The 245,976-nt window shown below is 37.7% G+C and overlaps 2 protein-coding genes across 7 annotated transcripts; one reads left to right on the top strand and one right to left on the bottom strand.

Moving 5' to 3' along the window:
* Positions 1-5,186: 5,186 nt before the first annotated feature.
* Positions 5,187-95,973, bottom strand: METTL15 (methyltransferase 15, mitochondrial 12S rRNA N4-cytidine). Of its 6 annotated transcripts, none has more exons than XM_064512883.1 (7): positions 93,699-93,834; positions 69,802-69,967; positions 67,742-67,907; positions 56,842-56,978; positions 16,433-16,624; positions 13,843-14,021; positions 5,187-5,748 (listed from the first exon to the last, which is right to left on the bottom strand). In XM_064512883.1, exons 3-7 carry the CDS (start codon positions 67,793-67,795, stop codon positions 5,306-5,308), a joined length of 1,005 nt encoding a protein of 334 aa, XP_064368953.1. In that variant the 5' UTR covers positions 67,796-67,907; positions 69,802-69,967; positions 93,699-93,834; the 3' UTR covers positions 5,187-5,305. The 6 variants fall into 6 exon arrangements, with proteins under 6 accessions (XP_064368953.1, XP_025977604.1, XP_025977582.1 ...); XM_026121819.2 differs by lacking the exon at positions 93,699-93,834 and adding an exon at positions 85,627-85,780; XM_026121797.2 differs by lacking the exons at positions 67,742-67,907; positions 69,802-69,967 and adding an exon at positions 95,852-95,973 and having other exon boundaries at positions 93,699-93,978.
* A 159-nt stretch (positions 95,974-96,132) lies between these two features.
* KIF18A (kinesin family member 18A) lies at positions 96,133-142,653 on the top strand. Its single transcript, XM_026121785.2, has 17 exons — positions 96,133-96,275; positions 97,254-97,647; positions 98,323-98,480; positions 99,612-99,716; positions 100,611-100,721; positions 105,970-106,167; positions 112,219-112,395; positions 113,206-113,280; positions 113,484-113,590; positions 117,338-117,500; positions 121,854-122,018; positions 123,173-123,294; positions 124,702-124,937; positions 136,796-137,276; positions 137,915-138,019; positions 140,685-140,794; positions 141,654-142,653. Exons 2-17 carry the CDS (start codon positions 97,320-97,322, stop codon positions 141,800-141,802), a joined length of 2,790 nt encoding a protein of 929 aa, XP_025977570.1. The 5' UTR covers positions 96,133-96,275; positions 97,254-97,319; the 3' UTR covers positions 141,803-142,653.
* Positions 142,654-245,976: the final 103,323 nt, after the last annotated feature.

Below are 245,976 nucleotides of genomic sequence, written 5' to 3'. Positions count from 1 at the left end.
CAGTTAGAGTAATTTAAAACAACTACTGACCTGTAAAAGGAGTTATCCACATTTTTGACTAGTATCTTCATGTTGACAATAAACATACTCTTACTATAATCATTTGCAGGTGCATTCTGAAAGGAACAAAGCATAGACATTCCCAAGACAGACAGAGGGAGCTGCATCTCCAGTTTTAATCTTTAAAGAGACATCTATAAACAAGATGTCAAGTTTAAATTTGCAAACACCATAGAAGTAAAAAAAAATACTCTCTACTTGTTTTTGGCTGAGTATTACAATCAATCCAAGTAGGTTTTAAGAACATCAGCAAAAAAAAAATTGCCTAAAGATCAAGGTACACTGAAAAAGTTTGATTTCTTTCTATAAACATGCTTATGTTGGTACAGTAAGAAATTCAGGCAACCAATAACTTACTACGTTTTTTCAGCTTAGACTTCTTGTGAACAAAGATTTTCCCCTTCTCCTGCTTTAGTTATGTAATAGCAATATTAGAAAACATGGTATGTCATCAGTGAAATATGTCAAAAGAAACAAAACTATTGAACACCATGGTGTTTAATAAAGTTGGGTGGACATATATTATAGTTTCCCAAAAAAGAAAAGCCTCTCTCTCTCATTCATACTGAGGTAATTTCACACTAGAATTCAGAAAGGTAAACAATTCTAACTGCACAGGAGACAGAGCGGAAAAAAAAATACAGGCGTGGATTTAGAAGCATCTACACCTTCCTATTACCACCTGTGATTATGCACTAGAAACCATGCTCGGCATCCATGTATGGGGAGTGAACTCCCATTCTACCAGTTATCCTAAAACAGGAAAAATTAGGCAATTAACAAAGAAAACCTAACAGAACACTGCATCTATGTATATGCAATTTTGTTAACATTGGATGTTAACTTATTCATCCTCACCATAAAATGGATTTTTTCTAAGAAGGTTTTCAACTTCACAGCTTATTTCTTACTTTTTGATTAAACATATTTTTCTCTTCTATCTTCCACAGGGGCTGAGAAGAGGGGAAGGGAAGGAACTGTTCTACGTTCATTTAAAGTATTTACAAGATTCACTATAGCACTACAGTTTATAATTAATCCACAGAAGTCTACTTTAATTCCAGCATACCTCAGGTGTAAAAAGACCTATACATTTGATTATACTTCTGAAAGAATTATAAATATAATGGCACATTATTTCAAGTTAGAGATTAAACAACTGTTATATACAGAAAAATAAATGCATGCCTATGCAGAGAGACTCCCATAGTGTACTAAAGAGTGTTTGTAATCTGAGTGTAAATGGTCCTACTTCTACTGAAGGACGGTGTCTGGAGCGATTTTGGAACATGGGAAAAAGTAGGTCTGAACCATTTATTAATCTTGCCAGAGGTAAGGATGTTAAGTAGGCTGACAGCAACTGATTGGTCTATGAGTTCATTATTTTCCTGTTCATCCAAATTCCTCTCATTCTTCACAAGCACTTTTGTACAGTGGTACTCAAAACAATGAGTCAAGTCTGACGTCTAAGTTATTTTAAAATTTAAACTAATCAAATAAAATCAACAACAATCTGTATTTAAGGCTGTTTGTTGAAATTATCCCACACGTGCACCATCACCCTTACCTCAGAGCATATTTTCTCATGCTTCCTCCCCCATAGCGGTGAGCTCTTTAGAGCATAAACTCTCCAATTAAAACCATGCCTTCTCCAACATAAAGAGGAATATTGTAGCCATTATTATTATAAGTTGTTAGTAATAAATAATAGAAATGCTAATATAGAAAGCAGTATACCAAGTCTTATACAATATTTGCTACTAGAAGGTAACCATTTGCTAAGTGTTTACTGAAATAACTTTTTCCACCATTTGTACTACATTAAAAACTCTCTCCTTCAAGCTACCATATATGAAATACTTAAGTAGATCTATACAAATGTTGACATTTTGAACAAGAATTTTTCTTAAATGGCATGCTCTGTATGTGACTATAAAAGACCCATGAGAGATTTTACTCATTTGTAATTGATTAAAAATATCAATGAAAAAGGTATCATTTACATTATTGAGAACGTAACATATCATTAGGCCTTTACATTCAGAAAAAAATGAAACTTTAGTTTTCTTTAGGCAGCAAGAGCGAAGCAATAGTAACAGCTGTTGGCAGGCCCTTGTATCATTAAATAGGCTCTAAATACAGCTAATTGCTTATACTTTAAAATGGTATTCTTAAAAAGTATTTTATTTTTACTATAAAAACCTTTCTCACAGTATAACTGTGTCTAATTTCCAAATAATTATTCTACTACTGTCTACCATTAGTGATTTTTTCTCCAGATAGGTACTTTAGCCTGTAAAAATATCAACACTTTACCTTCTCTTGGATTACCCAATTAAATCAAGTTTTTATAACACTTCAATATAAAGCATGTTTACAAGGCACATAGCTGGTTTCCGATCCTTTTTTTTTTTTTTTTTTTTCCCCCTCTTCAATTTTCAACATCCTTCTGAAGGACTGACATGAAAAAATATCATGTACTCTAGCAACATGCTTGGCACATCCATATTGTTTGGCAACAGCACCGTTGACACAACTATTAGTTGATATTCTTCTCTTACATATCTCAAGTTTATCTTCTTCCTGTCATGTTTAGCACCACAGTATTGCCATATTTCTTGTAAACATGGGCTACAGTCTTTTTCGTTCTATATATTATCTTGTGTTTGGCTGTATTAAAACGACCATTGCTCAGGTTGAACAGCAATATTCCAGAAATAACGTACATTTTATATCTTGACAGCATGATTTGGTTTTCAGTAAGACTGATTTTCATCAGATACTGTTTCCTTCACAAAAAACATTTTTGATTATGGTAAAAAATGTTTAGTTCTACTAATGTGTCATGCATAACATGTTAGCAAAGTTCAACATATGCTGTGTACATCTGCATCTTGAAAAGAACGTAAAGATCTTATATTCTTCACCTAATACAACTTCACCTACTAAATGAAAATGAAACACTTAATAGATACAAGAATACATCAACTAATGATAAACAGAAGTTTTTCTGGGAAAAACAGAAAATTCTGCTTCCAGGCAAACAGAAGTCAAAACCCGCACACTCTCCATATCACCAGTTCAAAGCTGAAAGTAGAGAGACCCTGAGAGGGATGAAACAGATCATCTACAGAGAAGAGCTCAATGACTGATGCCCCGCCATGGTCGCAGACTTCAAAGTGAAAAGGTAAGGAATCGACAATAGGAATACAGTATCAAATCTTGGTAACGAGCATATGAAACTGTGCCTTTGAAATGAGATGGGAAGAGTGTGGTTTTTAAACATAGTTTTAAGCATAAGGAATTTGGAATAATAATAAGGAATACTTCCATATAATTTCTGGGATATAGATACTTACCTGCTTCTCCTGATGTTCTTTCCCTGATGTGTATCCCTGAATAACCCATAATACTGCATTACAACTCTTCTAAGCCTATTGTAGAGGCACAATTTTTTCAACTTACAATTGGAGAACATTTCAATATGACATCTAAACCAAAAATAACTTTAGCTATTTATATTTAATGTTTGAATGAAATAATGTCTATTCAAGGTACAGTTTGCTGTCTCTATGATGTCAACAGTAAATAATATTATTTGAAGTGGAATGTCATATTGAATATTTAATAGCACATATAATGAAAGTAGGAAAAAATATTGAAATTTCAGAAAAATATGAAGTGCCCGTCATCATTCAGCTGTTATTTCACACTAGTGATGTATGTCATGATGTATATACCTAAGAATACCACCAACATTAGATGGCTTAGCTTTACCAAGGAATTAAACAATATTCAGATATTTCAGTATAGCGTATATTATAGCTGGGGAAACTAAATTTCAACTTGTTGATGTCTGATGACTCAAAAAACTCCAGTGAAGTAATCATATTTACATCAACATAAAGAGGATGTTTGATGAAAATCAAGTCTGAAATTACCCAGTCAGTTTTCTTTCACAAGTTAGTGTAGTAATCATTTAACTCAGAGTCAGAAATTGCATTTTCTTATTCTACCAGGCAAGCTCCAGGTTTATCAGAAATGAAATCCTGCTACAGATTTGATTATCCAAATAAAGCCTTTTTTTTTTCTTCTTCTGAAAAGATGAGTCAGAGCTCAAAGAAGTTGAAACTTACACTAGTTTCTGGTCATCTTTAAGATAACAAAGCAACGGCCTTGTAAGATAAAGTATAAACTCAGAACAAAATCCATTTCATATTTATTAGCTTTATCAAAAAAAAAAAAAAAAAAACCCACAAAAAACCCACTCTGTTACAAATTATACTAGTTAGTATAGCATCCAAATAGGAATCTGGTGTTACCACAGGCCACTTAAAAATTTACTACTTACCTAAGTAGCAACTCTTCATAAACCATCACCAGCAAATGAGAATACTGCAGAAGACCCACAAAACCCCTTTTCTGAGGATTAATTATAATTGAATCAAGACATAAAAGTTTTACTGGATCTATGCACAGAAGTTAGGGTCACAGGAAGAAATCTAAATTATCTACTACAAATCTTCCTCCAGTTGTTGCTGCTTTTAGTGTCTGCGTACAAGCAGTAAACTTTTAAGCATCTTTTTTCCCCTAAAATACATTCATTATTTAGCTGCCATAAACTATATAACCAGTCGATCACTCAGATAATGTAAATATTTACTAATTAACAAAGGTAAAAGCCCATTTACAAATTCTTGGATATAACATTAGATATTGGCGTTAATTTAAGAACTATCTCCTGGAATAGTCTTACAGGCATTCATGCAATGAATCAATAGGGAGATAGAATTTTATATATTGTGAATTCTTAGGTTACTTTAAATTTACTCCAGACTAAATTAGTCATCTGAATTAGGTGTGCTAAATCAATCCCTGTAAAAATGTGTCTGTCTCTATCAGCTACTGGATTTAGACTGTTAATGTCAAAGTTTGAATTAAATCTAAAGGAAATACTGTAAATACAACCAAATTGTAATTTTTATAAACTTCAGTTTTGATGTTTTTAATAAGTTGTCTTTTTGAATAATTACTGACACCCTCTCATCTACCTAATATTTACCTTTCAATGCCCTGTATTCAACACTGCGTCCCGAGTAAAAAGAAGCACAAAAGAAAGAAAGAAATGTTTTCCAACAGCCTTTTTTTTCCATTTTATTTTTCAATTTAATACTATCTGTCCAGTTATCCTTCTGGAAAAACAAACTTTAGGAAATCATACAATTTTATAATCAAACATTTTGTTTTAGAGCTTAATAGCAGCTCTTAACTTGGCAGACCTCCCTCTCGGGTTTGTTTGAATATCCTTGGCCTGGGGTGTGAGAACTTTTTTCTGTATAAAAATCCACTTTGAGTTGGATTTTCCACAGGGAAATTCTGTATCATCTTCTTTGGAGCAATTTTTTAGACCTTGTCTTATCTTCTGCCTTGAACCAAGATTGTACTTTTCTGTCATGTCTATTCCATAAAGAAAGCGTTTGATGATACGATCTTCCAGTGAATGGAAAGAAAGGGCTACAAGTCGACCTCCGGGTTTTAGAAACTTCTCAGCTGTCTTCAGCCCCATAAAGAGTTCATGGAGCTCATCGTTTACAAATATTCGCAGTCCTTGGAAAGTTTTGGTAGCAACATGTGTAGGTCTCTGAAGCAAGTCTTTTCGTGCATACAACGCTGATGCTGGAAAAGCACCTGCCAAATTTTAAAAAGTATAATATTAATATTTTCTTATTACTATACTGCTACCCTGACATTGATCCACTCATGCATGATGACTTTAAACAAAGGTATACTTACAACTGAACCCAGTGTAGTAAGCTTCCTTCTTTATAATACATCTTTATTGTCTGCTTTGAATTCTCATTTCTGAAAGTAAACCCTATTAAACTGAGCTGGCTTAAGTTGGGTTTTGTTTTTTCCTAGAACCATTCATAGAAATTGCTTCCTCAAATGCTTCACAAAGCTAAAATGCAAAATAATAGCTGAAACTGAAATGGGGAAAAAAGGAAGACAGGCTAGATAAATCCTATGCCTTAAAATTCAGAGTAGTCAATGATAGTTCAGTATTTCTTTGCTGTGGTTTGTTTTTTGCTCTCAAGGCAAAAAAATTACATATAATGTATGATGGAGATGCAAATTTTAAATGTTGCCTTCTAGGTTATTATGCATTAATTCACAGGCAGATAAGAGCAAGAAAATTCTTACCAGGTGATAAATACTTTTCAATTAGTTACTTAAAGCTTAAAAGAGGCATCCTTGTGCGAGTATAAAAATTGTTTACCTCTGTGTCTTCATTCCTTCAAAAATACCTCAAGAAATTTACGCGAGGCAGCTGACACAGTCGCGCTCTCACACGCCTATTCAGCAGAAAGTGTCAGGGTATGAGTTTGTTGACAAAAAAAAAATCACAAGATCAAATAATTTAGACTGGTTCCATAAAATTCCCTCCTTCTTCCCCCAAAATTCTAACGAACTATACATGTCTCTGTGGAAACGGAGAAAGGAGAGATTGAAATTTTGGGGAAAACTTTTTTATAGCATTATTTATTTATCTGAATCTTCATTATCTAAGTATAGAGCAAAGAGCTAGAGAAGCCAAAGTCAGTGGATCAAAGGGATTGAAGTGCAAAAGTCTTACAAAACCTGTGAATCCTGAATAAATTTATAATCTATTATGTACATGAATGCAGGAGTTTAGTTAAGGTAAACTGAAAGAATAATGCTAGTGTATAAAGGGAAAGAATGATTTTTCTAAACAAGATTTCCAATGAGAGGTAAGGCAATGCCTCTGATAAATATGTATTAAAATGCCTTAATTCTATGCCTATTCTAAACTACAACATAATAAAGCAATGGTTTTGAAGCAAATGCAGTTCATAATCAAGTTATTGATATTCTGCATAATGGAGTAAAAAGGAAAAAAGCAGTATGGTACCTCTGAAACAAGTAAGTTTACTAAATTCACAAAAGTGACTAAAGTAGGCGATAAGAAAATTTAATGCTAATATCATAATCCACTATGCTGTCACAAAATACTTATTACTGGAACTTTTCAGAGTTTGATAGGTAAGCCTTTACTTATGTGAGAAAACATATGCATTCAGCATCATGCATACACTGCTTACCAGTGTTCAACAAAGGAAGAGACCGATGATGAGATTAAAAAAATTCAATCATTAGTAACAAAGTCTTTTTCCTATAGGTAGTGTATCCAAGATGCGTTTCTACATATTCAATTTTCCAAACTACATTGCCCACCTCCTCTAAGTCTAAGCATAAGAATGCTTGAATTAAATGAAACCCCCACCCCACCACCCAACAGCAAAATTCAACCAACCAACCCAACCCAAACCCATAACTGAGACTTCTTCCTGTTACTCTTTTCTGAATCCTTTAAGACAGAAAGTAGCAACTCGATCAACTTCTCCCAACACAAACTACTGCCCAGAAGTTCACAGGAGTTCATCGTTGAAAACTGCTTCACAAAACAGCGTAAACAGATTTAATCTGTGGGAAATTGGGATCCTGTATTTCTCGCAAACTTTAGAAAAACTTACACTAGGTACCTACTATCATTTCTGTTTCTGAGAATACCACAGTCTATGTGCTTTGTGTAAATTGTAAGAAAAAACCCACATACTGTTATTGTCAGAGTCTCAGAATCTGACTTGATGAAGGGCTGAGCCAAAAGGAGAACTCAGGAACTCAGAAAGTAAGCTGTCCCAAAAAACCAACTGACACCAAGTTTGTGTTATTTGGCATGATATCCGTTTCCATATTTCTTATCTAAAAATACATTCCGATTTGAAAACTGAATCCTTGAAACTACCACCAACTGCCATTTGTGTGTGAGGAAAACCGCTTCTTAACACCTAAGAGAATGCTGTGCTGAGCAAAATTAACAATTTTCTTTAAATGGTCAACTACAAATACAAATAATTTGCCCAAGACTCTTGGACAATTATTAATTACACTGAAAGAGCAGGGTTTTTAAAATCCGGATGTAATGGATCCAAAATACCACAGGACATGAATGTTTCTGTAGCAGTGTCAGAAGAGGCACACAGATATTCTACTTAGAAATTCATACATTTGCTAAGTGACTAAACATACACAGCTTCATAGTCTCCAAAAGAGACAACAGGATTTTTCTCCAACAGAATTTAAAGTTCTCACATCTGCTACCTGAGCGTTTTTTTTGAACCAAGTTACAGAAGCTTTTGGTTTCTTGAGAGAAGAAACTACTGCTTTTGTAAAAAGTTTCACACCACAAATGTATTTCTTGCTTTTTGCAAGCCTACAGTTAAAAATATTGAAAATATATTTCACTCTTCCACTCCCCCATTGCAAAACCAAGTCGTTTTCACTTACTGAAAATAGCTAAATCTAGAATGAAAAAGCACTGTTCCCTTACAAAACATTAGCTACTAGCAAGCTAGTGGATTAGAAAACAGAAAGCGTTTTTTCAGTTCTACCTGTGCTATTCTATCAGCTTTCCACACTACCTCTTTTCTCCTGCCATTTGCTGAAAAATTTACAGCTGTGACTTCAGTTTTAACATCAGTTTTATACTTTCAATTTTGGGCTGTTACTATGCATAGCTCATGTTCACTTCTCAGAGCAGGACCCAGAAGTTTTAAGAATTATATTTTAGTAGTCTAAATACTAAAGTATTTTCTAAAAATGCTGCTGGTTTTCTGGGGATGATCCATTCCTGATGTTCTGCAAGTATTCAAGGTTCCAAAAGCACCACAGATAAAGGTGAAGCCAATCCACAAGAGGGCAGGGTGGAATCTGGGTACAAATCTGTGTCTACTTTTGGGGACCAAACCATAAAAGCAGAAGCCTAGAATGAGATCTTTTATTTTAATTTCCACAGCCCATCGTACTGGAATTTTAGTCAACTACTGAAAGCTTTATCTTCTATGTCATCAAAATATCTTTTACTTATCTGAACTAAGAAGCATAATATAAAGATCTGCTCTATTTCAAAACTGCTCTTGTAAAAATCTAAATAGACATGACACAGTGATATCTGATCAAATTTTTACAGTCTGACCATGAACACCATTCTGTGCTTTTGCAATTGCAATACAGAAGGGACAAATGAAAGAAATGAGATACTCAGGCCACCAGGATGACTAGAACACTAAAATGGCTTAGGGAGGTCCTTCTAAATGCATGGCCATTGTAGAATGCAGTGTCTTCCTACAATATCATTTAACTGTGCTTTGAAATATCTGTAAAGTAAGAGTTAGATTTGAAAACCGAATCCTTGGGATACAGACTTATGACATATATTGAAGAAAAATAAATAAATATTATCGTATACTACAGTCTTGTATGCCTCAGAAGAACATGCACAAATAGCACTGCAGGTCATACAGAGCAGTACAGAATACTAATATTCACAGTAATGCTTTGCAGCTTTATGTAGCTAAAACCCCACATCTAAACCCCAAACCAAACCATATTCAAGTCCAATGACTTACTGGTCTGCCTTCAGAGATCACCAATAACTAATAAATATAATTTGTCATTGTGATTTTTGTCATACCAGCCTTCCTCTTTTTAGTGCAGGCAGTAGATTTGATCTATTTTTCTGCCCCACTGTTAATCCTGATACAGTTAAATAATAACCTATTTGTGCTTTCTGCTAAGGAACAAAATCCCTCACCCAGCTCCCTCCAATTATCATGAGACTAAAAAAAAATCTTTCCTAGTAATAGGCTGTACAATGTACAATAATATAAAAAAAATCTGTATGGGAAGCTTGTAAAATGGATGTCATTCATAAAAACACCACGCTTCTGGCTAGATGACTGGTTTGAAATCCCAGTGAGAGAAATTATCATTTTCAGTTTTGGGATGCCCTCATGCTACTTCCACTTTTAAAAATCTAATAAATTTACGTGTTAAAATGTATTGAAATTTTTAAGCTTGTGAATGAAATTAGCAACGTGCTGTGCCTGTCAATATGAACTATTAAAGTCCCTAGAATGTATGAGAGTGGGAGAGTTTAAAAATTAATTCAGATCCTGCACCTGTTTGCAGGAATCTGTCTGTTGAATTAGCATTGCATTTAATAAGTTTCTGTGACGCAACTAATGTCCTTTTGTCTAGGCTCCCTTAGTACAGTGTTAATTCACACCCATCTGAAATTCAGGCAATATTACAAATTTCAAACTGATAATTAAAGTCTATAAATGTGGACAGAGCTGGATGAGACTGGCTTTACCCACCAGTTCTTTTTAAACTTCAGATTTCTTTAATAGCTCATCATGAATTTCTGTCAAGTCCAAATGATTACATGATCTCAAAATAACCTGCTAATAGATTACCTATCTAAATGACACCGAGAAAAATTAAGTTCTGAACACAAAGAAAGAGATAGCAGGGTATATGACCAACTGAAAAGATATCCAAGTAGATGGTCAGAAATACAGAAAAAGCATATTAAAATTACATTGAAAAAATTCAGTAATTAATTTTTCTAAACAGTTCTAATGCACATCCTGTTAAGCCTAGCATTTCCAAACAGAACTCAACTAGCTACAGCAAAATCCATTGCAAAGTGCTTCTTAATTGACTTCCACACATCTATTCACAGATCTTCAGTTAAGAACCACTGATGTCTAGTATTTACAGAGCATTCATCATTATAGATAGCTGTGTGAAAGAAATATAAACAGTGAGTGGGGTTTGGTTGTGCTGCAAGAAGAGACGATGTTCAGAGGAGTGAATAAAAAAAGACATCTGATAACATTTCGAGATTTGAGTGCATCAGGGTTACAAGATAGTTGACATGGTTAAACTCTTCAGTCTTATTAATTCTATGAGAAGAGCACTCCTCCTTTTTCCCCTAAGTAAACTACAAATTCCATAGCAACGAGGTCTGCTTATTTAAATGGACCAGAAGACTTTTGGACACATTCAGAAAAAAAACCATTAAGCCAAACACTTCACTTTTTTTTGTAGGAATTCATTCATCAGCATAGTATGTAGGGAGATGACCCTACAGGCTCTACGCTAAGGACTTGAACAAAGTATTTTCTTGTACTGGACCACAGGGCTGAAAGAAATCACTTGGACACTTGAGTTAGCCCCAAGCTGCTGTAGGCAACCCTGAAATACAAATCTATTTATAAGTTTATCACACTATATCTCAAAATTATATCTCTTGCCAATAAAACTTTACAAATTTTTGACTTTTCTGTAAGCTTAATTTTTTTTTTTAATTTTTACTTCTTGCACACTTATCTCCCCATCAATTTATTAAGAACAACAATACTTCCTCTTTTTTTTTTGATTAGACCAGAAGTCTAGCATTCTATGGGCTGGTCCAAACCTAACTTGGACTTGGTTGGATTCTGGTTATCAGCTGGACCTTAACAGAGAAGTTTGGAGATTTAGAAAATCTGAAGCTATAGTAAACTATGTCTTGTGTGAAACAAATATGGACTATACATGAATTCTCAGATACTCAAATCAGCAAAAAGAATCAGCAGGGAAAGAGAGAGACAGACACAGCTTCGTTGGCTAGGCTTTTTATTTCTTTTCTCATCTATATATTGGGCAAAAAATGATTCGGTTCTGGAGAAGAAATCATGTTCAAATAGAGTCTGTGAAATCTAAAATGTGGGATTTTATTTTTCTGTTTAATTTTTTTTTTTTTTTTTTTTAAGGACTTCACATTTAAACAATTGGTCACAGATTTTACTCTGGTTAAATCTTTAATTAGTCTGAGGTTTTTGTGTGGGGCTACCAAGGGGATTCTGCAGGTGTTGGTGTCTGGCACTTCAGCTTACCTCAATTACTTCATGAGTATCATTTTGCAGAAGAACATGTATCGATGAGAGATGATGAATTACACAAAATATAATATAGATACCAGTGCTTGGTGGTTCATTTCCGCTTTTATTTGAAAATTATTAATTATTCAGAATTTTTCTTAAGGTATAATCAGTTTAAAAACTAGTAAGGATCCAGCCTTGTGCTCCTTACTAGAGAAATCAAATCAAGTTCTAACCAAACAGGTACTGATCTAAACCTAAAACAATTAAAACAATCTAAAATTGTTTTAATTATTTGCATACTTTGAAAAGGCACATATAAAACACAAGTATTTACCAACTGTCTTGGCAGATGTGCGCTGGATTTTCTTTGGCATGCATACTATACATGCTTACTTGATTCAAATATCAAACTGCTCTTCAAATAGAGATAAGAGTTTAAAATGAGAACCAAAAAAGCTCCCACTGTCACCTAAAGTGGTAACTAGGTGATGACTCACATTTAACCCACCAAACAAGAAGGCCTATTTGACCACTGTCTTTTATACAGACTAACGTCTGTATTTACTTAGTTCAAGCTAGTGGACAAGATTAATTTGGAAGTTATCTTGTTGCTTTTTTTTTTTTTTTTTTTTTTTTTAACAGCACATAACATGTATCTTTAGCATAGCAATATAGCAATATGGCTGCTTTAAATTCATTAGTAATGGTATACCTTTAATTAACAGTCTTCCAAAGAGCATGAGATATATGTGACAAAACTCCCCAAAGTATTAGCTCATAAAGTTGATGACAATGATTATTTAAAAAAATATAACTTGTCAGGTATGATTAAAGGATCATATAACGATTTACGTCTTTGTTATTCAACATTATTTGTTCCCCACATACACTGTATTCACAACAGAGTCCTCCTATAGCAAGCAGTCCCTTTAGGTCCTTCTATCATATCAGCTAAACTTTGTGCCAGGGTTAACCCGACAACTTGCTCAAGTATCCTGACTTATACAAATTCAAAACTTCTGTTTGCTGTTTTTAAAAATAAGTCCCTATTAAACTTACTAAGGTTTGCTATTAACTACTAGCATATTTGTCAATTACCAATTACTATTCTATCAATTATCACTTATTAGAAATTATTATTAAATTTACCATTTAAGTAATACAAATTTTTGTGAAAACAATAATAATTTTAAAGTCTTCAGGACATGCATACAACTTTAACATTATTCTCTAGTAAATGTTAAATTTGGATAGCCAGTTTTAAGGTCTATAGTCAGAGAGGTCAACAATTTAGACCTATCTGCGACAAGAACCAGTAATTTTCATTTCTTCGGAAAAAAAAAGTTATATATTATAACTTTAAGGAACAGTATTTGTATCTAATTTTTCTCCTTTAAAATTTTCATTTTAGAACAAAAACCATGAAAGTTCTTGTAGTGCCTAACTACATTTTGTTCAAGTTGTTTACAGTGAAGAGCAAGTAAGATAAAGTATTTCAACAGGCGCTTCAGGCTGATCCGGTTGGCATTCACAAAGTGAAGCAAGCTATATACCCTTTTTGCTTTCTGGTTCTTTAAGGAAAGAAATAATCTAATTTCATCTGTAATTGGAAACTGATGGGGTACATCCCTATGCCCTCCAAAATATTGAAAAGTAGAAATCTAAAACTAAGCGAAGCATATGACATATCTGATATCTGAAGGCTTATTCATAGCTGGGATAAAGAATTCTCTAGGCTGCTGTCATTCTGTGTTTCAACTTGGTTGGCACAAATAATAAATCGCTTCATGTAAAATCTATTATTATACTAATGGGCAAACTACAGTAGAAAAAGTGGGAGCTTACAAAATGAAGAAAAGAAAGAGCTGACATCAGAGCAGAATAGGCAGGATTAGATCCTGCATGATTTCAAGTACAAATAGATCCCTCAGGGACTTTGGGGATTAATATTTTTTCTCCCTCAGCCACTGTGAAGAATTAATGAGGGTACCTGCAACAATGCTTGCAAGCTGCTGAGTTCTGGTGATGGGGTATATGCTGCGTGCCTGAACGATGGCTGAAGCGATTTTCTTGGCGTGCCTCTCCTCCCCGTATGTTCTCAGGATGGACGCAAGCGCCTGTTGATCTAAAGCATTCACAACATCAGCAGCAGTGGGCATGTCAGGGTACCTACGCACAAGAAGAGCCAATTAGTTCACTGACGTCAGTTTTCATTGACAAGAGGTGAAGCTTCACAGCATTGAGACATAAAGTCAAACACACACACTGCATACAAGTGTCTTTGAGGTTTTTAAATGAGAGAGACAGGAACCCTATGAAAACAGATAGAGCTTGTACCTTTTAAATCCTATTTCTTGCTACTCTAGATCAAGTATATTCCTTAACATTAATTAGACTAGCGTAAACTTCCAAGCATTACAATACAACTATGCCTAATGAATTGACAAGAATAAATATATTTCAGTTTCACGTTAAAATGGAAATGCTGTGTGACTGTTTTTACTTACACAGCTTCAGAATATAAACTTGTCCCTTACAGGTTCATTTTAGTCATTCAGAACTGATCTCAAGGATCATTTCTTTCACATCTACTGCTATGAAAATAATTGCTTATGAAATAATTTACTTTTTATTACAAGGCATTAGAATTTATATTCAAATACTGGTTTTCAGGGAATACAGATGACCTAACATTACAAATGAAAAGAACTATTAAAATATAAATAGTACATACCATACATACTTTTTTTGAATCTATGCCACTTAGCTGCTGAAATAGTTCAAGGTATTTTATCAACATTATATACAAGTTTACTAAAGTGGAGAGAACATACAATCTACAGCTTAATAAATTTTCTTCTACTAACATGCAGAATATTTTTCAGCCATTTATTACCCTCCTGCAGTATCTCACAAAAGATAACAAAACTTAGAAATCAGAGGCAAGTAGTATCATAGCAACAACTGTAGTGTAGGCTTTTGTTATGCCACAGGTATTCTTTGTTCTTATGGTATTACACATATGTATTCTTATGATACGAATACAAGTCTGAAGTTCAGATTCTCAAAATTGGAGGGCTGAATCCCAACAGAATCCGAGCTTTTTATACAAAACTGGAAAAAGTGAGTATCATGAAATTTGCTATGTGTTAAGACTTCTGAATAATTTCTCAGTAACTGAGGTTTCCCACAGGCTCTGTGTGAACAATGAAAGGTCAAATGATATTTCTTAAGACTATAGGTTCATCGAAATACTGGGCAAGAAATTTTAATTTTCCTAGTAATGCATCATGCAATTACTATCATCTACACAAAGATCTTTGTTTTTTTCTTGTAAAAAGTACAATCCTGTATTAGGTTGCTTGAAGATGAAAACTCCTACATAAATAGAAATTATCCTACTATTGCATTTAATCCTTTTGAATGTACTCAACACCAATTCTGATAATTTAGGTACACATGAGATTTACTAGTAGTTGTTAATTTGTGACTTAAGTAAACCTGATAATCCTTTGACACAATGTGAAAGGAAGCTTATAATATTGCTAAGGAAAGCTTACAGTAAAATCTAAGTTCACATAAGACAACAGGTATCAAAGACAAGACTTTTTTGTTGTTGTTGTTTTAATTTTACACTATATTCATGTTAAAGAGAAATAACTGGGTCAGATGGCCATTCCAGAAAAGAGGGAAGTTGTTCCTTTCCTGAGGGAGCAACTGAACATACTTAAGTGAAGTTTCCACAAATAGTAAGTGTGGCAGAAAAGGAAAGGGATCCCAGTAAGGAGTTGTGAGCCTGTAGATCAGAGACTGAAAAACTGCTGAAATAACAAGGAGAAAACAGGCCTCTGAAAGGGAAGAAAAAAAACAAACAAACAAAAAGCCTCCTAGGGGCCAAAGCAGGCTATGCAGAGCTTGCTGCAACGCAGCTAGCCATGGAGTTGCTGAAACCAAGACCAGAAACCTCACAGTGACCTAACAGGAAAGGGCAGAGTAGCTTCAACTTTTAAAGGTGGGGGGGGGGGGGGAGGGAGGAAGGACCTGTCTCACCTAGTCAGTTCTCAATTATGAGAGAGATAAATAAATTCTAGTTAGTAAATATATTTTTAAACTTTAAAAGCCTGTAATCTTTCTTGGGGAACTCACTATAGGCGAAGGTGTAGGAAATCTACCTCAAAGCTACCTTAAGTCCGTGACCAGTCAACATAATCATCATACTTGGCAGTTTCCTTACTCTCCTCAAGGTTATCAGAAATCTTTCTGTCTTACATTAAAAGCTGTCCTAATAACTGTACATACTATATGTCAAAAATAATTTTTATAGTTAAAACTGTTATTGTTTTAATTACTCTTCACTGGATCTTCCTTCTTATTTCAAAGAGGTTACAGAGAACATAACCAAGGTTCTAAGAATTAAAATCTAGAGAAGCTGCATGGCAAAAGAAAGAGAGCACGCTAGTGCAAAATTAGATGTGGTTTTACGATGGGAATTCTTCAACTTGAAATGAAATGAAATGCACAGAGTTTTGCTGAGCAATAGCTTTTCGAGTTCTGAGGAGAAATATTTTATTAATAGGTACCTGTCACTATCCATCCTCATGTCCAAAGGACCATCCTTCTGCAGGGAAAACCCCCTTTCAGGTGTATCAAATTGCATTGAAGAACAGCCAGCATCCAAGAGAACTCCATCTAGAGTCCCTGGCTCAACTCCAGATGAGATTAACAAAGCCTCTGCCTGGCTAAACTGTCCCAGAAGTGCTCGAATCTGTTTCCTGTAAGAAAATCACGAATGAATAGTCTCAATTTTAATTGTAGTAGTGCAGTGCCTCCCCCTTATATAGCAGGAATTAGATAATAGGGCTCACATGACTCAAAAGCAACGGGGCTATAGCCAAAATAAAAGGTTAGGCAGTTTTTATAAGCCAGCATGCAAAACTGATCCGACCCACCGCCAGTGGCTACCTTTTTACTTCCTTCTTGTTTGATCTCAAAGTTCTCCAAACGCTCACAAAGAACCGGGCTGCTTTCTATCCAGAATAACTGACAGAACAGTGCCTAACCCCTAGATCAGGCCGATCCAACAGGCAATTCAGAACACATCTAATGCACACCAGTAAAACCGAGTCTTAACAAAACGCAGTGAAAGCACATTCTGATAAAGTTTAAAGTATACACGTGACAGCCTGTGGCAGCCATATAGCTACTTTTTATATAACAGGCTATTTAGAGCACCCACTCAAGGGAAACAGGAATTCAGTTCCATTTTTCAGCACAAAGGGACTCAGAGGCACATCTTTCATGTCCAGCGGGAATGCCCTAACCACCAGGGTAATCCACTGCTCTGGGTAGGGCTCTTAGTTAAGTTGGGCCAAAATGCGGAAAAGAACAAAGACTGCTGGAGTCAAAGGAAAATGGCAAAGACAAGATGGACCATGACTGCACAGCCTTGTGGTTAATACTTAATCTGAGAGGAGAAAATCTCGGGTTCCTGCTATGGGACAAACACTTATTTTTACGGTATTTGTCATTTCAACAATAGCTGGGCAAGACTAGGTGCACTGGATCACGAGCAGATGAAATATTTCTGTGTAGCTCTGACACAGCCATGTAACCACTGGAGAGAGCAGAATTTCATATACCTTTTTGTGCTTAGCGTTTTTCCTACTTAGCTTTAAGGTGGTTCTTGCTTAATATGCCTGTGCTGGAAAGGGAAAGTGAAGTGGCAATGGAGAGGAAGAAACACACCTCTGAGGTCCCCCAACTCTTTCTTGGTGTCTTAAGCCTGTACTTTTGATTATGGTCTATGCATCAGGAGACCTATAATTGAATCATTATTGGATCTGGCTGTCAAAATCTCAATAATTTCACAAAGATTGATAATGTAAACCAATATGCTGCTGCATGTTTAAGTAGTACCTGCAAAAAACAATATATTACAGCCCGCTAAATAGAAGCAACAGCCCCCACATTTGAGTTTTGATAATGGTTTGGATAAGTGCTCCTCAGCCACCTGTATTACTGTTCACATACTACAAAGTCAGTTGGGTTAACTTAAATCACTGTGTCCAAGTGACAAGGGCAACAGAGTGAACGGAGAGAGCAATTCCTTAAACCGTTCCAGCTACAAAAGGAGAGCTGTTTACACGTTTTGACACTTCAGCATTTTAGTCACTCTGAAAATGAGACAATCGCCTTTTCAAAATACCAGCTTAAGTCTAATCCTTCTTTCTGATCAGTTTAACACTGACACAGCAGGCACTATGACATAATTTAGCTGACTGCAGTGGCTTCATTTTTAAATTAGTACGTGAACACAGAATCAGAGGTATTTTTGCACTCATCCAACTGGAGTAAATAAGAAAATGCAAGGAGGGGAAAAAAAGAGAGAAAATGTACTATTTAGCTGTATAATGGCATCCTCATTAGAGCAGAGGGAACCAACTTATTTAACACAGGTATACTCCTGGTATACTCATGTATTTCATGAAGGATATCATGATCACATATACACATTTCTGAATTTATTATTGTACTGTACAAAACCAAACAACTATTCAGCTTAATAAAAACTGACAGTTCCTGAAAAGTACAATGATCCTCTCAATATATTTGCTCCAATTGAAGCTTAATAGTTACACGCTTGAGATTACTCTTCCCCTCAGTATGAGAAGAATTTTCTCAAAAATGTTTTATTTTGTCCAATTGCAGTTTTTCTATTTTATAACTTGCATAAATGAACGAACTTTACACTTCTGTATGTGGCAGAAAAAAAATGAGAAATGGAAAAATAATCATAAATTGCTATTTTCTAGTTCCCCCACCAGACAGTATTCCATGTTGGGGGCTATGAACTAGTGCAGTATTCTGCTACCAATCGTTTTGAAAAATTAATTTGATCTATATCCTTCTGACCTGCTAGAAACTTGATTATGTTTCTTTAAGCAAATTATAAATAAATGGATGCCTGAGATGTTTAGGACAGTGGCCTTTGATTTATGCTCTGTCAACCCTTTGGGATTAGGAAAAGGTAATTAAAAAAACAAGCCTATTTGAAGTTGAAATTTACTATTTGGGTTAGGCATCCTTCAGCTGGAAAATGTTTTGGAGTTTGCAAATAAAAAGGTTGGGGAAAAAAAAAATCAGGTTGACATTTTGATATCAGTCTTTTACCTGTGTGAAAATGTAGCCTGTGTATAGAAACTGTATACAATGAATCTCAACTCTTTTTCATAGGATTGTAATAATAATAATGATGACATGGAGTAATCTATTTGATTATAAGAATGAAACATTTAATCAAAGGAAAATATTTTACCAAGCCTCAGATGATTTTATTAGAACACAATAAAACTCTTCCCTTTTCTGCCTATGTTCAAGTAATAACTGCCTGTTAAGCACATGGTTTTCTCCAAAAATGTTTAATTTAAACTCAATTTCTTCTGCCTTCAGACTATTTAAATCATCTGTCTCATTTTCCAAAATAGCCTCAAATAAATGATCAAATAAATAATACAAACTTATGAACCCTATGCTAAATATGTTTATTTCCTACAGTCTCATGCCTTCTATTGCCCCAGATACGCAGAAATGACCGTATTTATCTAGTGTGAAAGTTTGTCCACTATCAGCTTTCTGTATTAATATATCGCAAAAACAGTGCTTGGTGGAAAAATCAAGAAAGGCAAACCAGTGACTCGGGGAACATCCCAAAACATTAAATGAATAGCCTGGTTTGTAGTTCAAAAAGCCTGAGAGGAGAGAGGATATCAAAACATTATAGACCAGGACTGAATGGGTGGTCCTGGGGATACCAATGAAAGCTGTCAAGACTACAAAAGGGTCACTAAGAAAGCATTTTAAGCATTGTAAATGTTCTTTGAAGGTAACAGCCAAAACCAAACCAAATCCAGTTGTCTTGCTTAAGAGCAAATACTTAAGCTTAGTACTTGAACACCACTTCAAATATTCAAATACTTTAAAAGCATAAAACGATTATGAAGTGCTTTCAGTCCCAACTTATAAATGGAGAAAATAAGATTAATAAGGTTTAATAATGAATGACTTGAATATAGCTATGCAGAAAGCTAGGACAATTTAGGAGATTATGGCCTGAGAATGTCAAAAAGCAGACAATACCCTTCATATATTTAGCTTTCATATATTTGGCTTTTTTTTGGTAATAGGATAAATCTATTTGGTAAATTCCCAACTGACAAGCAACCTCCAATTTCTCCAAATACTCCGCATGCTCAGTCCATGTTTATTAATTTTGACATTCTCTGAAAAATAAAAAAAAAGTATTGAAGGCTTTAAAAGAACACTGGGAACATGGATAATCTAGCCAATTTTATAATAATAAAATGTTATTTCAGCTGCTACATATGTTCTTGAGCCTCTAATAGATTTTATTGCATAACAGCCTCAAGGGCTTTCAGAACTCTTGTAATACCTGCTATACCTGGAAAATAAGCATGATTTTGGGCTCAGAACCCTTTGTTCAGGTCATAACAGAGTACTATATGACACACAGCATAGTAATTCCGATAGACGGCATCAGATCCACACTTCTGAACTATATAAAAAAAAGAATGAGAAAGAAGAGTGTAAAGTCTTCCAAAATATTATGGACTTTTCTGCTTTCAGTTAACCTCTGGTAATTTTATATTGCTTTATAAAAATATTTATTTCACAATAAAAAATTGAGGTGAGAGGGATGCCCCAGAAAAAAATATAGCACCATCCTAACTTCTACAAAATAAACAGAGAAAACAATTTTTTCTCTTACCTACTTTCTCTCAGTAGTAGTTTTCTTTGAGGTTGCTGTGACATCAATCACTCAAGTAATTTCACAGAAAAGTATGATTATGCTTTTACGGTATTTCAGCATTTTTCACAAAGATATATAAATATAGAAATAAACAATAATCCTTGTTCTTGATCTTCTACCATTGCTACTGTTACAAATTCTATGTATGAATACACACGATGTCAGCAAGTGATGAGCCCTTGTCAACAGCAAAAAGTATCTTTTACTCAACCAGAGAAAATGGTTTCTTTGAGAGAACCAAAAAGAAAATGTTCTTCAACTAACTCTTGCCAATGCAAATCAAACCAATCTGGCACTTTGTTTGACTCAGTAACTCTACTGATTGCCAATATAAGTACCAATTACCACCAGCTGTAATGAGGATAGACCTGGTTTGGTATCACTGACTCATTTCACCTGGGTCACTGAACAGCTGTCAGATCATTGTGATTTTCATTTACAGCTGCTCTGGGGCAGATAAAAACCATTGACCAAGGAATAAAAGATAGGATATTCTATTTGTAATTCCCTGGAACTTGCAGCCCCATAGCTAGAAATTGTTATGAGCGTTACTCTGCCACAGTCCAAACCCCCTCTCAAAAACACATCTGCATATTCTCAAAAAAATTTAAATGACCTTTGGCAAATGTGAAATTGCCACAGTCTTTATTTTTGCAAAGAAAAAATAAATGAAGAATTTCAACATCTATTAAATTGCTAACTTATAAAGGAGCCTTGTCATTACACTCCAGCTTTACAATAATTATTATTCACAGCTCTGGAAAAAGCCCATGTGTCTATTTAAGAAGTAACAGTTCAGCTTAGTTTGGTTTTTGTACCAGAAAATTACAAAATCTAATCTCAGTCACTGATTAATGAAGCCCTGAAAAGATGGGAAGCAGCATATGTAAAAAACAACTTCCACAGAATCAAGTAAGTTCATATTTTCAAATTTGGGGGGGGGAGGGGGGTATAACCATAACTTTACTCAGCATGTTACAATTACAGAAATGCCACTTTAAGTATTTATGAATTAGTGAACTTTTACTCATCATGTTTTCCCACTTAAAATTTGAGAACAATTACAAGTTATTCATATATTCTAAAAGTTAAATACTACTTCTCCATAAAATTTGAAGGGGGAAAAAAACCAGCTCTAGAACACCGAACATCTTGCATTGTCAAAATGAGTAAAGCAAAGGTGAATACACTGCTTTTCTGTCTCCTTTTGTCAAGTGCCCTTTCTCCGCCTCCCACTCACACCATTACAAAATGAGTTATTTCCTCCTTTAATTGTTCTCCTGTAGCTTCCAAACTTCCTCTCTGGCTAAATTAAAGATTAAGACTGTAGTTCTTTTTCCTGGCAAACGGAAGGCCAATAGAATATGACTAGTGACTATAGACGCAATTTTAAAAATTACATACCTCACCAAACTTTAAAATGTCTTTATAAATTTCCTAAGTATTATTCCTGAATAATAGTGGCTAATTATGCTATTTTATACAATTTACTGCTAACTAGAGTTAAAACCTTTGCTACTGAAAATGTAACATTTTGTTATGCACATCACCTTTGTTACAAAATGCGTAATATATTGTCATCGTTCATATGTGCCAGGGAAACTAAACCATTAGAATGCCTTGTCTTTCATTCAAGGGACCTACCAGTTCAAAGGACAAAATACTATCTGTGAGAAGAACCATAAATATTTCTCTGATTTTACATTGCATCATCTGTTCATTTTATTTTGAGCTAAACATTAGGTTAGCATTCATGGCAATAAGACGGTCTAGTTTTACCATGTTCAGAGGACGTAACATAGAACCAGCTGAAGACCTGCAAAATCATCTCAGGTCTACCAAACATTCATTGTGACCCACAGTTTTATTAACACTGATTTTAACTTAAGCTAAACTGCTCCTTTTACACTTCTGGCCCTTTCTGTACTACTTTTTATTCCCTCTCCTGTTCTCCTCACACGACCGCCATGGAACGCAGTATAATGCAAAAAAAGAAAGAAGCAGAACACAGATCAAAATAGAAACAATTTTTGGGGCAAAATGGTGAATGATATGGCAAAAATACGTTTTCATAAATGCTCATTTTCCATGACTATACAAATCAAAGAGTTGAGATGGATAACTGAAGAAAATGGAGGCAAATCACACCAGGAAAGGTTTTGTTTCTACAACCACAATCATTGCGGTTCTACTTCCACTCAACCACAAGCAAAGTAGAGGGCTGTAGTGTAACTCTGAAAGAGGAAAAGACATATGCAATAATTTCTATAGCCAGTGAAACTACATGGCCCCAGTCAGATAGAATATGTTAACATTACATACACCAATGACTCTGCGTGTTATTTTAGATCTCCTAATAACTAAACGGACTACTGCAAGAAATTTTTGATATTCTTGTAGATTTTTGCTGACAGTTACGCAAAGAATTTTAAAGGGGGAATGTTCATCTCACCATTCAGTTCTATTTCTGGGAGTTTTTTTCATTGCAAAAAAGCAGTAGCAAAGCAACTTTCCTTTAAGTTGATAAATCTTATGTATTATTTCCTCATTCTTTCAATACTACCATCTTAATAAGCTATTTTTTATAAACCTCCTCTCCCTTTCCCACCAATTTATACTTTCATTACAGATACAATGCTGCTTCATTGACCTCAACAAATATTTTTCTATGGGTCTTAAAAGGGAGAAAAGTCCTCTTTAATTCATTTGCAAAAACCCTGTAGAATACAGAAAGAAATTTTGTCATATATGTACACATATTTCATATATGCATGTTATAGATCAGATTTACTGACCAATTACTAATGACCAAAATGGCATATATTGAAGTTTTTAAGAGACAAGAGCTTATTGCTCTTCTATGTTACAGGAATAAACAAAGTGTACTTTTTCTATTAACTTCATTCCTTCTCCTCAACATCTTGGTTTGAGCTTGTTTCTGCCCTACCTACAGCAGCAATTAACTATTCTCTGAACAATATGGAAATAATGAACAAGGAATTTTTACACATAATGGAAAATCACATTAAAAATATTTTTATATGAAGGAAAATTAAATCCTTATATTGTTCAGTGCTTTCTCTAACTAAGCTTGTCCCTTCAGAAATCCATAGTAATCTGCTCATAAACAAAGGATTATGGAGAAAGTAGTCAGTTTATAAGATCTGAATATAGCTATCCGACTTCCAGGAGTATTCATTCACTAGCTTAAAGTGTTAATTTTTTTGCACATATTTATCTGCATATAAAACATGAAGTTAAAAGAACATACATTGATGATTTAGAGTAACATGTAATGAAGTGTCAGAATAGGCTACTCCTAGCTATACCCAACACATTCAATTGTTTTAATATGACTCCTACAAAATGTAAACCAAATTGTAGTAAGACTGTTATAAAAACACAGACATGCAGCATGTAAAAAAAACATCTCTGCCTCCCTGCAGAACCCACTAATAAATGTAACTATTATTAAATTTTCTTTAGCTAACAAAGCAAATTGACACAATATTTTTCCACATCATAGGCTCTGGCATTCTAAAGCGCTCTATTCATGGAGAGAGCTTGCTCAAAATTGTGCATAATTGTTGCTTTGACAGATCTGCTGCTACTGATATTTGGAATATATTTGCATAGCCTTCGCCTAGTTAGCAAAATATGAGTCTAGACCTTGAGATTCAGTGGTAATACTACGGCAATAAAGGGAAAAACAATCTGAACCGCAGTAGGTTTTTTTTTCTTAATTATTCAGCAGCTGACAGTATTGGAGTGGCCTGGAAAAGTCCTATACCATTTTTATTTCCTTTGACAAACCATTTCTTTGTTTGACATGGTATTTAAACCTTAGAACACTAAGGATGACTACATCTGGCATCAAGAATATATTATGAAAGAAACAAGTAACTTTTTCTTCCCTTCTGTCATTCTAAATCTAAGTTCTCTCATATAAGAGCATGTCTGCATTCCTAACTGACTACCACTTTGAGCGTTAAACTGTCTACACATCATCCAAACACATCCAAACCTGAAAGTACGTACAGTTTTAAATTACAGCTCTGTTTCTCTCGACTGGGAAAACATTTCCATCTGAGATTTTTTTTTTTAATTAAAATGCACCACTGTTTGTTTATCTCTGGATGTCTTTTTGTTTCACAAAACAGTGTATCACCATCCGTAAGGTGTAGTAAGGTAACTAAAGAGCTGTATTTTTATACAATTTTGCCTGCAGTTTCAATGATATTATTGGATTAACATATAATGGTATCTGTCTGATTTTTATAGCAGCCAAAGCTAATAGCTGAAGTTAAAAAGATATGATACAGAAGAAATACCGTATAATTATAAAAATGTGACTGCCAGGGTATTAGAACAGAAGCTGTTACACAAGTCCCAGTTTCAACTATCAGGAAGCATGATCCTTAGAAGTGCATAAGCAAAAAAGTACAGCAAAGTCAATTTTCAGTACAGTTTATATTAACTTAGAAGAGACAGTAATACCATTCTAGTTAAATTCTTTGCAAGTACCAGAGTAAAGGATGACAAAGTCATAGAGAAATGACTAGAGCGAAATTTAATGAGTTCAAAAGTATAACATGTAAGACCACGTACCGAGGAACCAAAAGAAAGTCTTCTCCTATGAGTTGGAAGTCTATCATATAAAAATGATTGTGAGGAAAAGGAATATGAAGTTTTATTTGATCATTAAAGATAAACAGTAAACAATAGTGTGAATGCAGCCATAAACAGGCAAACAAAAACTTTGGGTGCACAAGCGACTATTTTCATTAGACAGAGAAAAGTATTAATGGTAAGACTTCATTTGGAGTTGTGTATGCCATTATGGGAGCCTTACTTAAAAAAGAGCAACTCAAAATGGAACTGATACAGAGAAGCTCTAATTCAATGACTAGAAGGAATGAGAGTCACTATTATGAAATGAAACTAAAGAAAATCCTGATTTGGGTTGCATACCAAAGGCAGCAGCCAGTAAGTCGATGCGAATATTCTCCATCGAGTATTTTAAATGCCAGGCAGAAAAAAGAATTAATAGATACTGATCGACTATTAGTTTTAGTTAACTGAAATTAGATTAGGTAACTACTTTAGGTGGAAATTAAAAATCATGAGAAATCAGGCTCTGGAACAGCTGGAGCACGTCTATCGGACTCCTAACTACTTTTAAGTATTATATATTATTATTATATATTATTATTATATTTGTAATACCAGACAATTGGATTCAGTGATCTAGAAGTCTTTTACAGCATGTTTATATTCAAACAGATATTAAAATTCACCATTGTAAAGTTCACCCAGATAATGTTTATTTAAGCTCATCAAAATATATATACATTACTTATTATACAAGTGTATATACATACTCCAACCTAATATTAAAAACAAAATAACCCTTAGGAATAAACTTTTCATTTTGTTCTTAGAAAACTCCAAATTACATGCATAACTTTACTGTTGGCACTGAAAAGGCTTCTCTCTCTCTCAAATTTTCGCAAAGTGGTTACAAGGGATTTTGGAACCAAAAATAAGAGTAGCATGACTAGAAACTTCTATTTTCCAATAACAAACTCAGAAAAGGTACTACTGCCAAATATAATGGTTTTCAGAAAGCAACTTCCAATCCCTTTTGCTACTAAAAAAGGGAGATCAGGATCTCAAGGTTACCGACTTTTGAGCATTACTGAAGGAAAAGTTCAGTATCTGTTTTTCCGCGGAGAACGATAAAATAATTTAAAGGCATTAATTTAACATGATATAAAAGGAAAGTTGCACAATTAAAAAAAAAAAAACTTACTCCAGGGGTATTTTAACCATATTTCTTTCCAAACGTAATAAAGAAAGATTGGCTGATCTTTTAAGAATATTTCAACATCCTGTTTCATGACTCGGCACTTTGTAGGCTGTATTTCTCTGTACTTATGAGCAGCTTCCATATGGACTAGTATGGACACAAACAGAAACAGAAGAAAATACGGGCTTGTTTCACGTTAACAGCTGATTCCACAATTTGATTAATGTTTTCATTTGGATTACTAGCTTTACTAAAGGCTAAGATCTTATAGGTAAAATAATTACATAAATTTTCCATATGAAGCCGACTGTCCTTTGAGATTGCTAGAAAATACACAGTAATATCGCCTCGGCAGGCTTCACACCGGAAGTACAGTCTACCTAGACATTTAAATGGAAGTCTTCCAAAACTGGAATTATACAAGAATGCACTTATTCATGAATGTTCAGAGTGTTACAAAGCATTTTGTTTCTGAGGTATCATATTTTTAACTTAGAATCATAGAGTAATTTTGGTTAAGAGAGACCTCTGGAGGTCATCTATTCAAAATCCCTGCTTAAAGCAGGTCTATCTAGATTGGGTTGCTCAGAGCCATAACCAGTCAAGGCTTGAACATCTCCAAACATATTCCACAAGTTCTCTAGACAACCTGTTCCAATACTTCACCACCTGTATGGCAAAGATTTTTTCCTTATATCTAATTGGAATTTCCAGTCTTCCAACTTGTGTTCCAGAAACACTAAAGGACTCCAGCTATATGGCAGCCCTTCAGGCAGGCAAATAACTCAAGTACACATTGCTTATAAAGTTGGTAAAGGGATTTAAATCATCTAAGCCTGCAAGATCACTACAAATTACTGATACTCTTCTGTGAATTTTTTTTCAGAATTATAAATTTGAAACTATGATAAAGCAACCGTATCTTTAGTCCAATTGTGAAACAAGTGTAGTTTGACACACTTCTGGAACATCAACCTTTGGTTGTTTTTTGTCACACTGAAAGCCAAAATATTAGCCCGAAATCATTTACATATTTATTTCACGTAGGTCCATTTTCCCTATTAGGGTACTAACATAAGCATCAAAGTTTTTGATGTTTGATTCTTGGCAGGATACGATATAATTGCTCATCATTATCTAAGGCTATGAGAAAAAAGGAATCAAACTGTAAAAGGTTTTATAACTCTGTATTTATGTGCATTTGCAAAATGACTGACTTTTCACTTATGATATGGATCGTCTTTGGAAGCATCACTAAATGGAATGCCATTGCTGTCTATTTGCTACAATAGTCTTTCAGCAAAAGCAATTTATTACTGATGAGAGTAATCCCCAGTAGAGAAAGTTTCATTTTTGTTATTATACAAATATACCTATGTTCCTGTTCAAAAGCTGCACTACTGACACCAATATAAATACAAATATCTGCACTTCAAAGGAAAAAAAATCCCATTTTATTTTGAATAAACTTCTCTGTCTGGGAAAAAACACGGGTAATCCATTACAGAAACCATTCTTCAGAAGACACTAGATGGCTCCACTGGTGTTCCAACAATGTGCTCCAGTAATGCCTCAAATCTCCCTTGGGAAATATTAGAGAAATACCTTACTATTTCATTTCAGCAATATAATGCATTATCTAGACTATGCTCTTCCCTGAGGTTGTATACCGTAACATTAAATATAACTCCACTTGAAAAGCTTCTATAAAAGATAAACTTAAAAGATACAGTAATTCCCATAATGAAACATTAAATAAAATCAAACAAGTCAACAGAATCATCATACAAAATTCTTTAAAGTTAGGACAAATATCTCTGATTATTCTCCACAACATACAGCCATGAACTTGGCACAGTAAATTCCATCTCTACCACATACCTTCTTCAATACCACTGACTTTTGTGCTATATTCACAGCATGGATATCGGATTCGTTACATTGCAAAGGGTTTGTTTTGCTTTAAAAAGGTAACCCCCAAGTGATCGCCAAGCTATTGCCCTGTTTTACAAAGGAATCTGGAAACGGTAGCCCGAAGAACTTCCCATATGAGACTGATTGCTCAACATACATGTATTTGGACTGACCTCTCTTTATAGAAAGCTGTTCTAATGTCATACTGCTTTTGTGCATAAAACCTGCGAGATCTCTGAAACACAGATGAATGAATAAAATGTTAAGGAAGACTCTGTCTGCTGAAAAGATGATATTTCTGGAAGATCTCCAGTAGATGGGGGATAAAACACATGCCCATTTAAATGGTTTGTCACAGACATTTTGCACCGTCCTTCTTCAAAGAAAGAGCAGGAAAAGCAGAATAAGTGAGATTTGTGTCAACAATGCTTTGGGGCCTTCTCAGAAATGTGAACCTTTTTGCAATTTATCTTCATCACTTGTTTACCTGACAAACGTCTTTGTGGACCACACTGACAAACACTTAAGGTCTCGTCCACAGTTCACTGAAGAAGAGGGAACAGCAGAACAACACATATACATATTTTCTTCATGCTGCAGTAACTGATAATTTTTTTTGACAGTCAGTGGTCTGAATGAAGCAGGAAGACTGCTGCTGCTGATCTTGGGGACCTGAACCAGATTTCTCGCAAAGCTAGGAACTTAGTACTCTAAGACTCCTTAGTCGGGCCACGTATACATGGCAGTTATACATCAGCATTTTAGACTGCATTAGGGTGAGCTTTTTAGAGAATCTTCTGATCCCTCTCACTTAACTGCACTTTGGTTTGCACCAGAGTGTGGTTTCAGAGCACAATTTGAATTCCTATCCAATGAAACTAAATATGAAGGTGGGCACCTAATGCGCTCTCACAGCCAAAGGCATTCAGTTTTAGAGATGGGAGTAGTCCAAGGTAAACATCACCAAATGAATAAAAGCATGGATGTCAGGTCCCAAGCACCACTGCTGCTGTTGCATGATACTACATGTAAATGTAGACATGGCTTATACTTCTTTTCAGATGTGGATTTGGTGATCTAGATAAAAGAAAATTTCCATCATCATATATACAGGCTTGTTTCTAGACAGCACCTGGCTCACTTTACAAAACCCCTTGAAAAAAGGTTTAGAAAGATTACATCCTTAATGCTTGCCTGAAATACTCTTGAGGCTAGTGAAGAACCAATACATAAGGACCTCAAAAATAACAAAGTTATGAGAAGCAGTAAATAAGAATTTTGCTAGAGAAAGTCTCACCAAGCCTGCAGCTTGGTTAAAAGAAACCATTTCTTTTTTGACAAAATTTGTGTCTTGTAGGTAGGGAATATAGAGCATACATAACACAACTTCTTGAGTGTTCCATATAAAATTATAGCACACTAAGGAAGTATGGTGAAAATTTTTGTAAGGTGCATAAATGGTTTCAAAAGCCATAGACCAGTAATTATAAACAGTCTGCAACCAAACTGGATTGCACTTTAACAGAATTTTTACAGGCACTAATCCTGGGCCTAGTACAAGTCAATATTTTCTACATTCACGAAACAGATAGTAATACTTTTAAAATCCCAGATGGCACTCAACTGAAAAATCATGGATGGCAGAATTAACATAATCGTGCAAAAAAGAAGTTGGAGAACTACACTGTTCAACAAAATACCCTAAATCAGAATGTGATGCTGTTAGAAAAAAGGCAAATATTTTTACAGTATAATTTGCAGAAGTCTGATGAACAAAATTAAGAGTTAACTATACCCATGCTACATGGAAACCACATCTCACCTAAGCTTTACAGACAAGTATTTCTTGGACCAAGTTTTACAGACAGTACTTCAAAAAGCAGTGGACAAACTAAAAAAAGATGCAGAGGAAAACAGAGACGTGGTTAGAAAACATGACTCATGCAGAAACATTGAAAGCTTTGCTTTATTCTTCTTTCTGGATAAAAGGCAGTTTCAATATACTATTTTTATACCATCTACTCTCTTATCTTCCTATCCCTTCAATCAATGGTTCTGCAAGTATGATATCTAAAAAGCAGAGATCGCCTACCCTTCTCAGTCTATTTACTCCTCATCACCTTAGTCTATCAGTAAGTTGATATTTGCGTTCAAAAAGTAGATTTTGATATAATAGAAATATTTCTGCTTCAGTCCGCACATTATTATCTTTGATGGAGAAGTCACAGTAATAGCAGGAAGCTCAGCCCCCAAGCAGCTGTTTCTTCCTTGGTCTCTGTTTTAGTATTCTGAATGCCAAAATACCCCAGACCACTCTAACAAACTGCAGTAACAGATACATAACATTCTGAGGAAAAATTCTATGACAACCATGTAGATAATAATTATTTCAGAGTTCCCCCCACCTTCTTTAAGAAAAGTGTAACATAGAGCATCCACATTTCTTTTTCTGTGTGTGTTATTTAAATACTTGCTGCGAGTTAGCTACCTGAGAACCAAATGTTACCTGCAGGAGTCTCTTCTTTTTCTTTCCTGTACACACAAGAAGTGGCATAAGAACTTTTTTTCAGAAGATCTTGACTGTCCAAATATGACAGGCAATGTTATACAAGTTATTGTAAATGAAAATACCAGTAAGGAAGTCTTTAATGTAACCAATGGACATAGGCAACTATTTCCCATTTCAAATAAGAAATTAAAACATTCAGCTCAAAGCTAAACATAGATATTACCAAAAAAGAATCCCCATTTTTTTTAAAAATCAGTTACTACATAGTGGAGTGAGGTGGCTCATTTCCAAGGGAGATGCTGATCTCTGCAGAAGAGCAGAGCATGAAGGGAAGAGCATATGTTCAGAAGTGTTTTCACTGACCAATTATATGCTGAAGTGGACAAACCAGTGTGAAGCCACATTACTTTCCACTGCAGCTGTAAGAGATGGTATATATACACTTGCAGTACAGCAAAAATGAAGTGAGACAGAAATGCACAATCAAGCAAACTTTTGTTTGTGTTAATTCTACAGGTTAAAAAAAAAAACAAAAAAACCCCACCCAGTATTTCCACCTAGAACTAGATATCCTGAAGACATATTCTGCAGACTCCTCTAAAGCTTCTTCTTGGTTATCTCGGACTTCCCCACAAATATTAACTATCAGTGTTAAGTGGTCAGTCAAAATTTAAATTCTGTTGTTCTTTGCCTTTTTTCCCGTCGTTAAAAATTTGTATCCTTTCCATTAATTTCACCTCTGACTGAAGTCAGTCCCCTTAAAAATGTCCTACCCCCTTCATTCATGAATTACCAAATTCACTCGGCCTTTCAGTACTTCTGTGACTCCGCATTTTCCTCAAACCTTACATAAAGTTCTAGTCTTCAAGACTTGGGGTTTTTTTGTCCTTTGATTGCTAAATTTTTAAATTGCTTGAACATTCCAAAGTTTCCTTCTGTCTTCCACAATCCCATTACTTCTCCAAGCAGCATCAATGACAGTCCATTGGTATTCTCTATATATCATGTTTTTCACGCTAACTGAACACCAAATGGGTGTTCACCACATAAAATATCACTTTAAAATATTACTTAAAACAGCTTTTCCTGTTTTCTAGGAGAAAAAAATATATTTCCTTAGAACACTTATTTCCTGCCTTTATCACTCATTAACCAAGGTACAACTCAAATAGTTATAGTTCATACTTCTTTTCCACTACATCAATAGAGATCAAATTAAATATATTCATGCTCATTACAAATAGAATCTATCTGAAGTGATTTGAAATCACTGAAATTTCACAACTATGCACAAATGAAGATCAACAGCTGAAGCTAATTATGCTTGTATCACATTTTTTCCAAAGTGCAGTTGAAGTTAGAGGGCTGAAGCACTGAATTACAGGTATGATTCAGTTCTTCACAAAAATGTTTCTGTTACTTTAAATAATCACAGGTGTAGTTTGCTTCTGTAGTCAATTGAGTTCATGAAGAAACTGTGCACATTAAGGAAATAAAAACCAAATATCTGAAATTAATTTGTGGACCAGGAATATTCTGTCATGCACTTTGTTCATTTCTGTGATGTGAAGAATATATACTGTGTCTGCATTTCAGATATTCCATTATAGAGGTCAGTGTAGCACACTGAGCGAAGATGAATATTCTCAAGCAGATTCATCTAAAAAGTTAGCATTTGTGTTGATAAATGTACCTTATTTTTTTGGGAGGGGAATGCTGAAAGAGGAGTTACACCTATAGAAAACTGTGCACCTCTTGCCTTTATTATAATAACATCTGAATAAGGAACTTCGTTTTAGACCTTAAACATTATTGGACCTAAGGGCAGATCCTGCACTGAAAATTTCTTCACTCAAGAACTTTATCGCATGGCTAACAGTAGCTTGCATCGCATTTTCAAACAGGAAAAGACGATGAATTTCTACATATCAGAGAGATCCTCCTAGGGTATCTAACTTCAGCAGGTTTTAACAGCCTAAATGTGAACTTATTTTCAAAGTTAGCAAAAGTTATTTCAGAACTTTTCAAAAGGTTACTCTAATCTCCTTTTTCACAGGAATTTTCAAACAGAGTCAATCTTGGTCCTGAATCTTGCACGTGGAGTAGGCAAGAAAAATTCTGCAAGTAAAATCACTATTCAACTTCAAAAAGTGACTGCTGCAAGTACTGCCTAAATTGAAACACATGTAAATTATTAGCACTCAAGAAATGGCAGGAACAATATTTTGTTGTAATTTTAAAGTTGGACTAACATTAGAACATAATGTTTAAGTTTAGGATTTAAAGCAGTTTTCTATCTTTTCCAAGAAGTCAACTGATGTTAAATATTGTTATAAAGCAAATTTGAGACTGCAGTATTTCTGTTTATCTTCATGATCTTTTTTTGAGACTAAAGTTGAAAATGTCTGTTCTAAAGCTAAGCACTCACATTTGGAGTTAGGCATCTATACATTATATTATGTATACATATTATGCAGATTAACAAAATTGAGCAAAAAATACAGATGCCTGATACTTTGTAAGATCAAGCTGTTTCTATGCACTTGGCAAATAAGAACTGACTGCCAGAAGTCAAAGTTTGCAAGCACTAACATTTATGCAATATATTAGAATTGGCATCAGAGACTTCAGATAAGTGTTATTACAGGAACTGCAACAACCTACAGGAAAGCTGACTATTTCTACTACTGATCTAGAGAATGCAAGATCATTACGGAAGTGCAGGAACTGAAAAATTTTCTTCTGTAAAAGAGCATTCTCTTCAACACAAGCTTAAAATACACTAGTAAAGCAACATGTACAAACTGGTGTTTCATCAGCCTTGTAGACAGGCAGCTTCAACTTCATGCACGAATACACAGCACGTATTACCAAGCCCCCAGGAGAAATACACCAAAAATGAGGCAGAAGAAAAATCTGGCTGTTGCAGATGTTATATTTGTACATGATGGCATTTCTCATCTCCAGAATACAAACAGTGATATCAAGCAATTAGGAATACTATCGTATCCTGTAACACACTCTTGTTCAGAAGCTGTTCCATTATACTCTGTATATGGCTTATGTAAATGCCCTGTAGTCTAATGCTGCTGAAGGTTAGATTTTTTTTTTGGGGGGGGGGGGGGGAGGGGGGGAGAGGAACAGCAACAAACAGAAACCTAAATTAACGTTTGTCTGAGAGAGAGGGTTTTTTGACTCCCCGCCCTCTGTATCTTCCTAACTCTGTCTACCTCAAGCCTTCAGCCCCTTTTTGCATCCTTCTGAAGCTAACAGGGTGACCTGCTAGCATGACTCAGCTATAACTACATTAACTTCTAATAAAGGCTCAGGCATCTGACGAGGCAGCCTAGCTTAACCCCTGACTCTGTACACATGTACAGCAAGCAGTCAGTGTGAAGTGTGGCTGAACAGTGTGTTTCGTGAACTTTGAAAAATTCATAGTTTTATGCTGTTGTTTTTGGGAAGCTATATTTAATAGGATACAAAAAAGATCTCTTCCCTTATTCCTATATTGGGAAAGGATCCTAATTGGCCAGAACCAGTCATAAAAATTTAACCATGTTTCTGAAAACACGAGTGCCAAAGGGTAATGCATTGCTAATGGTTGCCAGTGGAATAAATAGCAGTTCTGACGTCAAAACTTTGTTACACTCCAGTAACTGGCTCACTTGGGGTTTCAGGTACAGCAAGTTACATGTCAGTTTTAAATAAAGTTACAAAAATAGAATGCATGGTGAACCATATTGTCACTATGCAACCTGAAACTACATGATTTATGTCTAATAAAATGTTAACAAAGGTGATAGATGGTATAAAAATAGTATTTTCTGCCTCATAATATCCTCTTACTTCGATTTGACAAGGCAAAACAGGGCATATATTTCTCTTTTGTTCTTCAAATGCATGGCCAAAACTAGAATAAGCAATTTCCAGTGAAAGTGATATTTTTTAAACATTTATACTACCTTTACCCAAAAGACAGTCCAGTGAAATGCAAATTGTAAAAAAAAAAAAAAAAAAAAAAAAAAAAAAAAAAAAACCACACCACAATAGATCTTTGGTTCCTTCTTTAATAAACATATTAAATAGCAAGAGGCTTTATCTTGCCTTTCAACTCCTTCCATGGAGTGGCAAATGGAAAGAGCAACTATTTAACAAAATACTCCCTTCCGAATTTGAATTTGTAAAAGATATACTTCACAGGCCATGCCAGTACAACCGATGGCTTACAAGTTCAATGATGCAGCCAAGATGATGGACAACATCTATGGTGCCAGTGTGGAGCTTAATATTTGAATGCTTCCTGCTGTGCCTGTGCACAACTAGGCGCCTCAAGTTGCAAACTCAGTTGCATTCATGTGGTTGGGAAAGGCTGGAATGGAGCTGCCAGTGCAACACTCTCAAGGCAACACGCATGGCTAGCAATGGAAAGACCAGCTGAGAGGAGGTTCCCCAAACTTCTAAGACTAGACCATCCGGATCAAATGCTACCGTTAAATCCGACTAATCTTTTCCTTAATCTTTCCGATCTTACAGTCTTGCCAAAACATAACCGTAAATGCTAAAGCTTTCCATTTCGGGATAGCCAAAATGCTCTAAAGTGCTTCAATAAAAGAAACCCTTATGTCATGTCCAAAAATGAGGTTAGAATAAAAATGCTGTTTTGCCAAAAATGTTATGATCATTTAACTGAACATATCCAGCAGCTCACATTTCCGGAGCTGGAACCTGCAGCAAGAAGGTAGTGTGAGATGCAGCTACAAAGAGAATTTGGGAGGAAGTAAAAGCTGCCCAGCAAGAAAACCTCCGCTCTGTCACTTGGATGTAAGATGTACACTATATCCAGTACCTGCTAAGGAGGTGACTGCAGCTCCCCTAAGTCTAGCCCTGAAATTTTGAAATTTATCTCTGGAGATGTTTTTCTTTTTTTTTTTTTTTTTTTTTTATAAAGGTAGTCACATGGGGTCAGACTCATTTGGTCAAATTATAAACCTTGGAAAACTGCACTTTCCTAGTTCTGTATATGCTTCAATTGTGGCTTATAAAAGGCTGAAAGGGGGAAAAAGAAAAAAAAAAATCACTGAGGACTCTTTGAACTAGAAGCAAAAAATGTTTTTTTCAGAAGTCCATTCTCCCACCCAAACAAAATAAGGAGGTTGATCCTCCTGACAAGACTGCACTGCCTAGGTGCTTCTCTTATTCCTCATGTGAGCCACAGTAAGATTTGCACCACCTGCAAGTACCCTAGAGTTCAAATAGTAAAGGTTTATGTTGTGGACTTAGCAGTTCTAACAGTCCTCTTTAGTCACGTGAGAGTCAATAATGTTTCACAGAATTTCTCATTTTTGTTCACTGCGTAAGAAAAAGTATAAATTTACATTCATTAAAACTACATTAAAAGAACAATACAGAATAGGAAGTCATGTCCTCAAAATTAGAAGTTAGCATACAGCTTTAACCTACCCCTGTTGCATATAGCAGTGTGCAATTACAGGGTCATACAGCCCTTTTCTACAGGATCTCTTTCACATTAAAATAGGGAGGAAGCACAATACTTAAAGAATAAATGAGGACAATTTTTACTCTGTTATATTCCAACTTTGAAGTATCTGCCTTTTCAACTTTAAAATTCTTTTAATGCAGTTTTTTTGTTTGTGTTCATTTGTTTTCTAGACTTCATTTGCTTTTGTTATTTGTTTTTTTAAAGTAATCCAAAAGAAAGGCGTGAATCTGGAGGAGTCGGGAGAAACTTAAGTTTCTCAAAGTAATGCCCACTCATCCAGCATTAATTAAAATTGACGTGAATGGTCATTACTCTGAGCGGTTTAACTTTTTCATTTCCTGGCTTTTGAGAATTTAAATGGGAATTTTACATAACCTAATTCATTGCTTTATTAATGATCTTTTTATAATTATTCTTTATGGACAAAAAAGAATGAGTGAGAAAGAGCATGGAAGAGGAATCATTTAGAACATGCTGTTACCATTTAGGTAGTTTGGGCAGAAATAATCAACTGTTCATGTAGCCACTAAAAAAAACCCCAAAACTTCTTTACTTCAACAGTAAGACCTGTTCATCTCAAAGAAATAATTTCTGTTTCCAGTTCCTTCTAAGTTTTCCTAGGAGAACACAAATTATTTCCATTTCATAGATCAGAATGTGAGCTAAGTAATTTAAATGTCTGTACCACCCTTTGCGTGTGCGTGTATGTGTGTGCGTATAGACAGACAGATACATTAAAGAAAAAACCAAACTTTCATTCACAATTACAAAAACTTCAAGATGTTGCTCCAAGAAAACATGCAGCCAAAATAAATCCAGTTATGTCTCTAGCCCCTGTAAAGTTTACCCTTTTGTCCCAGTTCTGTGCCCAGTACACATCTGTGCCCAGATGATACATGATGACTATTTAAAGGAAAAGGTACTCTATGCTACTAGGTATCTCGCTAGGTACTCTATACTTCTATGCTACTTTGAAATTCAAAAGTATCAAAAATATTTCAGTATCCAGTCTTTTATTATAAAGTTTAGGAAACAGAGTTGTAAAATCAGTATATATTATCATTTAAATACTAATTCAGATGATACTAAAAAATAAGTGATAATGACATTAGCATTAACATCTGTTCCTTTTAAAAACAAAAAGTATTAGAACAGTTAGTGCCAAACTGAAAAAAACGCAACAAACAAAAAGAACCTGCAAAAAGGAATCCTTACATATTGATTATCATGAGCATCCAAGGTGTGGCAAAACATAGCTTACCACTTATATTTCAACATTTTCATTGCTGAATTGTCTAATCCATTTTCAGTACTTGATTCTGAGTGGAAGAAAGCGACTGAAAGCAAAAATTGTCTGCAAGTACCTTTTAAATAGTAAATTGTACCCTATTTATGTATTACAAACATGCTTTCCAGCTGCAAAGCAGCCTTAATTTTCCAGTAAGTTTTTGCCTCCAGTGAGTAGCAGAGAGTGCTAAAAAGAAAAAAGAAAAAGATCAAAAAATCAACAAGCAACAACTGCCATTTCAGAGTACAACAAATTAGAAACAGTAAATTCCTTTTACAAAGATAGGGCAGCTTTTAATCCTTTCAATAAAGATGACTTTACTTTCTGTATTCATTTCAATTACTGTGCACATAATAGCTTTTTAAAGTTCTTTCATTTTCTGACACTGCAGAATAACCATTACGTTTTCAATACACCATTGTTCAAAAACAGACCTAGTGTTTTGTTTCTTTTTTCTTTTTTATTTATTTTTTTAAATCAGCTGATGCACTTGTCTAGTCTAGCTAAAGGAAATTCATCTCAAGAGTGAACAAGCATGTTTCAACCATAGGTGTTCATGAGGAATGAATGGCCAGACATGTGACAGGATCATTTAAGATTTAGTTGCTGGGGGGCAATTGTGAAGCAATATGCATTTGGTACCCGGGCCATGTTCCCCCCCTTTTTTTTTAAATCTGTATCTAATTTTCATGCCACATTCTGATTTTTCTCCCTACTAGGGAAATACAAGTTTAGTCAGTTCGTAATATAGCAGGAGCAGCAAAATCATCTGCCACTACAAATGACATTCAAAATTCCTCATTTGGTTAAAAGGCATTAAACAGTTACCATCTACGTTAGAAGAAAGAGGCTCAAGAGTCACAGTGTGGCAACTTATACCAATTCTTCCAACTTTCCCAGAGTGCTTTCCAACAAAAGCCAAAGAAAATGTAGAACATGGGCAATCAAGGCAAACATTTATCATCCAAAATAAAAGATCATTTTAAAACGTTAGGAGAGTATATAAATCAGACTTTAACCAAAAATAAGCAGCACAAAAGTTGACAGAACATTAGTGCACCTGAGCTATGAGACAGTCCCCCTCCAAGCTGCTCCACTTCAGTCTAAGTTTAAACAAAGGGCTTACGCAACTAGCCTATGTTCTGTTCACTACGTGTCTTATTTTGAAGTTTATTTTAATATATTACATTAGAAAATCTTCCCAGTTGTGCATGCAGGAAGTTACAATATTCTGCAGACAATTTCCAGACCTATTTCACTGTTTTAGAGCACATTTTCAGAACTTCAGCAGTAGCACTGCCCACCTCCCAAACTGTTACGACACCGTACCAAGCTGTACATATTGGCCTACCTATGGCTATTCCCCTCAATTGACATCAGTTGTTTATTTTCCAGGTGATGTGTTATAGCCTTCAAGTACAAATGTAGGCGTTCTTTCGCTTAGGATAGTGGGTTGTCCTGGCTGTATACCTATTTTTTTTTTCTAAACTACAATTAGCAACTACATTACTATTTTTATAGATGGGACATATTGCTCCCACCATCTCCCTTCTTGTTCTTACTGGAATTCAAAATTCAAGTGAACATCGTAAGTGCCAGCCTTGTCATTTTCAAAAGGAAACAATTATCAGTTTTGAGCCCCTCACTTTGCTTTTGAAATTTTTTTTAATACACACAATACTTGAGAAAAATTTTTAATTGTTTCTAAATCTAAGAGAACTTTGTCTAAATAGGAAGAATAGTAACCATTAATTTTGCTAATAGGACATGAGCATTTCACTACCTTATCACTTTTAGCTTTAAGACAAAAGTTAATACATTTTAAAGTACATCCTGCATCAAGAATTTCCCTGATGTTTAGTCCCATTAAACAACATTTTCTGGTAAGAAAAAACATTCTTTAAAGAAAATACTAACCAAGTTCTCAATACATCAGGACATTCTCTTTTATCAATGTCAGCATTTAATTAAAAATGTATTCTTAAAACTCAAACAGAATGGAGAGAACTTACTCGTAGGAAAACTCTTCTATATATTTTAGAGGCCCTATTTTTAGAATAGAATCTGAACAACATCATTGCTATGCCATATTCAGAAATGTCAAAGCCCTGACAATAGATAAAAAATACTAAGTAAATCTCATGTTTCTAGAATATTTGAGGATAGCTGATGTTATATCATTAGTCTGTGGAAGCTCATTTGTTCAACTGTAGCACTTTCCTTAGTTTTTTCTATTTTTTAAAGCTCAAGGTTATTATTGAATTTTTTTTCAACCTCTTATGTAATTTCTGTATCTCTTTATGTAACAGCTTCTAATGGTACACTAAGAGGGAGAAAGATGCCTGACCAGTTTTAGATAGGACACAAACAAGATGTTACCAACCAGGCGAGTCACTGATCTCTTGCTTCCTTGCTGGGCAGGGGAGAAGGAGGAAACAGATTTGAGTCGGCCAGGGGCATAAAAAGGTAACATGACAGGTTTTACTGGATGGCCTCTAAAATTAACAATAAATTTAAATGCATTGTCCGGGCATCCCATTCCCTGTTTCAATGTAATTTTTGTTTTGATTGGTCTTAGTGGCATGCTCACAGCAACCTAAAAACAATACAATAATCTAAAAACAATAAATTGCAGGACTTCAAGATAATAAAGACAAGTTGAGAGAGATTACACACACCTTATGCTTTCCTTTCTGAAGGCGAGTGGGGTAAAATAGACTGTCTCTCAGGAGCCCCAACTTGGTTTAAACCACTGTTTGGAAAAACGCAATTGATAAACAGCCGCTGGCACAGATATTTCGTGACTGTAAGATAATTATTTCTCCAAGTATCAATTTTATAAAGTTTTAGCACTGTGTCTTCTGAATGCTTTAAAGAGAAACATCAATCTGAAACGAAGGACAGACTAACTAAATTAGGCAAAAGGTTTTTAAAAATCAAATATCTTTGGGAACATGGGGAAAGAATTACCATTCTGAATGCCAGTACCAAGATACAGAGAATAATGGGTAATTCCTTACAAGGCAAGCAAGAAGGGAGACTAGAACTTGGTGAAGAAAAGAAGTTATAGTCAGCACCTTCTCCTTGCAGTGTTTTCATGGCTCATACAAAAGCAATGGACAACTCAAATTGAAAGAAAAGTTTAAGGAAATTTGAGAAAAGTTAACTTCAGAGCCAGATGAAGATACTAAGTGCCCAGACTCCAAGCTAGAGGACGTAGGCAAGCAATGAAGGAAGACCTTTATTAATAAGTTTAACATAAAATTCAGTTTTCTGCATTGTGCTCTTCTTTTGTAGCTGCTTCTGTTTATTGTTGGAAACAGATATTACACTCATTATCTGAGTATACCAAAATGATGTGTTTAATACTAAATCCGATCAAGTAACACAACTCATTTTGAAAGAGGTGAAGTCTAGCTGTTCTATTTCCTATGGAGTGGCAAACTTAGAGTCTTGCACTTATATTCAAAGCTGGACACCCCCCATAAAAGCTTAGGCACTGAAGAACTGAAAGCCTTACTTGAGTCTGCTAACGTGGGTGCCAGGTTTGTGGAGAGAATGGTCTCTTTGCAAGCAAAAGGAAGTGGGGAGGTACTCTTCATTTGTTAAACCTAAAAGACTTCTAAAACTCTTGAACAAAAAACCATGATTGACAATTATATTATTCTTCTGCGAGACAGCCATACTAAGGGTATGATTTCATTTATGCTGAATATCCGTGCCAGATTCCGTGCCAGATTCTCATGTAAATTCATCCAGGACCACTGAAAACACAAATACACAGTAACAAGCATATGTTTAATGCTCCTTTCCCAATCTCCAATGAAGTGTAAAACGAAACAAGATACTCTACTATGCAATTCTTTCTGTGAGGGATAACGATGACATAAAAATGAAAGCTGCTACTGAAAGCATTTGTGTTATAGTGACAAACCATGGCCTAAGAAAGGAACATAAACCTCAGGACTAAAGTCCCGAACAGAAACAGGGTGAGCCCATCCAGTTAAGAAACTGACTGTTTTTACTCCGAACTTCAGCATTTTCACATAACATCAAATGAATGTAGCTACATTTTGCTAAACATTCACTTAATACAAAAAAAAATTAATCAACATACTGAAAATACGCAAGTTGAAACATATTTATCACTAGAAAAATCACATCATGTAAAATGATCACGATACATTCAGAAGTTGATGAGAGATCACTGTATTAACTGCTCATATTTCAAATGCTAATTTTAACATGCAAACTTTAACAGCCATTTCCAACTTATTTAGTACACAGCATAACATGCAGCACATTAACGATGTATGCACCTTCTGCTTAAGCCATAAGAGCCATTTTGGAAAAAAATTATTTCAGTCGGAGGAGATTTAACTGCTGTAGTTCCCACTTCTTTCCTTCTCCTAACTAAAAATAAAACCCAAATACTGATTTGTTCAGCATTTAAGTCATCCTGACTTGCTATAGCTGTATAGCTTTCAAAAGACCTATAAAATCATTCAGAACTAGGACACACATTTCCAGATTAAAGGGTGAAGAAATCAGAGCTTACTTTAGGAGTAACGAGTGTTGCCATTTTGACCATGAATGGGAGAAGCATTCAGTGTTTAGTTCAAGAATATTAAGACAGACATCCGCACCATTACAAGCATCTCCCAAAACAATGAAAATATTCAAATACTTTGCAGCCACCGTGGATCCAGGGTCAAATGTATGAACTCCTCCCCTTAAGAGGCTGGCAATAAGCTTACAAGTCACCTATACTGCATCTAAGCTTTCATCAGAAAACATCTGAGAAGTACAGGAGCCTATAGAAGCATGTGAGAAAACTGAGTGCCAACTGCAAAAAACAATGTTTATCACCAAATTATGTACGTATCACTCTGAAATCTGTGAGCACAATATTGGAGAAAGGGAAGATTTGCCCAAGATTTGTTCAGAAAAAACAGGAATTGCTTATGTACTAGGTAAGCAGTACTCTGGGGAGTGGGGGTTGAATAAAAAAATGGTAACATAACCCAAGATTTCATATTCAATAAAATGTTACGTATCTTCAGAAGGCTCTAGCCTTCATTAGTTAACAGTTCATAAAAAGTTAATATTATTTGCAAGGATCCTGTGGCTTAAAGGGAACACGCCAAGAACAACAGAAGAAATACTCTTCAGACAGACCTTCAACATGGTCACAGAAATGACTGTTTTTATTGCTCATCTAGTTTTGCAGTCTTTGAAGATATACTGCCTCCCTGCTAAAACAACATCCTCCAAAGAGGTTTATGAATAACATGGGGGGAAAAAAGCTGAAAAAAAAGTCATGTATTAAGACTGATATTCAATTGAGTGAATGTTCTTGAGCAAAAGCCATATAGCAACATTTAGTATTTTGAGTAATCACTGCATTGAATGTAAGCAGGGAAGTTTAGATTCTACTTACACTTGCAACAAAAATTATTTGAATTGGTTCTTTGTATCCTTACAAAATAACAATTTTTTATCGTATCAAGTTAAATCAAGTAAATAAAATAATACTTATTTTGACTTCTATAATTTTTTGTTTCTTTGCTCATCAGCATCAAATGCACTACAGGCTCCTGCTGCTTATTGTCCTGGTCGATTTTAAGCCCTTAGGTGACTTGTTAGCAAATGATTTGGAAATAAAAAGTGACGCAAAAAGCTGCGTAAATCCTTATTAATCGTTAACTCACTCTACCTTCAAGCCACCTGCAGTATCTTTTAAAGTTGATTATGGGATAGAAAGACGTCAGAAAGCCAAAACACTGAGAACATTCTGATTCTAGTTAAAGGGTGCATTTTCATAAAAAACTCTATTGAAATTGTGATTCAAGCTTAAAATATTCAAAGAGTTCGACTACAGAACTTTAGCAACGTGCTAAATCTATAACATGTTGTGATTGAGCATTGCACCAGGGAAGAACAAAACATCTAATAAAAATTTGTTTGTTTGTCTGTTTTTTTAAATCACCAGATGAAAAAACCCACCAGTTTTTAAGAACTACCATCCTCACCCTGCATATTGTTGACTTAGAGTGTACACTAAGCCAATCAAGGTCTACTTAAAAACAAGACAAAAATCCACATAATTCTAAAATAAAGTAAATATCCAATCCCTCTCACCTGCACAGATAACTTTCTAAGACCATCTGCTACTTTAGGGAGGGACTGCACTTCCTGTGACAATAACGCTTACTAAGAAACATTGAACCTTAAACTACAACTTTTTTTCTCCAAATCACTATCGTAGGTGGTAAAGAAACAAAGTACCAAGCTATCATTCATGTGTATGCATGCTTAAACAAGCAAACAAAAGCCCTAAAGGAAAAACTCTCATATTTGCTGTTTGAAAAAATAAAGTTCAATTTAACATAAAGTTGTTTAATTACTACAGCAGAGGTTTGGTTTTTCTTCCCCCCACCCCCCAATATGGACACATTCAAACCCATTTCCAATCAGACAATGTTTTGAGGATTTACCAGCACTAAAGATCATAATGAAGCACCTATATCAAGTATAATGTTTGCTGTTGAGCTTAAGCAAAGAAGTCAATGATACAGTTGACTTTAATTTTAACAGATCATTTTAGTAATTGATGACTCTCCTCTGTAATAGCTTTTTGCAGTTGAAGATGTAAAAATATAAATTAAAATTCACATTTGTCAAAGGCAGTTTAAACTTCAGTTCTAGGAGTTTTAAAAAACTACATTCATTTTATAAGTGCAAGAAAAATGAAATCAGGCTCTTCATAAAATTTATGGGAAATGGTCTTCCATATATTTATTAAACTATGATCTGCATCATCATGTTTAACTGTTTTCTGGGAATCTGTTCTCTTAGAGCAAATTTTCCTATAAGGAAAGAAAAAAAAGACTACAACAGATGCAGAGTTACATGAAAATCCAACAAAGGCCATTTGTCTATGCGCTTGGAAAGCTCTGGGCCAGCTTCATACAGTGTCAAGTACAATACCTATACTAAACCAAGGCACAGAAGTGCTAAAAAACTTTGAGGATCAGAACCAAGCATTTCAATTATATTTGACTTCATGACACTGAACTCCTGAAAGAATCAGGTACCTTGAATAGATTTTTGAAGAATGACAGCAAAAGGTACATTAACAGACCATTCTTTATAGAATGAATAAAACGGTCTGAAAAGACATTTTAACATTGGTATCCTAGATCCTAGGCTAGAGTCACTGTTCATTCTAAGACTTTGGACAAAACTTCCTCATGAAAGTGAGGAAGAGCAGTATCAGACTAAAGATCCCAGGATTCAGCAAAAAGGATTTAAGGGTATTTGGGGAAGTGGTAAGCAGGAGGCCTTGGGAAGCTGCCCTAAAAAACAAAGGAACTCAGGACAGTGGGTCTGTTTTCAAGACCAATCTCCTCAAAGCACAAGAGGAATACACCCCAACCTGTAAAAAGACAGGCAGGCACAGCAGAAAGACAGCTTGGCCAAACAGGGAAATCCTGACAGAACTCAAATGCCAAAGAAGGGCATAGAAGGGAGAAGCAGGGACGAACTACCAAAAAGGAATATACAAGCAGAAGTCCTGGGTTGGGTTGGTCTGGGCTGGAATTAGGAAGATCTAAATTTGGCTGAAGAAACTGGAAGAGATATGAAAGGATATGTCAGGAATCAAAGGAAAAATGGAAAGGGTGCAGGTGACCTAGTAAAGGTCACAGAAGGGCTGAGATAGTCAATGACTTTGTCTTGCTATTTACAAGCAAAATCTGCTCCAAGTGCCTAGTATCAAAGACCGGGAAGGAAAGGTGCTAATGTTACAGTATAGGAGGATCAAGCCAGGTGGTCATATATAGCAGCTGGACATACTATGAGATCAGATGAGATATCTGAAAGTTTTGAGGGAGCTGGCTGATGTCATTGTGAAGTCACTCTATCATTTTTAAGAGATCATGGTGATGTGGTAGGTGCCTGATGACTGGAAAAAGGCAAATGTCATTGACCAGCATCCCAAAAAAGTCAAAAAGGAACATCCAGAGAACTACAGGCTTGCAGACCTTATTCCCAGGGTAGGGGAATTATGGAGTAAGTACTCACCCAAGCAATTCCCTGGCACGTAAAAGGCAAGGATGGGAACAGAGTCAGCATGGATTTATTCAAGACAAAACTCCCTGACCAACCTGATTCCTTTCTAAGATGAATCAATTGGTTCTGTGGATAACAGATAAGCAGTGGATTTAATTTATTTTGATGCAAATACAGACTATACTATCCTATATAGCCCTACACTATCCTTATAGCCAACCTGAAAAGCACAAATTGGATGCATCAGCAAAAAGCTGGATTCAAAGGATACTGGGGTACAATGTATGATGTGTACCATAATTCTACTGCACGTTAATCTTTTTCTGAGAAACTTGTAATAGTGATTAATGACAAGCTCACAAATCAGCACACAAATACATACAAGATTCAGAAGTCTCTAACTTCTCTTGATCAATTTAAGACTGTACAGTAAGTAATATTAATATTACAGATTGTTTCTGTTGATGAGACACATCATGTAATATTTCTTATAAATCTGTGTGAGTCAAAAGTTAAGGTCATTTACTAAGTCAACAGTAGTCTCAAATACCTGCACCATTCAGTGGTGCTAAGGCCACAGGTAGCTTTCATTTCAAGTTATGCTGTATGCTTTCTCCAGTAAAGTTTTAAAAAGAAATTCTCTGAAATCGGTCTTTTCTGCTTGGTCAATCTAAGTTGCTGCATTTTTCAGGCATTCAAATACAAAGCCAACCACGAACTGTCTGATTTTACTTTCAGTCCTTTGAATATTCTGTACTACACTTGGCACAACTGAGTCACAGTGCCCAAAATCAAATTAAAATGCAAATGATGCTTATTATGATGACAAGAAAAATAGAATTACATAGTCAAACTCAAAATAATGCATTTTTGTCGTCTATGTCACTTATATGCACGATCCTAACATATCTAAGGGTAAGAATAACAGTATTTGTAGTATAACGACTCAATCAAAAATAGTCTGAACACCAAATAACTTCTCCATGTATGTATACATTTCATCAGTTAAGTGTACAGCTCAGTACTGGTGCAAAAATATCCGTTAACACATTTTCATTCAATTATCTGTTTTCCTGTTTCTTTATTCAATTTAAAGAAATAAAAGTATGAATCAGAGACTAACAGCTTTCTTTGTTTATAGTTACTTAATAAATGACATGTTTAGGTTAACTTCCCAGTCTTGATCTTCTCTTAGTAAGTGACAAGTACCTTTTTTTGTCCGTAAATTGATATTATCTCCTCGTTCACAGGAAAATTCTACTCCCCCAAATTACCATCTACATACTGATGCAACAGTTTTGCTTTCATTGTTTGATGCAAAAATAAGTATCTCAATACAATTATGTCTTTTAGTTTTACACAGTACGTCTCTGATGCTTCTTATTGTAGAAGTGAAGAAGAGTAGGCTAATTATGAAGCTTGTGACAAATACCAAGCTAAAGTACTAACTGTTGCTGAGAAATATGAACATACCATCTTCCCAATCTGACAAAAAGATCTGTAGCCAACTAGCTGGCAGATGCACAAAAGTTCAGATAAGAACCTATGTTCTTTCTTCCTTGCCTTATCTCTCATTAAGCAACACAGAACTGTCCTCAGAAACACTCTGCATGTATGAGCTAAAATATTGAACTTTGAAGATGTTCTGAGTATTTTTATACCATACTGATAACAGATTAATTCAAATGAGCAATGACTGACGTATCTGAAACTACCGCTGGTTTAAGTAACACTTGGCACCGCATTCCATATAAAGTTGAGATTGCAGGATAGCAGGTGTATATATATAATGCCCTTAGAGATAAGTTAAAGATCTGGATATTTGTACTGGAAAAAATTCAAACCTCGCATACTCAGCTCAGTGTCCCTGACCAACACCTAGAGGGCTTGGGTTTTTTTTTTTTTAGTTTTTTTTTTTTTTTAATTTCAAAAGCCTCTTATCCCTCTTAATCAACTTAAGTCAAGAAACAAAGGTCCTTGTTGCCTTCATTCTGTACGAACAGTTAACATTTTACAGTATCTTTAGAAACAGACGAAAAATTATGTGGCAGAAAAAAATTCCAACATTCAACAGAATGTTTCTTGGTTTCTTTTAAGTAGTTCTTTGACCTATCTGTGGTCAAAGGTGCAGTAGCTCCTCAAGCCAACAGGTAATTAAGCTGCTTGGCCTACAGTAGATGATCAAATAGTCTGCCCTGACCAAGCAAGATCTAGAACACAGAGTAAGTACGAAAAGGAATAATGGGAATGGGGAAATGAATCACAGAAACAGAATCTCTTCCTACACATTTTGGATGATGGTCCACTGCAAGAGCTTTGGGGAGATGACAATGTGTTGCATCTCTTTCAATTTTAATTTAAGCTCCATAAACAATATATACCAATATAAAGCAATATGATATCTGACGGTCTCCGTGGATCACACTTGAGATGCTCATTCCTGCCTGCTACAGAACACTAGTGCACAAATTAAAACTTGTCATTTAATGCTACAGCACTACAATACAATAAGATCAGAAAGCAAATGTATTTCAGAATCCTATTATGCCTTAGAAATATTCAAAAAGACGCACCCATATCAGATTACAATCTACATTCTATAACTGTTCATACTGACCCTGCTTTAAGCAGGAGATTGGGCTAGATGACTTCCTAAGATCCCTTCCAATCTGAATGAATTTGTGATTTTTTTTTTTATACTGTGGGAGAAATTGCCTCAATCACTGAATCGATAAATACTAATTATGTACAAAACTAATTTCCACTTAGTATTGAAATGTAAGTGACTCAATAACACTAACAGGAAAAAGAAAAGATGGAAATAAAGCAGTTTATTGTTTCAGGCCTAATGCATATCTGTGTTTCAAGCCAACATCTCTAAGATTTTCCTATTAAAATAATATAAAGATGCTTCTTCTCTCAAGACTACTCAGGTCAAAACAGCAGCAACTTGCTTTCTTAAACTTGATTCATTTGACTGGAAATAACATTGTCTGGCACTGGTACATGAGATGTTATGTATGAAAGCAGACACAAAAAATAAATTTAGGACATCACATCAAAAATCATTTTTAGTAAATAATACAACCATCACATAATTTTGCCAAGATAAAAGAGATAAATATATGCAGTGTAAAAGGGATTAACAGAATTCAGTAAACAGAATGAGTCTGGATAGACTGAATAGTATTTAACCATTTCCCAAGTGTTTATAATGTTAAGTAAAAGCTTCAGTGGGAGGGTCAACATAATTTTATGTGTTGGAACTAGTGCTATTGTATATACATATAGAAGCAGTATTTGGGCACAGCTATGTTCTTAAAAGACACCTTACTCCTCCTTCGAAGTGTAAACAGTGCAAATGAGGACTTCTCTTTTATATAACTAGTACATGAAATTTATACTCAGCTACTAATGTTGCAAATGGCCTGTAGCCATCCCACTTCAATGCACGAGCTAGACAGATCTCACAAGTTAAACAACAGTCAGGTCAGCACAGTATTTGGTTGCAACTGAGGCAGAAGAAATTAGGGCTCTGAAATGATTTTGATAAATTTATGCTGTAAACCCAGCAGACAAAACTTTTCCATGTCATTCAGTATTAAAATTCCGGTTTGACACAGTGCTAAAAAGAATTCTGTGATGGACAGATAGGAGATGTTGATACCACATCCAACAATTATCCTTAACATCCTACCATTGAACATAAAATGTTCTGCTCCAGCCTTCCAAACATACATGTTAACCTCTTTCGGTCCACTGAAAATGCACTTTCCTGCCCTCACTATGTAATGCAAGTAAAAGCTGTCTTCTGGCTTCCCATGTACAAAGAGCTAACAACTCCTGCCACTGCAACTGAATACCAGTGAAGGCACTAATGTTTCAGGACTTACTTCACAGGCCATATTGGCACACAGCAGGAAAAAAAATCCCAGTTTAGGACCCCATTCAGTTTTTCCCAGATGGATGCAGTCACAACTCACACTTTCACATCCATGCCCACTCTGTAAGGTACAGTGTCTGAGCTGCTCACATCTATCTCCTCCGAGGAAAAGCAGACACATGCTGGAAGCTGCATCTATTCCAAGACCCACAGTGGAACATCACTACCTTATGCACTGTTTCTCTTCCCCCTGCTTTTCCAAGATGTCTGTTTGCCTACCTGGTCTTACGAAGTGATACATTTTGTGGGTGCTCAGGAAGCATTTGTAATTCAATGGCCATTTCCACATGAAATGTTATGTTCTGCTTAAACCAAACCAATACATTCTGCTTATATGAATACATATACAGATTCAATATATGTATTCACTAGTTCATACCATGAGTTATTTTCCCTGTGTGACAAGCTCATTAATACATCTCCTTTTCCAAATATTCTGTATGTAAAAATCCATCAATAAAACACAAAAGATAAAAAGACTGATTATACCCTACAGAAAATAAAACACTGTTCTGTGACTAACTTTAATGTGTACGCTTACTTCTTAAATGAAAACTTACGGTGCAAACTCTCAAGGATGGTAACTTCCCCTGTTTGTAGAAAATAAATAAAACTTCTGATGCTCAAAGGATACTACTCCTAGGAACTACAAAGCATCCTGCTCTTCTAAGCCATTACTTATTACTGATCACTATGATTAATTGTAACCATAGTTAGATTAACTATAAAAAAGTTATTTCTATTTATAGGAGTTTTTCAAATGAATGAAGTTTTTTTTTTACAGCCAACTGTCAACAGTGCGTAGATGGATTATTTTGGTTGAGGATTAACCAATCCTGCCTCTTCTCTCAACTGTCAGTGGTGCACAGCATGACACAAAGCCCATGCCTACTCCACACTTCACTTGCTCTCTACAAAAACACACTTAGATTTTTCCAAAAGTAAATATGTTTTAGTATGTTTTTATATTGTAAAGTACCTGTTTTCTATTATATGCTTTTACACTATATTTTATTTTATTAACATCTTTTCACTCTTGTCTCCTAATTAATATGTACGAGTTGATGGTAACTCCATGGACAGTGGTGTGGGTATGCAGGCACCTGAAGTAGCACAGTGCATATTTACATACACCCAAATTATTTTTAGTACACAAATTCAGATATAAATTGTTATAAGTTTTAGAAACCATTTATATTCACAGCAAATTACAAATTATTCTTCTACGAGATTAATTAAGAATATGGTCTTGATGAAGAGGCATCAGCATTTGTTTCCATTATCTCTTGATTTAGCCAGAAAATAACCAACAAAATATTAACAAGCTGGTCTTATCTTAACTGCATGTTAGGCACTCCGTTTCAGCTCCCTGATCTAAATCCCTAATGAAAACAATAAATTTGTCTTCCACAATTCCTTAGCAGAGATACATTACTGTTAACTGACTGCATATGAGTATATGACTTCAATAGCAATTCAGAGTATTACTACAGGAATGTCAGGTAAATTAAAAAAAAAAAAATCCAGTAACATTTGGTGCTGCTAGTTAATATGGTTAGGTATATAAGAACTTGATACTGAGCATAAAAGCAGGAAACACACATGCACTTTTTTTTTTTTTTTTTTTTTTTTTTTTAAAGACTGAACATTGTACTATGTGCTTCTTATGGAAATGGTTGCAAAAAGCTTTTCCTGAGTTGAATTTTCTATGCCAAAATTGCCAGGAAAAGAAACCCCTCTACGCTCCCCCCCTTTTCTTTTCCAGTATCATCCAGTACAGGGTATTGTATATCCCAAAATGAAGAGATACTGTCTTTGAAAGGCTTTCAAGGAGCAGGGTGGAGGGTTTAGACACCTTAACTAATGAGTCACTTCAAGCATAGAAAAACAAAGAATTCCCTTTTCTGTCAAGAAATTTTCCTTTCAATTACACAATCTGTTTTCCTCCTTTCCTTGTTCTTAGAGAATATTTCCTTGTTCTTAGAGAATATTTACAGGAAGAGAAAAGATTGACAGTCTTGAAAAGGCTCAGCTGGTTTCTCCTGACTATCAGTTTAGTTTTGTTTTTGCAATGCTAAAACCCTATGTCACCAGCCAGTTTTGGTTTCTTAACACTGACTGTACTGAGAGTACTTCTTGGACGACTAAGGAGTTATCTATCACAACAATATATTTTTCTTATGCAAAAGAAACCCTTTCTGAACTTCAAGTTACTAGACTGCAGTCCATACCTGGTATTGATTTTGCAGACCATACAACAGATTAAGAGACATACTCAAAATGTCTGTAAAAAAAGGAAAATGAAGATGTGCACACACAAAAGATTTAACTGCAATTTCAAGATGTTGGTAATAAAACATCTGATTACACTGGTTTTAAGAAAGCACTAAAGGGCCAAGTTATAAAAGTAAGCAGAGTAGAGTAAAAGGGGAAGAAAAACAAGTGGTAAAAGAAGATTGTTAAAAGTTTTTCTGTGCTAGGCTATCTTTGAATTGAACCCAATATTGAACTGAGTTTGATGCACTGGAGGATCAGATTATATGTATGAAAGCAAGCAAAGGATTCCAGGCATTCTGAAACCCATACAACTGGAATTCTGGCAACAATAGAAAGAATCTTTATTCCTTGTATTTTGGAAGGAACTTTACTCAGGTTTGTTACCAAATCAATCTCTCGTGTAACAAATTAAATGCCAGAAAAACCCTATTCTAATATAATGGCATTTTAAGGTCACTTAATGGATCTTAGTAGCATTTTTCCACCTCATACATCTAAGACATTTTTCTATGGTGCCTGTATTTGAGAGACAGATGCTGACACACATGAAGAAGTCTTTAGAAAGATATAAAGCTACAGGGAACTTTAATGATCTTGCTTACATACAGTCAAAGCATCATTATGATGACATATATATGCCTTGATTACAGACTGCAAATGTACCTTCTTTCAAGTCCACAGTCAAAAGTTAAATAACCTATAATACATACAGCAACAGAAGCATCAATTTATTACACACTCAGCTACAATTCACAAATACTTAGGATGAGTTTATTGTAATCTTAAAAAAAAAAATTTCTTTTCCTCTAGGACATAATATATATTCTATTTTTCCCAGAACCTACAAGATACAGTTGATAGTTCTAGCTTTTTCTTTCTGTAAACTTAGTATCACCTTGAATGAAAAACCCACAAAAACCGTTATCTCAGAATTACTCCAGAATTGCAGTAAAACATATTGCAGTTCAATTAAGTGAGGAATTTCATACTACTTGTCCCTACTTCTGGGGCATGATTTCTTATTCTGTACAGAGAATTACAAAGAACATAGTCTTTTCTGTGTAGGCTTTGCATAGGTTTCTCATATTTAAAAGCTTGCAATGATACTGATTAATTGCTAGATTTCAGCTACCTTTCTAACCTCTCTCTTTCAGTGGGTGTGAAAGGGTTTACTTGTAATATATATTGCTACTGACAGAATTTTATCTTGTTCTCCTGGATTCTCAGCAGCAATTCCCAAGTTAGAGGCTTCCCCAGAAAGCACGTCAAAGGATTCCCACCCACACACTGAATATCTAACAGCCCTGACCCATTTTCTCCTTATTAAAGCAGCACTACATATTTAAAAATAATAATAAACAGAGAAGCTAAATGAATGCAAGAATTGCAGTGGGAACTCTACCCTTTTTTGTGTTTTATTTCTGACAAAACCACTACCAAGAAACTAAGAGATGCATTTAAACTACAAGCATCAAATGCTTTTTTCCTCAGTGTTCTCATTCAGTGACTTATTATCTCATTCAGTGTTCTTATTCAGTGTCTTTTGACTAAGTACAGGTCGGACTTCATTTACTATTCTGAATATAGAAAAAACAACCCTAATTTAGCCATACTTATCTCTTCCAACCGTATCTTTGGGCATACTTCTGCAACTTGAGCTTTAATAATTTCATTGACATAAAATATAGGATGTTAAAAAAAAAAAAAAAAGCACCCAAGTGAGTAACAGTTAAAATTATATGATTTTACTAAGATTATTAAAGTTGCTTAACCAGAGTAAGCAATAGCAATTAATACACTTATAATTAAAGATTTTATGGCAGAATAGGCTACTACAAATGACACTGCAAGATTTAAGATCTGACATAGCTGGTATGCTGAAATTTTTGAGCATCCTCATTTAAATGGTTAAACAGGTACAATAATCTGTTTTAAGTAGAAACAAAACTGCAACAAAAAATTCAATAAATGTATGACTTTCAATTTTCACATTGCATTCAAAATTTCACAGACATACTATGAATCTCTGATTTTATTGCTTACAGTTGCATAACAGCATTTTTTCCCCCCTTGTGCTATCATCTCCAAAGGAAGTGAAGCACTTTGGTAAGTCAAATAATCTGTCCCAAAACAACAACATTAAACTGAAAGAGGTGAAAAAACTCCAAGATCGGAAGAACGACGGAGAAATTTATATTTCTCTAGTGCTGCGGTTCTTCAGTTCCATCTGTGTCTGGTACTTACCAAAAGGACAGCCCTGCATTTCTCTCTGCCTGCAAATGCATGCTCCCATTACCACCTTTACGACAGCACAACCAGTTCTGTGGCTGCCTGGTGAACCACATGAGGGAACTAGTTTAACTGACAATTAACCTGACCAGATAAAGTTTTCAACTGGATCAATTGCCTAACTTTTTGGGGCCAAAATGGATCTGAATTGAACTGATAAAACTATGACAAAAGGTTTATTTCTAACACAGTGCTAGAAATAGACAATTAAAAAAATTGTATTAGCTCAACCATCTTTTAATGAATATTGAAAGGAAAAATTTCATTTATGAAAAACCTATCTCCTGTAGCACAAGTAAATCTTTTATACTTCCAGTTTATTTGTAAACAGACCTTAAGTTTAACTGTTATTTATAAAAGATATATATTCTTTCTTCTGCTCCCTTTTAATTTACAACTTATAATACAACTGACATCCCAAAGTAAGCAGAAGATGACTAGCTTAATTTTCCAACAGACACTACTATAAGACAGAAATATTTCTCACCTTTTGAAAAAGGACCCATCAGTTCTTTCCACTGGTTTGCAACAGAAGACAAGGGAAAACACCAAAAACAACAACAATACTGCTCTGTATCTTACAGTACATAGAAATAGCATGGAGTCTTCTTTCAGTGGTTAAGACTAACAACAGTTTACAGCTACATCATTTAAGAATCCACTTCCTTCCAATGACAACTTGGGTTTGTAATGGTGGTAACACTGTATCTGGAATACTATTGAACAGATTTATGAGTTTATGAACAAAACCAGGAACTAGAAGACCTCCTTTTTTATAATGCCACAGTAAGTTACATCAACTGTAATACTACATTGATTAAAGCATGTCTCCTAACAAACATAAATAAAAAAGAAAAAGTATCAATTCAGAGCTAATCTAATTGTTGGCAGAACAACATCTGATACTTGTAAAATCTCTTCATCTATCTGGAAAAGAAACTTGCTTCACATCAAAGTTTGCATAGGATACTTCATGGATAAATTTTTTGAGTCAGAGGATTGTTCATCATTGTATTATGCTTGGCAAATGTTTTTGAAAACTTTTAGATACATTTGCTTCAATCTGGACTACATATTTTTTTCTGTGACACAAAATGAAAAAGAAGAACAGTGGACTTTACTACTCCAATAACATCTGTTGGAATGTGTTTATAGGTTTAGTTTGAAAGAAAATGGACTTATCCTAACATATATTCGCCACGCTATTCTGTCCAAAAGAAAATTATCCTGTAATGGCAAAGTAGTATTTGAGAGATGAATTCTATAAATTTATACATATGCACTGCATCTCACTTCAGCCCACAAAGAACTGAAAATTTGAAGATGTATATTTAAGTGGTCTTGCAACGTAACAAGATTAGAGAATGAGCTATGCCTTCTTCTCCCATGCTTGAATTTTTTCCCACTGAGCCTCTGACAATGGCACAGGAATAAAGGAGTACATAATTAAACTTTTTCTTTCAGAAAACATGAGGAATACCTTCTGCACTGCTTTGAGTACTGCTCTCTTAGAACCCATTTCCTCTCCATTCATGGCAATGTTTAAACTAGGTGTTTCCAGTATGGAGAGAACTGGAAGAGGCAGGTAAAGAAAGATTTGCCTCTTTTCATGTAAAATCCCTCTTGAACTAAATACTCTATAGAGTTTTTAGCATGATAGTAAGTGTTCTCTTCTTTCTCCTTTCCCTAAACTCCTTAACTATTATTTTTTCCATATTATTTCATTTTGTATCCCCATATTTTTACTTCTTGGTCAAATTTAAAAACCAGCTTTCAGAAAGCACATACTCAACTCTACACACTGCGCACTTGTGTGTGAATGCATATACACCCCAACTGGACTGCTTCTAGAATAAAATAAAAGAACACGACTTTTGTATAACTAACAAAAAAATTAAAATTTGCATTTAGCAGCTTTTCATTTAACAAATTAAGCACTATATTCACAAAGGAAACTGAAGGATGAGTTAAATGGTCTTAATGCAAAAAGAGAGGCTTGTTTAATTGATTAGTAGTTTCTGAAGCCAGTGGCACAATTAACAGAATATTTAGAAAACATAATACTGAATTACAATAAATTGTGTTTGCTTTTTTAAAGAAACTTTTCATAATGAATCATATTTAAATTATCTCATTATTTAAAGTATATAATTCCATCCTTTTTTGTGAAATATTTCTTTGCTAGCAAAATTGTGACATACATGTTTCTGTGCAACTCTGTCATCAGAAAAATCTCAAAGTAAAGAGCACATGAATTCTTTCAAAACATAAATTTTAAATAGTAAATTGGCTACCTGAAACATACACAAAGTTAGCAGAGTACAAAACATATTAAACTCCAAAAACTCTGGAAAAACTTGCATGCAATTACACAAATAAATTGAATAGGATTTCTTCTTTTATCAGGTTTATACACTACATAATGCCATTCTACAATAATAAGCCATTAAAGACTATATAAATATATTAAAGCTATAAAAATACGTTGAATTGAGCATATAATATTATAGTATTAACCTCATCTTGAACATATTTAAGACAGCAGAAAACTACTTACGGGTAAGATTCTGAGAGCTGCTGAGCTATTTTATAAGCCGTGGGGTCCCTGTCTAGTGCATACACTGTAATGTCACCGGCTTTCTGTAGAAGAGCTGTAGTATGACCGCCAGCTCCAAACGTCATATCAAGGAAACACTGTTGAATACAAAAGACAACACCATTACCTTATAATAGAACAGAAATAAACTTACTGTTCATTTAAACCTTCTTTAGTTAATCTCTCTTGTGTGCTGGAAGAAGAAAGACCATCAAATATAATCGTGGTTTTGGAAATGTTTTCATATTTTGAGCAGAACTGCAATCACATCACAATAATACTGTTCTGGTGGCTGTGACCCCCTTACCCTACTTCACCTACCCTTCCAGTCCCCAAAGGGACAACCACTTCCACAGCATCATATTCTTCCTGCTTCTTTACATTCTGAATTTAGAAGAAAGCCGGCTGTTTCACAACTTCATCAGATTTACTCATATTGAAAGATGTACAGCTATAAGGAGTAATCAGCACCATCTGCCTTTTAAGACCGTGTCTAAAAGGAAGGCTGATGGATTTGTGTATCGAGAAAGAAAACACCACAGATCAAAGTGTGATGGCAGGACAGGCACAGATACCCTGACTGGGGACTAATCTAACCAGCACAGAAAATGTAAGTTTTGAAGACGCAGTACCAATGATTTCAGATTCATTACACAAGGTTAAGGCTATGTATTGAGGTTACTACGATATGCTGAAACTTGTGCTGTTGCATCTTCACTACCATCATTGCATGAGTTAACTAAATTCAGAATTGTACAGGAACGCCTCTCTAAACAACAATCACATTTCAAATATGCTGTATGTGACAACCTCAGGGCTTAAATTACACCTTTTGATGAACAATGTACATTTCTATACTTCTGAAGAATATTTACTGCCTATGTGCATATATCATGTTAACGTTTTGGGTACAGTGACATAAACTAAGACTGAAAGATTATCAGTAGTACCAGACAGACATAGCCATCCTCTCCAGACTTCCCCTTCTGGACTGAAACTGAAAACATAGTCAAGGAACTTTGAGTGCACTCAGATCAAAACACAGACAGGTATAGCATAAGCACAAGTTAAGTAGAATTGGGCACCGCAGTTCCAATAATGAGTCTCTTAGAAATCTGAGTTCCTGGAGATGAATGCAAATTTCATATTCCCTCTATCAAAAAATTCACAAAAACCACAACAAAATTTCAGTATCGTGACTGAGAAAGGTGATAGGGTCACAAAATTTTACACAGAGATAAGGTGGCTTCAAGAGGCTGGTTAACTCTATGCCACACTCATGAAGGAGAACCTCTAGGGCAAATCATTTGCCTGCAAAAAAGGAGGGAGGCAGACTGACTGGCATGCAGTAGGTCCCAACAGGAGAAAGGAAGAAAGCAGCAGAAGGGCAGCTGAGATAAGACTCGAGAAAGGGTACACTTCCCTCCCTGCCTGCTCTACTGTTTCCATATGCTGATTCTAGAGAGGCTTGGTAATCAGAGCTGATCTGATCAACAGGCTGACCAGGCGGCTCGACTCCTGAGACTTGTCTAGGAAAGAGCTGTTTGGGACAGAAAACCCACCTTGAACCAAGGCAGTTTGGACCTACAGGATCTTAGGATAAAAAGAAAAGTTTTCATGTGTGTCCTCCCTAAAGGGAGAAATACAAGAAAATTAGCTGAAACTTAATGCTGTTATAAGTCTTTTTTTAATCTGTAAAAATGGAGTACTTTTTCTAGTAGCTGGCTTATGTATTTCTACTGTTGGACAGAAATTCTAGTACTTAAGCTTACAGACCTGCTTTGCTGACAGAACTGGCCCTTCATTCAGCAATTCAGAGGCTGTATGATTGCACTTCTATTTAAGAAATATTTCCTTTTCAAATTACTATTATTCTACACCCCACAGAAAACAATTTGTATTGTTTTACAACAGCATATTTTAACTCAAGTAAAAATGATATTGAACAATATCTTCCCTAGCTTCTGCATCTCTAAATTCCCTTAACTCTTTCCTTTTAGTTGATTTGTCCAAAAAAATGATGATACTACTACTACTAATAATAAAAGAGGCAGACTCCATGCAAGCTAAACTAAACTAGAAGAATAGAGTCTTCATATGCTTTAATATGAATACCTAATTTTTTTCACTGCTCAAATTTTTGGATGATAAAACAGTTTTTGAAAACCACTTATCAAGCACAATCAAATTAAATTACCTTAAAACCTCATGTATACTCATGTTATTTACAAATTAAATTAAATACAAATTATACACATCAAAGCTAAGCACCACTTAATGACAATTTTATTACTTTTATAACTAGCAATTATTTTAGATTCCGCTAGTAAATTATATAAGTACATAGATACACTTTGAGCCCAGGCAAGGTATCATTACAACCCAAAAAAGCCAGAGGCTATAAAAGCTATTTAATCCTTTTAGAAAAAGTCTGCTGCACTTACATTGTTACAGCATAACTGCTTTCACACTATTTCTTTTTTTTTTTTTTTTTTTAAAGTTTCCTATTAAAACATACTGTAACTTAACTGTTGAAATAAAGTTTCAACCACAAAGTCCCTTCAGATAAAAGCAGAAATTCAAAAACAATAAAGACCAGAGTAAGACTGACCCAAACGTTTTCCCAGAAAGTTTTTAGAAACCATAAATAAAGACTTTTTTAAGGAAATCCCACAATAATAAAATGAAATATTTAAGATACTAATAATCCAACACTACTGTGGCTAAGTAAGTGAAAATTACAAGCCTTTATGCAGATCTTTAGAATGTTATGATATTCTATTTAGTTTCTTTATATACACTATCAGACTCCCTAAATCTATGGTCTAGTAGCAGAATTTTCCTATGATACTTTACAAAGTTCCTGCGGGGAAAAAGTAGTTGGCTCATCTTCCAAAAATCAAACTGCATCATTCATATAAGGAACTGACAGAGAATATCAGTTTTCTGTAAACACCATGTATAACACAAAGTTATGCTACTAAAGCAAATCATTAGATCCCTGAAAGTATTGCCATAAGAATTGCAGAATCTGTCTTTAAATGTTGCTCCATTAAGATTAGGAATAACAAGAAGAATCAGGTAAAGTATTAAAAAATACCCCACATGCAAAAGCATCAGAATTTCAAAGTAAAAGTCTGTAACATAAGCAGCACATGCAAGCTCCAGTAACTTCAGCTGAAGGGTATGGAAACCAACTAGTCTTTAAAAACTCTGGGAGAAGGAAGGGGAGTCGATAGTTTGTACTAGATGAAGGTATTATTTCCAAAGGTAACAAACATGGTGTGCAAAAATATTAACAAAGAATAAAGACATACAGAAGGCACTGGAAAGAGCTGTGATAAAAAGAAATGTAAGAAGGAAGACTTTAGTGCAATACTGTATCCATATAGGCAACTAAGCTTAGAAAAATCAGATGTAAAGTGGGCAAAAAAATCAGGTATTTACACTATACTTTAAAATTTTACTTCTCCATCGCTCCCGGACAGCCCTGGATATTTTCTTTGTGAGAGATAAGACACAGTAGGGAGTTCAAATTTAGATTTTGCTTTCTTAAATGTCCAAATCATTTAAGAAAAATAATGATATTTTATTCGGTTTTTCAAAATTAAGAATTAATGACTAGAACTGAATATCCCTTCAAACATTTGCTATTCACATTTTACAGGCTTGTGGTTAGGGAAGCTCTGGGTTCCTGTGGAAACTCTCAACTCAAAATAACAAGTACACTTCCTTTCAGTGGGCACCCAAAGAAGTCACAAGAAACTTCATGAAGTCATTATTCCTGGACACAGTTCAGTAGAACAGAGTCTGAAGTTGATTCTGCCTCTTCCTCTGGGACTCTAAGAAGCTCAGTTGCTCTGCCACTGTATTGAGCAAGGCCAAACTGCTGCTGCCGTTGTATTGCTGCCATCTCTTTACACACAAAAAAGTGCAGCACCAGTGTGGGACAAAGGTTTCTTTCTTGGCAAATACAGGCTATGCATACATTACCAAGCAGTGAAGCAAGTGCGATAGTAGCGTGTGTTCAGAGCAAAATAACTGGTGTTAAGGACTATACTCTTACTTGCAGTATGCTTGGAAAAATCCAATACTAGCTATTGAATAGTAATACAAATTTTGCTAATTAGTCCAGTATCCCTTTCAAGTGGAAATTATTAGTATAAGCATATAATCATTAACTCTGTGCAGTTAGCTTAGCAAATTGTAAAAATTAATACAAATTGCAGAAAATAATGAATCCTCTTAAATTCTTATAATTTTAAGAGATATGCAGTATTTTTTGAATTCCACTCAAGTTATTTCCATTTAATCCTTACCAGAAGTAATGTGTGTAAGCAATAAACAGCCCTTCAACTTTTATCTTCTGTTTCTGTAGAAAAATCCGTTTAGAAGAATGTGAAAGAACAATAGGAAAATAAAACTACTTTTCAATTCCTTGCATAGGATTAACCCACTCAGGAAACATGATCACAACCATCTCAAGCATCATGGAGGGTTGCACTATTTTGCAGTGACTTGAAGCGATCAAAACCAACCTAAATTGCATCAGAATACCTCACGGAAAACATCCGTTTAATCAATATAAATAACATTTACTGTTTTCTTATAAAAATAAAACCAGTATAAAGAAATGCTGTCATTTGATATCATAGTTAGAAACCTGCCACTGAAATCTTAATAAGCTCAACACTGCCTTTCCTGAAACTGATTTACAACATCGACAGAAAATGGTCAAGGAAAACATATGAAGTGGTAGAAGTAACCAGCTATTTGCCTCCTCTTTAAACCAAAGGATGTTTGGAACAGCAACTTTATTCCACTTAAACTCACTAGTAATGTAAAATTCCAGAAAATATTGTTTCTTCGCTGATGGATTTAGCTATTTGTATATTTCTTGAATATCTGCTCTTCTTCCAAGCAACTAATTCTTCTTTAGTGAGTTCTGGAGCGTATTACACAAATATGATCCTCTGCATCCTTTCTCTCATTATTTCCTTATTATGGAGGAGGTTCCTTGTTTTATCAAGTTTGAAGAGCAGGAAGTATGAAAAGTTTAATGAGGGACCTTTTTTGCCAAGTACATATCCAGATAATTTAACTATTTAGGCAGTATTTCATGTTGCATTTTTTATCCCCAAATGAAACTTTGATGATCTTGTGATTCAATCAAGAACACTTGTATTCATTAGTTTGATTAAATTCTCACCTTTCCTCACACCCATCCGCTTCTGCTTCCAATAATTTTAAATTTATTAAACTTTAAGCTTGATAAACCCCTTAGACTTGAGTATTGGTGAACCATATCGAAGGTCTTTTACATACACAGAAAATTAAAACTAGCAGTGCAGAGAGACGAAAAGAGGAAAGAAAGATCATTGTACCATTACATAGAGACAAGCTGTCAATACTGCAATAGCATCTAAAAGCTCTAGTTAAGAATTCATGCAAGCATTCACAGCAAACACACTTGCTCACAAAATTATATTGCCCTTTCTGAAAAAAACTTTAAGCAACAGTAGGCAACTATAACATGATCTTTGATTGGTAGCACTACATAATGGAATAGGCTAAAACATTTCTGGCATCCTAGCAAACCAAGTGAATGCTAACTAAATTAAGTACATTTTGGTATAACTTTTTAAGGTAAGTAAAGAGCTTCCATGGATAGTCTTTGAACTGCGCATACGTATATGCCTAAACTAGCAAGTAAGAACTCATACGCAAGTTTCATAATCTGGCTATTCCACTCAAAAGCAAAGTTTTACATCCAGAATCTAAAAAATCCACCACCTTAAATTATCAAATAAAATAGTTTTATTATTACCACAACTATTTTGGAGAACTAAAACGATTCAAAGTTAATTGCTATGCTATAGCAATTTGTTATATACTTTTTATATATTCCATGTCTGAAATAGAAGAAAGATACTTCATTTATTTTTTCACTCTCTCTCTTGCCTAGTAGTTTTTAATCAAATAAAACTAAATGACATTCTATCCTCATGGTCCTATAAATACCAGAAAAGATTACTACATGAGTTCTTCCTACAGTGACTCACAGTTCCATTGTTAAGTTATGATAGCCCCATCAGGCTTCCCCTTGGGAATTTTATAATCAGTTTATGACTGCATTTTAGAAACCATTTGGCTCTTTCATGACATACAGATAGCAACAAACAAAAACTTTACAGCCCTCATTTTACAGCTAGCTGCAAGACAGTTATACAGATACAAGAAGTACCTTTTTTCTATACATGACTTCACTGACAAGATACCTCCTAATGAATATCTTTTAAGCACTTCATCTTACTACAAGAGAAGTCAACTGTAATTCTCCTTAACACTACATTCCACATCTAATAAAATCTACTCCACTATACCTGATAGCTTTTGCAATTATTTTCTTTTAGTATATAGCAAAATGTGATTAGAGTATAAAAATCAAAATTGGTATAAAATTGAAACTCTCAGACTCAACATTCATACAGTAAAAACTACATGAAACTTTTTTTAAAAATATGTAAAGTTTTGTCACAGGTTTCAATAATTTCTAGTCTCTGCTTTCTTTGTTTTTTAAAGCAAACAACTTTCTCATGTTCTAAAATAACCATTTGTTCCTTCAGATTTACATCTTGTATTTCCTGTTATTAATAGTAATTCTTTCAAGCAGTTTATGGTGATGCTGATCTTCCACAAAGTGATTTTTCTAGTCTCAAAGAAGGCCTAACTTTGGCAAACTAGCTAGAAAATATCCAAGACAGATCCTGAATTACATGAAGTATTAAGCCAAATCAGTCTTCTATCCTGAGTATTAGCTCCTCATGGGTAATCTCTCTCTCTTCCATCATTGACTATATGACAGGTTTCTGATGGTCACCCTTTTGCCTAGACAAACTTGGTCTTTCTTTGTTCACACCTATATACCAAAGGATCATTAGTTTGCTATAATCAATTAGTAAACATAGAGCCTTCTCCACTGCTGTTTCCCAACAGCTAACAAGCACCTCTTCCAAAAACTGAAAGCCTGTTATTCTCCAAATGATCTTGTACTGCATGCAATTCATTTTTCTTTTCTTAACCCCCAACCCTGTTTATCCATTTTTTTCCTGAAAGAAATCTCTGTCCTCTACTGGTAAGGACCATCTTCTGTACCATTAACCAGTGTTATTACCTGAACCTTTTAAAGCCAAGTTCACTAAAATATCAATCTCAAACCAATCTTCCCAGCAAGATGGAGTTACTTCCTCCAGCCCATTTTGCACTTTCTCTGAAGACTGACACACCCTCAGAAGGGACAACCGTACAATTCTTCCTGACCTCTTGTATCATACTGTTGACATTTTTCCTTTGTTCTCTATTTGAAGGATTTTTTGTTAGGTGGCAGTCATTTAAATATAACAGGATAATTTACCGAGCAGAATGTTTCAGGTTGTTGGAGTACCCTCCTCCCAAATTAAATGCTCATAAGACCTATTAAACACAGTGCAGGCATATCACCTGTAAAATTAAAATAACCTGAATTAAAATATATGGTGTCTGAGAACAGGAAAAAAAGAATGTTGTAGCATTCCCCTTTGAGAACTGCACTCTATCTACTGTACTCTAGATAAATTTCAGAAGATTTTGAGTCTGGTATTTATTTTTTAACATAAAATCAATTAATAAATGGAAACTACAGGATTAATATCCCACTGTTGAGAAAAGACATATTTGGAGGGTTAAATAGAGGTTACTACATTTATTAAAAGTGCTAATCTGCAAAAATTAACAACAAACAGGAGAAACAAGAACAAGATGTAAAAATCTGTTTGGTTTTCTTAAAATAAAACAAAAATTTCAAATCCTGTAATTAAACAAAATATTCATTTCACACCAGCTAAAAACTAAGAGCAGAACTTTGTCCTCAGGGGAGCTAGTCCAGTGTAGGCAGTTGCAACAAATGGCAGAATATGCCCCTAAGAACTGTGCGTGTATTTCACGTGCTACTATCCATTGAGGGTAGAGACTAGCACTCAGTGAAACTATGTATTTTTTAAATACCAGCAAGTTCTAGTTATGGGGCTCATACAACAACAGCAAAGAAGAAAGCTGATAATGAAAAAAGCTATAACATCACTCAAATAGAATGGTAGACCAATCTTGGAAAGTCATCCTGATACTGCACACATTACAACATACAATCTCTATAAATATAGAGCTAACTCTACTTTGTCATTTGCAATATGTATATTCATCTATGCATGCAAATGTATTTTGATGGCTCAAAATGTAGTTTTAAGAGGAAAATATTGCTCACTATATAATCCAAAAGAAGGGAAATCCATCTTGCTTTTCCCTAAATTATTAAATCAAATTAATTAAGAAACATACAAAAGAACAAGAAGGGCGATATGACTAAAGCTCAAACCATGAAGCAACACAGCTTCTTCTCAATCGTTGCTGCGTGCTTTGAAAGTGATACTGCACATATCACTTGAACTTTGGAATGCAGCTCTCAGTCTCATCTGTGGAAATCAAAGAGAAAGCTTCTGTACATTTCTTGCTTTGAATGCGCTCATAGGGACTTTCTGCAAAAGTTGATTTATATACATAAAAAAATTGTCACTTTGTAGCTGTAGTGTTATAAACAGGGATGACCAGCTTGCATAAGCTTTCTTTTAATATAGTACCTTTATGTGTGTACTTTAAAGTAGTAAATAATAGCTGGTAATGCTAACAAAGGAAACAATACCAGGCCATTATGCTTGCATAACATATTCATTTTGACAGTAAATGTCACCTTTTCCACTTCTTACAGGCTTGAAGCAGATGCCACAAAAAATACCGAAATACTGATTTATTCAAAACCAACTTAGCAGAGAAAAAGAAAAGTACAATTATCCAGTGTCAAAGCTACCCTGCCCAACTACTCTGCTTGTCAGAATTAAAGAAAATGCTTGGTATCTACTGCCTGAATAAATAAAAATGAAATGAAGACAGACTCTTTCATGCAACTGAGGTATCAAACATCAAAGTAATTTAACTTGGCATATTGTTATACTGGATAGTCTAACAAAAATAAATTCACAAGGAGAAATGGTAATCTGATAAGAGCGATGACATATTTGTATGGTACTGAGGCCACTGTTTACTAATGTGTTCCAAACCAATCAAGACTAGGTCACAATGTTTCCCTTTGCTTTTACCAATCTTTCTTAGTGGGAAGACAAGCCAGCAATTGTCACAATAATACAGTTTCTACATTTGAAATGAATGCTAGCATTTTCTTGTAAAGAGAAAGTCCCACTACTACTACACTTGTATTTTGAACTGAGATGCTTATCAACGCTAACAATAAATATTTATTATTGCATTGCCAGGCACCACTGGTAGGTCTCAGTAAACACCACCACATACCTAGGAACAGAAAAGTTTCATCACAAAAAGCTGTATCACTAACAAAATAATCAACACACTACAAGACATTTTCTTCCTCTTCATTCTACTGCTATTACTATATGAGTCATTCTCTCTAAACTCTGCTAACACTTGTTGTTGCCTGAATTTCCTTATTATTCACAACAGAAATTGTTCATTGTCACAACACAACTTGTTTTCCACTCGACTATTTTTCAAATATCAACTCAAAGTGCATTAAAGCATAATTATATTTGACCTCTTGTTCAAACATCCTGAATTTGCCATAGCTTACAATTTAAATACATTGTTCATGTACAAGAACTATGTCATATACATGAAAGGAGAATAACAAGTTGAGTAGAAGTGTGGGGTGGGGGAGTGACAAAGGAATCTATCTTTCTCTAGCAATGATTTTTTTCAAGGAAGAGCTAATCTGCTGAGTATACTTCTATTACTACTGTATTTTTTACAGCTAATCATACATGTATTCAAAAAATAATTGCTTCTTGATGTAAAACAGACTATTGTTTGGGCACATATTTATTTCTAAGGATCACAGCAGGAGAAGGAGGAAGGTTTTCTCAGTTCTGTGGTCTTGTCCTTCCTTCCCCCAAAGCTCAAATCCATTATCTCAAAATTGAGAATCATTGCTTAGGCCCGGCCTTTGTTAATACCAACTTCCCTGAACCTACGGTTTCAACAAATACACAGAGAAAAATAATCAGAAATTCAAATCTAAAAATGATGCTAAAAGGAAGAAAAAATATATCCCCTCAAAGTAAGGATTCTGTTAATCCACAAAATGATATAGAACTTAAATACTCATACTACAGAAGAGGATGGTGCAAACCCAAAAAAACCCTTCAACTCCTATTCCAGCCAACAGGCAGGACTGAGAATGTGCGAGATCCCGAATCCTTCTGTCAGGACCTGGTGGCAAACATCACTTTGTTTTTCAGAAATCCTTCTTCTCAATGACAGCTCACACTGCATCCATATTCTATCTATATAGAATTGTAACAGAAATGTTAATATTGATATGCATGGAGAATGAATGGAAATCTCTGGGCATGAAAAAAATCTCTCAACCAGCTCAGATTGTATTAATAGGAATATTGCATAGCTAATGCAGGCTCATACACAAAAAACATACACAAACAAATTTGTAACAGCAGGAAGAACACCGTCTGAAAAAAATTATGAACTTAATGAAACAGTTTAAACATATTAACCTTAAAATTATTTTGATTAGTCATCTCTTTCTTGTTAGATTTAAGTAATAATAAATGAGAACAAATATTGTGGTTCATCCTATTCCAAATCATTCTCTGAATTTCAGTAAAATAAAATTAAGACATCAGTGTACGAGAAAAATATTTTTCATTTCAAAGTACTTCTAGTCAGTAATATAGAAGATAGAGAAAAAAAGCTCTGTTGCTTTCAAGTCTATCATACTTACTGGAATTAAGTTGCAGACACTTAATTCAGGCCTTTTTACCAGGTATACAGACATTCTTCATGATGTAATACAAAATATCAGGACTTGCGAATGACTGAGGATTTTTTCTTCTTCAATACTACTTGAAGTCTACTTCATCAACATTCTACATGGGATTACCATAAACCTTTGAAAAACAGCAATTTATGGACATATTCAAGTGCCTTAATTTTAAAGACAATTCTCCAAGTAGATAAGGAAAAAAGAGTCTTCACGAAAATACATAAAATCTATCCTAATTGAAATAAACTTTCCAAGTTGCAACGTGCAACAATGTACTGCATAGTAATTTCAGGGACAGAATAATATTATGAATAGCTTTATAAACAAACAACCCCTCCCTCATTTTTTAGTATATGATATATGCATGTGATATATGTGTATACATACACACACAACAAAAACTACACAGTTCGATCATTTTACATCAGATAAAGTAATGATAAAATAAGCCTTTTAAAGTCAGTTTAATTATACTATTTCATTTTATCCAAATTAATTTAAAACCATCTCCAAAAACTAAAGTTAACCTTACTCTCCTGAACAGTAAATTAAACCATGTGCGCATATATACATATATATACACAGAAATACCTGTATGTGTATTATATATGTATGTATATAAAAGAATGCTTATATATATGCTATATATACACATGTGTGTATTTTTTTTTTAATACACACACATATATATATGTGCATATATATGCATATATGACAGGTCATGTTTATGACCAAGTATAATGGAAAAGGTAAAAATGAAATTTAGGAGGTAACACCGTCTTTTCCTGATAAATGTTCTGAGCAACGACTCAGTCCGGGAAATGAAAATAAGACCCAGTAAGCTAAATTTTCAATAATTGAAAAAGGTGTTATAAAAGCATAACTTTGCAAGAGACAAAACAGAAGTAATCTTAAATCCCTTTAAATAGAATTTATTTTAGCTATTATTTTGCATTTTACATTACTTACAATTCTGAACAAATTTTGATGATCAAGATGTGCAACAAACAAGAAAATAATATTTTCCTTAGTTCAAAGATCTGACAATATTACCATTTTGAAAAGAGTTATATAAGAAAAAAATCAATTTTAAAACTTAAATTAACACGTGCAAACAAGAACAACAAGCTATTAATTACATCACCATTGCACAGTCATACACGGGTGAAGTCACTTACACCAGCTCAGTTACACAGAACGATCCAAAATGGTGGTGTTGACTTTGGAACATCTTATTACGGTAACAAACAATCTATTTAAAAGAGGCTAATGGAAGTAGGATCACTTTTCGTCTGAAAGACATATGGAGTCCTTTTCCTGTCAACCAAAGTTCACGTCTGGACTCAATTTACAACTCTGTTTAGAGCAATATGCTTAAAAATGCAGCATGTATAAATCTCACAGATATTTTCCCATGGTTAGATAGTAATGGCTGCCTTGTAATGCACAAAAATAATAATTAATAACAGTCTTTCTGTTAAATATGTTAACCCATACTCAATTTGGTTTTCTTATGCTACAGTAATTTCAAAAAAATGTATAATTATAACATGGTGTTCCCCAGAAAAAAAGTCTTCTTGAAAAACAGCATATTTTTTACTATTCCTATTTGGCTATAACAGAAGGATGAGATTATCAATTGCAGGCAGGCTACCAGTTCAACTACATTATGAATGAAAGAAGCCGTTCAACAGAGTAACTCTTATTTTCAATAGATAAAATTCTACCTTTCTCATTAAACAAACTTCTCCTAGTAGCATTATTTCATATAATATTTTCCACTGATCATGATTTTAAGCAAAGGATATTTTTAAAAGTATGTATTTTCAAATACATTTCAAATATGCACTATTTTTCTATAAGCAGCAGCATGATCTACTACCTTAATTTTAACATCCCTCATGTAATAAGCTCTAACATTTTGCTGAGAAACAGCTCAGCAAGTTCTCTACCCCCTCCCTCTCTCAGGCCAGTAATATGCTTAAATTTCACTCTTCATAACTAATATTTGAACTTACTAAAAACAAATGTCTGGAACTCAGTATCCAAGGGTGTATGTTTTAAGTTGTATAAGCAGATATCCAAAGTAATGTGGCATTTGTGATCCAGCTTATGCAAAGGTTAGCCCCAGCGTGAATGAAGCACTATGTTTTCCATGAAGTGTATCGCCAGAACTTCCATTTCCTAAGCGGAAAAATAATTGTAATATTCCATACGTCCCCACAACCAAATCCACAAAACAAAGATGTTAGATCTAAGTATCTAAGAGTGCAGAGACATGACGCAGACTTAAATATCCTGAAAAATGTTATCGTGAAATAGAAGTCTTTGCCGTAACGTGTATTCAGAAAAGATGACCTTGTTCTGCCACCTTGAGCCTTTCATTTTCTAATTCCTGTTTCAATTGTGTAAACCTGTACTTCTTTAGGGTTTTTTTGTTCTTTTGTTTTTTTTAAAAAACACACACACACACACCCTCCATGGGGGAACTGGCTGTAGGATTAACAGAATTAATTCTGTTCTCCAGGATGTTGAAACTCAGCTGACTTGCTAATGAATCACATATTCCATACTCTAGAGCTATTTTCTTTACTTTTATTAAAAAAAGAGATTTGTCAAGCAAATTCAGGCTATGCATTATGTTTCTTACTCAACAGGCACCTTTTAAACAACAACATTGACCTCCAGCTCTGCTAAGCACGTTATTTGCCCTCTGTCTCCAACATAGGAGTGCTGAGAAATTGTGGGGTTGGGGCATGCTCAGTTAAACATGACGTACCATCAGCCTTCTTTTTGTTGTCAGTGAACTAAAGTGACATTATTCCAGTTCCAGGATCAGTATTTCTTTGAAAAGGTCATGCCTGCAGACTACCTGCTTCCTGCTCAAGATATGAACAATTCAGCACTACACTGGAATGGGATACAGCACACAAACAGTTGTCAAAGGAAGCCTGTAATTTAGATGCTTTCCTGTGTTTTGCAGGTTGGGTAGATAAGCAGAATAGATCAGAAGTTTCTAGGGTGGTCATTAGCATTCTGCACACCCTGCTGGCAAAGAAAAAAGTTTTACTTGAACGAATTTAAAAATGATTTATGAATCAAACTAGACATTAAGAAGTAATATTTTGACTTCCTCACAAACAGTTTGTACTTCTTAAGGCTCCAGTCATGCAATTTAAATAACACAATAAAATTCTCTTTTGGCCTTTTCATCTGCTGCTTGGGCATTTGACTGTACATGAAGGATAGTGACCACAGAAAGCATGTTTTGTTCACAAAGGATTGCCTGCAGCTTCTGCTGGTAGGCAAAGTAAGATTAAAAAGTATGGAATTCTCTCTTGAAACAATTCAACAAAATTTCATGGGCACTAAGTACTGTGTCAAAAGGAAGCTGCAAGTGTAACAAGTATGTCTGATGGCAATGATTCTAACACAAGAGGAAATGGCATCTGAAGCAGCAGTCCAGGTTTTGGGGTGAGAAAGCCATTAAGATTAAAAATTATTTAAAAAAAGAGTGTCTCCATGCTACTACTGATCATTTTGGAAGATGGAATTTAAGAACAAATGTTACAGTTTAGATGAAATGGCCTAGCTTCCACACGCACAACCAATAAGGAAACAGACAAGCACCCATGGATGATCAGATTGCTAGTGAGTTTTAGACTTCACCATTTATCTTTAACATCCTTTTTAAGGCAATTCACATTCCCAGACTTGCGCAGCAGATACTCTGTCCCATATAAAGAGTAGAACTCTTGCTGGTAACTTCTGCACTGCTTGAGAGCTTAACAGTGTGTTGCACCAAAAACTTCTTCATTGAATTTTGGCAGGATGAAGAAGGCATGCACATAAATTCTTTGCATGTAAATTTACAATGGCTCTCTTGCTCCCAACACATTTAGTCAATAAGCAACATTCACTTGCTAATGACTTTTGGAGTTTGAGCAATTGTGCAGCAGAATTATTTATTACGTCAGTTCATGTTAACCTATCAAGCAGAATTTTCTGCTTTTTGAAGTGAGAGCATGCAGATCATGTAATGCTCCCCTAACAGAGACACACTGAATACTGAGCTGACAGTGCCTACTTTAGATACTGCAGAAGGTAGAATAAATGTCAGAGGAAGAGATGTTCTACTTGGAAGCACAGACCACTGCAGATAATGTGGTCAAGGAACTGTCTTTAGCAGTGAAATATTGTGCTGCAGACTGGAATACGTTGCATCTAGAGAATGGAGGGAGAAAAACCAGGGAATTCTAGTGTCTCCAGACCTTGGTTGATGGCCTGCATCTTTGTACTGGACGCTAATTACGTCTGCTAATATGGTGACTTATTAAAAGTTGTGCCATGCCACGTTAGTCAACTGTTTTTGAATACAATTTTGTCTTGTGTTGAAAAACCAGTCCTTGTACCTGCCCTCTCAAGACTAACTAGTATCCAAACAAATCGCATAAATAGATGTAAGAGTACGGAGTAAGAGTCAAAATGCCACCGGAAGTCAGATTCTGTCAGTTAGACCATCAGCCCTGTTTATAACACTTCTTAGAGAGGTAACTGTGCTAGCTCAAACTTAAATCATATATATTTGCAGTGTGGCACCAACAGGATCAGTAAAGTTTATCCTTACAAATCACAACTGTATTCATTGCAGCAAGTTTTTGTACCCCCAAGTTCTATGATTTACAACCTAAAGCCGATCCTATCTACTTAAAAAAAAAAAAAAATTTGCAAATAACTTGGTCCCTCCATATCTCAATGTCCTACCTACAAATTTTACAGTGCCTTTAGCAGAAATAGTCTCTGCCTGAAGAAGGAAAAAGGTTAAGTGTAAAGTGGTGGGGGAAGAAAAGACACTGCTATTGAGAATGCTAGCTACGTTACTGACCTTTTCATGAAATGAGTACACATTTTCATATCATAGCAGAACTGAGCCATGCATTTATGAAATACTAAAAATATTCTGAAATAATTGTGATGCAATTTTTGATTTTACATTTTTAAAATATCTCAAAATTATTTAAAATGACAGTTTAAAATTTTTTTTTTAATTTTATAAAATATTTACAGCAATTGTTTTCCATATTGCCAAAAATCTCCATGGAGTTATCTATAAAGTGAGTGATTGTGTTATTGTAGCTAAACATAGCGACTCTAAGCAAGCAACACAAACATAGTACATTTTTCAGTAATTAGAAATGCATTGTTACTCAACTTTGCAGAGCAGAGAAGATTTAATGACCTCCAATACCTTGTAACTTGAGATCCTCATACTCTCATCTAGTATGCAGGTACAATACACTAATACATAATTAAAGAACAGGCAGTTCCTGATTTATATTTATGTGAGATCAGCTTTACAAAAGGAACATATTCCAGACTCATGGGCAATTAAAACCAGATTAATTTTCTACCACAAATATGAGTTCAAATTCCTAGTGAGAATAATATAAATTACCATTTACTTTAATACTCCTTATCACATTAATATAGTAATCAAAATATAATACTGACCCTGAGAAAAAATCCTGTCATTTAAAATGGGCAAAAGTAATGAGGATAAAAACCTTGTATAATTGTATTTTTTCATATAATTCACTGATTAGAGAAGGGACCTACTCTGCTGTTTAGAGCATAAAATTTAATGCCAGGAACTTCCAACCTCTTGTTTCAACTCTACAGCTGGTTTGATAGTAGTATAAAAAGTCTTAATCAGCAACATGTAATTATAGTAATATAACATGTTTGAAGTGTTTGAAGAGTTGACATTAGTCACTGAAAACAAGCATGTGACTGTAGTCTGTATTTTGAACAGCTGTCCCTTTAGTTCCTCTCTAAGGCAAACAGCATACTTAATTATATTACTCAGGTATTTTAATACAACATGCAATGCTGGAAATATACTGAATACAGTAGCATGACTTTAGGCAAATTTGCTCTGGATTTTTACCTGTTAATTACAAAAAGAACAAACAGCACATTAAGAACACCATAAATTATATTCTACCCATAAGTTATTAAACTAATTGTGTTTTAACATGACATTACAGACACTATCATAAGTCCTTGTCAAAAGCTAGCAAGAAGAGAAAGCAGCATACCAAACTCTCCACACGCTGACAGCACTCTGTTTACAACAGAAGTACTACCTGTAGCATCATGTTACAAAAGGAAGAGTTGACTCAGCTCACCTCTGTTAGTTCTTACTGGCTAAAACAAAAAGTGTACAGTAACTATGTCCAAATTAATTACATAAATTAATGCAGGCAATAGTTGCCTCGAGCATATCTGACAGAGTATTAGTTTAAAACATAACAAACAGAAGCAATGCTACTTAATATACTCTAGTCCGTAAAAATCTGTTTTAAAAAATACATAACAATAACGCACAGGAAATGAGACAGCTTTAAACACTAAAAGCTTCAGAAAAGTTTTTTGCTTCTCTTTGTCTACTATTTATTGCCTGAAAACGAACTAGTTCTACTCAGTTTTGCTATAATGGTGTTTGTGTGCCATGATTATTTATTACAGCAGCCAAAGATGTTACCATTAGCAAAAAACTTTTTTGCTTTATGAACTGTACACAAACATACACAATACTGTTATTTTCAAAAGGACTTACCTAACTTAAGACATGATTAAACAAGTGAATGTGACAGAGTAGGAAAGACCATACAGATAACAGTACCAATTTCATGTAATTACACAGATTAGTAGTCATTCCCCTCAGAGCAAAGCAGTTAAATACATGTTTATCTTTAAACTTAGTTTCATTGACCTCCAAAAGACTACTCATGGGTTTAATGTTATGGGTTAATATTTTGAGTGCTTAGCTGTCTCAGAATCAGTTTGCACAATTATATGGTTCTGCTAGTTTGATAGTTGTTACTTTTGTCCTGTATTTCCAATCAAAAGTTGTACAGGTAAAAAAAAAAAAGTTAAAAAGCAATTATCAGTTTGAATGCTCTCTTCCACATGCACAATTTCAACCACCAAAATCTCTTTTGGTATCTAGCCCTCAGCACCGCATCCAGTACTGTTGAGCTCCTCTAGGCATGAACAAGATATCCATTATCCCCTTTTACTGCCTGGGTTCCATCCGCAGACTTACACCGTCCTGTTGGCAGCCAAGCTGATCTTCACGTCACTGGACACCTGACTCTCCAGGTAAATACTGGGATCTAAAATATCTTAAGAGGCATCATAAAGGAGCATCTCCCCAAATTATATCCACCTCTGGGTGTTTTACCACACCCTTCCTCTAGGAAACTTCCTTTCCCTCTTCTGAGAAAAACCGGTTTAACTCATTTTATATTGATTGCCACTGAAACTCATCATCAGAAAACTAGTTTACAATTAACAGCTCTAGCTCTGAACTAGCAGTGGATTTTCCTTATTCCACTTATTCTATCCTAAGCTACAGAGTCATAAAGCTAAATAAAAAAAACCAACACCAAACACACGCTATTTATTCCCAAAAGAGCTATATATGCAGATGAAAGGGAGGCTCACATCCCTCTATTGAGTAAAGAAAATCCCATTACTAACCTACAGCTCATGTATTACCATTTGCATTATATTTCCCTTAAATTTACCCCTAACAACAATTTCTCTTATTCCTTCTTTATAGCACACAACAAGGCAACACCAATTTAGGGAGCACTGAACAAATAAGGATAGCATTCCAAAGGAAAGGACTCATTCTTTCATAAACAATATCCTGTTTAGCCTTTTTTTTCTTCTTCACACAGAAATGTGCCAAGCTTGTGTATACTCCTGATCTGAACTTGAACACAATACCCTAGAAAGATGGGGTCAGTTCCAACATCATTTAACCCAGATCAGGATAATGCAGAAGCAGAAACCTCTAGCAACCTTAACCATAACTGAAAGAGTTTTCCAACGGCAATCAAATTCATAGCTCAGCATCCAGGCTGTGAATACAGCAGCAATAGGTGAAGATATAATACCAGTTACTGAAACAAATGGATGATTTCTTGTTATTTTTTCCAATATATATTGTTATTTCAATTTTATTTAGATGAAACTTCAGCCAGTTTGCTCAGTGTGGTCCAGTCTGTGCCAGACATTCAATCGCTCAAACAGAATACAGAAATAAAAAGTAAAATCTAAGTTACAGGTATAATAAAAACAGGCATTTTTTCCAGCAGTCCACCTAAGGAAATTTTACATAATCCCTAATACTATTAAGCTTATTTTAAACTGAAAGAATTCTTCTTTTTTGAACATGCACTACATTTAGCAGCATACCACCCTCATCCAGGCTGATCTGCCCAGTTACCATGCCTATACAAGAAAGAAGATACAAAAGAGTGTGCAAAAGACACAGTTGGCCAAGTCACATCTTGTATTTTTCCCAAAGAATGGAACGATTCAAGAATGGTGAGATCTACTCTCAACACCATAAGTATGTTAGCATCCTAAAAATCAGTAAATGATAGAATTAAATACCTTTAATGCAAAGCCTGGCCTGATTACCTCTTTTCTGTCCAAGAGAATAAATCATTCACCGTTTTTCAAGTCTTACATCAGCACAAAGTTAGAGGTTGACCAAGTACCAAAGTTACAGGGGAGAGGAAGGCACAACACGAAATCGCTAAGAGAGTAGTACCAGACAAAAACCAACAAAATCAAGTAAATGGCAAAGGCAAGTGCTATTGGCAATACTGACGGAGGCTACAGCAGGTCACAAAAATAGGTAAATGTAAGTGTATGAATGTAAAGGCAAGCTAAGACTTTATTTTTTTAAATCAGTGAAACTGTTAAAGTCTAACTGCTACTGCCTCAGTTGTGTGAGCTTCTTTAAAAGCAATGCAAAAAGGAAAGACTTGTTTTTGTCACTACAGCACAGTCACAACTGTCAATTTACATTTGAAACTGACTTTTCGACACAATAACTTACATATCCACTTTTCATAGCAGTATACTACTTTGCACTTTTTAGTGAGAGTAACTCATTTAAGGAAGCTGGAAAAGAACTTCAGAGCACTGAATATGATTGAAAAGGATTTACACCAAACCATGTTGACTCAATGTGTTGAATGTCACGAATAAAATTAGGCAGAAAAAGAGCCCACCACTGAAAGACATTTACCAAGCGTGTTTGAACAGCAACATCACTTATTCAGCATTAACACTTGTTCTAGATTAACCACAGCCACCAAAATCCAATAGATCTAAGTTTTAAAGTTTGCTTCCAAGAGCAAGACATGTTTCACGAGAGCCATGTAAGCCATTAGTCTGGTGATAATACAAAGTGTCTCGTACAACTTTTAAAATACGCTTAAAACAATTGCTAGGTCAATTTTTATAACTTGCCCCTTGCATTCCACTCCTTTGCTTTTAATATTTATCTAATTTAATATACCATTTGAATAGACAAAACCTAATGCAAATAAGCCGACTTGCTGAGAAAAAAAAATATATATATTCCTAAACCAGTTAGGAAAGCTTTTTACAAAACCATAAAGACCACTGGGCTAAGAACATATTTCCAAGTGTACCTCATGGACGGTTTGTTAAATTATTTTAATTATCATAGCCTCTGGAATTATTCTAAAAGTGGTACCTTAATGGTTTCTGTTTCATGCCTCAGTAGGTGTTAAATTTTATCTACTGGATTTTCTAAATGCCAGCTCTATCAGGCTCTGAGCATTTATTCTTGCCCACTCAATAGTCAGGTCAACAAGAGAGAACTTTTGCATAACATTTGCTGAAATTAAGTCTTAAATCTCTAATTATTCTCTCTACTGGTAGCCAAGAGACTAACAAATACTTGAAGACTGGTGTTTCTGCCCTCATTTAATGATTTTTTTCTTACCTGAGTGGAAGAATTAAGTAGTCCAGAAGAGCTGTTCTGCAAAATTTGTAAAAAGTAATCTACCTACCATAGCAAACCAAAACCACAGACTGTAACATGCAATATGTCAATGCCTACAGACGACAACCTGAAAATATTTCATTTATATGCTTTATTAAATTACAGAGAAAAAAAAAACAGGCATTACCAACATCAATTATTTGTTTGGGTTATGAAGAACGCATTGTGTCCCATGAAATCTAAAGAAACATGACTTCACTAGAATATGGAAATATTCTTGTACATTTCCTCTATATGTAGTAAATGGAAATCCCACTGCTGATGGAATTTTCCAAACTGGTGTGCCAAGATGCAGAAATCCCATTAACAAGTCAGAAATCTCATTTCCTCATCTTCAACTCAACAATTTAGAATAGATAGATTCTGTCTAGCAATAACCTAGTCCAAAGTGCTAAGAAAACAAAAAAATATGTACAAACAGTTGTGTGGGGGACAGGAAGAGGACAAATAGAAAGCCATCACAACTGTCAACTCTATATCCAAAATTATGTAAGCAGCAATGTGCATGTACTATTGAAGACAATGCAACTCCTCTTACTGTACAAAAGAGAATACGAGAGTTCCCAAATTACTAAATTTACAATCCAAGTTACAAGAGTCCACAATAAAAAAACCCTTTCTTCCCTCCTTGCAGAACATTTAGAAAAAGTTTAGCTCTAATGGAAGGGTTTTATCCAATTTTTAATTTTTCTAGAAATTGGGTACATCCAATAGAGTTTTATTTGGTTCAGTGACAGCAAGGTGGATGGAAGCTTTGCATTACGCTTTTAATGCTTCTCTCAAACTGAAAAAAAAAAAAGCTTTGAAATACGCTGTATTTTTCCCCTAAATTAAAGGATTTGTTTTATTGCGAGTTTCTAGCATAAACATTATTTTGGTGATCATACTCAAATTATCCAGGCATTTTCACACACTGATGAAACAGAACAAATGCCTACATGGAAAAGTTATGGCTATACCTACTTTAGAGACGTAAAACTGAAACATTAAGATTTGAAAAGGTTCTTCGGCAAACCTATTACACAGGGGTGAACATAAGTCCAGAACTCTTCACACACCTCACGATCAAAATCATTAAAGAGGTATGTCAAAATACTGCAACTTATTTAAAAGCATACCTGGTTTTAACATCACAAAAATTAACTAGATACTTTGAGTAAGAGTACAATTAGGGAAATAGGAAGAACTGCTAGAAAAGAAGAGAGACTGGATAAAAGCAGGGGAAAGGAAATAAAAAAAGAATGGAGGGGGAAACCCAATAGAAAAGAACAAAGCTGAGAATAAGCTGCATCAGTAAGGCCTGCACCGTAGGAGAAAGCTGACATGAAGGAAATGTACAACACAGGAAAAACAGGAAAATAACATTCAAAGAACAAATTTCAGACCTAGACGAATGACCATTTCAGGAGAAAGCCTGAAAGAACACCTTCAGTCTCTGCTGCTTCAAATGAAACTGGGCGTAGATGAGGACAAGATCCAAAATGAGGAAAAGGAGTCCCTTTGGCCGCATCTCTTTGGTTCAATACAACACCCAAAGGCTCAAGTTATTTTCTGAGGAGGACTACTAATGTTGCTTTTTCTTTTTTTTTCTTTTTTTTTTTTTTAAGGCAATTAATCAAACCTATGAAGAAAGGCCATACCAGTGGATATTTACATCCCCAACTCCACACATCCTTAAACTACTAACTGCCAGAAGCTCAAAGGTCATGCAAAGAACAAAAATAATCATTCTCTACTTCCCCTTTCTATAATCATTATATTATATATAATATATTATAACCATATAATCCTTATCAGCTACTATTGGGCACTGTCAGAGGCTGGATACCCAATCAGGGGTACTTTGATCTGAATCACTACTGCATTCCTGGTGGCCTTATGATTTAGAAGATCTTTAGATCTACATAGATTAAAGAGAGAGGAAAAAGTGGTTAAGATAGAAAGATAACCAAAACATCTTCCACCTCCTCCTCAGGTCTCTAGAAAGAGAAATTTATTCCTCACCATCCCAACTTCAGCACTTACCATATCCTGATGTAGCATAGAGAATTTCTGAAATTTCTACAAATATTTGTCTCAAAGCATTGAAAAGCTAGAAACTCAGTAGCAAAGCAGTCCACAGTCCATTCAAGTTTTCACTTAATTATCACAGTTGAAGCAAGCAGAAGCCCTGCAAAGAGCTGGCAGACCTTTTTTTTTTTTAAATACTGCAGAAAATAAAAACAAACTCTGCATTTCTCCCAAGACTGTGAGGATTTTCCCTTAATGAAAGACAGTTGAAAAAAATCCCCAAAATGTAGCACTTTCCATGATGCTCCTTTAGGAGTCAAAAAAGTAAGCATTCATAAAGAAACTGGAAAAGGAGGAGGAAAAACTCCAATGATATTGGAAACTACTGCCATTATCTGCAGATGCTGGCAGACACTCGGATAAAGCCATCCATTATTATAAAACAAGGTACAGCACACCAAGATGAACACACGAAAGCTATCAAAATTGATAATGCAATCTGCAAGTAAACACAAAAAATATATAAAACCATTAATTTCATCTGTAAGAAATTTTGCATGTTTACAAAATTCGGGGAAGAGAAAAAGAAATATTCAGTGTTTAAAGGACGGTTCTTAACGAAGCAAACTTAAATCCTCAAAGGATTCTAAACATCTGTAAATTCACAGGCACAGTAAAAACATAACTACTGAATATGTGACTTAACAAGGGAAAAAAACTCAGTGCAAATGGTATAAAAATCATAAAAAGGATAAAAAGAATAATGACAACAGGTCTATTCATCAGAAGCAAGATCTTAAAATACACAACTTCTAGTAGCAGAAAACAATTAATGTAAGTTGCCAAAAACAAAATACTTCAGTGGGATGTCAATCAGTAACAGAGCTGACAACTGTGCTTTAATTAAATTTGAGACTGTTACCAATTAGTTAGTCTACAGCACTACAGGCTTCATGCTGCCTATGACTCAGTGCACTGAGTCATCCAGTAAAACTTTTCTTACAGAACAACTATCCAGGCACCCACAAGGATGCAAGATCAAAAGGAAAGGAGCTTCACTGACCTTCTTAGCAAAAGTCTTGTGTTAAATTTAGATGACCAAAAGTATATACTGATACAACCGTTCAATAGGTATTCCAAGGAGAAGGAATTTCAAGAGTATTGTTTTAATTCCATTTTGGATAAGCATTATATCAGAAATCAAAATACAAGTAATGCTTTGTACAGTTTGAAGCTAAAGCATCAGATTTTAAGCTTGCTTTTTTACAAGCTGCTCAAACAGTGGTATTAATTGTTAATAAGATACCTACCATTTTTCATTGAAAGATCCTGTTTTCCGCCATTTAGAGTCCTGACTGATTTAACAATTGGGGAGTGAAATTTTTGTGTCAGAAGTAAGGTCTTCAGCAGTTGGGGGGGTGCAAAGCAGAATGATAAAAAGTCTTCAGCCCTTTCCCTGGTTACGGAAAAAAACCTGTTTGCTTAAATATTAAAACTCTTACATGAATTTCACTATTGCATTAAGTAGTACCAGTATTTTTAAATTTGAGAGTAACAAAGGGTAAAATAACAGGAGAACAATTCTGGTTGAAAGACCTTAGAGTATTCTTATGAACCTCCAAAAACATTCAGTGTAAGTTAGATTTAAAAGCAGGGCTTCCTTCCCAGTTGTTCTTTCTGAATGCTAAGTCTATAATGTCTAAGCTGCTAAGCACAGGATTTCAGAGAAGGATGGGCGTCTCTCCTGTTCTCTCCTTACTTTTATTTTTCCCTAACTTCTGAAACCTTCAGTTCTGAAACCTTAACTTTATTCTACACTATTTTTAGATATAACTTGCATAAATTTAGAGCTAGCAAATCTCAGCATCTATAGTCTTCAAATATTTCCCAAAGTAAGCGCACAAAAAATATAGAAACAACTGATGCAATTTGAAAAACCTGTCAATGCCACCACTCTGGCAAAAATTAAACAATTTAGTTATCTTCCATTGTATTATTTGAAAACTGCAGATGGGAAAACAGATTCAGACAGATAGACAGTTTCATTCCTAGATTCAACCTTTGTTTACATTTAAAATCAAATTAAGATTGAAAATGTCCTGTAATTCTGTGTAAAAAGCTAAAACCATGAAATACTGCAAAGGACTGTGTAACACTAATTCTTGGCAAAGGACAACACAGGAATATCATTGTTCTCAAAAGAACTCCCTGTTCTCTTGAGCTTGTCTGACAACTATTGCAGAGTCAAATGTCTGAATGATCGTCATGTGGCAGCTGCGTTTCAGAGTACCTATCCCACATGAACCAGGTTCTGAACTTTTTGAAATTCATTCACCAGCATTGAACACATACATATATACGTTTATATACATGCAGAATCTTTTCTATGGTTACTGTGTTATCTCCTCATGCCACTATATGCGACCAGCCTACAGACATTTCAATAATTTAGTGCTAAAAAGACGTATAAAAACTAAATTTAGATTCTACATTAAAATGTGCCCTTTAACTTATATTTGATCTATCTCAGATGACCTGCAGCTTTCTGTAGCATTATTTCTATCATCAGCTCATCACAAATTTCTTTCAACCTACCAATTTGTTGTGTTTATTGTTACTCTTTTGAGTTAGATTGATAAAAACAGAGGACTTAAATGTATAACTCTATCATGTCAAGATGCATTTTTCATCTAATCAGTTTAATATCCTTTTTACAAATATCTGTATATTTCAATCAACTTAATTTCTCCTGATAGAGTTAAGACTGCATACACAGTCCACTGTGTAGTGCAACTCTTTTTTTTGCCTAAGACTATACCTGTACAAACAACACCTGTTCAACTATAAACCAATGGTTAGACCCACAACTGTACAAAACCAGTGTTCAGTTTAAAAAGTCTGGTTTTACATATTTGCTGAAAAAAGACTCTTATTACTGCTTCCCATATGCCAGGTACAGAAATGCAGCACTACTGCAAAAACTCATCTACTTAACCTCTATTGTTCTATAACCCAAGAATACAGCAAAATATTTTTTTCTATAGAAATCTAGTGTAATAAGCAGTATTCATGTTTTTATTATATCAGAACAAACTTGCTCTATTCAATAAACATGTCTAGATAAAAACTGAAGTGAGCTATGCTCAAAACATCTTCTGAAGAAATTCATAGATCTAATTATTTGCAAAAACTGAACTTTGTAATATGCCTCACCAAAAAAAGTAACCAAAAGAATTAACAGTGGAACTTCACTTGATTATCTGACAGCATCTCCAATTCCTCAAAAATGGAAATCCAACAAGATTATGACAGCATGAGAAAATAATATCTAGATGAGTCTGCAATCTTATAGCTCCTCAAATCATTATAATGGTTCACATCTTCGACATTATCCCAAACGCTCTATGCAAAAGGAAGAAATCCTATTAGTTTTATAAGACACATTATAGTACAAAGCCTTCTAAAGAAGATAAAAGTACTATAATATTCAGAAAAAAATAATTAAGTGCGAGTTCTGGTCAAGTAAGAGTTTTCTACTTCAAAAATTAATGGCTTATTTTCTATTAATAAGGCCTCTTCGATATTCATTCTCCCCACTTACAACAGGTCACTGTGTCATATACCTGCCCTTCCTTGATAACTGTTTGCTTATAAGTTCAAGCTAGCAAAGAGAACTGCATGCAAACCTGCCGAACAATTACCCATCTACAAAATTCTTGATCGAAAGAAAAGATCATTCACTTTGCGAACAAAATATATACTATCTTAGCACATTCAGATTTCACAGCAGTAATCTTGCTGATTTGATAGAATAGCATCTGTCAGAACTTACAGTATGTTTAATCAATCAATCTAGAACTATCAGAGAGTAAAAATATTTATAAAAAAGTATAAATTTGTGGTCATATATTTTATTCATGGCATTAGCACTTCAGTCACCAAAAAAGCTAGCAGGTAACAGAATTATCCATAAGAAAACAGAAAATTGCTATGCATCTCCTCTCAGAGGGAGCACTTACTACTGCTAGAAAAAAAAAATGACATCTCTTGAAAGAACATAGCTCATGTAAGCTGCAAGATGTGCAGCTTCTCAAAGTCATTTAACAAGGACTTGAGAATAATCTCGACTTCAAAGTCTGGCTACCTACCCAATTAATTCCTAAGCAAATATCTATAAATTTTAGTTACGATGCTTCTCAGTTCTAAGCACCGCTTGTTTGATTCAAGATTTGGTTTATGGATGAGCCACCTCTATCCTCAGAATTTACCCCCAATCTGTTTATTTCACCTACCACTTATGTCCCATTTAATATATGCATAGGCAAACAGTGCAGAGCAAGAGTTATCTTTTTTTAAATTTACCTAATAATTTGTCTCTGCTTCCTGTTAAATATACAAAAATTAAAAAGGCATACTTGTTTTATATGGCTGCCAAAAGGCAGGGCTTTTACAATTATTTTTAAAAAAATGGATTGTTAAAAAAAATGTTGGCACAGTGAGACATGCTATAAAAGTTGGTTACTCATGGGATCATAACAGATTTGTTAGTAGAGAACTCTACTTTTAGAGAAATGCTGGAAGGGTTTTAATATTTCTCTAAATTAATAAACTATACATACTTTTAAATCACAGTTGAAAAAATTATGAAAACTTACATGCAGCTGTTATTCTCATGCAAATAAATAAAATTATCCTAGAACTAAGAAAATGAGAGGTCAAGGATAATCTCCTGAGATACTCTGGCATTTTTATAGCATCTTTTTATACTGTTGCAATTTAGTAGGAAGTATTAGTTAATCTTAAGCATACTAATAGCCTTTCCTCTTTCTTACAAAAACTTAAAACATTTTTAAAAGATATTCAGTTTCATAAGGTAAATCAGATATGTTTTTACACGAAAAAGTATCTACTATCTACAGTGATCTGAAATGCATAATGAGGTACATTCTACATACACAGACACATAGCAGCACAATTCTCACCTCACTAAGCAGAATTCTGCTCAAGTACAAAATAGCTGAACGTGACAGTAACAAGTACTTCAAAAGGATAAAAGGTCTTACGCCTTATGACATCAACTGCCAGAAAATAAAGGGAAAAAAACTTTATTGTTCTATATTCTTACTAATGGTAACATAATATTCCGTATAAAGCAATTTTGGAAGAGAAAGTAGTAAATAAAGCACACAGCCGAAAAGACTATTTTAGTTGCAAGGCAGAAACATTTCCTATCAGCTCTACATAGTAGAAAGCCATTCATCCATATAAAAGTTATCACAAAAAATTTTAAAAAATAAGAATTGACAGCAGGACTGTGAGTGGACTGCAATTCTTTCCAGAAGTATATTATGTGATGGCACCGTTGACTGATTATAAGATGATAAAAAAAAAAGTTGTTTATACTCCAGCTCTAGTAATTCACATTACAAAAAGAAATTTAAATAAATACTTGGCATTTTGTAGGAAAAAACCCTCTCTCAAAATGCATTATTTTAAGTAGAACAGAAAATGATTTTCAAGTAATGGTTTATTTGGCAATTCAACATAATACTGCTATTATTAACCATTTTTCTACATTCATCTCATCAGTACATTAATAGAGGCTATTACTAAATTATACTGCTGTACAGCTCACATATCAAAACCTGTCAGATAACAGACAAATATTCAAGCATTACACTAACGTGCATTTTGTATCAACTATTTCTACATCCTCCTACACAGGAGGGAAAAAAGTTGTTACAAATATGGTATTTTAAAGCACCCAATCACAACCACTCACCAATATCCTCAAAATTAGTTTCAAACATATTTTCCTCATGAAGGTTCAAATTTCCTCTGATTACAGCTAAATATGAAACAGCAATTTATAGGCAAGATACTTCTCTACTTAAAACATTTCTTGTATTAAAATGTCAAGACAAAGGCCATTTACCTGTTCTTTTGTCGTTTGGCTTTCTTCTCTTATTATCTAAGACTGAATACCTTTGTTTCTGATCTTGAATCTACAGAGCATGCTGGAATACTCCATCAGAAAACCACCTGTAATTTATCTTAAAAAACCTTACAGCCTTCTCCTGTAGCTTCTTCACAGAAGCCTGGCGGGAGTCCATTAACTGGTAAAGCCTCTGGACTTTGAAAGTCCAGAAGCAGAAGGCTGTGACCCAGACCCTCTCCTGTCTGCCAAGTGACATTCCTTGCATAGCGTGAAACCTGACAGCCAAATACCACCCGCCACTTAACTGAGTGAAACCTCTAGAAAGATTAATGGGAGCAAACTTTCTTAATACAAGAAAACATATATGCGCCCTTCCCCCTCTTCCCTCTCAAAACTGGGAGAAAGGGTAGCAAGGGAAAGAAAGAAAAAAAGAAAAAAAAAATCAACAGTGCCTTTGTCACCTGCTTTTAGATAGCTCTATTAGGCTGCGCTTCAGTATGCATTATTTACTTTACTCATTTTTCTAAGAGTTATGTTGTCTGTGATTAGATTTAGTGACATTATGACTCAAGCAGGCCATTATTAACATTTCCATATGAAATTAAAATTTCAATCTCTGAATGACTTCATCTAATCACTAGACTTAACAAGACAGTTGATTTCCTCAGCTTTCTCAGAAGAAACTTCTTTCCTACGTTATAACAGAGCAGATACTTAATATGCAATGAAAATTTTACACCAGCTTAACTGCAAATTTAATCCATTCTTTAATATTTATGGGTAGCCAACTTCAAAAAAGTCTACGTACATGTTTCTGATAGGTCCTAGCTGCCAGGCACATATAGCAATTTTACATTACAGAATACAACTTTTCATAAAGTTATAATCCAAAACAACATTAGTTGATTTCAGCACTTAAAGTGCAGTTATGAAAAGAGTATTCTTACAAGATGCTGAGCACCAGCAGACACCACTGGAGTTGAGGGATGTGCTCAAAAACTCTTAAAAAACAGACCACGCATTTGGATGACTTCAGGTACCTGCTAATTTGTAGTTTAACCTTTAAATTACCTCTTTATGCAGAGCAAGCCTGCAAAAACAGCTACTTAAAACAGGATTATCTTAAATGGAAATACAATAGAATAAGAAAAAATTGCAGCTATTTTCTGTACTCCAGTCATGATCTTAAACCCCTAGTAATATTTTGCACAGTAGAAGTTTGTATCACTGTTTGCAAACTAGAATTCAAATGTTTAGTAAGAAAGCTTAGCCAAAAGGCTGACTAAATAAGGCACACAGTACTAGATGGGGAGGAAATGAGTAGCTACATATATTAATTATCACCCTTTCTGGGATCATAGGCTCACTCAAGTTAAAATTTAAAGGGCTGAGATTACTTTCTGGTGAATTTTATTAGTTTTCCCCAAGAGGTGCAAAGACTAATGCTGTCACAACAGAAAAGCAGAGCATACAGAGCGTCATTACAAGCTGAGTCACCCAAAAGCATTGAATCTTGCTTTATTATAACACAGTCTTAAATAGTCTCCTGAAGCACTGTCATTTGTTATGTGATAGAGTGATAACAGCAAGCTAACTCAGTATTACAATAAAATGAAATCTGGTGCATCTGCAGAGTTGCTCTCAGTAGGCAGACCAAGTTCCCTTGCCGGCCTCTTTGGAGGCAGCAGCTGCAGGCTTCCCTTCCTCTACTGCAATAGAGAAAGATGCAGAACCAAGCTGCTGAGAGCTGTCGTGTGCTGTTGCTGAGGATAACATTTAGATTTGCCTGCGGAGAGCCATGCTGCAGATGGGAAGAGGAGGAGGTCTGGTGGATGTCTAAGAATTATAACCAAAAGATTCTTCTCCATGCAGCTGTAGCCATCAACCTACTCTTTTTTTCCTCCTCACAAGTTCTTGAGTTACTTTCTTTCTAGGGAGCAAAATCTTGAAGTCCTTAAAAAAGTAAACTCTGACGGGACCTCTTGACCATATCTTGTTAATGTCTTGCCATTTTCCAGATCCAATATATGATTATTTCTCATATACGTTCTGGTACCATCACAGTCTAATCTCAAATAAATCATGCACGTTTTAATTCTTCTGTCATCAGGGAATTTATGATTCCTGTATTTTTTCAAGACCCACTACAGAAGACAGGAAAGCAAGAAACTTGAGATAAAGAGCATGACTGGATTTTCTTTGCACCTTCAATTGACAAGCTGTTCATAAAGACCATCTCCTGTCTCGTTTTCTTCCCTGTCCCCTCCTTTTCTCTCTCATCTCATGATGTAATTTGTTCTGCCCCAGATACTGTAGAACTTGTATGACATTTGCTGCCATCACATTGGTAAATGACATTCCTCTCCCCCTGTTATTCTCTTCTTTAGACTGCTCTTCACAGTACGGACCAATTGGTTAAGAACCAATTATAAGTTAAAGACCAAATGAAAATGGTGGTCTGGTTTTCCAAATCCCCATGTAAATACTACTTCCACAAACACAGATATTGCTCTTAATTAAAAAAAAAAAACAGGTATTTGAGGGACTACCTCTTAATCAAAACTTCACTATTTTGCATTTTCATACCGTATCTTCAATGTTAACCTCATAAAAAAATCATTTTACATATAATTTTAGCCAAACATATTTTAAACAGTGCTCTCTCTTTGATAAGATTCCATTTAGCAAATCTCCTGTTACACAAGGCAAAAAACAAATATATCCTGCATACATACACAGTCTACAAACTTTTTATTACGCTTCTGCTTACACAGCTGTGATCTGAAACCTAGTTAGTCTCTTTGTAAATTCACAACACACACCACCAGGGAATCAGGTACAACAAGAATGACTGAATGGGTGGTTTGTACATAGAATTACATGATCTGCTGAAACAATTCTCACCACCACCACCCCTCTCAGTAAAAAAGTGTGTCCTGTAATTTCCAGAATGTCTTCAGAATTTCTCTATATTAATTTATTGCTTTCTGCAAACTCCAGTGTCTTTTTTCCTCTTTTACAACAACTTGCTTATCTTTCTTGATCACAGTATAAATCACTGTGCTGCTATGTCAGAAAATTAACTTCACAATTTGCATGCAGAAAAATAGTTCAGTAGGTTTCCCATTAAAAATAATGCAGCTATTTCTACAATAAAAAGATCATCTAAATCACTTGCTTTATGCCATTGGACCTACTTTCATTTTGTAACTTAAGTAGGTTAAAATGGTATAAGCAATTACTCTGTCCACAGGGTGTTCAGACTGACAAACTTGGTATTCTGGGATTTTACTTGTTATACCCTACAAAATACTTCATACAACTTGAGAACTTAAGAGTTCATTTTTCCAAGTCTCCTTTCAAATTTCTGTTCATTTTGGAAACTCTGCTGGCCACTTAGATTTTGAGAACCTTTAGTGTAAATTCCAGTCATAATTATTTGCAGAGGGCTTCAGAACTATTTTAAGTACGTGGCCACAAGCACAGTCACATAACTATCTATATACCGTGGTACTTGGAAACTCTTCTCACAAAGCAGAAGTCCACTCTGCAGGGTACTACACAGAGGAAGCTTATTTTTGTCCCTAAGAGCTTGCATTCAGTATAAGAGGGAGAAAAAGAGAGAGAGAGAGGAAAAAAAAAAAGACATATAGCCAAGGCTACAAAGAAACTAAGACAACAAGATCAGAACAACAGACCATGCTTTTCGCACACCAGCAGTCTATCTCAGCTCCATTTGATCAAGTGTCACCCAGTACTTGACTAGCACTAAACAATGGGAAATGACTATATTCCAGATCGACGACATCCAGGAGTGGCAACAGAAGCAGGTGAAAGGCCACTTTCTTCAAACTAAACGCAGACCTCACACAACACTTCAGTGGCGAAAGACCAACGTGAAACCTCCATGAGCAAAGTCTTATACTTCCTCTTGTTATTTTGGAGGGCCATGTTCATATCGCCTCAGCTGAAAACAGAATCCTTCATTTGACATTTGGATGCATGAAAATAGCAGCTATTGAGAAAACAATGAATTACGTACCTGGAAGACTGAAAGAAAAGCTCATGGCAAAATTGGATGTTTTTAAGCACCTGCCTCTTTCTAAAAGCTAGAGATTCTTTACATATTACTTCTAAGAGAAAGAGGACATCCTTTCAATGAAAGCTGGGGAGGAAAAAGCATCTGAATAACTCTATGAAGAATCAAAGAGGATGCTTCCTCAAAAAATCCCAACTAACTGAAGATGCTGTGCAATAAGATCTGTTGAGGGAAATTAACTGCATGTTTTTTTAATACAAGTTAACTTAATTGGCTAAAAAGAGCATTTGATATCAACTGTTTTTGAAGAACCACTTAAAAACTAGATAAAAGTCACAGTCTTGTCATTCTTTCTTTCTCACTCCAACTTTGATCACCTATTTCATGCAGAGACATTAAAGAAAGTTTGCAGAGCTATGATAAATCAAGTAATACACCCAGAACTCAGTCTAGAATAGACAAGAATGGAGATACAATATCATATTTAATGCAAATCCATAGGCGTTATCAGATTACAATTTTCTTCATTAAATCTGAACACAATATAGTATTTGTTCTTATTCTAGAAGAAGTGTATTTGTATGTGCCATCTGTGCTGGAGCACTAACAAAAATAGTTTCCTAAAGATACGGAACTTGTAAGAAACTTAGTTATAAGGCCCTAATAAGAACAATTAAAATTCCAAAGTTTCATGCTCTGGCATTCATATTAGAACTCACTGCTAATGAAATTCTTTTTCACATTACTCTATCCCTATGACATGGAAGACATTAATTAAAAGGCAAGTGAACGATGCAAAGGAAAAATTACGAAAAAGTAGGGTGAAAATTAGGAAAACGTGCTTGTGAAGGACAAAGACATTCATTCTAAAAAGGTACACTTGTTTCTTTACTACGTGTAAATCTCACAAGAACAGAGAAAACTCAAGCTGCCCAGACAACTGAAGAAACTGTTATCAAGCACACATAAAGAGCACTAGTGGACTGAGAAGACTAAAATGTAGTTTAGTCAATAGAGTAAACTTAAAAGAGGAAATTACTTGTGTGTGGATTTACTGCAACAGTCCTTTCATTGAGAAGTGAGCTAGATTGGTAAAAAAATTCTACAATGTGCTTCCAAGAAAGCTCTACCACAGGGACTTAGTAGAAACAAGTGCTAAAGCAATAAAAGGAGACTCAAAGGTAAGTGGAAATACTACTCCTTAAATCCCTGACAAACAGATTCTACAAAAGAGATAACCAACAAGAATATCCAATAGGGGGGTACTAACATCTTTACCTCAGCTGTGACTCACTCTTTAAGCATCATTTATTTTCTCAGGAACCCCTATAAGTAAAATGAAAACCCCTTTCACTGACCAAAACCACAGGGAGAATGCTGTCCTCCTAATTGGATTTTCTATATATTGGCAACTTCTTGTCTTAGGACACTACAGGAAATAAAGGACCATATCAGCTTTTTTATAACAAAGAACTGTGTTAAAGCTGAGCACAGGAAACCTCCACAATGTAGGAGGAAAGCAAGCAGAAAAACAAAATGGAAGATCTGAACATTATAGGTATAGAGCATATTTTTGTCATCTTCCTTGCCCAACCAAAAAGAGAAAAAAAATTTAGACTTTGTAGTCACGATCATTACCTTAAAAATGCAAATTGATGCAACAGTCCCAGTTCTACATGTTAACAGAAACTGTAGCAGTGTTCATGTCAATGAGAGTCAGTCTCTTCATCTCTATTCAAAAATTCACTGATGATGCTTATGCTAGCAAAACTTGATTAACACATTGCACTCTTTTGTGCATGGCTTATTTTCAAAATTGCGGACTTCAAAAAGCTTTAAGATTCAATATTGACTAGTACTGCAAATACATGGTTTACTCCATCTTAAAAACAGAAGTGCTGTTACCATTTAGCACTTACAGTTAAAATCTCAGGGAAAAAAGTGGGATTCTGTGCCTAATAACTAAACTTCATCCACCTGCAGTAGCAGTTCACTTTAATAACCCAATAAATTTCCTTGGAAGGATTTCCTCTACATTTTGCAACAATACTAAGTAACAGAAACCGCAAAGCTAAAGTGAAATGTACAGTTTAAACATAAAGGATTCCCACTGAATAAGACTAAGTATTACTCTACTCAAAACCAGAATTCAACATCCTTTTTCCAAAATAATAATAATAAAAAAAAAGTCCTTCACCAGGAAACATTCACTGAAACTATTTTAAGATATATAAATTTGTTTAAAAATACCTCAGCTAATTTACGTATTGCAAACAGGTTAGCCCCAGGTTAGCTATTATAAATGCTTCTGTCCAAGATAACACGCGCTCTCTCTCACGTGTGAGACTAGTGGTCCATTACTAGCTTAGAAATCTCTGCAAAGTAATGTACAGAGACCTGAAAATTGAGATGACTAATAGCAATAATTAAAACTTAAAAAATCTCAGCCTACTAATAAGCCATTTTACAGTCATAATTTTTTATTTAAAAATTCTCAAAAAGTCCCTTCAGTGACAATAAAATTACTGTCCACAGTTTATAACCAGGAATGGAGTTTCTCTTGCAAGATGCCCCTCCCCCCATCTTTCTTTTCTTTTTTTTTTTTTTAATCAACAACCACAGTTTAAGAAATAGTCATCGTCCCCACCAGCCTTCTTAATCCTTATTTAACTACAAACTTACAGAACTGAAAAAATACTTTACATGTAGTGTCCTAATTTATATATTCATTTAATGTGGGAAAGTTTCATTCACAATTCTGGAGGAAATCTGAACTCAAAGTTCATTACATATTTCACTAACCCGAGTATCTTCAACAGTAAGACACATGCAAGAGCATTGCTTATGTTACAAGACTTGTGCTACTGTGATTCTCTCTGGTTTTTGAAACACTTAAAATGATACATTGACTCCCAAACAAGAGAAGTTCTCACAAGACAATGCAATGAGATTTGACTGCAACTTTTTTGAAGCCTGATTCCATTTTGAACCTGATATATTCCTTTCCCATTCTTGGATGATACTGTTTCTCAGTTTTCAATTAAAAAAAAAAAGGCAGTATACTACATTTTGAACCTTCTTCTTGACATACCATTCTTTCCAATAAACTTTCACAACCTTCACACAGATAAACCTACAATCAGATTCTATGAAGCTAACAAAAAGCACCAAATTCAAAGATAAAACACTTGAAATGTGAAAAATATTTAACTTGTAGATGAAATCCCTTCATCTTATTATCAAATTTAAGAACCCACAGATGAAACACAAGTTCACTGTGTATGAGTTCTGCAAAGGGAGTGCATAACAATATACCTACATTGCATAGAAGTACATCTTCATTGCGTACAACAGTACAGGATAGATATATCAACACTACAGCGTTGAGCTAACCCAGACACCAAAGACTATCTATACACTGTACCAAGGCTGAATTAGAAAGCTTATGATACTTCCATGCTACTGATACTAAACTACTGTTTGTACCTTATGCAGTCCATTTATAATTTTAAATATCTCTACAGTGCACTACATCATGCAGTAAAGAACATATCCTCAGATAATGTAGTGCCCCAATCCCCTAAATCCATGAAAATAAGCATCTCAGAACAAGGTATGACAATGATGTTTAAAACCCACATACTTACTCGCCATTATACAAAAATGGAGAAAGCTGTTCACAAATCAATGGCATAACCACAAATGAGAACTCCCTGCTACTATTAGTAATTAATACAAACCTAGGAATGCACAAAAGCAATCTAGGAAAACTAGCACAAAAGCAAGAGATTATTAAAACTACAGTAAGTATTTGCATAAATAATGTTTACTTTGTGATTGTGTATTTTATTGATAGCAAATTTCTATTATTTTAAATTAAAAAATTAATCTGAATGGCAAATCAATTTAGAAGATAAAAAAGATGTTTAAAGAGCATTGCTATATTTCTCTAACTAAAAGTTATCCCTACACTGCACAGACTTTTCTGGACTGCTACTGAATCTTAACTGTTAATTATCATTTAACTCACCTGGCCAGACTGTGGGGATAAGAAATTAACAACTTCCTCCAGCATCACTGGTATATGCAATCTTTCAAAATTTTTGTTTTCTGCACTTTGAGGCAACTCTTCAGTTTCATGTTTTTGTAGGGTTTCTTCTTTTAACTCACATTCAGAAAGTTGTTTTACCGAAGAATGGATCCTTCTGGTGAAAGTAACTACATTTATTGAGCTCAGTTCTAAATTGCGTAGAAGCAAACATTTATAAACTTGGCACAGACACTGAAATAACATTTTGGAGTTGGTCAACCTAGAAAAACAATAGATGTTTGGAATTATTTTAGAACAAATATTTAAAAAATAGATATGTTAAAAAACTGGAAATGCTGCAAGAATACTGTTAGGTATCCCAAGACAGGAGGTTCCACTGAAACACCATGTCAGCAAAAATTTAATCAAAATCTCTTACTTTAGTCTGTTTTCAGAAATCTCAAGGCTATCTAGCCATCAATCAAGCTCAAGCCACAATGGTTTACTTTTCACAAACACCTTCCTTTCTTTTTCTTTGGACTTTAACAGTGTTATAAAGTTTTGGAGTTGATAACACTAAATGACAGTAATCTAAACACAAGTAGAATACTAACTTTACTTTCAGGTTGTTCCTCTCTCTTTTTCAAAAAGTAACAAGATACTTGAACGTTTAAACAGTAGCACTCTGGTGGCTAAGTTCTCTGTATTTCTAGTTAAAACAGGAACTCACAAATCAAGCACTGCAACCAGATTTAAAATAGTACTATAATTGCATAGTGTTACAATTAACATCTGTATAGTAAATACATTATCTTTATCACGCATTATGTCTTGTAATTAAAAACACCATCCAGCACATCTAGAGGCAGGAATCTCCAGAGAGAGAACTGCTAACTCTGACTGCTATTGCTAACTGAAACAGTAGTCTAGTCCCTGGAAATATCAGAGCTGTTAGCTACATGTGTTTTTAAAGCACATCTTTTAACTACCTGAGAATTGATGATTTTTTCCTATGCCAAATGATCAAAAAATAAGTCCGTGACCTACCAGTAGAATATTGTATTAAACAGATTTTACCTTCCATAAAAAAAAAAATTAGAACTTAGTTTAAAACAGGCAATAATAAGACTTTGTTTACAAGTTTTCTTTGTTTCTTTATGGAACAGAGATCTTTTGTAATACTACATTTCATACTTGCTCTTGCCATGCAGGAAAGTTGCAAACATCAACATAAGACCATTTGAAAATATGCCATCCTGTATTTAAGCCATTAACAGATGCATAATCTTATTTACCTATCACTTTTTTTTTTTTTTTTGCATATTTTGTTTAGATTCAGCTAGCCAGAGGTTTTGCCCATTTTGCCTGCACAGATAGGAATGTGCTGAGTCATCACTTCCGGAAAGTTACACTCTCATAGTACTTTAAGCCCCAATTGGGCACTAGGTCCCCTTATTTTAAATTTCAAAGCATGCATCATCTTACAGTCTTGATCAGTCATACCCTGCAATGAACCACAACCTCTCTGTAGAGATTATTGCATGAAGAGGGAAAACACACACAAGTATGACTGAACCACTTGCACACTTGGTCACATGGAAAGCCTCAAAAAGCGTTACTAATGTTAGCGACACAGGCCATTTCACTTGCACCTGTTACCATTCTGAACAACGCGTCTGTCTGTTTGTTTTTTAATACTGTGAGAAATAAACACAGTTTTTTCCCATTGCAAGCGTCAAGTGGCATCCGGGCGCAGCGCGGGCCAACAGCCCGTGGCGGGAGGCTCGTACCGAAGCGGCGGGCAGCGCGGCGAGGGAACAAACTCGAACCCGTGACGCCCTCGGCAGTGGCCCCCGAGCAAGGGCGCGCACCCAGCGTCCCGCTAGTGCCCGCTCTCCGCCCGCAGCGGCGGAGCCCTGCCCACAGGGGCGGCCGCGGGCAGGGCAAGGGAGGGGGCCGCCCCAGGTCCGGCCCTCGCGGGGCCCCAGGGCGGCCGGGCCTCGCCGAGGCTGTCCGCAGCGACCCCCGGCCCAGGTTCCGGCGCCTTCAGCTTCCGCCGCGGCTCGCCGCCCCCCACCACCCCGACGACGCGGCCGGCACAGGCACCACTCCCCACCTCGCGGCACAGCGAGGCGCTCCCAGCCCCCGCGTACCTCGGCGCTGCCGCGGAGCAGCGTCCACCTCAGCCCGGCGCCAACAACTCCGCTCGGGGCAGCCCCGCGCGCCGCCACTCTAGGGCGCAAGAAACGGGCTCGCCCCCCGCCACGGGCTGCGGGCGCCCCGGTAACGGGCGCCTACAGCCTACACGCACCCCTTGGGGGCGCCTCCGCCTCACCGGCCCCTGCAAGCGCCCCCGGCTCGTGGGACAAACGGCCGCGGGTAAAGGACAGCAGCGCCCCGCACCCGCTCCCCACCGCGCGCTTATCGTCGCGCTGTCGCGCTGCTGACGTCACGGCAGCGGCAGCCAATAGGAAGGCAGGGGGAGGCGGACCGCCCGTGTTTGAATTCAGCGGCTGGGGCTTGGCAGCGGTGGCCGTTTTTTTTTGCTGAGCTGCCTGCGGCGCGCGTGCAGCAGAGGTGAGGGGGGCCGGGGCCGGGGCCGGGGCCGGGGCCGGGGCCGGGGCCGGGGCCGGGGCGTGTTTCCTGGTGGGGTGGGGTGGGGTGGGGTGGGGGTCGGCGTGGCTTTGCCCCGCCCGGTGCTTGGTGCAGCCCTGTCCGGGCTGGGCGGTGGCGCGGCGGTGCCCCCGCGGGAGCCGTGCTGCCGCGGGCCTGGGGCGAGCGGGGAGGCCGAGGCCGAGGCCCAGGGGGCAGGTGGGGCCGGGCTGCGGCTCCGCGCGGGCGGTGCCGCTTCACTTGTCCGCCGCCGCAGCGGCTGGCTAAGGGGGGAGGTTTGCCCCGAAGCTGGGAGCGGTGCCCTGGGCGCGCTATATTGAGAGCCTCTGTCGCGAAGGTCCTTGCGTGCTTTAGTGGCTGAGCAACCCCTGTTGTCAGTAGGAAGGACCCATTAAGAGGAAAACTTTATCGGGCTTCCCTTGCTGAATTTGGTTCAGTATCCTGTGCAAATTGGGCTGACCTCAACTATCCTGCTTTAGCTATCCGTTTAAATCTACGTGCAGTAGGATTAAATGGATATGCTAGAGAAAGCAGAGAGGCTATTCTACAACATGTTTGTGTTTTGGTGAAGGACAAGAAAACCATTAGGCTAGGTCTGCGAAGACTGGCATCATATGCAAACTTGCTCTGAAGTAAAGGAAAACTGATAAGTATTTTTTATTGCTGTTGTTTTTTAAGCAGGAGAAATAAGCTTGTGGACTTCCTAGGGAACTGCTGTCCAGCTTTCTTGAAGCTGTGCTGAATTCTATGGTGAATTAAGGCACCTTTTCAGGCCAGCTGAACCACTTTCCAAAGTTGCGTGAGCACTGCAGCAGTCCATAGGGCTAAGTAACAAGGGCTGAACAGGTCCAGTGCAGGAACAAGAAGCTAGAGAGCCTGAGACAGCTAATCCAAAGGCTGTATTTGAAATATAAGGCCCTTTCACTTTTTTTGCATTTGCAGAAAAGTTTCAGCTGTGTGATCTGAGAAGTTCTTGGAAGCAAAAAGGGGGAGAACAGGACTATCGTTATGTCTGCTGCTAAAGAAGAGGATGTCTGTAGTCATGTGAAAGTGGTGGTCCGTGTCCGTCCAGAGTCTCAAAAGGAAAAAGATGGCAACTTTAGCAAAGTGGTTCATGTTGTAGACCAGCATATATTGGTCTTTGATCCAAAGGAGGAAGAAGTTAGCTTCTTTCATGGGAAGAGACTAGCCCATAGGGATATCAATAAAAGAAAAAAGAAAGATCTTAAGTTTGTGTTTGATGCAGTTTTTGCTGAAAGTTCATCTCAGTTGGAAGTTTTTGAACATACTACCAAAAGCGTACTTGATGGCTTCTTAAATGGATATAATTGCACAGGTAACTTTTTTCTATTTGTCTCCTTCAATTCATTAAAAACCTCACTAAATTCTTGGAAGTTTCTACTATTATATCCAGATGCCTTTAAAAAGATTGATGTTTAAATATAACATCTTGTTTTAATTTTATAGAAATGGGAGGCTGACTTTTTTGTTATATCCTATAGAAAATGGGATAGCTATACTCCATTTTGAAAATGAGTTCATGCTAAGGTTGTGATATGCTTTATAATTTTATCAGAAATACAATGTATAGTTGACCCAAGTACTCAAGAAAGTTATTCAACCAGAAGTGGCTTTTCACTGAGTGTGGTAACGTATTTTATGAACTTCTCTCTTTGAGAGCTTGTCTTTTTAATTAGCAAATAGAACGTTGTGCAGAAATGTGATATCTGCCTGCAACAGATCGATTGCTTAGGGTTATGAGAGTAAAGAAACAATATTTTTTCATGTAAATTGACCGTGAATGAGTTTTAAACTGGAAATCTGAGCATAAATGTGACTCTGAAATAGCTTTCTGATTATGATACTAAAGGGAAAAGTCTAAGAAACTTGATCAGCTTATGAAACAGCTATGCAATATGATAGAGGTATGTGAATGTCCATTTGAATTTTGTATTCCTGATTGTCTTACTGGTATAATAGCATATGTTCTTGTTTTTTAATGAAAACTCAGTGCTCGCCTATGGTGCAACAGGAGCTGGAAAGACTCATACAATGCTAGGCTCCCCTCAAGATCCTGGAGTGATGTATTTAACCATGATGGCACTTTATAATTGCATGGATCAAATAAAAGAAGATAAAATATGTAATGTTGCTGTTTCTTATTTAGAGGTAAGCTGGTTCCTGCATTTAGTGTGTTATTTTCAATAAAGCGTATTCTTATGAACAGAGACTAGTTTTGGGGGTTTTCTTTTTCTTTTCTTTTTTTTTTTTTTTTCTCCTAGTCAGCCATTCTGGGACTTGACAAAACGAGTTCTTGAAAGGAATGGAACAGAACTGTGCTGTGCAAATTTTATGTTATTTAGAGACACCTGTTAGTATCATAGAACAGGCTGCTCGAAAAGGACAATCTCTTCTAATATTTTTTTATTAAATGCTCATGTTTTGCTGATCAGTTACATCCCTTTGAATATCTGTTAATGTGTACATGGAAATATCCTTTCAGGCATGTGTTTCAGGACTTAGCAATAAAGTCTTGTAAATATTGTGAAATCCCACCACTCTATATCTGTTTCCTTTTTAATTATATTAATTTTCAAAGCTTTTAGATTAGTGCAACTGTATTTTAGATTTGACAAACAAAACGATTAGAACTGCTATGCCAATGGCTAGTGGTCTACAAATATTCCTTTCATTCTTTGCTGTCAGCCTCTCTCTTTTTCCTTTATCTTTTTGCATCAAAGTCCTGCTTTGGCGTGCCAGCTGTGTTGCTGTCATGCAGAAGCAGCAAAATTAAGTTATGGTTAACTTCTAGCTCCTATGAAGTCATAGTGGAAGTAGTTGTTATTTGACAGTGGAGGGGAAGAGAGAGGAGGAAAAGGTATGTTTTGCCACATGCTATTTCAAGTGCTTCCACAGGCCCAGAAATGAAATATGGTAATTAAGAATATTAGCCGAAGTGTATTTGGATTAAGAAATCTTGCTGTACTATGTATTATGAAGTCTAGTAGGGGAATATAAATGCTATATATTCACACTTGCTCCAAAAATTATTCAATTTTTATTTACTAGAAAGACTGACTGCCATTTCAATGGCTCAAAAACATGCACAGTGAATACATTGAATATTTGTCTCAAGTTCAGTGAAGGAAAGCTGTTTGGCAAAAATTATACAGAATTAATTTGTTACTTTATCTTAAATAAGTATGAAAAAAAAAAGCATAATGATTTCTATTTGGTTAGGCTTAATCCTGTCAAGTGAAGTAAGATATTTTTCTTAAAAGATTGATTTGCTTTCTCAAGGTCTACAATGAACAGATTCGTGATCTGCTGGTAAACTCAGGACCTCTGGCTGTTCGTGAAGATGCCCAGAAAGGGGTAGTAGTTCAAGGGCTAACATTGCACCAGGTATGTAAACAGATCTTGAAACTTAGTAAGCCTCCAACACATTTGAGAAAGTGATGAAATTCTCATACATCTGTGGAAGCTGGATACTAAATAATAATTTCCTAGTGGGCTTTTTTGTGGCAATAATCACCAGTATCTAAGTAACTTGCAAATCTAATGAATTCATTATTCAGAAGCAGGTTGTAGAAAAACTCCTGCTATTCAAATACGCGTGTTTATAAAAGCATCCAGTCCTTACTGTCGAAAGGGTACCATTGATGTGATGCTTGTCTTCAGGTTGTGGATGATTAGCTTTTGACTAATACATCTTAGCACTTCTTAAGAAATTTTCTGCCTTCAGTGCCACTATGAGTGTTCAGCACCTTTGCAGATCTCTTAACTGCATCTCAATTTTTTTATTTGTAACTTTTTTAAAATAAGCACATCTGAAAAGTTTCATTTTCAGTGAATTTTCCAGCTCAGCACAGCAGTTCTGTGGCACAACTGGTGAAAGAATTCAGTTTTCCAATCCAGAAATCAACTTTCACAGACCTGACTTTCTCTTTCTTGCAGCTTCTTTGTGCATGTTATATGCTATGTGGCTTCCAACTTTTGCGGGCATGGGATAATGATTTTACAACCAACAGTCTCATCAGTTTGGTTCACTCTTTGGACACAATGCTTCCCAAAACCCAGGTCTTGTGGGGAGTGGGGGGGGAATAGTATATTTAATGCATTAGTACAAGAAAGATTAATTAATGCATCCGTAATTAAGACTTTCTTGAACTGTGGGGAACCTTTGTAGAATGTAAACTTTTTTTAATTCTCCCTTATATATTTTTGGAATCAGTATGAAATCTGCTATGTTTAATGAAAACTTAAGATAAATTTCCCCCCCCTGCTCTACACATGAAGCCTAAATCTGCAGAGGAAATCCTTCAAATGTTGGATTATGGAAATAAAAATCGAACGCAACATCCTACAGATATAAATGCCTCCTCTTCTCGATCCCATGCTGTCTTTCAGGTAAAATGATATAGCAAATATGGTGGTCATTTTTTTGGATGTTAGTTGTTGTCTAATCTTGGATACAATGAAAGGGTGGGTGGGTGTTTTGTTTTTGTTTTTTAACTGTGTCTAATTTTATTTGGATGGGAGGAGATAAATGATTGTTCTTTTTTGACTTCTCATCCTTCGTAACTGTGTAAATGTTCATAGTGATCATACTTGACAAAGCGAAATCAACAAAAAGCTTTCCAGCTTTTCTAGCTTTTTTTTTTCCAGTGCAAGCTAATATTCCTTAGAAGAAAGATCTTGTTCTGCAAAATTGTAATTTTGAGCTTTGAATATGCTTCCATAAATTGAAATATTCCTTGTATGTTACTTTTTTTTTTTAACAGATCATTCACTTCTTTATTCCTTCTACTTTTTGATATCTTGTTCACCATTTTTCTAGGAAAAATGTTTTATGGGGTGCAATTACACATCCAGGTATAAGTTGAGTATCTCAAGTGGTACTTTCCCATCATGCTTATTCTGGTTAGTGCCGATTTTCATGCTTAAATGATTTCAAAATATCTGAGCATGACCAGAGTTTGCATGCATTATAAAAGTCTGCTGAGATTTGAGACTTCTCCAGAGATTATTGCTGTTTGCAAACCATCACTGTATCCTTCTGACTCCTCTTAAATACAGCCCGTGATATAAAAAAAATTAAAAATAGGTCCTGTTAGCTAAAATTTCATAAGCCATTTGCTAGTACACATTGCAAAGCACACTATTCTTTGTATGTTTTCATTTATATGTCGCTATTCTGAATCGCAAAATATTTTAAAAAAAAAATTAAAAAAAAGAATTGAACTCTGGTCCTTGCATTACAGCTCTATTATTATTTGTTCGACAGTTTTTAACTCTATCTACAGACATGGGCAATGCTTAGTAACTCTATCCAAAGCTGGTATTTCAGCATAGATGACAGTAATGTAAGTAGCTATAAAGTTAGCATTTTATAGCTTTACTGTCAATATTTAGAAAAAAGATCAATAATGGACAATAGATTTTCTATATATTCTAAAAAAAACATACAAGGGAGCAAAAATCATTCCCACCCTAAAAGCTTTTGTGTTGTCTTATTTACCTCAGACTTCTATTTGAAAATTCCTTTTTTCTTTTTTTTTTCCCCCCCTTCCTCTGCAATCTTGTCCTGATCTATATCAGCTGTTACATAGCATCATGGTTGGACGTTTGAGGCAAAGACTCGCACAAAGTTGTTCAGTTTGAGAGCTGCATTGTTGTTTGTGTGTGTGTGTGTGTGTGTGCGTGCCATCTTTTAATAAGATGCAAAGCAGTGGTGCAGTGGCACAGAATGAGATCAGCACAATAAAGGGAGAAACAGAAATCCACACAGTTCACTAGCTGGACTGTCTTACCTTATCTCCCTCACCTTTACTTGGCAGCGGAAAGCTCTGGATTGCTTTATCTGGCAAGCTTGGCAGTCTTTTGATTTTGTTTATGAAAGTGACAAATAATTAAATTAGGCAGATATTGTTGTCTAATAATATCTTTACCAAGGCAATCATGTGAATAGGGATGCTGGAGAGTTTATCATCTTCAACCTATATTACATTTATTCTTGCAAATTGATCTTAGTGTAGATATATTTACTTATTAGCAAAAACTGCTTAATCACCAGATGAAATAGACTGACAAAATTAGTGTCTTTGTATTTTACTGCAATTTTATTTGAATGTATCACCAAATATTCCATTAGTATATTTTTAAATTAAAAAGTCCTAAATATGATTTAATTCATCATTTTAAACTACCCCCAGCTTACAGGGAGCAAAAATGAACCACATATGAATGCTTACAGGTGAAAGAATTGCTTTCTTTTTAGTGATGTAAGTAAAAACAGAAAACTGAAGATTGTTGTATTGAAATATCATATGAATAGCAAATATCTTGTGTGTGTATATATAATGTATATTCAGGATGCAGCTTATTTGCAATGCATTGACCTAAACAAAGCTGGTATGTTTGTCTGGTTTGGTAAATGCCCTTTAGATTATGTACTCAAAGGAACAGATCTAGTTCTTATATATAAACACACATACTTCAAACTGGTTTGATTCTTCGAATGGCTAATATATTATAAAGTAGAAATAACAATCCTTTGAATGTTTGTAAAATACTATTAAACTAAGTGTCTGACTTTAAAAAAGCAGAAAGAAGGATATGCTTATGCAACTTGGTTATACATAAAGCCTTGAATTTTTTTTTTCGTTCCACAGATACAAGTTTGCCCAATTAAGTGACACCACTACTGTTAAATATACAATCCTAAAGCTGGTTATTTTTCTATTTGAGCTTGTAATAACTGACAACGCAAACAATTTCATCCTTTCTGGACTAACCTCTCTGGGGTTCTTTCTTTGTTTCTCTGTGCCAGTGTAGTAGTAGTGCCCAGCAGAGCAGCACTGGTTGCATAAGGTGCACTGTCCGTCTCTTAGCCAGTCTTAATATGCAGTTGCAGTCAGTTAAATGGCATGTTTGGCTGAATTTGATAATCATGGACAGATGCCTTGATACTATAACTTCCTCATGAAGACCTTTCAGCATAAAGATGAGATTTTGGCACGTCACAGCTCAAAGAAACATGTTCTGCTTTGTACTCAGTAGTCTGTCCTAATACATAGTTAATTCACTCTGTCAGATTGATTCTGTTTGAAGATGATGTCAGCAGACTACTGTAGTTAGCCAAAACTTTCTTTGGCATTCTCTGCAATATTCCTAATCCATTTAGTCCTTGTAATGAGAAATTCCTGACTGTTTTGGGATTTATTTTGTCTTTTGAGATAGTCTGTCAATCGAGATATTTACTTGCTTTCTCTTAAATGTGCTTTTCTGTTAAGTGCATAAATTATCACTAAAAGTCATGATTACTTCTGTCAGAAAAGAAAGTAGATTGTATATCTCGACTGTATGTCCTATATAAATATCTACTAATATGTGTTGTCAATGGAAAAAATAAGCCAGTGCAGCCTTTGAATAATAACTTCATTTAATGGAGAATGTTTTTTAAGCTGTTTTCACTGTTTTACTTATTTGGGAGGGAGAAGAGATTGTTATTTATAAGAAAGTATATGTAAATAAATGCATACTATAAATATTGAATTTACACATGGCATTTAAGTAGAATTCACTTGCAATTCATTAAACCCAGTCTAGTTAGCAACTGGAAGTTTAACAGATGGGTGGAGAGTTCGGAATTTAATGAGTATTAGTGTGTTAATTTTTTATTGTTACTATTATTTTGGAGGACACGAATTGACTTGTTATGAGGAATGACATGACTTAGTAGCAGCATGTCTAAGTAATGTGAAACTGTGATATGACCTAAATACATATGCCCTTGATGCACTTGTCTCCAGGGTCAGGTATGTTGGGCTCTAAGACTTCCACCGCTGCTCATGATATTCTTGTATTTATTTGCTATTATTAGATAATACTGCACCAATATGAATGATACTCTCTGAATACCAGTGGGTATAAGACTTCAGTGTCTGCTGACATTTTAACAGTTAAAATAGTTTAAACTAAGCAAATTTGCAACCATGCAGTTTGGAAAAGTGGGGTCATGGGTACAAGAAGCATGTCTTGGCTACTTATCCCTTACTGCCTCTTTGGTTCCACAGATATAAATGAATGGATATCCGTACTGCTGTGTTGGTTCTTTGCTTCCCTCTTTGTGGGTTGTTTTGTTTGTGTTGTTTGGGGGGGGGGGGGGGGGGGGTCTTTTTTTCCACCATTTTTCTCTCATTCTAAAGGTGGCTCTTATTTGTAGACATCAGTTATCTTTAGGTTGGTTTTGTTTTTTGTTGTTAGCCCTATCAGTGTAGGACATGTTCTGGAACTGACTCGGGCAGTAGCAAAGTCTTGGCCCAGGACGTTTTTAGCTGATTTTAGAGATGCAAGTTTTGCGTTATTGTACCGTCTGTCTTAGGTTTGAAGTCTCTATATAGGTCAGGTAATTACTTCATTTGAAAGTAAAATTCTGAATTGCCACGCTGTTCTGTTAAGTGTTCTGCTGATGGACAAAGAAATAGAAAAGATTCTCCTTTGGGACACTTCCTGTATCTTTTGAACTTTTTATAGATGCTTGGATCATACAGTATAGTCTGGCTGTCACACCAGCTTTCCTTACTATAGTAATGGTAGTTACTGGGTTCTGGTAGAGTACTCCTAACTTGAGATAGCTCCTTTACAAAGACAAACACAGGGAACAAATGTTTTTTTCCATATCTTGGTATACTGGCTGCACTAGAAATAGTGTAACAGGACTTTCTGGCTCATTTGATAGAGAAGCCTTTCTTGGTATGTCATAAGGCTCCTATTTTCATTAATTGGCTTCAGTCACAATACTTGTCAAATTAAGCATTTGCTGTGTGTATTAAGCATTGCTGTGAAGACTTTTCTCATAGCCATAAAGATACAGAACTGGTGAGATATACTAGTACGACAACTCTTTCTTAATTCTCTGTCAGAAACACTTAGCCTTGCAAGTGGCAAGGTACTCAACAGAAAAGCGGAAATGTATAGACAGTGTTGGAAAAGTAAATGTTAAGTAAAAGTAAGGATAACTAATTCTTATTATTGACTCTATGATTATGCGCTGCCCACTTTGTCAGAAACGTGGGTAAGGACACCTTCACTAGCAAAAGGAAACAAAAGCATTTTGTTCCTCCTGTATCTCCTGTACCTTGAAAACTACAGGAAAGAAGGGATGAGCAGGAAACAAACAGCTACAGGAGTCTCTGCTCTTTAGAGGACTCTGGCATAGCATGCAATTTCACAGGAGTAAATGAGTATTGTACTGCATTAATGGTGGATGAGTCACTTGCTGAAAGTCCAGCCTTTTCCTATGACTATCTTATATATATTTTTATGGCATACTGTTAATGATACCTTTAAAAAAAAAAAAAAAAAACCTTTTAAACTTGAAAACATAGTAGCATGATGTATGCTTCCTGCCCCCTCCCCCAAGTTAATGCCAGATGAATTGGAGGTAAGTGTCAAATGACTCTCACATATATCCTTCGGCCATCCTCCCTTTTGTTGTTAGCTATGCATTGAAAGGTTTAGCTTGGATCCCCAAAAGGGGATAATAAGCATCTCTGAAAACACTTGATACTGTAAGATTAATTTACTGCTTATAATAACAAGAGATTGGTTAGTGGTTACTCTTTAATTCTTTTTCCTTTTTTTGTGCTTGCAGATTTATTTAAGGCAGCAAGATAAAACAGCGAGTATTAGTCAAAACGTTCGCATCGCCAAGATGTCCCTTATTGACCTGGCAGGATCTGAACGCGCCAGCGCTACAAATGCCAAGGGGGCTCGTTTTAGAGAAGGAACAAATATTAACCGCTCTCTGCTAGCCCTCGGAAATGTCATTAATGCCTTGGCAGATCCAAAGGTATGTACTGTTTTCCCATAAGGTCTCCACTTTCTAATTGTTTAAAAAACAATTTTTTAAAGAGTAAATATCAAATGTGGCACCATTTCTTAAATCTTTTGACTCTTACTTTATCTTCAGAATGTATTCCTAAGATATTCTTATAGAATATATTAGAAAATGTTTACATATCAGGTTTTCTCTTTTTAAAAATACAAAGTCTCTGTAGACTTTGATTGTGAAAGTTGCAGGTTGAAGTTTTCAGTTGCTGAATCACCTGATGTACTTTAACTTTTGCTACATTAGCACAGGTGCTGAAAGTAATTTGCACTTGCAGTAGAAACATTTTATGAGGATCCTTATGTACTTTATCTCTGATGATATTGGTCTCCCAGCCAGCATCTCTCTGACTCCTTTAAGTCAAAGGTTACTTAGCTGAACTATAGGTAGTTCTTTTGTGTAAAAAAAATATTGGAGGAAAGTGTCCCAGTTTTGGTTATTTACACTCAGGAAAAAAATGCTGAGGCTTTAAACACTTTTAAATGCTTTGGCATCTGCCTGTTACGGAGTACTCATAGAGGTGAGTAAGTTTTGTTTTTGTCTTGCAATCCATAAGCCATACATATACCATACATAAACCATACATATGGTTATGATTAGAAAGGTTTTGCCCTCCAGTTATATGTACTCTGCCCCTCATCTTAGACTGTCTCCTCCAGATAGATAAAAGGACTGTCTCAGAATTAAAAGTATTTCTTAATGTTTCAGTTATCTATTAAAAGTATACATTTTTTTTTCCACTTGCTACAATAACTAAAATTAGGCTATGATATCTAATTGAAAATCATGTTCTTCATATAGTATTCCTTGTAGGCTCTCCTTGGTGCCTACAGAGTGAGAGAGGGCATTCTGTCTGCAGCTGGCAGGGGGAGTTGATGTCCTACTACAGTTTCTGCCTGTAGTGCTGTAGATAGTTAATTCAATATTTTATTATCTTGTCTGGAGAAATTCTCTGTTTACTACTTTGTTTAAATAATATTAAGCATCTTTTAGGTAAAGGTGGGGTAGATATTGCCTATCTATTCCCTTCTGAAATATAGCCATGTTAAAGCCTGAAGTCCAGGAGAGCTCCCCTTGAATAAGGGGGATTACTTTGTTTATATTTTTCACATTGTTGCTTTCCCTTATGGGTTGCCACCATTTTCTCTAGGATAGCTGAATGAAAGAATCTTCTTGAGAAATGGTTCTCAAAAATAGTGTACAGCTATCTCAGGATAATATCAAAGATGAACATAACTGCTTCCCCCACACCCCCCACCCCTTTTTCCAAAATCAAGTATATTTGGAGAGGGTTGCATAAATAAATTGCCTACTGAAGACAAAGATGTCAGAAGCCGTGTTGCCTCTAATCTTAAGGGAGGAGGATTTTGTAGGAGAAAACAATGCCTATCCAGAATTTACACTGTTAGATAATGTCTGATGTTTCCTGGTTTTGCAAAGAACAGATTTATTCTTTTGGCATTTTAAGAACACTTTAAAATGTCCTATTGGGTCAGATCAATGTCTGCCAAACCCAATTTTCTATTTCTGACAGTGTCAATAATAAAGTTAGAGCTCGCAAACCTGGTCACTTTCTGTGGCCTGTTCACCTTGTATTCTCCCTGACATCTGAAATTCTTGTGTTAGGGATGTTAGAAGGTACATTCCCACCTAGTTGTTTCAGTATCCATGTATGGGCTGGTCAGAGAAGATATTGTTTAATCTGTTTTTGAACTTGCTTCCACTGTCTGCCTCTTGCAACTTGCTGTGGCAACAAGCTCCAGAAGTTCTCTAGCTACTGTGTAAAGAACTACTTCCTTGTAATCTGATCTCCCCCTAGTTTCACTGAGTACCTTCTAGTATTTGAGGATTTGGTGAATTCATTTCTGTGGGGGTTTTATTGTTTCTTATGAATCGCAAATCTGACAGTTGTTCAGATTCATGGCACTCCTTTATTCAACAATCTTTCTTTTGATTCTAGAAAGAAATAGAAAGCTCATCTCTGGAAGCAGTCTTTCAGAAGAGGGGCTTGCATCTATGTGATCTGTGGATTACAGAAATATTTTTATTAGGATGATGGAACTGTGGAGCACAACTGAGGACCTGTTTACTTTCATAACCCATGATTAAGAGACATAACTTTACTTTTGTTAATCTGCTTTAAATTTGTGAAGCACAGCATGTAGCTTGTACCATAGCAGAATTCCACTGCTATTCAGTGCAACCCTTAGTGTGCTAACCTCTGAGCTTTGTATTCCATTATGACACTAAAGTATTTCTAAACTACACCTATGTTTTTTAAACTGAAATTTCTCAATCAGGCACATTATAATAGGAAGGACGTAGCATCATCCTTTTCATAGCTGGGTTTTATTTGCTGTTTTTGTTGTTCTTTTGGGTGTGTTTATGGTTTCCAAAATACTCTCTAATGAAACTCATGAGGTTGATGTATTTTGATATATTCTGATCACATAAATATATTTAAAGGAACAGAACTGGTGTGCAGAAGAAGGAAAGTGGATTTAGCAATCTCTTCTTGCCTGTCTGTCTTGGGTTGCTGCGGGTCCAGAGCTTTGTCAGTTTGATCTGGTCCCATCCTGTAGCTGAATTGTAAAAACCCAGGATGGGGGAGAAGAAGGTATCATTTTGTCCTACTTGTGACTTGTGCTTCGAATTCCTCCTTTTCTTATGACTCTCAGCCATATAATGCTTTTTGGTAGGTAGTGTGAAGGGTCAGGAATTTTGACTTTCCCTGCTGTGGAATCAAGCGACTGCTCTGAGCAGGACAGCTGCTATGCAGAACTTAAGGAGTGGGAGGAAAAACAGAAACTGAGGTTTAAGTCACTGTCTAGTATGTTGATTGCATTTATTGGCACACATGAGAAAGTAAAATCAGAACACAGGAATAAGCATGTGCAAGAGACTATTTTCAAATCTTCATGGGCTTATAAGCAAGTTTTTGGTTGTCCTTTGAAGTATGGAATAATAATGTAAATTACACAACGTACTGTACTTCAAAACTATGGTAAGTATTCTAGAACTGTTTGGGATGAAATAGTCCGTTCATCTAGACCAAAACTCTAATCTAGAATTGAACTTTTCTGCTGCATTCATAAAGTTTGCCATTGTGTTTCTTTCATACAATTTCTCGCCTGGTTATTGGCAATGAAATAAAAGAGCTCTTTGCCCTTAGAAGCCATCTTGTTCAACTTGTTTCTTACTCCTTAATACTTGATGTCTATGTTACATAAACCAGGTGTTTTACATGATCATATAAGTTAATGTATAATTTTCCAACCAGCTTTATTCATTTGTTCATTTTCTTATTTGTTGGAGGGGAGCTTTGTTTTGGGTAGAGGTGATTGCTCTCCGTTGAGATAACAGAAAGCATTTTTCTGATCAAAAGGAAAAAAGCCACATATGATTCTCGGAAGTATTTTGGAGAGGGTTTTTTTCCTTCTCCTTTCTTGTTCAGGATAAGGTCTATAAACTTAATCTGACTCATCTTGCATTGCACTCTCAATAGCGTGAGAGAACTGCAGATCTGAAATGTGTGTTTAAAAAAAAGTGACAAATACTTCCAACAAGAGGCTTACACAAATAAAAGAAATATGCCAGTTACATAGGCATAGTTGCTTTCCTGTTTCTCCTGCAGTTAATTCATTTTTGTCTTTTTAAATACTTAATTACTGCAAGCTACTTCTCCTTGTCCTTTTCAAGTCGAGATTGGTTCCCTAAAGTATATTTCAATATTACTGCTAATGTTCTCACCTGTCTGCTAAGGTATATTCTTCTTTCCAGTGTTGTCATCTTACCCTTGTATCATGTCCAAACTTGTCTCATCATTAAATCTCATTTATGATCTTTACTTTGTGCTTTTTCCTTTGTTAGTCAGGACAGCCATGATTTTTCTCCTTCAGTTTTCTAGATAATGCCTGTGTTCTTTTCGTGTTCTTGTCCCTTATAGCTTATTCTGCCTATAAACTAGCTTCCTAACAAGCTAGATTGAACCTTTCTTTTTCCTTTGTTCTTTCCAAAGAATTTTCTTTATTCAACAAATAATGATAATTCTTTAAACATTGGCCCTATTTTAGTATTTTGTTGGACAGGATCTGGGATGTAGGCGGGTCTTTATTTTGAAATCTGCTGAAGAAAAGCAATACAAAGAAAAGCAAAGTAGGTGAGCTGTTTCATGTGTTTTATGAATGTTTAGTACCAAAAATTAAGGAATCCAGTAAAATATATCAAGGCAGGCTTAAAGATATCTCAGCTGAATTAAAATGAATATACTTAAAGTGGATGCTAAAATATTTTTCTTATTGGTTCCAGTTGCTGCCCATTGTTGTCTTATAGGCCAGGAAAACAAGCATCAGAGTATGGATTTATGTAAAATAAAACTTTAGTAATACCTGGGTGTATTAGTGCCTGAGGAGGGGGAAGAAAACACCTGGGCTCTCTAGAGAATGTTACAGAAATCTTACTAAAAAACAAACAAACGAACAAAAACCAAGAAAACCCCTGCCTCTGTGCCCCCCCCCCCCCCCCCCCCCATATTTTCTGTTCCGTAAGTATTTTCTTAGGTGAATGAACAGGAAAGCTTTTTTTCCTCTAACCTGAAATAGCTCCCAGGGATATGACTTGGCTTTGTGTACAGAGACTTGCAAGTTTATGGAGAGGTTTCATGAGAACTTTCTTGATGCGTTGTCTGCCAGATCACATAAATGTGAGGACTGATGGTAAGGGACATGAAGAGCAGAGTAGGATGTCTCCGTCAGCAATAGTGAACTGTTAAATCAGCTCACTTGCAATACCGCCTCCCCTTTAGACTGGTTGTACAGTTGCTTGAATCGAGTCAAAGGGGTGATCCTACCCTCTTCTTGCCTTCAACTACTTATTTTCACCTCCATGCTAGCATTGGCTAGCTTTCATGTAGCCATGTGAAGAATCAAATCAGGGCAAATGGTCTCTGTGACAAATAATTTGGGGAGGGGGGGGAGCAGGGGGAGAATGTTTCTTGTGTGAGTGTTTTCCTCATTGTTTTCAGAGTGATTTTTGTGTGTTCTGTGTGTGTTTCGTGGTTGTGGTGGGGATGGTGTTGCAGCAGTAGTGAATTAGTCCACTGATTTGGCTCACTGCATGGCTATGCATGGCTATGCAAACCCTTGATGCTAGCTGAAGGGAAGGAGTGGGAACAATTGTGTAAGAAGATGACAAAACATTCTGAACTTTGCCAGAGTCAAGTTCCTATGTGACTGTTGCCTCCAGCTACACCCTTTTTGTCCTTTTGGTTGGTTATTGGGTTCCACCTTCAAATATGCAAGGGGAAAATGATCAGAGCTTTAAATTTTCCTTCCTCATGCCAAAAAAAGGTACACAGTCACCACTGTCTAGTTGGGAAGGGAGGGAGAATTTGGAATCTGTACGTAAGTTTTTTCCTGTTGACTTATTTGGTGTAGGATTTGTGTTTTAATGGCCTCTGTCTTGTGAGATGGAGATTCTATAGATGGAATTGAAAAAAACTTTACAAAGCAGGTGTTGGGCTGCCCAGAGATGTGGTGGAGTCTCCATCCTTGGAGATACTGAAAACCCAACGGGACACAGTTCTGGGTAGCCTATTCTAGCTGATCCTGCTTTGAGCCGGGGGGGGGGGGGGGGGTGAGGGGGGTCGACTAGCCTATCTCCAGAATCCCTTCCAACCTCAATTCTTTTATGATTCTATGAACTGAGAATAATTTCATGTAGTTTTTTTTTCTGTTGGTTGCACACATAACAAAAATAGTTGTTAAATACCCAGGCTTTGAACAATAACTTGGCCAACGTGTGTGTTATAAATGTATAAAACAGTTCTAAGAGATTTTATAGAGGACACAGTTTGAGATGTATGTAATTTTGAGGAATATTACTTACATAAATGAAGAGTTCTAAGGCTGTTATGTTTTGTGGTATTGTTCAAATGCTAAGCAGATATTTTAAGCAGGTCAGTATTTAAAATACATTTACGTAATCAAAAAAAATACATATAACTCTTTCTAGAGCAAGAAACAGCATATTCCTTATCGAAACAGCAAGCTTACTCGTTTACTGAAAGATTCTCTTGGAGGAAATTGCCGAACAATAATGATAGCTGCCGTTAGTCCATCTTCTAAGTTCTACGATGATACATACAATACTCTTAAGTATGCAAACCGAGCAAAGGATATTAAGTCTTCTGTGAGTATTCTGGTATTTGCTAATGTTTTATCAAAGTATGCTATTATAGTACTAAGAGAATGAGTTCTTTCTTTTTTTTAATTAAAATTTCTTTCATCTTAATATATAATATTACTAATATTTCATCAAAGAAGGAGTATTACTGGGACTATGCCTTAAAAGGCTAGCCGGCAGTTTGGAAGAGTTTGTTTCTGTGAGCCTCAAGTTTTGAACTAATAATCTCTTAGCTCATATAATTCAGTCAGCTTCAGTATCTTAATATTCCCAGATGGAGAATTGGGAAGTATGTCACAAACATCTGAGCAGTTGTACAAAAGCCGGACTAGGTTAGTTACAGGTAGAATTCGGCTGGAGCTAGTAAGCTTGTTTATATTGATGACTGAAAAGCTGCTGGGTGTCCTGTCTTCTGCTCTCCAGTATTCAGATTCTGTTTTTCATAATCTTGTCTATTTCAGCATCCTATTTCCTTTGCATAATGTGGAGTTGACTGTTTCTTTGATTAAAGATTATTTTTATAAAAAGATCCACAAGGCTTACTTTAAATGATAAAGTTAGTTCAAATAAATGTAAAACTTGCTTGTGTGTATAAATGTTATCACTTTTTATTGTGCTTTTGAGAGAAATTAGATGAACAGTAGATTACTACAGAAGCTAAGAGAACCATAGTTTTGTGCAAGTCAGCAATATATTCATCTCCTTTCTCATAATACAGTACACATAATTATGCATTACTTACATGTAGTGTAAATATTATGCAGGGAAAAGTGAAGGAATCTTTTTAAATTTTAACTTCTTTCTATTCTTTAACAGTTGAAGAGCAATGTTGTTAGTTTGGACAGCCACATAAGCCAGTATGTTAAAATTTGCAATGAACAAAAGAAAGAGGTATGTCAATATTTTTTTGTTGTAAGTTAGAAAACAAAAAAGTCTTCATGGGATTGAACTCCTAAGACAAGTGTTCTAATATTCCTGTATAGTCTTGAAAGAAAAAAGTGTATTTTGTATTTTTAAGCACAGAATGATGGTTTAAAAACAAGTTGACAAAAGCCAAATATATAATACAACTGAAAGGTACTTTTTTGTTTAAGATCATAATGTTGAAAGAGAAACTGAGAGAATATGAAGAGAAGAAAGCAGCCATTCCTGAAAATCATGGTACGGCAGTACTTTCGAACCAACAAGAGGAAATACAAAGGTAAATCGATCCTATTAAGGTCCTGCTTTAAACCTGGAGTTTGCATAATTTGTAGCAGAAATTTACTTTCTTTTCAATATTGGTTTCATCATTGTTAACGTTGCTTTATTTGGAATAGGTGTGACTTTGCATAATTGTTGTTTCTTTTCAGGACAACTTGATAATGGATTTAAACTGAATAGTGTACATGTGAGAAAGTATCCTAATCTCAACTTTCTAGGCAAATTATAGAGTAAAACACTGCAAGAGTAATTATGTACTCTGATCGTCAAGAAGCTGACGTGATTCACTCTGACATCACAGTTTAGATCAGTGGTGAAGGTCTGGCATCTCTAGCTACTTCCTTATTAAGAATATACTAGATTGAGAAAAACGCAACAATGTCAGAGTGCTTTAGATTATATCTATTCCCATCAAATTTTCATTACAGCTGTTGGTCTCAGGAGTATTTATTTGTGATAGGGCATTGAATCTTACTAAAAATTATGAGATTCACCAGTGAGCATGTGGTTATTAAAATGCCTATGTACTGTGTGGGGTTTTTGGTTTTTGTTTCTTCCTTTTCCTTAAGCTTATCTGTGCCTTAATTGTTGTAATGATGCTAAATTTCACAGGGAAATGATATTTTTGTCCCAAGGCTGCTATCAGTATTAGTGTGCAAGTGAAATCCTACAATAACAACACTTAGTGCAAGCCTTCTCCTAGCCAAAGCTCTGCAGGGTTAAGAAGTTCCTATTTCAAAAAACTAAAGATTTTTGGGAAAATCTAGAATAACACCCTTCTTTAATTTCACTTGCTTAAAGTACTATATCATAATGTCATAATATCATAATCTGAAGAACTAAAATGAAAAGCAAGTTTTATAAATTCTTTATCCTATTGGAGCCAATATTTAAGCAATGTTACTATAAAATGATTGAGTCACCTTGACTTGTCATATCTGATTTTTCACTGTTATCTTTCTATTATAGGAAGAACCCTCATCTGAAAGCACTGTCTTTTTTAAAAGAGAACTTTCAAAGCTAAAGCGTAAAGACATAGTGGTATCCTACTAGATAGAAATGAGATGGTGTATGTGAAAAGCTTAGCAGCAAAAATACTCAGTGTAACTCTTGCCCGTACCTGAGGGAGGTACAGAGCTGGGATAGGATCATTCACTAAGGTGTGATCAGGAAGACCACTGACAAATTGGTGAAAGTTCAGCTCTGAGCAATAACTGCGAGCCAGATAATCAAAGAACCAGTGAAAAATCCTAAATAGCCAAACAACTGCTCTGTATGTAGACTAAACAATATGCTACAGATAGAAATTGAGCAATAGATGTATGATATAGGCTAGTGTTATATTTGGGAGTTTTGTAATTAAAAAGAAAAAAGTAATACAATTAAAGGGGAAAAAATTTGAACATAATTTCAGAAAAAGCTTCCTGATACATCCGTCTATAGAACAACAGTGCTGATATAAGTAATGAAAAATAATACTTTTCTGGTAGGAAACTTATGTTCATACCACAAGAAATGTGAAAATATCTTACAAGTAAGAGAAACTTGTTACACTTTTTTAAAAATTATATTATTAAGAAACTTGTTAAGATCTAGACTTTTAAAACAGAGGTATGACATTTGGGGAGGGAGAGGGAAATATTTATAGGCTGTTTTAATGCTCCCAGAAATAGGTTACCAAATAGAAATTGACTCTTTATTGCATTATGTAAAAATCCCAAAGCTATACACTAGGTTCTAATGCTGTTGTTTCTGCTAACAGTTTGATTTACTTGTACTGCCTTCTTTTTGAGGAAAACAGTAAGAATGCTAGCTTTCAGCAGAATCACTTAAAAGGTCATTTTTGTGGGTAGATAGAACGTGGTTTTCATAACTGCCAGCAGCTGCTGCAACTGCTGGCAGGTATTCTTCAGTGGTATCCTTTTTGTGAGGTTTAAGAAGGGCGGGAACAAGAATTTCACAAAGGATTTCATTTACATCTGTAGGCTCTGTAGTTTCTATATTTATTTATACTTCTCTTTCTTTTGGGGGGGGGGGGCGGGCGGGGATGTTCCTGCCTGTCTTCTGATGTGATGGTACTTGAACAAACTGACATTTGATATATGAATTTGATGCTAAAGCCACGATTCCATAAGAAGGTTAAGTTTTGGTCTGAAAGTCGTCTTATTGGGTCTGTCCTTGAATATTTCATCACATACATATTTCTGGGAATTATTCAACTTGGTTTATTCATTTAACTTTTTTGTTGGCCCCATGAATGCATTTTTTTCATCTGGAGTACTTCCTGAAGAGAAAGTAATACTCCATTCCTCCAAAGTACAGGATTGCCTAACAAAACAAAAACATTAGTTGGAGTGTACACAATGTGATTCCATCCAAAATAAGTAAATATAATATCTGTCATATTTCAAACAGATTTGTTTTTTTAGCAACAGGTTAGAGTCTTGGAGAATTTTCAAGGGAAAGTAATATCTGTTAAACTTGTTTAGTTAAACTTAAGCCTGTTAAAGTTCCTGATATGTGTCACTTAATCTTTTTTTGGAGACGAAATTATACATTGTTTAGAAATGTACTATTCCCAACATATGTCTGGATGAAATCCAAAAAAGTGAATATAGCCATTATTTAAATAACTCCTTATTGTGCTTGTGAAACCTCTGTAGAAAGAATGGGGGGGGGGGAGGTGAGCGCAGATACTCTATCTATTGGATGCAGGTTGTCTTTGGCTTCATCTTAAAGTAAAAGACTGGGGTTTTACTGGGGAGAGGTGGCAGACCATCGTCTTCATCAGGAAAACGTAAACAGTTGGGGCGAACTTTTTTTTTTTTTTTTTTTTGAAGTACATGTTTTGTGTGGGGTTAAATGGGCTGTCTCCTCCTGTCCTCACGCTAACACTTTCTAGTGTAGCGTATGTACCAGGAGCTCTAAATGAGAGAAGGCTATGCACCTCTGTGCTCTCTTCTCTGCCTTCTGTTATGACTGTGTCTGACTCTGCTGAGACTGCATCATTTCACATACCCTTAAGTTTGGGATATCATATATACATATATACATATACATATATATATATATATATCATATCCTAAAATTATTTGGGATTTTTGTATTGTCATTATAAATACTCCTGTCTTACTAATCTTGGTGGGGAGGGGGTAATTGTTTTTCTTATAAGTGTCAGAGCACTCTCTTGCAGTGGTTACTTTCTATGGAAAATGCCTTCTAACTGAGGTTAGTCCTACTGGCATTCCAGAGGCTTCATAAACCTCTCATTCAGGTTATTTAAATTTCATTTTCAAAAAAGTGTTGGTTTCTAGGTCATGTTCATACTTCCGAGAGTCTTCCTGCATATTGGGGGGTCCGATGTCTTAAAGGTTAATTCAATTTGTATGATTTGCCCTTTATTTCATCCTGCATGTATGAGAAGAATCAGTCAAAGGGCAAGGTCACTTCAAAATGCTGGACATGCGCTATGCTAATTTGTTGGTCAGAGAATATTGTTAATCTTCTGGAATATTCATAGAGACACATATAAGCCTCTCCCCTTCTCTATAAAAGTCAGCAATAAAGAGGGTATTGCATTCTTTTCCTCCTCTTGAGGATCCCGTCAAGTTCATGTTACTCACAGTGCGCGTGATAAGTTAATTCCCCAATATTCACTTGCCAGTTTTGAAGACACTCTATTACGTCTTCCCTTCTGTTTGGCATAGGGTAGGGAGCCTTTATTCTAATGCTTTGCTTCTATTAGATACCAAGAAATCCTTAAAAATGTGTTCACAAACCGTGAAGAAATCAGAAAAGAATACCTCAAGTTGGAAATGCGTCTGAAAGAAAATACAATGAAGACATATTACCAGAAACAATATCATGAACAAATTCAACTGATGTGCTCTGAAGAAAGAGTAGAAAAGGTGAGTTTTCAGCAATGTGATACAACGTACCGTTCCTTTATTTTGCTATAGAAATGTATGTAATTTTACCTAAATATTTACATAATTAGTGTTGAATATTTAAACAGTTAAAATGGGACACAGGGATTATCACTCAGGTAACATTTTTTTCTATTTATATAGAAAATGTGGTGTTTGTCAGGTGTGCTATTTTCTTGCACAGCACAGGAAAGTGTTGATTTTAATATTGCTGCTAATCGTGAAAACTTTACAACTTGTCCTTACATAGGCTTGATTGTCATAGTTACTCTTAATATCTGACTAGATTTGAGAGACTTGTGGTGCTTTTTTCCAAAACACATTAATGTACGTATGGTGCAGATATTGGAGCCGTTATCAAACCTGAGAAATCAATCTGTGACATAATTCTCCTTATAGGAAAAGCATTGACAGTGTGCTAAATGAGACGGATTCTTATTGTTGGTGTTCTTGATTGTCACCTGCAAGCTTTTGGAGACTTGCTTAAGAATAGTCATGTGAAATAAAATAACTATGTTTAGTTGTCCTTTATTTTAAGAAAGAATTTTGGGGCTTAGTACAAATAATCACTGTTGCGCAGCATTGAATGCTCACATCTTTCTAGAATATCGAAGTATAGACAAGTAAGCATTTATCTTAGTCAGATTTTTTGATGCAGCTTGAATTAGGAAGATATGTTTTATGTAGGTATAAAGTTGGGGTTGGGACTGGTTTTGCTTAGTCATAGTAACAATCTGTATTTGGCCAAAAATGATATAGCTTCCCATATGACATTTTTTTCCCCAGTGATTCACATGAAATTTGGTCCTTAGATAAATGTCAAAGTGAAAATATGTCATTTTTTTCAGGCATGGTTTTTTCTTGTCACTAATGAAGATGTTTCAAGTGACTTATATATTCTAGAATTCTCTTTCATGCCATAGAAACTCTGAAGTAGTATTTCCTATCTTCTGCCACTTTTTCTTCTAAATGCTTCTTACAGTAGAGCATAGTTGTATTTTTATTTATAATGCAGAATTTTATATTCATACGCTATATTTCATACGAACACTTCTTATGGGTTGATTCACCACATATCAAATGTTGCCACTGCTGCATCAGATGTTGTTATTTTCAGTTAACTTATATGATTTAGTAAGGGTCAAGTGTCATTGTCCCATAAGTACAATGCCTTATTTATTAAAAAGGGTAAGTCACTATAATGATAAAATTAAATGTCCTTTTGAGACTCCTTTGGTTGGAACACATTGGATTTTAATTTGGAATCCAGTCATTTGATTATCAGAGTGACTGCTCACGTTTCCCTTGTGCACTGTAATGCTTGTGTTCTTCCATGCATTTTTCCACATTTGCTCTTTTCCTAAATGCCTCTGGGTTTTCTCTCTGTAAAATACACCGTGAGACCACAGGAGTATTTCCGAAATATTAATTTCTAAAGGAAGATATTTACTTACAGAGCATTTCTTATTTTACACTTAATTGTTCATGCTTGGTAACTAGCTGTGATAATCACATTAGCCAAGTTAACGTGCAGCAAAGATCTTACCTATGTTTGCCCAACCCCTGTTTGCAAATTTCAATTCAAAATGATAATTTTAGGAAGAAGAGGGGGGGAAAAAAAATAATGTATGAATTTAGACTAGCTTAATGTGTTTTAACAAATTCTTGTTGCGAAAATCTTGTTGTAAATTATCTTGTGAAACTTAAACCATTCTGGACCACTACTAGATCATTTCCTGTTTAAGAGCTTGGATACTGCCCCTGTATTTTAGTTATTTTTAAGAACCTTAGGTGGAGTAAATATTCATGTGATTTTGACATATGTTATCTTAAAGTTCTCTCCTTCTAATGCAATATTTGGTACTTGGCAATCCTTTTTGTTTTTTTTGTTTTTGATTTTTTAGACGTGTTCTGCACTGGCAGGTGCTAGTTCATTGTGATCCCAATGAGAAAGGCATTCACTCTCTGTAAAGAGTGCTTAAAATGCAATTTATTAGAGCTAATGCTACAAGGAGAAAAAGGTTTAGTATAGATAAGCTTACTCCTTCAGACACTGGGTACCCCGAGCTGTGCAGGATTGAACAGGCCTCCAATCATGGTGCAGCGCACCATGCAGATCTCATTTACCAAAAAGTTTGCCCGTTCGGTCTTTTGAGCTCTTACAGGATTTTCTTAAGACAATCCTGATCATCATCTAATGTCAGATGAAATGGATGTTCCCATGAGAAATTGCTGTTGCACTGTTTGAGAAAGACAGATAAAGGTGGTGTAATAGCCAATGCTAAGCGGGAGCTGCCAACAGGTTCCTTCATTAAACTTACCTGGTGAAGTTTATTCCATGGCCAAGAATTTGTGCAGCACAGTATAGGCCTGAAGGCCAAACGACACATGCAACAGAGCACAGCCCAGCACTAGCCTGTGCCTGCTCGGGTTAACTGTTATGCACATCATGACCTCTTCTATGTAGAATAGCCTTCTCGTTAGGATTACTGCATCATGGCAGAAACTAATTCTTCTCTGATAGGCTTTAAAAAGTATGTTAGGTGTGAAATCACTTCTCCAGTTCCAGTTGTCACTTTCAAACGTGTTTTACTGTCTGGGAAAGGAGCATGTTCCTGGAAAGCAGTCAGTCTATCTTGCTTTCAAATTTTCAATTTACTGTAATTGCTCGTGCTGGATCCAGATTTACATGTTAAGCATGTCCCAGTTCCTCAGCCTTGATGGGCCAATTTCTTCTAGATCGCCTGTGACTTCTGCAATTGCAAAAACAAAATAAGAACCAAGTGTCTTGTCTGGGAGTACATGTCTTCCAGATGTCATGTCCTGGTGCAGTTTTACAGCTAGCATGCTCGACTCCACCTGTCACTGCAGCACACTAACAGGATATGTCCCTGCTTCCTGGGAACCTGCCGGGAGGGTTTAACAAATAGCAGAATATGGTCATTACCACCTATAGTCGTACCGAGTACTTCTCTTTCATCATGTAAGTGTCAAAGACAAGCCTGCAAAACAATGCATTTGGATTTTTCCACTTCAGTGGTCCTGAAAACTTTCCCCTAGTGTCACTGAGTACAGAGGACCAGAGGTCTAGGGGAGCTTTGGTCTTGCACTGACCTTCTCCTGGTACTTTCCCTAAGGATCTGGCCCTTGCCTAGTAAGTGCTGGGAGCACTCACATGTTTAAAGTTTCTCTGCCATGCTGGTTCTGTGTTCTGCATTTTGCACACCACGTATTGAAGCAAGCATTTTGAAAAATCATCTTAGGAAATGCAGTCTGCATCTTCCTGCGTACTGTTCCTGTTTTCTGTTCTCCATTAGCTTTGGAAGAACAGCAGTTAGAGTAATCTGTGCTTCAGCTCAACATGAGGGAGCTACATACAGACTTTCTTCTGACTTTTCAAAGTGGAACCAGTTTGGCCTGCTCTTCTAAATACGTAGACTTATTACAGTTGATGCTCTTATTTAGAGAGTTATTCTTGAAACTGTATTAACCTAGAGATTCGTTATGTAATTTATACAAACTAATTGGGTTTTCCATGTTCATTTTTGTTGAGCGTAGCAAATAGACTTCAAACGTTTTTATTTTTGCTTTTTTTACCTACCTAAACTTCAGGCATAGCTGAACTCTGTGCACTCTGTCTAAGGTTAATGTTCTCTGTGACTAGTTGAAATCAAGTGACCTAATGTTGAAAGTACATTGCAAATTATAGTTGTTCTCTGAAATTAGAATAAAAGTCTCCTTTGCCTTGTTGAGACTGCCTCATACTCAGATGGCTTTTGCTGTTTTTGTGCTTTTTTTGTTGTCAAGCTTCAGAGAAGCTTTAGGAGAATTTTGATGCTTGGAAGTAGAGGATTTTACTTTTGCAAAATGTTTAATCCTTCTGTAGGCTTTTTTAGGTAATATTGCATTAAAAAACACAGCAGATAAAATTCCTTCTTCAAATTCCTACTTGAGTTACTAGAAATTCTTAAGTTATATGTTATATCTAGAAGCAAGGGTGTTTGTGTGTGTGCATATGTGCATGAGTATTTTTTCCAGTCTTCCCAGTTTCGAACAATCGTGACCTAGAACAGAAATTGATCAAAAACAGTGTATCATCCCTTAAGAGAATAATCAAATGACTATATTCTCTATTGGAAGGGCTTCCATGGAAAAAAGCATGAAAATATTTAAAAATAATTCAGTAATGCCCTCAAGAAAAACACACTATTATTAAATTGGTCAAAAATGTAAAATTTTTATGTCCCAGTAAATATAAAAGTCTGGAAAAATCCTTGTCACAGAGATGTTTGTGAACACTATTTGAAAGCCTCCCCTTCAATGTTGTCCTTTTAGGCCACATGCAAGCGGGATCATAGGCTTGCAATGCTTAGAACCCACCGCACACACATGCAGAAGAAGAAAGAAGAGGAGGTGAATCATTTTGAGGAAAATACAAATTGGCTGCATCGAGTTGAAAATGAAATGCGCCTCCTGGGTCAAGATGGGTGTATTCCGAAGGTAAAGTGCCTTTCACTTCAAGGGCAAATATCATGAATTGTAGGCAACATCTGATTATAGTTAAGAGTAGACCTCCCTTCTCTTTTCCCATCCTCTTGCTCATGTGGCTTCTGCTGTAACTAATTCTTTCAGGGTGTTTTTAAATTCTAGTGTTAGCTGTTTCAGTCCTTCTGTCCTGAAAGTACTTCATTGTTCATGCAAGTATTTCTGTTCATGGAAGTATACAATTGCATGCAAAAATACCTGCTAATGGTCAATGAACACAACATGGCTGAGCAGTTCAGGCAGCTGCTGGAGACTTCATCCTGCTCCTGGGCATACACTTCTGCTCCTGCCTTTACTATGGCTCCTGATGCTTGTCTAGCCATATAGCAACCTAATCTGCTAGCCTGTCAAAATCATTCTCCTTACTGGGGATTGGGTTGTTGGGAGGGTGCTAGGAGAGGGAAGGGAAGGGGAAAAGGAATGGTCAATAAAGTTCTTTCCCAAGTTTTAGTAAGTAGAATCTGCTCAGTTTGGCCTCAGACAAACAGCAGAGCTGGCTGACAGGAAGGGATGAAAGTGTGTGCAGGAAGAAAGCGAAGATGAAAAGAGTTGTTTCTCCCGCCTTTCAGTTTAAGCCAGCAACTCGTTTGGCTCAAACGATACGGTGTAATGAATATTTGCATGTCTTATGCATTGGCATGTATATTTTAATCGGACGACTACAATTTTTTGATACCTTAAAAGCAAGCTTAGTTTATTTCAAACAAGATATCAGCATGTCAGGAAGATGACTGAATGTAGTGAAGACTTGTCCCAGACAGTGTCACTGAAATCCAGACATGGAGCAAGTACATAGGAAAATAGGCAAGCGTATTTTTGGGCATACACACATAAACATAGAGTTGTGGCTATTGGGTTCTTAATGCTAATTGCAACACACCCATTTGTTTCTGAAAAGAAACCTACAAGGTACTATTTAGGTATGTAAATGAAAATCAAGCAATTATACTTTTCTCCTGTAAAACCTTATTGTAATAATATAAATGAATTCTATCCTAGCTTTTCAATATAGGACCTATTAATATGCTTATTTATAGTTTAAATTTCAGTTTCTCATTTTTCAGTTTGATGTTTATCGGTTTTTTTGTTGCTGTTACTAATTTCCCAAGGAACTCTCTAAAGATCTTCAGTGTTGTCATTTAAACCTAGAAGTTAAAGACTTGAAAGCCCAGATTGAGCACATGTTGTCATTGGTGTCCCTTCAAGAGCAGCACCATAAGCAGACAGAAAAGTAAGTACATTCTCATAGCAAGCCTAGGATGACTTCCATTCTGATATTTGTAACTTCAGAAGGTATATCTATAGAATTCAGATTTAGTTGATTCAGAAGCGAGATTTTTCTCAAACTTTTCTCTAGGTTAGAATTGCATTTTCTTAGCAAAAAGATCTGGGAAATAATTATCAGTTCATAACTCCTGATCTCTACCCACCATGGTTTAGTGAAACCTAAGAACATACTGTAGAGCTTCTCACTTCTATTTCACTTTTTTTTTTTTTTTTTGTAGTTTTTACAAGTTGTGCAAGGTGATTCATTTTCCACCTCTGTGCTGAACACTGGTACAGATTTTTAGATATGTTATCCTTTAATTCTGTGAACTGTAGTCATTGATTACATTTACCTGTATTAAAAATTGTTACTGTAGAACTGCTATATAGCTACTCAGACTCAAAAAGTTGAATTTGGTGGTACATATCAACTCTTTTTCAACTATCAGTCGCTTGAAGCTGTTCAAGATTAGCTTTCAAGCACGATAAAAAGAAAGGGAAGTAATCACAAATCTGTGTAGTAAATGAAAATTAAATTTATAACGAAATAATTCCAAAATGATGTAATCAGCTTTTATTCATGCTTGGGAGGATAGGAAAAGGTTGTTACTACGTGACAAAAAAGCAAATATGTGAACCTGCAAAATGGAAAGCAAAATTCTTAAAACTCATTTTTTTTTGTAATTACTAAGTTGTTTCATTGCTTTTTTTCCCTAATATATTTGTGCATGTGTGTGTATAAAAGATACATATGTGTGTACACCCCCTCCCTTCACTGTTCTTTCAACCTAGAGTTCAGTCTTGCAACTGATTCTGCAGGTAAAGCATTCCTGTCTTAACACAGAATTCCCAAACTTCTCTCATTATAATTTGGATTCCAGTTGTGCATGGATCTAAATGTGCTCTATTGTGTAATTTAGGTTCCTAGTGTTCTAAATTTATTTGGAATAGACTTCTGATTAGGATCTACGCACATCTAATTAAAATATTTGGCTTAAACCACATTATTTGGTTTAAACTGTTCATTTCTCTAATAATTAATTTTAGAAGGTAAGAACTTCAATCAAGACATATTGACTGTATTTGGGGGGGGGGCATTGAGAGACTGAAGCTGTAAGAAAAACAAGACATAATTAGTTAATAAAAATTAATAGTCCAATACAAGATTTGACAAAAGAGAAAAAATCACTGAACTAGTCATGAATATATCTACTCAGTGTTATAGTATTTTCAAAAAAATAATTCTACAGCAGAACTACTGAAATTAAACAACAACAACAAAAAATCCTGTTCCTAATATTGGCAGTTCTAGTAAGCCTCCGATTAGTTACAACATAGTCATGTGTTTGTCTTGCCTTTTGTTGTTTTATAGAGTACTAAATGCTTTGCTTCCAATTCTTCGCAAACAATACCTGACTTTGAAAGAAGCTGGGTTGACAAATACTTTAATTGAAGCTGAATTTGCAGAGGTTGAGCAGCTGATTCAAAGACAAAAATCGGTAGTTTGGGCTGACCAAACTGGAGATGAGGAACAGAATCAAAAACATCCAGAGACGTCAGTTATTTTTGTATTTCCACAACTCGTGAGCAATCCAAACACCCCGTGCCGTAAGTACATAACTGGTATCAGGTTAACCTTCTATAAATTATATACCATTTTTCACTGGATGTGGTAAATTGCTCGACTTTTTCAGTGGTTGTACATGCTCTGCACACAGATAATGCCCTTCTGTTGTTGTAACGTGCCCCATATATCAGTGTTTCTAGATTCGATGAGTGGTTTTAAAAAATAAAAATAAATAAATAAAGATTCAAATGGAATTACTTTTCATATGACACAGATGGAAAAAAGTATCATAGTGTCAGTAAGTACTCTAATACTGTTGCAGTGATTTTGAAATGAAGCAACTAAATGTTTTCAGACAGTTTGAAGTATCTTTGAGGGGGATGAGCTTTGGTGTTTATTATAGGTTGACATGGAATTAATTTAATACAGTATTTTATAAGTTTACTTTTCTAAGATATCAAAGGATTCTGTATTTCTACCATGGAATTAACTGTGCTGCTGCATCCTGATGGCCCTATTTTCCCCATTACTCTGTGTAGCTGCCTTCTCTTTAGATTTTTTTTTTCCCTCACAGACAACTATTAAAGGAGTTGCACTGTACTCTTAGCCTGGGTGCAAAGGGATGAAGAATCCTTCGAGTAAGCTTTGCTCTGAGGGATGAGAAGTAAAATCTCAAATGGACAGTTCTCAACAGGGCAGCTGCTCTGGGCCAATGTGTGTGCTGCCTGGCTAGAATGAAGATGTTCAACACACTGGAGCTTCCTGATAACAGCTAATAATCTATAACAATGGAAGCTATCCATAGCTATCCAGGGAAAGGCATATTAATAATGCTTCAGTTTCTCAAAAGCTGGTAGACCTGAAAGAGCAGTGACCCCTGGAGCACTGTGCAATTAGTTACCTTCTTCCTTTAGTCACAGCTAGCTCTGGGGTTGGGAGTTATTCTGTAAAAACCAGTTCTTTCTCTGTTCCCATTAAATGCACTATACTATTTTAGCAGATGTTTGTACTCCTATTGATCATATTGGAGATATGACTCCCGTTATTTGGCTGTCTGCAATGTAAAGGTTAGATTGTGTTGGGGGTGGGTTAGGTTGGAATTTTTAGCACTTCAGGGGAGAGAAAGGAAAGGAAGGTGTCTCTATTACCTGCTCTGCCTATCTCAGTCAGAGGAGGGAGAGATTCAGCAAAGCTGAAAGCAGTTGCTGGCTTGCCCTGTTTTCATTCCTGCCTAGAGTGAGGGCAGTTGTAAATTTTAATTCTCCCTGCTCTCTGACACTGATAAGCTTCCGGTTCTCTTCCATAATTAATCTACCTCTGTTCCACCTTTCTTCAAATTCTGTCTTCTAAGAGGTCAGGTCTGTTCCTCCTGAAATTAATACTAAAATTACTATTATTAAAATTGTACGGGATCTTTTAAGACATAAATATTCTATTCCCTTAAAACCGTTAGACTTAATTTGAGGGATTACATTGGAAGTTTTATGTAGAAGTTTTACAATTATTCCCTTGTTCTCAATGTTTTTGAACTGCATGCTCACCTAAGTAAACAGATGCCATCTTTTTCAGTTAAAAGGCAGTTGATTTTTCAGCAATAAATGGTGTCTTTGCCTGAAGATGTCCATGGAAATCTTTTGTGATGGTGTTGGGTTTTTTTTGTTTGTTTGTTTTGTTTGTTTGTTTTTTATTGGTCTTTGGAATGGGAAGCGGAAGACATTAGTTTCCTTCCTTTCCCTTCCTTTCCCTTCTTGATAGATACAGCAGAAAATGTGGTAGGAACAGCTGTTCTCCTAACAGTCTCTGCTCAGAAAAGAGAAATTCTTCTTAAACAGTGTTTTTACAGTATCATTTTAATCTTAATGTGTCCTTACATAAAATACTATTGGTGTTGAGGCAGTCATTTCCATACATATTGGGAGGTGAGAGTGGAAAAAAGTAATCCATTTACCAGCTTAAAAAAAAAGTGTTGTAAAAATTGTTTGATAGACAAGAAACATAAAGAAATAGCTCTTCCTCAATTGTTTGTTAGAATTCAGTTCTAAAAGAGTCAACTATTAAGCAGTTGTTATGCTATAGAAATACATTTCTCTTCCACAGGATGTAATACCAAAACTTTTTAGCGATAACATAAATTAGAAAAATACCATTAGCATGGGAAAATGTGAAGTAGTACAAGGCAAACATTCTAATCAGAAATAGGAAGGATGTAGTAATTTCTCCTTTCCTTTAAAGACGCAATAAATTATTCAAGAATCCAATTCCTTCTCCCTAAAGTCATCTCAAAAGTATGCTTTGCAAATGTTAGCAAAAGCTGACCTAAGAACTTGGTGAACAAATAAAAAGGAAGATTTATACAGATCCACTCACACCTTTGGTGCATTGATATCTTGTTTATAATTTGTTCAAGATGTTTGAAAGGAAATAGTGTTTTGCATCCACATTTTTAAAAAAAAAAAAAAAAAAAAAAAAAAAAAAGCTGACCACCTGTTACACAGTGGTCATTATTCCTTATTTAAAAATCTGTTTTTCACATATAACTGCACATTCTTCAACTTGTCAGCAGGAAAGAGCAATACAGTTAATTTCTTGGCTTTTGATTATTTTACATGTCGTAAGTTGAGAGCAGTTTTTGTTTTGTTTTTAATCTCACGTTTCATATAAATGTGTTTAATTGTGGCAATATCTTAGAAGTTTCATTTTGAAATATTTTTGGGGAGGAGATAGAAAAGCTAATTCATGGCAATAGTGTTTCATTCATATTACATAGAATTATGTATGATAACTCTTTAATGTACAATGAGCTTAGAGCATCTGACAGGAAAGGTGTGTACTAGATCAGCTGGTAATAAATGTGATGTATGGTTCTTGAACACACATACAGGCATACTTGAAAGAATACTTGGGGAGAGAGAGAATTCGTTGGCAAAAATGAAATATGCTGGTCATGTAGAAAATAATAGTGGCTGTACAGTAAGACTTACAAGGAAAATATGACTTCCTCTCCAGTGAAGGCATATGAAGTTAATAATTACATTTCTTTTGTTGGACTTAAAAGTATTTAACGATATATGTAATAGCCATGTGTTACCCATATTTGGAAATTTCAAATTCATTACTCTAATAATCTACAAGTTATTATTTAGTTACTATGTGTTTAAGATGGTAGCAGTACAGAAAAACATCTGTACTTAAAGGAAACTGCTGAATTCTCCACCTCATAAAGCATGAGGTGCTAATCATTGCAGAAAACTTTTTTATGATACGGTAAACTTTAGCTGGCAGTCCTGTTAGAGGGCAACTGTGAAATTTGACATAATTGAAACATAAATTATTTGTTATTGAGTGGTTTAACTTAAACTGGGATGCTCTAAGTCACATAAACAACTTTTCTTTGTTTGTAACTTTTCTGACTATAAGCCTCTCCCCCAAAATCTGAGGCAGCTGAACCATTTCTGTGGATCAGGAAAAGCTATAAAAGTAGGGCTTTACCTTTTCATGGGTTACTTTGGGAATTAATTACATTCCACTAGTTGATCGTAAAGAAGGAAGCCAAATTAGTAGTTGATCTAGAAAAAGAATCTAAAAAAAGGCAGTCACAATAAGGGTGAAAGTAGGGATTTTTAATCCAGGTTTTGCTGAAAGCAAATTTCTTACGGAATGGAGTTTTGAAAAATATATTCCAAGTGAATTTATCTTATTGTGTGAAGGTAAATAAGTTTAAATATGTTCTTGATATTAGCTTTTTATAAGATATTTATTTCTATCAGGAATTTCAAAATACTAAAGACTTCAGTTGATTTCCAGTCATGCATGAATCTTTGTTTCCAATGAAGACATTTTTTTCTGTGGATAAGCTCTCCTATATGTTAAGTGGTGTAAAGCCCAACTGGAATAGGAAAGGCCATTCATTCAACATATCTGTTTCTATGTTCAAATTATCGAGAGAGTCAATTCTTGTGCTAAAAACTCCGTTTTTTTAGAGAAAGTTAATTAAAGCTTATTGACTTTGCCAAAGCACATGTATCTTTTCGCTACAGGTTATAACATACTTCATTAAAGCTAAAGTGTGCAACTTCATGCACAACCCAACCATTTATGTTGCGTAAAATGGAAGCTACGAAAACAGTGTAAATTTATTTAAAAAATGATTCAGGCATCCATTCTGGGGTGTTTGGTTAATGGAGAGCCAAACAGTGTTCACAGAGCAAGGACTGTTGGGTGGGTGAAGAGCTGTGACTGGTATTTGCAAGTATTTCTGTGAATAGGAAAGTTCTTGGCATTGTTTCAGGCATCCCATTTCCGGAAGCGTTACTGTACATTAGTATTGAGAGAACAGAATTGATTTACAGGAAAAAAAATGGCATCCATTACCTCTCCTAGTGGCAAACATCTGAAACTAAAGTCAATTTATTACTTTCCACGGCAGAAAAAAATGGGATGTAGTTGTGTGTAGTAAAAGAATAGATTAAAAACAGGAAAAGCATAATTCTCACATATAGGAAAGACTTGTCATATGTGGAAGAGCTTTTTCACACTGCATGTCCTGTATGACTTAATTTTTTTTCATGCTGTGTGAAATAGTACTCATGACCACCGGGACCCATAAGAATGCAGCCTGGCTTTTAGCCTTTTTCCTCATCACAGTCGTTGTTTGCAATACTGTTGTTAAATTGGCCGCACTGATGCTTTTGGGTCACATGAATATTAAATAATTGAAATTCATTCACTAGAGTTCATTCGCAATTTGGAATTCCATGACTCAGTTGTTAGAAGAATCAAAATGTATGATTAGTATAGTAATTGGATCAATCATTGGTAGCCCAGAAATGTTTATTGAAATGAATATATTAATATTTGACTTCACTTTAGCAGAACAACCTGGCAGACTTAATTTAGCACAGTTTCCAGAAATAATCCCCTTATGCATGTATTAACATGAGTTACAGAAGAAGAAAAAGTCTTGGCCACTACTTTGTCCCAAACCTCAATTAGAGTTCACCCAATTCATCACGGTTGTCTTAGCAGAAGTGAGCAGGGCTCATGACGTGACTCATGCTTTCTAAATAGCGTGTCCTGCTTTTCTTATTAACTCAGGCTGCTGTAGATAGCTAATACTGGTATGTTTCTCTCTTGATAAATCAATTCTTCTGAGGAGTCTTTTGGGACAGTTAATATGACAAAGCAATGACCAAAACCATCTCATACTGTTTGGCAGGGGGTAGTTGGCAGGTGGGAGGATGACTTTTATTTTAAATTTCGGAGTGACACTTTTTTTGTTGTTGTTGTAGACATGAATTGGGTAAGAAAAATAGTATCTTAAAAGAATGCTGACAGTTATCTTTTTACAATGATCAACCTGAAATTAAAAATCAGTAAATATGCAAGTGGTCTAGTCCCTAAAGCACATTTAGAATAACGCTTATTTTTTTTAAAGGATAAGAACTGTAGTCAAGAAAACTAGCTAAGGGGATATTTTTGCATTTTTCTGTTTAGCTAATCCTTTTACATAGTGATTCACTTTTGTGTATGGAATAAACTTAATATTCTTGAAGCATGATGGTCATCTTATGGAGAATATTGAACTTGCCACAAAATATGAAGCAAATAAAACCTATAGACATTTCTTTTGTGCCTTATTATAGAAGAGGTTTGAGGGGACTTTTTTTTGGAGGTGGTGGTTTTTGTCTTTAAGTGTTTGCATTACTTTTCTACTTAATGGCTAGCACTGGAGATCCATTTAGGAACCAATTAGATTTGTTCTGAAAAAAATATAAATAGCCATACTTGGTCCGTCACTATGTCGTCTTCAATATCCTATATTTAGAAATTGCCAGTAACACACTTGTGAGAAAGACTGTGATAACAAGGCAAGTCTAGGGTCAGCTGACTTGCAATTTCCAGTTCAGGAAGTCTCACTGGAACAATCCCATGTAATAACTGCAAGTAAACTTCTATCTTATAAGTTTGTGTTTTAAAATATATATGTATATATAAAAATCCCACAGGATGCTGCAGTGAGTTCAACAGTAGAATTGTGATGTGTGAAGTTAGTATTTCTTTTTGAATTAAAATTGTTATGTTTTTTGAATAGAGTAGCTGTTTGTTATTGCAAAAAAAAAAAAAAAAAAAAAGCCCTTGTTAACCTTGTATATTCCCTCTGTTGGAATTTTTTAATTTATTTTTGTTCTCCTAGTCAAGGATATACTGTTATCCCAATTTCCTGTTTATTTACTGATACATTTGAGGGAAAAAGATAAAGCATGTGCTAAAACTTATTATGTAGACATACATCCCACCTGCAAGCACTCAACAATATCATGCTAATATTGAGTATACTGGGAGAAAGCATTGCCCGAAATTGTCATACAAATAATTTTATAAAGAAAAATTCAAGTTGGCTCCACCCCAGGTTTGACATTGTCTTGGCTCTCCCTAAAGAGATTTTAAGGGAAAAGTATAAATTAAAAGTATAAAAAGTATATAAATATAAAGTATATAAAAGTATATAAATTAAAGTATAAAAGTATAAAGTATATCCTTTCAGATGCTTGTTCTGAAACCACAGTTTCAGGGTCCTGCTGAGTGGATTTGGGGATCTTACAGCTATTATGAATGTGTGCTATGGGAAATGATCCAGTTCAGCATCATTTGGGGGGAAAATGTTAATGTAAATGTTCTCAAGGACAAAGTTAAGAAGTGAAGGAAAAATATCTCTCCAGAGATCCTATATGGTCACTTTAATCCATCTGTGGGTTTTTTGGCACTCTCAAACAGTAACTGGTCAAATTTCTGCATGTGGGCTTCCTCCAGGCCATTAAAGTGAGTCTGAGTCGACCACACTTAAGTGTTCCAACCTTCCATGTTTCTCAATAGACTAAAGCAACTCTTCTCTTGCTTCTTTAGTGACAGTGTTAACCATGAAGGCTTTCTGCAAACTTTGTTTCTGGCTTTCTAGTTTAATTTCTTGGAGATATCCTATGTTAATGAAATGAAGAAGCATTCTTGATTCTAGATTTCTAGATATGTAGATATAGATATGGACAATTGTACACGTTTTGTCCCCATTTTTCTAGTGGGTCTGTAGCAAACTTTGGCTTAGTTGTATGGTCTGCTGAGCTGTCCCACTTACTCTGTGCTTAGATATTTTTCCTCTGTCCATCAAGACTACACATCTGTTTTTGGTAGACATGTCCTGGTATGAAATCACATTTCTCAGGTCTCCTTTTCTGTACTGGTTTAACACTGAGAGTTCATATTTGCCACTGACAGCAATTAAGTCCTTTACTCTGGAGCGTTTTCTTCTTCCTATTCTCTCCTCAGATAGGATTTAAGGAACTAGTTCATCCAAGTTTTAGCTGTTGCAGTATAAGCCAAGTGGTGACAGATACCAACCGTTTTCCAAAATTATTTACTAAAATGTTTAATGCTTGTTTAGATGAAGTTATGCTAAGATTGAGAAATAGAAGGTGCAGTGATTGTGCAGATATTTCAGTTCTAGATGTTGTATTTGTGTCAGCCTGCAGTACTAGTTTTCTCTCTATATATGTTTGTGTGTGTGTGTGTATATGTATCAAAGTATGCATCTAAATATCACTGTTTTTTAAAAATATTGGATAACCTTTGAAGTATCTTAAAGTGAGCTCTTGAGCTCTCACAGAAAAGATATTGGTTATTCTCTGCTTGACGTATATGTACAACAGCAAACCTGGTTTTTGAGGTGGTTGTTGTGGAGTGGAAACATTTTCTTTTGACATAATGCCAAGAAACCTAGTGATGTCTCACAGATCAGGAACACAGTGGAAACTGGAAAAAGAAAAATGCAGACTGTGTTACTATGAGACAATTGGACACATCTTGTCAAGTCCACGTCCACATTAGGAAGTAGAGTGGATCAGTGGAGAGACAGTCAGTACCTGACATCAACAATTTATGCGTTTGGGGATTTTTTTTGTTGATTTATTACAAACTAGCTTTAATGTGGTCTCACAAGTGAAATATCCCTTTGATGCTAGACTGTGTTTGGAAGATGTTTAGTTTCATCCAAAAGAAATCCAGTTCACACATGAGAACCATGAGACCATGCCCCTCTCTGAATTGGAATGGGATATGCTGATATCATTGGCAGAAGGATATCAAGATCCTGGTATTTTAACAACATTTTGAATCTACAGGAAGTAGAAAAGTTTGCACTTGTCAAAACATAAAGGAAGGATGTTGCAGTAATCTAAAGAATGAAGTGTGTGGATTTGAAGTCTGTGTGAATGATTAAGAGAGGTATATCTCAGGTTTTGTGGGAAAAGGGGAAAAAAAAAACAAACAACCTGCAAGCTGGACACATCAAGTATGGATCTATGGAGAAGAATGATATGAAGATGATAACACACTAATGGGTTCAACTGAAACAGAGTTAAATATGATGTTGCTGGTGATATTTTTGTTTAGTATGTTGGGAGCAAATTAATGCTTTCACAAAAAGCTTTGGGAAGGGACACTCCTTGAATGTTTTATGCTTTCCACTATTTAACTGGCAAGAGGAGCTAGTTTTGTATTAACTTGTTCTTGCTATGAAGTTTATTCCAATGATAAATAGATTTTAAAAATAGGTCTGGGGTTTTACTAATGGCTTATATTTGCCCTATATAGAATTGTTGCAATTATCTTTTAATGTACTTGTATTACAGTATGAAATACTGTTTATTATGATGAAATTCAACAAATTATTAATGTTGGCAATACGTTTGTGTTCTCTACCTATCTAGTTCATGGTTTAAATGCTTGCATTTACGGTTAATTTAAAAATGCTTCCAGTACTGTCCTGGAGAAGCTTCTAAAACTTGGCACTCACACCAAAATGTTTCTTTATCACAGACTTCCTTCCTAGTAACTTTAGGACATTAGCAAAACCTCAGTGCCTTACAGTAAGCAAACTTCTGAAACTGGAACCTCCCTGTCATAATGTATCAACAGACAAATAGAATTCTAACTGTTATTTTTCCCGAAACACATGCTTTCAGTTGCATATAAGCAGGAGGACAACCTAATGAATTAATATTTAAAAATGAGTTCTAAAATGTTTAATGGAGATTTAATTCAAAGACTAGACTGGAATCATTTGGTAGAGCTGCTTCTTGTGTTTAAGAATATAAGCTGTCCAAAAACCTTTAAAAGAAAATGCTAGTCTTTATTCTGATCACTAGAAAATAATATCTTTGAGGGAAAGAAAAGTTAGTCTTTTACATAAAAGAATACTGTACTCATGTAAAACCAACAATTACAGACTGAGCACATTAATGAAGCATAGATTTTTTTGATAATGTCTTAGTACACACTGAAAATAATTCATATACAAGTTTCTTGCTTCCATCAAACCCTGTTGAGTCTCAGAGAAAAATAGGTCTTCATTAAATGTAGGCCTATAATATTTCTGGGGAAGGCTAAAATTATTTAGGGGATGCGCAGGCTGTGTCATGGACTCGATAACATTCTGTGGTCTTAGAATGACATACGGCTTTATTCTACTCTAACACTTCCTCATTGCCCTTTTCATTCTACTGCATGTGAAGAATACTGTGAGTTAGCTTAAAGTTCAGCTTACAGTCAAGCTACTGTGTCTCAATAATTTGCTGCACTTCAGCTGGTGAATGTTGACCATGAATTAGATTAAGATGAGGTAGGTAGACTATACATATGCATGTGTGTGTACACACATGCACTGGAGTTATATTGGTCAAGCAGACTTCTCACCTAAATTTTCTTTGTTTGTATTTCATCAAAGTAGAAAACAAAATAGTAGAATTGTAATTGTTCACAGAGGTCTGTTTTCCCATAAGCAATAGCTTAACTTAACCTACTTTGTGTGCGCCATTGCATTATCTTGCTTTTGTTGTTGAGTAAGACCATGTTACCTATTTCTTGAGCCATAATAGCTTATGCCTTGTTCTTTTGTGAGACTAAGCTCTTGAGTTTGGGGTAAATGTTTGTTTTATTTTTCAATGGCTTCATTATTTAATTACATTCTGGCAACATAGAGCAGATTTGTGCGCTGTATATTAGCACCTAATTTACTCATTACTTGTACCCTCTTTGCTACTACTTGTTCCATTCTCTCCAAGCAGGTCCAAGCCTCATAGTAGTCTTTAAATTCTTCCATGTTTCCTCACAGCACTTACAACTCCAATTGATCCCCTCTAATTGGGCATCATCTCCTCTTGCTGGGCATGAAGGGATCTCTCCTGTGCAAACTTTAGTTCCAAAACATGTGATGGTTTGCTAATAGCAGGGCCAAAAAAATCCTAAACAACAACAGGTGCTGAGATCATCCTTTGAAGGCTTTCCCTCAGTGAGATCCTTGTTTGGGCCTTTTCCCTAAGATATCTGATTTCTGATACTGGTTGGAGATTAGCTTTCTCAGAATTTCTTGCACATAACAATTTGGGTTGCAGCTGGGCAGCAAGGTCAAAATGAAAGCAGGGCAGTAATAGACAGTCAGAGAGTACAATCACATAAGCTTTGTCTTCCCAAGAAACTAAACGTAAAATGAGGGGGAAAAAGATACTGTAATACTCTTTTAATCAAATTTTCTCCTCTTTAAGGAATCTTTATGGAAGTGCTAAAGTGCTATGGGTGTTGAATGCATGATAGAAAATTAAAGTTAAGAAGCATTTCAGCTTGATGGGTTAAAGTTAACATTCTCACTGAGGCAAACATAAAACAGAATTTTACAAGAAGTAAATATTTGTGAAAACTTAGGAAAGCTGCAGTTATTTCCTGAGTACCTTTCCGCAATTTAAGTGTGAGACCTTCTTACAGTGTAGTTGATCATAGGAATAGAATAGGTAAAGTAGATGGAATATATGATGCAGCTTCAGCTGCAAGCTGAAGTGAGGCCGATCTATAGTAATTTTAAGGATGCTGGCCTTTTATTTCATCTCTGAAACTTGCAATAACAGTTAAATATAGAAGCATTTCCCTTTTTATAACTGCCATCTCCTAGTCGTCAATTCTAAAATAAGAATTGGTTAATTTTCCAATTAAAAACTAACAGTCATTGACCTGAGTCAACACTAGCCTAGCTATTTGAACAGTGGTCTGTGTATTGGAATGATTCTCTCATTGATTTCAAATAAAAATAAGACTTTTTATCTTCTGTTTTGGCACTTGCTTTTATTACTGCCTACTTGAAAATAAAAATACTGTGAAACTTTAAGAAAAATAGTATTAATGGAGGTGAATGGGAATGACCAACTGCTGGTGCATTCTTTGCTTTATTATTTTTAATTCTTTTATCGACGTAATGTAATCACAATTACAGTGAATGTAATTGACAAGACCCAGGTACCTTCTCCCTTCCCCTTTTTCCAAAACACTACTTTCTCATTTGCAATGTCAAAAAATGTTGTCCTCTCTTTGTGATGCTATCTTCTTCCTTTTTTAACAGTCTCGTTCATTCTGCTGCATGGTACTTGCTAGAAAAAAGGGCCATGGTCAGAAGACCCTTGTAGGATTATTGTTACAATACCATCTTTAATTAAGAGTTATTGAAAATGATACTGTTACCATGACACATTCTCACTCTTCCATTCCCTGTCATTGTGTCTTGGATCTTACCTGTGCTTCCTCGTAACGTTTTCTCTCTGGCATTAACTATATCAGCTTATGCGTATTTACAATCCTTCAAGTGCCACAGAACAAATGCTACCATCTGGACAATGCTACAATAGAAATAATTGAAGTCATGTGAACAAATTAATATGTAAATGAAATCAATAGTATTTGTAATAACTTCTGCTGATATCTTCTGCAAAAAAAACTTACTTCAGTAGGGAAGAAGAGAGGAAAAGCAATATTTAGGAAGTAAATGTAGGTAAATGTACTAACTACTGCTAACTGTGTTGCACAGGTATGCATTTTGGTACACCATCAGAAGAAATTAAGAAAAGTACAAAACAAATAGAATATGCAGTCCCACCACAGAAAAGAACTAGGCGAAAGCTAATGGACTCTCCAGTCACAGCTCAAAGTCCTGCTGCTTCCAAGCCCTCCAGCCTCCACCATCTGGAGGATTCCCTCAGCAAGGAGGTTCGCCCTATTGTCTATACACCAGAATTTTGCAGAAAGCCACTACAAAGCTGCTGTACACAGACTGTGGTAAAGCAAGATGTACAGACTGCAGGCCTTCAGGTGGCAAATGACTGTAAAATAGATATGCGACTGAGGAAGGACAGTCTGACGGATTCTACATGTAATGTTATCCCAGAGTGTGATGAAGCTGACATGGACTCAACAGTAATTCTCTATCAAGCTCCAAGTAAAACAAATGAAGTTTCTGCTGACTCATCTGGAAAGGAGTCACAGCCATGTAGCAGTAGCATTCTGCAAAGGTAATTCCCATTTATATGGGCAAGGAATACTACCTATCTTTTCCCTATTTCTATTTCACAAATGTTTTAATACTGTTTAATTTCAAAGAACTAGTTTTTGTCCCTGTTGTCAATTTTTACTTTTAAACCTAAGCTTTTTCAAAATCAAACCCTCAATTTCAATCAATATCATATTCAATTCTGCCGCTATTTGAAGTCAGTAGTACTTGAGTGGTAACAGATTAAGTTGAAAGCTTATTCTGTCTTACAAGATATGTACTAAAAAGAAATACACCACTTATAAACATGAGTTTATGGGGCCTCAGACAAGTTACTTTCTTTCTCTAAATGTCAGTTTTTCTGTCTGTAAAATGGATACCCTAACCTCCTTTGGAAAATAATTGTGAGATGATATTGTGAAAGCAGCCATGTAAGTTTGAATCCCTGATATTAACGATATGAGGTTCTTATCTTTCAAAAAAAAAAAAAAAAAAAAAAGGAGGGGAAAAAAAAACTCTGAAGCAAGTAATATTATTAAAAAATATATTTCCAGTATTGTTTTTCAACTTAGAGAAAATATATTTGTTTACAGTGAAAAGCAATTCCATTTGACTTCTATCCAGGATAGATTTTTAAGTAATGTAATACTTTAATTTCAGACTTGGTCTCTCTTCCTTGAAAAACAAAAATTCTACTGTGGTACATGAAAAGCCCTCGTACATGGCAATGACTTCTGCTGCTGAGAGAAAAAGAAAGATGTTAAGGTAAGGTGAAACTAACTGTTCCAATACCATGCAAATGAGTTTGTATTCATTTCTTATATTCTCACTTGGGTTCTCACTTTAATTCTAATATTATGTTATATAATTATAAATATTATATCCTAAATCTGAACAACTTCTGACACAAGTCATCTGGACCTATGAGCATATGAGATGTAAAATGTTTAACAATTAAATTTTTTTTTTTCTTGGCCAGTTGCATAGAAGCAGTTTTACTGTGTTTTGTTTACTTGTTCAGGAACTTCTGTTGTTTTAATAGAACAAATACAAACTAATTTCATATGTTCCATAAATGCTATGTACTTGGAATAGAAAAATGATGCCCAATTCTGAAAAGAGAAATTCTATCATCAATTAGAAAATCTGATTTGTTTGAAAATGTTATGCCTTTGCTGAAAAATACTAGAGACTACCAAAATGGAAAGCAGAGAAAATGTTTGACAACACTTCTTATGTGGGTAGTACCTTTGCTTTTCTGATAATTCATTTCCAGTCTTAGTTATTATGACTTCATTCTTGTGGTCTGCTCTGGGAAGAATTCCCATTTGGTCACTTCTGTTTTTAGGCCCTGAAAGAGGTTTGTTATTAGGAACAGCAGAGAAGCTGAAACTGAAGAGATACTAAGCAGTGGAATTGTACTTGGGGCAGGTTGATTTATTATTGTATTTCAGGGTAAGCTATTAGATCATTATTGCTAAAACAACCATTTTGTTTTAAATTGAAAGCAAAAATGGATACAATCTCTTAAAATCGTTATTGAGTCACTTGTTGCTAAACAGTAAGTGGAGCTGCCACCTTATGGATCTTGTTCTAAAGAATGTTTCAAGACTGTTGGAGCAGGTTGTATAGATATGTCACAGGACATGGAAAAAACTTCAAGTACTTTTGATTTATTAGCATCTTTGAGATAGAAAATCTTAGAAGCTCATAGATTTCCCTGATCCAGTTTCATGTTCATGTTCTAGTTGTTGTTCTAAACTTTTTGCTCTAGAATGAGAAAAGTGATGATTCATTAATGCATTTTCCAAATTTTTAAATAGTTGATTATGAATTTAGAAAAACAGATCACTCACTCTCTGAAACTGAGCTAGTTGTCTAGATTATCTTTAGCAAGAGGAGTGGGATCTTTTGGAGCCTGATTTGTCTTATCTTAAGGTAAATGTTTTAAGAAACTCTAGAAGTACTCACTAGGTGTAATGATTTGCAAATTTATGCATGCTTATCTTTTGCCAAAAGATTAGCTCTTTCCGCTCCTTTGTCTCCTTTCTTCAGTCTCATAAACATTCACTTCCCATTTTCCAAGTTAAAATAACTCTGCAGGAAAATCCCACAACCCTTTTTCCTTTTTTGGGATTATTCCTTCTGCTTAGACTGCCAGTCTTACTGTAAACCAAAAATTCTTTACAGCTCTTTCGAAGAAGTAGGAAGATGCTTTCATTCCTTTTCTTATCGCAAGAAGTAGAAAAAGAATATGCACTGAATTTTCAGGCTGCATCTCCTTTCCTTTGTCCCTTCCTTTTCCCCTTTTTTCTCTCCATGCTTTCCCTATTTGAAGTAGTTCATTCCAGTCATTCATCTCTTAATAACGTAAGAATAAAAATAACTTCAGTTATTCTCTCTGCACCATAAATACAGTTGGAAACAGTCCTATTGCTGGGACCAAGGATAAGGCACAATTCGGTCATAATCTGGAAGTCCTTTTACTAAAATACCTTTACGTTCTTATTGTCATAAGTTCTTTTCCAAGAAGCACACATGAATAGATCTTAGCACTGGCACAAGGCAGGTACTAGTATTTACTGCTTGCTATATATTTTCAATTAGATATAAGATTATTATTAAGAAAACTAGTTTAAGTTAGAGGACTGTAGAGTGAGAATAATGTAATAACGTTAGAGGAATTGGGAAAGCATAGAAACTCGGATGCAAATAGAATTAGCTTGTTTATGAGACTGTCTTGCAGAGTGGAACCATGGAAGTTAGTGAGGCAAGTATGAAAGTGTGAGATCACAGAAAAGTTCATAATTTTCAATGTAGATCTTAAGTCCATCGCATAAAAGGCTATAAAGTATAGAGGTTTTGTCTTAGTGAATCTGAAGCTATAACAGCTCACTTGCAGCTTAGCTGAAAAGTATTATCATGCTATGGAGCCACCCCCACCGACTGTGTTTGGAGGCTATAGAAGAATTATTGTAGCCATAAAAAATGTGATTGGATCAATAAACACAGCTTGGTGATTTTGAGGATTTCATACAGATGTTATATGTGTGATAATTTCTTAGTATAATTTGTGTGCAATGACCGTAAAGCTGGCTTCCACAGTTTGCCAAAAATTTGTGGCATATTGGTCTACATTTTAACATTAAATGGCAATATTACTTCTTATTTTCACTATTAATACGTTTTTGTAAAGGTTTAAAAGGATACAGAAAAGGGAAATAGTATCCTTATAAATGTGTGTGTATGTGTACTTGCACACAAGTGCACACACACACCAGAAAGAAATGAGTTTGTTCTCTACATTCTGCTATGAACTATAAATGCTGAATAATATTGTTTAATGTATTTGCACATTGCGAGGCCTGAGCTACTGTAATATAGCATAATCACTCTATTGAAAGTAAGTTCTTTTTGGCTGTTTTTCCAGTTCTACATCAAACACTGGATTAAGTAGCCTGCAAGATACTGTTTCTGCAAAACGTTTTCGACAAGAGATCTTGTTAAGCCATAGAGCTTTGCGGGTACCCAGAATGGCAGGTAAGTGTCAAAACTAGTGGATGATACTGCATTGGTAATCATGTTTGTATAGGAGGTCCAAGATCAAGGTTGATGATTACAATGTTGTTAGTTTAATCATACGTGTTGCTGTGATCAGTACATTGGGATGCATAGTATATCCACTCATTTAAAAAAAAAAAATTCTGAATATGTCGAACAAGTTATTGAGTTTTGATTAGATCCTATCTAGATGTTGCAAGCCTGTTAAAGAAAACCTTACCCTAAGAGTTAAGGATTTACCACTAAAAATTGTGTGTGTACTTGCTGGGGAGTTTGAAATTTATTCTAAATTTTATTTTTGCTTCATCTTTACCAAAATCAGTTGCTGTACTTGTGTTATTAAGAAACCACCTAATAAAGTACCAAATTCTGAAATAGAAGACAGGTTTTTGCTTTTCAAAGTTCAATTTTGAACACAGAATACATCCTGCTTTCAAAAAGGATACGTTATAGGAGAAGAATGAAATATGTGCAAGCTATTTTCAAACTGAATAGAAAAAAACTTTCTCAAATGATGTAATTTCCATTTTACAGTATTGTACTATATGTAAGAAAGAATAAAACTTTTTTTTTTTTCCATAGACCACTGCTTCTTTTCCTAGCATCTTGTACGTCAGTTGAGGGTCATATCAATAAACCTGCTAGGAAACTAGCACATGGGATTACTGAGCTGAGAGTGATTATATTTTTTTCGTATCAAAATCTAGCTTTCAATAGAGGCAAGAAACATCAGTAAAAATCCTCAGACTTTCTCTGAAAAGGAGTTCCGGTATACCAGATTCAGCTTATGTTTACTGGATAAATATCTCACTTATAACAACACTTCTTTCTTCATTAGGTACTAAAACAAGGAGCTGGAAGCAAGAACAGGATATGCCAAGAAACCTCGTTAGAAGCCTTTCAGAAGGAAATGTAGCATCACGTGTTAAATCAAGGACTTCAAAAAATCTTTTACTTCATGTTTGTAAGAAGAAAAATAGGATATAATTCTCAGTTCATCCATATTTTAAGCAGGACTGATAGATAGCAAGTGAGAACAGGGTGACTTTCATTTTCTCCTCGTAATGTACTTGTTGAAGATGCATATCAACTTATGTCTCTTTCAGTAATGCACTATTCTAGAAGAACTGCTTCTTGGAGATATGAGGATTTCATTAAATTCTAAAATAAATTAAATTTGTTTCACTCTAGAGCTTACAAATATCTTTGGTATATTAACAATTGAGTAAGAAATTTCATTTGGATTTGGTAATAGAGAAGTGCACAGTATACCTTTTGCCATATCCTTTGTGAGCTTTTTCCCCTCTGTATATAACTGACACATCAAAGCTTTTGCATTTCCTGAAGTGTTAAGGGGTTGAATGGTGCTATAATTTTTCTAGAAGTTGCTTTAAATTGCTTACCTATGTTCAGTCTTAAACTTTTTAAATTTTTGTACCACAAAATTATCATTAGAAAATTATTTTTACTGGCCAAATAGTTTTCACTGAAATTTCATAATGTTAAAATTGTTTTTCATTTGGAAGTGAAGCATGTTCAATGTATTAAAATACATTCACGTTAAGTAGTATGATGCCAGTTTATTCTTAGGTATCAGTGCCAATATAGACAGATAATACTAATGTAGTACGAGGAGACAGAAATATTCACAAAAAAGGTTTTTAATGAAGTACTATATCTAAAAATTTTTAGCCTTTCCATTTTTAGTTTGTTACTTAACTTAATTGTAAATGTTCCTTCTTTGTATTTCAGTGGGGATTTTTAAGTAATTCAGTTGTAAATAGAATAATTATGTTGATTATTTTGAATAAATTTTTAGCAGTTGTAAATAAGAGTAATATAGTGTGAATTCAGCTTTTAGAAACATATACTACTTTGCCTGTTTCTTCTATTGTGAAAAATGACAATTTTGACAGGTATTATCATAACACCTCATAGTTCATGCTATATCTCTTTGATAAATGACTAATATTCCAAGAAAAAGTCATTACTATGTAGTAATATTATAGCCCTGACAGCCTGCCCACTTTTAGGAACATGATTATAGGGGTTTTGGTCTATACAAATGTAAGTTCATGCATGAAATTCCCCAAACCAAGGAATGCTGGAGGAGATGACCGGGTCTAACTACTTCCAGTGGAGTCAAACTCCTGTCTGAAGCAAGCAGCTTGGCAACATGATGGGTGCTGCAGAAGGATATTCTGGTTTCCAGCGATAGTAATAGGCTCAGAGGAGTTTTACAAGTTCTTAAAAGAATTGTATCACATGCTTTCCTATGAGAGCAGATGACTGGACTGAATGATCTAATAGCTTTTATCAAATTTGTTCCAAAAATGTTTCTAATGATTACTAAATATTTGCAATTTTGTAAATATGTTTAAATTTGTTCTTTATAGTCTTTTCTTTGGTATTTAGACAAAGAAATGTAAACCTTCTACCCTGTTGTATCTCCCCCTAGCTGTCATGCATTGACACAGTTATTTTTGATGCACTGAAGGGGCATTTGCAGAAGACTTAGTTACTGCTTGTATAATTTTTGGACAGCGTTCCATGCAATTGTGGGAGGAGCAGACAGCTTTGCAGAGGCTGATATTAGGGAAGTTCAAAGAGGAGGGAATGATTCCTTGAGTAATAGGCATTGCTAGTTTAAAAATGATGAGATGAGAAAATTGAATTCTATGCACATTCTAAAGCGAGTATAGGTCATGTAGTTATTGTGGTGGGCAAGGGATCATGCAGAGAGCATAATGTAGACTGGGAAAATATTGGCTGTGGAAAAGTTATGAACAATGTCCAAAACATCAGAGAAGTCAAAGAAAATGGAATTCTGGACTTGACCACAGCCAAGCCAGATGATGTAAGAAATTTCAGTAGAATGAAGGAGGAAAATATCACTTTAAATTTGCTCTATCATAAAAAGCAATGAGATTTTGGAATGAGTTATAACTTCTTACAATTTTGGCACCAAGTATAGCTAAAGCTATAGGGACCAATATGTTCTTGATTTGTGGGGTTTCTTTTGAATTCTTAGCGTTCAATACAAAATGTGCATGGAAAGCTTATTTTATTCTTGCTGCCTCACATCTGCAGGAGACATGCTGGGCTTCGCTTATAAATATGGTTAGAATGCTCTTGTAGCATCTAAGACTCAAAAACACATAAATGTTCCTGGCAATTTTGAAAGGTTTTTTTATTTTTTGGCAAGCTTGTGCATGTACTGTTTTGATGCTGAATGAAAACATAGAACTAATAAGTTCTTATCTTAATGTGTTTTGCATACCCATGAGTGGAACTGATTTGATTGACTTGTGACATTTCTAAAGACTAAAAAAAGAAAAAGTATGTTGAGAAAATTAGCACACAGGGATGAGATATGATCCCCATCCCTACTGTCTGTTATCCAGATATGTTGATTACAAGTTGTTAATTACAAGGTAGGTATTTTGTTACAGTCTATAACTAGCATAAACAAAACTGTTTCCATCCATTATATCAGATTGAAGCAATTTCTTTTAGATTTCAGATGGCAATTGATTAGTATGCTGCTTTTTTTAAGTATATGTTTGTATTGTTGTGTACTATGAACACATCTTTCAGACTGTATAAGCAGAAGGTGCTTCAGAGCATATTCCACACACTACTGGTACAGAATTTTTCAGTACTTAACAAGTTTTTTTGTTATAACACCAATTTATTTTTAGGTAGAAAGGAAACACTATTTGGGGAGTGGAGGAGGTATGATACAACTGATTTCATTTTCTTGTGCATCTGTCTGCATTGCCTGTTACCTATTGGCTTACCTTTACAAACTAAATTAAGTAGTGGTTTTTTAGATGACATTTATCTGAATTATACTTTTAATTGCTTTCACTCTGTTGTACCATGCAGTGTTAAATCATGCCAGATGGGATGAAACATAATATTGCACAACATAACATGACTCAGGCTGAATCAGGAATTCAAATGATTTGGGTCAATTTAGTCTTGTTTGGTATTTAGAAAAAAAAAGTTTAAAAATAAATTCACTTGAAGAAAATACTGTGCTCCTTAAATACTCTAGAGTCTGACATCTTGGATACCTAATACTTTGCAGGTAACGAGTGATTCATCTTGCTTACTGTGAGATACATGATGATTTTCATGTGTTTGGCCATATACATGGCAATAGAAATACTGGTCTTGGCTTATCTTGCTTTCTCATTTAATATAGATACCTAGTTTATTTAAAACAAAAAGTTTAGCCTGAGTCAAAAATTTAGATTAATATTCATGTCTCTGCCTATTTAATAGAATGCTCACGAGTTCTGTGCTTCAGATCAACAGTGTGGGAGAGGTAGTCCTTTGTACACAAATGTCCTATTTTCATGTTTCTAAAAGTTCATGTTAGATTATTAAGTATAAAACTGCCTGAAAATCTGTTGATACAAAAGTTGCAATGATGTGATATGTATTATATCTTGGAGAAGAATGTGAAGAAAAATATTTCACAACGATAGTGCTTCATAAAAATTTCTTTAGAATATTTGAGTATACTTTGCAAAACATAAGTGTAATTTTAAAAGAGGAGGAAATATGCATGCCATTGCCGTCACACTCTTTCTGTGTGTATAGTTTGAATGTGAATGATACTGTCTCTAAAATGGTAGTCTTCATGTTAGTATTAAACACAAATACCCTTTCATAGCTCAAAGGGGAGTATCAAAATTTCTTGTAAAATGTTCTGTATTAAAATGATCATTGATCTTTCCATGATGCATATGTTACATTTTCAAAGCTGAGGTACTTCTGTAACTCCTTGAAGTTTTTACTTAAGTCTTCAGGGTGTAATATATTTCTGAGATATCATTTTTTCCATAGTAGTTGATTTGTTCGTACTTAGTTTCATGGTAATAACTTACAAGCTCTTCCTAACTGTCCATTACTGTTCCAATTTTTTTTAATGAAAGGAAGGGGAAACATGCAAGTTCTTGGACTATCTTTTATTAAGGAGCAGTTGCAGCTTGTGTACAGGTGACAAACTTGCGTCAAGCCTTAGGATGATGGAGTTTTCGTTATGGACCAAAAAGTGTTCTATGTATCCTCTTATATTAGGACACTACTGTGAAGGTGACGCCCACCTTGGAAAACCTCTCTAAATGGGTTGTTGAATGTGGACATATTTATCCAAGACCCAGTTGTGTAGCAGCTAGAAAATGCTTAAAATACATATATTATTGTGGGTCACTTCTACCTAAAATTGTCCAAACACTAATGCAGTTGTGAAGCCCCCTAAAATGCCTAAAAATATTTCTATACACTGAGATACATTGTCTAGGCTTTCTTGGCCAAAAGTTTGCATGTTTATCTATATCAAGCATATGTCATATTCCGGTATGTCCTTTTCTCTCTGAAAGTGATTGTAATCAACAGGAACCCTAATGTTTTACCTCTAGCCACTGTATTTGGTCTTAATACTGCTAGCATAGGCTGAGAGTCCTAATAATTTCTCTCTGAGCCCAGCCAGACTTTCAGGACAGCTTGCTATTACCAGCTTTTCAGAAAAGCTCATTTTGGACTCTTTTACTTAAGAGGTCAACATTTCCTGTGACCAAATGGGCTGAAATGTTCTGAAAAGCAATTTCTTGCAAATGTGAGGAGGATGTTAAAGATCTGTTCCCACTGGGAAATTCTGAGGGGAAAAAATACAAAGGCTGCAAGATATAGTTTGTACTATGACTCATTTACCTGCTTATTGTCATCACAGGAAAGTGAATTTATAGGAGGTATCGGAAGCATAGTGAGACACTTGTTAGCTAGGCTTGGAAGTCTATGAACATTTGTTATTGAGGGTTGAGTTGGATACAGGAGCAAGAAATACAGGGAAGAATGAAAATGGTATTGTCAATGAGGCTGTAGAGACTGCTGAGCCATTTCTAAAGGACTCATGACATCTTCATACCCGTTTTGTATAATTTAATTCTCATAACTAGTTCCACACAGGTAGAAAACAGTTCCTGTTGTTCCTGTAACAGTGCATGCGAGCCTGTGCTGCTATGCCTTAGTGTATTCGTGTCAAGTACCTAGGTGTGTTGAAAGCCAATCACATCCGTTGATCTTGCAGAATTTTAATCAGCTTTGTTTCCCCAATGGTAAACAAAGACATATGCAAAATTATATCCAGAGACACCTCTTGATATTTACAGGTTATATGAAATATTAAGATCACACAGAAGATTTTGTGTGCTCTCCTGTCTGACTAGCAAAGCACAAGAACTGTATTGGTTTATTGGGAAAAGTCACTTCAGCAGGGGTGGAAGAAGTTTCCATATCAGCTTGAAGATGAGGAAGTTTGTGCTCATTGGGACAGTATTTTGGGAGTGAGTTGTAAAGTTAAAGATTGACAGTCCTTTGCTGAGACTGCGGAGTCTCTCGCACTTGCAAGTTGCAGTACTCTGGTTCCAAAAGGTAGATAGTATTTGGAATCCTGACAACATGAAGCCTTAAGTCAGCAAAGTGGTCCATCTTGAAAGTCATTTGAATTCCCAAGTAGTGGTTGGTTTTTGAAAGTGCTTTTCTGTAAACAGACATGAGAATATTAGTTTTAAAAACCTAGAGAAAGTGTTCCTAGAAAATTCATTTGCCGGAAATGCAAAATATATGTGGTTTTCCCTGTAGGAAATTGTAAGACTCTTCTTCCTTAATAGAGTGTAGATGTGTAATGGTAAATAGCCTGTTTTATTTCTCTGCTATGTAATAATGCTCTTGAGAAAAGTATTCCTAATTTCTCCATTGCTTTCAATTTGGTTTTGCTATAGATATTAGGACTTAAGGTTTTATGTGGCATGACTATTGTACATCTAAGTTCTACTGGGGAGTGATTGAATCTGCCTAACATGTATTCGTAGTCACAGGGGAATAAATCAAGCTTTAAAACTGTTTGAGTAAAACAGGTCTCATTTTGCAATTTGAGTTTTAGCATACTACCATTACTGATATTGTTTTCATACTGAATATGTGTAATTATGTTTAACAAAGCGTTACAGGAAATAAGATGATGAAATCACTATTTTTGCCTCTTTTTACCAAATGCACTTAGACTGCAATACTGTGTGATATTTCCTTGAAACAGTTGGTTCCGTTTACTTAAAAATGTATTAAAAAATATAAATTATTTTTATACATTACAGTGGTTCCTTACGCTAAGGGAAATGGAAAACTTGTGAATGAGCTAACCATCTGACTAACATGGAATAAACTTCCAATTAAGGTCCATAGTTAAATTCCTATTGTTTGTCCAACCTGCACCATGTCAGTGATGTGCTAAGAGAAAACAGTCTGTAAGGAGCAGAAATCAGAGTAATAATTAGCAACTTCAGGTAACCATGTGTAGAGGAGGTAGTGTCAGGAAGGGCTATGATGCAGATTACATTTTTAGACCCTCCAAAACAACACTTGCCCTAGTCCTGAGCAGTGAATGGATGATGCCTCAAAGTTTAATCATTACTCTATAATATGCTCACATTCAATACCTTTATAGGAGCAAAAAGCTAAAAATACCCACTGTTGTATTTAACTGGGGAAGGGAAAACTAAAACTTAAGTAGAAGTTTATTTAAAAAGAAACTAAAAGGGGCAGATAATTGGTGATGCTGTTTACCTGAGGTATCTATCAAAAACAGCCTTTGAGGGACAAGAGGAAGAACAAACAGTCCGAAACTAAAGTAAAGGAGACTATTAGAAATCAAAATGTGTATCCTCCAATATTGGAAGTAAAAATATGGAAGCTGTGCTCAGATAAGAGAGAAATAGAATTTTAAATATAAAAATAATGGAATAACTTGCTAAAATGGAAAGCTAATAGTAAATCGTTTTCCACCTATATCAGAAACTGAAAGCCTGCTAGAGAGTCTGAAGGCCTGATTCATAATGGTTCAGTAAAAAGAGTAATCAGAAAAGATAAGGCTACTGTAGATATCTTAAATGAATTCCTAAGATATATTAGGTAAGGTTTGCATGTCAAAGTATTTCTGACAGGAAATGGATATATTGTCCTTTAAGTAGGAAGACCCTTATCAAGTCTGTGGAGGACACCAAGCTCTATGGGGTGCAGTTGATATGCTTGAGGGCAGGGCTGTCATTCAGAACTAAAGGAGTGGATCAAGCAGGATGCTTGTGAAATTCAACAAGACAAAAACAGTCCTGCCCCTGGGACGGATTAATACCCTGCATCAGGACAGTCTGGGGACTGATTGGATGAGTAGCAGTTCTGCTGAAAAGCACCTGGAGATCCGGCTGGGCAGTAGGCTAAACATGAATCAGCAGTGCATCCTGGCAGTGATAAGGAGACTAGCAGCATACTGGCCTGCATCAAAAAAGAATGGTCAGTAGGTCAAGGGAGGTGATTATTCCTCTCTACTCAGCAATTCTTAGACTACATGTGGAATAGTGTGTCCAGCTTGATGCTGCTCAAAGCAAGAAAGATGCTGATAAATCTAAGTCCAGCGGAGGATAACCAGTATGGTCAAGGGGCTGGAGCATAAGGCTATGGCTGAGGGAGTACGACTTGCTTAGCTTGGAGAAGAGAAGGCTTAAGGGAGGCCTAATAGCAGCATTGCAGCATGTCAGAAGAGGTTATTGAGAAGATGGGGCAAGGCTTTTTACTCAGGTAGATGGTGGAAGAACAAGAAACAATGGTCATAAATAGAATCAGGAGTTTCTGACAGTGAGGATAATTAAGCATTGGAACAAGTCATCCAGGTGGCAGTGGAATCTCTGACCTTGGAAGTTATAAGATCCAACTGGACAAAATGACCTTAGCCTTGTCTAAAATCAGTGTTGACTCTGCTGTGAGCAAGAAACTGGACTATATGACCCTCCAAGGTGCCTTCCAACATGAATGATCCTATGATCCAAGAGAGTGGGATGAATTGTCTTAAACTGAAGAGCTAATAGAAGGTATTTCATAACGAAGTAATTAAATGAGTAGTAGTAGATCACTTGCACTAACCAAAAGCTCTAATGGTCGAGTATGGAAGACCTGAATAATTGACATAAGTTCTGTCAGTTCAATTGTCTTTAGTATCAGTGTATTGGAAAGAGGCAAATATGGCTGTATTTTAGAGGTTCTAGGGATTACACAAAAATTTAATGAATGTAACGAGAAATCTGTTAGGAAATGCAGTTTGTATGTCTAGTTATTCCACATCTTGAGAGATACAATGGTAACACTTTTCTGTAGAGGGAAATCCTGTCTCTCATATCTATTGGATTCCTTACGGATTCTGAGCATATAATTAAACTAGAACTGCTTGGTATGATCCACTTAAACTTTCAACAGGTTGTCAGAAGTTACCTTGTGGAAGGTTATTAAAGAAACAAAGTTGCTTTTGGGTAAAAAGGAAGGTATTTATATGAGTTAATGAGTACTTAAAGGGCAGAAAACAAAGAGCAGGAATAAAGGGTCAATTTTCAGAATAGAGGGAAGATTACTGATGGAGTCCTGTAGGCAACTGTGCTAAGACCTATATGGTTCAACATATTCATGAGTTATTTCAAAAATTCTTGGTTCTATTCAAAAGGTTCTATTATAGAAGGACAAAATTACTGATATTGAATTATTCAGGTAGTTAAAACTATCTGTAAAAAGTTGCAGGAGCATCTCAGCTACCAAGTAACTGGGCAATAAAATAGCAGATGAAATTGAATGTCAATGAATGCAAAATAATGCACAGAAAGGAAAACAACCCAAACTGTATATACATGATGATGGGTTCTCAAATAGATATTATGACTCAGTAAAGAGACCTTGGAGTTACTATAAAGATACCATGAAAACATCAGCTCAGTGGTCAAAATAGCAAGAAAAGGAACAGAAAACAAGTCATTGTATAAATCCTTGGCATGTCTGCATCTCATGAACAGTGTTGTCCTACACATTTCAAATAAATATAGTAGAACTACAAAAGGTAGAAAGAAGGATGAGAGGAATGATTAAAGTACTGAACAGCCTGAATACACAGAGTGATTAAAAGGATTGGGACACTTCAGCCTGGAAGAGAGGTGATTGAGGAGTTGCAATAAAGGCATATAAAATAATGAGTCATGGAAAAAGGTACGAGGCAACAATTCTTCACTGTTTCTTACTGTACAAGAACTAAAGGGCAGGTTAAAAATGCATGAAAATTCTTGCCTGCACAGCTTATCCTGTGACAATAAGTTCTGTAACTTAATATATGGTGGGTGCCAAAAGCTTTGAGTTCAAAAGTGATTAGGCAAGCCTATGGAAGGAAAGATCAGCAGCAGCCATTGAAGGCAAAAAAGACAGGCTCGGCAGATTCCTAAAATGCATATAATGCATTTTAGATGGGAGAGCACATTCAGTATCATTAGTACGTTTGACTGGTTCTGAAATTTCTGTCAGTGTCTGCTAAGAAGTACTTTCAGAAAGAGGAGACTGGACTGACCAGACTTTAACTCTAGTATGACTATTGAATCTCGCTTAATGCCAAGGGACTAGTTTTCCCAACATCCTTTGTGGTCAACAGAGACCCAGAGAAAGAGAGGAAGAGACTCTCTTCCAGAAAGCAATTCAGAATGGGAACTTCGGCTGGATTCCTTTGGCAATACACTTGCCTGGCAGGCTAGTCTTGTTCCTTAAGGACCTTGAAGTTTGGCACTTTGAATATCTCCCTTCTTCCAAGTGATATTTATATTTACTCTTCAGAAACTGCAAAAATTTACAAATTGCACACTAACAAAGAAAAGAAATAACAAAGTTTTTGATGTTTTACTTCAGTTTGTGACAACCTTTCCTAGATTTGTGAAGTCCTAGGTGTGAGTCTACTGTAGTTGAAGCAGAGGTCAAAGCACAATACTGGGCACTAAGTGAGCTAGTTTCTAAACTCAGCTAAAGACTTTGTGTAAATTACAATGTCCCATTTTGAAAAGAGGAGCCAGATTATGCAATGAAGAATCCACAAGTATCCCCATATAGCTACAAAGCTTGGAAATAATGACTTCCATATATTCATTGCATAATCTCCCTTTAGTTTTTTTTCATCCGGTTCACTGAGTTGTTCTTTCCTCTCGTTGACCTTTAAGTCACGCATTTTTTAGCCTTCATAATATTCTGTGAGACTATTCTGCTCATGTATTAGGAGAAACTGAGAAGTGTGTATGTTGGACATTGTGAAAGATACAGGGAGATTAATTTTGTGATTTTTTTTTTTTTGAGTATTTAATCTGAGGCTCACTGACACATTTAAGGTTAAGAGTTTAAGAATGAATTGTAGACTGTTTTTAAGTACTGCAGATTCTACTGGGAAGTTTTAAGAATTGTAATGCTTGCGCACATTTTTTACATCCATAGATGGGAGGTAGTATGGAAGTTCATATATCGCATATACTGAAATCATAAAGTATTTTCCATAACAAACCAACTCTCATGTCCTGGGAGACTTTGGCTCCTGGGTGGAAAAAGATGACTGTCTTTGAAATCAACCCAAAAATGTTAGGGAATAATTTATTTGAATACTCTTCTACAACTTTATTTGCTTCAGTTTTTTTTTTTCTCACTTCCCAAAACAGATCATTTCTACTGAATCATTTCTACTGAATTGTATATTTGCTTGGAAAATCATTAAAACGCATAGCCAAGATGGATGAAGTGTTTGTTTGATCCACTATTTCTAGTGTGTTCTCAGCCTGCTAGTTCTTTCCTTAAGGCTTTTTTTTTTTCCTTGACCTCTCCCATCCTTCTGCCAGTAACAATTCCACACCACTGTGGATCATTAGGAATGGCAGAAACTTAATGAATCAAGACAGAAAGCAACATTTTATTTCAAATCAACACTGTGCTGCTACTAAATTTTACAATAAGAAAATTGTGTCAAAATCAATAGGAGTTTGACAAGCTAAGTTTGTCAGAATAGCATGATACTCTGATTTGTTAAAAGCATTCTATCTGCCTCCTGCTTCACTGAATGGAGACATTCGTTTAGCTTAAATACAGAATAGCCCTTTGTGTTCTTCTGACTCTTCTCCATCTTATGGTAACCTGACTGCATACATGACGCCTTTCCACTGTCACACTCTGGCACCATGCTTTTCAGTAATGCTCTCCAGAAGTGGATAAATTGGATTTTCTAACTTTTCAGAGTAAGATAATTGTGAAAAAACCAAAAGTTGGTTTTGTTTTTACAAAAACACAACATTCTAAATTGTTGTAACTTTGCTCTCTAGATATAGTGACTGTGAGACTCTTTACAAAGGCAAAACAACTGCCTGTTGAGTAGATAAACTGTTGGACAAAAGAAATAGTCCTTTTCAAAGTTACCCTCCAGTTCAGTAGCTGAATAGTGCTGGAACTCAGATTCCCTAGTTCCCACCTTGTGTTCTGGTAGCACAACCTGGTCTAGTTTAAAGTTCTCTTGAGTTTGTAAAGAAGAATCACAAAAAAAAAAAAAAGAAAAAGAAAAAAAAAAGAAAAAAAAAAAAGAAAAGAAAAAACCACCTAGCTGAGAATTAAACAAGTCAGGCTGCTGTTATTGTACACAGCAAAACTCTTCTGTGTTTATTACCTTAACACTTTGCATGCAGGCGTGTTGTGTTGCTGAGAGATGGGTCTTATGGGCTCCCTTGTGCTCAGTCATGATGCACCTATGAAGACTGCAGATTAGCACTCTGCTTTGTAGTCTTATAAGGTTTGCTTTCCTTCCCCAAGCAAGCCCTTTGCTTTTCATTTTCCCAGTGGATGGTGGGGGTATGGTTGTCAATATAAGAGTTCTTTTGATAATTCTGTTTGCTACTGTGATGAAGGTACAGCACTATCCTTTTTTTTGTGGCATTTAGTTTATTGAAAAATACACTTTGGGTTTGATTAAGACTAATCATGGGCTTGGATTTAATGCTGCTAGTCGTTACAGCTAGAGTACTGAGAGTAAAAATTACAAATCTAAACAAAACACACAACATAGCCTTTTGATGACAGGGGGTGTAAATGTGATGTATTTCTTTGTGGGTCTAACTAAATCTTTTATAAAGCCCAAATTGGCCATTTTTCACAGAACTTTTTGTCATTGGTTGAGAAAAGCAGTTGTTCTTTAACTTTTGTGTTTAGCCACTGAATAAATAATTATTTGCCAGTCTCTTCAATCCTGTATATTTTTAACTTCATATACTGAACTGATGTAAACCTTTCAATATTTAATAAGGATGAGTTCCAGTATGCTCCTGTTTACAGGTAGGAAAAAATTAAGGAGCAATTGTTATGACCTGTTTTGGATAAACTGTTTTTCCACTGCTGCCAGAAGGTAGAAGAAATCTGTGGTGTGGACCACAAGCTGGAATATCAGTGCAAGCATCAACTTCAATACTGCATAACATCTGAGAGAGTGCGAACAACTTGGGCAAGTAGATTCAGTGTTACTAGCTCCACGAGAAGAAAATCTGGGGGAAAAGGGGACTGAAAAGAATTAAAAACAAACATAAGCAAGCTGTTTATTTCTGACCAAGAACCAGGAGATAATGAAGGAGGATTAGAATTACTGAATGCCTATCTAACTAATCAGCTAGCAAGAATTCTTTTTCCAAAAGCTGAGAAGAAATAGCTGAGGTGCATTTCTTGCAGTATGAAATAAGTGAATACAACTGTATGTTTTTAAACCATCTTATCAGGCAAGTGGTTAACATACAGTTACTAGCAATGAGAGAGGGAGATATGATTAGTAAGGGAGAGATTAACAACAGGCCTATAGGCTGTTTGCCCCTAGCCAAAGTAGGGTACTTACCCATGTGGGGTAAGCATATGACTTTATTATTTCTGATGTTTAAAAAAATCAGATTTTGAGTTACTCTTATTCAAATTTAAAAGTATTAAAATCCAATCCATCAGCTCCATCCCAAGAAGTCATGGAAGGGAGATGATCTCTGCATAAGGATCTTTCGAGTAGGGTTCAAATTCTATCTATCATCTGGAGGGAGATGTAAACCTTCTCTGACAAGTTTTTGTGAAAGCTACAGAGGCTGGCAAAAGGGTAAATAGTGTAAGGGAACTTCATGCTCATTCAGAGTAAGCTGGATTACCTGGGAACCTGAACATGTTCACGAAAAATGTAACAAACTTCTAGGGCAAGTTTTACCTTCAAAGAGAGGAAAGACCAGTGTTCCTACAGGATAGGACAAGTAATAGCTCTGGAAAAGTAATCAAGCTCACAGAAAGCAAGCAAACTGATAGACATACCCAATGCAATGCTGTGGTTAATAAGGTTACTGTAATTTTACTTATGAATGATAGATGAAAAGTAGTAATTTTACCTCTCTTCCTGCCCTTGGTGAGCACACTGTCCATTTGTAATACCTAATGATTTAAATGTTAGAAAATATATTGAAAGAATAAAAAGCATAATCCTAGGACAGGAGAAAGTGCCTTGCAATAAGAGGTATAAAAAGACTTATTTGCATTAAATACTAAAGAAGAAATTTATAGTGAACTCCTGATTTCTGGGTGTAGGTACCTTCACGATGGATGTTGAGAGCTTATTTCAGTCTAGTTTAGGAATATATAGCAAGAACTGACTAAGCAAACCAAAGCCAGGTATATTTAAATCATAAATGGGGCCTAGGCTTGGCAGAAATGGTAAATAATAAACAATCAAAGGAAGTGGTGAATTTTCCCCCCCCAGCTGTTTTCAAATAAAATCTAGCTATTTTTCTTAAGATACAATTTATTCAAATACATGTTATTGGTGTCAACGAGGTAAAAATGAGATAAAAGTTAAATAACCCATGTTACGTGGGAAGTTACATGGGACAATCTGTAGATCTTTTCTGGTCTTAAACTATGTGATACTGAGACATCATCTGTTTGCAATACCAACATAAAAAAAGCTCCACTGCCATAATTTTACAGCAGAATAAGGTCATGTTTTAAAACAGCTTTTCTCTAGTTGTTACTGTCAGTGTAATATAGGTTTAAGTTGAAATCCAGGTCCCACCGAAGCCAATGGAAAAACTCTCATATGTTTCACAGCAGCCTAAGTTTTTCACACTGTGGTTTTAGACGACTGCTTGTTCCTTTGACAAGGTCGATTTATTTCCAGGACTTAATGTGTCTATTGCCTGTTGCTGATTACTATGATCACCTACGGGGAGCTATGTTAAAAAAAAAGTGTGGGGGGGTTAGGATTTTTGGGGGGATGGGGAGGGGAGGCAGCATTGCTAGTACCTGGCAGATGTGTTTGCTCTGTTTGTGTGTACGTGTGGCACGAGCTCCGAACTTGGGGTATGACTTTTCACCTCTTCTTCCATTTTCGCTTAATAGCGTGGGCTTCACTGAGCTCTCTAAAGGTGTTGGTCACAAGCACCAAAATGACAACTGAACCCAGACCTAAAATGTTAGCTTGCAGAAAGGTAAATAAGCTTTACTTTAGGTATTTTTAAATACAGGTTTTTTAGCAATGCATTGCAATACACTGTCTGAAAATATAGCCTCATTTTTAGAGGTCCTTCTTAATTTCCTCCCTTCACATCTGAGGATGTATCAGGTTTTGTTTTATGTTATATGTAAATACAACTTACTTATTATGTTATATGTAAAAAGACAATAGGAAAAAAGTTAGTGTATATAGTGATTTTAACAGACATAGGCAATGTATGCAGGTGTGTTCGTGTATCTGAAAACGTTCCTAAAAAGATATTTTAGGTCTTATAGATAACAGCACTTCCATGTCTGAGTGGTTAAAGTTCCTTTGTAAAATTTTGCATGGTTAAGACCCTGCCAGATGTATGTGATTGAGAATTCAATTGCTAAGCTTGAAATCCAAGTGTCAGGAAAGAGTCTCTTGCAGTGGAATAGCTTTCCAGATTTGGTTATATTGAAAGAATTAGAGAAAAAAATTTCAGTATGTGAGCTTGCAATTAAACCCTAATTGTCTCTCACAGCTTCTGTCTGATAATGACCTGTCTGTATCTTTTCTCTGGTCCCTGGTTGTGGATTCCAGAGTTATGATCAGAACTTCTGCATGTGGCAATTCTTGTGTCGCTATCATTCTTCCCCTTTGTGTACAGGCACCTTGTGTAGTCTTCAGTTAAAACAAATGATGCGTATATATCTTTTTTCAATGTTCAGTTCTTCTGGTGCACAAGATGGACTTGCTTTAGTCATGGCCTGGAGTCCTTCAGTGGAAAAGATGGAATTCTGCAGGAAATCTCATTTGTTGTGGAAGCAGAAAGGGATCTTGTGAATGACATGAAGAGAAAGAATACTTTTGTGATTTTGGCCAGAGAGAAAGTAAGTGCCTTGTCTAAGCCACATGATTCCTTTAGAGTAATGGGCAGGTGATTCCAAACAAGCTTTTCAAAGTCTTTTCACTTCTGAGTGCTCAATTTGAGACAACTGAGGTTTGATCTGAAGAAACGTTGAACATGCACAACATTTTACATTCACAGCAGCAACTGATAAAATCAGCATCTTTGCTCTGAACTTATAAAAAACTTTAAAAACCTTAGCTATTGGAAAACTCAGGTCCTAGTCTTTCAAAATGGGCAAACAAAATCAGATGATGCTTCTGAACATCTTGGCTTTTATCTCAATTATTCTATTCCCCTTGTGTGAAATAGTGATAAAAATATTCTCTTATTTCAAAAGGGTGTTCAGAGGATCGGTTCATTAATGTTTTCAAAGAACTCAGACACTGTAGTGAAAGTACCATACAAAATCCCATAAGGAAATTAATAATTCTGTGTTCATTGTAGGCTTTTGGTGATGGTAAGTCAATAAGACATAAGATTATATGCTGCATGAGAAGGATATCGAAAGACTCTTGGTAGTCTTCCACTCAATGAATGCTGTCCAAAAGGGCAGTGTGTGTCAAGAATTGTGGGGGAAAATAGCAGAGAAACTGTAGGGGGAAAAAAGTCTTTATCGTAGGGCATGGGCACTCGGGGACAAACTTGAGTTTCACTTGAAGTCGCACAAAATTTGCCATTAATAAACAATAACTATGCATGAAATCAGAAGACTTTCAAAATGAAAGACATGAAGATATGTTGTTATATTATAAATGCTAAAAATAGTTTTGAGGGTGAAGGCTTGAAAACTGAATTAAAAGTAGTGAACAGCAAATGGAGGTTAAGTAAACTGCTAGGTGCGAAGCCCTTTTCTATGGGTTTCAGGTTCTCCCCCAGATTATAGTTGTCAAGCAATTCCTTGATACAAGGATTTGTACTGGTACCAGGATATAAGGTCATGTATAAGGAGGTCAGAAAACAATATGAAAATGCATTATAATTGCTATCATGAACCTGAATTTCCTATTGAATTATCTCACACAAGGATTTAGCGATTTGAAAAACAAACAAAGGACATGCCTTTTTCATGAGTTTAAAAAAAAATATTTCCCAGAATTTATCAAACTCTTCTTAAGAACTTCTTTAAGAACTGTGAACATTTACCCAGGAACTCCAATTAATAACATAGCTGTACTGAAATCAGAAAGTTCTTACAGTGAAAGATGCAAGCAGAAGACTAGGAGAAATCTAGAGACAGATGAAGCAAAGCTACACGGTTTCCATTAGCTTATTCAATGTCTCCTCTAAAGAAATTTTAAGTAATGGGAAAACAGAAGAAGATATTAAAATGAGTGGAAAATGGCAAGTATTATTGATCCATGTGGCCAATACAGTCACTGGTTCAAGGAACAGAATTGCAGAAGCTGATGTTACGGGAGTCTGGTCTGGCCCCAGATGGAGGTAGGATGACCATGTGGTTGTAGGCAAACTGCTGTGGGGACCATGGCATGTTCAGGTCAACAGTGACAGCTATGCAGTAAGCTAAGAAATGTTAAGAAAGTATCTTCACTCATGGAAAAGCAGATGATGAAATCTGTGCCACAATAACTGGCACTTAAGGGGACATTCTGGAATACAGTTAAGTAAACAGAACGAGACAGGACAAGATGGAGAATCAGTCTCATTTAAAAAGAAAAAATGCATCTCATTTGTCAGTGAAATGAAGATATCAAAACACTCTAAAGAAATGCTTGAGCTACTATGGTTAGGCTGCCTAGCCAATTAGATGCTCTGAAGTGACCTGAGAATTTAGGAAATATGCAGGCACTGGGCATATGCTGAGAGGTTCAGGTACTGCTGTGTGTTTGTGAGCCCTGTAACTCATCAGAAGTCAACGCCAGAAGAACTAGAAGTAGAAAGAGATGATCTGGAGTGGACAATGCTCTGCTGTGGTGAGAACAAGTGGATTTTTCATCTATAAGGATGTGAAGAGTGGTATTCACATGTGTAAATTTCCAGTACTTGAGATGAAGAAAAAGAAGAAACTACAGGAATTTGTTGCAGTATTTTTTTTTTTATAGGATCAATCAAGCTTTTCCTTATGAAGACAAAGGATCTGTTCTCCTAATTTGTACATTGAACAAGAATAATAGATGCCTAATGCATCCCTGCACCAGAGTATAGGATAGAACTAGTAAAATTCGGAGTCAGAGTGGAGTTGTTAATTTAAATTCCTTGGTGGGGGCTTAAATTTTGATTTTAAGTTGACTATTTTTTTTATTAATCTGTTTTATGAAAAGCTTAGCCAAAAGAAGCTGTTGACTTTTGCAGGTACTAAGGGAAACCCAGAATAGAAAAGAGAACATTCTTTCTAATTGCTGTACACTTTTACAAGGAGAATCAAATCATGTAATACTCTGCCCCTACAGACTTGATCACAGGAGGAGAAGTCTCTACTGTCATCATAATCGCCACTTAACGTTTTAGTGTTTGCTTTTTCCACGCTATATGATTTCTTAGTTACCCAGGGACTTGATGTTCTTAAGATAGCCTTTGTACAAGATAATTCACATGAAGCCATGTTGAGGTAACAAATAGGCACTCAGAAATAACACCCAATAAATTCAATAAAAATTAATGGAGTTGATAGTAAAAGGTAATAATCAGAGAATGAAATTTTATTGTTTAAAACTATCTACAGTAAATTAGTGTCTACCCGTAACTAGGCACTCTTGAAAATGTTTAGGCATAACTTTAAGAGTAGACTTGTAACAATGACAATCTGCATCTGAAGCTCACAGGAAAAGGTAAATAAGTCGTTCCTTGATTAAATTACGCTCATGAGATAATGAAGCAGGAGACTAAAAAAGACTGCCAGACTGTCACCATACTTTTTCAATGTATAATGTTAAAAAAGCATGGGTGGTAAAACAAAGAAATGCAAACGGTTGGATGAGGTTTCTGGGAAGAGTTTAGGTGATTAAGTACGCAACTGTTCCTACAGCCACACAATGTACACTGACAGTAACAGTGTTGCTACTGTTGACAGATACACTCAAAAAAGGTGTTAATGCTTTCAGACATATGCTAAACTATTAACCCATGCTGCTTTTTAATTCTTTAAAATTTCACAGGAAACAATCAGCCTTAACAGCAGAATCTGCTTTCTTCTTTAATAAAACCCATTGTTTCTTTGAAAACAAAATAATCGTTACTGGGAGAAGGCATCTGAAATTCCTTTTTTTGCTAATAAGTCAAGGACATAGTGTCAAATCTTGGTTGCAACCTCTAGGAGGAAGTTTGTTCATGCAAGCATTAAGGAATCCTTAACTGCTTTGCTGATTAGTTGGTTTTCTCTATAAATATAAGTTAACAAAGGTTAGTTAAGGCCATTGTGTGTTTTTTTCGCTTGCTGCTGTCGTGGTGTGTGTTGGACCATGAGCAATGCTGTATCCTGATCTCTCTTATGTCTAGACGGATATTCATAATGAAATAGATGTCTGGATAATGAAGTAGACTTTCACAGTCCTAAGGGATTTGAGCCTATGATGGCTGGAAAAAGAGCAACTTGCCCTGAACCCTCTAGGGCCACAGAATTTCGCAGGTAAAATGAGCACAAGCAGTCAAACTGGTTTTGCCTTGTAACCTCATGTCCTCCCTGCACGTCAGCCCCGTTTGACCTGACGTGTACTCTCAAGACTCAGCTTTGCGGAGGGCTGCACGAGCACGTTCACTGAGACAATAGAGAACAGCTTATACAATGCTTAATCTGGTTCAAAATTCTCAAAGGCATAGGGATTTTTCAGAATTAAATTTCAGTCTTGAAATAATGTGCACAGCTGTGATCTTCCAATGAATGATGGGGCATGATTTTACTGGAATGTTTTTGTTCTTTCTGGCATGTGGAAAGCGTTCCCAACCAAAGTAAGAGTAACTGTAGCTCCAAAAGCTTATTTGTTTTGAGAGCTTCTTGAAACAGTAAATGAGTTTGGAAGATGCTGGTGCGAGTGCTAGTAGCAGGAAGGAGAGGGAGGGAGGCTATGGGCATGGACAGCTGCTTTTTGTTCTTGACCAAGCTGGTCATCTTGGAACTTCTCATAGCTAGATTGCAACAAAACTATGGCAGAACGGAATTCCAGGGAGGCAGTGGAATCACAGGCTTTCATTTTTATTACGATTGGTATGTTAAAAGCATATATTGTTTGTTGTATTTTAAGAGAAGCTAAAGGCTTTAGGAGGTGGAAAGCTCTATAAAGAATTATCTGAAACCGTAGGTATTTCAGCAGTGTTTTTTTTTCCAGGATCAACCGACCAGGTATCTGGGTTCTGTTTTTATCGGTTCCTTCTGAGCTGAGCCCAGACATATGCGGTGCGTAACATTGCCTGTGTTGGCTGTGAGCTCCAAGCCAATGGACCTCCCAGTAGCACACAAATTTAAATAATGTTTGTAGGTCTCTCATGTTCAAAGTTTCACTGCTCAGGGTTGTCCAAGTAGGTACTCTGTATGAGTGTACAAAATTTGCAAACGTATTCAGCAACCATGCATTATGCATTTTCACTTGTAACTGATGACCTTTCATAACTTACCAGTGTGTTGGGCATTCATCAGCTGTAATGTGATCTATAACTCATGTAAATGTATCTCTGCAAAACCCATTAAATAATATATGGACCTATTCAAAGAAGTATAACAAAAGGAGGGGTACTGATTAATGGCCTTTTCCTTTTTGGGGGGGGGCGAGGGGGGGAAGCAAATAAAGGTAATATTCTATTTTAAATATTCATTTCTAAAATTATTTTTCCAGTTGAAACAGTTTAATTTGCCAAGCACATTTTTGATATATCAAATTTCATGTATTTTATAATATTCACAAATATAAAGCCTTAAAAATGTAAACTCACAGTAACAATGGAATAAAACGCAGGTATTTCAGATGCTTTGAATTTAAATTTAATTTTTTCAGAAATCACTTTGTTTTTTGATCAGCTCGTAATACATATACCTATAACAGAATATATTTTGTGTATTGCCCACAGTGTATTGCCCACAGTATTTAACTTAAGTGTGTGCATGAAGGCAGAACTTTATGAAATCTTCAGCTATACTAATAGCATTTCAGTCAATAGAACTGTTTACATTGACTGAAATATGCGCTATGATTAATAGAGCATACAGTGACACGAATTTCGTTATAAGATATACCACTAAAAACATGCAAAATAATATTTATGTTTTGAGCTACTTCTAGAGGCAAGAAAATATTTCATCTTGGATAGGTAGGTATGAAGAGCATGCATTGAGCTTTAGGAAAGAATGTACAAGTGCAAATTAGTTATTTGTATTGGCAGTGGTTTAATCCTTCACTCTGTATTGCCTTGCTCCTTGGTATGCATATACAATAACTGTTATGGGCTTTTAATGTCTGTTTTTTCTGGAATTGTACATAGTTAAAGTATATATGAGTATATATGTATATTTAAAGTATGCTTATTAAAGAAATTAAATTGCACGTATTTAGATTCTAGCAACACGTAATTAATTGAAAGATATAGCACTCCTGTAAATTTATATAATGATTACATTCTTGGCAGAATGTTAATTCATTAATATTTATTAAAAGCAGGAATGCATTTAGTTCATTTTGTGGATTTATTTGACCCAACACCAAACCCATTTGCAGAATAAAAGGACCTTTAAGGCACCTATAACTTAAACTTCTATTTCTTTTTAAATTCAGAACTCACATTTTGTAATGTGCAATGGAAGGACAAAGATAAGCAGGAAGTATAACCTATGGAACGAGAATAAATGTCAAATAATGCTTCGTGGCTACTATGCATAGATGGCAAATTGATTTAGCAAACTGAAGTCCTGGCACAGCTTCAGCTTGAACTGGATCGATGTTACCAGCTGCCCTACAGGAAGCATGTTTGTCTCTTAGCAATGTTTGTACGCCTACGATGAGGTGCACAGTCTGAAATTACTGCCAATTAACTGTATTTTGTACTATTAATTTAATTGTTAATTTATCAAAGGTTCATGCTACTCCATAGAAACTTTAACTGGAGGAAAAAAAAATATCCAAACCCCATTTGGGCAGTTATTTTATTAGGGTGGAATAGCTTCAGTGGGTGGAGTTAAAGAGAACATGGAAAAGCTTTCAGAAGTACAACCTGTAAATGGTCCCCTGTTGGTTCCGTTTGCCTCCTGGAGTTCACTTCATGAACATATTTCTCATCATCATTAAGCAAAACCATTGTAAACTTTGTAAAACAAAGAATAAAAACGGGCATCTCTTTCAATATGCTCTTTTTAAATGTAAAAAAAAATATTTTTTCATTAGCACTGCAGTCTTTTGGCTACAGTTAAAAATATTTTAAATAGCAATTGACTTATACTGCAGTTAAATCCTAACTAAGGACTGTTTAACCTCTGCTTCAGCTTCTTATCTGGCTCTGGGAGGTATTTCAGAGGGTACCTCAGTTCTTCCTTCTTCAGTCCATACATGAACATAATTTATCAGGAATTTTAACACCAAAATGCACTGAACTTTTCCTCTTAGGAGAGAAAAAATGACTTATCTCTTGGCTTCCTGGCTGAGAGTCTGGGAATCTTGCTGCTTTTGATGCACAGTATCAGCCATTTATAGGTATGACTATGCTGCTTATGTCTGGTCTAGTAACAGTCCTGACCTATTATAATCAGAATAGTTGACAATCAGAATAAATACTTGATACTGTGTCAATAAAATAGATACATTCCTATATCTGTGCCCTAATAAATATTCTCACGGCTGAAAACTAACTTTTAGTAGTGTATTGGGTCAGTTCTAGCTTTTTCAACTTCTGGGGGTTTTCAGGGATCAATATAAGATTAAAGAGGGATTTTGCAGTGGCAGTTGTTTATGGCTGGGAGATGGGCAATTTACGCAATTGGTGCAAAATCTTACACGATAATACCCTCTGCTCCTATCTGAAGGATGCAGGTTGGTATGCTTCTTCCAGAGTAATTGAATGACTTTGTGGAAAGCGGTATATCAAAGAAACTGTAACGTGCAAATGACAGTGGTCTTGCAAATGCTGCTATGATCTTAAAAGGTGTTTCTGTTTTGGATCCTACTATGAAACAAGTTTTGAAGTTTCAAAATATTATTGAAAGATGCAACCTTTTTGATCAGTGAATGGCGCAGCAGCTGTGAATCGCCTGATGGGAATTTTCCTCCTGCTTCTTCCTTTGGACTACATGATTTTGGGGTAAACTGCATCACTTTTTTTTGCCTTAGCTTCCTCATTGACCTTTTATTTTTGTTGTCTTTCTAGACAGGGAGAGAACAAGAGCATCAGCTGCCCATTTCCAGGGCTGTTTGGCAGGGCCCAACGTAACTGAGCCCCAGTATGTGCTATGCTCTATAAGCTCCCTACTGAAATGAAGTGAGTACTCTGTTTTTTTCCTCATGTGGATTTCTTGTTAGTATAAGTAAAATTACATACGTATACTGTCATTTATGGAGATGAAATGTGGCCTGGCTAAGCTCTTGAAGGTCCATTAAAAAAATTGTACCTTTAATGTATCAACTCTTCCTTTTGTCCTTTAGCTAAGAAAGAAAAGTGTGGATGTGTGATGACGTGTTGATGTTTTTCTCTGTATTCAGAGATCTCTTATCCATTTGACATAGAACTGGGACAGCTGTAAGGTGCTGTTATTCCTCTGCTTATATTTGCCTGTGGTTAGTTACCCTATGGCCCAGATGAGAAACATCTGTGCACCTGCACAAGTGTCCCCCAGTCACCCGTCCCCCAGCAGCAGGAGAAGCGCCCTAGAGAGGGACCTGTTTACGAGTGGGCAAAGACGTGTAAGGTTTTCTACTGCCTGTTATAAGGACAAGATAGGAGTACGGGATGCAATAGGGGAAAGCAGATACTTGATAGATAGAAGCCGAAGCGTGCAGCAGGGATTCCTGCTATTACAAAAAGCGTCATGAATCCCAGTAGAAGAAGGCTTTCTAGAGAATGCATTTATTGTGGCTTTTACCACCTTCATCTTTTTACTTGTATTCGACTTCGGGATATAGTCCAGAACAGCAAAGATACAAGTTGTATTATCTCTAAGCAGAGGCAAATGTAGTGCAGATACACCTAAATTAGCTTTAAATAACATGTTCTGCACTATAGCAGTTTAGTGCTCATTGCAATTCAATTTACTCTGATTATTGGTTGTAAGCTTGTGTCTTCTTTTTTTTTTTAATTTTTTTTTTTAAGGAGAAAACAAAGAAACATTGCTAATATTGTTTTTATTTTGGCCAGTCTTCTACATAAATAGCAATTGTCTGTGTTGCTTTTCAGAACTACAGTAAAAATTAGTGTATTTTTCAATTTACAGTAGAAAAATATAAATCAGAAACATTTGAGCTGAAGAAAGCTTGCTTTTTTCTCCTTACAATACCTCTTGAATGCTGAGAAAAGTGGACTTTGCTTTAGTTTTGGACACAGGATATAAATTCAGTCTTTTTAACCAATATAAGACAAGTAAAACATGCCTACTTACCCTGAAATTTTTCACACATCTTACAAAGAAGTGTAAAACCCAGGTTTTTGTCCCAAGTGGTATGTGCAGAAGCATGATGCAGGTGAACCGCTCATTTCTGTTTACCACAGTTAGTAATTTAATAACTTGCTGAAGTGCTAATCCAGTGTAATACATGTTTACTGTTAAGTTAGATTCAATGGGCAAATAGACTTCTTATTTCTTCTTTTTAATATAGACCTCTCGGTAATCTCAGTTCCCTCAGTCAAAGGCCAAGTTTCCAAAATGCAGTAACAATGATTTTATCTGTTGCCTAAAAGAAGGGCATTTGCCACATTTGAAGTTCTTTATTGGCCACTCTGCTGACCAGCTGAAATAAAGAATCGAGGAAGAGGCATTTTAAAGGAACTTTCTTAGATTTCAGTTGCATTCCTTTTATTTTTTTTCTGAGAAAGGCTAATAAATATAATTTTAAATCAACCCAAAACATGATGATCTCAGTTTACTTTGCAACTCTCATATACCAAATGAAATCATGTACAAACAATTAAGATAATCTATCAAACACAGAAAAACAAAGGAATAATGATTAATAAAATAAATCCTCTCTGGTTTTCAATTACTGCATGTATGCCTACTGAAACTTAATGAGTGTAAACCATTCCGTTCCAGTTAGCATTGCTAACTGGATTATTGATATTGGTGGCGTCTTTTGATAAGCCATTTACTTTCTTGCTTTCTTCGCGTAAGATGTTATTCTGTAATCAGCCACAACTGAAGATAACTTATCTGATTTTTGTAGTTGAAATTCTTAGGCTGGCAATGTGCATTACAGAAATAACTACTATCTCTTTTTTCTAATTTGACTTTTTGTAAGGCTGGATTTTGGCCTGGGTATATGCATCTCCTGTTACTTCAGAAGGAGTTCAGTTGGTCATTGCTTCTCTGGGTCATGTCTGCTACATTTTGTTATTCAAACTTCATTACTAGTTCAGATTTTTAATGTTACATGAAAGACATGTCAGGTCACTATTTACACCTGAAAATCTGGCCATAATTATTTGAGTAGGCATTAATAATTTCAGTGGCTTTTCAGTATAATTATGCTTTACGGTTAGAATTATGTTAGATGACATAATGTTATGACTAAATGGTGGTAGTAAGGTGGCATATGTGAAAAGGCCTTCTGGTCTTTATCTAACATCCTTCAATGACTAAGCGGCCACCGAACTTGCCCTTCCTTCCGTGACAGTATACTTAATGCTAACTGATTTGTTATCCAGAGATGAAGGAAAAGAGAACTGGGATTCTGAACTAGTTTATCTGATCTTTTCTGACTCAAATTGATGAAGAGGGGAGGGGGGCAAATGATGTCTGCCTGGTACCTAGTATCTAGTCTTCTAGGGTCAGCTTTAGGACATAAGAGACTAAGTGTTGCTAGGTTTTCTTTTGCATAGAAAGCCTCCTGCTCACTTTTTTTTGGAGGAATATGCATTCCCTCAATAGATTTCAAGAGTTTCTTTTCTACTTTCCTTGAAAACATGTATTTTTTTCCTCTTTCTCTCAGTTGCAACCTGCTGTGGACCTTGAGGCTTTCCTCCAAAGAATGAGCAAGAACACTGTAAGGTAGATGAAGTGCTATTTCTCTTTCGATGGTATCAGATGTCTTGGCTAAATTCTAGAAGTGAATTACAAAGCCATATTTCTAACCCTGCTTCACCTTTCTTATAGTTTTCTAATGTTCTAGCAAGAATAATGGGCCCCTTGAAGACAAAGGCTGGTTGTAAGGACTTGCTAGAACTAATGAAGAGTAGATGTATTTATGGGAGAAAACTTTCTCTCAGATATTCTCCAAAGCTTTCATCTTATTCTGCAAATATATCTACATAAAAAAAAAAAAAAAATGCTGAAAGCAATAGTTGATCTCTAGCTGCTCCTAAGACCTTAACAGTTTGCTTTTTGTTAATCCATATTGAAAAATAGTTGATCAGATTCAGGCTAGTGGATTTAATTTCACTCTCATCAAGTGACAGGTGTTGGTTGCTAGTTACAACACCTTAGCATCTGATACTCTCAAGGTGGCTAAACAGGCACTATCTCATTTCTTTTAGGGTTAGCCTTCCACAGCAAGTCTATTTTCTTTTTCAATGCAGACAAGATGAAGGTGTGCTAACCTTCTAGCAACGTTTGATAAGATACTGGAGCCAGGGTTGAATCTTTAAAAGGTAATGTGCAAAATAGCGCTTGGATAGCATTAGGATGAAAGTTATATGCCTTGAAGCTCTCAGATAAACGGAGTGCTTGCCCTTCCCCAGTGTAGACACTGGCCCGCAAAGGCCAGTTTTGCGGTGACAGATGACTGGCTTTCTGCTGGTGTCGCATCAGCAATCTGGTGATGTGTCCTGCCTCTCGGCTGGCCTCAGGAGGAGGTCTCTATTCTCACTTTGCTAGTCTAGGAAATGCAACTGAGGGCTTCTGTTCAAGTTTTCCTCCTTCGTCATGAAAGGAAACAGTGAAGGCACACTGTGGTGGCCGTGAGTAAGCACGCTGTGCACGCGTGTGCCTGAGAAGCCGTGGGCCTCGAAGGAGCTCTGAGCAGGCAATGGGGTCCTGCCCCTGCTCGGAGGCAGCACGCTTGCAAAACGCCCTGGGCGAATGAGAGACACCTCAGGGTGCTATGGCTATGGGCACTAAATACCTCCTTTGCAGGGCCGTGCTTTAAAAATGTGTTTATCTTGTTTTCATGATGACTTACCTGACCTCAGTGGCAAAGATTTTGCCTTCAGCGTTGATCTGTAGTAGCAGAGCATCCCTGTGTAGGAGTCTGTGGTGCTAAAGCAATTCTTTAAAAATGCAGGGGGTGAAAATATTTCTCAATGTTCGACTGTTTACATGAGACATTCAATTCATAAAATACTTGCAGGTGACCTATAACCTGTCCCTTTGCTTCACACACTGAAAATCCTCTTCCCTCCCCCTCCTCCCCCTCCTCCCCCTTCTTTGAGCTCAGATGTGTTGGTAATCGGAGTAGTCACCAGTACACGAGTGTTTCTAGGCTATCGGCGTTGACCTCGGCAGTGGGTGCAACCTGCATGTTGGGTTGTGCAGCAGCTTTGCTTACCAGCTTTCAGATGTCAGCCTCATGCAGCCCTGGGAAAGTGAGACAAGATCCCCATTACTGGGAAGAGACTCTGACTATCTATACAGCGGCAGGCCTGCCTACTCCTTGGTGTACTGTTCCAAAATAGCAAACACTTTTTTGCCTGCTTTCAAGTGCAGTTTAATTCATTGGTATGAGTGGTCTAAATGCTCTCTGTGATCTTTCTTCTTTGCACTGTATTCTGAGATAATAAATCTGTTGGACAGGAGGAATGTGTTTATACTGCACCTGCTGTTTCACTTGCTGGACTGATACCATGACAGCACACCACTACGTTATTGCAGCTATACGTGCCCTTTCCTGTGCTACCAAGAGAAGTCCTCCCCACAGTGGCTGCAGTTCTTCCGCTGTTGCGCTGTTTGCTGTGGTTTACTTAACTGTAGAACATCAAAGAAACAACGAAACATTTTCCCTTTTCCGCTGGCACCTTTCTGATAGTCTCTTGTAGTAATTATATCATGAGTGAGTCCGAAGGAGACACTAAGTGAAATGGGTCTCAGATGCTACTCATTTCCCTGTTCAGTTCTGGCCTTGAATTCCTCAAATAAAATTTATGTTGTTTCTTTGCAGGTTGAACTTTTGTGAATAGTGAAAGTGAGATGGACCTGATCTGGTAAGCGAATAATTTATTAAGTTAATTAATTTAACATGAAAGAAGCAATAAGAGACAAAGATTTTCTTCTGCTTAGTTATTAGGTGGTCTTCTAGGGCAAACTGTAACAGAGGACTCTGGCTGGCTGTGCGTATAAAAATACGTTTCAAAGTAGGTTTGTGCTGTCAAAAGCACCCCAACAGGCTGTTTGGATGGTTTGGGCCATGGTTTGACATGCTCTCAGTACCCCGAGGCACTGAATAAATTGTTTGCAGAGGATTTCACTCTCTGAGTGATCCCTGAACCCATGATATGGGTGGAAGAAATGAGGGAATGCAACCGTGCTAATAGCTATTAAGTATAGATATAGATGACTTCTGCAAGTTTCTTGTGCAGAGGGAAAGGTCTCTGTGTAAGCACAACTAAGAGTACTGGCAGGAAAGAATATATGACAAAGGAAAAAGAAAAAGTTGTGGTTGAATCCCTCGACAGTGCCAACACATTCTTGCTGGGATTTCAGATAACGGATAAGACTTGTTTTGATAAAATCGCTTCCTCTTGCCAATTTAGAGGTGCAGTTCTATAGGCTAGATGAGAACTGGAATGTAATTACGTATCGATGTAGGGGCTGAGTATCTGTATATGTGCACATATGTATGCACATATGTCTGCACATAGGGAAAGAGGGGAATGTAAATAAAAGACATAAGGGCCTAAAATGATTGCTACAATTTTGATCTTTATTTCCATTTCTGATCAGTTGTTTAATGCAGTGTTTTTACACAGAGTTTTCATTTAAAAACCCACTTCCAATTAATGACAGTTATAGACAGAGGGGTTGTGGATTTCAGACAAGAAACTGAGGATCAGTTATGACATGCACAGTTATATGTCTGTTCTATAATTTCGGAGTTTGGTGCTCTGCTGGTGGGAAACTTCTGTACCTTTTCCCCAGGCATGGGATTCATTTTCGCTCCTCCGCTATAGGGGAGCGTGGCTACGCATGGGCTCCCTTTGTCTGAAACACGATTGACTCTTGCTTATCGGGAGCTGTGGTCTTACGCTGGCTTTCTGCCTAACGCATGCCTGATGGAGCTTGAAGCTGCCGGTTGGGACTGCTTCGTCTGCCGCACAACGGGCAGGCGCTGGAGCGCTCTTAACGAGTCTGCAGGGCTTCCCCCTCCAGCCGCTGAGCCCGTCTGTGGTGTCTGCATCCTCTCTTTACGGTCGGCTCAGCCTGCCGGGATTTCCACAAGCCTCCGTGCTTCAGGTTTCTGTAGCCTTGCACAGCGGACGCAGAGAGACAAAGCTCCGAGCACTTCTGCTCTACATCCATAAAGAGATTCCCAGAATATGCTCTGACATGGGCACTGTAAGAGGAACTGGTTTAATACAGAAGGATATGTGCAGTGACAATTTGGCTACATGAAATGAGAAAAGACTATATTGGTTTGTTCCCTTATGCCCCACCACTTAGCGTGCTGTTTCGCCGAAGCGTGTGGAGGAGTTAATGGTTCACCCATGAAGACCAATCAAAGAGGAACATGCACCACGCTTTGAACAGGTGCTTCGTTTAGCTGCTCAGTGCCTTGAGCAATTACTTGGCTCAGTATCCTACAGCTCTCTCCTTTCAAGCTTTTTTTACCCTACCTGGATTTAAGTAAAGCATCATCTCAATATCATCATCCTAGCATGACTTGAGTTCCAGTTTGGCAAGGCTCGGGAAGGCAGCTCAACATTAAGTCCCATCCTAGGAGAAATTACATTCTGATGTAAATGTGTTTCAAAGGGAAATCGTTCTTTGCCTAAGAGCCTGCAGAATCTTGACTCAAACTGTAACTGCTGAGTTCAAATATCTCAGAAATACGGTGAATATTTAAAAACCTAAATGTAAGCTGAGAAGCTAAAGATGAGCTTGAATGTTCAGAATCTTAAAGATTTTGTAGCTTTAGCTGCTGCTTTCTGTAGCATTGTGGCATGATTTTATTTTTAGCTTTTTCACATGAACTCTTGAAATACTACAGTGAACTTTATGAGCATCAGACTATGAATAAAGGGTAAAGCATTGTAAGACTGTTTCATCCCCTAATAGGACAGGTAAATTTAAGAACAAAGGATTTTGTTGTGATTAAAAGATTTAAAGCTTTAGTGCCCATTAGCTTTGTTCTAGTCAGGAAAGCTTTTTTCTTTTCTTTTCTTTTTCTTTTTTTTCTTTTTTTTTTTTTTTTTTGACAGAATGTTTATGAAAAATTCTGAGAGAAACAGATATCAGACAGGCATACTTTAAGCATCCAAAGGATAAGCACTAAATATACAATGTTTAGAAAAACATTATATGTTAAGTCTTCATCATGGATTCATAGCAACCATTATGATTTTTTAAATAGTATACTTATTCATTTTGACAAATTAATATATGGTTGACAGACACCACAGTTATGCAGAATTTGGCTACATTTCTGATGCATGCATGTCTCAGGGAGAAGACAGCCCAATATATTCTTATCTGGCATACTAAATGGGTGGATATTTCTAGACATAAAACAAAAGATATAAAACTACTAATTTCCAACTGGTATGTGTTCATAACAAGCACCAAACGTTTTGTGCTCCTACACAACTTTCTCTATAATGATTTTAAAAGATTTACAAGGATTAGTGCATAAAGCTACTTATACTCACTCTACATTAGACTGCTAGTATCAGAGTTGCATTCTGCACTAGTCTCCTCCAGTAAACTATAGAGCATTACCTATTATCACATTACTGCATCAGTTTGTATTCTGAAAGTCTCCAGTTACTTAACAGTAGACTCCACTAAATTATTTATTATTATTACATATATTTTCTATGACCATAGTGCCTAGGAGCTTTAAACATGGAATGGGACCCCAAACCAGTATAAATCTACAACAGAAAGAAAGCCCCTGATAAAGACACAAAGAAACAAGACACTGTTGGCCAGCATAGCAGGCAGTGGTTAAGCACATCTGCTCTTTTTGTAGGCATCATGAAAAAGAATATAGCTAGTGGTAGATGGGAGCAGATGTATCTTAAGTGGATGAAAGCTGATAGGGAAATAGAGGGTCCTTAGAACTGAAAGTGAGTAGTTTAGGTTTAATGCAATAGCTGGAGGTAAGAGGAGTAGCTGTCACAACCAACGTCAAGGTAAAGTGACATGGGCAGTCAGGTCAGGAAAATTATCTTGGTGGGGCATTCAGGGTAGAGCTCAGTGGGGCAAGGTTGCATTTGTCAGGATGTGAGAGTAAGATGTTGCAGTATTCAAGATGGTAAGAGTCTGCATGAGAGCTCTGGCTGTGTAAATAAATAGTAAAACATTCATTTCAGAGATCTTATAGAAAAAGAAATGAGTGATATTAGGACATGATTTGGATATGAGAAGTTAGGAGGCTGCCTTTCTTTTGCAGGGGGAATCATTAACCTTATTTTTTTCCATCTTAGATTCTTCATTTTCCAGCTCCAGGTTGGAAAAGCATGACTCTACAGTTTTAATAATCATCAGTTGGCTTGATAAGAGTCAGTTTTATGGCAGCTCTCAGAGTGCTTTTGATGAAAGCATGAGATGTCAGAAGCAAGAAATTTCATAAGACTAGCAGTTATAATAATAAAAAAAGTTCTAGCACTCAGAGTTTCAGTGAGAGTTGAAAAATGCTACTAAAATCTGTAGGAAGTCAAATAGAAGGAACCAAGCACTTACTACTTTATAAATGTTTTCTTAATTTTTAAGTGACTTTTGTCACTTTTAGGGTGGCCTAATTAGTGATTTCTGAATACTCGAGACTGGCATTGTTCATACTGCACATGCTTGTTTAAATAGCCCTGGTAGGCTGTTGCATTTCTGTCGGTAATATACCTTGTCACGATACCAATGTAGTTCGGAGTTTTGCACAACTCACCATCCCAGTATGAGCGCTCTGTAGCCAATCATTTTAGCTTTTGTAGCCAAATTATTTGCTCATTGTAGCTACAAATTCCCCAAAGTATGTTTTGCATCTTCATAGCAATGCCAAACTGATTTACAAATATTAGTAGGAACATCTACTTCTGTCCCTATACTTCTGAAGTGCAGGCTAATTCAAAACAGGTAGCAATTTTCCTACTTTTTATCTGAAGAACTGGCTTCACTAGAGGAAAGGATACCTTAATCTCTAATTAAAACTCAAACTATAAGTGACTTAATGATCTCACATTGAACCGACAACAGAACGGTAACAAGGCCTAGGTTTTGCCAGAACCAGCCTCCTGAAGGCATGTATGTGGTATGGGTACTTGCACCTGATTAAGACTGTCTGGCTCAATCTCCAAAAAGCTTAAAAATGATCACAGCTAGTACCCACATAGACTCGTGCAGGAGCTACTGCCTTATCTTCTGAGCGAAGCATTGCCTTCACTTTGGGAAAATGTGTTTTATAACTCCAGGTAGAATTGTGCTTACCATGAAGCGTGTTGTAATTTTACCAGGTCAACCCCAAACCTCACTACACAGGAAACTTTGCTTCCGCCTGATGATTCACAGGGAAACTACAGACTGCCTTGTCTTTGCTAGGGTATTGACTCAACTTAACTAATTCCAGTTAAGAGTTTACCTTTACTGTAGGTATGGACGTGGCTGGAGCTCTATGAACCAACCCCTTGACCTCTGGAGGCTGCTTGCTGTGATTGCTTCATGCCTTTGAATATTGCAAGTTTGCTTTATTAAACATTAACTGCTTTTATATACTTCACAGATCCTGCTCTAACCTCCTCCTAAGCAAATTTAATACAATCTGACTCCAGTATCATTTCCCTTTCTGTATTTGATACTGTATTTCCTTCCGACACTGGCTTCAGCATTTGCTCCCTAACCTCTCGTGGTGTGTTAGCAGGTGTGAGCCAAAATTGCAGGCTACTGGTATAACTTTTAAATGCAGCTGTGCGTTGTTGAATACTGACAGCTTTGCCATTATGCTCATGGTGTTTGGCACTTCAGGATGACGGTAACCACACAGATCCTCCTGCTTCGTTTGCTGTGTTAGCTGTGCTAGCTGTCAAAAGCCATGTAAATGCAACTTCCACTCTACAACAAATCTCTTTTGAGTTCAGAAAGACCCTGTAGAGACCATTTTGTTTGGAAAAGTTAGTGAATGTAGGGACAGGGGGTGGCACAGCAATTCTCTCACTTTCTAAGAGGAGTAAATAGGAATGATGTAGGTTTCCTGCTCTTTTTTCATTGGACTGGCTTTGGTTTTCGTTGTCCAAGCTTGTATTTAATTATTTGTGCTTCTATAACTCAGCAATAAGTAGGAAAATTGGACTATGTGTAGGCTAGACGCTGTGGCAGAGATGTGAGCTTAGCTGTCCAAATAGAATTTCTCATGTGTGAATAGTGCTGATTTATCTCTTGAACTAATGTAAATTAACATTTAACCTTAATGCCAACAGAAAATGCCTGTGTGATGAGCTTTGTTCAGCACATAAGCAGTAAAGCTATTTTATTTGTTTAGCACTACTCAGAAGTAGAGATTCCGAGTTTTATAACTCTCACTAAAATGAGAGGTTAATCAGCTTGTTTATTCATAGAGCAAAAATAAGTGTGATCCCCTCACCCTGCTTTAGGTGGCCTACAGAGAGAGCTATTTAAGAGGTGACACGCTGATACATAATGGTCTATACTCTGCTTGAGGACTAAAGGTGAACTTCTGTACCCCGATAACGCTGGGAGTGGGGGGAATCCTGCTTGGGCAAAAAATAATGTGTCTGGCACCGAGGAGTGACTGGACCAGTAATTCTCAGTACACTACTTCTAGAAGGTGCTTCCGCATGCTCTTTCCGAGCAGTCTGACTAGTCTGCCAGTGCTTGTCAATGAATGAGACACTGATATTTCTTCATACTACCAAGCCATCTATATAGGATCTTGAGGGAGGATGGGATCCAGCAGCCTGTGCAGCTCTGTTCGGGAAGGGTTTCCTATGAAGACTCGACCACTTGTTGAAGCTGTGGGCAGGGAGGGGTTTATATCCCAACTCTGCTGGTTAGATCCAGGAGCTCTTGAACAAACATAGCCTTACGGGGTGCTCACGCGAGTAAGAAGCTGGGCTACTGGTAGATGAGCAAGAGAGGAACAACTGCATAAACAATTTCCCTTTTGATTATGGAATGATTAGACAATTAGTCTCTGGATGGTAATCTGTTGCAGTATATTAATATTATGCTGAAGTCCACAACTACTAGATTTCTTTTTTTAACAGTCTCTCCATACGTAAACCTTTTTCTGGCAAGGCTTTGTCGGGGTAACAGGCACTCTTGATAATATTCCATACCTGGCTGGGGAGGGAAGTTCTCTCTTCTGCAAATGCTGCTGCATCCGAAACAATGACTACATTAGGAATAACAAACAGAGAAAGAAGAGGCAGAATATATCCAGTATAACCTCTTTAGGTTCAGAAAGAAATTGTCTATACTTATTGCCCTACCTCATGTAATACACAGCTTTCAGGAAATATCTTCTGTGCAGATTTTTTTTGTTTTTTTAATTTTAATTAAAAAAAAATTATTTTTTTTATTTTTTTTAAACTTAAACAAAAAAAACCCAAAGCCACAGGCTAAAATTCAAAGGACTGGTAGTTGTTACCCTAGTTAGAACACAGTTATTGGTGAAAGGACTCATTTCTCCTCCTAGCCAAAGGAGAAAAAAAAATTCAGCCAGGCTGCAGAGGACTTCTTTTCTATGCTATTGAACAAGTCTGATCTGTGGATAGCTAAAGGGAATGGAGTGTTTCATTCTATACATACATCTAAAACTATTGTGAATAAAAGCCTTTGCCTGGATTTAGAGAATTTAAATTTTAAAACAACTGCTGCCTATCTGAACTAGATTTGCTGATGTGACCTACGGTTAAGTTTTAGACACTTTTCAAGGCAGGAATTGCCAAATGTCTATTTATTTACTATGAATGTATATGCTCTTATCACTATATTATAGGCTAGATTTTTGGAGGGTATCAGAGTTTCTTTCCATTAACTAAATTCTATTTTTATTTATTACCTTATTTCTACAGTAATTGTCAAACCAAAACAAAGAGCTGTTGTCAGTGGAAACTTGCCTTCACCTAACAGTGAGCGTAGGGCTAGTCTCGGATGGGGGAGGAAGAAAGTAAATGAAACTGAGTCATAAAGTTGATGGTCTTGGCCACAAACACATCTATTTTGGTGAAAATTTTCATGTTCTAGGCTGGAATTTCTGGTCAACATGAAAAAGGAACAAGAGATCTGCTCATATATTATAATTTATTTTTTCTCAGGGCAGAGAATCTAGACTGCTGTCTCTGGATCACTTTTGGAAACCACTCATCTTTAAGGAAGGTATCGGTCCCCTCATTTTGAAGGACTGTGTAGAAACCCTGGGGAATTTCTACACTGCTCAAGTTGCTGTGAGTGCACAGCAACTTGTCTACCAAGGAAGGGCTTATCCCTCAAACTCCGTTCACTGTGTGGCAAAACCAGAAAGACTCCTTTAGATCATGAGAAGCAGCTGTGGATGTACCAGCTGGCTCAGAGAGGTTCTTGATGGCAGACAGATATTGTGGTAAGGCTGACACATGGTATTGCCATGTGCAGACAGGCATTGTTAACAGCCTGGCCAAGAAGAGCAGAGGGCTATAGAAAACTATATCTCTAGAAAACAGCAAACTACTTGTGTTTGTGGAGCAGGAGCTCCTACAGAAGGGAAGGGAGATCACCTTTATTCCTCCTTCTATTAGTCAGACAAGCTGGGAGGTGTGAAGGGGCAGCACTCTACCATCTTGTCTTGTCTGGCTGCCTCCTTCGTCCTGAAGCACATCATTTGAGGGTGAGCACAGACTCTGCCATAAATCTTACTCTGTACAGATGCTTCAGCTTTTTAAATTAATAACTTATTTGGAACATGGAGTTGCAGATGCATTATATTACTTCACCAAATACAGTGTACGTGCAGAAATATGTTTAACCTTTGGGTTAGTTTTGCATTAAGACATATGTCGTCTTTTGGTGTAAACCATCCATTCTCCTTTATGACAAGGGAGATCCTGCTTTCTATTTAGTTGAGGGCTACTCTTAAGAGTATTTAAAAGATGCTTTGTTATTATGAAAAATTTCAGTCTTTCTCTGTGATTCAGTCATGCAGTGAGAGGCAATAAAAGGCAGACAATGTAAAAAGTGGACACAAAGGTCTGAAAGGCAAGGGAAGCCAGTCATCTAATCTATTATCTTCATAGTTCAAATTGTTGCTTTTGCATTTCCTGAATCTTCATCCAAGGAGTCTCTTCATGTTTTTTTTGGCTGTAAATTATTTATATATGTTTCCCCTTCTCTTACGATACTCAGTCTCTTGGCTTCCTGTGAGACCTCATCGGTTTCTAGCAACATGCTGGGGCACTGCTAGAATCCATCAAAAAGGAGAGGAGATGGGGCTTACAAAGCGACAGTCTGGGGTTCGTACTAGCGTGAACTGTCAGAGGTGAATAACTAATGGTGTTTTCTTTCATGTCTGAAAAACTGTGTAAAATCTCTGGTAATTTCTTTAGAATAATTCATTAACCAACATTTTTACCCTTCATCTTTAAAGGTGAATCTTGTATTTCTCCTTTGCTTTCATCAGACTCAGTGAGGAACAACCGTGCTGTGTGCACGTTCTCCTGCCGGAAGAAGGCTGTTTCCCAGAGCGTCCCAGAGTGTCATTGCTGGTGATTTCTTCCACTTAAAATTTCCCACCCAAGTAAGAGAAACACTTCTGTCTCCCTTCAGAGATGAGTCTGCAGCCCAGGACATCCCACTGTCAGGTAGTTTCTCCCAGTGAAACTAGCCAAGATAGTAGTCTTTTTCATTGCATCATGTTACTGCTAGTGCTACATCCCTGCATGTGTCTTAAGTAGTTCTTCTCCCTGCACTACATGTCACCTTTCAAACGCTTATAGATTGTTATATGGCACCTATAATTTTGCCAAACTGTTGGCAAGATCAGGTTGTGCAGTGTTCTCGTCAGTGAGCACAGGCTGAGCTAATCTTCGCATGGACTTCAAATGCCACAAGGACACCTGTGATCCCCTGTGATGCGCCTTAACAGTGACGAGTGCAAACTAGATTTCACCATTCCCCTAGCCATGTACTGTCGTAAACTCCCATTTCATTAACTCTTCATGTTACTCTTAGGTCTATTTCAGTGTTACTGTTTTTCAATTTCCCCCCAACACATCGAAAACACATTTTATTGTTTTGAATCCATTTGTCATCATAAAATGTCTATTTATGTTGTTCTTCAGATTCCAGAGTAGTAATATGTTCATTTTATAATTGAGAAAACTGAAGCACAAGAGTACTTTGTCTTTTATGACAAAGGAGATATTAAATGTCTCTGATAGAGCTGGAAAGTCTGGAACAGTTGGGATTTGTTTCCTCCTTTGAGACTTGCGTCTAGAGCCAGACGGATAGAAGCAGCCACATGGAAGTGTTTGGGAGCGGCTATTTATTACATGGAAATTGTTCTTTTACTTCTCAGGGACTTCTTCAATCCCACAACAGCATTCTTCACTGTTGTGGGAGGTCCTAAGCTTATTCCTAAATTCCCATCTTCTGTAAGGCTGCCTTACAATCAGATTTATCCATTAGGGTATGCTGACATTCACCGAGCGTAAAAGACAAAACAGCAGCTGTGGGAGTAAAAAGAACTTTTTTTTTTCATTGTTGGCAACTTCCTTGCTTTGACTTCTTTGACCTCACTCCAAGGTCAGTTAAATGCCTCACAGGAGCTGGAGTGACTGGAGTGTAAGCACAAATCAACTTTGTCGTCATCCGTTAGGTGGACAGAGAACATTTCTTAAAAATGAAGAAAGGGTTTCCAGGGAGACCTTCTCAGTAAGTGACTTGTCCATGAATTGAAGATCAGACCTTTTCATGCTGCAATTTACTGGTTCGCTCAAGTGTTCTCACACAGACTCTGTGCCCCCGGAGGATGTACTTCTGACACGGTAGTGTCAAGTCAACCATCAACACACTCAGCTGGAGTCCTCCTCCTGCCTTGGTTTCCCATCCTTCAGTCCAGTACATCATCTGTTAAGTACCTTGCTCACTCCAGACTGGAGAGAGAAGTCATTATCAGGGAATAATACTTTGTGACTGTGGTTGATAGGGAAAGGAAAAAAACAACAAAAAATGAACACTAAATGAAGATGATCCTGTTGACTGCAAGAACCATCTTTGAAGATTTCTAAACAATCAGAAACTTCAGTTTGTTTTCAGCATATTCTCCCAGGGGAAGGTCATCTGATTCATATCCGTCAAATGTTGAAGGGATGAGTCACTGTAAAATCACACTTTTCTAACTTGTCTTTACACATACAGGAAGAAATAATCTCTCTTCATTTAAAAAGACTTTTCTTTTCTTTTCTTTTGGTAGACAACGCTCAATAACTTAGCCCCATGTTATCTGTTTTCCTTGAATTATGAATATTTATTCCTGTCCATATCCATAAATAATACATAGTCTACGGTTGCCTCATTTTTCTCTAATGACCTTTATATCCTGTACTTCAAATCAAACTCTCTCATAGTTACAGAAGGCCCTAATTTCCAGCTGGAACTTAATTCAATACCGACAAAGAAAAAAAATCTTGTCTTCAAATAATAGCTAATATCAGATGTTTATGTTCTTTACTGCTAGTCAGATGACATTGGGCATGAATAGACAACCGCTACTCCAGAAGTCATCAGTTTATGCTATAGAGTTGAAGATGTGATAGGGCTGCTGTATGTTCCTGTGCTCTGTGCTACTAACTCTATGGCTGCAGCATTACTGTGAGAAGTGCTCGCTGTGTAAAATAGTCCTATAGAGCTGACAGGGTGCCGTGCTGATGCAGCACCTGCTTTTTGCTCCAGTAACATCTCTCAAAGAGTTGTGTTCTCCCTTTTACTCCTCCAGGGGTTATTTCTCCTTGCATGCAGCCTGTTCCAAGCTGCATCTGCCTTCATGGGTAAGGCTCTTACCAGCATTTACATTTACTTTGCTTGGAAAATTCCAGTGGCTGAAAATGTTTCAAGAATGGCCTTTGCACGGTGGCATGGTTTGTGGTGGTGGTGTGTATTTCAGGGCACAAAAGTTTTCATTCCTTCTCCACGCTACCTCCAAAAATGGCACAGGTGTTGGAATGGCTTCCCGTTTGACTAGACCGGGAGCTGTCTGAAAGGTAACCCAGCTAAACTACAGGCTACTTTTGGCTTCTATTCAGCCAAATTGGTTTTTAGCCTGGTTTAGCTTGTGGTCGCTTACCTGCTCGCACCCACCCGGGGGACGGGGAATAAGCAGGTCACCCTGGGGTAAGCGTGTGAGGGTGGAGGTAAAGGGGTGGCTGTTAGGCAGTGACTGGATGGGAAACTGCACAGAAAAGCTTTCAGAAAGGTATTTTTGAATGGTAACCTGAAGGTAAATTATACACATTTGTAAGACGCCTCAGGAAATAAAATTAGCGTTTGAGTTTGCAGGGAACTGAAAACTTCATTCCTTTTTGCTCTCCTAGAGTATACTAAACAGCCCAGAGAGTAAATCTGAATGAGACAACTATTTTAACAGCAGTCATCTCACACTTTATTAAAAAAATACATTAATTAAGATTTATTGCTATGCACCCGAAACAATGCTCTGTGAATGTATATAAGTTTTGTGTCAGCTATGACACAATAAGAATCTGGACTGCTGTCCAAAACCTTAAACTCTTCTGAGTTAGATAAATATCCTCATGTTAGAGGGGAAAAAAAATCTGACACATGCAGAACTTATCCAGGACAATTAATCATAGGATATATCTGGGGCCAGAGCCAGATCTGCTGACTCACAGTGCTTCCTTTTAGCTGAGAAAAAACATATTTATTTTTCATAATTGTTACAGAATTAGTGAAAATTTCAGAAGAACAGTTAAAAAGTTGATATGAACTTTCTCAAGTTAATCATATTTATTAATTTCATTATGATAAGTATGTTATCTTAAAATATGAATTTCACTATCATATTTATTAAACACATATCTCCTTTAAATCTTTTTGCTTTGATGTCTATATCAAATATTTCTAAATAATCTTAAATCTTTGGAACTTATCCTATGGGAAACATTGGCATTTCATATTTTCTTCTAAATTCTAAACTTTCATTTCTAGAAGATTGGATCAGCCTGTGAAATATCAGTTTCTTACCAGCTCCTCTGATTTCAAATGTCAATTTGTCAAGACAAAACGCAGTTGAAAAGAGAAGCCTTCAACATTGACATGTAACTTATAGTAATAATTAAAAAAAAGCCCTCCAATTTGGATTTGACCATGGGGCTAATCTATCAGAAGTGCAACTGGCTAGCAACAAGTGTTTTCCTTTTGATGCAAGCAGGCAAGCTGCGCATCATTCCAAGCTGATTACCAGGCAGTTTTCCTGACTCTGATCTCAGTTAGATCTTTTGGTTGCTTAATACGGAATAGAAATAACATTATTTAAACCCATCACTGAGTTGTGAAGTATCATCTTTTTGTACATAAAAATTGATCTTTGCATACCTTATCTCATTTTCCCTTGTCTCCTGTTTCTTCACTTTTCTCTCCAACTACCTGCAGTTTTGCATCCTCTTCATCATAAAAATCCCTGTGCTTGTAGGTCTCAAACTTAATTTTGTTTCACACCTCATTTTTAATGTCTTCAGACCTAGTTTTAAAATGTGTATCTTTCCATATGTATAATTTCCTACTTATAATTAGCAAACTACTGCTTTCTTCAAATCAGCTGTTGTCTCATATCTCTCTCTACACAGTACCCAAGTCCAAAAGTGTTTTTTTCCTAGGTTTTATGCTCTTCAGGATTTGATAGTCCTAATATTTACTAAAACCCAGTACTAAGGGCCAGTATTTTAAAACCTGTTTGAAAAAACTGTTTAAGGGGAAAAAGAAAAAAGTTATCTACATACCCAAAGAGGGGGGAACTGAGGTCTCCGAGAGTTCATCCTCAATTGTAGATGTGGTGCTCTTGACAATATAACTTATTTGCTTATATAATATAAAATATCATAACATTATAAAGCCTCATTCTTTGGTTGTGATGTACCGGGTAAATTTAAATTTCCTTAAAATTGTTGTGTTTACATTTTAGAAACACTTTGACAAATACTACTTCACCCCAAAAGCTAATAAAAACCATCTCAGAATTCTCTGTGAAAGGGTACCAGCATGTAATATGAGAAAATATAGGGAACCTTGAAGTGATCTTGATGCGGGGAATCAATATCTCATCATGTCAGAAACGTCTCTAAGATAAACTCTAAAGCACATAGAAAATAGTATTAAAAATAACATTTCTTCCCTTTTTTTTGCATTAGGTTTCATTAAGAGGCATAAGTTGAAACAAAACAAGGTGATGTAATGAGCAGTCAGAATAGGATGTCACATTGCCTCAAAACAGTAGATGACTTTCCTTTGATGCCTTAATGTTGCTATATCTGTAATGGACACTTCTGGCGCCCCACTTGAGTGCTACCTTAATATCAAGTTAACTCATGTTGATGGCTACTGCCTATTAGTCACCACTTCCAAAAGGAATGACAGCGACTGGATACTTGAAGAGAAATACTGCAGTTGATGATTTGCATTATGAAAAATGCAGACATGAAATCTCTTCTGGTGTCCTTGAGAATCTGGGCTTTGAAAAAATTGTGTGTGGAGTTCAGTGTTGCGGACGCTTGCCCATATGTGGGGAGCCCTGCTTTCCATTTGGTGCCCCCAGCAGCCCTCCTGTGTTTGCTGTCGTTTAGGCATGGACCAACAAAAGCCATGTTGAAAAGAAAACCAGGAACTCCTCCCTCCGACGCGACTGGAATTACGAGGCCACATAGGCTTTTGCTCCACGCTGTTCCTGTACTCTCTGTTTTCCAGGTAATCTTCATTTTTATTTAAGAGAAGGACATGTCTTCAGTGAAAGGACTGGCAAATGCCTCTGTCCTGGCCTTGGTGGGAGCCTGTAGATTCTTGCTTGGTGCCTAGAGGGTTGGACTCTAAATCTCTGTAGGGTAGGAGGTCTTCGCACCCCCATCCCTCACCTTCTGGTGATGGCTTTGGTCATCAGGATTTGTAGGGAAGGAGGACAGGGCCCCTAACTCCTCTCTTCTGCTGCTAGTGCTGCTCAGCTCCAGACAGAACAGCAATATCTCTGGGGAAATGCAGAAGCAGAACTGTAGGTGAAAAAGAGCTTAATGTGCAAACATTGACATGTACAGAATAAAATGAGACTATTGAGAATCTCCTTTTGGATTTAGGAATTGAAACTGTCCTTAAATTGGACTGAATACCTAAGTCTAGGTTTATTTTTTTTCAATTTTTATTTTTAAATTATCAGCCACAGGCGTTATTACAGAGTTTATTCTTTGTGTATGGGTTGGGAACAGGGCACTGCATTATGCTAGGCAATGATTTTATTGAAACTTTTTCATGTTCCTTTTTAGAAGCAGGGTATTGAATTAACCCATTCTCTGTTAAAGAATTCTTTACTTATATAGTGGTTATCAAATAAATTTTGTAGTGGAAGGAGGTGTGGAGGTTATTTCCCGCTCCTGCATGAGTGCTATTTCTTGAGGAGGTGATGCTCTGCTAGAGAAGTGAAATAAAGAGACATAATGGAATATGTAAGAGTTAATTTAGGAAGGAACTGGTAGAACAGGAACTGATGGAAAAAAGTTTTAGGTATGGAATTTAAGTGCCTAAAAATTTAGAAAGCTGTCTTTATAGACCAAACAATTTGCTAAATCTGAAATAGAGTTTAAACTCTCATATTCTGGCTATGATTTCATTAAAACCTGGGAAGATCAATAAGGGAGGAAAGTATCTTTCAGGAGATCAGTGTTCTTTCATGGAATTTTGGACATTAGAAGGTTCTGCAGGTTTCAAAGCTATCCATTAAAATATGTTATAAAAGGAAATGAGTCATCCTCCTGTCTCAGGGGAATGGTGGGTTAGACTGGCAACGTGGGAGGGTTAAGGGAAAGAAGAGCTTTTGCAGAGGTTTGTAATAACCCTGGAAAATAGTAAACAGATATCTATTCCTGTTCCCCATCTTCCTTTCCTCCTCCCCTCCCACCCACCCCCCTTTTGGAACAGGTGACAGCTGTAAAAATGTCATTTAAAAATGCAAAATTGATTCTGATTAGACAAACAAAAGGTTTTTTTGGGTTTTTTTTGTTTTTTTTTTTCCCCAGAACCTAATTCTGGGTTAAGTGCTCAGATATGTAGTCAGAGATACTGAAGCCAGCAAAGAGCATCAAATTATTTTAGGGTGGTACTTGCAGAAAAATGCCTTCGGTTGAACTTGCAAGATGTTGAGTGCTGCTGAGGAGGTCCTGAGCAAACTCTCCTCCTCCTCCTCCTCCTCCTCCTCCTCCTCCTTTCCTCCCCACAGATGCACAGAATTTTGTGTCCGTACAGCACCATGCACGATGTGGGTGTCCATCGATAAGGGAGTTTACAAGCTGCTGTAACATAAATGACAATGGAAGCATGCTCTAATTAATTCTCTTTAGGTTTTCGTGCTGATAGTGAGATGTAGTCACTTGTTTGCTGCTATTGTACGTTTTGTAACGCTTTCTTGAAAGTCCCCTGGAGAATTTCCTCCAGGAAAAGAAATAATGTTTTGCTTCTACCCTATGTGCATCAGTTGTCAAATTCAAGGATGCCTGCCAACGCAGCTCAGCCTTTTGTAGTCAGAAATTCATTTTCAAACAATGCTTTCCTATCCCTAGCTAATCTGTTATATGTTATTCAAACCTCCAACGTATGTAATTCCACGAGGATCAACGTAGTCAAGCACATGGGCGCCTTGAGCTGGCGCGTCAAACAAAATGTTCTCTGTTGAACATTAACGTGATTTCATAGTGATTGAATAATTAGTGTTTTGAGTGTTAGAGTCTGAAGCCTAATTTTAAAACCACATACTAACACTTCCTGATTATGACTGTAGAACAGCCATGTTGTGTAAATTAATTGTAAGCGTAAAAACCTAGCCCTATTTAAGTCAGCTGCATAAATCTCTTGAGTTTCTATGGTTTGGGGATTTCACACCTTTTTCTTCAGGATACAGCACAACTTTCATTTCCATCGATTTCAAAAACAAGTTAGGTCTTAAACTTGCTTGCAAGGAAGTCTGTGGCTATAGTGCCTCTTGACGCTTGCTTCTTGGCCAAACCTGGGCCAAGTCACATAATCATTACGTGATCTGCCACTTTCTTTCAACATTAGTAAAATCCAAACGTTTAAGAAAATCTTCTGTAACAGTCTCTAAAGCTCATGACAGAGTTGGCTGAGGAACTGGCAGTCTTCCTCTTTTACAGTAGCTGGTGAGCCAAAACAAGAGCAAAGAAATTGCGGCTTTATTCATTACCTGGTCTTGGACCCTAAATTTGCAGCAGTTAAAACTCTGACCTCAGTGAGAACAGGCTGCTGCCCCAAGCTCTGCTTGCTTTGCTCTGTGAAGTGTTAATATGCTTCATGGTATGAGACTCATTTTCTGTGTAAATCTTTCTCAGGCCAATCCTGCCTTATGGGAGAGCAAACCGAGGCTAGATCGCTACCATTCTGCACAGAGGAAGGGAGGGATGTGGGGAGGGAAGGGAAGAGGGACAGGACCCTTTTAATTAGCTGCGACGTCAATATTTTATCCTCTCTGCATTTCAGCCACTAACCTGCAAGAGCATCATCCACCCGTAAAGCGAAGCTGGTACGTGCAGTGTCTAAGTTAGTCTCATTTCAGAGAGCAGGGCTTTTCGGGTGATGCAGGGAAGCAGGATTTGGCATTGAATCTATGCTCATTATAAATGGATTACGCACCTTGGGCTAGTCTGATGAAAATTCATAAAAAGGATTTAGAAGCTCCTATTATACCAGGCACTTCTTTTCCTTTCCCTTTTTAAACAAATGAATATTTTGTTACTATGCATACTGATAAATGGGCTAGTGTCAAAACTAAGGTTTTTTCCACCAGTGACGAGACAAATTTCTAGGGAATACAAGTGGGAACGGCCTGTGCAGTGAAAGGTCTGGTCTCAGATTGTCTAAAACAAACTCCCCAGGCCTATCTTTGGATGTATGACATTTTAATAAATACGTGTTGTATTATGACTCATCCAATCAAGTTTCAAGGCCTTTGAAACTTTTACAATACATTGGAGTTGATAATGTCTAGCATTTCCTTTCCTTAGGGAAAAAAAAACCCCTTTACATCGAACTCCGTAGGTTTTAGGTCAGAGCACGGACCGTCCTTGTGGGAGTTGCCTGCGGCTGGATGCCCGTGCTACGGGCTCGGACACCTGCCGCCAGCCTCGCCGGGATGGCCGCGCAGCGTGGCCCCTGCGCCGTGCCCAGAGCGTAGCCCCGCAAGGGCTGCGGTGGCGCAAGGATCTCGGCTCCTGTCCAGGCACGTCTTCACAGGGTTAGGATATGTGGTATAACCAGGCATTTCTTCTCTCTGTCATGGTGACCCTGTATTTTGATTGTTTGTGTTACAGTAGCACCTAGAGGAATCTGGCATATAGGGGCCTCATTACCCTACCTTGCGCTTCCTATGGCTGAACTACAATGCAACACTATCTCTTGGGCATGAAAAGCATTTTTTAATTAAGCAGTTAGAATACTGTATTATTTGAGGATCATTCAGCTTCTTCTAATCCTTATTTGATTTAGTTTTATTTCACTAATGTACATCTCGCTGCTTGTTGTTATCTTTCTCTTTGAATCTGCTTAGAAATCCATTTACTCTGGGTAATTGCTCCTTCACAAGGCACTTTTCAGTGATGTTCAGCACAATGATCTCATGTCAAAAGATGATGTTAAAATAAAGTGACTGTCATGATAAAGTCTTTTTTAAAAAGAAGAATTAAAATCTACTATTTGTTCCTGCTTCCGATTATGCTCCATTACAGGTAATGAAATAATGTGAATAAAAGTTATAAGTATCATCCTAAAGGGAACTCAGACACTCATCAATAATATCAGAAATGACAAACATAATCGTATTTAGTTACATGTACTGCTGTAGTCGGAACTCAGTTGTCTGATTACAAGAAATAAAGGGAGCATCAATATTGTTACTGAAGTCTGAAAGTCATTTTATTCCCAAATTAACAACATTGCTGATGTACCTGCATATGCTGAGTCTACACTTCCTTTATGAAAATAATTCCTGTGCTGTAAACAGACGGAATTTGCAGCTGATGCCTCAATGTGTCACTTTTTGTTTTTGAATGCTTTTCATATAGTAAAAAGAAAACACCAAGACTGATGGTTCCACCAGTTTTTGCTTGGGTCCAGCAAAGGGAGCTTTGCTCTGCAAACTCCCCCATCGATAACTAATAAAAGCAATGAAATGTGGTGCACAAAGATTTCCGTTCACAATAAGCAAATGGCCAGCTCCCGACTCAGCCAAATTGTGAAATTCGGAGTGCAGAATACCAGCCTGAGTTATATTTTCATGAACAAGTTAACGTCTAATTTTAGAGCGGAGCTGGTTGCCTTGAACAAAGGTGTGTGGAAGAGGGGAGGTGCACAAGCTCTTCCCTGTAGTTTGTTTTGACCGATACTCACTTCTTCCTTTGTTTCTGCACTGATATGAGGAATATATGTCCAAAGAACTCTTTTTTTTTAATTGTCAAGCATTATGGTAGCCTTTGCAAAAATTTGTCAACTAGTAGCTTTAACAAACTATGGTTTACCATAGCATCTTAGACCCGATTTACAAGATAAGGGTTTCCTCAAGCTCATCCATGGATCCGGATTTCTGTGGTTGAGGTAGGCAGATCTTACTTTCAATCAAAATATAAGCCACTTTAAAAGTAATCTAGGTATTTGTGTATCGAGACTAGCACACTGTTTTATTACATCCTTTGCTGCAGGCCCCTGGTTTGAAGATGTCTGTGATCTCTTTGCAGTATGTGTGCCAATGGACAGGAAACCTCCAGCAGTGACAACTGGGAAGCACAACAGAGATTGACGTGTGTCCCTGAAGGGCGGCAGCTTGCTCAGGTCAGCTCGCATCAGTCGCACGTGTGATGCTGTACGTATTTGTCACCTTTAAGAATCTGTTAGCTGCCACTGTGGGTCAAAAAAGAAACATGGTATTTCAGGTTTGCCAAGAAAAACATAGGAGGCCTAATAGGGAAAATGCAGGAGGGGACTAATGGGACGTCCCACGAGGGGTGCGCTCTGAACGTGTCCGGGAAGCTCATTTTTTTTGTTGCTGTTTGGTAACGTAATTCTGCCTCTGTGCTGGTACAAGAAGGGTAAATGAAACCAGCATTAATGGTCTCCAGAAATATAACGTTAAACAGTAGTAGCACAAAACTTCAGCTGACAAAATTTTTTGGCTGTTGTGAGGACGTGATACGGAGATTTTCAGGATTTTGGTTTTTCTTTAGTGGCTGTTTCGTTTGTGTTTTGCTACGGTACCACTAATGCCTCGTTCTGGGAGAAGCTGCAGACGACGACTTCTAAAGCACTTTTGATGCTAATGTTCCTGACATGAACCGCTTTTTTTCAGCTTTCCCAGCATAGGAAAAATGACGGCGAAGGTGTCATAATTCAGACCTTGGTGGATGTTCTCAAGTCATGATCAGCTTAGTTATGGGACATTTTACAATACAGAGCCAGGTAAATATTAATATCTTTGGCCAATGATCTGCTTGTAATAGAAAAAGTGCTACATGATAGTTTCATGGGAAGATTGATGCTGTCGTCTCCGAGACGTTGCTGACTCATCCATGGCATCTAATGGATGCACTTCCCTGAATTAATTCCTGCTTCCAGTTCCATAAATACAGCTAAACTAAAGATAGCTCTCAGGAAACATCCTGCCTTCATCTTAATGTCACTTACTCCAATGGTTAATTGCTCTTACTGTTAAACATTTGCATCTTATTTCTAGCCTGAATGTGTCTAGCTTCGGATTCCGGTTATTTCTTATCATACATTTTAATTTTTTAAAAAAGCTGTTCTTACTTTAGAGGTTTTGAAATTAACCCATTTTTCATCTTTTAATATGCTTTTCGTCACAGTGTCACCAATGTTTTCAAGGGAACGCTTTTTCCCATTTACTAAAAGCTCCTGTTTCCAATAAGGAACACTTCGTTAATGTATTTTTAACTTGTTTTGAATTTTAAAGTAGTGGTAATGATTTAGCTTTGATGCTCCAAAAATATCAGGGACACAAGGTTTGCAGTGTGTGGTCATATGTCTTATCAGACCAACTGATATAGTCAGAAAAAGATTTTGGACACACAGGCGTTCCCTGAGATGAAGAAAGACTTTTGTGACCAACAGCTTATCTATACATTGGTCGGTTTAATAAGAGAAGCTACATCTCCTTTTAAATCTTTCCTTTTTGCAATACCTCACAAAAAAGACAGAAAATTTTATATAAAGAAGAACACTTAAGCATCTTCTAGCACAGAAGTGTTTTGGAGAAAAATAATCTGCACAAAAGTTATGAACAGTATTGTTCAGCTCAAAAATATATCAGTAGGGTGATATATTTTCCATCAGGCTAAAACTGTTGAGCTAGAGAAACTTCTGTTATAGTTGTCTCTCTTGTCTTTCATCTCTGCAAGGTTTAATAAAGGAAATAAATGCCACTAAATGTACTCAGCAATAAAGTATATATAAGGCCACGTAAAAATAAAAAGAGAGGGAGAAATTATAATAGCCAATCATTATAATGCTTTCTAACCATTTTTGAAAAGTACTTTGCCTCTCTCCTCTATCCCCACCTCTTTCAATGTTGGAGGAGGCAGGAAATTGCACTGGGTGATCAAATAACCTAATTATTCTAAAAAAAAACAACAAAAAAACAAAAACAAAAAAAAAACCTAAGTGTTTTTGTTTAAAATAAAGCAAAGAGGTGTTGATTCTTTTTCATTCACAACATTTACTACATATTTGACATTGGAGCTGCTGTAACTGGGAAGAGATGAATTCATCCCGAGGGGAAGGATGTTATTTCTATAGCTAATTGGCTGGCTGATTCCTTAATTCAAAAAGCCATGTGCCTGTTCTCATTTACCATGGCTGAAGATCCCAGCCATTTATAGCGGGCTGTGAGGACAAGAATACTTATTTTCTCTGCTCTCTTTGAAGTCCATTCTTAAAAATCACTGAGATGTAAAATTCCTATTCAATAGATTTTTTTTTAAACTCAAGCACCATTAAAAATATATATAATATCAAACCTTCCTTAAGAAATCTGTCACACAGTAACTGAGAACAACTTCAATTACATCTTCTTAAGTGAAGAAGTAATTCACACTCAGATTTCACCAGATGAGGGTAATGTAATTATACTTGTGCTGTTCCAACAATTGACAGCTCCCCGATAGCCTTATAATCACCTGCAAATTAGCAGAGGAAGAGCTTGGCGTTCCCATCGCCTTCCATGCATGATGGATGCAGAAGGTAAACGGGAACGTTCCCAAGGTGGGCCACATCGTCTTTCTCCTCTTCATTTCTAGATTTTTTCTTTTTTCCTGGAAATTCCTTTGACGGTAAAGCTGTCTTTTTTTAAGAAATGCACTCTTGCCTCCACCCGGGCGCCTTTGCCAGAGGTGCCGAGCGTTGTGCGGAGATGGGCCACGCAAACCCTCTCCCATGGTCTGAGAGGCGGAGAGCGGAGGAGCAGGGAGCCCTGAGCCTGGGGCTCCCCCGGTGCCATGGGGCTGCCCCCCTGCCCCAGGCCGCCTTAAACGAAGCTGCTTGACAGCCCTTCTGTGGCCTGTGCTTGGGCCTCCTGGTCCTGGTTTAGCCCAAATTTAGTGTTTGACTTTATTTTAGTCAGTTTGACACTATTTATTGCCACTGTTTAATGTTAAGACTTAAAAGGGGATTTATTTGAAAAATTCCAAGCGTGAGACACTGAAATATCCAATTTAAAACAGTAGATGATTGTTACCTACCCTCAGTAGTATTTAACTGGGCGTGTATATTTCGTCTAATTAAAAGATCCTTTAACTTCTTTTAGTTAGAAGATCCTTTCAGGATTGTCCCCTCCATATATGATACAGCAACTCAAACTTACGTAAAGATTTTTTTTTTAATGAGGTTTGCTTACAAGAAGTCAAAAAAAAAAAACTTTTAAAAATGATTGGCTTGTTATGATTGCCTAAAAAGCCTCTAAATGGCAAAAATTTGATAAAAGCAATTCAGAATTCAAACATCTAAAATGTGTAAAACGTGTGCTTTTAGAGCAAAGGATTTGAATATCAAGACTGTCTCAAAGAATAAACCATGATAAGGTTAAGTGTGGTCCATTCAAATATGTATTAAGTATGGTCTGTTTAAAGTTACCTTTAAAATTCTGCACACCACCATGTAAAATGCTCTAGGACATATATTCACTGGAAATGCTCATACAGATCCCGCGACAGTGTGTTAAAATAGGCAGGTAAGTGTACAGCTGGTCATATGCTCACTTTACAGTCGTTCTGCTGACAATGGCATGTGCACATGTGAAATATTACAAATTACAATTTACTCATCTGAGAAATGGTTATCACCTTAACTTTGTTAAGGTCGAGAGGGAAAGAAAATGTAAGAAAGGGTTGTGAGATCTTTGAGTATGAATGTCACGCGAACTAAATATTATTTTTACATTTACATTTTATACTAAAAATCATTTACTTAGATATATAGTTGTCTACGGATTAGATTTGCTGCAGAAGGAAAGATGTAGGCTGAAAACGGTCTTTGAGATACTGATTTTCCACACACAGCAGGACTATTTCTAGTGATATTTTATTCATTTTTCTCCTCCTCTAATTATCTTTGATTTTTCTTTTCCTGTCTTTCATTCCACGTTATCACACTAGAAAGTGCCTTTGTGGTGAGCAGGGGGGAATTCCTTCAACATATTTCAGGGAGCATGAAATTCAACCTGGGATTTTGCTGTGAAGGCTGGAGATGAAAGGTGCTAACTAACAAAATCTGCTCGAGGGGAAAGCATTTTCTCACTTTCATAATGAAATATTCATAGTGTAACGCTTTTCCCCCTATGACAGTCACAGGTGAATCCCAGACTGAACTTTTGTGTTCTCTAGAAATGGGACCTTGGCGATATCCCTTCTGTCAAGCTTATTCATCTCAGCTCTGGATGCAAACCGTACTGAACCAGCCGCACCGTTACAGACTCCTACATGCACACTCTCTGTATTTCGTGACACAGGGTGACATACTAAGATCCTTCTGCCACAGGCCTAATTGCCTTGGAACATCCCCTGGAACATACCTGAACCTCAGCTCTTTGGCCTGCGCGTGCCTTGGTGCCGCTAAATATACGGCCCAAACTTCCCGCGAGCCCGACCGAGCAGCGTGCAGACCCACGCGCTGAGGGCTGCTGTTGCCGTATTCGCGGAGCCACCCAGGGAGGGCTGATTTACAACATGATCTTCCTGTTGATCAGAAGATTGAAATGGTTTTTCATTTGTTCATTTGTTCTGGTTTTGCTTTGTAAAGGCAACTGGAAAAAATTACATTTCTGAACTAGTGCTAACACAAAACTAAGAGAAGAACCAAACTGCACCTTACTTTTTCATACTATTATGCCATGCCAAAAAGCTTAAAGAAAATCTTTGCTTTTTTTTTTTAAAAAAGCCCATTTTTTTTTGTCTCATCTATTAATCATTTTTAGCTTAATTTAATCAATATATGTGGTGCATAAACCTCCCACATGACACACATTCTAGGTGCTGCAACACAGCGGAAAAGAGTGGAGACCTGTATTGCTGTAAGGCCTGCCTTCATCTAATTTTCTTAAATTGAGAGATACTGGAACGAAGCCACAGGGTTGGAAGGCAGACACCTTAGCGAAAAGAGATGAATGATGTTCTGAATATTATCAGATGATTTATTAGACAGGTGTAGTGTTAGACTACGTGGCTTATTGGACTGTTGTGCAGCGTATTGTGTGGGACACACTTAACTTTCCTGCAATTAACAAAGTGGTGAGAATTTCAAAGCCCTCCCAAAGGGGCAACATGAATATATTCATTAGCAACCATCAAACCCATAGTAAATATGTTCACCACCAGAAATAGTTTGTTCCATTTATAAAATGCATTTATGCATATTTGTTTTGTATATATGTGATAAAGGTGAACACACAAGTGTTTTGAATTTCTTGGATGATATAAGATAGTCCTCTATTTGTGAGTGGAAAATATGCCTCTCCTAGAAGCGGTATCTTAGGGTTGAACATGAAGTGTGAATATATAAATGCTTAGTTTGGTCCATGGCTCATTGAATTCCACTTAAGCAAATAAAAATGAAATGCTCCACACCAGATTTTGACAGACTCTTCCTATCTGACCTCAGGGAAAGAAGTCAACTAATTTTTTGTGGCTTAATTTACCTGAGCGAAATCCCGCCTCTATTGAAATCAATGACAAAGCCGCCGCAGTGCTTTCAGTGGAGCTATAATTTCACAAGCATGTGCGCACTGTGACTGATGGCCTCTGCCATATGTAGCTCCAGGAAGTGTCATTTATATAAATATGTGCAGTGCCCGGCACAGTAAAGGCCTGGCTTAGCTGAAGTGAGTAGCTGGTAACCTAATATCAATAATAAATGATATCTGCTATGCAACTTTGTATAAAGACTGTGATTCTGTGGAAAGGAGATTTATATAGTATGAAAAAATATTTAATGATTTTCCTGTTGTATTTTTTATAGTGTGCTGGCAGATCAAGTTGTCAGTTCAAAAACACCATGACTAATTTTCTTCATTCCTCAAGGAACTTCTGAACTCTAAACATGAACAATTTTGTTTTAAATATTATCAATTTAACTGACAAAAAAGCCCCAACAACCTAAAACATTCCAAATCTGTTATGGTCATGGTTAGGCTTTGGGTTTGTTTCTTGCTGCAGTGTACTTTTCTATTAATTTTTCCCAGAAGTGGCAGATAAAATAAACAGTCTTTGGAAAACCTGGCGACCTGGACAAAGAGAGGGCGAGATGTCGTATCTCTCAACCCTCCGGCCTGTCAGTGGAAGAGCAAACCAGCCAAAATGTGTGCCTGAAATATGAAACGCTTTTGTCTGAATGCATATCATGTCAGAACTACCGAAGGTTTGACCATAAAGTCGGCTTTAAAACCGCCTTTTCAGGCTGAGGACAAAGATAGGCTCTGCAAATAGCTGCTGGCAAAAGAAGAGGAGCCCCGAAAATAAGCCTATTGCAATTTTTTGTCCAGTCCAGACAAGCCCATATTCAAGGACAGAAGTGTAATGCATTCAGCTCTAGATCGTTTTACAGTTTCTTCATCTAAGCCTTAAATTTATTTACTCAGCGGTAAATCAGATGGAAATAAAGGATGACAAGAAAAGAGCCCCATGTTATAACGCAGCAAAATTATCTTTCAGAGCTCAAGGAGTCTGAGGGCAGTGAGGATGCCCCATGCCAGCTTCCAGGGGAAGACGTAAAGCTGAGAGCTCCCTACACCCGGTAAAGAGATAAAATACATATTACCATTCACTGCTTTTGACTAACGTAGGGAAAAGTATTCTTTGAGCAGACTGGGATGCTTGGAGCACTCTGTGATTTGATAGAGAGGATACGCTTTACTGTTACTTTTCTACAGTAACTAGCTGCATGCCACATACAAGTGTCTTATTGTACGTACCAGGTACATCTGAGATAGAAACTTCTGTTGGTATAGTAATTGTGGTCAAGGGATAAGATTTTTGGAAGTACTTTCGTACAGACAAAAGGTGGTATACGCCAAACCCACATAATCATGATGATTTATAACGAATACTCTGAAAATCCTATTTTGAAATTTAAGTGCTCCTGCCTACATACCTTGATTTGCCTTGGGGACTTGTATAAAACACACTGAAAAAGCTGCAATAGCTTTTTTGATACTATAAGCTGCATGTATACTTTGATATTTGCTGCCATAGATACCATAAATTAATTTTTTCTTCTGTAGGTAACGTCCACACATCAGTGGTACCAACCAAATGCATTGCATTGCCTTCAAATTCCTGAATAAGAATATAAAACTATATGTGTGTAGGTAAAAAGAGTTTCAGTGGATTTCTTTTCTGCAGACAGAAGATGTGACATTGGCATTTACAAAGGATGTTAAGGCCTGAGGAGTATGACTGGGAAATTAGATGAGAACATCAGGAGCTGTGGGAGAGAACGTTAGAAACCCGAAGAAGGTTACTCACAATATATTAATGTCCTTCCTCAAGGTACATCGTTGTTTTATCAAGCACCCCTATTAGCTGTTTCCAGCCTCCCATTGCTGTTTATGGCGACTTTAACTTTATTCTTTAAAATGATAACGCACTAAAATCAAACAGCCTATTAATGCTGCTAAAAACCTACATTGTGTTGTTTCTATCCAATTTAGTTTCATTTAAAGATCTGTCAGTTATAACAGTATCTCAAAAAGATAGTATGTAGTCCTTGCAATTTAATATTCCCAGCATGTGGAGAGCCATTAGTGGCCGACTCGTGGCACCCTTCATCCTTCATTCCCTTCTGAACTTTGTTGTGTCTCTGCACTTTGCCTTGCTATCAGCCCGCAAATATCGCCAGGCAGATTGCAGCTGCTGTTTCCCCCCCTCGAAAGCACGCTCTAGACTCTTCTAACCAGACAATAATGAAGAATAAATGTCTAATGCCCCAGTCTGGTAAATTAGATTAAACAATTGAGCTTATCCAAAGAAATAAAACTTAGCCAAATAACACTGAATGGCTTGGAAACCTGTAGCAGTGAGAAAATGATAGGTCCTTGGGTCATACTTTGATATACTTTTTTTACAAATGAATACTACCTTAACCCACTGACCTTAAGGGAAATTTTAAGAAACAAGAATGTCAGAATACAATGAATATAGCAGAATCAGGTTCATATAGCATTACACACACCTGCATTTTGGTGAGTGTCGGCTATATGGAAGTCAGGCACCTCCAGCTGCTGCTGAGATGTTTAGCCCCCCACCCCGTGCTGTGTGTAACAGGATGCTCGGTATTTGATGCAGACAGAGCCAGCTCAGAGGAAAATGGGGACCAGGTTACGGGTGCCCCGTGGAGAGCCACCACCAGATTGTGGCCCAGCGCAACTGCTGAGTGCCGGCCCCGGCGGTGGTCTGGGCCAGCCTGTGCCGCCCATGGTGTCCTCGTTGCACGCCGGCCGGGCGCGCAGCAGCGGGGGGGCTCCGGCTGGCTAGTACTGCAGGCGGGGTGCGATGCGCTAATCCTGCGGAAACCCCGCTGCGATTCCCGTCCCTTTACTGGGGAAGGGAAAGAAAGGGGGTAACGCGCTCCGTGTGCGTGCGTGTGCTGGGCAGCGCTGGAGGTGACGCTGCTCTACTTGAAAATCACTAAATCTCTCTGTCCTTGGGCTTGCAAGCAGATATTTGAAGCTGAGAAGTGCTATCCTTCTTAACTTCCTCCTTTCCATGCTTGCTGGAGGCTTTTGGATGGTGTTTGCATATCTTTCATCCCCTCTGCTCCTCAGGGGTTATTTAGTCCTAACTGCCTGACATTTACTTGGCTTTAGGTCTTTGAATGAGCGCGAAGCCAGGCAGGGAAAAATATTCTGGCATAATTTCATTGTAGACATGGCAATCTTATAGATCAACCTATTTATTTTCTTTTTCATATGAGTAATAGAGCAGCAAGAGTTTTAGAAAGAGTTTTCTTGCCAGGACTATTTTTCTATGTTAAATAATGACCCCCTGCCTCCCCCCCCCCCCCCCCCAAAAAAAAAAAAAAAAAAAAAAATAGGAGCAGGATTGAAAACACTATTGGTTTAACAGCTGTCGTGTCTCCTAGGTCAGCTGCGAAGCAATTAGGTAGGAAGCAGAAAGGGCCTCTCCTCAGAAACGGAAGCAGCTAGTAAAACCGCAGGAGCCTTTCACCATTTTGAGAATAACAAAATGATGTTTGAAATTCTGTAATGTTCCAATTTTTCTTTCACTTCATCTTGGCCAGCTGCTGTGTCACATTTCTTTATTCATAGCTAATCCACAACAAATATAAGAATTTACTACAACAATGTGACATAAAGCTATTCCTCAACCTCCTATGTTGTAGACGACCCACAGTGAAGGTGGCAGTTTCTGAGCTGGGTTGGTGGTAAGTTTTCCACAGCCGTAACTGGAGACACGCATCACAGATTTCTGAAATATTTTTGTTCAGGCTTTCTCAGGGATGTCTTTTGGCCCAATATAGCTCCATGTAAAAGTCCCTCAAATGAGCTCTAAGTGAGCATAAAGTCTTGTTCCTATCCTGGGACTAGCATAGCGTATTGAATACTTTGGCCAGGCTGATTCTTGTTCCAGCATTAGTTTATGGATCTGTACTCTGATCTCCTTTGGTTGATGCAGTTACATAATTGAGCTGTGGCCAAAAATAGAAGGTACTGGAAATTTCACAATAGTCTTTTTTTTCTTTGGGAAAAAAAAGTGTAGCCTACTTCTGTGGGTGTAAATATTTTCATTTGGTTTTCCAGGTGATGCTGATCTAGCTGACGATTTGAATGTTTACTAGCCCAATCTCTTTATCTTTTGAAGTTTCTCCATTTGACTGGGCTGGCAAGGAATAGGAGGTAGGCAAAGAATTTCTATAAATTCATTTTACTGCTAGAAATATTGCATTGGCAATTTAATCTAAAACCAGATATCCTAGACCTGTCTCACTACCACATCTGGCTCTATTTCTTTCATGCAAATGCAATAGCTAGATATGATCTTTAGTAGGGTTCTGAAACACCACTAATGAGGTGAATAATGTGGTAACTGTAATTACTTTTTGGAAACAAATGCATCATAAATGTTAATGCATCCAGTTTGATTAACCACAGATTCTTCTTCTTAAAAAATCTTCTTGATCTCTTAGCTGACCTACGGAGGTAAAGGTCTGTAGAGCCATTGTACTGATATGCTGTCTAAAACAGGTATTCCCCTGCTGTGTTGTACCACTTGGTGTTATCAGCATCATTTTAAAATTCCGAGTAGGCTACCGTGAACGTGGCTTCTTGTTTATGAATGTTTTTAATGTATCGTTTCAGGTATAAAGCTAAAAACTTGCTCATTTTAAAATTCTGTAAGTTGTCTTCTTTCAGAAACATTAGAAATCTATTTTTTCAAGAAATCCGCTGGTCATCTGATCATCCTATTTTAGAATAATTCTCTTTAGTTAACTGCTTACAGATTACAGGCTTTTTCACCTTTGCAAGTATGAAAGGGTGGTGTTTGTGAGCACACGGTAAAAGAACAAGGTCCTCAGGGCCCAGAGTGAACTAAATCCTGCAATAGGTCAGAGGCATTTATGGCTTATTGTATAAACAATGGGAAGGATCAAATAATTTGCACTGTGGACTTTCACACGCTCTAGGGAAATTGCTGAAATTATTAAAAAATATGGGAAATCCTAGCAAGTAATCCGTCACCTTCACAAATATTTTCCTCTTTGCATCTAATTCCATGCAGATGTGGGAGAGACCTGGCAGGGATGCTTGGGTTTGAATCTGCGCTAAAAGGTGTGTTCCTTTTCTTTTCTTTTTTTCTTTTTTTCTTTTTTTTAATGTTCTGCCATCTATTGGTAACTGTAGGTGCTAAAACTACATAGTACAATGATATATGCAATTGCCAACACAATTCATGTCCCTGTCTCTTTTCATTAACATGAACATTTATTCTTCCCGTGCAATTTACTCAGTGAAAGTTCCTACGGATCAAATTATGTCAGTGGAAACCACCAAAGCATTAAAACAATTCCACTGTTTTTCGGCTGGCCTGGTGACAAAACAAACTTGCAGATTTTTGGATAGTCTTTCACTGCAGTAATACATCTTAACTCTTGGGGCCTCTCTTGCTGATTTTACATCAGCATGTTTTATGAAGCTGTGTGGTAAAACAACAACATTTCTGTCTATTTGTAATTTGAGTCAAAAATTATTTTGGTTTACAATGTACATTGAATAGACTTTTATATTCATTATGCCTGGAATATATTTTGAGATCTTCTCCTCAGTTCTTCAGAAATAATATCAATCTTGAATGCTTCTTTCTGTTCAGGAGCAGAGAAAGTTTTCCTTCACCCTGAAGGAACGCTGGGTGAGCTTCGTTTTTGCTTGTGTTTTTTGAAGATGAGTGGGAGAACCTCCGTGATTCTGGTTCCATGGAATATACCTCGTATGTCCACTCTCTGCTCAGAAATACATTCACACAAGCTACATATCACATAATCTTTTTTCTCATTTTTAATTCTCGATGTAAGCTTGGCATCACTTGAAAGATTTCATTGCTGTGGAGGGGGAAGGGCTCAAAAACCAGGACTGGTCAGTTCCTCAGAGTTTGTTATTTGGGGTTAATCTCCTTTTGAAGATTTTTATCTCTGGGTGTGAAACTTGAACCTCTGAAAAAGCAGACGTGGGAATGTTTTGGACTATCGGGTTGTTGTTGGATGTAGAGCGTCTTTGGAAAACAGGAAGGGAAGAATCAGCATGAGAAGAAACAGTGTTGAGGCAGGTAAAAACAGGGCAAACTTTTAATTTTTGGACATAAACCAGGAATTTCTCTCTCAGAATAAGTTGAAGGTGTCAGAAATAAAGACACAAAGAATCGTAAAGATGAAAAATAGTCAGAAAAGGTGGGAGGGTAAAGCTGAGTGAACGACACAAAGGTGTACCCATTAACTGACCCTCAAAGGTGTCTGTGCACATAAAAGAGAAAGGACGAAAAGCTTCCCTACGGTAAATCACAAAGGTACTTCAGCCAAACTGTGGAGAGAAGGAAAAAAAAAAAAAAAAAAAAAAAAAAAAGAGTCCAAACGGTGACTGTTAACGGCAAACATGGAAATTAAGAGACCAAAGCCTGAAAACAAACAAGAAACTCTGAGCATCTTGGGGAAGAAAAATAAAGGCTATAGTGTGGCGAGTGGGCTACCAAGAAATAAAGGTGGGAGGATAGTTAAGGAAGATGGCTGAGGAGCTCACAGATATACTTCTGCCAGTCTCCGCTGGGGAGGCTGCTGGGGAAATACCAGTTTCCCTCTAGCAATAAAGATGACTTATGGTCTAGGGCTGAGGTGTTGCATTAATACATTTTGCAGCAAATAGAGCAACTGAAGAATAACAAGACAATAAAGTAGACAATGAAAAAAACCTGAGGGACTGGGTTTTGATTCTAGGGGAGTTTAGGTACAAAGCTTTAAAATATTCTCATGAAATTAGCTATTATGTGTTAGATATAGTAGCTATAGTAGATGTATTTATAATAGAAACACATTAGTGTGGTGTTTTCCTCTAACAAGAAGTAGAATCCCTATGAATTACATGTTAGTGTTCTGTAGTGCTAGGAAAACTTGTAAAAATGGTCATTAAAAGTAGTTTTCTAAAATGCTTGGCAATGGACGTAAACTGAAAAAGGAAAATCTGTCTCTCTCCGATGGGAAACTGTACCCCTTTAATGTCTTTTTTTGTTATCATATCAAGTAATAATTAAGGAGAATCTTTTGACCCTGGATTTTAAGAAAAGTTTGACTCATTCACAAATGACATAGGGAAACTGAGAAAGCATGGAATGAGAGGCAAAGCGCTATTATGTTTAAACAGGCTATTGGGAAGAAAACAGAAGCAGATCTAAATGTAACTGTGGCAAGATGTTAGCAGTGGGAAGACCATTAAAGAGACTGATGGGGAGGTTTGGGGGGTCCTGGCCTTCCCAAGCCGGTGAGCCAGTCCTGACACAGCATCCCAAGAGGGGCAGCTCCATAGTGTCTTCAACTCCTGGACTAAAGTTAAAGCATTCCTGGTTGTCCCATGGCCTTTCTAGCTAACTGCACTCACAAGGGAGGCTTTATTTCCATGCAAGGGTTTTATTTCTACGCATTATTTACCATGCCGTGCAAGGGCCTTTGGCTCACAAGGCCAGGCCGGACTTTGCACAGAAACCACAAATTGCAGAGTAAGTGCCCAGTGAGCTGTGTTTCCCTGCTGTTAGCGAGACTCCCGGACCTTTCCCCTTGCTCAGTTGTAATCAAATTCATGGCACATCTCCATTTTAGGCCAGTAGTTACCTGTAAGTGCTTGGAGCTGGTATGTTGTGCTTAGGCTTCCTTTGTGTTCACTCAAGTGCCTTTTCCCGTGTGGCTACCAACATCTTGTTCTTCATGGAGCTCTTTGTTGCAGGGCTGCGGAAAACCTGAGGCAAGCGGCTTGCCTGCTAGCACGTAGAGCAGCTCCGCATTGCTGTCAGAGCCAGGGCTGCTGAAGGATGAGAGGAAAGGCAAGAGAACCTTAACACGACAGAAAAACAGGTAGAAAATGGCATCGGGCATGTACGGTTGATAAATGAAAGTCACTGTGCACAGGAACTGAGATGCTTAATTAATGAGCTGTAACTACTTAGGAAGAAAAATCATGTATTGGCGCAGTATCAGTTCACATATCAATGTGGTGTTAGTTCAGTGAAATTCTGCTCAGTATTGAATAGCATGAGAAAAATAGAGTATATAAAGCACAGGGGAAAAAGTATAAAAAAAAGATTCTGTTTTAGGGATTAGTCACTCCCTTCTTTAAAAGTGCCGTTTTCATTCCTTAGCACCATATGTGAAAGGAGCCTGCTGAGGTTCAAGTGGTTTAGGGATGAGGGAGGAAAATGATGGACTTCTTCACAGAAACAAATTCATCCAGAACTGACATTGCCACGGCTTTGGCTACATTATAATGCATTTGGAAAGGCACTTGGCGCAGCGTTGGGCTAGCTTGGTGGTATGCAAGTCTTAATTTAAAAGAGAAGAGATGGCTAATGAAAAACAGTATAGCAAAATTCTTATCAAATTCCCATGACTTAGAAACTGAAAAACTAGAGGAAAAAATGCAGTGAGAGAAGTGTGCCCCTTCAGGGCATATAAATTAATAGACAAACAGAACACAGACAAACAAAATAGGCTCCGTCCACGCAGCAAGGTCGTTTAGTAACTGTGAAAAAGAAGGTAATGCTTTTTTTATTTTAATCCTTATGCAGCAGATTGTATATTTGTAATAAAGCAGAGAAAGATGTCAGCAGCTGGCTTTTTTTTTTTTTTTTTTTTTTTTTTTTTTTAGTCAAGTGCTGTTTTGCCATTCAATTGCTCAGTTACTTTAAGCAGCTACTAGACATACTCCAGGTCGTACAGGCCAGCCTGAGCAAGCTACCAGTGATACTTCTGCAAATCACCGAAGACTTGCTTTTGGTTTCATAAATAGGTGACACTTGAGAAACTACCAGGATATACAAAACTCTCCGTCTGATAGCTATTGACAACTGAAAATATTACAGCAATGGTGGCTTTGACACTGGTATTCAGTCTGCTGTGACAGAAGATTACTTCCTGCCACTAGTTTTAATACTGTACATGCAATAGTTTGTGAATCCACTTAAAACGTAGATTCACATCCACATCCGCTAAATGTAAGCTCGTCCCCTATTTTATGCAGAATGTCCATAGCAGAAAACACCTCTGCTGTGACCCATCTGCATAGCAGACCACACAGTAATTGATTTATTTTATTGGGAAAAGAGAGATCATAGAAACTAAAGACCACAGCACATGTTTTTCTTCTCTATGCTTTGCTTTTATCCATTTTTCCTGTAATTCAAGAGAGTTTGTTGTCAGAGTAATTGATACAGCCTCTGACACGCATTAACATAGCCAGTACGGCTTTCGTTTACCGATGGAGGAGGGGCTGATGTTAAACCTATTTATTACCATTTTGGTGGAGAGACTGTAAGAAACAATGAGAAAAATGTATTTTCCTTATAGAAGAGGTTTCACGGGACTTAATGCATTTAATGGGGAGTGCGCTATGGGGGTGGACTCCTGAGGCACTCGGGCAGCACAGCCAGCCCGCAGCTGTAACTCACTCCCTTCCCCGGCAGGAGCTGCAGGAAAGCCCGCATCGGCTCTTGCGCCGGTCCCTCCTAGCCACCCGCGTATAGGTGGAGAGCTGGAAGCGTGAAAGCGTGCGTGGGAGCAAACACCCGCAGGGACCGCGCTCCAGAGATGTAAAGCAGGCTCTGAACACCTCTGGTGCCAGGAGGGGCCAAGGAAGCTGAGGAAAAGGAATGGGTAAATCTCTCCTTAAAGACTCCCTAATCCTTCTGCTGAAGGGAGGCACAAAGAGAGAAGAAAATCAAATAGTCTTTCTATAGAATATTAAAGCAAACCTATGGAATCTGATTGCACAGAGTGACTAATTTCCAGCTCTAGAATTAAATAGAGGAGCTTACGAAAACCTGTGGTCAGGTCCTCCCCAATGCTGGCTGTTTCTTTCTGCACGGTTGCGCCGAGCACGGCCTTCTTGCAGATCGCTGTGGGCTGCGGGGGTACGTCTGCACCGCTAAACGAAACGGCCCCGGCACAGGACTGAGCTCTAACGTTCACAAACCTGGTGCCCTCTCTCCTGGTGCCGTCCCCAGCGCTGCCAGGGGCACGGTCTGAGGGCTAACACGAGCCAGGGACCGTTTCCGACGGGCAGTACGGTTAATACCCCTCCGTTTTGGGGTGTGAGTGAGCGCGTTAGTGCCTCAGTGCACGGTGCACTGTACTGTTTTTTCTCAGCATCGGTAAACGGGCTCTGGCCTGTTTTGTGGCTGACTTGGAGGTGCTGCTGCAGGGATGGAGCGGGAAGCACGTCCCCGGTGCCCTCGAAAGCGGGCTCGGGGTACAGGCCTGGGCGGCGGGGGAAGCTGTGCCTTTGGGGTTCAGCTGTGGGGAAACTCCACAGATTTCTGTTTTTCCAAAGAAATCCGTTTTTCTCAATACGTTCCTCGCCATTGTGCTTGGCTGTGCTGGGTATGCTGACAGCGTTTTCTGGCTCCTGACCTGAGTGTTTGTAGCACATCGATAGGACTTCTGAAATTTTAGTTCGCCTATGTAATAATAACTGAACCATGACTTCGGGACCACATCTTTGTAAAGTTTAGCTCAAATTACTGTATATGGCACTTCAGACTATCTTGGCTTACTGCATAAATAGTTTATGTACAAAGCAATCACCTAATTTCAACTTACTTTAGCTAGATGAGGGGGGCGGCAGGGTAGAGTAGCCAGTTACAGATATCTGCGTCACGGGAGGCTTTCAGAGTCGTGCTTTAAGCCGCGTTCATTCCAGAGAGGTTAACTCATAAGAAGAAGCATATGTGGACAAAGAAAAGAAAAGAAAGGTATGATTACACCAAGCATCATTCACGCCACACCTTACTTTTCAGAGCCAAAGCTCTTTGCAACCCTTTCTTGTTCAAATCTCCCCTTAAAATTTTTCCCTGATAAAATTCTCCTGCCGATTGTCTCTCCGCAGTTTAAACATAAAAATATTATTGGCTCGGCTTGAAGCAACGCAAGCTGCCTGGTTTGTACCAGTAAAGACCACCTTTATCTGGCTTATAACTTTGTCAGAGTTTAATTATTGAAAATGATGTTTCCCATACTGAAGACCGTGTCAAGCTGATTTGTGTATGTGTGTGAGAGAAACCTAGTGTAACCAACGGAGCAAAGCGAGTGGGAATTATAGTATTCTACTCTCTTACTTTTGTTCTAGAAGTGTTTCATTTATAGTGCCTTCATGCTTTACAATAGGAATTCAAATTTTGGCTAAGCATTATTTGGGTGAAGTAAGCAGGTCTGTCAACCCGGTGTTAGAGATGTGCTTTTTGCCATCCTTACAAAAATCTGCCAAAAAAGTCCATTTGCCTGAGCTCAGGGATGCGGCTGAGCCGTCCGCAGAGTCCGTCAGCGCTGAGCAGAGGGGCTGGGGGGACTTGCCTTGACTTTCCCGTTCTGGCACCGAGGGAATACGGAGCCAGCAAGTTCTCCTCCTCCTGCTGCTTTTCCTATTGGGAGTTCAGAATAACAGAACTGTGGTTACCTCTCATGTTTCCTGGGCTGCACTTCGCACAGTGTTGTCCAAACCCAGCCAAAGCCTGTGGGTTGCTATGTAATAATAACAGAAAAAGCTTTGAACAAGGCTTAGGCACTGTGGCAATTAAAACACTGTCTTGAGACAATAACGCTAACGTAACCCAGAGGTGAAGGTGTGCTGCAAGCCCTCTTCCGAGCCAGAGCTCGGGCCGTTACAGGCTATATGTACAATGACGTGCGTTTGGACTTTGAGTTCTCATCCTCTAATTGTCCATAAGAAAATGTCCTAAATTTGTGTTTCTTTCTGACTGCTTATCATTGTATCATTTCTGTAATGTAGTTGACAAAGCCAGTAGATTTTTTTTCACAGAAAACAGCAGTTTTAGATTTATTCCCGTTGGTATAATTTTTGACTGGGATTAATTTTTTAATAGATATGAGAAATGAAACTCAGAAGTCCTACCGATAACTAAATATTACTTATTTATATTAGCCTTTAACATGAAAAGTCAATATTGTGATTAATTCAAATGTGTGAAAAGTCAAACTCACTATAAAAAAGTATGAAAATCACTAGGAAGGGCTTGTTCTTTTGTTCTCTTTCACCAGCAGTAGTACAATTTGCAGGAGTTTGCAGTTGCATACAGGCAGTTTGCAAGACACCACAATATTACAAGGCTTCTAAGTGGTTTGAAAGGTGTCACTACAAATGTTCTTTATATTTTTCGTACAAATAGTGTATATCAGTGCACCATTTCAGGAGAGGAAAATTTGCAAGTGAGTGCAAGAAACAGACTAGAAGCAGTAATACCCAAAGTATTTCGTATAAATAAATATATACATGTTATTCACATATATACATATGCTATATATACACACAAATGACTCTGTGTGTGTGTGTATTTTTATATATAAACTGTCTGGCTAGTGTTTTCACCTGCACAGTAAAAGATGGTGAGCCAAGGCCCAACTCTGCACCTTAGGTCCTGTCTCCCAAGTTAGCCTAAGTTAAACACTGACATCCCAGTTATCAGTAAACAGCACTTTTATTAGGTGGACATAATAAAGTGCATTTAAGAGGCTAAGAGAGTGTAATCCTGAGTTAAACTAGAGAGGATTTTTTTTGAGGGGAAGCCATGCATTTTTACAGGTCTAGCTATAATACCCCTCACACATGGAGGTAATTTTCTGTCATATTACTTGCACTAGTATTTCCATGGGTTGCAATTGCAATTGGTGTTCATTTCCCAGCACGGACAGACTTTTTGAGGGTCTTGAGCCACTGAACGTAATCTCCCCGTGCTTCAATCATCCCTTATAAAATAGGGATGAGAATAATACTTTCCTGCTGTCACCTCAGTGTTTGCATCTGTACCGGCCATCGCTGTAGGATCCCGAGCTTGACTGAGCTTCTAAGCAATTTGGTAATACAAATGAAAAGAGATGCAGCCGTTATTTACAAAACATGGCAGGGGCACAGCCACCTCACAGACATTTTAAATCCTCTTAATATCTGCATTTGTTTGTTTTTAATCCTCAGTTCCATAGAGTTCATGAAATGGATGTGGAACGCGTAAGAACTGGAGTTTCATTCCCTTGAGCTGACTGAGAGAAATCCAGAAAATTGGGTTTATTGTTTATATCACTAGGCACTTCCATATTGCTTTACAATTTCAAAAACGCAGGTTCTCTCCTAAATCAAGGCTGCCATTTGTCGGTTTGCTTAGCAGAGTCCAATAACCTCTCAGTATGGAAAAATCTAAGGAGGTCTTATACTGGCCATTTATCTTCTTGCCATCATTTGAATTTGAGAAATGTCTTAAGGGGAGCGGGAGGTTGATTTGGTGCAGTAAAATAGAATTTGTGGTCTGGCCCTTTACTTACTGAATCACAGGCGCTGTCAGCATTGTGAGTTTTCTATATGTTTCAGCCGATCATGGACACTTTGGGGTCCTTTCCAAGTGATATATTCTCGGGCACCTCTGCGGAAAAGCAATGTTATTTCTTAGCTTCTCAGTTCTTTACGGAGAGCGCTGTTGAAAGGAGGCATTCTCTTTTTTGATGTAGAATACAGAATATGAAGCAAAACTGACCTTATCACTTGAATGAGTGGATAACCGCACAGTACCTGGAAGTGTGAAGATTCCAGTGCCCCCAGGAATTGTTGCTATTATGCTATTTCTTATACAGGGCTACATCCTGCCTTCCTCATTAATTGAACACAACTGCTAAAACATCCTTTACAATAAGCACTTCTTCATACCAGACGTATTTCCTGGATCTATAAAACAGCTTTTAGAAAGGGAGAACTGTATTTAAGGAAGGCATTAATATAGTTCCACAAGACGATGCTTGCTGACATACGGAGCACTTTTTGAATAATTCACTTCGAAATTAACACTATAATACCATTTACCTTTTAAGTCCTATTTACTGGAGCTGCAAGGAATTGTCCTCTAGAGATGAGGATAACAGCAAACACAGACTTTCAGACCTTCTTTGATTTAATAAAGATGGTCAGATGATTTCATGAAATGAAAACCAGTAAGTTGCGAAAACAGTAAAAACGACAGCCAGCGAATGCTGGCCCTGCTTCGCCACGAGGCCGCCGGCGTCCGGCTGGCTGCTGTCGGCGGCAGAGCCGGCTGCCGGAGGTCCTGCGCTCGGGCGGGCGCTCCCGTGCCGGAGCTTGCTCCCCCCTCGGTCGCGTCGGCGCAGCCCTCTGGGGGACCGAGCTGTAAACCGGCTCACTGAAACCATCTGGGCTAAGCTTAATCCTCAGGACAAAAGGGATTACTTGAAACGGTGACGAGTTTCCCGCTGGGGCTTAGGGGACAGCCCCATGGAGAGGGGCGGGGGTGCATGCTGCCTGGGCACCCCTCATGCAGCCTCAGCAAACACACCCACTTCTGAAATTTGGGGGTTCTTTCTTTCCTCTTTCCCCTCCTCCTTTCTTCCACAGCTGGAGATTGGGAAGTGGCTCATGCAATGAAAAGCAAGGGGCTCAAACATTTGCCCATTAAAATCAGTTGCAAATTTCTCAGCCAAATGTACACAGCAGTGTGTGCTCATAATATCGTAATTGCAGCCTGATTTTCATGCAGTTACTTTCATTTTTTGTTCTTTGGTCAGTTTTTGGTGTAAATAATGAGGCTCAATTATTAGGAAAAAATGGGGCCTCAGTGAAGTGCTTTTCTACTGGTTTCAAAATGACCTTTCAAGTGAGTTTCTCTAATTGGCAACAATAACTATGGCTGTTGACTTTTGGAGGTACAGTGCTAGTTTTTTAATTCATTCAACAGCTATTTAGCACTGCAAGCAAAAATGTTATTGATGTTGTTCTTTGACTGCCATGGCTCCGTTAGTGAGGACAGCAGATGCTATAGGTGACTTTGCTGAGATAACAGTATATGGCGGAATTGTATACCCATTTCCCATTTTGGTTCATGCTGCCATTTTTGCATCTCCTGTTCTGGTGAGCTTCAGTAATGCCAGCCTCAAACAGCCAAAAAAATCACGAGTCAGCTTACAAAAACGTTGAGGTTGGTTTCACCTTATGCATCTGTGGGGTTTATTGTCTTTAGTAAAGCGTAAGATCTAAAAGCATAAGATTTAAAAGTTACTTGGAAATGTGTAGGCTGTTTGCCTAATCGCCAGATTGCAAGAGCTGGGACCTTACCAGTCCTTATTACCACCGCTGTCTTTTTAATCTGGAAAAGTTGGCAACACTGCCACAGTCAGCCTGGAGTAATCTGTGTACAGTATCTTGTATTTTCATTTAGCTGAAACGTAAATCCACTTATTTATGTTCCCTTTCAGGTATACTAGTCAAGGAGTACCTTGGCAAGAACAAGAAATTACCTGGTTCAGACCATTTCAGGCCTCTCTCAGAAATTTTGTCTTCAGTGGGAATCACAAATTCTAATTCCCTCTATGAGTTGAGAAACGGATAATAACATCGAGGTTTGTCTAACTTCTCTATATCCCAGAGGGATCAGGTTTGATTCCCTCACTTATTTACACTGATACAAGGAAAGCATTTCAATTCTCCAAATGCTCCCTCATGTGGCTTCTCAGTACTAATACTGAAACATTTATGTGTTCTCGGAGATTACAACTCTATGCCAGGAAATAGGCTGAGACAACATAAGAGGTATTTCATGTGACCTTTGACATTAGAAAATTATGGTTCCGGATCCTACATGTAAAATATTTCACTTTTATGTTGTTAAATTAGCTGGAATGCAGTTATATGTGCTTGCGCCCCTGTGTTGGGGGAAGGGAAAAACTCTGTGCTTTGCTCAGGTACTCACCAGATTGTCTCATCGGATGTCCTGGTGAGAGGTAAGGGATAAAAATCTGGAAGGACTGGAACTGCTTTTGCCTAAAGTCCAAGGAAGTTGAAGCCTAGGGTACTCAGCACCCAAGAAAGCCGCGTGTTCGCGTAGTGCACATCCTCATTTCCACAACATTTATCAGGAAAAAAATACAGAAAGTAAAGAGAGAAAAGGAGATGGCAAAAGGCAAAGAGGCTGCTGTTTCCAAACTGCAGTGGAGTGAAGGATGTCCTCTACCTTTGCCGCAGTTTGGGAGGTCCTCCACTGAGCTCTGACGTTTCCCGTGTGGTTACGAGGTGGTGGGCAGGTGGCAACGCACAGTTTGGGTAAGAAACAGGATTATTTACATGCATCTTAATGGCCTAGACATCTAATAACTTAAGACAGCACGAAGGTGCAAGCAAGGCAGGGAGGCTGGCCGCATCCAAGAGAAGTCGTGCTCAGGGGAGGAGGTTTTGGTCCATCTTCGGGGCCCACGCCTGACTTTTGCGTGGCCTGCAAACAGAGCCACATTCACAGGAGTTATGCTGTGTATGTTCTGCCTGAGGTAAAGAAAAATAATATTGCTTTTAGATCACTTAGAGAATCTGGGAATGTTTTCCTCACTTTCATTTTCTCTGCCTTCTAGGCTCTCTTGAAAAGGACAGGTTTCACCTACAGAGAAGGTCAGTTCTGGAGTTGCTAGCCTTTCTGAAAAGAAAAAAGGATTAAAACCTGAAGGACTGCAAAGTTAATATGTTTCAGACTGGATCAAATATTTCTTTCCACATGAAACTTTTTATTTCTATTTTGAGCTTTTTTAAACCTGTGCAAATAAAATATCTCTGACCCTTTTCTGAGCATGGTTTCTTTTTAACTTGCATGAAAAATCTGGCAAAAGTGAGAGTCATCTGTGAGCATTTTGAGACCACAGCTCTGCGAAGTTTTGCTGATAGAAGTTCTAACTTGAAATGTCACTCGGCATTTCTCTGGAGAGTATGATGGGTGACCACACGTCCATATCCAGACGCTGTTGTTGAAAATGCTGCAGAAACACGGTGTTGAAACCTCCTCAGCAAGACTCTTTTGAAGATGATGCTATGCCCATATACACCATGAAAAATGTGTCACACATTGTTCAGTATCACTTTTAGCTTTATGGCAATGTGGGATAATGTCAAATGAAGTGGAACTGCTTGGGAGGGAAAAAAAGTTCTGCTCGTTGGAAACAAAAAAGGTCATTAAATAAAATTTCCACGTTATTATAAAATAACGGCCAACTTTTTGTTTATTGATGAGAACAAGAAAATATCACAGGATTGCTTCTTTCACAAATCTAGAAGTCTTTGTTTTCATCCAGTCTTCTGAACAGTTCTTCAGGTAATTGAAATTTGGTACTTAGTGTTGGAGCAGATGTCCAGCACGTATTTGGAATATATAAACTAGAGAAGAATCTTTTCTTTTTATAGGAGTATGATGGATTTCAAGAGTCGTTGCTGGGCATAGAGGACATGGAGCGCTTTTGGAAGCACAAGGTATGAAGTCCTTGCATTTTTGTTTGCAGGTATGCAAACCCACCTGTTGAGACAAAATGTTTGCAATAGGTAGAAGCTGTGAAAAAGTATCAAGCCTGCCTTGTATTACAGCAAACTGCAGACAAAGATCTAGCAGAGCATGTACTCCTACTGCCATGGAGCAGAAGGCTCCAGGGCCTACCTTGCCCTGTATGACACTTCCCAGTTTTGGACTGAAGAACATGAACAGCTCAACAATTGACAACTGGGACTTTCCCCAGAGAAAGGGCCAGGCTGATATATCATGGCAAGTATCGGCCTTTTTTGGCAAAAACATAGTAGCATATGAGGGGTCCAGGACAAAAGAGGCAAATTAGTGTCAGACTGATAGAAATTTCAGAAAACTGCCAAGCAAAATGTGAGGGGCAAGGAAGTTAAACACTAAAAATCAGTAAAAGAAATCTTCCACTTATGTTAATTGATCACCACATCTCATTGGAATAAGTGTTAAGCATAGATGGAAATGTAATAGTGTATGCAAAGTTTCTTTATTTATCCTCCTTTCTTACCTATTCAAATATCCTACTTTTGGTAACACTATGAGGTTTTGTTATTATATTGATTTAAAATCAAGAAATGATATCAAAGATAGCGTTCAACGTAGTTACCTCTGAGCCGTGAATGGCAGAGCTCTTACCTTGGGCATCATTCAGTCCCAGGAGAATTAGGAGTGATGCCAAACCACAGCCTTGCTTTCCGACAGTTTGGTACATAGACATTTAGCGAGGTGTCTCAAGGTAAGAAGACATAAAGCACAACCAGACACACTGGTATTTACATCATCCATCCCTTCAAATAGCCAATTCACCTTATCCAGCTTTCAGCAGCTGCAAGTTGCTGCTGCAGGTGCCTCCTCATGGTGGAGCAGATGACGGGGTCGGCCCGCTGTTGTCCCCTCCCTCTTTGCCAATACAGAATTTTGCACTTTAAAATGATCGGCCTCCTCCTCCTGCTTTTCACAGCCACAGCAATATGGCAGCACTGAAATGCAAATGGAGAGACTAGCTCACGAGGACATGCATCTCACTGAAACTGGCTGGGAGCTGCTGGTAAACAAAATGCAAATGAAATATTCAAAGTTCTTTTGCAAAGCAGCTAAAGGAATCTATTTTATTTTTGTTTAATTGGTCTTACAGGCCAGTATAGCATCCTCATAAATCCACTGCACTCAATGACCTGAATTCATACAACTTGCATGTGAAGTATCCAGAAATTATGATTCACTGCTTTGCTTTTATTTGTGTATTATTCACACAAAGTCCTTAAAGCAATGTGAAAAATGTATTTACATTGCAAGAATATTAAAAATAGGCAATAGGGATTCTAACAATGGGAATTAAGAGGGCTCAGGGACTGCTAATAAAGGCACCAAATACAATAAAAATTTTAATTACTAGAAAGGCATGTGTAATTCTCCATTTATGTAATCTCACATCCAGTGGTGCCAGCATGTGTATACATGATTTAGACTACTTAGGCACCAATCCAAAGAATCAAATACCACCAAATCTACCATTATTCACTGACCTACTCGTGTTTTGCATGCCACTTACCCACTAACTGCAGACAGTAATGTGATTTTTAAAAAATCCTAGTTTTAAGTGACATCTATTGTCAGAAATTCCCAAGACAGTGCTTTTTGGAAAGCTTGCCCCAGAACGTTTATGTACAGTAAACCTCATTTCACCTCTTTAGCAAAGTAAACGGGCCTTACAATAGCCATGATTTATATTTATAGCTATCTGAAGACCTCTTTATACTGCTGTGGCTGTGAAAAGAGATGTTAATTTAAATGACAGCTAAGACACAAAGAGCTGTGACTGATAAGCAGGGATGACTTAATCTGTGATAAAGTGATTTCTCCTGCAGATGTCCATGCTGCCCTTCCCGCAGAGGCTCCAGCCTGTGCGAGGACTAGGACGGGACCGGTCCGGGTCTCATCCATCCACGTGGCAATGCTGCCAGACTTCAGATTACAGTCGTAAATTAAGGTAAACCAGTACCAAGGTTAGGTTTCCTTAATACAGTGAATTGCAAACTGTGGCAATTCAGCAGCTACTTTATGAATAGCTGAGACATCTCTGCAGAGAACTGCTTGAAGGACAACTGGAGGCAGGAGCCACAAAAGCCGTCACAAGATGGTCTTGTCATTCAGACGCCTAAGCCTATTGTCAGGAATATTTGTTGCATGGACAAACAGTGCCACGAATACATTACAGCGCTCCATGTACTAGCCCAGACATGTGAAAAGAGTTTTTGTTACGTAAGGCCATTAAAATCAGTAGAAGATATGCGGCTGAAATCTTACGTACAGAAAATCTTAAAAAAGCAGCAACTGCAGCCTGTTACCTTGTGATTTTGCTTTCTTTTACCAGCCTGCTGAGTGATCAACACCAAAAAAAGCCAGTATAAAGCTGCAAAATTTGCTGTAATATCTTCAGAACATAGCAAAAATATTTCAAATTAAATATCTATGAAAAGAGCCACACTAATGAAATTACAAGAGCATTCCAATATAATAATGGCTTTTACACTGTTGGGATTGAACTGAAGCCATTATGAGTAAGATGAAGAGTATAAGTGTATATCTATATTCTAGCTTTTGCAAGGAGTTGGGCGTGAAGCTAGCAGCAGTGAAAGAGCTGATGTTTCCATTTCAGTTCAGTTCATTATTACCATTGAGTTTTGAGTACCTGTGTAGAGGTGTCACTGTTCCTGTTATGATGCCCCAGCTCTATGATAAAAGATATCCCTGCTGGATATAACATCCAGTTCTTCATATCGATAAAGACTGCTTATGTGAGCTGGACAGGGAAACGGGACCTCACTCTCACCAAAGAGTCCCAGTTGCTCAGGCGAGAGGCCAGCTAGTAGGCTTGCTTCAGTTGGTAAGTTTAAGCTAAGGAGCACAAACAGAGCTGCTTCTTATGAAGAAAGGAAATAGAATAGGACTTCTGAAGCAGCGGAAGGGGGGTCTTGGCCAGAATGGGAACTGGTATTAATCAGATCACACTGCTGGAGTCAGGGGGTTGGTTACCCTGCTGGAAGTCTCTCCAAACTTTTCTTTTCCCCCTTTCTTCCCTTTTTTGGTGGAGGAATTTCAAGCAGCTATAGCTGTATGTGTGATGAGCTCTATGCCTCCTGTGGCGCAGGAGGAGTATAAGTGACCCTCTGAAGGCCTTAGAGTAAGGCAGTATCGGGATGAGGACAGTAACCCACAGAGTCGTGCCACTGCTCCTTGCTGTAGTCACTGGACAATTTCTTTTCAAAGAGCAGAGGGATCGGTTCAGCCGCCCTGCACATATGCCATGTAATGAAGAAGTCTTTTACCTGAGGTCTATTGAGTGGAATATTTTCTACTGTATTAATTTTCTGGATATTTTGTGTTTACTTTCAAAATAAACAAAAATTGTGAATATGTTTTGAGCCCCTCTTGCCCGTGGTGCTCCCTACTGTCCGAGACCCTTGCTGAGCGGCCAGGCAGTTGAGGTCCCACCTCTTGCTTGGAGACTGATTTCCTGCAAAAGTGAAGCAATCAGAAACTGCTGGGTCTAAAGCTGCTACAGTTCAGTTCACTTTTATGTCAGCCACAGCCATTATTTTCTCCTTATGTGCATTTTATGGGTCTGTGGAACAAAAAGCTTACTATGAGGTTAGGGGCCGTTTTGTAAATCAGAGACATGTGCTTTTTATCAGGGATGCTATCGTACATGCAAATAACAAGAAAATCAGTGGCACAGAGATCACAGTCTCATAAAATCAGTCACTGGGGCTTTGATTCCAGATTTTTCTCTGTTGCTATGATGTAAATCTGGAATAATTGGCAACTACTTGGCACCCTTGAATATTTGATCTCATACTGAATTTCAGGAAAGAAGAATGTTAAATATGAGAGAAATCAGGACCCCAAAGCAGGTAAAAAATAAAACCATGGTAAAATAGTAGTTTAAAGGTAAAATTTTTTAAAGGGGATAGAAAATCTAGGCTCTCTGTCTAACCTGGACAGATATACTGAGTGAGTTTGAAAAAAAATGCTTATCTTTAATATTGAGTTACTCTGCTGATTGGATGGAGGGGAGGAAGGGGAGGAGAATGGATAAAAGGAGAGAAAGGGGTATCTGTAATGTAAACTGTTATTGCAGACTAAGTTGGGATCTTCAAAAGAAACATGCTATGGGAGGAAAAAGTTGTTACAGGGAGGTTGCGAAGAGAGAAAAGATGTTGGAATTCTACTGCTGCTACGAAAACAGAGGATGATTTGATTTAGTTCAAGAGAAGATCTGAATAAGGAAGGAAACTCATATACACCTACAAAAAGAAACAGGGAAGAAATGAGTGGATGGAAGAAAAGTAGCTTATTTGCTAAGAAAGTCTCCTTTTAGCAAGGATAAACTTGAGCTGCAAAAATCATTCCTGAGTATGGATCCTCAAGTGGTGTTGACTGAAGTTCACTACTATATTGACGGCTTCTGATTATTACTGCCTGGAACTACAGTTGAAAGGGTAACATGGACATGAAAGAGCGTGTATTTTATCACCAGTCTTCTGAACTGCCTGCAATAAGTATTTGTAGGAGTTAATCAAAAAATAGCCAATCTGGAAGAGATTTTTTTCTTTCAGACTCCTCTGAAGTTCATTCCTGAAACCCTTTAGTCACTAAGAGAAAAAGACAGTGGGAGCAAGAAACTGGCTAAGACAAGTCTGACGAAGGTGAAATTATGGCTAAGAAGGAAAAAAGGAGGAGAATATTTTCAAGATGGAAAAGTTAACAGCCTTCAGTAAGAGATTTATTTTCTTCCAAAAATTCTATTTGATTTCCAATTACAAAAAAAAAAGGTTGGTGTAAGTCAGTGTGTGCATATGTAGGTGTGTATATAGTGCTGATAATAACATGCTCTTAAAAATTCTGTATTGTTTGTGGCTCCCACTGGCTCCAGTCATGGATCTGGATCCCTACAGTTCCTGGCCCCCGTTTTAATCAGGGACTCACTTTCCAAATAGAAGACAGATATGTTCAATTTTACAAGATTTATAGTACATACACTTCATATTAACTTGTTAATTAAGTGTGTTTTGCTTGGTTTTGCCCTGGAAGTGCCATACCGAACACAGCTTCTACTCGCATGAACAACCAGCTTACACACAGCTCAGCTACCGGTTGTTCCCAGTACCCACTACGGAGATTAATGTTATCATTCATTTCATTATTTTTCATTTTCCTTACCTTATAAAATCATTTATAGGGAGTGTTCTCATGTGGAGCAGTATTCTGGAAAGCACCTTTTCGACACTTCCCACAATATGGGTTAAGCACGCGCTGTTGTCCCGGGCTGTGCCACACTTCATACATCTGCGCTGACTGGGGAACAAGATCAGGGTGGTCTTTCCGGTGCCCGTCGGTCTCTTCTTTCTGGGGATGTTTGTTTTCAAGGAGGATGAATAGAAACATATTAAACCTTGAACATGGATGTGCATATGAATGGCTGGCTGGTTCACTGGAAAACTTCACCCAGAAGAATTCCCTGAGATAAAATTCCCGATGTTTGTTAAAAAACACAATTCGAATTAAAAGCATATTAAATAAGAAATAAATCTCGCCAGTTATACAAAATGCAAACCACATAAGATAACTTTGAAAAAAGTATCAAAATATGAGAAGATTTTTTCTGATTTTTAATGATCAATATATTGTAGTAATATACTTTATCTTTTTCATAATGATACAAGGTTAGAGAGAGAAACAAGCCAGTGACCCAAACAAGAAAACAGTCTGCATTTACTGTAGCTAGATGTGTGTTAATTTTTTTTTTAATTTGGAATCTGTATTTTTATTTGTTAACTAGTTAATCTAGACCAAAATAGACCAGCCACTACTCTTCACATCAGAGAAAATGTGACAGGGCCAGATTCTGACTTCTACATAGGTGACTTAAGGCACAATAAACTGTTAAGCTCTCAGTTAGATCATCAAAAAACTAGACTAATTCACAGGTATCGTGATTTGACTTCAAACTTTTTAATATATATAGGCAACATACACCTTTTAAAAGTTATGCTAAGAATCCTATTAGACATCATCCTTTAAAAAATGTGATAATCATTTCAATATGGCAAAAATATTTATTTTGCTAAATCGATTATTAATTATTGTTAGCTAATACAGTAGATCATTTAACACCATTCAGATTTGTTCTATATTGCAAAGTTCAAGCCTGGATGTAGGGAAGATCTGGTATGGATTCATTTTTTCTATTACAGCCACAGTAGAAGAAAAGTAATTTGATTAGTGGCTGAAGAACTACTTTAGAGGTATCTTGTTTGAAATATATGGTTAGTGTCTCTTAAATAGAGTTTTATACACTTTTATTTAAAAAGAAGTTGAACTTTTAAGCAGTTCTTTCCATCAAAGTTAGTAGACTTGTACTGCATATTTCACTATAATCACAACATAATCACTATACTATACCTTCAAAGAAATGAAGCTTCCAATCAGGATTAGGATTTCACTTCTTTAGTACATATCATGATACTTAATTTCTCCAGGAGAAATTTTCTGCAAGTTAACTCACCTAAAACTTCAGTCCATCTCCTACATACTAAAAGCACTGGGCAGAGTAATGCACCTCTCCTCAAACAGAGTGCCAGTGACTGGATAACCAGAACAGCAGCAAACCAAAGATCTGCCCCTATTTCTTTATAGAAAATTGTCTAAGGATCCTGAAGGCTGATGGGCCTGGGAATTTTGCTTGACCGTAAGTGCCAGATCAGGCCATAAAAACACTAGTGAGCAAGAGCTTTTAAATAAAAGCAAATTATACCTGCTTTACCTCTGGCAAGGCTTGTGTGTGTTAATAGCACCCATTGCATGGCTGCTATCATCCATCAGCACCATGATTAATTAGAAAATCCTTGGAAAAAACATGAGATGAAGAGCAAAAATGCTATACCAAGAATGTTTTCCTAGCAAAGATTTCTGCTGCTGAACACCACAATCTGTTTCAGTTTTGACAGAAAGATGTTTCTTGAGAGTTTGCATCTGTAGACTGAAAAAAGTGTTTTACGGCTATTTTTATAACAGTCTTTTTTATGCATTTTCTTTGCAGTTTAATAAAACATTTGTAGGTTTCCATATATTCAAACTGCTGTGCAAACGTTTCTGATGACATGCAAGGGGGGAAAATTCCTGGTTTGATTTTGGATTCCCTTGATTCTTAAAAGAGAAGGAAGGCCTGAAAACTTTTGAGAAAGGATGTTTTTAAGTGTGTATTCAACACTTGGCATTCAGGTTGTCTAGCCCTTTTTTTTTTTCCTGGAAGACTCTATGGATCACTGGAGAGCTATTAAGCTTATGACATCAAAGGTACCATGGAAACAAAACCTGATTAAGAGTGATTTTGGTTAGACTGTTTTAAGCTCTTTTTGTTTTTCATGCTAACACCGTTTAATTCAAATGTTGGAATGAACGTCTGGAAGAAAAAACCCTACAATGATTCTCTCCTCTTGCTATAGTTTCAAATCTATTTGTCACTCCAGTTACAGGCTGTAAGCTCCATCCCTCTATGTCTTCTCAGGAACATCTCCAGAAATCAAGTGACATCAAGTTTCCCCAATATTTCTCGAAGAGAAAGGAACAAACAAACAAAGCAATACTATCGCTGCAGCCCAAAACTAGCAATTTTTTTTTTTCTAGTTCAACAGGCAGGAAAGCCAGTTTTGCTCTCTCTGACTCCCTAGAAAGGACGGGCTAGGTTAATTCTAGAAAGAGACCACCCGTTCATCACTCAGGCACACAAAACATAGGTCCTGGCCCGTAGGTGGAGTTTCACACTAGACACACAAGGTGCTGAATGCGTTCTCCATGGAAATGAGTGGGTGCTCTGCAAGTACTTTGGGAGAAATATAGATTTAACTTTTAATGAAATCTTCTTTTGCCTTCCCACCCCTTTTTTTTCCTATACATTTTTCTAATATCCTAATGTTTCATGCTTACTTGACAGCAAGATTTGTTGCTGTTTTCTGTCTGAAAAACAGCCTCATGCTTAAGTGATAGCTGACTGTGCCTTTGTGTTTAACAGCCCTTGTTCCTTCCTCATGCCTTCGTTTCAGTCATTCTCTCACTTTGCCCAAAACCTTCTTTAGGAGTCATTATAATCACATTTTTTCTCAGGCCAGAGATCTGTTTCCCACATGTCTAAAGTGGATTTCTCTCTGAGTTCAGGTGTTTCATAGACCCCTCTTCCCATTGCGAATGGCCATGTTTGCTTGTTTTCTCTCTCGTTTCATCTGGAAATGTCTGTATTACCCTGATGCCAGCTTCAACTATTCTGCAATTCTTTCTTTCTGAATAAAATACTGAGCTAGTTAAATTCTTGTTTGTTGTTCAAATACTTGCTTTAAGCTGATGCTCACCACACACAGCGCACCCATCCTGTGCTCTGCTACTATCCTATACCCTCCCCATCGTGCTTTTTCAGGTTGTTTAAATGAGCGGTTGAGTATTTGTACTTTCAAACCGAATCGCATGACACGATACACGCGCATCAGAAGGACCCTGCTGCATGGCCTGTTCTGTTAGGAAGAGACAGTGTTACTTACAGCCCTTCCCAAAGCATGGAGCAAGGCCAGGAAAAAGCACTGAAGATCCGGTCTGAGTTCAGGTCTTACCATAACTAAGGATATAAGTCAGGAATAATTGGACTGAGATGAGAGGAGTTACATAAACACACAATCATATATAACCAAAACATAGCATCTTGGAACAAGCCATGTTAATCCCCTGTCACACTGGGTCTACTTTTTTTTTATATTGGAAGCTATTATATTAAAACGTATTCATTTAAGTAAGATAAACAAAAATTTCCTGAAATCTCATCACTAGATAGTCTCCTTGTTGGCAAAATCTTTTTAGCAATATTTTTACAAAAAACCCTTTCAGACCATTTCACAACAGCACACTGGATCCTATCTGTTACTGAGCAGTTACTCTCAGTTTTCCTGGAGCTGAGGAAAGGTCTGTCTCATTCAGTAGGCCATAACCAGCTCTGGAAAAGCACCACTGCAAATCTGGCCCAAGAAACGTGTTCAACAGGAAGAATTAAACCTTGGACGAATTTTTCTCCTGTGAAAGCATTGATCCTCCCATTACAGTAGCTACATTTTAGCCACTTTGGTCTCAAACATATGAGAAACATCTGCTTCATTAGTTTTGTAGATTTGCCTGTGCTTATCCGTGAGCTTTGTGCTCGTCTACCACTGCATCTGTTGTAGTATCCAGCAACGAGCAGCCAGGTTTATTTGGACTCACAGTTATAAACACAATTTTCTTCTCTCCGTTCTCAGCCAAAAACATTGTACTGCTTTATATTTTCTAAGATGAGTGGAAGGGATGGTAGGACTCCAACCCTGCGCGCAACCGGTGGGACGTACCCTGGAGAGGGACAGTCCGCCCTGGAGAGGTGGAAACAGGAACGAGGTGACGGTTTGAGCCCGCTCCCGCAGTGCCGTCAGGGCAAGGCTGGGGAGGAGCCGCGCTCGGAGCATCGCAGGTGAGGTACCAAGGCGGTAAGGGCTATTGCTGGATACAGCTGCGATAAGGCCAGCTGATCCCTAACCTACTCGGCAATACAAGAAGTGTGTGAGTGCTGTCGCTGGCTTTACAGGAAACAGGTGTAAGTGTTTACAGGAAAAATGCTCAAGTGTACTCTGTTGACAAGAGTAAATGAGTGCTGGTGGTAGGGAACATTAACTCACAGATATAAACAAATGGAGCAATAGTCTATGAAGAATGTTCCTTTCTGTTAGAGATGAACCTGCATACTTTTAATGTAGCTGCTAGTAGGTATGTTGAGTATTTCCCCTACCTCCTTGTTCCTGTCACTACTAGACTTTGCTTTTTAAACATTGGTTAAAGCAATGAGCTTAGACTGCAGCCTTCCTTTCACCTCTGGGAGCCTTTTATCTTGGGCCTGATCCGTTTTATTTCCTCAGTGCTCTTTTTTTTAATTAAAAAAAAAAAAAACTCAGTTTCCTCTATGTTTCTGTGTTCAGCTGTTGTTCACGTGTGCTTCCCTTGGCTTAGCGTTGCAAACCAGTCCTGGCTCTTCTGGAAGCTGTCACTCCTGAAATGGCAGCAGCAGCACAAGCTGAGTGGTTGCACCAGGCTGTATGGAGCAAGGGTGAGAGGATATTTTTCTCTCTGAACTTCATTCACACTGATCTTTCATTATTCATATTGACTATTCTAACAAATACTGATGGTTCTATCTCTTCTAATGCTTTGTTTTGTGAGGTTTTAACTGTTAAGTAGTGCTTTGACTGGAAGTGAACAAGCAGAAAAAAAGCTCTATGTTTTGAAAAACTAAGATGTTACCTGTCTTCCATGTTCTCTTCCATTCACAGATATAAAGTACATATTGGTTATGAACCCTGCCTGTGTTACATGATTGTAAAAGAAAGGAGGCAGGAAAAGGAAATCTGGGGAGTGTGTTGCTTTGCTTTAGTTGCTGTTTCCTGAAGAGAATTCTTGTGGGAGAAGGTGCCCAGTGGCTGAGGTGGTGCATGCTTAGTCTGTGGCTCAGTGCTGTCCCCTGAGGAGCTTTGAGACAGATGTCTATAATGCCATTCGTTGTTGTGTGACCTTCACTTGTGAAATCTCTTCATCTTCTGCCTTTGCTCCCTTTGTAATGGTCTCTACAATTCAGAAGAAACAATGAAGTCATGCTGCTATGTGAATTAAAAAAATGTCTCTCTGGGACTGGGATTATCAAAGGATTAACCAACCTGAGCATAAAAAGGAAGGGGAAAGAGCAGTACAAAACTAAGCTCAGCTCCCAACCACCCATAGCTGGAAGTCAATCGCGCTGCTCGATGTTCAGGGATGTAGAGGCTGTTTCTCTTGACTCCTTTAGCTCAGCTTTCATTAAGAAGGCTCCATTTGATGTTACAGATCTGTGCCCAGTGTCTTTCTTATGTAAACTGCTTACACAATCCACAAGCAAAGCTTGTGTAAGACTTTCTTAGGTAAAGCAAGAGTTATTTGAAATGGCACTTAAACCCATCTGCTTCACTGGACGGGTCTTTCTCATAGAGTACCAGATACATAAATACATCTATTGTTTCCACTACCTTTAGCTAATTCGTTTCCCTCTCTGCTCTAGAAGAAATAGAAAAGACCTCTGGTCTCTGTGCCTTTATGCTCTAGGTCTTCCTCCCGCTCCCTGCACAGGACTGTCCAAGCACCACCTTCTCCAGAGGGTTTGGTTGGTGACGTGCAGCACCGACGCTCAGCGTGCTCCGGGCTGCTCTCGTGCAGCCAGACAGCTTGTGAGTGGCAGAAGGTGGTTGTCCATGTGTGCGTTTCACGCACGTATGCACACACACGGGCTCTTCTTAATTTTGACCGCACACACGCAAGCACTTTGGTGAGCTGCGTGCCAGCAGAGCCCTTCCCACCCTCCCCAGCACTGGAGGAGGAGCTCCTGCAGACATGTAGTGCAGCTGAGATATTTGGCTTCGTGATTTGTGGTGGGAGAAAGAGCCTCAGCACAGTCGCCTACTCATTCTGAGGCTCTAAAAACTGCCAGTTCTGATGCCCAAAAAGCGTCTGCCCCCACACCCTCTGCTGCTGGTGTGACTCTTTCTGTTCTGCTGGGGGACAAACAGCCCACTCCGGGGAGTCACATATTGGGGGGGGGGGGGAACCTCTTCTTGGTGACCATAAAAAGCAAAAGTAATGTAGCAAAAACAGGGGGGACTGGGTGGCTGTTCAGGTTGAGGCCCGGGCTTCCAAGGACACGGGCACAGTTCCTCTTCCAGCTGCGGACTTGCTGCTCAAACCAAAGCCTAGATGCAGCCCAAAGCCGGTAACTGAAGCCTGTGTTAATCCCACTTAACTAGCATCCCTAAATGAGCACCCCTTATAATCTGAGGAGTTACATCGGCATGTCTCCAGGGCATTTAGTCCACCTTGGCTTGTGTCACCCCAGAGGCATCTCTCTCTCCCTATTGACTGAAGGGAGCCTGAGGCAAATAAATAAAATGAACCCGGATCTAAATTTCCCCATGTAATGAGGCCACTAATATTTTCTCTGTCCGGCTTGTCTCCCTAGATTAGGAGTTTTGGGGGGCTGCTGCTGTGCCTTGTTGTGTACCTGTAGGGCGCCTAACCCAGTGCGGCTCACAGTGAGCCTGGGCACCTCAGTGCTAGCGGAGGAGGAATGCGGCCCCCACCACTGCCCTGCGCCTTCAGAGAAACTCCTCCAGCATTGGAGTAATAAACATAGCAAAATTCCCGGCCTGGGGACATGTAAAAGGAATAAGAAAAACAGGTCAGGTTTCCTAGAGACTGGTGAAAAAAGCAAGTGAACAGTCCAGTCCCCAGTCTCGCCTCTTCTGCCCACTGAACTCGGCTCTTTGGGAGCGAAGAGAAGTGCTGCTGGCCCTAATGGCGCAGGACTTGCAGCCACCCACACGTCTATTCAGTCCGGTTCATCTGGCTGCAGTCTTGCAAGGCCTCTTTGGCTCCATCTGCTTTTCATTGCATGCGTTCCCCCCCCGGATAGGATGGGAAAAATTGCTTTTTTTTTAACTGGAGTATAATAATTTTATGTAAAGCATCAGACGGGAAGGGAGCAGCTCTTCTGCCTGCACTGATTTTTCTTTCCTCTTACGTGCCGTGTAAAGCCAACCAGGAGTGACCTGCCGCTGTGTCCCCGGAAGGGGCTGTCCTCCTAGCGCGGGCGGTACAGAGGGCTGCCCCGACTGCAGCGCCGCAAGGTACCAGCCGCCTCCGAGAGCTGTCTGGCAGGGCCGTGCTCTCTTCCCGACCTTCATTACCATGTGGCAGTTCTTTAACTTTTCCTGCCCTCCAAAAGCTGGTGGTGACTTTTTTTTTTAATGGCTCTTCAAAGGTTATCCTGAACTCTTTCTCAGAGCACTGGAGAAAGGGGAGCGGGTGAAGGGAATTAAATGGAATATATATTTCTCTATTTTTTTCTTGACATCAATCATATATTTTCTGAATAAAAACTGCTGTATAGTGACATTTATGGCATCAGCATTATGTGTCTGACATACTGTGGAGTAGCAATTCCTTTAGAAAAGGCTGGTGGGTCTGGAAAGCATTTCCTCCCCTTAAACTTTTTAATAGACAGTGTTTGTTGGACACTTTGGCATACACATTGAATCCTTTATATTGTCATTCACTGGGAAACTTTTAGAGACATCAAATAACTTTGCACAGTGACTCCTAAGCTTCTGGCAGGTCAGGTCTCATGTGCTTTCCTGTTAAATGTAGAGATTAGCAAAGCCCAAGTAGGACTGTTTTTTACTCCCCAAAAGAGGGGTGTTTAGTACTGGGAAACCAAATTTTTCTGGATCTTTGAATTTCAGAGGTTTGAAGAGGAAGCTGCGACTGTGAGCTGTCTCTGTTCCCAGCAGAAACTTGTTCTTGCACAGCACTCCTCCTTTTATTGCGCGATGCCGATAGACTCGTCTAGACGTGACTCCTCTGTGGCAGAACTTGTCTTGGCTCCTAGTGTACGGGGTGAAGGGATAACCGGAGATTCATCTCTAATTAGAGAAGCTTTAGTTTCACTCCCTCTAAATAGACTTCAGGAGAAATCTGGCATTTTCAGGAAAAAAAAAAAGTCAATTTCTAGAGGACTCTCAAGCATAATTAGAACTTGGCATATATTTGCAGACGTCAAATGGATGCTCAGACAGCTTGCGAACCGTGGCCTGGTCCTGACTGTGGTGAGGGCTAAGATTAGGAGAGGAAGAGCAGCACGGCGCTGCGCAACAGAGGTTTTCGTATGCTGACTTTTGAGGAAACTATTTATGTTTAAGTGCTCTGTCTCCGAGTATATGAACACCGACGACCACAGTCAGGTGAAAATTTTAATGCTGTAGGTTTCTTAGTGAAAAATGCCAGTCTGGCAAAAATCAAAATATTTAACATGTTATGCTGCCTTTGCTGGCTAGGTCAGTTTTATGGGGTTGTGGAACTGGAGTTAAAAAAAAAAATCTCAAAAAATCAAAACGCTTCATTTTGACAACTCAAAATGTGTCATTTCTTTTAAAAATAAATGTATTAATGTTCTTTCATTCTATTTTTTAAATATAGACACATCTTATCCAGCTGAAGCTTTTATTACTGAGCTTAAGTATGTTCTCTAGGTTCATTCAACACTGATTATGTGGGGTTAACCTGCCCTACAACCCATACCTTGGGCAACTCCTTGATAAAGAGAATTTGAGTCTTATGTGCCACTTAAGACAGTTGTGTGTTTCTGTTGGTTTTGGATTAAGTGAATGTGTGAAATTCAAAACAGGAGTGCTGACAGCTATTGCCCTGATCAGCGGCATAGTGAAGCACAGAGGGACTGAAAATAACACTAGTGCCTTTCTGCAGGTGTGTGGGTGGGGGCTGGCCAGCTGGTGACCTGTGGCCCAGGTGCAGCCCGGTCCTGAATGTTTTTCTGCTCTTCTACCATATGATAAGGCTTCTTATCCACTAAAGTAGTTGAGGAGTTCGGCATTTTGGCCTGGTTGATTAGAAGCAAGTCCAGACTTCTGTGTGTTCTCTGCTGTGTAATGCAGCTCGTGTAAGTACTGGAATGTGTCAACGTTTTCTGGCAAATGTTGTTTTCAAATGGAAGTTATTTTTGACAAAATAGTTGCATTAAAAATCTCGCAACACAGAAAAAACCCACAAAACTATAAAAGATTTTTTAAAATCATGTATTAAGCTTTTTTAAATGGGAAATCCAAGAAACTTGAAGAAACACGAATTCAGAACTTAAAGTGTGAGGAACAGGGCAACCCAGGGCAGCCCAGGCTGAGAGCCCAGGCAGCACCCCTCGGCCTGCAAAGAGGCTCCCAGCGCAGCTTTGCCAGCGGGAGCGGAGCTACCCCCCTAAGGACAGTAGAAGCACAGTGGCTTTCAAACCCTTGAGACTCCCTTAAATACTGGGAAGCTAATCAGACTACAAATCATATTTTTTAAAAAAAATGGAAGTATAAAATGTGAATACTGAAACTCAGAAAATATTAGATATCTAGAATTGCATTTTTAAAATGTAATTAGAGCCATGGTGAAACTAAAGGAATCCTTTGTCTCACGGGGTTTGGAAGAGACCCAGTCTACTAGAAAAAGAGGTGAAGTTGTTGATGGTATTGCCATTTCTTGAGGTTAAAAAGAGATACTTTCCAATAGTTTTTCTTTGTGGACACAAATTGTGCACCTTCCTATCTTAAAATTATTAATTCTTGCTTTTACTACTGACACTTAAGCCGCCACCTTTGTAAATCGCACCTCGTTGTATTGTAGCATAGTTTCCCTTCATCATTGCTCAGATAACCGCTATACCTTTATTTACATTTCAGCTGCAGCTGTTCTCGCGCTAGGGCCCCGGCGTGCAGCTCCTGCCTGCAACGCCCTTTCACCCCGCACAAAACCAGGGAGGCCTTAGGGCTACAGTGCATTCAGCAAAGAGGAACCGTTGGGGAGTCTGAATTAATTGAATTGAATTAAAACAAGCTTTTTAAAAGTAAAAAATGCTCTAATGGGGGGGACACATCTTCTGTGTAAATTTACTCAGACTTTTCTGATTGGCTGAAACAATGAAGTTTTTCCTTCTTCCGAGGAGCTTTTCTGTATTAAAATTTGCATGGAATTTAAGGCACATATTGACTTGGCTTCCCAGCTGCTGTTTAATGGCTTGGCTGGGTGGAGGTGGCTGAAGCTGCCGCTGTGCTCCCGCGGAGGGGCTGCCCGCGTCGGGGGAGCAGCGCAGGAGCGCGGTGGCCTGCTCACCTGCAGCCCCTCGCAGAAACGCAGCGCCTGAGCGGAGCTCCGCTGATCTAGCTGCAGCAGCAAGCACCCCCCGTAGCCTGCCAGGCTGCCTACTACCCTTAATTACAAGCAATTGGAACTCATACTATAAAGTTGTTAGCTTCTAACTTTGTAAATGTGCATTGTCATGGAGACAGTATAGATCAGCTGAAGGAGCATATGGTTCTTTACTCCTTCGAGCTATCACTGGAAGGAGTAGACTGAGGAATATATTTAGTGTTTTCTTTTCAACAGATGACTAAAGATAAGGAAATATATTTAGTTTGAGAAAATCCTCCTCCTTTTCTATGGGAAGTTGGCTGCTTTTCACTCTGCATTAGAAAAATATTATTGAGATCTCCTGTTTTATAGCTGATCACTGACAGGCATTTTGGAAAGGTTGCATCTGAGACCCTCTCTTCACAGCTGCACAAAGGAAAACACATGAGTATTTTCTGATTTTAAAACTAGATGAATCTGCTGCCCTTAAAGCAGCGTCAGTGTGTGATCTTCAAAAACAGAAGACAACATTCTTCCTTAAAAGAAGATTTCTCTGATCAAAACTACACTCACATCCTCTTTAAGACCACTTCATAGCCAATGAGAGCCTGATTCGAAAGTCCTTTAATGACCACAGGCGAGATATAATGCTGGCACCAGTGGAACAAGTAGTTCCCTGCAGCCTTGTTGACTTGCCTCTTCCTTGGCTTAGAAAACCCTTGGCTGCCCCTCTGCCCTTCTATTGAGAGCGCCTGCCGCTTTCCTAGTGGGGTTCATAATGCGATTTAGTAGAGCCATGGCGAAAATAAGGGAATCCTTTGTCTCACAGGGTTTGAAAGAGGCGCACTTTACTAAAAAAAGACAGTGAAATTGTTGATGATATCACCAGTTCTCAAGAAAAGCTTTGTTTTAGGAAAAGAAGAGACATTTTTGTTTAAGAAACAAACAAAAGCATCATGAAAAAATATTTGAGCAGCTTTATGCACCCATTCACTAGCAGCTGGACCACTGTAGTTGGTGCAAGCTGGACAACAGATACTAATAGTTAATTACACTTTTTTTAGCAGCCAATCTTTAGACAGAAACAGCATTAATATTATCCACTTGCTACTTAATGTTTTAAGCTGCCAGTGGGTCATTCCATGCCTGTGTTATTTGTGCTCAGAAAGGACTGAATGACTGCAGTGTCCCAGCTGAGATTACTTGAGGCAAAATGCTCTTACCGCCTGGGTGAAGAGCACGTCTCCTCCAAGAGCTCAGGTGAGCGAGGAAGGTAGGAAATGCTTTCCACCTGCTTGTGGTCTGTTGAGGAGTAGTTGTAATCTCCCCCATAATGTATTGGTTAGAATATTATTTCGGCAATTTTGGGGTTGGTGCTGTTGCCTCTCTCTAGGCAGGAGAAAGCTAGGCAAAAGCACAGGCAGAGACGAAGGGGACGTGGGCCAGATAAGCAGCCTGGTGGCAACGCGGGAGGTGCCACCGGCTCGGGACCTCCTCGTCCCCTGCTGCCAAGGCCAAGGCAGGGCTGGCTGAAAGTGCTTCGGGGCTCAGTTCTTGGTCGACAGCGCTGCATTTTAACTTTTTCTGTAGTATTTATGTTCAGAAAAATAGCAAGATGCCTTCTAACAGGCAGCAGCATCAGACATGTGGCTGTAGCAGGCTGCAGGAATTTCTGAGAGTTTCAGCAGAAGCCGTGCCAGGCAGTGTGATGGGGGAAAGGGGCTTTGTGCAAATAGGAAAGGGGTTCCTCTGTCACTGCCCAGCCAGCAGCAGGCTTTGCGTTTTCCCGCTGCTTCTAGAGCTCCGCTGGCAGCTACGTGACGTGGGGCCCAGGGGAACGGGAACAGGAGCGGGAGGGCTGGCGCAGGCCTGCTCCCCTCCTCTGGGCCCGGGGCTGTCGGCGAGCCACTTCTCCGGGTGGGATGTTGCTCTGCGTCTGAACACAGGTCTGTCTGATGCAAACAAACAGCAAAGATTTTGGCCATGATTCAGAACATGCAAATTTGACTTGACTGGGACTGAATGTTTTGGTGAATTGTGACTTTCTCATGCCTTCTGCCTCACAACTGTATCCGCTTTGCAGCTGAAAGGTGTGGGTTTTTTGGTTTTTTGGTTTTTGTTTTTTTTTTAATGACAAAACTACCTATTTCAGTTTACGGTATGCTACAGATTGTTAAACCAGAGACTAAATAGGACATTCATAACCCTGCAAAGCTGAGCAGTCAAAAGAGGGGAGATACTTGAATTAACATGGCCAGTTTGTTTGGCAAAATTTCCGGCGTGTGATAACAGTGTTTTTAATGGAGCATTTTGGACTGCTTCATAATAGGTGATGCCATGCACCAAATAGGATGCACATATTACACGCTGTATAATAGAATTTGACAGTTTTAACCGTGTGTATAATTAGTTATATTGACTTCAATGGCAACACTGAGAACTACTTTTGCTGGCGCTTCATTACATTAAATTGAATCTTTCCCAACGAGGAGAATCTAGGAGGCACTAGTCAGTCACTGACTCACCATCAGCTGCCTCTTTGCTAAACCCTGAATGTATTCCATAGTAAGTTATTTGTCGCAGTGACTCAGCATTGTAGGCTCCTTTTTAATTTCTCTCTCTCACCACAGAGCCAAGAAAATCTCCCACCTCCCCATGCCGTATGCTACTGAGATTGCAGTTTGTATCATCGGCCAAAGGATAACAAATTTAAATTTGTGCTGGGAGCCTTATAAGGGCATTAACACTTGCATTCGGGTTGGACGTCATGATGGCAAGCCCAGATGAAGTGCCAATAATAGATGCCTTGTGTTTGTACATTCCCCAGTGACTATTTGTGCCATTCGTGGGAAACGGAGTGATATGCCAGACAGCAAAGTGTTTCATTTATCCAGAGTCACGGGGGTTGATCCTGAGTGAGTCTTCGCTCAGATATGCAGCCCGGTTCCCGCAAAGGTCAGCAAACAGCTCCTGCGAGTACAGGCGGCGGCTGCAAAAGGGGAAGGGGACCGCGCGGTGGGGCGGGCATCCCACGCGGCGCAGAACGGCCTCGTGCCTGTCCCCGTCGTCAGGTGGCCTCCCTTCAGCCCAGAAAATTCGCATTACGTGAAATACTTCATTGCCTATGCTGGAATCATCCTCCAGACGCTAGCTCTGAGCTGCCGCCACGTGCGCTTCAGTGCGCGCACCCAGAGCTCCGTTTCTGGGGTGGAAATCGGGGACAACGAGGCTTCCCGCCCACGTGCTCTGCACCAAAGTGCTCTGGCAAGAGCGGGGTGGTAGTTACAGGTGTCCACAGCCGGTGTCCTGGCCGCTGCTGGGGAAAGGCCCCCGAGCCCAAATTTCTGCCCTCACAGCCTCATTCCCTGAACCACCCCTTTGTAGGTAGGAGATGAGGGAGGATGGTCAAGAGATGGAAAAAATGGCTGGTGCTGTCCCCGCCATGAGGACCCAGAGGAAAGCAGGCTAACCCTGCTGTTTCTCTCCACCACCTGAGGAGCCAAGCACTTTCTAATGGACTCATTTATGTTTACTCAAATAAAGGCCTGCTTTCATGCTGGTTTATCCCTCAGGCCTTGTTGGCCACAGGTATAAAAAGTACACGCGGAGAATTTGTAATTCAGGCAAAGAAGGCACAGACTTTTGTACCGAATAGCATACAATATTTATTTCGCTATGAATTGTTCTGTGTCTAGCCAGTGTGAGCAGTATGAGAACCAGACGAGGTTGCAAAGCCTGTAATGAAGACATGTGGAAAAGGTCTTGTCTGCAAGGCTGCACAAACACTCTGAATAGAGAACACATTTACATGTATATCTATATGTGTAAATATATTAAACATTTTTTTAGACCAAATCAATACAAAATTTGAAAGCGTTCAAAGCTCAGTCAAAGGAAGTTTCTGAGTAAAGTTTGAATCAAATCTATCTGACCTATGGGTGTAAGACAGAGGTTTTTAATTAAAAATTGGCACTGCTAAGATTCAAACAAAGACGGACCAAGACTATTTCCAGCTTGCGCTCCACAAGAAAGGTGGCGATCAAAAGCCAGAAAGGTACATTGGATTACAGAAATGCTTTAATGCCTATACATGGAAGCCTAAATGGCGCTGAGCTCATTTGCAAAATGTTTTATGAAAACACCCATGCAGGTAAGTATCTGCTGTCCTCCCATGACCAGATGGTCAAGGGGTAAGAAGCTGTCTCCACACCCGAGGTGCTTGCGCGGGTTGTGGTGCACCGGAAAAGCGGCATGTCGCGGCTCCGCTGGGCTCGGGGCACGCTGGGTGCCCGGGAGCCGCTGCGTGCGGCTGGCCGTGCCAAAGCAAACAGCAACACATCTGGTAAGCCGGGCTCTGGCTGTCACCTCGGGCCACGGTTTTGCACAGACAAAAGGATTTTGACTTTGGCTCACTGGCCAGGCAGCAGCGGGGGGATGGCCATGATCCTCATGCCGGCTGATGGCAGGGCTGTGGCTGTACCAATTTTAAGGACTTTTTCTTGTACCCGCAAGGACAGCCGGAGCTCTTGCGAATGGTGTGCAATCTGTCACGAAACCTCCCGAATTGCCTTCGTGTCGGGAGGGAGTGACCAGGCAGCTCAGCTGAGCTCTGCATGTGCTTTTTTCCTACCGCATCCTCACTGCTCCTCCTTCCTAATTGTTTGAACGTTTATTTATGAAGACATATACATTAGGTGCAAAGGTCAAATGTAATACCCTATGGATTAAAGGTTAATGTTTATTTAAAGTCAGCTGGGAAGATAGGTGAGTGGAAGGTTTTTAGAAGTAGCTAATGACCGGTGAATTCTCCAATTTGAGGTTGCCCAACTTGAGTGCTGTTAAAGGAGCTGGGTTTTGAGAGGGCAGGTTCTCAGGCTCTTCTGAAATGTACCGTTGTGAAAGTGCCAAGGGAGATACTCAAAGACTAGAAGAACAGTAAATAACTTGCCACCTTTGAAATTCCAGGCTGCATATGTTTACCCAAATTTCAGTATCTGTGTGTGTTTGTGGGGGGGTGTATATATATTTATTTATTTATCTATCAGTATTGCATTTTTTCTGTCTCATATGCAACACTTTTTGGTTTCCGTTCATGATACCACATACAGTGCCTGGCTATGCTGTATTGGGTTTGAGGTGAAGCAGCAAAGCAAAACTTCTGAAGCATGTTACTGAAACACTGACCAAAACCACCCTCCATCAGCCCGCTCCCCCCAAAAAGCTGACTCCCAGGTCATTAAAATGTTAGAAGTACTTCTATGTCAAATCTTGGAATCTGTCGTTTTCCAGAACTACTTATTCATGTCCTCCTTTGATAGTGGAAAAATAGGCAAAAATTAAGAGCTTCTGTAAACTGAAGTGCTAAGTTGATACAAGGTTTGGAGTATTGCAGTCCACAGAACTGTCAGATCTGCTGTTTTTTTTTTTTTTTTTTTTTTTTGCAAAACTCTTCTCAAGCCCACCAAGTCACCTGGCAAGGCCTTGATGATATTAATCTTTTTCTTTCTTTCAAATGCTAATTCATCTTATCCCAGGAACCATCACCATTACTAAGGTTCTTCTGTGATCAAAAATCTCAATAGTAATGATATTTTCTAATCTGTTTGTTATACCTGATCTTTCAGCTGGAAATTTATAGACTTTATGAACTACCTGCATAAGCAGGCATCTTGCGTGTGTAGAGCTAACACTGCAGGAATACTTTCTCTAAAGAAAGCGACAGAATAATGTTTCACATTACCATAGGAACTTCAAAGATACTGTTGGCTTATTTTTACTATTTCATGATTTCTATGCATTTGTTTGATACTGTTCTACGTTATGTAAGTGCCACAGTATTTTTATTTTTTTTTCTCAAATTACTGCTATAGCCACAGTAATGTTTTGGAAAGAAATTCTCGTCTCTTCTATCAATGATGGAAAAAAATAGAGGCCCTACAGTGACTTCCTCAAAACCAACGCTCTGTTTTGCTTACATGGTGGATAGAAGAGTCCTGTCGCAGAAGTGAAAGTAGAAGTAGAAGCTCGAACAATACTAGTGATTGGAACTTTTATTTTATCTGTGATAATGTTTCTGTACGAAAATTTCAGTGCCTCTTCTGGCTATTGATGCTGTTTCTCCAAAAGACAACAGAGCTCAAGAAAAAATGGTAAAATTTCCTTTAAAAAATATTGTCAGGATTCAACAAAATCTCAGCCTGTTGATCAGACCCTCAATAATTCTTTACTTTTTCCTTTTTTTTTTCCTCAAAATGATACTTTTCTGATCACCCCTGAAAGCAAGTTGAGAACAGTAGGAGATGTTATTAAAAGTGGCCCTAAAGCTGTGAACTCTTTGCCCTTTGGGGAAAGGAGGGAGGCCTGTTGTCTGGCCCTGCCACGGCGCTGGCCTTGTTGCTCACCAGGAGGTGAAAAGCGGGAGCCTCAGACAGCTCCAGGAAGGGTGGCCCTCCGCTTGCCAAACGTTCGTGGGAATGAAAGGACAACATCAATGCAGATGTAATGGCAGTGTAAGAGGGTGCCGTAGCATTTCATGTCCTCCGCACTTCAGAAAAATGTCTTGGCTTTGCCATTGCAGCACTAGGCACCCAAGATCCCCTGTCGGCACTCAGCCCTACAGATATCTCTAAATTACATGCATTGTCAGTATGTTCTGTGAAGACAATACGGCATCAGCTTATGAACATAACCTGGCTTTTAGCTTTGCTTTCCACAAAGAGCTGTGGGACATGCGGTCAGAAAACATGGATTCGGGCTCTTTCTTTCCCCTTCAGGTATTTATGCTGTTTTTGCAGCTACTGAAAACGGAAATCAAACAGACAAATCAACCAGCCTTAAACTGCGCTGATGGGACGTGGCAGCGAACGCCTCCACAGCGTGGTGGCCGCTCCCGGGAGCAGGCGCGGGTGGCCGCGTCTCGGCTGATGGATGGACAGGCTGTTGGCTGGAAGGGCGCAAAGCTTTACGTGACCCTCAGGGCTGTCAGACAGGAGGCCCGATTCCCAGGGAAGTTTCTCAGCGGCTACAGGGCAGTTACGGTCTCTGCTGGTACAACTGAACGTGTGTGGCCCTGGAGGCAGGCTCCGCACCACTCCTTAGGGGTCAGTTTTACCTCTTCACCTCCTTTACCTTACCTCCCGCTGCGTAGCAGCAGAGTTGAGCCAGTTTTTGCCACGAGAAGAAAGTCCTTTTCCCAATTTTTACAGAGGATTCAATGGCAGGAAAAAAAAAAAAAAAAAGCATTTGGTGTGTCCCCATTTTAGTTCTCTCTCTTCTGCATTTTTAGGTATAACTAGGCCACAGCTGCTGCAAATACTACTAGTACTTTCCACTTTTATGTCTCCACCCAGCTGAAGGCCTCAGATCATTTTTTGTGAATAAACACTCCAGAGAGGCTGTATTTCCATTTCAGAGATGGGGAAACTGAGTCACCCAGAGGAGGAAATTATTCAGCTGCACATGTGAATTTTATAAGGGTCTACAGAAAGACGTGGGGGTCTTTTAATTCCTAGTTATATATTCTGGCTGCAAGTTCTTGTTTCCACTTCTCAGGATGTCACCTTGCTGGAAGCAAACCTTTCATTTTTCCATGACTTGTAGGCATTGCTGCTTTCAGCCAGGATCCAGCTGTTTGTGGTAGAAGAGAAGTCCTGTCACAGAAGGGGCATCTGCCAATTGCATAAAACGGACTGTGGACACCAAAGTATCCATCTACAACAGCAAGGGAGGAAAAAGAAGGTATCAAAAGGTGTTTGTGAAGGTGGAGCAGTGAAACACAGCTGCGGGCAGGGGTGGGAAGATGCACCATGAGTAGATGCTGCTTACAATGTGCTGGCACTAAACTCCACATTTCTTCATGTCTGGGATAAAATGGGCACCTGAGTCTTCAGAAATGTCAGATGACCTTGGCTAGAGAGGAGCTCGCAGGCGGATCCCTCCGTCGTCAGCAGGCTTTCATTTCAGACTGATTTTCCTGCGAGGGAAATAGGTTTGTTTCCTCACGGGGCAGTTTTCTTCTGAGGGTGGTTTGCTGCTCAGCCCTGCACCATTAATACTGTCACTTTGTAATAAAGGACGTTGATTTGTAGCTTTTGGTTGGAATACCTGGGACAGCTGTCACTCTGCCCCAAAGTGATAAATCCTCACAGTCTTCCTCATCTGCCAGTCCTCTGTGATTAAAGCAAGAGTGCCTTTGAGCGATGAATCACCCAGACTCATAGGTATTCGCTCTCCGCGTAGGCCACTGCAGCCCACTCTGCGTGTTGCCCAGGCACTGTTTGCCTGACATAAACAATAGAGAAGATGTCAAACATGCCGAATTGCTCTGGAAGGCAACAGCAATGATCTCCTGAGCTCCAGGTTTCTTATTTCTTCTTTTAAGTTGGAAATTAAATGCAGTTTTCCAAAACAAACAAAGACTTGGGTGGCTGTCAGTTGCCTTTACTTGTGCACATAAAACATTTCTGTGTAGCAAGAGAGAGATGTTGTTAATGCTTAATCCTAAGTACGCAAATTACTACTGGATGTTGTGTAAGCAATTTAGAACCCTGTTTTTTTCCACAGTGCCTGTTCTATTTATCAGTTTCTTCCCTGTATCTCTCTGTTTGCCTGCGTCTCCATTCATCATTCATTTACACAGCCATTCAGAGTATCAGAAACCAATTTCCTCCCTGAACCTGATTCTGTACCAAAACAAGGCTACTCCGCATGCAAGTGATGTTCTGAAAGTATGTGCTGTTTTGAACAGAGGAATGTGTAGCAGGAGGTGGATTAGGTCCAAAAGGAAGCCCAAACTCACTGTGTCATGGCCTAAGTCTTTTTTTCAGCTCAGCATCACTCCAACAACAGAAAAATAGATGCCTTCCATTTTGCTCTCCTGCATGGATCTGTAGACTGTCATGAACTTGCACGTGGAGATAATGGGCACTGAAGTTTGGCTGGCACGTTTGCTCTCACTCCTGAACCCTTGATGCCTTGCTCCAATCAGACAACTTAATTAGTCCGAGCCCACCCAACAAGCGTCTGGCTAGCAGCTACTAAGCCGGCGCTACGCTGCCGCGTGCTGCGCTGCCTCTGAATCACTGCCTTGACGGAGATCCAAGGGCTCTGCTTCGCTCTCCCTCCAGGCTGTGTGTGCATGTGCGTGCAAGCACACGGCAGGCAACCCCGCTTTCGTCCTTATCGACGGATAGCGCATGTAAATTGCCAAAGGTGTTACACAACTCGTACATATCTGTACAAATTTGTTAGTCCGTTCGCCCGTGAGAGCGTTTGCTGCTGTGCCTCTGCCTGGTGGGTCCCCAGCGCCGCCGGACCTGGGCACCTTGCGAGCATTAATGATTTCATCCTCCCAACGTCTCCGTGAGGTAAGAAGCTGATGTGATCCTTTGTGCCTTTCCAGGGGTAGGGACCAGAGGGTGGTGGGTGCAGAAAGACTGACTTGCCCCAGGTGGCATGGAGACCGGTGACAGAGGTAGGAACCAGGCTAGCATTTGCCCAGGCCTCCTGGGCTCCCAGGCAGGGCTCAGCTCTCAGCTGCTCTCGTTACCACCAGGCTCCTCGCAACAAAACCCGGCTGAATCACCTAAATTGTGGCTAGGCCACGAGGAAGTCTTCTGGGTGAAGCCGTGCCCTGGAATAGACCATGCGTGTGTAGGAGGCAAAGGCGGGGGAATCTGAGATTTGCACAGCTCCGAAGGCTCTTACAGCCTGCCGTGCTCCAGGTTTATTAAAAGAAGCCTTGTAACTTCTTACTACTTAGCCATTCAGCTGCATGTTCTCAATGGGGGCAGTTAAGCAAGAGCGCTTTCACAAATCTAGCCGTTAGTTGTGTATGGAAAATAATCATTATGTATTAAAATTATTTCTAACCATCAATGTCAGTATTTTGACATTGCTTCGCTTCTGGTAGGACTGAGGAGAAATACCCCCCACCTGTTTCAGGCCTGGCTCTCACACTCTTACTTAGTCCTATAAACCCAGGAGAGCATACATGGGAAGGGTCACATCCTAAGGAGATGATGACAAAGACACGAAGTTCTCCTGACTTTTTTCACCCTACCTCATACAGATAGTGTCCCCACCATGTTCTCATGGTAGCCCCCCCGACGGCACCCCTCCTCCAGACTACAGCTTTCAGATAGCCAGTTCTAACCTAAAAGGCATCAGGATCTGAAAAAGAGCACTTCTTACGCTGTTGACATCAGTCCTTCTGTAATCTCTATTTTTTGTTCTCTAGATCACCATATTTTCTATTCTGCTTCGCAGTTGGTCTTTGTGTGCATGTGAGGGCTTATAGATGTGTGTGAATGTGCTATACATACATGTACACTTGGCTGGCGGCGGCAGGGAGCTCGCCGCGTACGCGGCTGCCGTGCGACCGAGAGGTAAGGGAAACCTGGGACATCTCACCCGCGCCGGGACCCTGACTGCAGAGTGGGGAGAAGCTCATTTCAAGGGCCTCGATCCCAGCTCGAGGTTCAGATTTTAATCTCTTCCCAAGAATTTCGGTTCGCGCTGGAAGCAAAGCCCTCAGACGCCTGTTCTTGCCTGCCGCTCAGATGGAGCCGAGATATCACGATATCTGATGCTCTCAGAGCACTGCTGTCTCCCCAGGCACCGACATGCCGGCCTGCCTCGGCGCCGTCTCCCGGGCCTTCCCGCTGTCCCCTCTCGCCAGCCCCGGCCGTCTCATGCCCTCCCTGCTGCAGGGCACGGGGCTGTCTCGCTGGAGCCCGGCAAACACCTTCTCTCCTGTCAACAGTTTCCATTTTCTCGGTAGAAATCCCAAGCCGCGTGCCTCCTGCATCTAACCTCTGCCCGGCTCCACGTGCTCAAACCCTGTGTTTTTTCCCTCCGGAGAGCTGCTCGATAGAGCCGGCGCTCCCTCTGCACTAGCGTCTCCAGCTGGCCCGCGGGAGGTGGTGCTCCGTTTCCCCCCAAAAGGCACAGCAGAGTAAAGAGAGACATTTCCATGGCTGGTCCGGGCCTCCCGGACAGGTCCTGCCTCCCAGGGCTCAGCGCGTGTCCTGACGCCAGGACATCCTTGCCTTTCCCCTTTCCCCTCGGGGGCTCCTTGCTTTCGGTGGTGCCCAGGTAACTGCAAAGGAAAGAATAACCTGGGCCATCAAATGTAGCGAATGGTGCATACAGCAACATGGAGGTTAGCCACAGAAATACAGTTTAACTCGTCGTATTTGTTTACTGCATGGGACTGCAAGCATGGGCCTCCCTGTACACCTAGATTTCAGAGCCGGTGGATTATTCATCGGCACTTTTTGGCTCTTCAAATTGGTAAAGCGTGTGATGGGAAATAAGTGGTACTAGTGCCTTTGCACAACAGAAGCCCTTTACCAAAGTAAAAATTAGGCGAAGAAAAATTAGTTTCTTACTAGCTTCATTTAGCTATCAATGTAGATGGGCAACTCTTAGTGTTTTGAACAGTTTTCACTTGGTTTTGTTCTTTATTGTTTTTGTTAGAGGACCAAAACACAGAAGACAGGTCCTGGTCTGGTGCAAGCCAGCTCAGCTCCACCAAGCCACGGAGCTATGTTGATTTAAAGCAGCTGAGAAGCTAGCCCGCACCTTTCAAAGCACATCCAGGCTTTTTTAGGTAGCTTTATGTAGTTAGTTAACTAAATATTTTTTGTTTGAACCATTTCGTCTTATCATTATTTTCGTTTGTGCTGCTCTACTCTGAGAAAATTCCTTAGGTAAATACCCCAAAATACTTGTGAAAGAGGCATAATGCTAAAGGAAAGTTTCAGGTTAGGATAAAATGATTTATATGCTGCTGATTAAGTTTAAATAATTGAAAAGTACTGGTATTCTATGATTTTCTTCTTACCTACTTGCTTGCAATTAATCATCTGTTTTTCAGTGTATGATTTTCCTTCTAGATTTTCCTCCTAGATTTTTCCATCGGAGTTCTGCCATGTACTTTAAATTTACTGGGAATGATTCCTAAGCCAGGGATGTAGAAAGACCTGCTGAATATTTGTGAGAAACCTGAGAATAAGATAATGTGAGATTATTTGAGACAGCATCTTCACTGCAACTGTATCTTTACGGCAGCAATCGAGCGAGCTGAAAGGTTGGGAAACCTTAGGCCAGGCTTCATTTCAGTCTCACGTAACTGAAGAGACCTCAAAGGCTGAAAATAATAACCATAGTCATGTCAAGTTTTCCTCACAAATAGTTTGGAATGAGCTTTGTTTTAGCTGCCTGAGCCTCCCCACCTCCCTTCCCCGCTAGTATTTGGGTTACCTTCTCCGCACACTGGAAAACAAGCAGCACCAAGAATATGAGTCACCAATACAAGATCAGTGAGTATCAGTGTATCATCTGCTCCTCAGGGCCGCGCTTTGTCCCGAGCGCTGATTGATTAAAAGCCTAATTAAAGCAGCGAAGCCAAGCTGCTGCACGGCCTGGTTGGGGCTCGCCGAGGGGCTGGCAGCGCCTCCGCGCCTTGGCAGACGGCGGCGTGATCCCGGGCAGCCGGCGGTCGCGTTAGCCAGCCCCGGTAGCCTGGTGTTCGCGGTGGCCGGCGCGCCGGAGCCGCCGCGTCCGCTGCCTCCCCCGGGCCGCGCTGGCCGGCGGGAGCCGCGCTCGCTGCCGAGGAGGCTCCCGAGCTGGAAACTCTTACTAGTGTTTTCTCACTATCAGCCAAAGTCCTCTGTTTTTTTCTTCTGATTTATGTACAACTTGAACGACTAAGATTGATTCCCTCCCCCCACAAATTAATAATTGCTCCTTGCCAGGGTTTTGCATTGTGAACAAGTGCAGGTTCTTGATATAATGATACAAATATTTTTACATGGATCTTTTCCCAATGTCAAAGTAATATACCCAGAGGGCGCAGGAGAAGAGTCATTACAGACTTCTTAGAAAAAAGTGTTGGGACTGCCAAATCTTGACCGGCGTTATTACTGTAGGCAAAATGCTCAGGGACTGAACTGCAATATCAGAGTCATTTACTGGCATTTCCATTGCTCTCTGCCTAAGTCTTTCTTTTCGTGAGATGGACACAATAATGTTCCTCAAAGCTGGAAAGATTAATTCATGTTTTTGAAAGATGCGAGATCTTTGCATGAAATATAATAATTGAATCTGATATTTCTTTTGGCGAGGGGTAGGTGCGATGCAGACCAAGGGATAAATTATATGTGTAGGTTGGTGGAATTAGGTTTACCTGCGTTATTGCCTACCAGTCATCAGACTGGTAAGCCAATATAGGACATGACCTAACCCATACCAAGAGAGAGAGGCTCATTAAACTGAGCAGGTTTGCTTTGGCTGTTTCTGCTGTATTTCTGCAGTTACAGAATTTTCATTGAGAAATTTCGATTTGCTGCCATGCTTTGAAGTATTTATTCTTAACTATGGAAGCTCTATTGTTCTGGTTTTTATCTTTGTTTCTCCAAAAAGCTAGTATATGGCAGTTTGTGACATTTAGAGTAAATGTTCCATTATGAAAAAACCTTAACATTAAACAGTTGTTTAGAACCAAAAGCCCTTGCCCTAAGATACATATGGTTGCACTTAAGCTGAAATCACCACTTTATGTTAGAAAATATTGTTTTCATCATAAAAGGTAAGTGTTCCCAGAAGTGTATTAAAATGCTCAGAGATACAAAAGAAAAATATTGGAATTCAATCTTGGGTACCAATGTAAAAATATTTAAATACTCTATAAATTGCACAGATCCAGCACTGTTCACTGAAGAATCTTTCAGGTTATTAAAATACTTTCAGTTCAATAAGAGACATTAAAAGTAATCATGCAGTGTGTGTGCTGTTCAGTGTTAGAAACACTTCTAGATATACTTACTCAATAAAGTTCTCTGAGTCACAAACAAAAGTTACTCCGGTTCCTATAAGGAGCAATTAAGATAGGAGAGTACATCATAAAAGAAAATGGAAGGGAAAACGTGTAGATTGTATTTAATTCAACTCCGGTAGAGGTGATGAAAGGCAGAAGGGACTTAAGTGACTTAAGTGGATTAATCCACAAAGACATCTTCACACCCAAAGGCTTCATATGTGCCTTACATGTATGGGAGGTGTTGACTCAGAGCCCAGGCAGAAGACCCTCTTTAAAGCAAGCAAGCATAGTTAGAGGGGATGCTAAATGAAAATAGTGGTGCCTCTTTGCCCTTTTAGCTCGTAGTCTAGGAAAAACAAAAGCCAGTTTTGTCATTGCTGCTGGAGCAGAAGACTTGCTAATTGCCACTCGGTGATGGTTTTGCTACTGGCCCACATTGCTGACGAGTCATCAGGTAGCCCAAAACGAAGGATGCTGCAGCAGTACCTGGGCTGCAAAGGGAACAAAACCAGCTTAAAATATATGATGCAAATAGAAAGCAGGAGTAGCAATAATATTTTTACCAACAACCTCTAACACTGCTGGGTTTGATCACATTCACAATCAAATCCTAAATAAGCCTGCACAAAATCTTCCGTTAGACTTGTCTCTGTCTTTGGACAGCTTGATTTTGGAATGAGACCTCAGTTCTACTGCTTCAGGTTGATTAGGAAAAGCAGATATAATTTATCTCAATAAACAATGCATCTAAAGATTGTATTACATTAAGTGTGTAACTGCTCCCATTAATGTCAATGAATAACCCTAGCAAAGAGTGAAGCAAGAGTAACAGCACCGCATGAGGCCGAAAGCATCATGCAAATCACCATAAGACAATGCACATATTAAAGCCTTATGTGTGCCAACACCCCCGAGCTGCATACAACGTGCAAAGCTCTGCAAAATAGATAGTATTTTCTCTATGAAAATTCATCTGTGCTCTTGCTGAAAGGTCAACCAGTAGGATCCTGGACCTTCTGATTTAGCATCAGATGTCTTATCCAGAGTACCACTGTTTTCTTCAGCAGCTTATTTGTACAGGTCTCAGCCTCACTTTCCAAATCTATATAGCAAGACCATGGTGTCTAACTGGTTATTTGCCCACCGGGGTTTCATATGCATTTTGCAGTAAATGTTTTCGAAGTGCCTTGTATGAAAGGACCCTTGCAGGAATTCTCATGCAGGAGAAGCTTTATTTATTTAGGTCAACATTAACACCATTTTCTGACTGTTGTGAATACATCCCATCTCATGGGAGAATTCGTTTGTCATTTTAGTTAGAAAATAACAGGATAAAAATATACTGGACAGTTGAAAAAATGGTTGGTAGATTTTTTTTCAATTACGTCAGTGCAAGAGCAGGGGTGGAGGTTATTATTTTATTAATTGCTTTTAATTCAGTGGTAGCTTCATAACTGTTTCTCTGTATTTCTACTTTCCTTTGTAGCGCTTTTCTCTTACGTTACTGTTTCCCCATTTCCCTCTTCTTCTGTTGCATCTCACTTCTTCCTTTCTCACACAGGGGAGTTAAGGAGAACACAGATGTATTTGAAAGAGCTCATCATATAAATACAGAGACAAAGTGAAGGGTCATGCTTTTACTCAGAGCTTTCCAGCATTCCTTAGTAATTCTTACATGATATGCACCTAATTCCTGGAGCTCTCTGCTTACTCTCTGTATAATTTCCTCAGCAGATATTTTGTTCCTAACAATAACACGTTTCCATCCTGCTCAAGGAGGTTCAAACATACAGCTGTTACTGAGCACTCCCGTCGCAGCTGATAGGGTATTTGACTGTAGACAAGCAGATTAATACAGTTTTGCAGATAGTTTCCTTCTTAACATTAACTTAGAAAAGAACGAAAGCATGTGTTTACTTTCTACTCATGAGTAAAATTAAGGCTAATCCCCTTAGTTTTGTAAGGGTATTTCTGTCCTAGGAGTGCTGAAGTTCTTTACTGACTGTACTGAACAGCACTTAAAAATGTGATGGGGTGGCGGTGTAGCCTTTTTTCTACGTTCATGGTATATGTTTGCTCTTTTTAAATCGAATTGAAGAAAGGATCAGTTTTAAAGGTTGACATGACTGTAAATACTTTCCCTGTGGTTACACAGAGCAAGACATATTCTTTAATGCCAGAAGAAAGGGTCCGCTACCATGTCAAAGAATCCAGTAATCAGGTTGCAATAGTAACAGATTACGGCTGTCATGTTTCTTTTTTCTCCAGGTTCTGATTTCTCTCCCTATCTCTGGTTTTATTCTAGTAAGAGATACCGGGTGGCTCATTTTGCTCAGGTCACCCAGGAGAACTTACGTGGGCCAATAGTTTCCATTACATTTATCTCATCTCCTGTCTTTTGCAGCTAGCCTAAATGAGTGCCATACAGGCAGATAAGATATAGTCTGAAGTACATTTGTATCGTGATAGTTTGGGAAAAACAAAGCAAGCAAATTTAATTCTGCAAGTGTTCCTGAATCATGCCTTCCACATAAATAACCAAAATAGTTCAATCAAAACTTTTTACCATAGCTGACAGCAAATAAATGCTTAGTATAAGAGGAGCAGACGGTTTCCCAAACCCTCGCTGCGGTCGAGCAGTGCAGGCGAACCTGGCGCCAGCCAAAAGCGGAGAGCAAAGGATTTCCCCGGCATGAGCACACGGCAGCTGGCACGAAGCTGGCAGACCCGCTCCTGCCGCAGCCACGTGGCCACCCACGCCAGCCTCCGCTGCTGTCTGGAAGCTGCGGGCATGCCGGCCACGATGCCAGCCTCAAGGCGTTCGCTCCAACCACCTTGGATCATGGAAAGCCCGAGGTTATCCTGCCTGATGGCAGGTCTGGTTCCCCCTGTTAGAGGCCCTCAGACTGGGGGTGCCAAGCTGGAGCCACCCTTGGTTTCCTGGTTTTACCGAGCGCGAGCACAAGCTTGGCACAATCTGTTGTTTTGAAATAAGGCGGCAAGCAAACCGCCTGCCTCCCGTGCCGGTGCTGCCCCCTGCTCCCAGGCCAGGCTGAGGTCCTGCCCCGAGCACCACGCACGGCACCGCCGCGGGGGCATCTCGGCCACGCCACGAGCGCAGGCTCGCGTGCTGAGGTAGCCTCGCTGCAGCCTCTGAAGACCTACTTTTAAATCATAGCAGGAGCGATCTTCTCTTCAAACTAGCCCTTAGAGGTGAGTCCACATGGAGTTGTATGCTCCGGGGTAAAAATAGAGCCAGCGCGCTTCCTGCAGCCTGCTTACTCCATAATATTTCCTGGTATTTTGAGAAGACTGAAAGAAAACTGAAATGTTCTAGTGCTTTAAAGGAGGACTAAGCATTGGTGGGAGGCTTGTTTAGTATCTGAGTGGGATCATGACTATGATGTTCATCTGCATGTTACCAGCCTGGCATATACGTAATTGGGAGCGGTTTGAAGACGAGTAGGCTTGTAAAGAAAGGAAAACTATTCCAAGGAGGAAGGAGGTAGAGTGAAAGACTGCTAACGCTTGCAGCACAGAGATCATGGAAAAGATGGAGATAGCAGAGCAGGATAACCTGCAGGAAGAGGAGATGGAAGACAGAAAATCAACACTTTATGGGAGGCTACCCTAAAAAGGTACTAGGAGTGTGCTATTTACCCTCCAGGCAGTGGCAGGGCGGGTTCCCAATCTGCCTGTTAAAGAAACACTAGGTTAGTAGCCAAACTAGCACACAACGGCCCCCGGGGGACTTTTCTTTCAAATACACCATTAGTTTGCTGGCATGTAGAAAAGTTGGCAGCTGCATTTCACTCCGGTGATGATGTAATACAGCTCTTATTTCACAAGCATCTCTATAAAGTTGACAGATATTGTTATCATCTGATTCCGCTTGGCTTGCTAGCCCTGGCGTTCGAGGCAGTTCTTGCAGTGATCTACGAAGAAGCAGTAAGTAGCTAGTGCGTAATGGATGTAAGGTGTCTTTTAGCAAGTGCTTAGCAGAATAGTCATCTGCACATTTTGGTAGCCTTACGACTAGGTGGAAAAGCCATTGTTTTAGCCAATGTTTTAAGCAAGGGGAGGAACATTTGCAGCTCACTTCAGATTCTGGGGTGTTTGACAGGGTGGTTCAAGGCACCATGACTTTTCAGTAATGCTTCTACAGTTTTTTTCACATTCTTTTGTCTGAGAGAGAGGAAAAACGTATGAGTGATTCCTGCTTAATTAGGCCTCATCTGCTAAACAGTTATGTCAGTATTTACGTATGAGGAGTCCCACCGAAGTCAAGCTCTACAGCTGTATGCTTCATTTGGTAACAATGTAAATCCAAGATAAACATGCTTGGAACAAGAGATGTACATTGCCTTATATGTATGAACTACCTGAATATAGCAAATACTGTGTCGTGCGGTTCTGGCAAAGGCTAAAAGCTATCCTGTTACGACACTGCGAAAACAGATCACCTGATTAACACTTTTAAACGATGGACCAAATTCTCCTTACTAGTGCCAACTTCTGCGGAAGTGCGTGACTTGGGAAATGAGTAACTATGAACCAATTGTGGTAAAATGAGAAAAAAAAAAGAAAAACAACTCTGCACCTACTCAGAACAAGTGGTTTTTCATGGCTGGGTGCCCCACGGCTAAGGATCAATTCTTCTAGAGATAAAATCATAATCAGGAACAAGACATAAGAAAACGAAAAGGCTTGGAATTCAATGGGCATCTGGGTTTAACCCTACATGCTCTTCCTTCCCTTTTTAGTACATTTCTTGCAGGAATCTCTCCAAGCTGTTTGTTAGTGATTCTCCTCCATCATTTTTAGGTGGTCACTGGTGCCCCATCCTCAGCTCTGCCACATCAGAACAGTTTGGGCTGTTACTTCACCGGGGAATGTCAATGCGAGGACAGGACTGTCACTTCTTATATTGCCTCCTCCTCTTCTGCTAGGTAATTCCTGGGGGTTTTTTAGGGTCCCGTATTGCTCCATCAATGAACTTATGCTCTTTCGTACACTTTGGTAGAATTATTTCGTGTCTTGATTACTGTGGCTGTTTTTCCTGAATTACGTGGGACTGATACGATTGAAGCAAAGTAGAACAAAGTATCTCCTCAGTAAACACATGCTTC

This window comes from Dromaius novaehollandiae, chromosome 5 (assembly GCF_036370855.1).
Source record: "Dromaius novaehollandiae isolate bDroNov1 chromosome 5, bDroNov1.hap1, whole genome shotgun sequence".
Taxonomy (NCBI): domain Eukaryota; kingdom Metazoa; phylum Chordata; class Aves; order Casuariiformes; family Dromaiidae; genus Dromaius; species Dromaius novaehollandiae.
This window is presented reverse-complemented; position numbering and strand designations above follow the sequence as displayed.

What these genes read in the sequence shown, in the direction of transcription:
- METTL15 (XM_026121797.2), bottom strand. Translation starts at nt 93,962, where the DNA reads ATGTTATTTCAGTGTCTGTGCCAAGTTTATAAATGTTTGCTTCTACGC. An exon ending in CAGCTCTCAGAATCTTACCC is followed by an intron (nt 16,625 to 56,841) that starts GTAAGTAGTTTT and finishes ATTTTCTTACAG; the next exon opens with GAAACAGATTCGAGCACTTC. An exon ending in GCTTGCAAGCATTGTTGCAG is followed by an intron (nt 5,749 to 13,842) that starts GTACCCTCATTA and finishes AAAATTTGGCAG; the next exon opens with GTGCTTTTCCAGCATCAGCG.
- KIF18A (XM_026121785.2), top strand. Translation starts at nt 97,320, where the DNA reads ATGTCTGCTGCTAAAGAAGAGGATGTCTGTAGTCATGTGAAAGTGGTG. An exon ending in AAATGGATATAATTGCACAG is followed by an intron (nt 97,648 to 98,322) that starts GTAACTTTTTTC and finishes ATGAAAACTCAG; the next exon opens with TGCTCGCCTATGGTGCAACA. An exon ending in AAGATGGGTGTATTCCGAAG is followed by an intron (nt 122,019 to 123,172) that starts GTAAAGTGCCTT and finishes TAATTTCCCAAG; the next exon opens with GAACTCTCTAAAGATCTTCA.